Source organism: Armigeres subalbatus, chromosome 1, assembly GCF_024139115.2.
Source record: "Armigeres subalbatus isolate Guangzhou_Male chromosome 1, GZ_Asu_2, whole genome shotgun sequence".
Taxonomy (NCBI): domain Eukaryota; kingdom Metazoa; phylum Arthropoda; class Insecta; order Diptera; family Culicidae; genus Armigeres; species Armigeres subalbatus.
The window spans coordinates 243033861-243315607 of NC_085139.1; the positions used below are offsets into that span (position 1 = coordinate 243033861).

At 41.3% G+C, this 281747-nt stretch overlaps 5 protein-coding genes and 3 long non-coding RNA genes across 12 annotated transcripts; 3 read left to right on the forward strand and 5 right to left on the reverse strand.

Moving 5' to 3' along the window:
- The first annotated feature begins 2829 nt into the window (after window positions 1-2829).
- LOC134206234 (protein single-minded) lies at window positions 2830-134624 on the forward strand. Of its 5 annotated transcripts, XM_062681925.1 has the most exons (9): window positions 2830-3141; window positions 19725-19868; window positions 20007-20066; window positions 99348-99542; window positions 108752-109515; window positions 119326-119531; window positions 130306-130412; window positions 130599-130746; window positions 133212-134624. In XM_062681925.1, exons 4-9 carry the CDS (start codon window positions 99368-99370, stop codon window positions 134266-134268), a joined length of 2457 nt encoding a protein of 818 aa, XP_062537909.1. In that variant the 5' UTR covers window positions 2830-3141; window positions 19725-19868; window positions 20007-20066; window positions 99348-99367; the 3' UTR covers window positions 134269-134624. The 5 variants fall into 5 exon arrangements, with proteins under 5 accessions (XP_062537909.1, XP_062537908.1, XP_062537910.1 ...); XM_062681924.1 differs by lacking the exon at window positions 20007-20066; XM_062681926.1 differs by lacking the exon at window positions 20007-20066 and having other exon boundaries at window positions 2830-3071.
- Window positions 115244-116003, reverse strand: LOC134212186 (uncharacterized). The gene is made up of 2 exons (XR_009979211.1): window positions 115967-116003; window positions 115244-115895 (listed from the first exon to the last, which is right to left on the reverse strand). It is a non-coding gene; the product is annotated as an uncharacterized LOC134212186 (long non-coding RNA).
- LOC134212188 (uncharacterized) lies at window positions 124057-126408 on the reverse strand. Its single transcript, XR_009979212.1, has 2 exons — window positions 125602-126408; window positions 124057-124475 (listed from the first exon to the last, which is right to left on the reverse strand). It is a non-coding gene; the product is annotated as an uncharacterized LOC134212188 (long non-coding RNA).
- Window positions 134625-139534: 4910 nt separating the features above from the next.
- LOC134207160 (uncharacterized) lies at window positions 139535-140871 on the reverse strand. The gene is made up of 2 exons (XM_062682881.1): window positions 140231-140871; window positions 139535-140163 (listed from the first exon to the last, which is right to left on the reverse strand). Exon 2 carries the CDS (start codon window positions 140159-140161, stop codon window positions 139535-139537), a length of 627 nt encoding a protein of 208 aa, XP_062538865.1. The 5' UTR covers window positions 140162-140163; window positions 140231-140871.
- An 18888-nt stretch (window positions 140872-159759) lies between these two features.
- Window positions 159760-163938, reverse strand: LOC134206182 (V-type proton ATPase subunit d 1). Its single transcript, XM_062681873.1, has 3 exons — window positions 163641-163938; window positions 161357-161865; window positions 159760-160662 (listed from the first exon to the last, which is right to left on the reverse strand). Exons 1-3 carry the CDS (start codon window positions 163759-163761, stop codon window positions 160246-160248), a joined length of 1047 nt encoding a protein of 348 aa, XP_062537857.1. The 5' UTR covers window positions 163762-163938; the 3' UTR covers window positions 159760-160245.
- Window positions 163939-165033: 1095 nt separating this feature from the next.
- LOC134212208 (uncharacterized) lies at window positions 165034-167511 on the reverse strand. The gene is made up of 3 exons (XR_009979216.1): window positions 167375-167511; window positions 165394-165484; window positions 165034-165322 (listed from the first exon to the last, which is right to left on the reverse strand). It is a non-coding gene; the product is annotated as an uncharacterized LOC134212208 (long non-coding RNA).
- A 1665-nt stretch (window positions 167512-169176) lies between these two features.
- LOC134206186 (cytoplasmic dynein 1 light intermediate chain 1) lies at window positions 169177-221675 on the forward strand. Its single transcript, XM_062681876.1, has 8 exons — window positions 169177-170095; window positions 201521-201711; window positions 201781-201984; window positions 202475-202674; window positions 202861-203090; window positions 203157-203268; window positions 203338-203526; window positions 219329-221675. Exons 1-8 carry the CDS (start codon window positions 170004-170006, stop codon window positions 219590-219592), a joined length of 1482 nt encoding a protein of 493 aa, XP_062537860.1. The 5' UTR covers window positions 169177-170003; the 3' UTR covers window positions 219593-221675.
- Window positions 221676-248139: 26464 nt separating this feature from the next.
- On the forward strand, window positions 248140-268945 carry LOC134212194 (uncharacterized). The gene is made up of 3 exons (XM_062689838.1): window positions 248140-248554; window positions 266639-266906; window positions 266971-268945. The coding sequence occupies exons 1-3, from the start codon at window positions 248453-248455 to the stop codon at window positions 268266-268268; spliced, it is 1668 nt and encodes a 555-aa protein (XP_062545822.1). The 5' UTR covers window positions 248140-248452; the 3' UTR covers window positions 268269-268945.
- Window positions 268946-281747: the final 12802 nt, after the last annotated feature.

The following is a 281747-nucleotide window of genomic DNA, read 5'->3' on the forward strand; positions in this document are numbered from 1 at the left end:
AATTGATTGACCAGCAAAATTATCAATTTTCTGGCTCAATTTTTCAACCACTGTGAACAGCTCCTGGCATTTCATCGGGTTGGCTCCTGGGGTTGTCCCGATGCGACAATAATGCGAATGCTTCTTTGATGGAGCGAGAATTAAAACCAACATGATAGGTTTAAAAAAACAGGAAAAAGGTAAATTAAACAGTTATAAAGAATAATAACACAAGAATATTGAATACCAAACAAATTTGTTACGAAAATGTGTAGGTAATATGCAATGATGGTTGATTAGAATTTATTAAGAATGTTTAAGTTGAACTTCGACCTTAGACTGTTATAAACAACAATAAAAAGTCATTCGTTCAATTTGAGCATACAATGTTGCTTAACTAACTAAATGTACTACAGTTTATTAAAGTTAATAGGAAATGTACTTAACAGACTTCAGGATATCCTTAATTACGTTTTTACTAACAGTATCGCCACACAATAAAGTAGTTCGCCACCCACCGTAACAATAATTTTCTCTTTCCATCCAGTTATAGACTTGCGGGTAAGAAAAGTCTTGATTCTTCAATGCTCCATATAGCTGCGAATGCGCACGATCTAAACCCGATCAGAAACTCCTTCTTCAACAATGGAATTTGATTGCAGAAATATTTCAAACAAATATTTCGCCAAAGGATAGTTAGAAAATTTGACATACAAGTAAAAAACCATTCGACATTCGATTCAAACCGTTGCACACTTGGATCCATTCTTTTTGGGATTCCAATATAGGTAGGGTAGAGAACCACTTGGGCAGCACCCTTATTCCCGTCCACAACGTTCATTACTCGGGAGCGAATTACTTGTTTTTAAAACATTCTGTCGATGTCTAGTGATGTACAAAAAATCATGCCATTTGGTTGGAACGCGGTCGAGTTAGTAACGCTGCGGACCGGAATAGGGGGTGCTGCCCAAATGGTCCGGCTCCCTATTCCCGGAAATTCATGTAAGAATTCTTTTGGAAATACCTTTGCAAAATCTATCGGAGAATCTGTCAGGTTTTCCTTGGGATATTCCTTCGAGAATTCATTCTTAAATTTCTCCAGGAATTTCTTCGAAAGTTTCTTATTTAGAAGGTTTTTTTTCCGGAAAGTTATGAAAGAATGAAATAGGAAATCCTAAAGGGTTTCTAACGGAAATATGAATGGAATTTTCAAAGGAAGTTATGAAGTAATTTCCAAATGATTTCCTAATAAATCAGAATGAAGTTCTGAAGAGATTTTCTTCAGAATATGTAAAGAAATATCCGAAGGTCTTGAAGAACTTCTAATTAAATTTTTGTAGGAATGTCCGAAGGAATTCCTGAATGAATTTTCGAAAGGGGTGTGTACAAACTACGTAGGTCAAATTTTCAAAATCCCTTTCCCCTCATAGTAGACTTTCGTAGACTTTTACAAAACCCCTTCCTGTCTCCTTGATGCCTACATAGACCTTTCAAAAAAAAAAAATCATATTTGTTGTGCACAATGACTACTGACGCATTACGAAATGATATGGAGATTAATCACCTGATAAGTAATTCAGTTATTCAAATCCATTTTAGCATAAAAATATAGCAACAAAAATCAAATTTTAAACAGAACAAAATCAAACTAAACAAAATCCAACAAAGCAAAAATCGATTTGATACAAAATCAAATTTATCCCTCTGTCTACGACTGCTGAAACCAGAACTAATGAAATTTGCGGTAGATTAGATTCTTCCTATGGGTTGGGTTCTTTCGGACCAAAATGATGGTCGATATAAGATGTTACATTTCATCGAGTTCTTAGATGTCACCAAGTTTCAGCTTCAAGCTATAAAAAGATATTGAATTATCACCACTTGAAGTTGCAAAAAAGACATAAGACCGCATAAGGATTAAACAAACAAAACAAAAAACGATGGCTGTTGAGTGTTGACCGCATCCAGAATTGAGAAAAACATGATTTTCCCACTTTATCTTTAGTTCTGAACTTCAGAATTGTTTGTTGGCAAGTTTGGAGAAAACCCAATGCGAACGCCCAAAAAATGATCTTGAGTGTATAGCGCTGCAATGAACTAAACAATTATTAGAATGCAAAATAATACAACCCCGAGCAAGGTCTAGTAGGTATGTCATAACTTTTTTGGGATTTACAATAGGAACTTTGTGCTTCGAAAGATATAAAAAAAACTACACACGCAACGTAACATTATAATTCATAATTCATAATTGTAACATAATTGCAACAATTCCTGTTTGAAGAGAACGATTCGTTCAAATTTATTCACGCTCGTAAAACTGACCCATTTCCCATTGTGCCATCACCATAATAAACTGGAGCTCCAGTCATTGTATTCGCTCAGTATCATAATCCAACAGTCGCTCCTTTGACTCTCTTTCTACTACCCATCATAACAAAAACCCAACTCCATCCTTCCATCCAGCCAACCTTCTGTCTCGCTGCTGCTGGTCGCAGCATCAGCCAGCCCAGCATCAATCCCGTCCTCGTCATCCGCAAGAGAAAGAGAACGCGCGCGCACGTCTCCTCGCGCGTCCGAGAGTTTGATGTTGATGACGACGATTCTGTGAGCTGTGTTTACTTACGGGATGAATGGCGTTGATTTTCGGCTGCTGCACGTCCTCACCCCTCGCGTCCGGGGATGCTCTAAAATTTAATACAAGAGTGCGGTTTTTCGTGCCCTGCTCTTCCTGGTATGGGATGGCAATGGTGGCGGCATGGCACGGTGCCGGCAACAGCGGCAGCGGCGACGGCGGTCGTTAGCTCGTTTGGGGTCTCCTCCGGTTCGGATACGCGGTTCGCTTTCAGTCCTCGTCATTCTACGCGCCAGAGCGGAAATCAGACTTTGCTGTGGAATCGTTTGGCAAAATCATCCAACGTTGCATCTAAATACATATGACACGGTGTGGTTGGGCGCGCTGCTGGCCGTCGTTGCACGCGTGGTTCGTCGCGTACCGTCGAGGGTGTGAGGAGCGGGTTTAACGACTGTGTGCGGGGGAGTGATAACAGAGGATACCACCTGCAGCCGCCATGTTTGTGTGTGTGGTTTCGGTGAGATTAAACCAACTGTGTTTGACCAATTAAAGTGAAGTGATATGTGAATTAAAGTGTGATGAACGCGGTATGGAGAAGAAAAAGATTGTTGAATGCACATAGAATGAATACCGTGACTTGAAAGTACAAAGAGATGCAGTAGAATGAAATATTTTGATTTTTTTGCACCGCCTTCAAATAAGACTTTGCCAATTGCCATAATTAGCTAGAATGTAAAGGCACCGATCTTAATGAATCTATGTATAGGAAAAAAATAAGCGACTTGAATGCAAGCATAAACAGTTAACTACTGCTTAACTGTTCGCCTAAAAACTTGTGAAGAAAGTAGACTGTAGAAGCGGGCCAAAGTATATTTGCCTTTCTCATATGCTAAGTATACGTAAAGGCTGTATGATTACTCTAAAACCGAACTTTTGATAGAAGGCTCGGAGACCCATAGTTTGCTATTGCAAATTGGCCAGATCGGATTATTGGCTCATAAGTTATGGGCAAAATACTATTTCTTATGCTCAAAAAACGCTAAAAACGCTTATTCACCTTTGGTGGGGTTTCGGTCACCGAAAAACTTTATATTTTCTGGTTCTTTAATGGTTTGTTTGATAATATATCACCGATAAAAATCAACAAACCGGAGAAAAAACTTATTCACATTTTTTAAATTTTTTTTTGGCACGAGAGTGGCACCAATACCGCTAGGTGGATTAATCAGGGCTTTTTTCATTTCATTTTGAATCTTGAAGCCTTGCAAATGATTTTTCATATCTTTTTGATATTGGATGTCAAAGAAATCATTTCATTCTACAGATTTTGGGTTGACTTCATGCCGATACTGCTGTTTGTGCGGTAGCGGACTTGACACGAAACAATGTATTTCGCAACAGCATCTTTTTGGCTCAGTTAGTTGGTAGAAAGTATTTTATTTTTCCAAAAGATCATATGTCGAAGGATTTTAAAATTTTGTTTTTATGCTCGAGGACTATTGTGCAAATAACGACAGCATGTTTCAAACGTGGTCAGAGGCAGTGTTAAATTAAAATCGAGTGAATCTGTATTCCGAATTATTTACTCCATCACTTTCGAGCGATTGAATTCTAATGAATCCTTGTCACCATCAACTACTCGGAGCAAGCATAGTCTGGATTTTGCTGAATACTTTTTGTAGCGTAAAGTACGTTAGAAAAGCAAGCATTCTTATTACGGAACAGTTTATGGCAACATAATATTTCTTGGAAGATCAGTATTTAGCTCGTTCAAATAAGTATAAAAAAATAATAGACATTTGCTATTTTCATAACCCGTACCATCGAAGTATGTTTGCTGTTGGCCTACATAGTATCTATAAAAGAGAATAATCATGATTAAAATTTAACAGATTCCACGTTTACAGCAAATTGTGGGCTGAATAAAATCTTCAAGTAAGGTATAATTTGGAATCCTTCTCGGGTCACAAGAAAAGGATTTCCATGGGCCACATTTTGCCTATTTTTTACTAAACTGCTAACAAAAATGGTTAGGTGCAAAAATTAGGTGCTTTAATTAGGTTATAATCTCATTTTTTTCCTAATGTGGAAAATCAAAATAACGACTAGAAAATTAATTAGTGGAATGTCTTCACTATTCATAAGCCAAGTTCGTACTATCCCATTCAATTCCATCAATTGATATATACGTATTTCGACCTCAACAGTAAGGCCGTTTTAGATTAGATTAGACTAAGTCGAAACAAGTACAAGTACAATCAATTGATGGAATTAAATGAGATAGTACGCACTAGTCCTATGAAAAGTGAAAAGACGACCAATATGGTCGCCGTCCGGATGCCATGACTGCGTGAGTTCTGTAGGTCGTGAGAATGCGAACGTCATACTTTTTGCATGATGAAATTTGAAGCATATAGCCTGAAGAATGAAATGAACCGAAAACATAAAAAATAAATAAAAATTGACTTGACGACGGCCCTTCGAACAGAAGTGGTGGCCGTTTTGAAGCGTTTTTAAAAATCTATTAAATTAATAAATTTACCAGGTCGAAGGTTCATTTCATGAAGCAAATGATTGTGGGCTTCGTGGCCGTGCGGTTAGCGATGTCAATCGTCTAGACGCATGTGCTGTTGAGTGTGGATTCGATTCCCGCCCCGGTAAGGAGAAAACTTTTTGTAAAGCGAAAAATTCTCCATTGGTCCACTGGTTGTTGTGTGAATATGTGTCCTGTCCGTTGTCTCATGCTAGATGTTAAGAGTTCAGTCTGTCCGACCTCTGGTCGAAGACGGTGATCCAGTTAGTTCCCTTTAAAAACGAGCCTTTAGTTGTACAAACTACTATTAACTAATCTTTTGACTTTTAAGATTTTATTCAGTTTATTAAGTTTTTTATTCGTGTACTCGAAGAGTATTAGAGCATTAATTTTATCTGAAAGGGAGAAAAGCCAGCTAGCTGAGACGCTGACAGATCGTTTGTTTAATATGTCTTCTTCTTTTTAAATTGTGTGGAAACCGTGGAAACTCTACAAATCAAATGTGACTCATAACGTCGGTAGCAAAATTGTTCACTTCAATTAAAACCTGTTTGAATTAGCTATTTTTAATGGTTGTATACTTATCGTGGAATAAAAATTATTTTTCATAATACAGGATTCTTCTCATTCTTCTTATTGGCATTACATCCCCACACTGGGACAGAGCCGCCTCGCAGCTTAGTGTTCATTGAGCACTTCCACAGTTATTAACTGAGAGGTTTCTAAGCCAAGTTACCATTTTTGCATTCATGAGGCCAACACGATGATACTTTTATGCCCAGGGAAGTCGAGACAATTTCCAATCCGTAAATTGCCTAGACCGGCACCGGGAATCGAACCCAGCCACATGGTCTTATATGGTCTTGCTTTATAGCCGCGCGTCTTACCGCACGGCTAAGGAGAGCCCCTATATGTAACAGGATTATGCATATTGATAATCCAGCATTTTACGAAGGCCAATGGCCGCCACAATCAAGCTCAGTTTTTGGTAGGGTGGAAGCAGTTTGAAGTTTGGGTCTGAAACAAAAACGATAAGCTTCCATCATGATGATGATGATGATGATGATGATCGCTACGATGTCAAACGACACAAACCAAACGTCAAATTGATTGCACCCTACCAGAACATGAGTAAAATTTTGGCGGCCATCACCGCACGTAAAATGCTGGATAACAGGTTCAATTCACTGCAGTAGATATAAAAGAAAGTTGGGAACATAAATTGCCAAACGAATAATTTTGGTTACGACCATTTGAAATTGCATCTCTGTACACTCGACGCATCGTTGATGACGCGCACGCCGTTAGCTTTCGTCGAAGATTTTTATTAATCTTCTGTAATAATGAATTTGAAGTAACGTATGAAGGTGTTGTAAATGTCATCGATAGATTTATGTTAAAAATACTCCTACTATTTATTTATTTGAGATAATGGCGTTTTGAGCCAGTCCGTCTATAATGACGTGAAATTAAATCGTCACACTTAATTTTATTTGACGAGCTCGGTTAACGAATAACCGATCTCTCAACAGCTGAGCTTTCGGTAGTCCCCTCAGTAAAAAGTTGAACAATTTACCGAGCTCTCGGTTTGCAGACTCTGTCAAAATTGCCGAGCATTCGGAAAAAATACCGAATAAAAAATATATAAGTTTGCCTTTCCTTTTATTTATTAATATACGAAGTTAAAGAAAAATGAGAAACATTCTTGTCCATAATATTTTTCATCTATTTAGTTTACATCTAAACAAATAACACTGAATCAACAATTCGAAGCCACAATACACAGTTCGAGGGCATATCTCTCCATCTTCGGTTGCGCCCCACGATCAGCAAGTCATTTTGCACCTGGTTTGCCCATCTTGCTCGCTGTGCTTCACGCCGTCTCGTGCCGGCCGGATTGGAACCGACCACCATCTTTGCAGGGTTGCTGTCCGGCATTCTTGCAACATGTCCTGCCCATCGTACCCTTCCGGCTTTAGCTACCTTCTGGATACAGTGAACGTTCGCTAATTGGGGTTTTTCTAGTTGGGGCGCTTTTTAGTTGGGGGTTCGCTAATTGGGGCGAAACCCAATTAAAAAGCAGTCAAACGTCAGAAGATGATGTCAAAAATGCGTTGTTTCTGTGTTTGGCGGGATCGATATTTTCTGCTGCGTAAAATTTTCCTTTGTTCAATGCAAAAATTAAACAACATTTACGCTTGTAAAATGCCCCAATTAGCGAACGGCATTCGCTAGTTGGTGTGAGGTCGTGCCCCAATTAGCGAACGATCACTGTACTGGGTTCGCCGTAGAGCTGGGCGAGCTCGTGGTTCATTCTTCGCCGCCACACACCGTCTTCTTGCACGCCGCCAAAGATGGTCCTAAGCACCCGTCTCTCGAATACTCCGAGTGCTTGCAAGTCCTCCTCGAGCATTGTCCATGTTTCGTGTCCGTAGAGGACTACCGGTCTTATTAGCGTCTTGTACATAACACATTTGGTGCGGTGGCGAATCTTTTTTGACCGCAGTTTCTTCTGGAGCCCGTAGTAGGCCCGACTTCCACAGATGATGCGCCTTCGTATTTCACGACTAACATTGTTATTAGCCGTTAGCAAGGATCCAAGGTAGACGAATTCCTCGACCACCTCGAAGGTATCCCCGTCTATCGGGGATATCAGGTCTATCACTGCTTCCCAGGTGGGCCCTGTCGCGCTCGGTTCCGCCCACAAGCACGTACTTTGTCTTCGAAGCATTCACCTCCAGTCCAACTTTTGTTGCTTCACGTTTGTAACCGTTCGCAAAATCGTATGAGGTAATTAATCAACCTTGGTGGCCACCAGTCTGTTGTTTTGCCCGACGTTCTTGAGACAATACCTCAGGGGAAATCCTCGAACGGTTGCTGGCTGAACCTTCCAAACCACTTGCCAAACCAACGGAAACCCAAACTCGCTCCGCTCATCCCTTATTGCCCCTCGTACTCACTTAAGCTCGCTCAACCCAATACGCACTGACCGAAGAGGAATAGAAGTCTGAAATAACCAATCTATCAACGGAATAACTGAAACGTACGAGAACAGTGTGTTCTAAACGGAAATGCTGTAAATAAAATCAATTGGCATCCAGATCTACTAGTTCAACATATTTTTTTCGAGGGAATTCATTCGGGTTGGACGACATGCTAAATGGGCTAAATATTTATATGGGAAACTTCATGGCCATGATTACAATGTTTCCACGTACCTGTGCAGTATTTTCGTAGCGATGGCGGGATTCCGGCGGGTGCCGAAGGCGGATGGCTTTCCGGCGGGGTGCCGAAGATGTAGACTCTTCCCGCGACGTACTGAAGATGGGAAACTTTCCGGCGGGGTGCCGAAAACGCCGAACTGTCCGACGAGTACGATGACGACTCGTTCGACCGTGCTGGTGACGTCGGTGTCTCCGGAGCATCGAGTTACCGGCAGCTTGCCAGTGGGCGATCGCTGCTCCACAAGATGGCGGTGTGAGCTCGTTCGCAAATGGCCGAATTAAAGGTGCGGAGGGAGTGGCGGCTGGACGGAAAACTTCCGATTTACGATCCTCGAGAGCGTCCGGAATACCGTTCCCTCGAGCTAGTAGCCCACTTTCCCTTACGACCCGGCTTCACGTACCTTTCCGATTCACCGGGCGAGGACTAAAAGGAAGCCACTAACTCTTGGTTCAGGTTCGGTCCAGCGTACGATAATTAGCGACGTACGGGGACCGTGCTCTCGGAACCTGACCACCGGGGGTTGTAGCGTACGGGTGGTTCTACGACAGTTTTTGGCGACTGTCGGGTCAGTTTCGCTCGACTGACTAGCGAACTTCACTTCCTCTCCGTTTAGCTACCTCGAAAGGCGGGCCTTAGCGGACACACGAGCTCGAATGGTCGCTCTGCGACCCACAACGAAATTCGGACGGGAACCCCAAAATGACTCCGCTGGTCGCTTTCAAATTTCCAGCCCGTACAAAAAAAACGCCTGTGCGCTTTTTTTCCAAATAATTCCTCCGGCAAATGGAGTAGAATCACGTAATCGTCAGGCGCACTGACGGAAAATAAGCTGTATCTTCGACAGACTTTGAAGGTGCACACGTTTCACTTTGAAAGTATTATTCACAAACTCGGAACTGAAAAACCGCGATACTTCTTCTCCTCTAGTGCGAGCGAAAAAAGAACGAGCTTAAGGGTTCTATCCTTCAGGAAACCTTGAAGGACAATTGCTTATTCTTTAACGATTTTCGAATGGCGATAGCAGTTTGGCGCCTTCCTAGATTTAAGCAAATGGTTGAAAAAGAGCTCTATACTTTCAGGAGCCATTGCTGACTCACTGAAGCAGTATACCACTTTGTTTAGCCAAGACACAAACCGCACGAAACATTTCATTACTCCAAGACAGTCAAGTAGTCAGGCAAAGCCTGTTTGTATTTTGGTCTCGCTTTGGTCTTCGAATCGCCAGGCCGACTTAACGAATTCTAGCATTATTTTGCTTAAAAAGATAAAAACGTCCAAAGGTAAATTAATTCAAATGAAATAAAATATATATACAGAAAAGAACAAAAATAATTAATTAACAATAATTAAGCTTTAATTCAATCTAAATATTATTCTCTTTAATTTAATTACAATAATAAAAACTAATTTCAAAATTTATTTACAATTGATTTTGCTTAAAAAGATAAAAACGTCTAAAGCTTTTGAATTTCTTTTAAATTTAATTCAAAGTATCCTTCGAACGTTACACTTTTCAGGCGGGTGTACAGTTCTGCCACCTTTGCAAATGCTCGGCCGACAATGTCCATGACATCCGCGAAACAAATAAACTTGACTGGATCTGTTGAAAATCGTACCCCGGCTGTTACACCCGGCTCTCCGCATGACACCTTCTAGCGCAATGTTGAACAACAGGCACGAAAGTCCATCACCTTGTCTTAGTCCCCGGCGCGATTCGAACGAACTGGAGTGTTCGCCCGAAATCTTCACACAGTTTTGCACACCATCCACCATTGCTTAGATCAGTCTGGTAAGCTTCTTAGGGAAGCTGTTCTCGTCCATTATTTTCCATAGCTCTACGCGGTCTATACTGTCGTATGCCGCCTTGAAATCAACGAACAGATGATGCGTTGGGACCTGGTATTCACGGCATTTTTGAAGGATTTGCCGTACAGTAAAGATCTGGTCCGTTGTCGTGCAGCCGTCAACGAAGCCGGCTTGATAACTTCCCACGAACTCGTTCACTAATGGTGACAGACGACGGAAGATGATCTGGGATATCACTTTGTAGGCGGCATTAAGGATGGTGATCGCTCGAAAGTTCTCACACTCCAGTTTGGTAATGGTAATTCCTCCAGGTAATTCCTGTGGTAATTCCTCCAGGAATAATTTTGGAAATTACGCTGATAATTCCTATGGTCACTCCTTTACTGATTCCTTTGAATTTTTTTTCCAAAAATTCATTTGAAAATTGATCCAGAAATTTCTTTGGGAGTTCCTCCAGGAATTGCTTTGAAAAATCCTTGGATATTGTCCAATGTTCATGCCGCCCCCAAAAATTCACAAAATTTTAGCACTTTTGATTTTTTTGAATTTCTTTCTTTTTCGGTGAAGCATCTTTTCTTTCGGGGGGCAGCAGGGACTATGTCCAAGGGCTTGACGATCCCTCCCCAGGCCATCTGCTAGTTGTGGCGCCTGCCTAGGATGTGGTGGGGTTTGACAGTGGGCCCTGTTAAACCTCTTTAAAAAGCTGAATGAATCCGCAAGTAGGCTCCGCCAAAGCGACCGTGTGCCGCTCAAAGCGCACAAGGCCAAGTCCTGGTGTTAGGTGGGACGCTAAACAGCCCTGACGAGACGGCCTCGGCGAGACAGGAGGTTTGCGCAGGCCCAATAAGCCGCCTGGAAAACCAAAAATTACGAACAATATAAGAGATAATGCGACTCGATACAATCGGCAACGACGTAGGTGACGAATAAAGGATCACGATTGGAAGCTTGGAACATGGAACTGCAAGTCGCTAGGCTTCGCAGGTTGCAACAGGATAATCTACGATGAATTACATCCCCGCAACGTCGACGTCGTAGCGTTGCAGGAAATCTGTTGGACAGGACAGAAAGTGTGGAAAAGCGGGCATCGAGCGGTTACCTTCTACCAAAGCTGTGGCACTACCAACGAGCTGGGAACCGGCTTCATTGCGTGGTTGGCGAAGTGCAGCCGTGGACCGAGCTGAATGGAGAAGACTTTTATGTGCAGCACAGACCACCACAGCCAAATCTTTTCTTTCGTGCAAAAAAGCATTCTAATTTAAAATTGTTCATTTGCTTGCCGAGTGATTAAATATGGATCAAATTTTATATAGGGGAACAGACGGCTTTGGCAGGTTTTGTTCTATTATTGGCAGGGGGTTTTTATCGACCGAATTTTATGAAATTTGGCCACAATATTCTTTGATATGCAAAGAATGTTTGGGCCAAATTTGAGCATAATCAGTCATAAAAACCCCCTGCCAATAATAGAACAAAACCTGCCAAAGCCGTCATTACCCCTATAAAATGAAATAAGTTTGCCAAGTTTGATTATTTGAGAGATGAACTTGAAGTTTTTTTTTCGAAACATGTATAAAATATAGACTGCAGTCCCCGTTAGCCATACGAGCTAATGCATAGGATCCGTAGATGGTGAGTTTGATTCTCGGTCCGGTCCAGGATGTTTTCGGGTGGGTAAAATTCTCGACATTCTGGGCACAAGTGCATCCATTGTAGTTACTTGCCACACGGGATTCATACTCACGCAATGGCCATATAAGAAGAGCATAAAATATTGAGCTTTATCTGAATTTTTTTTTGGGGATTTCGACTGGATTAGTTGTTAATATTCGGGGTTTTCGGCTTTCAGTCACATGAAAATGTTGATAATTTCAAATCATTGACAACGTTTTGATCCTGGAGGTTGGATGTTCAAACCCCCAAACCCCCGGATCGAAACGTTGGCAATGATTTGAAATTGTCAACATTCTCATGTGACTGAAAGCCGAAAATCCTGAATACTTATTTATCTGAAAATTCACTAAAACAAAATTATGAGTCTTTCGATTTTATCTTTTTATAATTATTTTTTTAATTTCTCACCTCAAGTTTAGACCAAAATGCTTTGATTTCCCACTAATCATGCAAATCATCGCAAATTTAACATCCCAACAAACAACGACAAGCTACAAATAAGCATCTAGGTTGAATTATTGTTTATTTGTGATCTTTGTAGCTGAATAAAATGGATGCTGAATAATTTGCTAGACAGATTTCATTTCAGCATTTAATCTAACTAATATTCGACATGGCCTTTTTATTTGTTTACTACCTTTATTTGAAGTTGAACATACGTTTTCGTTTTATCACATTTCAGCACATTGGGAAAGTTTAACAATGTACTGAACTAATGATTTTTAAAGTTCTCTGTTCGACTATGATGTGATGCTCTGAAAGGGTGGTCGAATTGAGTTTGAATAGTAAATTAATAATCAGGCATTAGACATCCTTCTTAACCTTTGTCCTTCTTAACCATTGGATTTCACATTTATCTGATCTATCGCACAGTGGGAAAAACATGCTTTTTCAAGAAAATTATTTTGAGCTTTTTAGTGGAATGTCTTCACTTGTCATAAGACGAGTTTGTACAATCTTTGTACAATGGGATTATGACAAGTGATGCTTTTTCAGTTTGAGAGAAAATCTGGATTCTAGATCTGGGAAATTTGATTTATAGAAAAATAATGATTTATTTTCAAGACATGCTTTTTATTTTCGTGATTTATTAAACTGTCGGAGATTATAACGAACAAAACTGCTGGAGCAATAAAAAATCATGCATTCATGCGGAACTAAATTTACTAAAAGCCGGACATAACGCCGTTGAATAACATCGGAAAATTATTGAATCTTTCATGTGTGGAATCCCAATATTATCGCACGGATGTTGATCTTTATTGCGGCGAAATTGGAATAATCTTAGCATTTGACAATCATATCGCAACCGATTATCAAGAGATTCTGAGGAAGGCCGAATATACATTGATTTTATTTTCATAAATTCATAAATAGCATTGGGGACGGATTTTATTTTATCGCTTATCGACATTATTTTTACGTATTTTTCCTAGTGTGCGATGGTTATGACTGGCTGAACAATGGTTGAAATAAAAATCTTAACAGTTATTAACCCGTTTCGGCCCGGGTTACGATTTCAAATTGTAAAATCCACCGTTCTCTTGTTTTTCGACCGATTTGCATGAAATTTGGAGGAAAGATGCATTAAACCCTATATTTTTGTGTAGGTGTATTGATTTGGTGATTGGGTCCTTGGGTACGGTTTTATCGAGGGGGTCCCCTGGGTCAAATGGGGTCAAAAATAGGTCAACTTCCTTTTAATCGTAGATAACTAGTAGTAAATGCTCTCAATAATGATGCAATCGTTTTTATTCATCATTTTGAAATAGTGGGAATAGGAACTACACGTTTGGACCTCAAAAATCCGGTTACAGATGTTCCGGGAACCTGGTTCCCCCAGGGAAGTGGTCACTTTTTGAGATGTTCTGAATCCCAGCTTGCGACACATCAAACTTCATGATTTTGCAACACAAATATAATAGAAGACATTCGCAGAGCATCTGAGCACATTAGCCACTTCCGGAGGTTCCCTGGGAACCTGGTGCCCCAAGGGAAGTGGTCACTTTTTGAGTGGTTCTGAAACCAAGCTTGCGACACATCAAACTTCATGATTTTGCAACACAAATACAATGGAACACATTTGCTTAGCATCTGGGCACATTGTCCACTTCCGAAGGATCCCTGAGAACATGATGCCCCAAGGAAAGTTCCCACTTTTTGAGTCGATTTGATACCCAGCTTGTGACACATCAAACTTCAGCTCTTTTCATCACAAATAGACATTTATAGACATTAGAGCCATTTACAGAGCATCTGGGCACATTGGCAACTTCCGGAGGTTCCCTGGGAAGCTGTAGCTCTCAGGGAAGTGGTCGCTTTTTGAATGTTTCTGAAACTCAGTTCACAACACATCAAATTTTCTGATTTTGCAATACAAATACAATAGAAGACATTGGCAGAGTATCTGGGCACAATGACCTATTGCGGAGGTTTCCTGTAAACATACTGCATTTCACAACCTTGGGTGGTTATGAAACCCAGCTTGCGACACATCCAACTTGATGATTTTGTAACATAAAGAAGCTGAAGGCATTTGCACATTTGCAGAGCATCCTCTCCCTCACCCCGAAAAGTCATGAAACCCTGCTTGCTATATATCATACATGATTTTGCAACACGAATACAATAGACAACATAAGCAGAACAGCAAGACCAATTCAATACTTCTTGAGCTTCGCGAGATGCCTGTGCAGCCAGAAAAGTGATTAGTTTTTAATGGTACTCCAGTTTGCGACATATTAAGATCCTCATGATACCTGGTGTCTTCAGCACAGCGCAGCCAAAAAAATGGAAAGGGGGGGGTTTGCTTCTGAAAAAAAATTGTTTGAGAGGGTTCGAAAATAAATTTTCTTATAAAAATTTTGTCTCTTCCAAAACTCCCCCCCCGTGGCTTCGCCACAGGTAGGTGGATATTGTTAGGTGGTTTTGAAAGCTATCTAGCAATACATTAAATGTCATGTTTTTTTAACACAGATTCAATGAAAGATACTTACGCAGCACCTAGATACATTGGCCACTAATTTTTAAGGGTAAATATGCTATATGATATTTTGGGGCCTTCCTTAGCCGTGCGATAAGATGCGCGGCTAAAAAGCAAGACCATGTTGTACAAAGCTGGATAAGATTCCCAGTTCGGTGCAAAAAAGAATGCTCCGAAACACACAGCAGATTATTTGGAGAAAACAAAACCTTTCAGTTTGATGTGTCGCAAGCTGTTTTTCAGAACCAATTAAACGGCCACTTCCCTGGGGTCATAAGGTTCCCAGGGAACCCCCGGAAGTGGCCGATGTGCCCAGATGTTCTGCAAATGTCTTCTATTGTATTTGCGTTGCAAAATCATGGAGTTCGATGTGTCGAAAGCTGGGTTTCAGAGCCACTTACAAAATTACCACTTCCCTGAGGGCACCAGGTTCCCAGGGAACCTCCGGAAGTGGCCAATGCGCTCAGAAGTTCTTTAAATGTCTCCTATTGTATTTGCGTTGCAAAATCATGAAGTTCGATGTGTCACAAGCTGGATTTCAGAATCAATCAAAAAGTGACCACTTCCCTTGGGGCATCAGGTTCCCAGGGAACCTCCGGAAGTAGCCAATGTGGTCAGATGTTCTGCAAATGTCTTCAATTGTATTTGCGTTGCAAAATCATGATGTTTGTCGATGTGTCGCAAGCTGGGTTTCAGAACCACTTACAAAGCGACCACTTCCCTACCTCCGGAAGTGGCGAATGTACACAGATGCTCTGCAAATGCCTCCTAATGTATTTGTGTTGCGAAATTATGAAGTTTGATGTGTCGAAAGCTGGGTTTCAGAACTACTCAAAAAGTGACCACTTCCCTGAGGCCATCAGGTTCCCAGGGAACCTCCGGAAGTGGTGAATGTGCACAGATGCTCTGCAATTGTCTCCTATTGTATAAGTGTTGCTAAATCATGAAGTTCGATGTGTCGCAAGCTGGTATTCAGAACCACTTACAAAGTGACCACTTCCCTGAGGGCTTCAGGTTCCCAGACAACCTCCGGAAGTGGCGAATGTACACAGATGCTCTGCAAATGTCTTCTATTGTATTTGTGTGGCAAAATCATAAAGTTTGATGTGTCACAAGCTGGGTTTCAGAACAACTCAAAAAGTGACAACTTCCCTTGGGCATCCAGTTCCCAGGGAACTTCCGGAAGTGGCCAATGTGGTCAGATGTTCTGCAAATGTCTCCTATTGTATTTGCGTTGCGAAATCATGAAGTTTGATGTGTCGCAAGCTGGGTTTCAGAACCACTTACAAAGTGACCACTTCCCTGAGGGCTTCAGGTTCCCAGGGACCCTCCGGAAGTGGCGAATGTGCACATATGCTCTGCAAATGTCTTCTATTGTATTTTTGTGACAAAATCATGAAGTTTGATGTGTCGCAAGCTGGGTTTCAGAACAACTCAAATAGTGACCACTTCCCTTAGGGCATCAGGTTCCCAGGAAACCTCCAGAAGTGGCCAATGCGCTCAGAAGTTCTGTTAATGTCTCCTATTGTATTTGCGTTGAAAAATCATGAAGTTCGATGTGTCGCAAGCTGGGTTTCAGAATCAATCAAAAAGTGACCACTTCCCTTGGGGCATCAGGTTCCCAGGGAACCTCCGGAAGTGGCCAACGTGATCTGATGTTCTGCAAATGTCTTCTATTGTACTTGCGTTGCAAAACCATGGAGTTCGATGTGTCGAAAGCTGGGATTCAGAACCACTTACAAAGTGACCACTTCCCTGAGGGCACCAGGTTCCCAGGGAACCTCCGAAAGTGGCCAATGCGCTCAGAAGCTCTGCAAATGTCTCCTATTGTATTTGCGTTGCAAAATCATGAAGTTCGATGTGTCGCAAGCTTGGTTTCAGAACCACTCAAAAAGTGACCACTTCCCTTGGGGCACCAGGTTCCCAGGGAACCTCCGGAAGTGGCTAATGAGCTCAGATGCTCTGCGAATGTCTTCTATTGTATTTGTGTTGCAAAATCATGAAGTTTGATGTGTCACAAGCTGGGATTCAGAACAACTCAAAAAGTGACCACTTCCCTGGGGGAACCATGTTCCCGGAACATCTGTAACCGGATTTTTGAGGTCCAAACGTGCAGTTTCTATTCCCACTATTGCAAAATGATGAATAAAAACGATTGCATAATTATTGAGAGCATTTACTACTAGTTATCTACGATTAAAAGGAAGTTGACCTATTTTTGACCCCATTTGACCCTGTAGTTTGTAGTTTGACAGATCGACTTATTGAATAAGAGTCCAATTATGATTCATATTCAGCTATAAGATTATTTATGTTATGCATTGAGTGAGCCATATCTAACCAATCAAGGATGGCGCGGATGACAACGTTACCGGCGGATGATCAAATGACAGCAGTTCGAGACCCGATTTAGGAAAATTTTAAAATGATTATATGAAAATAGCAATTGCTTCAAAATACGTTCATTGGAGATCTTACTGATGTTACCTTCTATGCGTTATTATTTTCGAAGAATTCACATGTAGCTGAATTGAGGCTTAGTAAAATGCTTATTAAAGATTTAACGAATCAGTTAATAAAGTTGCTTTTCAAAATGGGATGTTGTAGTTGTATTACTTCGCCATAATTGTGTGAACAAAGCTTGAACAGAAGTTGTGATAAGAAATAGTACAGACATAATTCAACACAGCGCTGAATTAAATCATCACACTGATGTTAGTTCAACTAGTAAATGTTTGTTGGGATTAGCTTCTTTTGATCTCTAGCCAGGAAAGTATTTATTGGAGGGACTTTGAACTACACGATTCCCAATTTTATTTTTCTTGCAATGCGTAATACAATGGGAAGAATCTCTATACCTGTATATATTATAATTGTCGCAATAATACCTACATCTTTGCAATAGTACTCGATATGAACCCTGCTTACTCAAGGACAAGACCATACATTTTTTTTTTTAAAACAGGGTAACTTATTAGTGAGACTTTTACTTTTATGTAATGTTTTAAATAGCGCGACCGTGTCATGTACTCTTGGGAAAACATAACAAGAACTGTATCGATACCGATACTGCATTGCTTCTTAATGGTAATGGAGTAATTCGACATACACTTAAGCACTAAGGATACGGGGATTGCTAAAATAGATCTAATAACTGGTCGCAGTGGCACACCCGAACAGGAAAAAAAACTTATTAGTGAAATTTGAATTAAGTGAAACAAATGAAAAATGGTTAGAGCATTGCGGAAATGTTGACATTTTTTTTTATTCTAGAAACTTCCTAGTAGGAAGTTAGGAGTCATATTTATTGGAAAATAGTCATTTAAAACGACCCCTGTCTGATGAAATTGGTTAAGATCGGAGTGTACTGTGGAGTATGGCTTTCATAAGTCATAGGATGATTATCTTTAACCTTCTGTCTGTGCTCAAAAAAACTTACGTTGTCTGTGCTCTGGGGTCAAATTGACCCCAAGTTGAAATTACTATAACTTTTTTAATGTTTGGCCAATTTTGGATTTATGGGGCTGCTTCGAAAGATAATTTAATCATCTTTCAGGTCGTTACCAAAGATTGACTATTGGTGGGCGGGTACATCGCGGGGAGGGGTTTTAGTGAACAAGGGTATAAAACCAGTGATTTTTCATGATTATTTTACTTATATCCGAAAATCCTACCCATTTTGAACTGCACCTTTTTTAAAAAGGTTATGCAGGAAGGCATGTGCTCTGGCATGAGGCGTTGATAAGTTTAGAACTCGGCCGCCAGGTGGTGGTATATTTGAATTCATTCTTTTGGACTATTTAAGATATTCCGATATATCGAATTCTCCTCAGTGTAAATATTATTATCGCACAAATTCAAAAATTGGAAGACGTACTCATTATATTGAGCACCGCTTTGTAGTGCTAGACATCCTGAACAATGTTGCCGAATACAACTTGAGTGTAGGTATGAGGAATCTTAAGCTAAAGCAATATTTCATATATGCAAGAATATTGCAAGTACGCTAGCGCCGCCTATTTGTAAATTTCCTAATTATTTATTTCGTCACATGACAGTCTATTCCCACCAGACGAACTTTATTAAAGACGTCATCTTTACAAATTTCAAATTTGTGCGAAAAGAATATTTACAATGAGGAAAATTCCATATATCGGAATTACTTGAGTAGTCTAAATTAATCAATTCAAATATGCCGCCACCCAGCAACCAAGCTCTAAACTAATCAATGCCTCATATCAATGCACACGCCTTCCTGCATAACCTTTTTAAAAGGTGCAGTTCAAAATGGGTAGGATTTTCGGATATAAGTAAAATAAGCATGAAAAATCACTGTTTTTGTACCCTTTTTTACGAAAACCCACCCCCGCGATGTACCCGCCCACCTATAGTCAACCTTTGGCAACGACCTGAAAGATGATTAAATTATCTTTCGAAACAGCCCCAAAAATCCAAAATTGACCAACAATTAAAAAAGTTATAGCAATTTCCATTTGGGGTCAATTTGACCCCAGAACACAGACAACGTAAGTTTTTTGAAAAAAGTACACTGTAGCGCATATTTTCAAGATTTTTCAAATGAATTTGCACCTACGAGACAGATCTCGGCGAGTTTTACCAAACTACCAAAAATTAGGAGAATCGGTTGAAAATTTAAAAAATGGCAGCCACTCAAAGTGGCCTGGGGTCATATTGACCCCAGAGCACAGACAAAAGGTTAACGATAGGTTGGAAGTTTAAGTGGACATAAAAATACTTAGTCGCCCAGTAGTTATATCATAATAGGAGAATTTCTAATTATAACGTGATAATTTTATGACAAACCTTACTGTTCTGTAATACTCTCCTTGTACTTTCAAAATGCGATTATTTGAAGTTTGTGCATTCTGTTTATCATACTGTGTGACCCAGAAGAGAAATAAGTGAAATCATCTAATTCTATTCCACAGCCCGGAATTCAGTGTGTGCTCTGTTGCGACTTGTGATGTGATTCAAACCAACCGAGACGAAAACTCCACTGCATCGAGCACTCGGAAGGATTAAGATCGTTACGGATTTTCATAGCGCAACCACGACTCTACAAATTCTATAAGGTATTGTTCTAAAAGAATGAACTAACATTTTGTTCGGCACACATTTTTATTTCCTGAGTTTATGACACGTGATTTCGCTACTTCCGGGAATCTATTAACACAAATTGCACAATCCACTCTCTATGGCACCCGTGACAGGCTGTGCTGTGAATCCGCGAAACAGCAGCAAGTACAAAGTTGCCGCCCCCGTTCCCGCCGGTGAGTGAGTGTGTTGTGTGATTGATTTTCGTGTGTCCTTTCCAAATAGTAGATTATGTGTGACATTATTCACAACTAGTTAGTGCACCTCTTACTGATTAGTGTTATCCTATGGGGTAGGCATTTGTTTACACTGGGATCATCGGGATCGGCATCTGGGTCGTTTGTAATCCGAGCTAGTTACATCCTTCCGAAACGGTTTCGGGATCTGCGGCGGTGCCGCACCGCACAGAGAGATAGAAAGGATGTTTTGGAAGCAGATCAATGAGCAACGGAACAAGAGAACATAAATTTTGTTTTTGTAAAATAAAATGCCTCATTGATTTTTGACGGCTTCGGATGTTTTTGGTGCTCGGTCGGATGTGAATCAGGTCAAGGCAGACAGCTGACAAATAGCGAACGGATAATGTCGCGTGGGATGCTATTTTGAAGTTATGTTATGCTCATCTTTCAGGGTAGTCTACCGTAGCGACGGAAAACGAATGTTTTTTTGTCTTCCGAAATTAGGTAATTTTATAATTTTGCTAATCTTGATAAATTTGTACCGAGATTTGCTGAAAACAATCCATCCCGTTGAACTCACTGACTTAAATATATTTTTCGTCGCGTCGTTTTGTCGGCTGGTCCCAACGGTCTTGATGTGATAATATTACTATGTTTATTCAACAGTCAAATTACGTACGACCCAAGGGCACCACGCCGGAGGATAATGCTCCATTATTTAGCCATCGAATTTATGATCATACTCCGTCGGCGATCCGCCAGCTTCGCAAACAATAATGATCCGCTTTGTGTCAAATTTTTATTATTTATTTAGTTTTCCTTTTAAACCCAGTTTTGCTATTTAAAACCGATCATGTTGCGTCCACCAAAAGTAGGGTGTTTGCAGTACTTTCTCGCTTGCTGATAATAAAACTGATTTGCGTAAAGTTAATACCCATACGAGCTTGTAGAAAGCGAAGAATACCCTTTACAAGAGTGTTGTGAATGTTGTTTCTTTCTTGGAAGGAAAAAAAAATATGAGAATAAATGCTTTACCGTCCGAGACTAATCATAATTTTACGAGGAACACTTGCGCGTCGGTCATCGTCGCCCAAGTTTTATGGCCCTCCGTCGTCGTCGTCGTTTTCGTCATCATCGTTGACACAAAAGACGCCGGAGTTTGACATTTTAAACGTGGGCGCATAAGGCCCCTCGGTGACAAGTGATAGGGCCAGCATGTTTGTTCGCAAAGGGAGCTTAATTAGCTATTTCGCAGCGAGAGTGTCCCGCCCTTTTCGGTCGTGCAGTATGCGACGACGCAATAGTAGTGAGTGCGATGATTTGTGAATATTGGACACAAATGACCGGAAGCATCGTTCCTCGCATCATGTGACAAATGACTTAGCCAGTGGATCGTAAAACACTGGAAAGTGAAAGCAGGTGGAGTTATTCCAGAGAGACGGAATTGCTGCCGTACACAATGTTGCATGTCAACTCAGTCATAATCGTTATTGGGAATTTAAGAATTTGAAGTGTGGAGGAACGTATTAGATGACTTTCAATCAAGCGAGCGAAATCAAGTATAATCTACTGCGACTTGCAGATTACTTTACTTCATACACTTGATTCGGTTTACGCGCTTTGTTTTTGGCTGTTTCTGATCTTCGGTTGACCCCACGCCACGGAAAAATCCTCTAAATATCATCGAAAAATCAGGTGATATTTACAAATTTGTGGAAATTGAGGTAGACCGAGAAATTGACGAAATCCATCCGCGTAAAAAGCGATCCCAGTTGTAATCTTTTTAAAATTGCTTCATAGGAGGCGTGGACCATGCTGAGCAAATGGCGCCAATCAGAGTTTAAATCCAAAGGAGAATGAGAAAATCTCTCACTTATCATGTACTCTCGATAGGTAGCACACAGTGAGAGACGTTTTTCGATAGCTGTTACTATAATGATCTGATTCGGGCTACAACCCATGATTAATTTCTTTTAATAAGCCCCAATTGCGGGGGCACCGGTTCTGATGATGCATTTCAACTTGTTTTGCACAGCTGTGCGAAAAAATAAGGTCCCCAACATAAAATGAGCGAGAACAACGCGTTTTATCAAACCCTCTCGGTGAGGGTCTATCCGAATCATTTTTTTTCCAACTTGTATACAAGTGTGATAGTTTTATTTTCATGGCTTGTTATGTTTCGAAGAGGTTTTTGCCTCTCCTTTATCGTTGTTAATTATCTATTGAGTGCGATTTCTGCAAACCCTGGAATGTCGTAAGTGACAGATTATTGAGAAAAATTAAAACTTGCTCACCCGGTTCTATTTTAATTTGCTGTCCGAAGTTCGAGTTTATAATGCCCGAAATATGATTCAGTGCGTGCAAGTGTCCGTTCCAACAGGAGTCACACGTTTCCAGTGATACAGTTCTAAAGGGGGAAAAGTGATATGGGCCTTTTCACGAGACGTTTAAAAACAGCTGATTTCATCGTCAATTGACAGTTCTTCTATGAAAGTGACAGCTTCGGACTTGCAGGCCTGTTCAGCGGTTGTAAACAAGTGCAGTCTCGGCAGTGTCACATGAAAAGGCCTATTCCGTGTATAGTAGAAAATCGAAAACTTGTTTTCAATAAAATGAAATATCTGCAGTTATCAGATGTCGCAACTCATTTATGATCAGTGCGCATGATAGTACATCCATGCTTGCATGATGCGCACTACTAATGAAATATTTCAAATTGTCGCGACTCGCGTCGCAGCGTGAGTGCGCAATCGCGCGGTCCGGTTTGGTGGCGGCCCGACAATACTAAGTGTTCTGAGATGAAATAATATTAAACAGACATTCATGTGTTGTGGTGATCTTGATGTTTTGGATTTAGTTGTGTTCGAAAGGAAAAAGTTATTAGTTTGTACACAGATAGAAAAAGTTGTTGAAATTTACACGAAAAGTAATGCACATAAAGGGAACGCCAAAAAAGAGCGTAAATTTAAACGATATTATCGCCTGAATGTATGCGATTTCCATTGCATTATGTCAGTTTTTATTTGATTTATGCTATAGGAATTGACAAAATGCTATAGAAATTGCATACATTTAGGACATTCTTGTTGGAAAAGATTCAGGTCCGCCCGGAATAGTATAATTTTCCGCGTCTATATTTTTTACGCGCTAATTAGTTTTCAGCATTTTTTTCAGTCTAGTATTTTCTAAAAATCACGGCACACCAATTCTAATTTTCAGATTAACTGGGTAATTCCATTTTTTTTTCAAATATGCTTTACCACATATTGTTCAATCATACGATTCTTTTCGAAACATTAAAAATCATTTAAAGTCTTTCTGAATCTGAATATACAGGCAATTAGGCCGATTCAAATATTTAAACCCACCCCCCTGATTTTTTTGCCCAAAAATAATATTTTGAGGGGCAACAAAATAAAATTCAAATAATTTTGAGAGTTTTCAAAACATTCTTTAACTAACCCGAGGAGTTTTATTTTTATTTTTTTCATTTCAATATTATTTTCTTATCCCCCTCCTTCCGGAGACCAATCGACATAAAGTTCAATAAATATTTGTTACGGCCTTATTGAGTGTACTACTGTTTGCTCACGACGTAACTACAGCTATGCAAATATATGTATTTTTTTTTCGACAGTTTAGCTGCGATAAAAGCGCTGTAATCAGTGGCTTGCTCATCAAGATTAGTTTGGGAATGCATTCAATTACTCCAACAGATTGTTCAAAATAATACATTGAATTTATTTTGGGTTCCTGGGCACTGCGGAATTGAAGGTGATGAAAAAGCTGACTTGTTAGCGAGAAAAAGATCTTCCAAGCTATTCATAGGTCTAGAACCATTCTGTGGCATTTCGGAATGTACTCTTAAAATGGAACTAAAGAACTGGGAAAAACTGAAAAAAAAACGAGTAATACAAGGACAGCACGATAATCACGGAGATTTATTACAATGCAACAACAACTAAAAGGGTTTATGTATGTAAAGACTTATGTATCTTCAGTGGGCTAATAACAGGTCACTGTACCAGTAAATACTATTTAAAACAACTTGGAAAGCTGGAAGACGATATCTGTCGTTTCTGTAACATTGAGATTGAAACTTCGGAACATTTACTTTGTGATTGTTCAGCACATTTTCATAGGATGTTTGGATAACTTCTCCCAACAAGGCAATAAATTTCATTCGTTTAATTATACCTTACTGGGATAATAATCATAGTCAGTAAGTTCAAATCACTCTTCAATAGTGTTTTAGACTATCTGGATTATACTATACATTAAAAAGAGGTCCGTCACGATTGTTTAGCGTCATTTGGCCGAATTCCGTTTAGCCGAATAGTTGAAATACGTTTACTTATCAAATGCGTGAAGTGAGTAGTGAGGAGTAAGAGTGGTTTGTAGTGGAAAGCAAGAAGTGAGAAGTGATAAGTGAGTAGCAAGAAATACGGAGCAAGATTATCTTTAAATGAAGAATAAACAACGAAGAAGAAAGAAGGAAGAATAGAGAAGGAAGAATCAAAGAAGAAGAAGGAAAAAGGAAGAAAGAAAAGAGAAGAAGGCAAAAAGAAGAAGGAAGAAGGAAGAAGGAAGAAGGAAGAAGGAAGAAGAAGAAAATAGGAAAAAAGAAAGAAGGAAGAGAAGAGAAAAAAAAGGAAGAAGGAAGAAGGAAGAAAGGAGAAAAAAAAGAAGAAGGAAGAAGCAACAAGGAAGAAAAAGGGGGAAGAAGGAAGAAGGGTGAAGGAAGAATGAAAAAAAAGGACGAATGAAGAAGAATGAAGAAAGGAGAAAGAAGGAAGAAAGAAGAAGGAAAAAGAAAGGAGAGAGAAGAGAAAAGAAAGAAAGAAGAAAGAAGAAGGAATTAGGAATAAGGAAGAAGGAAGAAGGAAGAATGAAGAAGAAAGAAAGAGTATTAATAAGGAAGAATGAAGAAGGAAGAAGGAAGAAAGAGTAAGGAAGAAGGAAGAAAGGTAAGGAAGAAAGAAGAAAGAGTAAGGAAGAAGGAAAGAGAAAAGAAGAAGGAATAAGGGAAAAAGGGAGAAAAAAGAAAGAGGAAGGAAGAAGGAAGATTGAAGAAGAAGGAAGGAAAGAGAAGGAAAGAGGAAGAAAGAAAAACGAAGAAGAAAGAAGGAAGAAGGAAGGAGAGAGAAGTAAAAATAATGAAAGAAAAAGGAAGAAGGAAGAAAGAAGAAAGAAGGAGAGAGAAAGAAAAAGAATGAAAAAAAGGAAGAAGGAGGAACAAAAAAAAACATAAAGAAGAAGGAAGAAGGAAGAATGAAGCAGAAAGAAGAAGGAATAAGGAAGAAGGACGGATAAAGAAGGAAGGACGAAGAAGGAAGAAGGGAGAGGAAGGAGAAAGAATGGAGATGAAATGAGAAAGGAGAAAGACGGAATAAGGAAGAAGGACGAAAGAAGAGGGAAGATAGAAGAGAGAAAAAAGGATGAAGAAAGAATGACGAAGGAAGGAAGGGAGAAGGAAAAAAGAAGGAAGAAGAAAGAGTGAAGAAGTAAGAAGGTAAAACGAAGAAGGAATAATGAAGAAGGAATAATTAAAAAGAAAGAAAGAAGAAGGAAAAAGGGAGAAGGAAGAAGGAAGAAAGATGAAAGAAGAAAGAAGGAAGCAGGAAGAAGGAAGGAGAAATAATAAATAACAAAGAAGAATGAAGGAAGAAAGAGGGATGGAGAAGGGAGAAAGAGAAAAGGGTGGAGGGAGAAGGAAGAAGGAAGAAGGAAGAAAGACGAAGGACGAAGGAAGAAGCTCTCTGTTCTCAGTTCTCAGTACACTTTTCTCTTTCCACTTTTCACTTCTCACTTCCTACTTCTCATTACTCACTATTCACTACTCGTAATCTGAGGTCAAATTTTTTAACTTTTAGGCCAAACGGCATTCGGCCAAACGACATTCGGCCAAATGGCCTAACAACGTCACAATTGATCAAATATCTGGTCGCAGACAGAAAAAAAAGGATTGATCGGTTTCACTTCGTCGATGTTTTCATTTTACTAACGTAGTGAATCGCTGTAATTTGTCGAAGATTTAATAGTTTGGTGTGATGAAGGATAACTACCAATGAACCGACGTGTCACTGACGCTCTCTAATTGTCTCACGCTTTTTAACGGTCATTCACTTTTGCGGGCGATCGCTCCTGTCAAATGAGCTAAGACACAACTCCGCTGCAATGTTAATACACGTAGGCTGGTGGCTGAGCTATGAAAACTTCGCGAGCCATTATGGGGGTGGCGGTAGTGTTCGACGATTTTTCATCATGGCGTCGGGGGCAGCAAATTTTAATTATTTTCCATGGGGTGACACGTCGGCTCGTCGGTGGGATAACTGCCTCTGCACCAGGAAACAGTTGAGTTTTAAACGAAATATACCTAAAATCAATCAAAATAATGACACAGGATGAGCCGCACGTTATATTTGATTTTTTTGCAAAAGTGGTCCACCGACGCCGGATTCCGGATGCCCGCAAGATCATGCCCATGTGGCCAGGTTGATGCATATCAATTCCCGGAAGTCACTTTTAAACTCCTGGTCGCAAAATAATGAAAAATGGAGTGCGGTAAGCCTTTTTTTTTGCAAAATTGATCCACCGTGACCGGATTCCGGGTACCGTAAAACCATACCAATGAGGCCAGATTGGGCCATATGACCAATTCTCGGAAATTACTTTCGAACTCCTGATCACAAAATAAGAAGAAATTATGTATCGCAAGACATATTTGGAATTGTCGCAAAAGTGCTCCACCGGCCGGGTTCCGGATACCACAAGACCATGTCGGAAGTCACTTTCGAGCTCTTGTTAGCAAAACAATTAGAAATTATGTGTCGCAAACCATATTTTCGCAAAAATGGTTCACCAAGGGTGGATTTCGGATGCCTTAAACCATGCCAATGTGGCCAGATTGGGTCATATCAATTCTTGGAAGTCACTTCTTGAATTCCTGATCGCAAAATAATGAGAAATTATGTGAGATGCCCTCCTTTGCCGTGCGGCTACAAAGCAGAGTAGAGGGTGGCTGGGTTCGATTCCTGTTCCAGTCTAGGAAATTTTCGAGTTGGAAATTATCTCGACTTACCTGTCGAGATAATTTCCATAAAACATCACTACGGCTTAAACATAAAAGTATCATCGTGTTAGCCTCATGATATACGAATGCAAAAATGGTAACTTCGCTTAGTAAACTTGCAGGTAACTGTGGAAGTGCTTGATGAACACTGATCTGCAAGGCGGCAATGTCCCAGTGGAGGATATAATACCAATAAGAAGAAGATGTGAGACAAGCCAAATTTGGATTTTTTGCAAAAATGATCCACTGCCGTAAAACCATGCCAATGTGACCAGATTGTGTCATATGATCAATCCTCGGAAATTACTTTCGAACTCCTGATCACGAAATAAGAAGAAATTATGTATCGCAAGACATATTTGGAATTCTCACAAAAATGGTTCACTGGGACCGGATTCCGGATGCCATAAAACCAAGCACAACCGTAAAACCATGTCATATAAATTCTTGAAAATCACTTTCGAACTCCTGATCGCAAAATAATAACAAATGATGGGTCGCAAGCCATGTTTGGAATTTTTGCAAAAAGGTTCACCGGGACCGGATTCCGGATGTCCTTGAACCATAGTGATGTGGCCAGGTTAGGTCATTTCGATTCCCGGATGTCATTTTCCAACACATGATCGCAAATTAATGACATATGATGTGTGGCGACCCATATTTGTATTTTTATTTTCCATATGGCCATCACAGGATATGGTCCCTTATAGCCAGTTCCGGAAGGGTGGATAATCCCCAGACTGGTTAGAAGAAGTTCTATTACGGGTAGATGTCCGGTATACGCCGGAGATATGCCATTTTTAAGTTAATTTTGATCCCTCTCGTCAGGCGTATGCCGGATAAGGGATACAATTTTTCACTAAGAGACGTTTAGTAGAACCGAGAAGGCCTATAGGTGCTTGTTAAAACCATTAAAGGGATCAACAACTTCATGGGCCTGAAGGGAAATTTAGCGATGCTCGGATATATCACGTAGGAATTGGTTAATCGAGTAGATCAAATATTACGACGGTTGACGGTTTCCCAGTTGACCTTTCGGTACTTCACTCAGTAAAAAGTTACGCTTTTTCGTCATTAAGTTCTAAGTCTAACCACAACGCGCTGTACACCATAGTGATATCAATATCTACCGAGTTTTTTTTTGCTGTCGTCTATCACCTACACTGTCTGAGTTCGAGGGAAAAGCAAGCCATGTCATAAATTATGCATTTCGTCATTTTCAATCACCCGGGTTGTAAGATTCGTTCTTAAATTACCAGTTCGCAAGCAAAGAACGAACATCAGATCAATTTAACTACAACCTTTATTGCCAATTTTAGCTTACTTTTTGGGGGCTTTCATCCTTTGGTAAGTAATCTTCAGTCGAACGCGTCTTATAATGAAGTACGAGAGAAGTCAAAGCCAAGCCCTTTGTATCGTCTCGTTCACTTTGTTTAATCTTACAAAAATAAAACAACAATAACACGAGCCATTGTCGCCAAGATAAATGTACAACAGCAAACGAAAAAAAAACTGCTGACAAATACGAAACACAAGTTCGCAGCAAAAACCGTTCGAGACAAAGTAATTCAACGGCAAGACGAGTACAGCGCTGATGACGACGACGTCGTACAAGAGCTCGTTCACTCGCGTATTCAGGCACTGAGCTGAGGCTCTTCTGTCGGGTTCTGCAAGGCTTGTTGAGAGTGGGTGAATGCACCACCAGCTCAGCTCCCGGTTCAGTAGCCGCATAGCCGGACGTATGTATTATATTCGCTAATTAAGATGTTCCTCAATAATAATCGTTTACGCGACCAGACGATGAGATTGATGTAGAAATGGTAACTCGATACCGATTTGCTTCGCAGCCGAGTATATGTGCACTGGATGTGCGGGTGAAATTGTGCCGCGCTTATGGCGTGGAGGACTGTCATGTGATCCATTTGTATTGTTTGATAAATATTTGAACGCTGTAATGAGATATCAGTTTCTACGGGATTTCCAGAAGTGAAACTCCTACGCTTCTTTGTCGTCAGTTCTTGAGAAGATTCATTTAGTATAGCATAGAGATAGACTACCACAGAGCTAGGCTTAGCCTGTATCTCAGAAAGATGACACAGTTGTTTACGCTCCCCTGCCAATAACCGAAGAGTGCCCACAACCCAACGACTTCCTCTTCCTGCTGTGAGATTGCAGGGGCTTCATGACTATAAGTTTAAACAGTTTAATTATTTACGTCTCACTTAATTCTTTTTTTTTGTGAACCGGAAACATGTTAGTAGTCTTCCAGCATGAAGGAAAACGGCCACTTGAGATTGAAAGCCCAAACGGAATCAGAAGTGGGGATAGTAAACTTGAGATGTACTTCTTTAGGAATGCTGAAGGAACATCGCCAGGGCCAGGGTTCAATGATGACTTGAGCTGAGTAGCGGAAATGAATACCACATCAACGTTGATATCGATGTTATTGTTTATATCCTAAAGTGATTGCCCGGATACTAGGACATTATTCACTGCGAGGGATACTTTCGACTTTCGATTTGACGTATTAAGAACAACTTATTTTGTTATTAAACGCCAGAGTAATAAACATTGCGGACGGGAATCAGGAATGCTGCCAAAAATGGGGTTTCTCCCTATAATGTCTTCAACAGTAATGCAAACAAATCCAAGGATGAAGTGTTAGAAGCTTGGTCCGGTCCAGCATGTTCTCAAATCCAATTTATTACTGATTTTCTTGGCACTCTGGGAAAAATATTGTAAATTCATACAGAGGTAGGTATACTGCCAATGCTCGCATATTTGCAACACTCGCATTTGTACTAATTTTGAAGAAAGCCTGTGACTCAAAAATCCTGTGTTCCTAAAGCTCAATTTACTGCATCTAATACCACAACATTAAAATAGGCTTTACTGTCTTGTTTATCTGTGGTATACTGGAAATGATTGAGTTTATGAAGAGGATTAACAAACGATTTAATATATAACCCGTAACGCTGGGTAAACACTTTTACGTGGTAAGATCTACCACGGTTACATTGCCAGCTTATGAGGGTGTCGCTAAGTCGGTGGCCTCTCGTTAAGTAAGTACTACATCAACACTTCCTTCCTCTCCCTAGTTACGGTGAAGATGGGCGTGGCCAGGAGTAGTAATCCTCATGCTTTTGTTATTTTTGTTTAACACTGGAATCAAGGACCACTCCCCTTCTTGATTTCTGATTGAATTTTAGATGAGGATCTCTAAAACATGAGTAAAACATGAGTATCACTAGTGTCCAATCTACGAATTACACCGTAACAATGCTATGCTATGCTATTAACAAACGATTTACAAAATCAACCAAAATGCAAATGTTACAAATATGCGATTATGGGCAGTATATCAGTTTAACAAACATCTCTCTATATAAAAATGAATTCACATTTCTTCTGAGGTATGTTTATATATATATGAAAAGATGGAACGTTTTGTTGAGAAAGTTGAGTAAGTTTAAATATACTACGTTTTCATGAGTTCTGTAGAAAATCATTAAGCTCGCACTTAAATGGATCTAGAAGGCGACGCTGCAATCAACTAAACGATTGACAGTTATATCGAAAGAAAAACATCCGGAGCAAGATCGGGCAGGTTCAACTAGTCTATATAATAAAAAATGAAATGGTCTGTGTTCGTATCCGCATAACTCGGAAACGGCTGGATGGATTTTCTTCATTCCTTCAGCAAATATTTTTGTAATCGTTTCCGACGGGTTTATATGATATTTCCTCATGCAAAAAATCACGTGTAAGATTGAGTAAATCATAAAAAACTAAAATTAACATTTGTATGGAAATTTCGCATGAGTAGTTTACAATACACGCATTTTCGCCTACTATGCAGGACAACGTCTGCCGGGTCGACTAGTAGGTAATAAAAATAAGCAAGATGAATATAAAATAACAATCAGCAAGATTTTTTTAACATAAATACCGTGATTATCCATCCATGTCCAATTTCGGGCATATTCAAATTTCGGACTTCGGATTCGGACACTTCAATTTGGAAGATTTTTTGAAATATTTCATCGGAGTGTTTCATCAAGCCAGTTAGAAATAATTGCAATTAAATTATCCTCGGTATGGTGTAATCAGGTGTCCGAAGTTTGAATCGTTGTGTCCGAAATATGAATCCAATGTATGCTGCTGTTGGAGATCCGAATCAAACATCTAATTCGAATCTATGCAATAATTCGCACATATTAGGGCTCTAGTTCAAAGATGAGCACTATACTTTACTTTTGCAATGGCAAGGAGAAGGAATGATGATAAGAAATAAAGGTTAAGTTAAAAAATGACAATTTTCGCCTCAATTTTTACTCCTCACTACTTGGTCCTCCTACTTCTTAGTTCTCACTTCACTCTTCTCACTTTTCTCTAGGTTTTGAACTTCTCACTTCTCACCATTGACTTCGCACTTCCCCTTCTCACTTTTCACTTCTTACTTCGCATTTCTCACTTCTCACTTTTCACTTCTCACTTTTGTGTTCTAATTTTTTACCGTTCACTTCTCACTTCACTTCTCACATCTCAATTCTTTCATACTAATATTTAATAAACAGATGATGTGTCTGCAGCCGGGAGTTGGTCTCAGCCTTATTGTTTTTTGGCTATTTAACAGCTGTTTTAACCTCATAGGCGACTCCACAGCTTGTCCTAATATTTATTCTGTTTACCGATGCACCGTCACTACCACTATTCAACAAAGTCTCGAAGTGTTGCTTCCACCTGACTTCGGTTTTATCTGTCAGAAAATTCCCTTATTGATCGTTGCACATGACGGTAGAGCGCGCTGTCTTTCTCCACACGCCATTGACAGACTCATAAAACCTCCGCATATCGTTCTGCTCAATTTTTTCCTGCGCTTCGCTAATCACTTGTTGGTCATATTATTTCTTCATCCTGCGGTGGGTTCGTTTTTCGGCTGCTGTTGCTTCCTTGTACCTATCTCTATTCAATCGGGTACCCGACACCAACATCCGGCTTCTGGCAACGTTCTTCTCGTCTGTCACTCTCTAACACTCCACATCGAACCAACCCGTCCTGGGTCGCCTCTGTGCAGTGCCTACCACTTCTCGTGCTGTTGTGCTCATCGCTCCATGGATCTACTCCCATAGATCGTTGATGTTGTCGCTAACGTTGATTGCACTTATCCGTTCGTCGAGTTTCTGGCGGTACTCAGCCAATACTCCTTCCGCCGACAATAGCTGGATATTGTAACGCATCGTTCGCTGTGATCTTTCGTTCGATACAGTTGACAACCGTGATCTAATTTACTGACAACGAGGTAGTGATCAGAGCCAATGTTCGGACCTCTGAATGTCCGCACATCGATAACATCCGAGAAATGGCGCCCATCCACCAGAACATGGTAGGTGCTACTGATGGTCATTCCTCTGGCAGTAGCGAAATTTACTAGCCGTAGGCCGTTGTTATTGATAGCGGAGTGACGGCTCTACCTACCGATTATGGGATGGAAAAAGTCCTCTCTACCGACCTGAGCGTTAGTGTCTCCGATAACAATTTTCACGTCATGCTTTGGGCACCCTCCATAGGCTTTATCAAGACATTCATAAAACGTGTCCTTCGCGTCGTCGGAGTCATCGTTTGTCGGTGTAGTGTCTGTTGTATTATACCAGGTCATTAGGTCGAAAATGTCGTTAGAAAGAATTGGTCGTTTGGCAAAAAGGGCCATTTGGCCGAGAATTGTTATTTGACCGAAATGGTTATACGGCCGAAAATGTTGTTTGGCCGAACTGCTTATATTGCCGAAAAAATCGTTTGGCCGAATAGTTCATCTGGCATAAAAAAGCCGTTTGGTCGTAATGTCCTTATAACCATACAGCAAACGACATTTTCGGCCAAACGCTATTTTCGGACAAATGATCTGTTGGAGAAGACAACTTTTCCGATCAAATTATCAGTTCGACCGTATGACCACTTCGCCCGTATGTCGCTTTCAGCCAAATGACATTTTCGGCCAAACCGTTTTCGACCTTGTAACCGTTTCGCTCAAATGGAAGTTGGCTAGACAACTCTCGTCTTAACATGTTATTCTGCCAAGTGGCATTTGAAAAAAGGATGCCCACGGAATGATTTTCGTCAATCGACGTGAAGGACCGAAAGGTCACAAACCCATCTGGCCGACATTTTTGACCATATTGCTTGCTCAGCAAATGACATTTTCGGCCAAATAGCCCTTCCTGCCAAACTACCATTTCAAGACAAAATTTTCAAAACGACTTATCTGCTTTTGTAAACAAAGATTCAAACGACGATTTGACGAATCTGATAGCTCTCCCACGCAAACCAACACCATCAACCAAGGATGTTAATGATCATTCAATAATTTGCGTTCGATCATTTAGTAGTTTGTCAATAACACATTCCAGAAGCTGAATTTCAAAATATGTTGTATGGTGGACTTCTAGTGCGAAGGTTTTTCTACAACTTTGCCTAATGGTTCGTTATTAGAATTCAACTAATAACGGAGTTAGAGCGCTAGTTGCAATAACTTAAACTAAATGATTGGAATTTTGTTATCATTTAGTCCAAGTTACTGAAACTATAGCTATAACTCCGTTACTAGTGGAATTCAAACAACGAACCATTAGGCAGAATGGTAGAAAAACCTTTGCACTAGAAGTCTACCATACAACATATTTTGAAATTCAGCTTCTGGAATGTGTTATTGGCAAACTACTAAATGATCGAACGCAAATTACTAAATGATCGTTAACATCCTTGCCATCAACAGGTAGCGGAATCCTTCATCTACCTATTGATGGTGTTGGTTTGCGTGGGAGAGCTATCAGATTCGTCAAATCGTCGTTTGAATCTTTGTTTACAAAAGCAGATAAGTCGTTTTGAAAATTTTGTCTTGATTTCATCCAAATGAATTTTCGACCACGACTTGTCGGCCAAATGATTATTTTGGACAAAAAACCTGTTAAGTCATATGACTTTTTCAACCAAATTACCGCCAAACCATTTTCTACCAAAAAAACTGTTTCGGCGAAAATAAAAAAAATCTCTCGTTAATGTCTTAAAAATATTTTGAAAAAATCTTTAGGTAACAAACGCAATAGAAACAATCGCCAAGCCGATTCACACCGCCGGTGGTATTCGGCTTGACGCCGAAAATGCCGCCGATCAAAATTATGACAAACGCCGCCACCGACGATTTGCGGACCGCCATGTTTCGTGGAATTAGGTTTCGAGAATTTGAAGATCTAGGTGCCAGGAGACCGGTTTTTTGGAGGTCAACGACGCCCCCGACGAGACCCCGAAAACTGTTCACCAGCATTAATTTCTGCTTCCAATGAACAAAACATATCGCTGGCTCCTACTCATGTCAGTCACTGTATCTCTAATTTTACTGGAGCGCAACCATTGACCACTTCGCCAATACTGCTACCAATATCAACGTCGTCGATACCGGGTGCAGGATCCGTACCACTAACAGTTTATTATTGTCAAATTTTCTGGATATGAAACACTGCGCGGCGTTTGTAATTTTTCCAAATGGGTACTTGCACAAAACCTCACGCGGCGAATGATTGTCGAAAGGTACGGCCGCGCCAAACGAAACACCGCAATGCTATCCACCCATAAGAATCAAGTAAACGGGCTGCAGAAAGCGCGGCGGTACCTTTCCTGAAGGGAACGCCGTGTGCAATTTTGAGAAAATCAGGCAATATCAAAACGTTGGTGGAATGCGCACGAAAACCAACGAATTCTTCCTTGCCGCTGCATCTAACGATTATGACATTATAGTTATTACTGAAACATGGCTCAGAAGTTATGTGCAAAACACCGAACTTGCTGATAATTACAACATCTATCGATGCGATCGCAGCAGCTCGACTAGTAGTCTCCAACGAGGTTTAGGAACTCTCATCGCAGTTAAATGCACTCTGACAAGTTTGTCGGTTCATCTATCGGAGAGTGAAACACTTGAGCAGGTTGTTGTGAAGGTTATGCTCACCCATAAATCCGTTTACATCTGTGGCATTTACTTGAGGCCGAACAGTGATCCCGATATGTGTGTTGCGCATTCCGACTGTGTAAATCAAATCGTCAACATAACTACTCCCTGTGACACCGTAATCGTAGTTGGGGATTACAACTTTTCTCAGCTCGAATGGTTATATGATGACGAAGTGGAAGGATACTTGCCAACCAACGCTTCTTCGAACGAATTCGAACGGAAGACTTCTTGACTTAGCATTTGTAAGCGACAGGGGCCCTCCTTAGCCGTGCGGTAAGACACGCGGCTACAAAGCAAGACCATGCTGAGGGTGGCTGGGTTCGATTCCCGGTGCCAGTCTAGGCAATTTTCGGATTGGAAATTGTCTCGACTTCCCTGGGCATAAAAGTATCATCGTGCTAGCCCCATGATATACGAATGCAAAAATGGTAACCTGGCTTAGAAACCTCGCAGTTAATAACTGTGGAAGTGCTTAATGAACACTAAGCTGCGAGGCGGCTCTGTCCCAGTGTGGGGATGTAATTCCAATAAGAAGAAGAAGAAGAAGAAGCGACAGTTACGAAGCTGAGCTTATTGAAGCACCATATTCAATGTTAAGCCCTGACCGCCACCACAAACCGTTCGTTCTACGTCTGCACTTTCGTAACCCGGTTCATCGTCTCCAATGTGCAGTGGAAGAAATGGACTTAGATTTTGACTTCTCTCGCTGTGACTACGAGGCTGTGAAGCACGAGCTTAATTCACTAGATTGGTTCCAGATACTCAGTGGAGACAATACTAAAACCTCGATTACATTATTCTACAACGCGATCTTCGACACGATAAGCAGGCATGTTCCTCTTCGTAGATCTTTACCTCGGAGGACGTACAAGCAACTCTGGTGGAACGCTGAACTACAGCATCGACGTAACATATTCCGTAAAACGCGTCACAGATTTTTCCGTAACCGGACTGCGACAAAGAGGTGCTCTTCAGCAAACCGTTGAATCGGAGTACGAAAATCTCGTGTCGTCTACCTTTCGTGAGTATGTTCACCGTGTACAAAATGAAGCTAAATCGAACCCGTCAGCTTTCTGGCGTTTCATCAAAACCAGGAAAAAATCGCATGCGATGTTATCCACTGTGAGTTTTGCTGATGTTACATCAAATGATATCGCTGAATCTGCTGAGCTTTTCGCAAGTTTTTTCAAGTCGGTGTACAATACGAATCCTCCTCCAGATTCGGCAGACCTTCTTAACTCTCTTCCATCATACAACATGAACTTTCCGCGCCCCACATTCTCCGTAGCTGAAATTTCAAAAACATTAGGAGCTGTCGATCCATCGAAAGGTCCAGGTCCAGATAGACTACCTCCTGTTTTCATTCAACGATGTGCTGACGTATTAGGATTGCCGGTTTGCATTTTGTTCAACATGTCACTTGCGCTAGGAGTCAGCAGCTACCCCAATTACCCCAGTTACCCCAATTCATAAGGCGGGCAGCTCCCATAATGTTGAGAACTATCGTCCAATCTCGATTCTTAGTTGTCTGGCCTAACACTCGAACTGCTGAGTCATGAACGTATGTATGTGGCTGCTAAACCTGTTATCTCTGAGTACCAACATGGCTTTGTACGAAAACGCCCAACTTTTACAAACCTGATGACCTACACTAGCATGCTGAATTATAACCTGGAGAAGAGATGTCAAGTTGACAGCATTTACATCGACTTTTCGAAGGCTTTCGATAGAGTTTTTTTTTTTTGTCTTTATTTCGAACAACTTGTTTGAAGAAATCCTAACGTGCAAATTTATGACAAACGTTCAGCTTCTGATTTTTAAGAATTTAACGATAAATCGCATAGTGACAATTATATTACTCAAATTTCCAGGGAAAAAAGAGGAATAATAATATAATAAATTAGAAATCATTTGTCATAAATTCAAGAATTTTGTAGAACAACGACGTTTAGGGGAAACAATATTTTTATGCACTTAATAGCTTGAAAATCACTTTAACATGGACAAAACGTGAACGGAACGAATCACAATGTTCACAAGACTTGTAGAGCACACCCAAAGCTTCCGTATAGAGGTTGTTGCGATAGTTTTCGACGTTTATATCTCTTGTTAGATTTTTTCCAAAATTGAAAATGATGATGATGATGATACTACCATCTATTGTAGCAAGGCACCTGCACCTGACAAACGATTTGATCATGATTACATTATTGTTTGCATTTCATCAAACTCCTGTATGAAGGGCCAAAAATGGGTGGGGTGGTTCCATAAGCAGAAACACTTATGCGAATCCACGGGATGAATAGAGAATCTCCTTCCAGAAGAAAGTTCGTACATACAATAATATAATCTAGCCCTCGTTTCCCAGATTGACCCAATAGATGGGGAGAAGAGCCAGCCCTTTATCCACGAGATGTTAACAACAGGAAGTTGGCGATTCCACTCTTCCTATCCAAATCGCTTCAATCGGGTGCCCTGATGGTTTTTTTTATATATAATTATATAGTTTCATATAGTTTTAATGTAAATTGATAATATATAGAATGGAATTCTCTCACCAAATTTCATTTTGTAAGTCCAGAACAGGCAAGATCCTTCCCACACCGGTATAATTAGAAATGAATTGCTGCCTTCAGAGGTGAAAACATTTGACGTCCTTCGAGGAATGTTTTGATTGAAATTGAAAGACAGAGTTCTTGAATCCTAAAAGATAAGATAAGAAGATGCGAAGCAGTATCACACATAATAACATGAGTCTTTTCGTTTAAAATACCTATGTTTTCTAATTCTTCTAATCATCACTTGAAAAAATATTGTAGATTGGCGAAAATTAGAAGATATGTAAACAAATCAACTGTATTTAATTTTTTTTTTCCAAAATTGAAAATAGCCCAAAAACACTAAATCAACTTGAGCCACCTCGAAATTTTATCCGAATTAGCTGAAAATTTGACAGGAGACTTATTTTAGTATAAGAATTGTGATTCTGGGCTGACCGGTTGAATTTTTGATACTTTTTGAAAACATGAAGATGTCTACTGTGCAGGTGGGCGCCCTATCACGAAATCCAGATGACGCGAATCGAAAGGGTCCAACACAGTTTTGTTCGTTTTGCCCTCAGCCGATTGCCGTGGAATAATCCTTTGAGGTTACCGCACTACGAGGTGCGATGCCAACTGATTCGACTCGAAACCCTTCGACAACGACGTGGAGATTTGCAGAGGGTTTTTGCATGTGACATTATAAATAACTACCTAGACTGCCATGAGTTCTTGCAGCAAGTTAACTTTCATGTTCCAGCCCGTCGCTCCCACCAACGTCAGCTCTTCCAGTCTGTCCGACACTCCACAATGTTTGGGCAAAATCACGACATTGATTGGTTCGATTTTAATTGTAGCAGAACGATATTCAAAACTAGATTAAGGCAAATTTTAAGTTTTAAACCAGTCTGTACAGTTAACACTGAAGATGAAGATAAATAAATAAATAAATAACCCATGCACAAACCAACGGAATGTTTTCTAAGCTTTTATTTTACTAGCATAAAGATTTTGTGAACAAAAGTTATATTTTCAGCAACAACAAAATTCCGCCCTGTATTCCATTTACCTCAACTAATATAATCTCATAATTATTGTGTGAATCCCTCTTGAAAATTATGAATCGTAAAATGATTGATAAGAGTTCCGTGAAGGGTTTATGAACACATTGAAATATTTATCATTTCTTCTCAAAGGTTAAGTTCAAACCATCATGAAATACCAATTAATATAAGGTACACTGGGGGAAGTGGAAAAAGGGGGTAAGTGTAAAAATCGACTCGAAAAATTGGAATTGTACATACTTTACAGTTTTTACCACATCATAACATTATGCAAGAATATACTTTGATGCTCACACTAATACTATGTTGAAATTTGTATAATACATACACTAACACGGTTAACGCTTGAACTGTAATTTTAGGTTTCGCGAAAAGTTGATTTTTGCATTCATAAAATCAGTTCTTATTTGCACCAATTGTTCTTTTTTCAAGTGAATTTATATCACAGGTGACCATTATAATACAATTAAGCTAATCCCATTCAATGGGTAGTGGTTTGTACCAAGAAAGCAAATAATTCAAAGATTTTACACTTACCCCAGGTATCAAACACTGCGGGGAAGTGGATAATGTTCTAATCACGCAATTTTTCCTTCCTTCCAGGGTTTATTTCGATAGCTGTGAACCTTAATATGTTCCTTCTTTGTTATCATTGCGATTCCAGTGGTGATTGGACTCATATAAATGAGAAAATGCCTTATTAATCCACCTATCGGTATTGATGCCTTTCACATGTTTTACATATGAAAAAAAATGTATAAGAAAGTTAAAAATAGCACTGATAGGTAAATATATTGTATAATTCACAATTATTTTTATTCATAACAAGTTTCGCCGTTGAATGCAATTTTTTTGCGAACAAATTGGTTAAGGACAAGTGCTTAAGAATAGCTGATAATTTTGTACGTGCTTTGCGCACACACATACATACAAATACGCACATACAGACATCATATCAATTCGTTAAACTAAGTTGATTAGTTTATAACCCTGTGAGTCCCATTTTTCCTTTAAAAAGTTCATCTTTGGGGCGAACATATAGACTTTACGTACACTTAGTGTTCGAGAAGGCAAAACCAGCCCTACCCTAGCTATTACGAGAATTCCTTGAGGATCTATTCCGTTAGGATAATGAAATTATTCCACAAAAGATACTCAGAGCAATTATCGTATTGATTTTAGTTATATGTAACTACTCATCACTATTAAAGGTCAAGGTAACATGGGTTTTCCACTTACCCCATCCCACTAGGGATGAATTTTAAAATCTATTTCCACAAATTTCCAAAATGGTATGAATTACCGCATAGTTGGTGCAAAATTGACTGTTTTTCATAGCCCATTTTGATTGAATGCATTTAGATCATTTAAACTTGTTTTACACTAATTCAAACATGCACTATCGATTTTTCCTTTTCCACTTCCCCCAGTGTACCTTACTGATCAGTTTTTTGTCCTGTATCAATCAATGCCATGTCGCTTCTAAGTAAACAGCCTCGACAGCTTTATAATGTACCACGACATTAATGCCAAAATGCGGGCGTCTTGTTTATCTTCACCCTTTTTTTCATCCTTGGTGAAGTCTTAGGATAATCACATATCATGATCTCTCTTACTGACAGCATAAACAAGCATAACCAATCAATCAACTATAGGTGGATATTTCTGTGCTGAGATCGGAAGTGCACGATAAAAACAAAACATACCCAGCAGAATTGTGTGCGGAAACGGTTCCGGCTACTGTTGACACTGTGTTATAGTTTGTTGTGAGTGATGCGAATATGCCACGACCAGAAGACGAGAACGTGAGCAAAGAAAATAGAGACCTCAATTTGTTGTTGGTAGGTCTCACCTCGGCCGCCGCCGCCGCGGAGATGCTCGGCCCCGTCGAGCTTCGTGAGTATGAATAATTTTTCCCACAATGAGGCCCGTTCGAAGCCTCTTCCCCCGGATAGACGTGAGCATAACAATGATGATTCGATCAATTTTTCATATCGATCGGCAGAGATGAACCAGTTTTTGGGGGTGCGTGTGAACGTGATTTGTGCGATTCGAATCAATCCCGTCTACAATGGACAATTTGTAAAACTTCTGATGACATTATGTCACAGATCTAACCGTGGAAAAATGTGGCAGTTGGCAACGTGACTTTTAGCTCGGATGATTGCACACTGCAGTAGTCATTCATCTCACCTTCAAGTTCATTCATTCGTCATTTCGAAAGCATGCCCAGTGCCGGGATAAGCTTATTAAGTCTCAGAACCAGCGATGAAAATAGGTTACAGATGAGCAACAAATCATATTCATATTCGTTCTTTCTATGTGGTCGAAAATATAAACCTTTGAAAATGCTTATCTGAGTATTTATCTTTCTGGTTGTCCTATATCATATGGCCTCTATAAAAATAGCTTCCTGGACATTTTCCAAATCGGACCGGAACTCATCCAACGATCGAAATATGTCATACTTTACAAAATCTAATCGAATAATTTTTCAACTTTAAATTATTATTTTTCCTGTCATTAGGCAAAAATACCCCACCGTTCAACTGCCGCAGTGCAACGCCAAACAACAGCAATGGGCAGATAGCTCCCCGATCCAAATACTGCCATAAAGTCACGGATTGTTTAGAATAATAATTTTCATTTGGATACTGTAAATATGCAACAACGTTGTAGTGGCTTGGCTGTCCTGTTCTTGTTTTTATTGTATCCATCCAACCCCCTGGCAAAAACCCACACACTCCCCTTCCGCCTTGATCTGCACCGGAGAGACCACGTGTCCACCGGAGCTTACCAGCTTATGATCTACAGAAGAATGAAGAGTGTTGCACTACTTACCATGTTCCAGTAACCATTCTAACGAAGTCACGTTATTGCTGAACACCTTCCAGTCAAGCCGAAGTTATGTTTTCCTTCTGTTGATAAAGTTAGCAGACGGTCTTCTATATACACTTAAGGGAAAAAAGTTATACAAAACTTTTCGGAAAACACCAAACATGGCAATGACATTGCCACCGTTTGAAGGCAAAAGAAGCTCCATTGTCACGTGTGTTGGGTTCTCGCTAGGCGGTCGAGGTACCGCCACCCAGCCATTCATCACAGTTTGTAAGAAAGCTTCCCCGGTGCTTAGCCGAATGAATGCTTGGTAGTGTGTAGTTGGTTGTAATTTGTTTGTTAGTAGTGCTATCAGTTGTTCTAAGTAGCGGGCAGGATCCAACGGGTAGTAGACAATGCTCCACTGGTGGTCAGTTTGTTGCAGAGCTCGCGACTTATTACATTGTTTTTGTTTTACGAGCCGCGGTTTGCGATGATCGTGTTCGGTGTGGTGTGGCTATAGATGAAGAGGCTAAATGTGGAAATAATGCCTTGGACTTGACAAAAAAAAGTTTATTGCAAACGATTTTCTTGGGGATATTTTGGAGTACTTCGTGATTGACGGGAAGTGTGTCTGAGGAAAGTTCGAGGAGGATAATGTCTTATAAAAGTAAGTTGGAAATGAATTTTCTATTTGAAGAGCTCTTTGGACGTGAATTGTTTGTTTTGTTGATATTATTTTTAGTGTTAAATATAGAAATGAATGATAGGTGAAATGCACATTTCTCGTTTAGTGTCATTGAGTTGCATACTTACTCGCATTAAACAAATGTTTAGTTTTCATGTAAAGATCGGATGAATGCAAATAGAATAAAATACGATAACTACAGATTTTTTCATAAATCTGTAACAACATTAATTGCAATGAAAAGTTTAAAATTTCCTATCAAAAATACATTTTTTTGTGATTCCGGATCATAGTACCAGTTTGTACAGTTCGTGTTTGAGTGATAAAACGGCATACTTTCGTGCTTATCAAAGAGAAGAGTGCATTAATCAGTTTCTACCTGGGCTAGGAAGTGGAAATGGAATGTTGGCTCATTTTGTTGTCCATTACCATTACATGTTTAGAGAATAAGCTTCTACATGACTATTTTTAGAAAATGTATCCATTTGACAATGATGTCCATCCGGAAAAACAAATCTCACAAATCGCACAAATCTTCAAGGTTTTAGTACAAGAAATGTAAGCTTTTTATACAGATACTGTATGAAAATAATACAAAAGTGTAAGGTTGCATTAAAATCTTCCGAAATTGCATATGCCAGAATTTAAGTTTCTGTAAGGTTCTTATGCATAATTATATTAAAATCTGCCATCTGCTGCCATTACAAATTAGATGTGGTAAAAAGGATGGTTTTATTAAAACCATTGGTACTTACTTACTTGAAACTTGATAGGCTACAGCTTTTCCTCGATGAGCTTACGTCAAATGAAGTATCCTCCTACACTGGATTCAAATCTGGCCCAATCTGTTTCAGTCGCTTTGATGAGTAATAACCATTGATAACTAATAATAAAATGCCCACACCGTTGATGAAAATGTGCTCAATAATTACCGTCTGATATCAGTAGAATGTTTTGGTACAATTGGATCATTAGTATCCGGTTTCGGATGTACCAGGAATGTGGTTCCCTAGGTTACTGGACACTGGTCATTTGATTTCAAAACTCAAGCTTAAACTTGATGATTTTGAAGTACAAGCCCAACTGTCGAAATTTTCAAAGCTTTTGGACACATTGGTCACATATCCGGAAGTGTTCTTGGCAACTTAGTTTCCTCAGGAAACGAACAAATTTTCAAAGCCAGTCTTGCATCGTATTATATCAAACTAAGATTGTGAAAGACAAGCCCAACAATTGAAATTCTATTAGATTTTCAGCACATTGTACAAGTTCGGATGTTTGATTTGGACAAAATTTTGTCTCAAGATAGGTAAATATGTTTCCTACAAATCGTCTATACATCGCAAGCTGGACACTTTTGAGGAAAAAAGTTTAACAAAAACTTTTTCTCGGTAAAATAGAAATTTCAATTTTCAGTGGTTTTTCATCCGAAACTAAACTAGTGAATGCCATAATCATCTCAGAACCCAAAAGAATTAAATGTTCTATGAGAATTTGCCTAATTTAGCAAACAAAACACTTTTTAAAATCAAGAATATCATTTGAAAAGGGTTTATATCTTCAAAAAATATTATATTACTCCTTTACTCTTCTGTTTAGAACTGATGTAAAATTAGGGAGGAAAATATAATTCTTCTTCTTCTTATTGGCATTACATTCCCCTTTGGGACATTGCCGCCTTGCAGCTTAGTGTTCATTTAGCACATCCACAGTTATTAACTGCGATGTTGACAAGTAAAGCTACCCATCTTCTAAATTACAATTCTATTTTGCCTCTACATTGTCACCAGGAAAAGGCATAAAACTGAAGAATTTACGAGCGAAAAATATTGTAATAGTACGTTTTTTGTATGAACCGTTACGCTCTGTGAATGACATTTTAAAATATTGTTCAGTGCAAATGTAACAAAAATTTAATTTAGATGAATTGGTATTTGTTTATATCCAAAGCAACACATTACAAACTAACTTGGTTGCAGCAACTTGATTGTGACCGAATCGGGTTATAAGTAGCTTGCTGTAACTGGTTTAGAACATGTGTGCTACTCGTTACGTTATATAACTTTCGTGGGGTTATTTTAGTATTTTTATAAGCTTGAGTTAGACCTGATTCCTTTCAATTAATTGCATATTATTCGGCAACTCGGCCGTACGAAAATCATTTTTTGCTAAATATCTTGGCTGTGCATATGCACAGCATATGTTTCGAAATGGACAAATTGATATGAAATTTGCGAAAAAGAATCCACGTGTCTTGGAGGGACTCGAACCTTCAACCTCCTACTCTCTAGATAGGCGTGATAACCCCTACACAACAAGACCACTTAAAGGTCACGTTTGCGGAAAAGCCATCAGAATCCGAGTACCAACCTCCACCGCGGTTAGCTCTTTTTTGCAAATTGAATATCTTTCGGATGCTTGATTTGTCCAATCTCCACATGTGCTTTACTATTGTATACCCACAGCCAAGCGATTGCACATTATTTATTAAACGAGAGGATCGCACTCCATGCCCCCCAGTAACTGTCTGGGCGGGACGGTATAGAATGCGAATTCAATCGCACTCTGCTGTGCCAAAGGCTTGCTTGGCTAAAGCATTTGATGAGTTTGATTGCCTTAACGTAAGCGGTCGCGTGTACTCAGACGACTAATGACGGTGAAAGACCGACACTTGATTACAATTAATTGCATATTATTCGGCAACTCGGCCGTACGAAAACCATTTTTTTTTGTGTAGGGGTTATCACGCCTATCTAGAGAGTAGGAGGTTGAGGGTTCGAGTCCCTCCAAGACACGTGGATTCTTTTTCGCAAATTTCATATCAATTTGTCCATTTCGAAACATATGCTGTGCATATGCACAGCCAAGATATTTAACAAAAAAATGATTCCTTTGTTATTCGCTCGAGAGTGCCACCAATAGCGTCACAACGACATTTTTCATGGGACATGGACAATTTCATTAAATAAGTATTTATGATACGAACACACGGTGTCTCTATGGGGAAATATTATTATTTGAAAATCAGTATCTCTGGGACATCCACCACGTGAAAGTATATGCTCTCCTCTTTCATATCGTGGGTGAACTAAAATGTTCTATCGGGGAATCATGAACAATTTTTATTTTTTACACTATTTTTGGTGCAAACTCCATAGAAATCTCAAATGATAGCCAATTTAACCCCCCAAAAAATGTATGGAAAAATGACCCCCGATAGAACATTTTAAAAATGCACCTCCGAGAAAGAGGAGAACCTCTACTTTTGTGTAGTGGGTGTTTTAGAGTTACTGATTTTTTGAAAATAAGCCCCTTCGGACAAACACACCGTGAGCAACAGAACTGTAATAGTATCTTGAGTTATTACTTCTGTTATGATAGTAAAGCTAACATTTGCAATTTTATTGCCTTTCTTATAGTGAGTTTCAAATGGGTGTACAGGTAAACTTCAGTATAACGTTACATTTTGATTCAACTAGCAGTGTGGAACAGCTTTTCTTGCGAACAATTCCTACAAACTTGTTCGATTTTAAGAAAAATGACTCTTGTTTTGATAATGTCGATTGCTTTCGATGTACTTTCCGATGATTTTTTTGGCGTTTCAGTATGGGTTTTGAATAAAAAAAACAACTACATGTTGTGGTTTTTTAATGAAAATCAACTACACGTTGTTTTGATTCAAAAGCCAGACTGTAATGCCAAATAGATCACCAAAAAAAATGACTTGCAAAATTGAATTCCCCATTATTATTTATTAAAAGCAAAGGAAATAACTTGTAAACATAGGGCTTGATTTTCTTTACACTGTTTGCAATACCGCCGTCGGTGGTGACAATGGGTCATCGCTCTCACTGGTCGACGACGGTAATATGCATAAATTGGTTATCTGCTATCTTTAGCGGATTTGAACCAGAGATTTTTTTGATAAAACTTCCAAAGGAATTGCTAAAGCAGTTCCATTGAGAATTTCTGCAGAAATTATTTTAGGACTTTTTTCCTTTAGTAAAACCATTCAAAGGCGTAGGATTGCCAATCCGGAGATGGCGAGTTCAATTCTCGGTCCGATCTAGGATGTTTTCGAGTGGGAAACATTTTCGACTCCTTGGGCATAGTGTATCCATTGTACTTGACACACAAGATTCATACTCATGCGTTGACGGGCATAGAAAAGCTTTCAATAAATATCTGAGGAAATGCTAATAGTAGGGCCGGAGGGGGTCCGGGGGTGCAGTGGCCCCGGGCTACCACAAATCTTATGTACCAAAACCTACCTTTTTTGTACATTTTGGGGCCCTCACACACTGTCGGACCCGGGGCCCCCTTCCGGCTAAATCCGGCCAAGGCTAATAGAATACTAAGTTGAAAAGCAGGCCAAGTTCCAGTTGGAATGTAGAGCCATTGAAGAAGAAGAAAACCATACAATGTACCTGTATTCAATCCGATAATCTGTTTGGAAAAATTCTTACAAAAATTTACTGTACTGATGAAAAAAATAATTTCTGATAGGGTTTCTGGAGGAATTTTCAAAAGAGAACGTAAAGTACTTTCCGAAGGAATTCCTGAATTCATTCCCGAAGAAAAATCGGAAAGAACATATGAAGGCATTTCCAACAACATGTGTGGAAGATTTTTTTAATGTAATTTTCAATGGAGTAGTCAAAGATTTCCTAAAGGGATTTCCTAAGAAATGTAAAAAGGAGTGTCAGAAGGATTCTCTAAAGGAATTCTCAAAGGTAAAGAAATTTACAAATAATTTTTTAAAGTAATTTCCTAACTTTCAAAGGATTTTTCGATGATATTTCCGAAAAAAAATCTAAATGAATTTCCTAAGAAGTGTTTAAAGGAACTCCGAATTTTTATAGGGATATTCTACGGAAATTATGAAAAAAAATCCGGAAGAATTCCCCAAGAAGTTTCTAAAAGAGTTGCTGAAAAAAATTCTAAGGAATGTCCTAAGTAATTCTCTAATGGATATCATGGAGGAAGTTCTGAAAGATTTGCTGGAGAATGCTCTAAATGAACTTCTAGAGATTTTTTTTATGAATTCCTGAAATAAAAAGTGATTCCTCATTTCTTCAATTTCCTGAGGTATTCCTAAATGATTTCATAAAAAAAGCAAAAAATATCTAAACAAATTGCTGAAAAAATTCCTTCGCGAATTTTCGAAAGGATTTTCAAAATATTTTTCACAGATATTTCTACAGAAATTTTAATAGGTAATACATAAATGTGTTTCTAAATGAATGAATGAAAGAAATTCCGAAAAAAATGAAGAGATAGTTTTGAGTTCCGAAGGAACTCCTGAGGTAAATTCTAAATTAATTCTTTAAATTACTGGAAGAAATCTGGGAATATCTTCGGAAATTACAATAGATATTTCTGCAGAAATTAGATTTGGAATTTCTTCTTAAAATCCTAATAATCTCAAGAAATTCTTTTTGAAATTCCTCTAAAAATACCATTGGAGGTTTTTTTTAAATATTCTTTATTCTGGAAAATCTTTTGCGAATTTGTTTCGAAAATTCGTTCTGGTTTTTTGATTTCTTCATCAATGCTGTCGGAAACTTTTTAAATAGGGTAGAATACGGCTTTGGCAGGGTGCGACAGTTGTTGGCACCCTCAACAATATTTGCGTTTTCCAGCAAACATACACTATTTATGAACATAATTTTGATTCAATCACACAATTTCAAGTCTAAGCTTTCATTTAAATAAGTTGTTTGTGTAAAAGTAACAGAATTTGATGTGTTAATCACCGAAACAAATTTGCACCTACGAAATCTTTGCCATTATTGCATTGCCAAAGAAAGCAGCGCACGAGAAGCAAACTGTTACTTACTTTTTTGGATCGCCTGTTTCTCCTCTTTATTGCGTATGACCCGACAAATTAGGTACGTAAACTACTTTTTACACTTTATCACCACTTGATTATCACCACAAAGAGCAAATTTATGCAATATTTGCTCTATTTTTCACTAAATAAAATCGAGACTGTTCGTTTTCTTTGGCAGCAGCACACTTCGGAATAGAGCGGGAGAATGTGTTTGTGAGCATATCAAACACACGCTCAAAAGATACCACGCACAATTCTTTGTGATTTGATTTTAGGAAAAATACGAACAAAAAATCCGGCAATGGCATTTATTTTAAAAAAAGTGTTAACATACAATACTTCTATTCAGATTTTTACGCAGACCATGAATTATATCAAAAGTGATAGCAACACCGTAGTATTTTTACCCTTATGTGGCTGACAGGACCGTTTTCCTTTTGCAACTTCAATACTTTCCAAGCTCATCAAAAAAATCATAACCATCCCCGTTCCTAAATAGCGCATTTCAACCATAAATAATTGCCTACTTTTAGGGTATTATCTATTATTCAACTGTGAAACGTAGTGTAAAAATGGGGTGGCTCCAGCAGCTGCCCATTATTCAACATATGAAGACTCACGAGGTGGAATATATTGTTAATATACTATACTATTAGAACCGACGAGCTTCGTTCCACCTAAAACTGATTAATTATATATTTGTTACATTATTTAAAAGGTTAAGTATTCGAAATTCGCAAATTTGGATTCCATTTTTTAGATTAATTTTCGATTAAAGCAGACATTTGTACTTCATTTGTATGGGAGTCCCCCTTCCAGAAGAGTAGGGGTCTAATACCATCATAAGAATCTTCATCGTTTCCAAAAACCTTTACATACAAATGTTCATGCCGTTTCCTAGTCTATAAGGGCATACAGACAAAAATTCATTCTTATGTTCTTATTGGTTTTACGTAGTTATGTCGAGCGGTCGTGTGTTGTACACAACCACCATGATTTTTTTTGATGAAACATACATATCATGTAAGGACCGCAAAGAGCAAGTTGTTTATTTGAAACTGGTTGATAGACTTTTGGCATTACAAAACTCTAAGACTCTAAGTCTCTAAGGCATTACAAAAGACAAAAAATGTAAATCTTGGCAGCGAACAAAAAGCATATAAGTTCCCTTCTCTAAAATGGCCAACAATATTAAAATAGGTTGAAAATGGTAAAAGTTATGAAACGGTCAATATCTGGGTACACGGGTGCCCTATCTGCCATTCACGTCTGTTTTTTGTTGGCCGCATAAGGGTTAAATTTGTTTTACAATGTGTTTAAATGCTTTTGCCTATCTGTCTACATGACATAAAATTGATGCCAAGGCTAAAAATTCATGTTTTGCTCTAAACCAGTTTTGATAAACAATAAAGTTTGTTCCAAAATTGAGTGAAGCGAGATGAGCGTGCGGCCGATTAAAATGAATGAATTTTACTACTGGAGAATATAAACAACCAGCATTTGGCACCAATACATTACCAGTTTTCTACTTCCATGTCTAGTTGCTAAAGGGAGCAAACTCATTGCTGATAATAGAAATTGCTATGCCAACAGAAGAAACGTTAACCTGTTACTTTATATTAAATTTACTGAGTTTGTGGTAAAAGCTGTTATATTTAGTGAACACCAACCATCAAAGAAAGAGCATACAAATGTATACCAGTTAAACTGGACCTGTGTTTTAGTGTAATTATTCATTATTTTTATCATTCAATTTGGCGAATGTCTTAGACTGCCAAGAATAGGTATTTTCCGCTATTTGATTTGGAAAATAACCCTGAAATTAATTGAAAAAATCGTATTACCCATTGCAAGAAAAAATTGGAGCCCTGGAAAATCCAAAGCGCCTCTAATGAATATATTCCAGGCTTGTGATCATAGCAGCTATTGCTATATTTGCGATGTTTTGTTTATATTTATAATATGACACAAGAAAATATGTATTACTGAACAGAAAACATATAATTCAATGAAATCTTGAAAAGATTTGAAATTTTGTGTTTCTCAGGGATCAGCAGAATCACTGCTATTTGTGGCGGGATTTGACTGCGTCCTCTGGTAACCTTGTGCAAGGTGTTTCTGTATGTATCTGAAAACTGGTTCAACTAAAGCGATACCGTTTCGCTCAGAACGCATAGAACGCAATCTTGATATTGGTGGGTCTCTTAACAGACCCGGCACGAAGACTTTTGGGCGAAATGGAACGTCAGCCCAGGTTCAATAGGCCGCCGATCAAACCAATTATTACGAACAGTGTAAGCGTTTTGGGACATGTAATATGGAGGCATTCTTTCTAATTTGATATGAAGTCCAGATTATGTAAAATATTCCAATATTAGTAACTAATCCACTGAAAATTAAATTTCTCTGGAGAAAACATCAATAACGAACTAAACTGCGGTAAAACTGGTCTTGATGTGAAGGTTTTCGTAATACTTGTTGTCTCAAGGGATCAATCCTTTCCATTTCGTATTAGTTTACACCTAGGCAAAAAACTGATAATTGATCTTTCCATGTTTATGGGCACGCCATTCAAATGATTGGTTTGCATGACAGTTGATTTGTTTTAATAATTTGAGCTCAATTCAATTCGCGAAGTCGAAGCAAAATTCTTCACACAAACAATGACAGTTCTTTATGGGTTTTTACAATAGAGCAACAGAGAGGAGGAGATGGCGGCCATGTTTCACTCAAACTCTGACAGATAGCAATGGGATTTCCCATAAAAGGGAAGAGCAGAATTTGCTTCGACTTTGCGAATGCACACTATGCATGATTTGTTCTATGCGGGGATTGCCCTCTGCGCGTTAGCTATCCAAATTTTTCTTTTTCTCCGTAATACAAAATCCTCCAGATTTTTTTTCGGGAATTTTTCCCCTAAAATTATTTAAAAATACAATCCGGTACACATTTCAAGCTACGATCTTTAATACCATTACCTTACTAGACATTGGCTGACTGAAAGCAATCCGACATTGATTTAGACTTTGACAAAACTTTTTCCCAGTATCTACAAGACATTTGTCTCACATAGAACATGCTCATTAACTCAATATTCTCCAATACCACATGAGGGTCGCGTGAACAGAAGAAAACAGTAACAACAACAAGGCCCTTTCGTATGTATCCTGAACAACAATGCCTCCAGGTTAGGGTTTCCAGAAATTGCTCTCAATACAAGACAAAATTTTCAAAACGACTTATCTGCTTTTGTAAACAAAGATTCAAACGACAATTTGACGAATCTGATAGCTCTCCCGCGCTAACCAACACCACCAATAGGTAGGTGAAGGTTTCCGCTACCTGTTGATGGTGTTAGTTTGCGTGGGAGAGCTATCAGATTCATCAAATCGTCGTTTGAATCTTTGTTTACAAAAGCAGATAAGTCGTTTTGAAAATTTTGTCTTAAATAGATAACGAACAACGATAAAAGAGAGACAAAAACCTCTTCGAATCATAACAAGCCATGAAATCAAAACTATCGCACTTGTACACTCCAAATAATCTAAACGTTGTTTCCACCTGAATTTTTAGGTGCATTTTTCGTGCACACATAACTGCAAATGCTTCAAAAAACAATGTGCAGATTTTTTTGGGTGCATACAAGTTAAAAAAAAATGATTCGGATATGCGGTCCCCACCGAGGGTCCCCCGCATTTGCGGATTATTAAAAGAAATTTATCATGGGTTGTAGCCCCCCGAATCAGTTCATTATCGTAATGCTAAAGACACACTGGTGGTACAAGGACCGTGCTATACTACGGTTATGTACCCTAGTACATATTGTACCATGGTTTTCCACGTTGTACCAGCATGGTACAAGGTGACACACCTGTGGTACAACTTGTACCATGGTACGAATACCACCAGTGTGTCATTAGTTTAACAGCTAACGAAAAACGTCTCTCACGGTATGCTGCCTATCGAGAGTGTATGCAGACATGATAAGTGAGAGATTTTCTCTTTCTCCTTTTCTCCTTTGGATTTTCAAACCCTGCTCTAGGTGATAAAATTAAACTCCATAAGATGATGTCATCCCTACATGAATGATCATGACAATTTATTAAATAATTCAGAATAACTACCCAAATTAAAATTAATTTTCAAAGTGTACGTTATACCTGGATACCTGGATACCTGGTTGACTACAGCGTCGATACACCTATGTCTGGCGTATTGTAGAGCTCCATAATCGTCGGACATCGGAGGGCGATGTTCCTCCAATTTCCCCGAACGTTTAGGTTCCCAGGTCCAATTCCACCGCGTGGAGCCAGTGTGTTTGTGGCCTTCCACGAGGTCACCGGCCTCTATCTGGTTCTCTGTTGAATATTGTTTTCGCTATTCTTTCATCCGACATTCGCCTTGAGTGACCAGCCCAATGAAGTCAGACGTATTTTGTACGATTCACAATATTTTCTTCTTTGTACACGGTGTCTTTTTCCTTAGAGGCTAATTTTAAAAAAATAAGTATCTCTAAAACATCCACAACATGAAACTATAGGTTTTCCTTTTTCTCGTAGGTGCATTTTCAAAATGTTCTATCGGGGGTCATTTTTCCATACATTTTTGGGCGGGTTAAATCGGCTATCATTCGAGATTTCTATGGAGTTTGTACCAAAAATAGTGAAAAAAATGAAAATTGTTCTAGATCCCCCGATAGAACATTTTAGTCTACCCACTATATGAAAGAGGAGAGCATATACTTTCGTGTAGTGGGTGTTTCAGAGATACTGATTTTTGAAAAATAATATTTTCCCATAGAGACACCGTGTGTATACTTGATACAGCTCACGATTGATGCGTCTGCGCCGCACACCCTTGTCTAGTCTCCCTCCGAGTATTGTGCGCAGCACTTTTCGCTCGAAAACCCCGAAAGCTTTCCGGTCCACCTCTTCTAACGTCCATGCTTCAGGTCCATAAAGGGCCACTGGTAGAATCAGAGTTTTTTATAGAGCAAATTTCTGTCTGCATGTTCCACTTCAAGGGAAACGTCATAGTCACATATCACAAGCGTTCCAATGTAAACAAATTCTTAAACAACTTCAAACATTCTTACAGCTTGACCGTTGCCGACTATGGCCATCCTGCTTCTTAATACACCTTCATTTTCACCGTTCAATAAATCTTCGAAGTGCTCCTTCCACCTAACTGCCACCTCAGCAAATTCCCCCTCTCGGTCATTGCCCATGGCGGGCACTGGAGCTGTCTTATGCCGCGCACCATTGACAGTTGCGTAAAACCTCCGCATATCGTTTTTATCCATGATCGCCTGCGCTTCAGCTATCACACTCTTTTCGTGCTGCCTTTTTTTTCTTTCTACGGTGGATTCGTTTCTCTTCTGCCCTTGCTACACTGTACCGCTCTCTGCTGGAACGGGTACGAGCCACTAGCATTCGACTCCTAGCAACATTTTTCTCGTCCGTCACTCGCTGGCCCTCCTCACCAAACCAACCATTTCGTTGGCGTCGCCTTGCAATGCCCAACACTTACTGCGCTGTTGTAGTCTCGTTGTAGACTCCTTCAACTGACAAGCGTTGGATATTGAAACGCATCGTTCTGTTGTTTCGTGAATTCGTGACGCTGGAAAGTTGCGCCTGAATTTTTGCAACTACACAAATAAAAATATGTTGTGATTTTAAATGTATTTTAATGCACATATTTGGAGCATGCAAATAAACGTAACATTCAATCGATCCCACTATTCTTTTAAATCGATATAAATGTAAACAGTGCTTGCTTGTAAAATTCAATTCAATTTAATTGAATATTGAATGCTAATTCGTTTGACGGGATAAGCTGCAATTTTACACGTCGTTGAATTTTCAAAATTATTTGCTGTGTACAAGATAGTGATCCAAGTCGATGTTCGGGCCTCTGAAGGACTTTACATCTATAATATCAGAGAAATGGGTCCGCGACGTTAGGCATAAGGACGTTAGGCATAAGGACGTTAGGCATAAGTACGTTAGGCATAATGGACGTTAGGCATAATGGACGTTAGGCATAACGGACGTTAGGCATAATGTACGTTAGGCATAATGGACGTTTGGCATAATTCTGCCTTCTTTATGTCATGGGCTGTTCTTTGGATCATTTTATGCCTAACGTCCATTATGCCTAACGTACATTATGCCTAACGTCCGTTATGCCTAACGTCCATTATGCCTAACGTACTTATGCCTAACGTCTTTATGCCTAACGTACTTATGCCTAACGGGGTATACCCCCGAGAAATGTCGTCCGTCGACCAGCACGTGGTCTATCAGTGAGCAAGTGTCTCCACTCGGATGTTGCCAGGTGTGTTTGCGGATATTCTTGTGCGAAGTAGATACTGCTTATTGCCATCCCTCTAGCAGCAGCAAAAGTTACTAGTCGCAGACCATTATCATTGGTAGCAGAATGAAGGCTTTCCGTACCAATGACAGGGCGAAAGAAACTTTCTCTTCCGATCTGCGCATTTGCATCCCTGATGACAATCTTTACATCGTGTGTTGGACATTCTCCGTAGGCCTTATCAAGACTCTCATAGAACTCATCCTTCACGTCATCAGGCCTATCGTTCGTTGGGGCATAGGTGCTGATCAGGATTCAGTTGAAGAATTTGCCCTTCATTCTCAACACGCAAAAGCGGTCACTTATCGGTTCCACCTGATAACACGCTTCATCTGCTTCCCGATCACCATGAAGCCAACTCCTCGTTCTGCTCTGTTGCCGCCGTAGATGTGGTACTTGAATGAAGTGTTCGCTATTGGATGGACCGCCCGGAATTCACGTTCTCCAGTTCTGGGCCACCGTATTTCCTGGATTGTTGCCACACTCATGCTGACCTTCTGCAGCTCACGAGCCAGGAGCCCAACACGTGCGGGTTCATTCAAAGTTCTCACGTTCACGAATCTTCGGTAGGCTACCTTACCAGGATTGCCCTACCTACATCGCGTTGAAAGGGCTGCCTCCTCGATGCTGACACGATGCAGCATGGTGTGCACAGTTTTGCTTAGGGTCCCTCGCTGCCAGCGAGTCCCTGGCACTTGGACGATGATTAGCCGCCATTTAGACCTGTGCGCCGCCGCGCCACGCCGATTGGCTCCACGCCGCCGAATTTCGTATTTTACGCCGACGATTGGCCAACACAAAAATCACAGTATGTAGTGCGTTTGCATCTACCGGACAAAGGCAACCTATCAGGCATTGATTGAATAGGTGTTATACCTTTAGCAGATTTGTTTTTATCTCTGTCACTTTTACCAGCATTGGCGTGTTAAATGCTAGGTCATCCAAGAACTTCTTGGCAACAGACCTACAAATCAACGAGCGTAGCGATGAACTTCTAATCTCATATGTAACTTCATGTGGAATAACCTCATTCTGGTCGCATTGGGTGGTTCATCATCTTTTTAAAGATTTGAATGTTACATATCTTAATTGGTCTAGTGCTTATATTAGCGTCTGGTAGGATTTTTTTTAAACTTACCTGAGCATGGAGTATCATTGTGATAGCTTCGTGATATGCGAATGCAAAAATGGTAACTTGGCTTCTGGAGCTGGAGCACGATGGGACACGTGACCTATCAAATTGAACATTTCCTTCACTCCTCCTTGTACTTAAGTTGCCAGAATTGTTCTACAAAACGGGTATAATTTATTTTTATAAAAAACTAGCAGACCCGACGAACTTCGTTTCGCCTAAAATTGATTAGTTCTCGAGTTATGCAGAAATTTCGGTTTCATTTGTATGGGAACCCCCCTTTCCAAAAGAGGGAGGGGTCTCGAACCATCTTAAGAACCTTCCCCGACCCCAAAAACCTCTGCATATAAATTTTTACGCCGATCGGTTCAGTAGTTTCGGAGTCTATAAGGTTCAGACAGACAGAAATTCATTTTTATGTATATAGATTCTCAAAGAAATTTCTTAGTTTTCCTGAAATAATGTCCAAAGGACATCCTGGAGGAAGTTGTGAAGGAATAATTGAAGAAAGTTCTTAGAGTTTTGAGGAATTTTTGGATTTATCACCGTGGATGATTGTCTGGAGAAAATTCTGAAAGAATTCTTGGAGGAATGTCCAACAAAATTCTTAAAGAAATTCAAGAATGTCGGAAATTTCTTTAGGAGTTCTCTTGAAATTCGTACGGAGATATCCGAAATTTCGTCCTAGAATTTTGGAAGCAAATGGCGGAGAAAATTCCGAAGGAAATACTAGATGAATATCCGAGGCAGAGTAGAGACACTTACGAGAAGATAGAGCGAATCTCCTTTCAACAGTGTAATCCAACAGACTAATACATAAATACGCAATATTTTATTTTGATAAACAATACACAAACAATTTCTGGATTTTCTAGAAATATTTTCCGAAGGAAGTCCTGGAAAAAGGTCTGAAGGAATGAACCTGAAGAAATTGCTTAGAGTCTTGATGAATTTCTGGATCTATCTTCGTAGTAATTTTTGGAGGGAGGATTTTCTGAAGGAATCCCTGGAGAAAATTCAGAAGGAATTCTTGGAGGAATGTCCAAATGAAGGAATTTAAGAATGTAGGTAATTCCTTTGGAAAGTATATCTGATATCTGAAAATTCGTCCTAGAATTTTGGAAGGAAATGGCAGAGGAAATTCCGAAAGAATTACTAGATGAATTTCCGAGGGAATGGAATGTCTTATGGAATACCTGGAAAAGTTTCAGAGGAATTGTTGAAATAATTTCCGAAGGAATTTTTCAAAAGTATGTGTGTATGTACAGTTATCCATCATTCTGGCTTGAGTCTTGCTCTGCATACGGCTCCACCCAATATTAAGGCTCCCCCAGACCTAAGCGATTTGATCGCGACGGCGACAACTAGTCGCCGCGATTCTATCGTTGGGTCGCTGCAGGCAATGTTCTATTTACGCATCCATACCAATGGCGACAGAATCGCTGTCGCCAAGCGATAGAATCGCGTCGCGACTGTCGCGTCGCGTATGTTTGGGGGAACCTTTACAGTCGAATTTAAAGACCATTCTGCTTCCAATGCACTGCTGTATGAAGAGCAAAAAACGGAGGCGGCAGACCCGTAAGCAGAGACACTTTAGCGAAGCCCGCGGGATCTCCTTTCAACAGTGTAATCCAACAGACTAATAAATAGATTCGCAATCCTTTTTGAGCTTTTCGAGGGGTAGCTTCTTTGAGGAAGGGCGCGTTAAATCCATTACAACTGTGGGGAGTGTACCCATCTGCATGGGTAGAAATTTTTATTTCCAATTCCAAAAAGAATTTTTGAAGGAATTCTTGTCAAGATCAATCTTAGAAGAATTTTTATAAGAATTTCCAGAAGACTTCCTTAAGATAAAATTCCTAAGGGAAATTTCAAAGAAAAAGCTGGTTTCATTTGTGGACGTTTTCTGAAGGAATTCCTGAAGAAATTCACGATGGAATTCCTAACAGAATTTTTGAAGGTATATCAGAATGAGTTTCTTGATGTCTTACCGAAATAATTCCTTAATATATTTTCTAAGGAATTATTTAAAAAATCCTGCATTTAAAATTCTGTTCGAAAATCTCTTCGGGTTCTCTTTTGGTTATTCCTTCAAGAATAGAGTCGGAAGTTCCTCCAGGAATTTCTTCGAAAATCTCTTTAGAAAAGGCACAGGAATTTATAAGGATTCAGGATTTATGAATTTATATTCATCCAGGGATTCCGTCAGAAAATCTTCCGAAAGGCCTTTTATTTATTTTTCAGAAACTCATTTGGAACTTCCTCCAGGAAGTCCTTAGAAAATTCCTTCTGTAAATTTTACAAAATTTCTGCAGGAATATCTCCGGAACGAATCATAATATGGAGGAATTTTTAAAGGAATTTTCGAAGAAACTCCTGAGGGAATTTGAGTGTTAAACTTATTGTCAATTTAAAAAAATAACACGTAAACAAATATTTAAAAAATGAATGAATTTACAAACAAAATTCCCGAAGATTTTCCAAAAGAATTTCAGAAGAGATTCCCGAAAGAGTTCTTAGAGGAGTTTTAAAAGAAATTTTCGGAGATCTCCAGGAATTTCTGGAAAAGTTACTGTCCGAAGGAATGTCCAAATGAATTCCTAAAGGAAATTTGAAAAAAAAATCTGGGGAAAGTTCTAATTCCAGAGAGAAATTTCGAGAGAATACCAAAAATATTTTCCTAGAGCTTCAAAAGAAATTTTTGAGGAACTACTGGAAGAATTTTTATTAGGAATTCCAAGAACAAATTCCTGAAAGGAATTTCTAAAAAAAATCCTAAGTCTAATTCCAAAGGTTTTTTTTCTCAAAAGGGATTTCCGATTGTATTCCTAAATCAGTGTCCGTAGGTATTCTATAGTTCTTGAAAGATTTTCCATGGGAATTTTCTAAGGAATTCTTAAAGGAATTTTCAAAGGAACTCCTAAAAAAGTTTTCCAATGCATTTCTAAAGAAATTCCGAAAGACTCCGTAAAGGAATTTCCGAAGCAATCCCTAAAGTAATTTGTAAGGAAATTCCTGAAGGAACTTTTGAAGAAATATCGGAACGAATTTACGAAGAAATACCCAAATAAATGTTCAAGGGAATTCTTAGAAGAAGTTCGGAAAAAATTCATTAAGGAACATCTTGATTAATGCTTAGAATTCGGTTTTCGAATTTTTTGAGGAATTTCTTGAGGAATTTCCAAACGAATTTCTGGATTTGTATGCAAATTGCTTCTAATGAACTTATGTGCTGTGATGCGGCAATGTCCTAGTGGAGGATGTGATGTAAATTTCTGCTCTGGAGATACACGCTACACCTATTGGGATGTTCACCCCATCATTCTGACTGTAGCTAGTAATTATACAAAAAAATAATAAAAAACATCATATAGCTTGCTGCATGAAACTGTTTTTCTCAGCTCAAAATTCTTCACGCCGATTCACGCCGCCGCCGCCGAACATTGCTTACGGCGTGACGCCGCCGCCGCCGGTGTAAAAATGGCATTACGCCGCCGCCGTTCACAATTACTTCGGAGCACAGGTCTACTGCCACTAACATGGGGAACAGACGCTGTTGTGAGCCGCATGGAGAATAGACGCTTGATCAGATTTGCACCTCCGGAGCAAATCCCCCTTCCCTGTCAGCATACGACCATAGTTGGTTACCCGATCCTCCCCTAAGGTTGCTCGTATTCCGGCCAGCGCCACGAGGAGGCAGGGATAGGAGTTGCTGGGTAAGAGGCTAAGGACCGCGAAATGGGGTCTATTTTATTCCTTTAGGTACGCATTACCCAGCATTTACCATGCCATTAGACAATATTTAGTGTGGTGGTTATAAGCATGAGAATAGGCATGATTGACCACCCACGGTTGCTACTACGTTATTGCCAGGCAGGTTTAATTACACAGAGAACCAACAGATGATGTTTGGGACTACCATCATCCTCAATGTATAAAAACTAGTGGCCCAATATAAACCCTTCTTCTTCTTCTTCTTATTGGCATTACGTCCCCACACTGGGACAGAGCCGCCTCGCAGCTTAGTGTTCATTAAGCACTTCCACAGTTATTAACCGCGAGGTTTCTAAGCCAAGTTACCATTTTTGCATTCGTATATCATGAGGCTAACACGATGATGCTTTTTGCCCAGGGAAGTCGAGACAATTTCCAATCCAAAAATTGCCTAGACCGGCACCGGGAATCGAACCCAGCCACCCTCAACATGGTCTTGCTTTGTAGCCGCGCGTCTGACCGCACGGCTAAGGAGGGCCCCCATCGTGCACTAATTAGTTCAATTACTGACCGCACAAAGTAGAACAAAAATTCCGTAATCCCGAGACCGTTTTGTTTTGAATTAACACGTTCGATCGCGCACTTAATTATTTAAATAACTTACCGCACAAAGCAGAACAAAAATCCGTGGTCTCAAGACCGTTCTACTTTTGAACAAACACTTTTTATCGCACACTAATTAATTTATAAACTCTTTTACCTTCTACCTTTTACCTTATGGCCCCGCGACTAAGAAAAAAAAGATTTAAAAGTTGATCCGTCGAATCTCCACATGGGTGTGCCACATACTCGACGAATCGACGTCTAAACCAAGCCTACAAAATCACAAAAGTCGTTCCAAAAATGTATTGAATAATTAATTTGGAAAGGAAAGGCCTCACCAGGTTTCAGCATGTCATCCTCCATATTTCTTGAGAACGGCGTTGACTACGGCGAAGCTTAAGTTTATTTATAAGTTATCACTGAATGGAATTTATTCCCTACAACAATAAAACGCCGAAACTTCGTCCTAGAATTCTAGAACGCGAAAAATATGCTGACATATTAATTTAGTGTGGTGGTTATGACACAGTTCTAACTCGTCGTGGCTAATACTCCGAAATTGCCCAGGACAATTGCAATTGCACAGGGAACCAATGATCATGACAAGTTAAGACACTATATCCTACAAAAAATATTTGAAACTTGTCTCGTTTCAAATATACTTTAAAAATACTATGACAGATATCCTATAACTAATCATAAATCATGTCAGTTAACGTCTTAAGTACATTATCCGTCTTCTTTAAAAATAAAACAAACAGCTTCTCTCCCCATCAGAATATTGATTTTCGTTCAGCGTCCATTTTAAGAACCTCTCATCAGATCTTATGTCTAATAATCCTCAAAACCAATCGTCAGCTGTCATCGAACTTTGTTCTTCCATTCCAATAAACCCTTGCACCCAACCGGAATGATTGATTTCAATGTTCGTAAACATACGCATCCACCGTGTTCCGATGCTGCACTTGCGGTGAAGTTGTTTATCCAGTCCAACCCAACAAGATGCAGATCTATCATGCGCTGGTCTCCTTCGTTTGTCTATCTTCTTGTTTCTACGGCGCAGCATCCACCATTCAACTCCGTCACGCCCATCAATTTTCCAACTTTGACTTTTTTATATCGTTAGCATTTGCTGGTGCTGGTGTTGTTGCCACTTTTATCTCTTCCATTGCATCTGCCCATATCGGTGCTGGCTGGCGACCGATGCTGATGTTTGCGTCTACTTTCGTTCTGTTTATTTATAGTGCTCCGTAGTGCTGTCGACAACCCCTACGCATTCGCTTACAGTGTACACAAAGTTGTACTTCAGACTCCAGAGAGGCACTTCTGCAGAAGCCTTTAATTTTTCTCGGATTTCTCAACAGCAACAACCGTCGTTGAATGCGATTAGAAATGAGCTTAAATCGCTTTCAATTGTATTTTTTTAGCATGACGACTACACAATCTGTATTACAGAAAGACCGACAAGTTTGCCCACGATCATGATTTTCTATGTGAATGTAATGTCTATAAGCATATGTTGAGTTGGTCAAATTGAAGCTATCAATATTTACCGAAATTTTGAAGTTCATACTCTAATAAATCTTCCATACATGCTTTCATTCAACCGCCATTGTTGCATCACTTTTAAAGTTTCAAGACTAAAGCAAACGTCACGTTCTGTAACTTGTATCTAACCCTTTTCACGCCTTCAGAACCCTTCCGACAAAACGAAGGCCGCCCGACGAAATCCCTCTGCATCGCATTGCTGGTATCCATCATTACCGGACGGATTCACTTTCGGAAGCTGGCTGCCAACCGCCGCCGGTAGAAGGTGAAAATGGGAATATAATAGGCACCGGTCCCAGAAGCAGCCAGCGGCGGCTGAAAGCTGGGTATATATATGGCACACATAAATAAGAAATTCCACTAAAATCACGTACAATCTGACATCACGTCCTAAATCAATTAGTAAACATTTTATCTCCGCCAAACGAGGGAGATGACTGGCAAGAGCTATGGATGGGCGGCAACGGCGTCGGTAATAGCGAGAATAAAAGTTTCAGCGCAACCGAACGTCGGCGGCGGTGGCAACGGCGAACAGATGCTGGAGTGCGCGCACCCACCGAATGGAGTTGGAAACTTTTGTAGCACTCAACCTGGATTTGTTAGGTTAAGGCTCTGGTTGTCACGTGTTATCGATTTTCCTCGGCGATTTGAACTGTGTGTTTCACTCAGCGTTGTGAAATTTCAACGGGTTCAATGCTTTCATTGCAACCATATAAGGTTGTCCAATCACCTATTTTTTTAGAATTAAGGGGATTGTAGCAGTACTGCAGCAGTTGATCAAAAACATAATAACTTCAATTTAAAAGTGCGAAAAAAAAATCGAAAATGTTGAAAACATTCACATTTCAAAAAAGTGGTAATGCCTGAAAGTTGATGGGGGCAAAACACCTTTTGGCTGGCAATTATTAGAGAACGACATTTCACGCATTCGTTCCTCTTGTTTTCGTACGGAAAGTGCATGAATGCCTGTGAAGACGACAGGTATATGATAGGTTAGTGTCCTTACGAAGTTTTGACCCAATAAATGTAATATCTGAACGTTATTTCAATACATTTTTTTTATCTAACTCACATAACTAACCGACAGCTACATTACGCGTTTTGCCTGAGGATATGGGACCTTTATAAAAATTCGTTATTCACTCCGTATGCTTTCGTTTTTGTATGACGATAAAGGATAGCATATATGGATAGAGGAATCATGTTTTCAGAAAAAACGCTGCTATGCCAAAAATGTTACGCTTACAAAAATGTTTCCACTGTACTTACTGTTGTTTGTTTGTTGTGTTATAAGCAAGAATGATGTTTTGGAGTTTGCTTTTGACTGGTCAGACTGGTCTTTTTTAGCCTCCGGGACTATTTTAGATGTTTAATTTTGTAAAAAAAAAGTAGCCTTGAGCTCTTTAACACTTTACAAACTCATCAGAGGTTTATTCGTGAGAAATCATTAAAAGGGTTGGCGCCTGACATGTTTTGGGCTATAATCTAAAATGTCCTCTCCTACAGCTTCCCCAGGGGACATCTAGGGACATTCTAGAGGAATGTCGTAGGATCCCTAACGGTATCAGGAATAATTTCGAAATCACCCAGAAACTAGACACGATTTGAAGCGGTGTCGAAACTAGAATAAATACTGGAAATTTATTTAAAGTGAATTATTCAAGTCGAGAGGGAGACGCAATGCCTTCGAGCTGGCTTGATGGCTCAGATGTCCTATCGACACGAAAGGGCACATACTCGTCTGTGTATAACACAGTATAACAATCCGAGGTATAAAGCGGTTTCCAATCAACGAACAACGATGTTTACTCTGCGACAAATCCTTGATAAATTCCGGGAATACAAGTTGCGGACTCATCATCTCTTTGTGAACTTAACGGCAGCGTATACGACTCGGTAAAACGGAACGAATTGTGGCATCTAATGCTAGAGCATGGCTTTCCGGCAAAGCTTATTAGGCGGATTCGAGTGACACGCTGAATGGGTCCAAATCAAGCGTCAAAATATCTGGTGAGAAATTCGACTCGTTCGTTACGTTAGATGGCTTGAACGACAGACGTTTATCTTTTATCGTGATGTTGTGTAAAGATTTGTGCTAGTCATTTTAAAGCATGTCGATATACCTCCGTTGTGCGGTGCTGTGTGTTGATAATGTGGGTGAAGATTTGCCGTATTTTACTATTCAGCGCTAGTGTTCATTTCGTTCAAAAATCTTCACCCAGACAAACAGACTATTCGGCTTGAGTTATCGAATATATTCGTTCAAACGACAATGACGATGTCGTCGGCGGAAAATTTTTGCCAGGATTCTTTGGTTTTATTTCTGGTCATTTGAGTTGAAATCGATTTTTTCCGTCCACCATTTCATATAAAAAAGTTAATTCGAGATGAATTTTCTTCAAAGTGCAAAACTTAATCGTTTGGCGACGACAGAAAGTTGCCCTCCCGAGCAAAGGCAGATAACTTAAATGATATCAAACTGATAACGGGATTAGTTATCCTTATTATCATCTTGATATTTAGTTATCAATCATGTGATTAACTGATAACTGAATAATAACAAAATGTATTATCAATACAAATTTGGTATTTTCTTCTAAATTTCGCGTCGTTCAGATATCGGGCTAAGCATTCTATACTTTCAAACATATTTTACAGCGCATAAAAAATTCTACTTATCCGCATATGTTTCGGCGTAACCAAAAATAAGCGCCAGATAGTCGCCTAAGAAAAACATACCTGTAGCAAAAAAGCTACTTGAATAATTTTGAAAATTTGACCGCCACGTGGTGGTTTGTAGCGATGAATGCCAGATCTGTAGAAGCCTTGAAAAGTGATCATGAAGGATGTCATTTTGTTGCAAGGCACAATACTAACTTCTGCTAAATGTACCCGGCCTATGCTTATGAATAGTGTGACAAGAGCTGTTTCCAAACACTGAACTGAAATTTTCGTCTAAGCAGACTGTGATTTTCCTCGTTACTAACGATATCTACTGATTCATTTATTTCTCTGTCAAAAACGGAATTTCCACAAAAGTTGAAATTTTCCTATTTGTTTTATACTATGCTTATTTACTTTACTTTCGTTTCAGGTGTCGTTGAATAATGAAATATGTATCTGAGAACCAAGCGTTGTAGTTTGATAAGTACTTTAAAATGGCCTTGCAGCTCCCGGAACATATGATCCATGCCCTTGTGCTCATTCAGGAACTGTGAATAGTCTTGACTAACCGCAATATAATTCATCTTGGGATCCACAGTGCTTATGTATATGGGGAAGCGGAAAATTTAACTGGAAGTGTCGGATAATCAAGAAATTTCAACGATCTGGTGTGTTGTGGAGAAAACAATCATGCTCACACTTTAGTCGATTTAGCAATGTGCTCAACCAAAGACTAATTGCTCAACTATTGACAGTTTAAACCTAGGTTTGAACGCAAACGAGCAAGATCATCTGTAGTCAAACCTCCAATAGTCGATGTTGAAAGGACGGTCGACTCATGGGAATATCGACATGTGAAATAGAAAATCCTATAGAAGGTGTTTGAATGGACCATCATAGTAGCCCAAAAAAATATGTTTAACTAGTCGACCCGGCAGACATTGTAAACGAAAATGTGGACTAGGTACCCATACGAAATTTTCATACGAATCCTAATTCCACGTGGCCATGGCCCGTTTCCCACATAACCTTATGTACATAAATCAACCTTTTTCGTACATTTAGGGTTCCCGACAACTGCCCGGCCCTGGATCCACTGAATAGCAACATTTTTTCACGGATTTATTCTTCCTGGGATCAGCAGTGTTTATGTTTATGAAAATGAATATGAAAACATGAAACATTTCACTGTGAATGTAAGGTTGTGGTTTAGTTTGAATAAAACCTATAACCGAAATCGATTTACAGCATGGTGCTGCTGGCAACCTAGTGATTTTGATAATATAAGAGAGAAAAACTAACCTAAAGCCTATTATTTAATTGGTCACAACTGAAAACAAAATGTATTCAATAAAAGAACGATGAACCGTATTTATCCTAATTGATTGCCGATTCGCTATTTTAACTTAAATTCATTTCGGTTATTATTTTTGTTATGTTGACTTGTAATTCAACCAGAATGATAACTATTCTAGTTATCAATATAACTGGATAATTAAGTTTGTTATTAATAAGTTATTCTGCTTTGTACTAGTCCAGTGTAATTGGCTGACTGCCTAGAGATGACGCAGTACAATCATTCGATTTAAGTTCGAATCCCAGTGAATGCCGACATTTTTTTCAATGCGTAACGAAGTCGGCAAAGAAGATTTAACTATTTTGGTCGATAAAACAGTGATGGCTGATAACTAAATAATAACTAAATTAGTTATTTGAGTGAATAACATGTATAACAAAATGTGTTATCAAATTGGTATCAGTGATAACCTAATTTGTTTTCAGGTAGTTATTTCAGGAACAAAATTTTGGTATCATTTTTGTTATGTTGGCTGTTAATTCAGCAAAATGATAACAAGTTCAGTTATCAATAAGTTCGATAACCGGATAATAGAATTTTTTATCAATTAGTTATTCATTTTTGCTCGGGCTTCGGTAGCAGAATCACCAGCGCGCGTCGTCGGTGGAATATTATGCAATAAATTTGATTGATTACCACGCCGATGTCACCGATGCACCCCACCATGGATGGTACGCAGCACCTTCCTTTCGAAAACTCCAAGTGCGCGTTAGTCATCCACGAGCATCGTCCTGGTCTCGTGTCCGTAGAGGACTACCAGTCTAATAACGTTTTGTAGATTGGTACGGTGGGGAACTCTATTCGATCGGAGCGTCTTGCAGAGTCCAAAGTATGTACGATGTCCAGCCACTATGCGTCTCCAAATTTCTCTGCTGGTATCATTTTCGGCCCAAGTACACAAATTCTTCTACCACCTCGATTTCGTCATCACCGATGCAAACTCGCGGTGAGTGACTCACATTGTCTTCTCTTGAACCTCTTCCTTTCATATACTTTGTCTTCGACGTGTTGATGACTAGTCCGATCCACTTCAGTCTGATGAAGCCTTCCTCCATCTTCTCAAAGTTACGTTCCATAATATTTATGTGGTTAGCGAAGCCAAATAGCTGGACGGACTTATTGAAAATTGTACCACTCGTGTTAATTCCTGCTCTTCGTATTACCCCTTCTAAAGCGTATTGGATAGCAGGCACGAAAGACCATCACCTTGCCGTAATCCTCTGCGCGTTTCGAAAGGACTCGAGAATGCCCCTGAAACTCGCACTACGCACATCACCCGATCCATCGTCGCTTTAATCAACAGTGTCAGTTTATCCGGAAATCCGTGTTCGTGCAGATAATGCAAATAATGGTTAAATAAAACGTTAAAAACGCACAACAAAGGTTATCTAACGAATTGAAATGTAATTTTATTTGCAGAACTTGAATGTAAAATTTAGTTCAGAGTTCCTTGGCACCGACAATCAATACCTAAAGGCAGTCTATGTTGACATTGGGTGGTACTATTGCCTCCGCCAAGTAACACATCTTGAAATAGCGATATAATGAGATATTATGATATTGATTATACCAACATGATTTAAATGGTGAAACACAAGACTGAACCCAAACATAAATTTCACCGTTCCTAGTACCTATATTTAAGAGAATTAGTCTATGTTGACTACATGAAAATGTTTGTATTGAGTCTGTCTTCATTTATTTAGTTGAGATCTAAGCAGATAACACATCAACAATTTGACGCAACAATACAAGCTGCGCTGCGCTCCACGCCATCTCGTACCTGCCGGATCGGAAGCAAACACCATCTTTGCAGGGTTGCTGTCCGGCATTCTCACAACATGCCCTGCCTATCGTACCTTTCCTCCTCGAGCATTATTGTCCATGTTTCATGTCCGAAGAGGACAACCGGGCTTATCGGCGTTTTGTACATGACAAGTTTGGTGCGGTGGTGAATTTTTTTTCACCGCTGTTTCTTCTGGATCCCGTAGTAGGCCCGACTTCCACAGATGATGAGTCTTCGTATTTCACGACTAACATTATCAGCCGTTAGTAAAGATCCAAGGTAGACGAATTCCCCGTCTATCGTTAATCATATCATCTATCGTCTATCGTAAATTTGCATTTTTTTTTTATCTTTATTAGTGTGTTTTTTTTAATTATTCTAAGTTCAACACAGACCTTCACAAATGCTCGGCCTACAATGTCCATGTCATCGAAACAAATAAATTGACTGGATCTGTTGAAAATCGTACTCCGGCTCTTCGCATGACACCTTCAAGCTAGGCTGACCATACGTACCGTATTTAACGGGACAGTCCCGTTTTTTCGACCTTATTGTGCTGTCCCGTCGTAATCTAAAAAATCCACAATTTGTCCCGTTTTTTCATTGATTCTACCAAAGAGCTCCAAAATATTATTCAAACGAATTCAATATTTTAGACGCGAATCTAAAATCAAATAGGTACATAGAAATTTATATTTTTATGTCTTTATTAGAAAGATTTGCAGCCCCCGCTGGGTCATCTCTCAACAAAGATAGTGAACGAAACCCATCAAAGAGATGTTATATTATTAGTGTTGCTTTTAAAAGAATGCTATCTAAGCCGTTTTACATTTTCCATTGATCGACTTTTTAACAGTTTAGTTAACAGTTTTAACAGTTTTTTTGCAATTCCTGATCATAAAACCTGGTTTACAGTTGTCATTTGAGTGATAAAACGGCCTACTTTTCCATACCAACAGAATGGGTGCTTTAATGATCATTATGCAACTCAAATGGGTTGCATAATATTCATTATAGCACTCATTTGGGTGCTATAATGAAAAACCAACATTGGGACAGTAGTTACATGACTACATTTAGCTGAATTAGTTTGGGTGAGTGTTTAAATAGTGTACTCTAAGCGTCTCGTAATAAATGAAATGGTTTGTTGGACATAACATCACAATTTTCCAAAGGCAATTGCATCCATCGCTTCATAGCTTTTCAAGCTATGCAATTTGGCACGATAAGATGGAATCTTATTGTTCTCTGCCGCAAAATAATTTATTAGCATGAATGATCATGTGGAGTGAATTCGATTGTACAATTTTGGTAAAGATTTATCATATTAAAGCCCATTTTTCGTCATTGCAAAAATAGCATGTAACTCGTTGCAAAACTCGATTTTTCAGCACTCGTAGTATTTATCCAACTCGGCAAGCCTCGTTGGATAACCGCACAACTAGTGCTGAAAAATCATCTTTTGCAACTAGTTGCACAAACTACTATTAACAGTTAATGACAACAGGTGCATCTCTGGGAGATTTTTTCATACAGTTTCATTTCAACGAGTTTTTTTTCTGATTATTCCGGAGGCATTACAATTTGGCCAATTTCATCAGTGGATTGAACGAAATTAGTAACTTGGTAGGCAAGAACTTCCTGAAAGTTAGGTCACGCCTCACCACCAATAAAATGAGGCGCAAGGACAGCCGATAGATTAAGTTCATTTACGATTATTCGTTTTGAATCTTTCGAAGTATGTGATTCAACTTTTTTTTTAATTTGCTTTACCACATATTTTTCAATTTTTTTTTTCGAAACATTAAAAACCATTCGAAGTCTTTCTGAAAATTCTGAATATTTCAAAATCATTAACTGTAAAAAACGACCAAATACATGAAAAAATAATTTTTGCAATTCCTGATCATAATATGTGGTTTACAGTTCGTCTTTGAGTGATAAAACGGCCTACTTTTCCATACCAACGAAATGGGTGCTTTAATGAACATTATGCAACTCAAATTGGTTGCATAATATTCATTATAGCACTCATTCGGGTGCTATAATGAAAAATCATTGTCGGAATTGTAGTTACATGACTACATTTTGCTGAATTAGCTTGGGTAAGTGTTCAAATAGTTTATTCTCTGCGTCGCGTGATAATTGAAATAGTTTGACGGACATGGCGTCAAAAATTTCCAAAGGCAAGTACATCTATCGTTTCCCGGCTTGTCGAACTATGCAATGTGGCACCTTAACATGGAATCTGATTGGTCTCTGCAGCAACATAATTTATTGCCAAGAATGATCATGTGGAGTAAATTAGACTACAATTTTGGTACGGATTTATCAAATCAAAGTCCAATTTTCGACGTTGCAAAAAATAGCGTGTGCAACTCGTAGCAAAACTCGATTTTTTCAGCACTCGTAGTAATTATCCAACTCGGCAAGCCTCGTTGGATAAACGTACTACTCGTGCTGAAAAAATCATCTTTTTGCAACTTGTTGCAAAAACTACTATTATAAATCAACTGAATAAAATCGAGCTCAAGACAGTTTCAAACCGAGGGAAAATTTTGTTAATTTTAAGGTTTGATTTAAGGTCCTGACGTACGTTAAGGCTAGTTTACACATCAGGAGCTTGTCTGCAAATTTCGTTCTCATGTGTGCGAACGGGATTTATGGGATTCCGTATGAAAAAATAGAAATTCAGCTTAATTTAAAATACAATCCGGTGGAAATCTTCGAGAGTCTGAGCTGTAAACCTGACTATACATTGGCCAGGATTTTTTTTTACTTTTTGCGACAAAATTGCACAAGTCCTGCTTTTTTGGAGCACATGAGAACAAAATCAATGGACAAGATTCCCGAGTTGTGAGGCTACTTTTAACGTCATTTAAATCAATTTCGATCAAAAAGGACTGTAAATTGATTAGATTTGACATTTATTCTCATGCGCCAGCCATATTCATGGAAATAATTAAAATTATATTTTATTAATGTTCTTTCCTTGTAGAGATTTTTGTTATTCTTAGTTTTTATTCCCACTTATATTTATGGAAAACATATTTGGCAAAGGGAAATCAATAATACCACCCTATTGCGCTTTTCGCATTTGCCTTTCGACATTTTTTCTCAAAACTATGTTTTCTTAGCCTTCTGATGGCCAAAACCGGCCTTAGGCATGGTAGGGGAAGGAGGGGCAAAATGCCCTAGCTAAGCATAGACTGCTTTTATGCCTTAGCTATAACGATTTTTATGGATGTTACTACCTCACGCAACAGTTAAACAATTTAGCTAGCTGATGCCATATTAAAATTAGAAAAAATCTCAATCATATTGATAATATTCACATTTCAAAAAAGTGGTGATATTTCGTTGCCGGAGGCAAAACGCCTTTTAGCAGGCAGTTCTTAGGGAACAACGTACCACGCGTCGGCCATCAGTATTCTGATATGGACAGTGCGTGGAGACGCGAGTACATTGTAGGATAGTTTCACTAGGGCGTTTTGCCACGCCAAAATGTTAGATGTTTCATCAAAATGTGGAAAATTTCAGTTTTTCCTACATTCCTATCTATTATTTTGACACTTTTTTCGCCTAACCTACATAATTTCACGTCTAGTTTTATTACGGCTATCTCAAGCATGGTAAATATGACTATAGTTTGTTTTTTTTTTGTTCAGAATTGGAAAAGTTTTTGATATTGGTCAATAATAAAATCCTCATTGCGTATCTATCTAAGAGTAGATCAAAATAAAATTTAAAAATTGATATTTTTTTTAAATATTGAAAGATGGGTAATTTACTGTTCCTTCGTGTTTTTGTCCGCGTCCTTTTAAAGAGTGAAATATTTGTAGTTTAGTATTTTTACACTTAATACAATTTTATTTTTTTTGGTGATGATTTTATCACAAGGTTTTTTGACATGTCCCGTTTTGCAAGCGCGTTTGTCCCGTTTTTCAACGAAAAGATCTGGTCAGCCTACTTCAAGCGCAATGTTGAACAACAGGCACCATCACCTTGTCTTAGTCCACGGCGCGATTCGAACGAACTGGAGTGCTCGCTCGAAATCTTCACACAGTTTTGCACACCATCCACCGTTGCTTTGATCAATCTGGTAAGCTTCACAGGAAAGCTGTTCTCATCCATAATTTTCCATAGCTCTACCCGATCTATACTGTCATATACCGCCTTGAAATAGATGAACACATGGTGCGTTGGGACCTGGTATTCACGGCATCTTAAAAGGATTTGCCGTACAGTAAAGATCTGGTCCGTTGTCGAGCGGCCGTCAACGAAGCCGGCTTGATAACTTTCCACGAACTCATTTACTAATGGTGACAGACGACGGAAGATGATCTGGGATATCACTTTGTAGGCGGCATTAAGGATGGTGATCGCTCGAAAGTTCTCACTCTCCCATCCTTATCCCTGCACATGCCGGCTCGCGGCACGAAACCTTTGCGGGATGCGTTGAGCTGCTGATAGAACGCTGCGTGTTTCTTGAGAACGCACACTCGCACACCGCTTCTTCCAGGCGGCGTTTCTTCTCCTGAAAAGGCGGGTCTGCTGTCTCCGATCCCGTCTTTAACGTTCTACGTTCCATTTCAATTTTGACGACGATGCAACGTTTATAAGGTGTTCAAATCAACCAAATATTTCCTAATATCATTGCAGCCAAATAATCGAAAATAATCATTTCCGAAGTATGCGTTCTGAGAAATGGTCAAAAGCTAACACCCATTTTAAATCCGGAATAACTCCGAAACCAAATGGCGAAAGACAAAAAAGCTAGAGTTCTGAAAATAGATTGCGAGCGTTCGGCTACGTGCCTGGTGTTGGGAATTTGGTTTCATCAGTACCCGTTAAGCTGCGGAGGACGACTGAGGTCCTTCGTAGCTTACAAGGGGAAAGCACGTGTCTAGCGTACTGGTTTCGTGGGATCAAACCCCACCGAAGGGACTGGTTGCCCTTAGACCTGCAGCAGCCTGCCGTGGAATGGTGTAAAAGGGAACTCTAGTAATTGTTGTTCTTAGTCCTCACTAAAGGTTCCCTTGTTTTTCCATCAGGTTATGGGCCCAGGAACCTTTGTTTTTCCATCAAGTTATGGGCTCAGGGACGGTTCTGGATCTACATCTTAGTGGGATGAATCGACCGTCTACGTTACAGGAGTGGGATCATGGATCGGCCGCCTAAGTCGCATGACGCAGTGAGATCATGGATCGACCACGTAAGTCGTGGATAGCTTAGTAATGGGGTCCTGTACACCACCGGTGGTGCAAAGGGCCAACTTGAAAGATCTCCATCCTGAGCGATGTCCAGCTATTGCTTTAACCTGTTGCCAAGTTAGATTTCGGTCGACTTCTTTTATTTCTTTATTGAGACTTCACCGCCATGAGCCTCTGCTGCGATGTCCCGCTGGGTTCCAGTCTAATGCTTGTTTACATATTTCGTTTCCGTCCCTACGTAGAGTGTCGCCGTCCCAGTCCCATTTCCGATCCCAAATTTCTGTTGCTATCGGCCTCTGGTGACAACGATGTACACCTGTTGATGAACACCTGCAGCCGTTGAGTGTTTTTGATTGATACACACCATGTTTCGCTAGCGTATAACAGCACAGATTTCACGTTAGAGTTGAAAATTCGTATTTTGGTGCGTTCACTTATCTGCCTGTTTTTCCAGATATTTCTTAAACTCGCAAAGGCAGCCCTTGCTTTCTTGATCCGTGCGCCTATGTCGATCTTGGTACCGCCGTCTGACGCCATTTGGCTACCAAGATATTGGAAGCTTTCAACATTCTCCACTGGTTGCCCGGCTACTGTGAAACTGGAAGGAGTCACCGTGTTTACATCCAACGATTTGGTTTTGTTGACGTTGATGACTAAACCTACCGAGGAGGAGCGATCGGCAAGGTCGTTGAGCTTACTCTGCATATCAGAGCGCCGTTGCGCGAGTAGTGCAACGTCATCCGCCAATTCGAAGTCGTTTAGGTGCTCCATGGTTATAGGCTGCCATAACAGCCCGCGGTTTGGTTCACGGTCAATCGCATCTACCAGAATCTCATCGATTACGATGAGGAACAGTAACGGTGATAGAATACATCCCTGCCTCACACCAGCTACGACCCGGATAGGGTCGGACAGGACCCCATTGTGCAGCACTCTACACGAAAAGGCCTCGTACTGTGCTTCGATGAGGCCGATGATTTTCTCAGGAACCCCCTTGCGTCTCAGGGCGCCCCACATATTCTCGTGAGACGGTCGAAAGCTTTTTCGTAGTCAATGAATACCAAGTAAAGGGACTCTTGGAATTCGTTGACCTGCTCCAGAATTATGCGGAGCGTGATAATATGGTCCACACAGGATCTTCCGGCACGGAATCCGGCTTGCTGCCGCCGGAGAGTCGCATCGATCTTCTCCTGAATCCGGGCTAGGATAATTTTGCACAGAACTTTGAGAACGGTACACAGCAACATAATGCCTCGCCAGTTATCGCATACAGTCAGGTCACCCTTTTTGGGCACCTTCACTAAGATACCTTGCATCCAGTCGACCGGGAAAGTTGCGGTGTCCCAGATATTTCGTAATAAACGATGCAGTAGTTGAGCGGATGTCATGGGGTCAGCTTTGAGCATCTCGGCTGATATGCGGTCGACCCCTGGGGCTTTATTCGATTCATGCTTTGGATGGCTGTTTGAATCTCTAGCAGTGATGGAGCTTCGGTATTGACGCGTGTTATACGTCGGATCCTAGGCAGATCATGCCGAGGTGGTGATGGCCTGGCTGGCACTTGAAAAAGTTGTTCGAAGTGCTCGAACCAGCGTTTCAGCTGGTCAGTTGGGTCGGTCAATAACTGATCATTCGCGTCTTTCACAGGCATCGTTGCATTTATCTTCGCCCCGCTTAAGCGTCGTGAGATATCGTAGAGGAGGCGAATGTCCTCGGTTGCGGCGGCTCTCTCTCCTTCGTCGGCCAGAGAGTCTGCCCACGCTCGCTTGTCCCGTCGACATGAGCGATTTTTATTTCCTTCTCAACAGCCGCGTATCGTTGACGGGCTAAGACTTTGGCTCCTCTGGTTTTCGATCGCTCTATCGCGGATTTGGCTTCTCTTCGCTCCTCTATCTTCCTCCAGGTCTCATCGGTGATCCATTGTTTTCTCTGGGTGCGCAGTTCGCCCAGATTGTACTCGCTGGTGGCGATGAAGGCATTCTTGATGGCGGTCCATTGGTCTTCCACGCTGCCACCTTCCGGAATATCTGCAGCACGCATCTCCAGTTCTTCAACGAAGGACCGTTTCACCGTGGCATCTTCCAGTCGGCGTGTGTTGAATCCGCGCAATGCTAGGGTTAAAACGTTCCATGTTCCTATTCGTGTCCGTTGTTTCGCGCTAAGAGTCGTCGCCGTAAAATCAGTCCGTACCTGACCAGTAGATAGTTACAGATTTATATCAGATCTTGTTATTCTGTTACAACAAATTTTTATAACAGCAGTTGTCGGGAAAAATCAAATTTTCGAAAAATCGAGAATGATCAAACTCACCCGCGATTTTACTTTTAATTTATCAAGTGATTAAAACTCGCCAGCGATTAAGAATCGTTTGAAAATCGTATCTTGATTTAAAGCATTTACCGTTACCTTTTAAACTATTTTTCCTTACTAACATGAAACTATAACGCCAAATAGAAGGTATAACGGGACTGTTGACAATTAGCTATTATTAGTGAAGATTATTGATTGAATGAAAATTCTGTGTTTATTATCGTTTGAGTACAAAATTTGAGAAGTTGTCGCCGGCGACAACTCGCCTACTGTTTTCACGTGAAAAGTTTTCACATGAAAATTGCAATCATGATCGTCTGATAATGATTAAGCACAACACTGGTTGTTATAAAACATGTACCGTTATTAGTTAAAATAACAAAAATTGTAGCAGAATCTATTCTAGTTTTAACAAAAATATTACTAAATATGTTATTAGTTGAACAAAATTATAACTGGATGTGTTACATAAAAGTAGTGAGATTAGCTTATTCTATAACAAATTATGTTATTGAAAAGGATATGATTATCCATAATGCAGGCAATTAACTTTGTCCAGCTGGTACAACTTTGAATGTAGGTTCAAGTTATCCTGACTAGAAGAGCATAACAAAATTGAACACAATTTTAACATATTGTGATATTTATAACTTATTTTGATACAATTTTGTTCCCGGAGCCATAATCTTTCAAATGTTGTAACAGGATTATATCATAATATGATTTGAAAAATGTTTAACACCGAATTGCCCAACAGTAGGCAATTAAAATAGATGTAGCAAAGTCTCCTGCCATACCCGACTAGAAGGTCATATCAAAATTATATCAACCTATGTTATTATGTTATACTAAATTTTTATAACAAAATTTGTTAGAAACATGGTGCAGGATGTTGTTAAAATATCAAAATTTCTATCAAAAATCACACTACTGGAAACAAAAAACTATCAAATTTTGTTACAATTTTATCATAAAAATAACATATTTTGTTAGAAATTTATAACAGAATCAGATACAAAAATATTGTTTCTGTGCAGTTGCAAATTTTTACAGTTCGTGATAGGTCTCCAGATTGTAATCAACAATACAAAACTTTTGTTTTTGTCTGAACAAGAATATTTTTCGAGAACATGAAACTAACAACATTACAAATAAGGCAACGTTTGCAAATTATATCAGCGTTGTGATATCTATATGGCTGGAAGACTTTGCTACAACTATTTTAATTGCCTACTGTTGGGCAATTCGGTGTTAAGCATTTTTTAAATCATATTATGATAAAATCCTGTTACAACATTTGAAAGATAATGGCCACTAAGAACAAAATTGTATCAAAATAAGTTATAAATATCACAATATGTTAATATCGTGTTTAGTTTCTGTTATGCTCTTCTAGTCGGGAGATATCACAACGCTGATATAATTTGAAAAGATTGCCTTATTTGTAATGTTGTTTATTTCATGTGCTCGAAAAATATTCTTGTTCAAACAAAAACAAAAAAACTATGATTGTTGATCACAATCTGGAGACCTATCACGACCTGTAAAAATTCCAACTGCACAGAAACAATATGTTTTGTATCTGATTCTGTTATAAATTTCTAACAAAATATGTTATTTTTATGATAAAATTGTAACAAAATTTGATAGTTATTTGTTTCCAGTAGTGTAGTTTTTGATAGAAATTTAGATATTTTAACAACATCCTGCACCATGTTTCTAACAAATTTTGTTATAAAAATTTAGTATAACATAATAACATAATATGATATAATTTTGATATGACCTTCTAGTCGGGATGCTGGAGGTGGTACCGGTGGTACCTTCGTTCACTTTCTATCTACCAAAAATGTAGACAATTTTTTTTCGGTGAAAATAAACATAACACATTATGTTATAACCATGTTATGACGATAATGAAATTTTCTTTCCTTCATCTTTGACATAGAATTAATAACAAAATTATTGCAAGTTTTGTTATTTGTAACACATATTGATATAATTGTGATAAAATTTTGTTATGACTAACTGATCGGGTATTCTTTCATTATCGGATTCTCGAGCAAATTGATGTTTCGGGAACAGTAGGTTGTTGTCCCAAGGTTCCCTATCCACCGAGATGGGGCTGCCATCTTAGGTATAGCTTCCGGGGAATAGCATTTCATACTCAGCCGCTGGATGCCAGAACAGACGCTGTTGGAGCCGCACCTCCTTGGTGGACAGACGCTCGATCAGTCGGGTCAAATTTGTTTAAAGTCCCACCCAACACCAGGACTAGGCTAGTGCGCTTTGAGCGGCACACGGTCGCTTTGATAGGACCTGCTTGGGGACACATGCAGCTTTTTATAGAAGTTCAACAGAGCCCACTGTCGAACCCCACCACATCCTAGGCAGACCCAGGATGAATTTATTGAAGGGTGTTGACTTGTCAATATCCTCAACTCAGCCATCTTGGATTTTTGTATGGAATTTATGCTCGTTTGTTTACGTTTTGCACTAAAAATTAATGTTCCCCCCCCCCCCGCGCTATTAGTAGTTCAAAGTGATGCAATTTGATTCCGTACATTTATTCCCATCTACTGACGAAGTCATATAACCTGTACATAAAAAAATCTTGGGCAGACCCCACAGGACGCACCCTCTCACTCTAGCTGATGTTAGACGGACAACAGTGCCCAGGCTGCACTGGTCAGATTTTGCATATTTCAAAATACAAAAAGAAAAGGATACAAATTAAATTGTTTTTCATGTTTTGTTTTCGTTAGGATGAATATAAAATCTATGAGATGAAGAGCCCTAGATCATCAATGAAACGTATAAGACTCAAACAGGCCACCAGATGTTTGACACATGTTTGGGAAGATTAAAAACAATTAGTTATGATGCCCAACAATTCTTCTCCATGTGGCCACAATAAAACTTCAAGAAAACAAGTAACTAGGTAATCTGCTCGGAAGAAAAATAAACATCATCTCAAATGCATCAAGGAAAGTGCACTGGCGCGGGCTCCGTATCTACTTTGCATAAAATTCCTAAACGCATAACCGAACGGAAAAACCCAACCCAGCTAGGACATCGCATCAGCTCATACTTTCCCACGCTCGGTGGTTCTCGGCACTCTCGGAAGAAGCATCCCAGTAGTGGCGTCCCATCAGGGAAGACGATTCTTCCGGTACCTGATTTTTATGACACTTGCAGCAAAAATATGATAATTTTCGGGCGGCCCACTGCTGATGGCCTTTGTTTTTGCAGGTGATTGCAGTACGAAATCGGTTACCGTACTCAATACTGGCGATACATTCCCACGCTCGAAGATGACGAAGTTCTCAGAATGCAGACGGACTTCTCCATAAGAGGGCAAAATTGGGCGTAATGTTCTTTCGAAAAATTTGCATTTTTTGTCGATGGAGATAGGGAGACTTAGAATGATAATCTGTAGCTAATTGACTGGGATTTTTCCAAGTGAACTCACAAACAGAGGATTCGATTTTCGAAGCGTGGTTTGGAGTGGAGCATTGAAGCACCCTTCAAAGTTTAGCTTCCAAATTCAGTTGAACTGGAACAGAACAGTCATAATCTTCTACTTTTATGCAACGCGATGTTCGTCTACTATATCCCTTCATCCAGTTCACATAAAGGTCAACCGAGCAATATATTTTCCTAGTTTCCTAGTTTATCTATAGAGATGAAGGCAATTTTTGATCCAAGGGCGATTTTCTATTCTCCGTACACCAAATGGTAACATTGAATAATAAAAACTGAACGCCAAGGCGAAGGGGATTTATTTGATCGACAGACACTACATATGTATCCTCAATGCGAAACAACATGAAACATGATAACAGAAATCAAAATGGCTGAATCGTTTAAGCCGGCCTTTGCTCAATCGTAAAATATTGATTATGTTAAACAGAACATTTGCTTTAATTTTATGTATTCCAAACCAAGGGTTTTGGTGTAATTTTAGGCATTCAGATTAATTTTCTTTATTCATAAGATTTTTTGTTATAGAAATAAGTTTATAACATAATGAAATTAATACAAATTTCAAAAACTATTGGATTACGATGCTCATGCTCTTTTACAAACTAAGGAAGTGCAACATTATAAAATCTTTATCCATCGATTTTATTGCAAGTTCATAGCTTCGGAAGCAACGATAGCAAACATCATTAAAAATACAATATCAATCCAGCACCAGTTGAGCAATTTGCTCCAAGTTAACAGTTCAACCGAAAGATACCCCTCTTAATCGAACGGAAGAAAAGTATTCAATATTTACTATTTTGGCTGGCCTCCCCTCTTGTGTTCTCCGAAGATTTGTAGATAAATCATATCTCCCAATAACACTCATCATTTATCTTTCCTACAATGACCTACAAATCATGTTCTCCGCTTCAGCTTAAATCTTAAACCTTGCACACAAAAAAAACTAGAACCCGTCGTCTGGCTAGGTCTGGCCTGGGTAACCCCGTTCCAGCGGAAACTCTCCCTCCGACTGGGCCGGGCCCCGTCCCGTCTGCGAGCAGAATGGCACAAACCGTTTCAAAAACAAATCATCGTACGTGACGTGGAATACCAAATTCTCGAAAAAGTCACGACCAGCAAATCTCTTGACCGTGCATTTGGCACACACCTAGCCTCCATAGAGACTTGCACGTACCTCTCCTATACGCTTGCAGCATCGTCATCATTCGGCGGGCATTATTAGAGATTCTGGAAAAACCGGTGAGTTTCATTGATAAAATTCTTTCAATGGCATCAATAGAGATCGGGATTTCACCCCACACTGCCTGGCCCCTGACGGGTTGTCGTCGTCGACGGCGAGTTTTGTGGACAACAGGAGGTCACATTAACTGGGTGCTGTTATCGCCGGCATTCGAACGCATTTTTGGGCCAATACATCCGAACCGGAACATCGCCGACAGGCAGACCGGTTCAAATATGGCACGTATGCGTTATGTTAGGGGTGTGTGTGATATTTGGGTTGAATTTTTATTAGAAAAGAAATTATATGATTCGGAATCAAAGCCTTATCGAGTGAACTGGTATTGTGTCTTTATATGAAAATGTTTTAATAGTATAAAGGAATCAAGATTGCCAGGATTACTATAATGGAATGAAATTTCATTTTTTTCGCATATAGATAACAAGTTAACATCAATGCATCAATTTGTAGTTTTGTTTATTGTTTATTGTTCTTATAATAATCATCCGACATGTATGTTTGTCTTAATGAAACTTAACTATTTCTAAAAACATCATTTTGTCAGTCGAAGTCGAAATCCGTGTACGTCTCATTGAATACGATCATCATTGACCGAATTGGTTCATTGAGGTCGTAGTCATGGTGACGTCGAGGCAAACGGAAGAAGGCACTTGAACGGAACGTAGGGGAACTGCTCCGTTTTCAATCTCACTGTACATATATTCATCTCATCGCGAGACAAAGTAATACGGCATCAATTTCGTTCTTTCTTTTTGCTAACATGCATGCTCACTGCTGAAAAAAATCACAAAAATAATAAACAAATCAAATACCTTTTCGTTGCTTTGTTTTTCGTAGGACCAATATCGGAGCTATGAGATGAAGTCCAGGAGCAGTAACCCTATATGCAGGCACATTTATGTCCATTGGGTTGGGAGCATCTATTACACCAACTAGAACTTTGGCGATAAAAGCAGCTTTCGCGTTTTTTCTACACTGTTTCAGAGTTTCGATGTTAATCAGTTGACACCTGGTTGCTACGGCGGGAGGTGCAATGGGTCTTTCTAGGGCGGAAAACGTAGGACGAATCCTGGACAAATCTTATGAATTTTCGTAGCACCAATTCAAATCTTTCGATCATTGTCGCTTGATAGGGATCCCATACCAACAATTCCTTTGAAAATTTCTTCTAAAATACCTATAAGGAAAATCCTTCGAAAATTCCTTCAGGAATACTTATTTTAGAAATATCTTCTGAAGTTCGGGATATGTTTTAGGAAATATTGCAGAAATTCTTTTGGGAATATTACGCCAGCAGTTCCTGTTGACATCTGTCAATCTACCCACGGCAAATGCTGGGTAAATCGTTCCATTGGAACTTCGCATACCTGAAGGAATAAAATAGACCCCATCTCGCGGTCCTTAGCCTCTTATCCAGCAACTCCTATACCTACCTCCTCGTGGCATTGTCCGTGATACGAGCACCCTTAGGGAAGATCGGGTAACCAACCCCGGTGGGAGCTATGGTCGTATGCTGATAGCGAAGCCGGGGTTTGCTCCTTTCCGGAGGTGCAAATTTTACTGAGCTTCTTTTCTCCATGTTATAGGAGCGGATGATCATCGTCCGAGTGCCAGCGAGGGACTCAGTGAAACTGTGCACCATGGTCCACCGGAAATAAGGAGGAATGGTCCTCCGGAGATTTAGGGGGTTTGGTGTCAGGCCCTGCAAGCCAGCCTTTGAAAAAAGTCACGCAACGAATAATCGACAAGAGAGTACGAACCGGAACAATCGGCGAATACCACTGCGAGAGATTCGGTTCGTGGAACTGAAAATCTCTCAACTTTATCGGGAGCACACGCATACACGTTGAAACTGCCTTAATCTGAGAGAGTGACGTATGCCCCAAATTACAACATACTAGTTCTCCATTTTTCTGTTAAAGAGCACGATGACTACTACTCGTTAACACCATTTTAGGAAAATAATTAAAACGTCACTTTTTCAGATTACGGCAGGGAAGGGATCAATGGTGCGAACGTTTGGAGATAATCATACCACCTACCAGAGCTTCGGCAACACACACGAACTGGGAACAGCTTTCATAGTGATGGGCGATATGCAAAGGCCCGTAATCGGGTGGTGGCCGATCAATGAGAGAATGTGCAGGTTGAGGATCAAAAGCTGGTTCTTCAACTTCAGCAGAATTAACGTCCATAGCCCGCACTTCGGAAGCACTGATGATGATAAGTACACGTTCTATGCGCAGCTGGAACGTGAGTATAACAGCTGCCCAAGCCACGACGTCAAAATCATCATAGGAGATTTGAACGCTTAGGTTGGCCAAGAGGAGGAGTTTAACCTCGATTAATTGATTTCGCTGTCTCCAAGAATATGACATGACCATTTGCAGCACCTACTTCCAACACAGCCTTCCGTATCGATACATCTAGTAGAGATCACCACTGCAGACAGAATCACAAATCGACCACGTTCTGATTTATGGACGGCACTTCTCCTCCGGCATTATCGACGTCAGAACATATCGTGGCGCTAACATCGACTCTGACCACTATCTGGTGACCGCGCCCAAAACTATCCGCCATCAACAATGCTCGGTGCCGACGACCGCCGTGGTACGACCTAGAGCGACTGAAGCAACCTGATGTCGCCACTACATACGCGCAGCATCTCGAGGACTGCTGGAATACAGTTAAGGCAGCCATTAACGATGCTGCGGAGAACAACGTCGGGTATGTGGGACGAAGTCGACGGAACGATTGGTTCGACGAAGAGTGCAGACAGATTTTGGAGGAGAAGGACGCAGCGCGGGCGGTCGCGCTGCAGCAAGGTACCCGGCAGAATGTGGAACGTTATATGTAGATGGAAGAGGAGACAGCAGACCCGCCTTTTACAGGAGAAGAAACGGCGCCTGAAAGAAGTAGAATGCGAGGATATGGAACAGCTATGCCGTTCTCAAGAAACACGCAAGCTCTATCAGAAGCTAAACGCATCCCGCATCTCGGTCATCTCTATAAACGTTATGACTAACTATAACTTATAACTATTATTATTAAGTTAGTCGCTAAAAACACTTTGTGAGAAGAACTCAAAACCTTATTCTGAATTTCAGTTATTATGACAGCACTTCTCATCCTGTTAAAGTTTTAACAACATACAGATATCTTGACGATCCCTCCCCAGGCCATCTGCGAGTTGTGGGGCTTGCCTAGGATGTGGTGGGGTTTGACAGTGGGCCCTGTTAAACCTCTATAAAAAGCTGCATGTATCCGCAAGTAGGCCCCACCAAAGCGACCGTGTGCCGCTCAAAGCGCACAAGCCCAAGTCCTGGTGTTAGGTGGGACGCTAAACAGCCCTGACACGACGGCCCTCCGACGAGACAGGAGGTTTGCGCAGGCCCAATAAGCCGCCTAGAAAACCAATCATTACGAACAATATAAGAGATAATGCGACTCGATATAATCGGCAAAGACCTAGGCGACGAATACAGGATCACGATTGGAAGCTTGGAACATGGAATTGCAAGTCGCTAGGTTTCGCAGGTTGCGACAGGATGATCTACGATGAATTACATCCCCGCAACTTCGACGTCGTGGCGCTGCAGGAGATTTGCTGGACAGGACAGAAAGTGTGGAAAAGCGGGCATCGAGCGGCTACCTTCTACCAAAGCTGTGGCACCACCAACGAGCTGGGAACCGGCTTCATAGTGCTGGGTAAGATGCGCCAACGCGTGATTGGGTGGCAGCCAATCAACGCAAGGATGTGCAAGCTGAGGATTAAAGGCCGTTTCTTCAACTATAGCATCATCAACGTGCACTGCCCACACGAAGGGAGACCCGACGACGAGAAAGAAGCGTTCTACGCACAGCTGGAGCAGACATACGATGGATGCCCACTGCGGGACGTTAAAATCGACATCGGTGACATGAACGCACAGGTAGGAAGGGAGGAAATGTATAGACCGGTCATCGGACCGGATAGTCTGCACACCGTATCGAATGACAACGGCCAACGATGCATAAACTTCGCAGCCTCCCGCGGAATGGTAGTCCGAAGCACCTTCTTTCCCCGCAAAAATATCCACAAGGCCTCATGGAGATCACCTAACCAAGAAACGGAAAACCAAATCGATCACGTTCTAATCGACGGTAAATTCTTCTCCGACATCACGAATGTCCGCACTTACCGCAGTGCGAATATTGAATCCGACCACTACCTCGTTGCAGTATGCCTGCGCTCAAAACTCTCGACGGTGTACAACACGCGTCGAAGTCGGACGCCGCGGCTTAACATTGGGCGGCTACAAGACGGTAGACTAGCCCAAGAATACGCGCAGCAGCTGGAAGTGGCACTTCCAACGGAAGAGCAGCTAGGCGCAGCGTCTCTTGAAGATGGCTGGAGAGATATTCGATCCGCCATTGGAAGCACCGCAACCGCTGCACTAGGCACGGTGCCCCCGGATCAGAGAAACGACTGGTATGACGGCGAATGTGAGCAGTTAGTGGAAGAGAAGAATGCAGCATGGGCGAGATTGCTGCAACACCGCACGAGGGCGAACGAGGCACGATATAAACAGGCGCGGAACAGACAAAACTCGATTTTCCGGAGGAAAAAGCGCCAGCAGGAAGATCGAGACCGTGAAGAAACGGAGCAACTGTACCGTGCTAATAACACACGAAAGTTCTATGAGAAGTTAAACCGTTCACGTAAGGGCCACGTGCCACAGCCTGATATGTGTAAGGACATAAACGGGAACCTTCTTACGAACGAGCGTGAGGTGATCCAAAGGTGGCGGCAGCACTACGAAGAGCACCTGAATGGCGATGTGGCAGACGAAGATGGCGGTATGGTGATGGACCTGGGAGAACGCGCGCAGGACATAATTCTACCGGCTCCGGATCTCCAGGAAATCCAGGAGGAGATTGGCCGGCTGAAGAACAACAAAGCCCCTGGGGTTGACCAACTACCAGGAGAGCTATTTAAACACGGTGGTGAGGCACTGGCTAGAGCGCTGCACTGGGTCATTACCAAGATTTGGGAGGAGGAAGTTTTGCCGCAGGAGTGGATGGAAGGTGTCGTGTGTCCCATCTACAAAAAGGGCGATAAGCTGGATTGTAGCAACTACCGTACAATCACATTGCTGAACGCCGCCTACAAGGTACTCTCCCAAATTTTATGCCGTCGTCTAGCACCAATTGCAAGGGAGTTCGTGGACAGTACCTGGCGGATTTTTTATGGCCGAATGCTCCACCACGGACCAGGTGTTCGCCATTCGCCAAGTACTCCAGAAATGCCGCGAATACAACGTGCCCATACATCATCTATTCATCGACGACAATCGATCGGGACCAGCTATGGCAGCTAATGCACGAACACGGTTTTCCGGATAAACTGACACGATTGATCAAAGCGACGATGAATCGGGTGATGTGCGTAGTTCGAGTTTCAGGGGCATTCTCGAGTCCCTTCGAAACCCGCAGAGGGTTACGGCAAGGTGATGGTCTTTCGTGTAGTCCTCTACGGACACGAGACCTGGACGATGCTCGTGGAGGACCAACGCGCACTTGGAGTTTTCGAAAGGAAAGTGCTGCGTACCATCTATGGTGGGGTGCAGATGGCGGACGGTACGTGGAGGAGGCGAATGAACCACGAATTGCATCAGCTGTTGGGAGAACCATCCATCGTTCACACCGCGAAAATCGGACGACTGCGATGGGCCGGGCACGTAGCCAGAATGTCGGACAGTAACCCGGTGAAAATGGTTCTCGACAACGATCCGACGGGCACAAGAAGGCGAGGTGCGCAGCGGGCAAGGTGGATCGATCAGGTGGAAGATGACTTGCGGACCCTCCGTAGACTGCGTGGTTGGCGACGTGTAGCCATGGACCGAGCCGAATGGAGAAGACTCTTATATACCGCACAGGCCACTTCGGCCTTAGTCTGAATAAATAATAAATAATAACATACAGATATGTCCTTAGCAGTGATGGGAAATGTCAAAAAAATGTCGTGGGGTTGCTATTATTAATTTGCTAATAACTTTTTTCAAAAGTCTTTTACAACTCGGATTTTTTTATTAACATGTAATGCTTGAAGGATCCTACAACTTTGCCAAACAGGTCATTGTTCTAAATATACAGTGTGAGGCATGATAACGAATTTAAAAAATGACACGGAATGTCATGACATTAATGTCATTTGACACTAATTCGGCTCTCACGCCGCCATTTTCAGTTTTAGAGCAATGACCTATTAGAAAAAGTTTAAGTATCCTTTGAGTGCTTTATGTTTATATAAAACATACGATTGTAAATTACTTGTGAAAAAAGTTATTAACAAATTAGTCCCATGACATCGATATGACATTTCCCGTCACTGGTCCTTAGTGCAGCTGTTTATCGGTTAACGGTTTGCAGATGCATTTGTTCAGTTTGAGGATGTTGGTCGTTCATCAGTAGGGTAAGGACTGATTACTTCGCCCCACTGGAAGTTAATTATTGGTCCATACGGAGGTTGCGGCGGCTCCGAAAATGGTAACTTTGCTGCTGCTATAGTAACTCTCTATCCAAAGGTAGATTCGAATTGTGGTTCTTCTTGTCATACGTAGCTCTCTGATTGAAAATACATTGCGCTAAGTTGAATTTCTTGGGTATGAGTTGGTGTTATTGTTAAAATTACGACCATGGCGTTTTTCTTGATTTGATTTGTTATGAAAAACACAATTGATATTTTTGGTGCGTTGGTATCTAATTTGTTTTTTTCGCTTGATAGCCTTGTCCCTCGCTTTTAGCAATAGCAATCATTACAGCTTGTTGCTCAGTTTTCTTGTCTCTTTTATTGCTATCAATAAACTTCTCATAAAAATATTCAGAAAAAGCTTCAAATATCATACGCCTGTTGACCAGCTCTACGGTTGCGATGAAGAACGTAACAAATCCACCTGTTTATGATTGCTTTAAGAATGTCTATATTAGAATCTGGTATGACAGTTGGTTTCAGAGTTTGACGGCCAGGACCATTATTGGGGTACACCAGTTTGCTCTTGGAAGGACATTTCAAGGTCCGCAAATCCACATTTGACGAGCCTATGGAGTACTATTGACATTGTCAATTCCCTACAGGAGTTCTTGAGCACATCCGAAGATTTTAGACATTATCATTATCATTCTTCTTCTTATCTTCTCAGGTATTCCATGAATTGGAAGTTTTTGAAAAAAACATTTTGAGGGATTCTAGAGACTTTCCAATAAGTTACTGAATAGTTTATAGACCATAAAATGCAATGCCGACCTCAAATGTTAGTTAGGTAGCTTCGGTAATTCCGGAGGTGCGCCAGCCAAGGGCTGAAAGCCTCCTTAATAGAGATACAAAAAAAAGCTTCGGTAATTCATTCAAATTTTTTTCTCAGGAGTTCTTGAGGAAATGTAATCAGGTTTTCAAATATGAAATGTTCTTGTCGTTGAAGAGATTCTTCAGAAATTCTTCCTTGAATTTCTGCCGATACTTTCATTAGGATCTGCCACAATACTTCTGAAGAATTCTTGAAGTATTATCCGGGGCAAATAAAGGATAACTTACTTGAGGTTTTCTCCAAGACATTCCTGAAGGAACTACTATATCAATTTTTGCAAGAATTGTGCAGCAGAAAAATGTAAGTTCTCATATGAGATTTCATAGAAAATTCTAGAAAAACGAACAGTGGATAATGTCTGTGACATAACCGCTAAGTGGACGTAGGACTTGACTTGACCATGCCTTTAAGATACATAATATGTCCAAATTTCTCACATCAACTATTTTAAATAAATAATCGGCGTTGCATACCATTCCTTGGCAACATCTTCTCATCAAACCGACACAGAAATCAAATCTACCTCGAGCAAGAATCATCAAAAACAATTCAGGAAGTATCTGTCCGGTCACGGAATATTAGCCTCGACAGTGGCAACTTTCCCACTGAAGGACTGCCTGAAATAAGCCACAAGTTGGCCCAGCAGGAAATGTAGGGCCTCCTAATCCGTGCGATAGCGACTGAAGGAGAACATTATTTTTAACTCTTAGAGCCTTGAAAAAGGCTGTTTGCTTCGGCTAAGTCCAAAAAGTAAGAAAAGATCTTTTCAAATAACCGAGAATTTCTAGTGGTGGTATAAAAGACTGAATGTTCTGCGATCGAATGCACTTTTCTTTTATACCTTATTTTGAATCTTCTCTGCTTCCCAATTGGTGGGCCAATCAGCCAGTGTCTTGTATCCCGCTTTTTTGTCAGCCAAAGCGTCATCATCATCAACGCGTTCGAGAAGGGCTTCATCTTTTTTACGCTTGTCTATTTCGTCTATTTCCTAACGGGACTTTTCGCTTGATACAGGCCAATAAGCCGGGCAAGCGAGCTTAGAATTGCAGTTCAGGTGAGAAGTACGTGTTCTTTTCTGAGACAACATTGTTAGTAGTAGAAGGAAGGAAACACCCGGACATGGGATTTCGAGTGATAAGATTTAGAATTGGTAACATGGGACGATCATTCAGTCACGTTCGCTTTGTGTGCGGTCAGTATCAAACAATGTTTATCTACATATTTCTTGATCAATGCCAAAAAATCCAACATTTGATGAAAAATCGATTGATAGTTTATTAATGTTTGAGCTGTTATCGGTGTTGTTTTTAAATCCAAGTATCCCAATATTATGTGAGAGATTTGGTCATCTTATGTTTTTTAGGCATGGTCAAGCGAAGTCCTTCGTCCACTTCGCGGTTAAATCAGAAAAATTATCCACTGCTAGTTTTGACGCTATTTATGAAAATCACGCATACAATTTTATCACTAGAATATTGGATTTGGCACCCAAGTACAATTTCTATCCCGAAGGGTATTGAAAGCTTTGATATTGATCTCTATTATTGGCTCTCTGAAGAACCGTTTTTTTTGGACATACATGCTGCATCATGTGGCTTTTCTTCAGCCTGTCTCGGCTCATCACCGATGCCGGCCGGTCTCGGCTCGACTCTGCTGCTGCTGCCGGTATCTGCTCAGCATTGCTGCTTTGTCGGGTGTGTAGGGTGGACTGCTGCTATACTGGCTAGGTTTCGGCTGATGATGGTGGCTTCGATGGTGTCGACCCGAAAAAGCAGTCGGTGCAGACTTTATTCCCTGCTAAAAGGTGTGAGTGCTGTTCAATCGATGATGCGGTTGCTTCGCTTGTCCCGGTCAGAATGAAAGGAAAAAATCGCGTTGCGCTATTTTATGGCTTCTCGGCAGATCCAGCGGCTGCTCATTCGCTGGTGTCTGCACCAATGAGAACGTGGTAATGGAATGATGCAAGAATTATGCGGTACCCATATTTATAGGTTCCCTTGATCTCAATGTTTTTCATTGAAAACAGTTTCATGCCTATTGAAACAAGTTTTTAGGGTCTTATCAAGCATGGACATGGAAGGCATACTTGAAATCTGTCGATTGAGGGGCTTACCGCAGAAATTCGTCCATTGAGACGAACGCTATTAACGTTTAAAATCTTTCAACACAGCGTAACGCGGTCGATTTGAATATTTTGAAATGACACCCGGTATAGTAAAGAGAGACGTAAGTCCTACGTCAAAACTCAAAGTTGCAGCCCAGTCGGGTTGTACGCAAAGGTGACGTTGAACTACGTAGCTGTATGTAATGTACAGGTTTTCGACTATTCTGTGCGATTAGACTAGAGCAAGGGTTTATCCTATGCTCCTGAGATTGGTTTGAAAAAGAAGATGAAAATAAAATTTTCAAATAATCGAGGATGAACATCACTCTCACAAATTATCAATTAATAAAAACTCGCTAGAGAGTAAGAATCGTTCGATAATTGTATCTCGATTCGAAGCATTGGTAAATGCTTCTTTTTAACTTATTTTTCTACATAACACCAAAACACAATGCCAAACATCCGATTGAACTTCATTATTGACATTAAATTGGTATTAGAATTGTTAATGTTGAACGGCTAATTTTGTCGCCTATTGTTGAACTCCCATAAGAAATGCACGTGCGTTCAACAATAGGTGAAGAAATTAGCCGTTCAACATTTGGCGAATTACCCTAGTTAGGTTTACATTTAAATGATAATCGATTTCAAAATTTGAAAAGCACAACTCTGGCTGATAGTGTACGACGCAAACTGGAACAGAGGCTAAGCACCCGTCACTAAGTCAGTCTAAACCCCTGGTGGCTCATTACAGAAAATTCCATTGCTAAAGCTGGGCTGTCAACGGCGTTTGGTGGTCATCCTATGGAGGAAGTCAGAGTAGACGCGACAAAGAAGTTTAGCAGTTTATTGATAATAATAATTATTCCTTCACGTGAGTTGCGTCGGACCTAGCGTTTACTCTGGCAGACACCTACGAATCAGCAAAAACGAGCCGAAGAAAGTTTACCAGAACGCAATCATTGCAGCAGCGAAGAAGATTTCGAGCCCCTCTACTGGCATCAATAGACGTAAGCAAGAAGCTGCCGTCAAAAGCCCCCAAGCTTTCGAGAGAAAACGCACGTTTAAGTTAGCAGAAACGAACTGCACCAGCTAAAAGCCCTGCAATGGTGAACATAAAAAGCTTTTAATTAATAACTAAAGAAATGCCAATAGATTACCAATAGTTGAAAAGCAGGCAAAGTTCCAGTTGGAATGTAGTGCTATGGAAGAAGAAGCTTGCGATGCACTTACAAGATTGACTGAATCACCGAAACCGAGTGTTAAGCTGTTAGCAAGTTTATAATAGAAAATATTAGCATTGTAACACACTAGAGTCGGTTTCTACGCAGGGGATATGGGCCGCGTAGATGAAAACAAAGTAAAAAACCGCGTAAATTCCAAAATATGTCTGGATGAACCGCGGAAGTCAAGAAATTCGAGTGAAAAAAATCGCATAAAAAACAGTTCCTGTAAAAATAACCGCGTAAAAAGTGACTTCAGTGTATATTGGGTATGAAGGGTTGACTCTTCCTTGATCGAATGGTCCAAGAAAATTGAAAATCCTTCGAGAAACGGCTAAGATATTAACGTTCAAAGTCTATCATAATTTCGTGACGTTTTTCAGTTTTTTTGCAATCGTAAAGTGTACCCCAATATAGAAAAGACAGACGTAGTTCTACGTCAAAAGTCAGAAGAATTTCGCAATGGAATTTCGGTAGAAGTTTCTGGCAGAGCATGAAATATTCACTTTATGAAGCACATTCACTCCGACTTTTGACATTCGTGTTTTGATTATTCAAAACATAGAATGACTTACTCAGTTTACTTCTTCATAAATTCATTCAATTGATTATCACTGAGTATGGTAACTGCGCGCGAAAAAAACAAAATTAGCCTTGATTATATTGACATTTGGTGCTAAAAATATTTAAAGCTCTGGTTTCTGGAAAAATTTTCCAAGCAATTTTTGCAAGGATTCTCAGGTAAATTTCCATAGAATCGCAATAGGGCGTTTTTGCTCTTCACGGAGGAACTTTCTACATCTGAAAGACATGACTGAAGTAAATGTGAAAAGAATTCTCGGAGGTATATTTACAGGATGTGAAGGAAAGATTACTTGAAGAATTCCTGGATAAATTTTCGAAGGAGCTCTCGCAAGACTTTCTAAAGTAATTCACTAAATGAAATTGGCAGGGATTCTCGTTGTTCTTATTGATGAAATTTTAAGTTATTTCTAAAGAAACTATTTCTAATGGACTTGTCATAAGACGAGTGAATACAATCCCATTGAATTTCACCACTTAATTGTATCTTGACAGATACGTATTTCGACCTCGACCTCGACCATTTCTAATGGATATTTTGGAAAAAATTTACTCAGAGATTCCAAGTACAATAATTGCAAGATGTCCGGTAGGATCTTATGCACTTTTCGAAGAAATTTCCTCAGGAACTCTATTCGAATGATTTTTATAAAATAAATCTATTTTTAAAAGAAAACTATGACCATTTGTTAGATCTTTTGTGTCATATGTCTCATTTGAAGCAGTTTTGTCTAGTTTATGTTTATATTTATGTTTATTGTATAGATTCATCTGACATTTGGTGGTCTTAATGAATATAGTAAATTTGAACAAGTACGATTACGGTACGATTACAATCTTCTTAGAAAGATGGTCAATGGTAAGTTAAAATCAAATAGCCTATAAATGCTGTTAAAAGCAGCCGCAGCAGCACGGAAAGGTTCATTCATGCCATACATTCGATTACGCCGAGAAAGGTGCAGGAAATCTCGTTGACGCATTGTTCGTTCCGGAGCATAAAGATTTAACCTCATGAGAAGTTCCGGAATTCCTTCTCATTTGAAGAGTGTCAATACCAAGTAGTCTACATCGATCCTCATATGCGGGAAGATGAGCGGGATCCCTCCATGGAAGGTGCCGAAGTGCATAACGCACGAATCTACGCTGCACGGTTTCTAGCCTTGAGATCCAGACGCTATGATAAGGGCTCCAAACTACAGCACAAAATTCAAGGATAGAACGAACTAAAGAGCAGTACAGAGATTTTAGGCAATGAGAATCCCGGTCTTCAGATAGTTTGAAAATGAATCCGAGTTGCCGATTAGCTTTTGCGATGATGTCGTGATAGTGCGACTTGAATTTCATGTCTTGATCCAGTGTGACTCCTAAATCCTTAACTGTTAATTCTGTTTGTTAACTCTTTCGAGGGTAGTACCAGAGATACAATAGTAAAAAACTATCGGCTTGTGTTTCCGATAAAAGGAAATAACATTACATTTTTGAATACTGAGTGTCAGGAGATTAGCAGAGCACCAGTTCGCCATTCTATCCGCACGCGATTGCATTTCTTCACAATCCTCGATGCTGTTGATAATCTTAAACATTTTAACATCATCTGCATAGTAGACGCACCATTACAATGTATAGAGCAAACCGTCATTATGAAGGCTCAAAAAACCACTACGAAGGCATTCTCGACTCCCTGAATCCTTCGCAATTGGCAGCGGGGAGAATAGGTCTTACCTTATCCACCTCGACAAGCGCAACCACACTATTTTGATTATTCCTGAAATCCTGAAGTAAACTGGCGTACCCCAATAATGGTCCTGGCCGTCAAACTCCGAAACCAACTGTCATACCAGATTCTAATCTAGACATTCTTAAAGCCTCATAGGACTAGTAACAGGAGGCTCCCTCTTCGGGTCGATTAAGCAATCGTATCATGTTTTAGGGAATCTTTCAGAAATTCTTTTAGGAAAATTACGCCAGGAATTCCTTTTAACATCTGTCCAGGGATTCCTTTGGAAATTCCTCTGGAAGACCTTTGTAAATTTCTCCGGAAATTCCTTAAAAACTTCCTCCTGGAAATTCTTTTAGTAAAACTATACAAAATTCCTTCCGAAACTCCTGCAGGAATTATTTATCGTTGTGAGATTTTTTTCGGAAATTTGTTAAAGAGTGAAATAGGAAATAATAAAAGAGATGAATTTCCGGAGAAATGTCTGAAGGAGTTCCTGAAAAAAAACAATGAATCCCAAGACATCTTCCTAGATTTTCTAAACCTAATTTCCTATAAGGAATTCCTAAAACAATTTCCGAAGGAATTGATAAAGCAATTTTCGTTTTCGTTTCCTAGAGGATTTTCCGTATAAATATTCTGTAAGGATTTCTCTGCGTATGCGGAACAAGCGACAAAAGAGAACCAACGACAAAACTTTGTTTTTGTCGGAGATAATAATGACAAAGATACGAAAAATTTTGTCCGCGACAAAAAAAGAAGACAATTTTGTTGCTAAATTTTCATTCCGATATTTTGCACTATCTCTACAGCAAATTTCGGTTTTATGCTATCGTAGTTTCTGCTTTCATGGAAATATTCGAGAATCTAACTCTGATTGCAAAAATAGCGTCGTATTCTCGGAAATATCAGAGCATGCAAGGCAAATGATTCTTGTCATATTGTGTTCAGGTTCTGATAAAGGCTTGTTGCAAGGTGCGTTTGTCAGTAACAAACTCTGTTGATGACAAAGGGTATATTGTTAGGCGTTGCTCGAATATTGATTCCCTGTAATCATTTTTAAAAATATTTAATTTCATATCCAAAATTGAGGCATTTTGTAATGAATCACTGGAAAAAATTTCGATTTATTAATTAGAGAAATTTACGATGGGATTCTATTAACTAAGAGAATTTATACCAGGAGTTTTTTTACGAAAAAATTTCTGGAGGATTTTTTGAACGAGCTTTTAGATAAATTCATTAAATATGATGAGTATTCTAGGAAATTTTTAGAGAAATTTCCGAAGCAACTCCTGAAGAATATTCCCAAGAAACTCTTAAGAGTATCCAAAGATATATAATGATGACTCGATTGCTATTCCGATACTTTTGTTTTTCTTGACATGAAGTCTCAATTCCAGAACAGGGAATCAATTCTTCGTCGATTCGATACTATAGATAGTAGAATCTATAGATGAGCGAAAGCATGGCTGAGTCGTTTTTTTTGACCGTGCACACGCGCATATGACGTCACAGCCCTTAACATTTCCATTGAAATCGTGACGTCGTGCTCGTTTGGAGACACGTTTGACAGTTCGTTTGAAGACAGTGGATTTATCTTCGCTCATCTATATATTCCACTATCTATAGTCGATACGTATGCGAAACATGAGCATTCCCAAGTAACATTTCAAGTTTTATTCAGCTCTAAGAATTGTTTTCAAGATCAATTTATCCAGTATTTTGCGCTCGATAATGGCGGCGAGTAAGTGCCTTTTTGACATTCAAAAGGTAGAAAATATTTACACTTTTCAATCAATGTAAGCCTCGATTTATTGAAAAACATTGGCACTCACCGCGGAATCTACAAACAAACAAATGTCAAATATTTTCCGTTGTGTTCAGCGAGAATTTGGTAATTTTCTCATGCATTAATTATAATCATATATTTTATTTTATTTTTTAGAAGTATAAAAGCCACAAGGTAAAGATAAATCTATAATGATTATGACCAGTGTTTTTTTCTCGAGGAAAAGAAATCTGCAACCAGACACCTAGATGAGACGATACCCAGATAGTTTACGGCTGGATACACTACCCTCGACTCACTGAAATCCCCCGAAACACCCTCTCTTTGCCAATTCCCCCGGCAATTCTTTAAGAGCCCTACACTACATGTGCCCAAAAGCATTTCGACACTAACTGTGCTACACAACTCCTCTACCAGGGCGGTAGAGGGCAGCCGATGGGCAGGTTACAGGTCTTAAGGCATCTTACTACCGACATGTCGCCACCTTTGGCAGACCACTTAAACTGAATGAGACTTGCTGATCCTTAGGGGCAATGACAATGAATATACTACGGGATAACAACAAGTGTATCTTCTGCTTAGTGGCTCCAAGTTAACCAAGATGGCCTAGGTGGACAATAGCATAGAATATCAGGGTTGTGTTGAATCATTCTCACACGATAATGATTGGAGTTATCATTTGATAACATCTCAGGTGTGAAAAGTAGGCGATTTTGCCTTAGCGATAACTTTTCAAATTTGTGAATCAATTGATAATAAACACAAAATTATCAATTAAATTTAAACCTTTCCAATACAAATTTAATGTCAACAATGAAGGTCATTCTGATGCTTGGCGTTGTGTTTTATTGTTATGTAGAGAAATAAGTTCAAAAAGTAACGGTAAGTGCTTAAATCGAGATACAATTGTCGAACGATTCTCACTCGCTAGCGAGTTTTTATCAATTGATAATTTGGATTTGTGATCGCATAAGAGTGTTGCTCATCCTCGATTATTTGAAAATTTGATGTTTCCCATGCCTGTAGAATATAGTTTTTAGGTCAAATGGAATTGGTTACTGAAAAGGGAGTTGGTTTTAGTGAGTCTAGCGTAGTCCATTCAGCCTTACACTATATTAGTATCACTTCACCGAAGTGTCTGGTGGCAGATATCCTTTTCTCTTATAAAACCATCAATCATAATCATTATAGATTCGTCCTTATCTTGGTGTCTTTCACATTCTTATAAAATTAAATAAAATAATTACAAAATAAACATGGGAAAACTATATGATTTTTGAACAACATAATGGAGAATATTTTGACATTTGTTCATGTGTAGATTCCGGATGAGTGCCAATATTTTTCAACTAATCAAGGCCTACATTGATAAAAATTTGTAAATATTTTCTACCTCTTGAATGTCAAAAAGGCACTCACTCGGCCGTTATTATCGAGCGCAAAATACTGGATAAGATCTAACAATAAAACCGAATAATACACGGCAACCTTATGATGACCACTATAAGACTAAGATATTGCCAAGTGGCCCTCTCCAGATGACCACTATAAGCCTATGATGATGACAACAAAATATTTTTTTTCAGGTTATTTTTTTCGATTCAGTACCATTGAAAAGGAGTGCGCTTCCGATTTTATGGGCAAACCTGGTGAAAAAATAAGGTTGAACACCACGCGCCGACAATATAACGCAGTTCAGGGAAACAAATGGAAAATATGTTTTACCGCTATATCTAGGATGTCCACCAAATCGATAAGTACTTTTGCTCAAATTATTAACGAATAAAATTATTTATCAGAAAATGTATGGAAAGTGGTGAAAATGTCGTAAAATCATGAATTTCAGTGATAAATTTCACTGACTGCGAAATGCTTTTCCATTTTCAATATGGCCTTCATGGAATTTGATCACAAAAATTTTGCTAAAATTAAACACCGTCATAAACTCTTTGCAATACAAACATTCTTATGGAGGTAATGAATTTGTCCACATTATGACCAAAAATTGGAGCTTTATTCGAGCGTTGAAAATTGGATTTATTACGCTCTTCATCACAATCATAGATCTGTGGCATTTAACGTTTGAAGCTTTTTCAACAGATTTATGAGAGGTTTATTGCAATAAGAGCGCCAATAAAACTGAGCAATTAGCTTGGTGATTGCTATCATAAGTCCGCAATAAGAATTAGATAAATCCAAGAAGCATGGAAATTGTTACTTGGGTTATGAACATGAGCATTATGACCGCAGAATTCGTAGTTGCTACTCCATGATTGACTGAACCTGCGAAATTGTACAGAGAACACAATGAATGGGGCTTGGGATCAGCTACCCATTATCAATTTACACGTTTCGGGAGCTCAAACATGTAAAGTCAATAACGGCGCCGGCCACGTCCTTACGGTCATATAGGAATGGAAGGATTGTTAGTCCGACTCTCGTTGCTACTAGAGACCGAGTATACCTCTGCATCTCCACGATTGTCTTGGGATAGGATATCGTTTTAGTTACAAAGGATAATCTATCTGGATTCACCTTGGTAAGCGATACGATCTATGAGATGGGAAATAACACTAATTCGAGTTAAAAGTTAGTGCACGCCCGGTGGCATATGAAAACTAAGGAGATTCGCGTTTTGGACGAAGCGCAGCACTCTGTACTCACTTGCTCGATGGCTACAGCAAACTATTGAAGAGCGCGCTTTTTTCGACCGCGCGCGACATGCGCATGAGCCACCGAACACAAGATAGATATTTTATTTCTTTCCCGACGACTAAAACACGCACTGCACTTACTTGTTCGATGGCTACTCTTATTACCGGCCGCGCAATGCAGAACACAATATTTCGGCAGATCACGCGATTGCCAGAGAATATTTGAAGGAAAGGAAAAAAATTGATTTTGTGGGCCACGTACCTCACCGTACCCCAGCTTATAACCGCCAGTGATTCAAAAATTGGCAGAAATCAGTTTTTTTTTCTGTCAGAACAGTTTTGGCGTGCCCCATCGTGCCCCAGCATAACTCTGCCAGTGCTGAGTAATTTCCGCAAAAAAATCTCGGTGAATTCCCAAATGTGTAAGAATAATATAGTTTTAAACATGAGCAGTAGACTGGCCCAGGAAACAAAAAGTTGTCTAATTCCACGGGGCACCCCCCAGGATTGTGTCTTTAGGTGAGAAAATCAATCTCTGAAAATTTCAGCTCAATCGCTTGTTGCATAAGCTGGCGCATTTGATTTGAAGTTAGTATGGGGATTTCAGCCAAAATGTATAGGAAAATACACCTCCGTCACTCATACGATCTGGAAATTGGTTCTGATTGCTCGATTGACCTCAGAATTGCAAAAACGGCAGTTGGTATGCTACAGAACAATTTCACAGAACATTGTATGATGATTAAATGAACTTTTATATAGGTTTCGGCTCCCCATAGTAATCTGGGCCAGTCTAATGAGTAATAACAAATGTATCATCCGCTCTGACATTTGATGGTCATTAAATTTTAAATTAGAGTCTAACATATCGCATACCCTTACTCGCGACCTGCTGTGTAGGTGGTGTTCCAGCCAAGGATACCCCGGTCATCATTATCGCCCTCCCGAACTAGCGTGTACAATAAATTATGTAAATAGCCGTGGGAACGGACCGTCGGGAGTCCGGACCAGACTCCGACAATACGATTTTCCACTTTGCCTTGAGGTTGCTTTCTGTTTTCCCCTATTTGCTTTCACCCAATGCATCGCACCGCCCCAATCTTGTTCGTTCCCTATGCAGCAGCAGTGTGTTGCTTTCCGTCACCTTTGAAGCGTGCAATCATCGGTAGTGAATGAAGTACAACTACCACCTGAAGTCGGAGGGATCTGGACCAATCAGAGATCCCGCCCTACGCACACCGAAGCATTGATTTTTACAGCCCTTCCAGAACGTGATCCTTTGGGATTTTATCGGACCGACAGGTACCGGATAAGGACTGCGCACCAGACAGTACCGATCGACAAGTCCTAGTGACAAGTGCTTTACGGTGATCCCGGAATTACCTGTTAAGTTGCTTAATTTAAATTTAGGGACTAGATGTAGGATCACGTTTCGGTGATTGCAGTGATAGCGGAGCTTTAATTTGCATAGTTTATAAGGTGAAATTAGTGTAGTTTAGATTTTTACATTTTATTACCAGTGAGATTGCAACCACAAGTGAACCATGAAAGTGATACGGAAGGCGTTGAAGGATTGTCACATGAATGTCATGGGTAATTGAAGTTCTTGAGTGTTGTTAAATAAAACGTTATTGCACCGCACTAATAAATTTATGGCAAATGGATTAGAATACAATTGAATACTGTGTGACGTGTGGCTGATTCTGCCATATGGTTTGCTATGCAATGTGTTACGGGTGATTGAACCAGGATAAGCGGATTATAGTTATTGCTCTGATTGAGTGGTCGAAAATACTTTCCAGATAAATCGAGGGAAAAAGTATTGATGTGATATAGAGAAAACATGGATCAGTAGAACATGTTTTCCATTATTGATTTATTTTAGCTTACAGTTTGTTTTAACAATATTCCGAAAACAAATCTGTATGTATATGCTTGAAATTTTTTTGAATAAATTGATTCCAGTGTGATACGTACAATTATAGATATGTGTATAAATATCCTTTTCTGATCAATATGATTGCTCATAACCAAAACGGTTATTGCGGAAGTTTGTCTTGTAATTGAATCCGTAAATTATTAGGCAACGTCTCATATTTCCATAACCGCACAAACTAATTTGCTGAGCAAATATACATTAATTCCCCTTCGAATGAGGAAAACTATTCGCATGCTACACAAGTCGGTTAAATATTGTTGGAATCACTCCCTTTTCCCTGCAACGCCAATAATCGTCGGAGTTTTGTTTGGTAATCTTATTAATTTGTGATTCTGATTCCCGGTTTATCGCTTCTAGTGATTTCTTCCTTTCAGATAATTAGTTCGCAAATCTGTGCCATTTGTTCAAATTATTCCGTCGCATTGCCGCAATTATTACAAATATGCCTTTTCTTTTGCTTCCTCCATTCAGGTCTTGCCACGCGCTGTGCCATGAAGGAGAAGAGCAAAAATGCAGCCCGGTCCCGGCGCGAGAAGGAGAACGCCGAGTTTCTCGAGCTGGCCAAACTGCTCCCGCTGCCCAATACCATCACGACGCAGCTCGACAAGGCGTCCATCATCCGACTAACTACCTCGTACCTGAAGATGCGCCAGGTGTTCCCCGAAGGTAGGTGGTTGAATTTGGTTGTTGCTTTGTCCATTAGATGGGAGCCACGTGCCATTGTCATCGAGGATGGTGTCAGAGATGCAATTTGTGTAATTCTACAACCAGTTTGGAGAATTGACTTGTTCCGTATCTGTTCTGATTTTTGAACAACTTTGATTGACTCATATTGACTTTTTAAATGTTTTGATAGATGCGTCAATGCTGCTATCACAACACCGTCATTGGAATCTTGCTTGTTTATAAGCAGCGCACAAACCTGTAATGTAAATTGTAATTTTTGTTTACGATCATTGCTTATATTTTCTGAATATCTATTTTTGGAAAAATTAGACGCTTTATCGTCTTTGCCGTATTACCAGGTTTGCTTAATTTAATTCATTTACTCAATTTGCCCAATTTCCCTCAATTACAGTTTTATTTGATTGCTTGGGTTGACATATCTCAGAGTTTTACTGATACATCATATTTCTCTGAATGGTTACATTTTTTTGTCTTTATCAACAAGACATTTGTTTTTTATTATTTGTTCAGTTTTGTTTCTTATTTGGTTGTTTTTTTTTTCAATTTCGAAAATTTGCACAACTAGCCGATTTCAGCAAATCGGCCAATTTAACTATCCCACTATTTTAGGCTTACCAAATACGCCAATTTATTTTTTACTCAAAGAATAGTTTCCCTATTTAATCAAATCAGTCTTCGAAAGTACCTATAGCTACTGCAATAGAAAAGGAGTATTGGGTAATACCGTGAACCCTTCCTTACTCGATATTAAAGGGACCAAGGAGTTAGTGAGGTATTGAGATAAGGAACACATTTATATTTGGCCGAATATCGTTAGGCTGAGTAGTTAATATTTGTTTCCTTATTAAGTGAAGTGAGAAATGAAAGGTTTGAAGTGAATAGTGCACAGCGAGAAGTGAGAAATGAGATGCTCGAAATAAGTACAGAGTAGTTCGAAGTGGGTATTGTTTAGTGAAATGTGAACTGTAACATGTGAGTAGTGGAAAGTGAGAAATGAGAAGTGAGAAGTCAGTGGTGAAAAGTGAGAAGTGATAGTTGCGAAGTTTGAAGTAGGATTTGAGTAGTGACATAAACAGAAGCAAGGAGTGAGAAATGAGAGATGATGAATGATTTGAAAAGCGAGATGTTGAGTAGAGAGAAGTGAGTGGAGAGATATAAAACTTTACACTACTCTCTTCTTACTCCACACTCACTTATAATTATTCACTTTTCACTCTCTTCTCTCACTAACAACTTCCTGACTTCCTGACTTCTCACTTCTCACTTTTCACTTTTTACTTCGAATTTCTCACTTCTCACTTCTCTCTATTTATTTCTTACTTCTCACTTCTTAATTTTAACTTTTTAAATGTCACTTCTGATTTCTCATTTCTCACTTATCAATTTTCACTTCCCACTACTCACTTCTCACTTCTTATCTCCCACTTGTCACTTCTCACTTTTCACTTCACACTTCGAATTTCTCACTTCTCACTATTAATTTTTCACTTCTCACTTCTCTCTATTTATTTCTCGCTTCTCATTTTTCACTAATCACTTTCCTAACTACTAACTTTTCACTTTTCACTTATTACATTTTATTTCTCACTACCCACATCGCACTTTAAATTTTTCACATACAACTTTACTTCTAATTTCTCACTTCCCACTCCTCCCTTATCACTTATAACTTCTTCTATTTTACTTCTCATATCTCACTTCTCACTTATAACTATATCTCACTTCTGACTTCTCATTTCTCACTTAGCACTTTTCACTTCAGACTTCTAACTTTTCACTACTCAATTTTCACTGCTCACTACTATCTCGAACTTAGAATTTATCACTTCTAACTTATCTTATCTAACTTCTCATTTCTCTCTTTCCACTATGCATTTCATACTTACTTTTCACGTCACACTTCGAATTTCTCACTTCCCTCTATTTATTTCTGATTTTTCATATTTCATTTTTAATTTCTCAATTCTTATTAACTTCTCTTATCTTACTTCTGGCTACTGGTTTCTTATCACTTTCGACTTCTAATTTCTAACTTTTCACTTCTCACTTATCACTTTTCATTTCTAACTACTCACTTCGAACTTCAAATTTTTAACTTTTTTCTCACTTCCCATTACTCATTTCTTACTTTGCACTTCTCACCACTAATTTCTTATTTCTCACTTTCCCCTTTCCACTTCGAATTTCTCACTTCTCACTTTTAACTATTCACTTATTGGCAAATTACGAGAAATTAATTATTCGACCTGGTATCATGACTCGGACTGGCGTGGAAGGCTCGACCATTCATATATGAAAAATTACTGTTTCCAATCCAATCCAAATCCAACCCATATCCAGTTCAAATCCAATCTAAATGCAATCCAAATCCAATCCAATTCAAATCCAATTCCAATTCAATTCCAATCCAAATCAAATCCATATCCAATCCAATTCCAAACCATTTCCAATTCCAATTCAAATCCAATCCAAATCCAAATCCAATCCAATCAAAATCCAATCCAAATGCAATCCAAATCTAATCCAAATCCAACCCAATTCAAATTCAATCCAAATCCAAATCCAAATCCAAATCCAATCCAAACCAATCAAAACCAATACAAACCAATCAGAACCAATCCAAACCAATCCAAACCAATCCAAACCAATCCAAACACAATCCAAACCAATCCAAACCAATCTAAACCAATCCAAACCAATCCAAATCAAATCCAAACCAATCCAAACCAATCCAAACCAATCAAACCAATCCAAATCCAATTCAAATCAATCCAAACCAATCCAAACCAATCCAAACCAATCCTAATCCAATCCAAACCAATCCAAACCAATCAATCCAATCCAAATCCAATTCAAATCCAATCCGAATCCATCCAAACCAAACCAATCCAAACCAACCAAATCCAATCCAAACCAATCCAAACCAATCCAAATCCAATCCAAACCAATCCAAACCAATCCAAACCAACCAAACCAATCCAAACCAATCCAAACCAATCCAAACCAATCCAAACCAATCCAAACCAATCCAAACCAATCCAAACCAATCCAAACCAATCCAAACCAATCCAAACCAATCCAAACCAATCCAAACCAATCCAAACCAATCCAAACCAACCAAACCAATCCAAACCAACCAACCAACCAAACCAATCCAACCAATCCAAACCAATCCAAACCAATCCAAACCAATCCAAATCCAAACCAAACCAACCAAACCAATCCAAACCAATCCAAACCAACCAAACCAATCCAAACCAATCCAAACCAATCCAAACCAATCCAAACCAATCCAAACCAATCCAAACCAATCCAAACCAATCCAAACCAATCCAAACCAACCAAACCAACCAAACCAATCCAAACCAATCCAAACCAACCAAACCAATCCAAACCAATCCAAACCAATCCAAATCAATCCAAATCAATCCAAATCCAATCAAATCAACCAAACCAATCAATCAATCCAAATCCAATCAAACCAATCCAAACCAATCCAAACCAACCAAACCAATCCAAACCAACCAAACCAATCCAAACCAACCAAACCAATCCAAACCAATCCAAACCAACCAAACCAATCCAAACCAATCCAAACCAATCCAAACCAATCCAAACCAATCCAAACCAATCCAAACCAATCCAAACCAATCCAAACCAACCAAACCAATCCAAACCAATCCAAACCAACCAAACCAATCCAAACCAATCCAAACCAATCCAAACCAATCCAAACCAACCAAATCCAATCCAAACCAATCCAAACCAATCCAAACCAATCCAAACCAAACCAAACCAATCCAAACCAACCAAACCAATCCAAACCAAATCCAAACCAATCCAAATAACCAACCAAATCCAAACCAAACCAAATCCAACCAAATCCAATCCAACCAAATCTAAACCGAACCAATCCAACCAAACCAATCCAAACCAAACCAAACCAAATCCAAATCAAACCAATCCAAACCAATCCAAACCCACTTAAAATCTAATCAAATCCAATCCAAACCAATCCAAATCCAATCCAAACCAATCCAAACCAATCCAAACCAATCCAAATCCCATCCAAATCTAATCCAATTCAAATCTAATCCAACACAATTCAAATACAATCCAAACACAATCCAAACCAATCAAAACCAATCCAAATCTAATCCAAACCAATCCAAACCCAATCCAAATTGAAAATCCAATTCCAATCCAAATTGAACCAATCCAATCTAAACCAATCCAAATTGAAACCAACCATTCCAAACCATTCCAAATACAATCCAAACCAACCAAATCCAATCCAAACCAATCCAAACCAATCCAAACCAATCCAAACCAATCCAAACCAATCCAAACCAATCAATCCAAATCCAATCCAACCAATCCAACCAAATCCAATCCAAACCAATCCAAATCCAACCAAACCAAACCAATCCAACCTAAATCCAATCCAATCCAAATCCAATCCAAATGCAATCCAAATCCAATCCAAATCCAATCCAAATCCAATCCAAATCCAATCAAAATCCAATCAAAATCCAATCCAAATATAATCCAAATCCAATCAAAATCTAATCCAATTCCAATCCAAATCCGATCCAAATCAAATCCAAATCAAATCCAAATCCAATCCGAATCCAAATCCAATCCAAATCCAATCCAAATCCAAACAAAATCCAAATCCAATCCAAATCTGATTCAAATCCGATCCAAATCCTATCCAAATCTAATCCAAATCCAATCCAAATCCAATCCAAATCCAATCCAAATCCAATCCAAATCCAATCCAAATCCAATCCAAATAATCCAATCCAAATCCAATCAAAATCCAATCTAAAACCAATCCAAATCCAATCCAAACCAATCCAACCAATCCAAATCCAATCCAAACCAATCCAAACCAATCCAAACCAATCCAAACCAATCAATCCAAATCCAATCCAAATCCAATCCAATCCAAATCCAATCCAAACCAATCCAAAACCAATCCAAACCAATCCAAACCAATCCAAACCAATCCAAATCCAATCCAAACCAATCCAAACCAATCCAAACCAATCCAAACCAATCCAAACCAATCCAAACCAATCCACCAACCAATCCAAACCAATCCAAACCAACCAAACCAATCCAAATTCAATCCATCAAACCAATCCAAACCAATCCAAACCAAACCAATCCAATCCAAACCAATCCAAATTCAATCCAAACCAATCCAAACCAATCCAAACCAATCCAAACCAATCCAAACCAATCCAAATCCAAACCAATCCAAAACCAATCCAAATCCAATCCAAACCAATCCAAACCAATCCAAACCAATCCAAACCAACCAAACCAATCCAAACCAATCCAAACCAATCCAAATCCAATCCAAACCAATCCAAACCAATCCAAACCAATCCAAACCAATCCAATCCAATCCAATCCATCCAAATCCAATCCAACCAATCAAACCAATCCAAACCAATCCAATCAAACCAACCAAACCAACCAATCCAACCAAACCAATCCAAATCAATCAAAACCAATCCAAACCAATCCAAACCAATCCAAACCAATCCAAACCAATCCAAACCAATCCAAACCAATCCAAACCAATCCAAACCAATCCAAACCAATCCAAACCAATCCAAACCAATCCAAATCCAACCAAACCAATCCAAACCAATCCAAACCAATCCAAACCAATCCAAACCAATCCAAACCAATCCAAACCAACCAAACCAATCCAATCCAACCAAACCAATCCAAACCAATCCAAACCAATCCAAACCAACCAAACCAATCCAAACCAATCCAAACCAATCCAAACCAACCAAATCCAATCCAAACCAATCCAAACCAACCAAACCAATCCAAACCAATCCAAACCAACCAAACCAATCCAAACCAATCCAAACCAATCCAAACCAATCCAACCAATCCAAATCCAACCAAACCAAATCCAATCCAAATCCAATCCAAATCCAATCCAAATCCAATCCAAATCAAATCCAATCCAAATCCAATCCAAATCCAATCTTAATCCGATCCAAATCCAATCCAAATCAAATCCAAATCAAATCTAAATCAAAATCCAATACAAACCAAATCCGAATCCAATCCAAATCACATCCAATCCAAATCCAATACAAATCAAATCCAAATCCAATCCAAATCCAATCCAAATCCAATCCAAGTCGGGGTGTCCCGGATTTTGCAGAATAGTTGACGCATGGGTGCTGGATTTCATGCTTCAGATGTTTCAATTCCTTGCAGTAATGGGACTTCGTAGTTTACGGGAATGCGTCGCACTCTTGACCGCTCTACCGTTTATGAGACTCATATTTGGCTGCTTTGGTTCTTGCTCACTCTATCGCGGCTGCTCCCCAATCTTCCGCCCGGTCAATAATCCACTCTTTCCGCTGAGTGCGCAGCTTATTCAGGACGTTCTCGCTGTTTTAGATAAAGGTTCTTGATGGCCTTCTACTCCCTTCCAACGCTGCAAGCCTCCGTAACATCCACTGCCCAAGTCCCAAGTTCTTCGACTAACTACATATCTGTTCACAGCTGGATCTTTTAGTCGGCGTGTGTTGAATCGCTATCCGAGTCTACTCTCCCGCCGCTGTATTCGAGCAATGCGTAATCGGATCTCACCCACCAGGAGGTGATGGTCGAACGCGATGTCTGCACTGCATAATATTATGTTCCGGACATCGAAAAGGCTCTGTCTCCGTTTTCGTGTGATGCAGGTGTGGTCGATTTGATTTCTCACGACTTCACGAGAGATCTACGAAACTTTTTTGCACTGGTCAACGGCGATCAGACAATCAGGTGCTTAGTCAGCTCATAAATATATAAAACACCAATGAATTGTTTCCCAAAATTCAAACAAAATGTTTTACTATTTAATCTTATTATGTGTAGATGAATTTAAATGCCAAAATCGTTAAGCAATCAACATCCAGCGTGACTCTATTTCGCCCTACTTCTGCCCCGAAAGCAGAACCCATTTTCTGCGCTAGTTAGGCAGCTATATTTGCAATTTAAAACACCTCTCAGCAATTTTAATGAGGTTTCTGCGAAAAAATAATGATTGCACATTTTGCCCCGTTATATCCGGGGCACCTGATGATGGAGGAATAAAGTCCGCGTGCGCTGTCCCGCTTTGCATGGTGGGGAGTAGATAGATGATGGCACACAAGCAGTGTTTACTTTGTCATATTTTTTCGTCTCTTTTTTTTCGTTATTATGACAATCAGGGTAGCCCAGGACAAACGCAGCAGCTCGCAGGAGAGAAAAAAAGAACACTCAGGCATTCAAATTTTTATGACATCCCCAACAAGAGCATCAACCAGCAGCAGCATCGAGTGTTATGCAAATAGCTCATCCTCTCGCGCCAAGTTCGCCGGGCTAGCATAATTGAGTTTGTCGAGGGTGTCAGGAAAAAAAATAATAAAAATAATAATCATTTGTTTCGAGCTACTTTTTTCCGCCTCACGGATGATACATACAGTGGTTCGATTTTCGGTGTCCAAATTCTTTAGTAGGATATTATAAACAAAAATATGTTGAAAAAATTAAAATTTTCTCGAATAACAGTTGTTTTCGGAATATTCATTTGTCTTTGTCCTGACAAAACTCGAACATAAATGATGAGTATCGGTAAGAATATTTTGTATTCTTGCCAAAAAAAAAGGTCGGCAAATAGTGTAACAACTAATTTATCGAGAACTAACAAATTGGACTCTGCCTTTCTAGGGAACGAAAGTTAGTTTTTGATGTTGAATTGAATTGAACGATTACAAAATCGTTCAAATCGATCGTTTTGTGTCCTAATTCGTGACAAGGGAAACCATGTCTCATTTTGTTTATATGGCTAAACAAACGATAAAATGCCAAAAATAATAGAATTGGACGATTTTAGCCAAAGTAACAACTACTGTGCGATAGACCTGAACCGTGTGATCGTCACGTGATGATTGCCCAAACTCATCCCGCTACCGGCTCCCAGATATCCGCTGCCAGGATGAAGGAACGACGAGCGACAAATTGAAATCCGATCATATCGGGTGAATTTTTATGATAATTTCCTTTCAATTCTGGCCCCGTCCCTGTTGGCCGTGGGTAACGCGAATGCGCTCATGACGGTGATGGAGGAAGCACTCATTCATCGACGACAGACAGGAACGGAATCACGGTCCGACAAGGTGTTTAGAGCCAATTTGAATTCCTTTTGAATTAAGTGAAGGGCCCGAATGGTTATAAAAAGTGAAAGGAATTTGTGCGATAAGAATCTTGATTCTTAATGGGGTTATTCATTCATACTTTACGACGTATCGTGGCGTAAAATATGAATGAAGTTTAGAATTATGCATATTTGAAGTTAAATCGAGTTCGTTTTGTGAAAATAGTAGCTGGCTTGACGAAATATTATGCTCACAATTCTATTTGGGAAATTGGACCAACAAATCACGAGCCTTTCAAGTTAAAATCCTTAACAAACTTCTGCAAAGTATATAGCATGCTAATTCTAGTGATAGCCACATTGACTGTGTCTTTGGAACTCGCTCACCCGGAACACAAATAAAAAACCTCATTATTCCGATATCAGGATACAACAGTCAGGCAGGCAAGCCCTCAAAGTGACGAATTACATCAATAACAAAGCAAACCACGGGCGGAAAATGCCTCAAGGGGAAAATTCACCCTTCCCTACCCGCCTCTCAACCGCTCGGTCCACTTCAAGTCTCAATCCCTCAAATCCACCCCAAAAGCAAACGACCCGTGGTGGCCGACGACGCTTCTTGTTATTTCAAGCTCACTGGAAGCACCACCGAAACGTATGCTTCCTTTCTTAGAGCTCACATGCTCATCCCACGCTTCGACACTTCCTGCTGAGCTCGCTAATAGGGTCCTGCCGGCGTTTTCTGTGCGAACCATACGCCGTAGTAGCAGCGCAGCACAAGTAATAACAAAGGGGGAAATAATAGGCGAACAAAGTGATAAAAATTATGCTGACAAATAAAAACACATTCTGAAGTGGATCACAGTAGTCGACGTCATCGTCGTTGTCCTCTCGTCTGCTCTGCGAGAGTTCCCTCTAATGACGAAGCAATCCATGCTGACAATGCTCTGGCGATGGAAACCACTTAGCGCGCCGCCGGTTGCTGAGATTGTTTTCCTTTCTAATTATTTTCTCCCTTTCGCAGGCCTGGGGGAAGCCTGGGGCTCGCAGCACATACCGACCAATCCCCGTGACATGGCCATCAAAGAGCTGGGCTCTCATCTGCTTCAGACGCTGGATGGTTTCATCTTCGTGGTGGCCCCCGACGGCAAGATAATGTACATCTCCGAGACGGCGTCGGTTCACTTGGGCCTCAGCCAGGTGGAGCTCACGGGCAACTCCATCTACGAGTACATCCACAACTACGACCAGGACGAGATGTCTTCGGTGCTGTCGTTGCAACCGAACATGTTTGGACCGTCGGCACCTCCACCGTCATCTCCACCAGGTGCCAACCCAGCCGTGGCCATTATAACTCCCTTGCTGCCGACCGTGGAAGCCACCGTCATCAGTCAAGGGCCAACATCAGACTCACCACCCCAGACCATGAACTGCCCACCCTCGATATCGCCCAGCCTTAGCATACCACCCACTTCCATACCACCGCACCTTGGGCCACCTCCACAGGTTCCGCCCGGGCATTCACCCTCGGCCGCTCAAGTTCCCCCCAACATCCCACCCACCACACCAACGCACATTCACGCAGCACCGCCACAGCAACCGCAGCAGCACTATCCACCTCACCACCATCACCATCATCACCATTCCCATCATCATCACCATCACCACCACCATCATCATCCCTTCAACCAGCAGTCGCAAACAATCGAGATCGAGCGGACGTTCTTCCTACGGATGAAGTGCGTGCTGGCGAAGCGGAACGCCGGTCTCACCACTTCCGGGTACAAGGTAAGTCACCATCAGCATTATTGTCATCGTTCCCGTCGTCGTTATACACACGACAAAGGCGGCTCAAGTGTTTTGATTCAATTATGTCCTTCTCTGAAAAGGGGAGGTTTTCTCGCGGGTGGGATTTATTGATTAGATTTTTCACAAAAGCAGAGTATTGAAAGATGATTGCATTGTTGGTATTGAGAAAGAATAAAGATTTTGTTGAGATTGCAAATTTGAATGTTTCGTTGCATTTGCTTTGTAATATTTATTAGAATTCAAAATTTTCAACTTTTTTGAACACTTCATTTGAACTTCTTTTGCACATCTTTCAAATTAAAAATGGCGTAAACGTCTAAGCAAGTGGGATGGAGCAAATGACATTGACAAACTTCTAGAAATTGGATTGTTTAGGGTGATGTTTTTACATATCCTAAATCAGCTTGAAAAACTAAACTTAAATTTTCCGATTTTTTAAATGGGCACGAAATATTTTTAATATGCTTTTACACTGGGGTCGTTTTGGTCGCATTTTTGTTTTGTTTGTTTCTGGCCTTTAGATTTAATAAAACATTGATTTGGACCAACAGAAAAATCCGTAAGAAATCAAAGAAAAATCAGGTGATAGTGGTTGAAATTAAGACAGACCGATAAATTGGTGAAATCGATTAGCTTAAAGAGCAATCCTAGTATAATGAGACTGTTTCCACGGTGCAGGGTGGAAGTCCGAAACTCAGAATGGGACTGATTCTTTCAATTTATCACGACTGGTGAGACATGTGTACATGATACGCACTTGACCTCGAGTGCAGACTACAAAATTGAGGAGTATTCAACCAGTTTTTTTTTAAATAAAAAACCCAGATTAATCCACCTAGCGTTGGTGGTGCCTTTCTCGCATTTAGTTAAGACACCTACCTTATATGGGGTTTATATGGCCCGATGTACCACTTTCTTCATAACTTTTAAACCCAATGACCGATTGTTATGAAATTCAATAGTGATCAACAAGGCTTTGTCCCCTGTCGAATGAAACTTGTTGCGAGAAAATCGGTTAAGGATTACTATACGAAAAGTTGTCTAATGTTTTTATAGCTTCTGTGCACACACATACACACACACATACATACACACGGACAGACAGACATGTGCTCAGCTCGTCGAGCTGAGTCAATTGGTATATAATACTATGGGTCTCAGAAGCTTCTATAAAAAGTTCGTTTTCGGAGTGAAATGATAGCCTTTCGGTACAACTTAGTTGTACGAGAAAGGCAAAAACGGTGAACCCAAGACCTAAATACTTTCCGGAGGCTAAGTAGTGGAAACAGCTTGAGCAGCATCGCATGACAATGCAGAAGTCGTGTGAGATTTCTTTACGTCAGGGAGCCTTCGGGATCCACTAAATGTCTTGTAGACGGAATTGATAAGCAAATTGTCTGGCACACAGGCCAGACCAAGATGAATACACAGTTAGGTGTTTCAGTCTGCCCAATTTACGGACGAGAAGAAGGCGGGGGTGAAAAATTCATTTTCGGTGGAAAACATAAACAAACCGGCTGGCTCTCCCATACTAAATACCAAGATGGCTGAATAGTGAATTTGGCAGATTGGAACACCTAGTGGTGTATTCATCTTGGGCCAGACTACATGGCGTTTTGTCCTTGCGTAAAAACAGAATACAAAAAAGCGAATTGCGAATTAACCAAGCAGGAGGCCGTGGAGAAAAAAAATGCTTGATTACCTGCAGGCTTCAAGAAGAAACTATTTCGCCAGCCAGTGGTACGTTATTCCACGGTCCGCTATCACGTGGCAGAAGCACCAAAGACTGGAATGAGGATCCATCATAATAGCTATTCTTCAAGGAGATAGAGCAACCGAAAGATTTCGTAGTTTCCAGCAGCAAGGTTCGTCGCTTGAAAAAGGCATGACGCGGACTCAAGTCAATATAGAACAAAAAACTCGACAAGATGCTGAGAGACATCAGATGCACCAGTCAAAAATGGACTCGTGAGAGTACCTTTTGTTCAACTCAATTTCTCATCGCAATCGTATAGTGAACGATCATTTTTGGTGTTGTTATATTCAACTGGTACGGCTCTTCTAGCCCTCGAGGATTTCGGTCCGGAACCCAGAAGGGGAATCCGATTAAAACCCCAGGCCACTGGTCTGACCTACGGCAGCCAACGGGGTGGGCGCGGAAGGCCTCTTTTTGGTCCTCGAGTCCCAGGGTCGTTTAGAGGAAGCGGGGAAGCTTTCGGATCTGGTTAGCAACGGAATTAGAGGTTATTTTTGCAAACTTTATTTACTCACTCGGAAACGATGTCTGGAAGCGCTAATTCTGTAAACCACAGTGTAATCGCTGACTGGACTGGCAAACTTGGCGATGACAGCAATCCGGTGGGACTGCTGTTGGTTACGCTAGCCTTGACGGTTGGGGTCCAATGACGACGGAACGACGGGCCGGATCGGTGAGTATCGTGATGGTACGGTATCTTGATAGGCTGGGTATAGAACGCTGGTGAGGGCGATGAACGATGGATAGCACGGCGAGAATGGCGATATCGACGGCAACTAGAGGCTAGCAGGCTGGTTGTGCGACACACCGGCGACGCACCGCACCGACAATTGCGATGGCGGTTCTAGCTTTGCAGGCTTGATAACGGGACAAGAATGGCGATGGCGACGGTAATTGGCCAGCAGGCTTGCTGATCGATGGGTAGGGCTCGGGAAAATCACGATGGCGACGATAGCTTGACAGGTGGATCGAACAACGCGTATAGCGAGGCTCACCGGGCGACGCGCTGGGTCAGCGACAATCGCGATGGCAATGGTGACTTGGCAGGAGCGGCGAAAATAGCGAGGCCGGCAATAGATCGGCCAGCAGGTTTGCTAGACGACGGGCAGAATCAACGGTAATCGCAATGGCGGCAATAGCCGGGCCGGCGGGGAAACGGTCGATGGCGCTGACGGAACGGACCGGGAAAGCGGTCACACTGTCGGCGTGACGAGTAGGCGACCAGAATGATAGGGGAAAACCGCAATCTGTTGTGGCCACTCGATTGGCCGAATCTCGAACTTAGGACCAAACTGTCCTTAAGGACTAACACTGAGTCCTTCGCGTACAATTACCCGCACGTTTTTTAAACCGGCTCTAATTGGCTCTTCTGTTGCACAAAAACTAACCGTTTTCCACGAGGCTTCTCATCCAACTCCCCGAAAACCATATATCTCCCGAGTCTTCTGTTCCCACCCATACAGTCATCCAGCTCTGTGCTCCCAATTCTCGACATTCGTCGTGTCATTTCCCGGCTTCCGTTCCCTGTGCTGTCACCCAGCTACCAACAAGCGCCATCTGTTAGGGAGTTTGTCGTCTCCATTGGTTGGTAGCACATGCCAGCGTAATAGGGTTCTAAAACCATACCTCCGTTCCCATACACTATCCAAATAGTGAAAATCGCAATATAACTTTTCTCCACTGTTTTGGAACTTGCAATGTTACAGTGTTCACCAAAGACGTTGAAGCAGCCGCAAATGACAAGGTCCAGATCTCAGAAGAAGGACCGGGGCTACGCGAAGTCGATACTTGGATTGAGTGTCACACAAACTGAAGGAAGAATCACCTTTGACCAGGTAGCATACATCGAATAACTCACGCACGCAAGATTTGTCTCAGGGTAAACATATGATCCATCGTTGATCGGTCCTCACAAAAACCTGCCTGATATTCGCCGACGATGGTCTCTCCTCGCGGGGTCTCAATCTGTTGAAAAGAATAAGGGGCATTATTTTAAACGCCGAATTGAGGAAGATTATTCTCGGTGAGGCTCGGTGCACAAATTACGTAACGCTTTAAGGGAGGGAGGAGGGTAGGTGTTACTTACTGTGAAATAGAGGGAGGAGTTTATTAATCGTTAGGTACATAACAAAATTACCAAATTTAAAAGAATCCAATACGCAATTTGCATTAATGAGGTCTGGGTGGGGCAAGACAGCCCTGTTGTATACCACTCTATATTATATACTGTTTATGCCGCCTTGGTGTTGATGTCGAGCAAGCAACTAAGCATCGGCCCCCTCAGTCAGTGTCCAACAGTGATCCGAGTAAGGCGATGCCTCCGCCGAGTGCAATGGGTGATTTCCTGGCGCAGCAGCAGGTCACACAAGGTCTTGCTTAAAATGAGGATAAAACATAAAAAAAAACAATAATAACGGTTTCTCTTGTGATGTTTTTATAACAATTAACAATAACGTTACTTGTTGTTACATGAGGAGGGGGGCTCAAAATCCCGATTTTTTTGCGTTACGTAATTTGTGCACAAAGCCTAATTGTCGTACTTTATGTTTTTATGTTTAGTAAGCTCAGCTCACTGCCATGTTAAGTCCTCCTCTCACCTCCCCTCCCCTTGATGGGATGGGTGGATTTACGCCATTAGCACTGAGATGGCAATCAAAGACATATCCTGTCGTGGTGATATCACATGTTGACTATTTTTACATGTATTGACGCACTGATTTTACGCATGTGCATGTGATCGTACGGATATCGTGTCTTGGAACCTGGAATGGTAGTGTAGTCAGGCAGAGGCCTTTTTTACCAGTGATAATGATGTTAGATCTATTCTTTTTGGCAATACTTTTCTTATGCGTTCCCGGTGACGATGAGTCGTAGCTACGCTCAAAACTAGCTGGATAGATTGATAAAAAATGTTTTCATGTTTATCGACATTTTTAGGGAATGGTCAGTTGGATTCACTGAGTAGAAATTTTATCAAAACTAGAAACGTGGCACCATCTTATCAATTTAAAGAATCATAATTAAAAAAATACCATATACTATTATGATATGGTATACATATGAACAATCTTATGTCAGTATGGCAACAGACCTGAAGAGAGCTAGCGCCAAGCCGGTATTGCACGAGAAGAAGGCTACTAAGATCCGTCGGGAGAAGGTTGGGCAGGTTGCCGACCCTAAGGAACGACGGAAACCAGTTCCTCCTTCTACGAGGACTACCGAAGTTCGCCGGGAGGAAGGCTTGCCTGGAGGGAAGTTGTGAATCCCAAAAATGCGAAGAAGGAGCGAAAAGCAGTAGAGGAGGCGAAAGTTCCATTGGCCAAGAAAGGGGAATGTCCGTAGAGGAAAGGGCACATCTTCCAATGGTCATGGCAGGAAGGACAGAGGCGATGCAATTATCGTCAAGGCTGATGGTAAGAGCTATGCTGACGTTCTGAAGGCTTTGCGGGGCGATAAAAAGCTCACTGGTCTAGGGGATGATGTCAACTGCATACAATACATACTGCATGTAATACAATACCGAGGCCTGGACGAAATTACCGAAGCTGGTAGCTGCACTGAGAGATCAGTGTGGCGTTGAAATCCAGGATACCGCGATTCGGTTGCGAAAAGGTTATGCTGGAACGCAGGTTGCCTCATTCCAGGTAAATGTGGCTGACACCAAGAAGGTACTGGATAAGGCCAAGCTGAAGGTGTGTTGGTCGGTATGCTCGGTGAGCGCAAATCAACAACCTCAGGGCTGCTTCAAGTGCTGTTAGAGATACTTTTGCTTGGGACTTTTGTCTGCCCTTATCGTGACCTCAGGGTCGTTTTCTGGTAGCTCTTTGGGAGAAATTGGGGGGATTTTAGGCGGAAATACTTCCCTAATCAAAAGATGCAAAGTGGACAGTACAATTAGCAAGAATCTGAATGGAGTTATCGATGATAAATAATGGGCGAGACCCAGAGTAGTTCAACTTAACATTTTATATATTTAAAATTATCGATTCATTTTGGTTTCATATTATCATCATCAGATTATGGGAATAGGAGTAACAAAGGAGTCATACACCACATACCGCTTTTGTAGTTGCTGTTCGGGATAATGGCGACGCTGCATGAAGCCTCATGGTCCGGCTACTTCCTTCGGTGAACTCCATCCTTCAAAACTTGATCGGGAATAGATGATGCGAGCCACCGGGCCGAAACGTGGCACACCGACGGGCACTTCCTCTTAAACGTGGTGGGATCCTCTCGATGGACCGTACTTTCGACGACCGGGCCAGAGCGTGGCACACCGGTTGGGAAACGGAACTCTGCAACCGGGCCAATAAACGTGGCACGCCGGCGTCTTCGCTATCGATCACTTCCTCGGGTCATTTCTCTTGAACGTGCTGGGCCGGGCCCACTCCGGCGTTTTCGCTGTCGGGCACTTTCGAAGGCAATTCACCAAGTCGTTCCGGCCAAGTCAACGCAAACGGAGATCGATGCCTTTTCCTGCCGGGCCAATAAAGTGGCGCGCCGGCGTCTTCGTCAGGACAACACTTCACTTGGTTTTACAAACCTCTGTCGACCGCGTCACCAATCGGGCAGCGCGTGCCTTTGTCTTTTCACCAACTTTTCACTGGTCGCGGAAGAGAAAAAGAGACGAATGTGAAAAACGCGCACAACGAACTGTCTGCTATGAAGGTTCACCTGGTAGAGAGTTTTTTCACCGCCCGTCTGTTGTTTTTAACCGTTCTTTCCTACTGGCTTGCGGTGGTAGTGGTGAACTTTCGCGTTGACAGCCGATGTCAACGGTGTGTTACGGGCGTAATGCGGGATGGGAATAGGGATGTACAGGATGATTTCTGTAATTTCAATATTCGATGTTTTAGTGTTCAGTTTTATTTTAATTCTGTTCTGTTACCTTTAAGTTCATTCCTAGTAATGTAATTTTAGAGCAATAATAAGTAGTTGTTTATGTAAATAATAAGTAAGGTTTTATGAATCATTATTTATGTACAGTAAATTTAGGTAAATTTATAATGTAAGCAATTTGGCAGGTTACAGTGCTTCGATTACGGACATAAGTCATATGACTGCAAAGGTCCTGATCGAAGTCGGCTTGGTCGGAGGTGTGGAGCTGAAGGTCACAAAGCTCACACCTGCCAGGCCACACCGAGGTGTTTGATCTATGGTCCTGGCACAGACAACAAACTCCCATCCGGTGGGCAAGCCTGTGCGGCCTCCAGACGGGCTCGGTCATGCAAGTAGCTCAGCTAAATCTCAACCACTGCGAGGCAGCACAAGCGCTGCTACAACAGTCGATACACGAGAATACGACTGATGTTGCTTTGCTGTCCGACCCGTACTGCATCCGAACTAAACATAGCAGTTGGGTTGCGGATAACTCCGGAATAGTGACCATCTGGACTTGCGGGAGGTACCCCATCCAGGCAATAGTGTCATCTTCTGGCAGGCCTGAGGTTGCAGCTGTCATTGGATTGGGACTCTCGGTTTACTAATGCTGGCTGCTTTAAAAAGTTTCTGCATAGGTTCGGGTTCGCAGATTCTGCGAAGTGCCCGGAATGTGTAGGTGAGGTAGAATCAGCAGAGCATGTGATGTTTGCATGCCCGCGATTCGATGTTGAACGCAATGCCATGCTGCTTGTCAGCGGCATGGATACAACCCCGGACAACCTCGTTGAGAGAATGTGTCGGGAAGAGGTTATATGGAATGCGGTGAACACAGCATCTCAACAAATTATGTCGAAACTACAGCGCTGGTGGCGTCCAGCAGCTGCAGTAGAGACTACTGTGATGCAGTGAACACCATGCTCACCCCAACAACAAAAACGTCGCGGTTGGGCTGCGGGGACCTCCGTATGTAAATATAGAGGTCATTGCAGTTCACACGTGGCGTTTGTTGTGGGGGTGCTCGTCTCCTACGCGAGGTTATGATACTGGTTATCATAGCTTGCAATCGACGGGTTACCAACCACCCTTGAAGTCGATGTTGCGTTTTAACGTCGAGTGCGTTACATAGGCGTGAGCGTTCGCAATAGTTCTCCCTTGATGTGTTGCTTTATTTCGGGCCGGGGGATACGGACTGGTGAAAGGGTTTTGGTTTTAGTGGGTCGGGTGATCCCATCCCTAAAGTACCTGAGTCAACCTCCTCAGGTGTCTGTTTGCAGATTTCCGTTTACCCTTGCTCAACAAAAAAAATGAGTTTGTGATCAATGCGATTTCTGTATGCCCGCACATCGATAACATCCCCGAAATGCGATCCATCTACCAGAACATGGTCTATCTGATTATGTGATTGGGTTGTTAAGCAACGAAAATTAATAGGTTATTTACAGTTTAACATAAAGAGCATGCTTTTCTGATCTCCATAATATTTTTTTTATTTGCCTTTCATTAACATTTTTATACAGCAAAAAATAAAGCATTAACATTCATAGAATGACAGTTGGTCTATGCATCATAAGATTCAGAATATGTAAGAACATTGACATCCCTATAAATCCCAATTCTCGCCACTTAAGTGTCTGCTTTGCCTTTGAATCTTTTCTTTTCATGTTATAAGTAGGTAGGTAGGCTGATTAAACTGACAAATAACTGATACGTAATCAAAATAAAGCAGAACAGCCTTCAGTAGTGCCTTCATTGGTGCAATATCAAGGAGATGTTAGGGGCATTCAAATCTGAAAAGGGAGGCTCTGAAATGTCTGAGTACCGTACATTACTTCAAACCTATTAAGTCAGTGATTCTGCATCAATGTTCCATAAAATTATGTGTCCCTAAGGGTTTGCATTTCTTTGGTAAGGCAGCTCTTGCTCTAGATAAACTCTATATGACATATGCATTTTTGTGCATATATGCACTTCAAAACTGCATTTGAAAAATGCAGTTCATCCTCAGACATGCCTACGCATACTAATTATGAACATCCTCCGAATGACTTCGGATTGCAACAGCACCACCTAACGTATAGATCCACAATGTCGCAGGCACGCTTGATAAAAGTTAATCTCCAAAAAGTGGGAATATGTGAACGCTCTCCATCCCAACCACCAACCGTCGTCATTCACCAAGTGAGAACCGCCCCCTTGTCTGCATAATCTGCCGCTTTGATCTTCCCGGCTTTAACGAACCACGACCACGCGATTGAATAATTGATTAATTGCTCGAGTGCTACTTACTGCTGCGTGAGAGTAGCAACCAAAATAAGAAAAATCACCCCTTCTGTTCTTCTGTAACGATGTCGGCAGCGGGAAAAATCAACTAAAGAATTGATGAAGCATAAATCTGCTAACTTTGTAATTATGGAACCTTTGAGTGGAACTTCTGTTGTGTATTGTCTCGAACAATGTTTCTACTAGGGCAGAGATCACACCAAAACGATGTTTTGGCTCCGGAGTCACGTATAATTGCTTGTTTTTGTAAGGAATGGAAAAACAATTCCCATTATGCAGTTGTTTTCCTTTCTATTTCCTTCAAGTTTTGACTTAATTCTAAGGCGTACTGCAATGTACGCAATAGGTATATCAGTACAACAGTTACTGTATATATATAGTGCGATGTGAAATGGTTGTACATCGTGAAATCTAGAACATTACTTCACAAGCAATAAGGCAAGGCATTCTGTCGAATGGGAAACATTTTGACGTAAATTTCAGTCTGATGCAGATTGTAACACTCTATATTAAGTACTAGACGAACCATCCGTTCGAAAATTATATTGCCTCAAAGGAAATAACTCATTTTTATATATAATAGTCACGTCGAACACCAAATAATTTTCAAAGACAAATCAGCTAGTTGGTTATCCTTATCTTTTTCAATATCCTAATGCAGTTTCTATTTAAAGAACATCCAATTACAAAATTCCATATGTATATGTAGATTTTAACTTGGTCGTTACTATGTTCAATGACGTTACCATTGCCACTGATGTTAATGATCGCACGCAAGATAATAATAAATTACGGCTATTGAATCAAAATTTTTACTGTCTTCAATCAGAATTGTAATTTTCAACCAGTTAATCTCTATCCTTCACCCACAGGTCATCCACTGTTCCGGGTACCTGAAGGCCCGCATCTATCCCGGTGATTCGACGTACGGCGATGGGCACAGCTGCATCCAGAATCTTGGCCTGGTGGCGGTTGGCCACTCGCTGCCCCCGTCCGCCATCACCGAAATCAAGCTGCACCAGAACATGTTTATGTTTCGCGCCAGCATGGACCTGAAACTGATCTTCCTCGACGCCAAGTGAGTTAAACATTGAATGAAATACAAACCGCTGCGCTGTTGCTTATGTATTTACCCGACAAGTACTCTCCCCAATATTCCGTGGAAGCCGAATCGACGGAAAAACTCGAGATGAAACTGTAGTAATTTGATAGCAAAACCATTATAAAGCTCGAATCAACTTGCCTCGCCGAAAGCCTGGCCGCTGTGCCGTGTGTATGAGTCGGTGAGCAAACACTATATAGAGATGCAGTGCGGGGCGAAGTGGCCGGTCCTCGAGTAAAAGTTGAACAATATCTGAAGCTTTATTTGAATGTGTTAAAAAATTGAGTAGAAGGTAATTGAGGTTTCCAAAAACTCATAACATTGGTGGTGATTTTTTCTTAAGCACGGTACATGTTATGTCTAGAGGTTCATAGAACTTTGAATATTTTTTCAATGTTTTAATAAGCCTTATAAGGGTTGAGTTCTCAATATTCTTTGGAATTTCATGAGAATTTCTTTATAATTTATATGGAAAAATCTTCGGAATTTTGATGAGATTTTTCTTAGAATTTTCGGGAGATGTTCTTTGAAATTTTCACTTGATTTTTTTTATCTCCCCATGAAATTTTTCTGAATGTCCACCGGAGATTCTCTGAAATTAAATTATTTTTGATTTTTAATATTTTCATGGAAGATGGAAGTGTGGAGATGAAGAGATAACGCTGCGCGAATTGACATAGGATGATGGTTTCGATTTCATTAGGACTCCGTTCGAGTTCGTTAGTGATGATTAATGGCCAGAAGGCGTACGTAGTCTACAAGGAACATATTTCCTCTAGCAACACTCCAAAAAGCAGGCCTACACTGGCGTTTCTTGTCTGAAAACAAGAAATTGCCGGTACATACACAAAGTTACGCTAATGTGACGATGCAAGTTAGGTCACAACAACCACAGGAAAAAGCGAATAATGTGAAACCGTCAACTAAACTGGACCATCAACGCTCTATCGCCCCATCACCAGCATCAGTAGACCTTCCATAAGCTTAAGGGAGCCAACCAGCTACAAGCTTCGCACGAACCGCACGAACCGTATCTGAAGAGAATCGAGAACGAACAATTGTCCTTGCCAGGCTTCGCGAATGTGGACCACACGAGAAGAGGCACAGCTGTTGGAAAGGAGCACATCCTGGTTATTCACATTGGGAATAGTTCGAATAGCCGTCTGATCGAGGTGAGTCCATCTGCAACAGCATTGGGCAGCGAGCGACCAAAGAAGATTTCTGCAAAAGCATGCCGAGCCGGCCTACTACCTCGAAAGTTCACCTCGTTAAGAGGAACACGATTCTTCTTCGGCAAGGTCCTGGTGGAAGCCGGATTTCCAAAAACGCCACCCCCTTTGGAAGTCCTTGGTTGTAGCCCGATATGTTTGTCACCGCAGTTGGCGCACTTGGGATCAGCCACCTCCATCCAGGTGAACCAGGTTAATCTGGTTACGATATCTCCTCGTCTTGTCGTGACGAGCGAGTTTGTGCACGGCCGCTGGCTTCAAGCCGCAGCTCGTTCCGCAATGAGATCTTCTTCCTTCATGTCGTGGAGCCCTCGCAGCAAAGCCTTAGGGCCGATGTCCACGTAGCGGTTTTTCGAGCTGCGTTGACGCAGCGTTACTCGGCGTTGAATCAGGCTGGGAATGCACACGACAAGCGGTAATTTGCGGCAAAACTTCAACCGTCAAACCTATCTGTCACGCCAAATGTCATCCGACTGCCAGCTGTTGTCAGTCTGTCATTTTCCTTTCTTTTCCAATATGAATCGAGTTATCAGTCCACATAAATTGATGTCTTTATGTGGATTGATAACTCGATTTGTGCAATATTTAAAGTATTACAAATATAAAAGTTTGATTTTGATTTGTATGAAGCTCATCGTCAATGGGTAGTGCTATTGAAAACATGTCATGAGCTTTAACATATCTATATGGTGGCAGACTAGAGAAAGTAACTTAGTAGTTAGTATTATCCCAAAATAAAAAGTTCCAGTGATGCTATTTAGTAGAGGGTAGAAAGATTAATCACTGTCGATTTAGAAGTCACCCATTATGTGTGTGTGTGTGTGTTATTACAATCTAACCCCCACTGTCTGGCAGTGGCATTATGGATAGAATATTCGTGCAACCATTTTATTTATATAATTGCAAGAATCTTAGATCCGGGAGCTAGAAGGTGATAGCTCTATTGCAACTCCTATAGCCCATTTCAAGAACGCGAGCATTCCGAAGCTATAGTCGTTTACAATAAGCCCCGCATGAGTACACCCACATATCATAGAGATATCTGAAGTGTATTCAAACTTCCTGAATCAAAACTAAATCCGTTTGATTCTGGCACGTATATAGTGGTAAAAATATTATTATTGTTATACAGGTTATGTAGATCGGCTTACCATTTATTCCAATTTATCCTGACGCTGAACATCCCGGCCAACCATTCGTCAAACTTCTTCGAAGTTATTTATCTAAAATTAAATAATTTTGCTGGTATTTCTTTACACTACATTATTCACAAAAATGATACAAATCTTAATGAATCGTTATCATAGTTCATATAAAGTATGATATCAACGCAATGATATACTTTGACAAAGTATTTGAAAGATGAACATCGCTACATCTTTACCATCAAATTAATCACAATAACGATATGAATATTCATGAAACGTTATCAGATTTCTGATAAAGTACGATCTCAACTTTATGATATATTTTGACAACGAATTTTACTGTCGAACATCGCTGCATTACGTTTTAGTCCATCGATTCATATCGTTGGATACCAAAACACCGATGGATATTTTGCGGTTTGTTTACATCTCAAAAATTATGATTTAGAAATTTTCTAAAAATGAACGGATGTTGAATGAAACGAAACTCGGATTTCAATTCTAAAAGCCGTAATATAGTTCCAATTTACGAACCAATTAACAGCAGCTGTCATTTTATGTACGCATTGAAGTAACATGAATGTGAGAATGGTGTTAAGTGGGAAATAATCCCCCTATATGCAAGTAATATGCGAATGAAAATTTCAAGTCTTAGCATGTTGATGCAACTTAGCTGCTTACAATCATCATTTCATTGTGGGCTAGTGGTTAAGTTCTCTGGGGAAATTTATAACATCATCACTCCTTCAGGTTCGATTCCCGATTAAGCAAATAAATAAACAAAAATATGTGAAAGCAAACCTCGGAAGAACATTTTTTTTTGTTTTTGTTGGAAATTTTGACAGGTCGATAATGTAGAACTGTAAAAATAAATAACTTTTTGTTGGTATCAATTGATATCGATATTTTGGAAAAGATCGATAAAAATTTTCCGTGTTTTAACTTTTGATTAATTTAAAATTCTTCATAAAATGGCATCGATCGCTATCGACGGTTGATATGAAAACCTTTAACGATCTATATGAAGAATTTTAAAGAAAATTGAAGAAATGGTTGGTCAGGATGTTTGTGCATTCACATAGTCTTAAATTATTGGCAAGGGCATTGTCCTTGCTTATAATCGATCACTCTATGCTTGCACAAACATGCACGTGTCTGAAACACTTTTTATGTACAATTACAGGCCGCGCAATGCAGAACACAATATTTCGGCAGATCGCGCGATCGTTCTGCTGTCCGAAACAAGAGAAAACACACACTGAACTGATCTTTATTACCGGCCGCGCAATATTTTTTTTTCTCGATTGTTTTTTTTTTGGTAGGCAAAATAATAGTGTCAGTCGCAATAAACATGGCGATTCAAGGTCAATTGTCAAATTTTCGAACTACCATACAAGAAATAATATTGATAAGATTTATTACCCTGCCAGAAATTAAATTTGTCTACAAATATTTTAGAAACATTTTAAACATTTAATTGATAATATATAAAAGGTAGTGTAACTGATACTTATTATCAGAAGGATTTCCAACCGATTGATGGAAAATCTTACAAACGATTTAGGCTAACTTCTTCTTTACTCTCTTGTGTTCACTGTATGGAAATACCCCCAATCCGCATCGAAAAAAGACGTAATCATTCATTGACTTTATCTCACCAACATTGGCTTCCACGGCCAGCCAGTAATCCTCAAAGATGTGAGTTCCAAATTACTGTCACCACAGTTGTACCAGCCGTACCACTTGATAATGTCTTCGAAAGGGTCTCCAATTGATTGATATTTCATACTATTATCACTTCACAAATTTTTTTTTCTCGTTTCATCATTATTTACAATCGGCCGATTATCAGAGGAAACAAAAAGATGGCAAAACTGCACATAGGAAAAAAATCGCGTCCGCTCGCGTGCACGGCACACTTCGATCCTTTAGAAGTCACCCATTATGTACTTCTAAAATGAAAAGTTTAAACTTTCGAAATTAATTGTAGACTTGTGAAATTGAAATCGGGCCACACAATCCGATTGTTCAAAAACTCGTTTTCAATACAGAGAGGCAGAAATTTGGCATTCCTTTACTTAATCCCAATATATTTTCTATATTCATAATTAATAAATATTGTTACGATTTCATAATGTTCTTTATTCTTTATTTCCAACTTAAATTTATTACATCATAGGGCGAGATTAATCTTGAATTATAGTGGATCCAGGCATTTAATTGTTCTTGTCTTGAATCGATCATCTTTTGCGTTTGGGGTACAATTTTTTATTAGTTCCATTTATCGGCTAAATAGGGACGAATCATTTTGTTCCGGAATAAAAAGTCATTAAACATTTTGGTCAGATACTCCAGCCGCTCCTACAAATTAGGTACTCAATATAAATTTTCACTCCACTGCAACATCGCGTTGCCCACAACACTAGAAGAATCGCACTGATCCCGGAGTCCTACTGTGATTCGCTATCATCTCATCATCTGGTCTCGTTTATTTTTTGCAATTGCAATCCACATTATTTGACGACATCCTTCCGTTCACATTCCTAAAAACATGTACATATAGGGTTTCTTACCCCATTCCCGGCCTAACTTGCATACGACTGCATTATTTAATTGATATTTATGATAGGAAGCAACTTTTCCTGAATTTTGTTGGCTGTATAATACTGCATTGAGGTTCACTTCTGATTAAAAAAATAGCTATCCGTGCTAAATATCGTTCAATAAAGCTTTTATTTGATTTTAATTAACGAGGTGCAGCACTCATTTCAGTCATAGCGATTTAATTTCCGGCCCACTTCCAAACCAGTTCCCGGCCTAAGCTAAATTTCGCTCAATCTCTCAACTTATTACTCTCTTTCTCTCTCGGGACGGTAGAAAATGCGACGTAAACAAAAATGCACGTTCCACGACAACAAGATGCCAGATGGTATTATTCATAATCATTTTTATTTGGTTGAGAAGATATATTTACTCATCCAAATTTCTTCTAAATACTTAAAAACAATATTTTTTTCACCTTTTGAAATCGAGAGAATTATAAATAACATGATAGCGTCATCGTATTAGACTGTTTTCCTATTAACAATGAAGGATCATTTTCATATTCCTGGCCTTTTGGCAGCACGGTGCGGCAAGAACTTTTTGGGCCGAGGTGATTTTTTGTTCGGTTTGAGGATACATTTTAAAATGTATTCTAATGTGTTTAAATAAGTTCTAGTGAAACGAAAAATTAGGAAGAATTGAAACGCGTGTGTTTAGAGTTACGGTGTGGTGATTAACAGCTTCAAGCAATGGTTGTATCGAGCACTGTGACGATTTTCAGGTAGGTGTTTATTTGATGATACCGTTTTGTAAAAGTGGAAAGAATCACTCCGGCTCAGTGGTGTGGCATCGGAGAGCGAAATTTTGAAATCTACATTTTTATTTTCTACAATTGGATCAATTAGGAGTAAAACAAGTGGTTGAAAAATATTGAGTATTGTGAAAAATAAATGGGAGACTTTTTAAAAATTATCAATCATGAACCTACGGCTTTCAAACAGTATAAATCATTAGTTTTCTGTGCAGTGAGCCGGGAACCGGTCCATAGGCCCAAGTAGTGATTTACCCTATCAGCAATAGAAACTTAGAAAAGCTAAGATATAGGAACATCGGTAACAAACTTACATTTAATAATTTTTCCCATTACGGAACTGGTATCGCCTGCCTTGGTGCATACAGGGTCCCGCGGAATGCACTTTGTTGGTTGAATTTTGCTCCGTCATTCAGTCCAAAACTGTCACATCACCGTCTGTTCGGAAATCAATTTATTCTGATAAAGTTGGTACAAGCAACGTCACTACACTATCGGGCACATATTTTCGTTGACTTTAACTCTATCCGCCAGCCTGGGATGGTTGCTTGTCAGTTCTTTCCAAAGGTGTTTTGATCACGACTGGTATTAACATAGGAACGAAAGAAACACTTGCCGCTCCGAACGTACTAGTACTATCATTTAAAGAAGTTAGAATTGAAAGTTTTTGTTATTTGCAAACTAATTTTTGAAACCAAAATGAACTGATTTTAGAAGTATTTTTGTTTGTTTTGATTTAGCTCTGACAGATTCTTTCTGCAAATTTTCCCATTAGAAATCTTGTTGGAAGGAAAGAGAATAGAGAAATGTAAAAAAATACTCGCGTGCACGCTGCGTTCCTGTGGGGAATTGCGGTGACTTTGCGGTAGGTCTCGCCGCAGATGAGACGCGCGTCGACGCCGCGTTAACGCAAGTGCGTGTGCATGATTCTATTTGATGTTGGGTACTTCCTACCGCAATTGCGTGGACGCTGCGTGCACGCAAGTTCAAAACCGCTACGTGGACATCGGCCCTTAAGTGGCTTCGTGCCGGGGTGGTCATATGTGTAGTACTCATACGCAGAGCATAAAATATTCACTTTCATGAAGCACATTCACTCCGACTTTTGACATTCGTGTTTTGATTATTCAAAACATATAATGACTTACTCAGCTTACTTCTTCATAAATTCATTCAATTGATTACCACTGAGTATGGTAACTACGGGCGAAAAAAACAAAATTAGCCTTGATTGTATTGACATTTGGCGCTAAAAATGCCCCTCAATTGAACGTCGAGATTGGATCTATGCGTGTATTTATTTAAATCATTAAACATATGTTCAATTTTACGATTATTTAATAATTTGTGATATTAAAATAAATACTCACTGACCCAGATTCATTCTGAAAATTGACGGTGCAGAGCCGAATATGAATATGTTAAGAAGTGAAGCGACGAAGAAGGCCGATGGACTTCATAAAAAATTATCGAATATTCAAAGCTCTGCTCATACATGTAGTACTCATACGTATGGACCTCGAGGAACTCCACGACGGATTGACGCTTATCCTTGTTAGCTGGCATCACTTTCACGCCCTCGTTGTAGAGCCGAAAAGTACAATCAGCGTACAGGACCGGATTTAGGGGGGGGGGGATGTGGCCCCGATCAGTCAACATTTTGGTACCTATATCTCTTGATATAGGTTATTATATAAGAACCAACTTAATCGTATATAATGCACAGATTGGCTATATACGTACCAAAGTGGAGGCGATATAGGTACAAACGAGTTTTATTATACGATTTTTTCCGACATCTTGAGAACAATATTACGATTTTACATAAAAATATGAAAAATAAAAAAAAATCTTACCAGCACCAAGTCTCGAACATGCGATCTTTGGATTTGCAGGCGGATACTCTACCACTGCACCATACTGCAAATCTTGAACTGATTCGGATTTTTGTCCAACATAAACTACATAATTTATATCTTTACAACTGCTTGAAACTTCAACAAGCCGTTTGGACTGAAGTGGTTTCGATTGTATTACGATTCACATAGGCATTCATTCGCACTCATATAGGATATTGCAAGGAGTATAAGTCATTACGAGTTTTTATTCACACAATTACGATTGATTTTCACTACGGTAAAAATTATCGTATACGATGCATTCAATACAACATCCTTTGACAATAATCTGGCAAAGTTTGATATACAATGCGATTCAGATTTTTTATGGACGCAAATGCGACTTTATTTGCTGTTTGTTATACGATATGTGGTTTACTGGGCGGGCCCCCACATTTCTAATGTATCAAAACTAACTTTTTTTTGTACATTTCGGGCCCCCCTCAAGCTGTTGGCCCCGGGGCCCCCTTCCGGCTAAATCCGGCCCTGAACATAGATTATATTGGGGCACCCCCAAATAGCGGCATGTGATTTTAATTCATAGCATCAGGTGAGAATCGAAAATCAAAACATTCCTAACGAGCACCCGACGAAAATAATTCGATTATATTGACATTCGCTCATATAATAATCCGACGATATAATGGATAAAGATCGCTTCTTCTTCGAAGAACTTTAAAGATTATTCCATGTGCATTGTTTCTAATTCATTCATCATAGTTCAGACAATGCGCTTGCAAAAAGTATTTCATCTGGAATATGGTATGGGATAAACGTTTTTTTTTTACTCGGGAGATTACAACACGTGAGAGTTTTGAGTGGATTCACAACAGCAGATCGATATGAAGAGAAGTCTTGTGGTATCAGCCTGACTTACTCAACTAAAAACTTCAATGTACGCTGCGTCGAAAATAAACATTCAATCATTATAATTATGTATCTTGACGTAATAATATCAGATAGGAAGCAGAGTTCTAGCTGTTTATGCTATATAATAAGCAAGTTATTGCCTAGAATAAGGTTTACAATTGAATTTTTCCGTTTGTGCGTTTTTGTGGCATTCCCACCTAACGCATTGTTTACGTTTTGGGAAAAAAAATCTCTCGGAAGCATCGCTCCACGAGAACAGGTGTTTTGATTTTCTGCTTTTGTTTGCATGCTGCCTTTGTTCAAAGGTTCAACGTAAGTAAAAATGGAACCTACGAAACAAGAATCCGTCTTTATATTTCGTATGTTCGAAATCAGCAGCCACTTGGTGGCTCATATTGGTGGCTTAAATAAGAAATTGTGGGCAATTCGACACGGTTGTTTCATAAGGGCCAATGTCGCAAACGTAAACAATGCCTTTTCCTGCAAATTCCTCAACAACTAGGACCTCTCCCAGATAACAACCACTTGGAACTGGTGGCGCTCCGCGCCTTCTTTCGAGCGGAAGTGGAAAATACCGCCAGAAGTCTCTAATCTTCCTGAAATCAGCAGAATAAGTCAATGTTTACGTTTGCGACTTTCGCCCTTTTGAAACAACAATGTCGACTTATCGTTGTTTATAACTAGGTACTTGGCGCAACAACCAAAAGTAGGCAAGTCGCCTGATGGCATAATGTTGGTTAGAGCTCCAATATATGCTGATGTACAACAATAAATATGCTTAACCGCAGCATAATAGGCTAAGGTTTGAGCCATATATCCTAGTTTCTATAATGGAACGTACACACGGTCAAGCAGTTTGATCAACATTGACTCCATTCAAACATGCACCAGTTTTTACCAACAGTGGCACGAACAATCAATTCATTTGACCAACAATATCACACACGACCGACCGAAGGGCCAACTTGAGCACCAACCATCAAAAAATATATGGGGGTTTGTGCAACTTCACTACAAATGCTCAAACATGTTCGGCGAACCTTGACTCCACCCCCGACAACTTAAACCAAAATCAAACCGTTTTAATTTTTTCCAACCGAGCCGCCAACTGTCAAATGGTTGTTCGAACAACTTCACACACGTTATGCTACGTACACACCAGTCAAGCAGTTCGACGAACATTGACTCCACCCCCAAGAAAACGCTTCGGTTGCTGCTTTGTTGGAACGTGTGTGAAGTTGTTCGAACAACCATTTGACAGTTGGCGGCTCGGTTGGGAAAAATTAAAACGGTTTGATTTTGGTTTGAGTTGTCGGGGGTGGAGTCAAGGTTCGCCGAACATGTTTGAGCATTTGTAGTGAAGTTGCACAAACCCCCATATATTTGTTGATGGTTGGTGCTCGAGTTGGTGCTTCGGTCGTTCGTGTGTGATATTGTTGGTCGAATAAATTGATTGTTCGTGTCGCTGTTGGTAAAACTTGATGGATGTTTGAATAAACGAGAGGTGGAGTCAATGTTGGTCGAACTGCTTGACCGTGTGTACGTTCCATTAAAACAAAGCAGCAACCGAAGCGTTTTCTTGGGGGCGGAGTCAATGTTCGTCAAACTGCTTGACTGGTGTGTACGATGCATAATGTAACTAGTCTGGAAAAAAGATCACGGAGGCTTAGGGTTGAAAATCTCCGAAAAGCTTATAGCCATCAACAGGCAGACATATAACAGAGATCGATTTCTTTTGTCACTTCTTCTTCTTCCTAATCTCCATTACATCCCCCTCTGGGACATTGCCACCTCGCAGCTTTGTTAACATTTGATACTTTTATGCCCAGGGAAGTTGAGAAAATTTCCAACCTCAAAATTTCCCACGTTCATTGTGCGGGGCTCTCTTTATCCTAATTTAGAATAATATATAAGTTGTTCAATTTTGGTTTAATTTTACCTGCTTCTGCTCAAAGACTCGCCACTGCACGCCGGATCGGATGGCGGAGGCGACGGCAAGTGTATTTATCGAATACACAGACGTCCATCCGGCGGTGGCGTCGTCGTCGTCTTCAATTGTTTGCCAAATCAAATCCGCGGGACGTGTCAAATCTTGTTTGTTTGAATTTGCCGCCGCTACCTTTCCGCTTTTTCCGTCGCGTCGTGCTATGGATCGTGCCCCGTCCGGATTCCCGTTATATTTGTCCGGCTTGTTCCGTTTACTACAACAATGTACCTTTTGTTTAACCCCCGCTTTTCCGCCCTTCACAGAGTGGCCCAGCTGACTGGATACGAGCCGCAGGATCTGATTGAGAAAACACTGTACCAGTATATTCATGCGTCCGATATCCTGCACATGCGATATTCCCACCAAATACGTAAGTAGCTTCCCTGTTTACTCTTTGCCAATAAACAAGCGCGCACTCCGATGGAGAGCGAAGCGGGCTAATGAGCGATAAAATAAGGGGCGGATCGAATTACATTTGAGTGAGTTTGTCTTTTTCTCGTTTCTCTTTCGTTCTCTTCCATGTCGTGTGCTCTCGTACACCGTACACGACGCGAAGTGATGTACAAAGGACAAGTGACGACGAAGTACTATCGATTTCTAACGAAAGGCGGCGGGTGGACGTGGGTGCAGTCGTATGCCACCGTAGTGCACAACACGAGATCGTCTCGGCCACATTGCATCGTCAGCGTGAACTACGTACTAAGGTGAGTATTAATTTATTGACATAATTAAGAAAATAAATATTGTCGTGATTTTTTCTGTGGTGTTCACAACGCAACGTAGAAGCGACGAGGATCGAGTCAAATAATGGGTTATTAGTTATCAATCAATCTATATATATAAAACCAATCTATGTATGTATGTTCGCTAACTACTTCTGAACCACTAGGCCGAATCCACCCAAATTTGGTACACACGTTCTCTATCCTCAGGGAAGTTAACAAAGGGGTGGGAGGGTCATTTAGGAAAGGGGAGGGTTTTGTTTAGAAAACGAACAATTATGTGTAACTTTCATCTCCCAGGACCGATTTCAACCAAATTTTGTACACATATTCACTATAAGGAAACAATCATATGAGAGATTTTGGGAAAGGGGAGGGTCTGGAGGGAGGGTATTGTTCAGAAAACGGGTAATTTAGAGTAAATTCTGAACCCCTGCACCGATTTCAACCAAATTTGATACACATTCTCTACCCTAAAGAAAAGATAACAAATGGGGGTGGGGCGGTCATTGTAAAAGAGGGAGGGTATGGGGGAGGGTTGTCTTTATAAAACGAGCAATTCAGTGTTACTCCCAACTTCCAGTACCCATATCAACCAAATATTGTACACGTATTCACTAAGAGAAGTCGATCACATGGAAGTGTAATTTGGGAAAGAGGGAGGGGTCTGGGGGAGGGTATTGTTCAGAAAACAGGCAATTCAGTGTTTCTTTTGAACCCCTGGACCGCTTTCATCCAAATTTGGTACACACATTCTCTATCCTAAGGAGAAAATAACAAAGGGTGGGATGATCATTGGGAAAAGGGGAGGGTAAGGGGAAGGGTTGTCTTTAGAAAAGAGCAATTCAGTGTAACACCCAACTCCCAGGACCAATTTCAGCCAAATTTGGTGCACACATTTTCTATTCTAAGGAGAAGATAACAAAGAAGGTGGGAGGGTCATTTTGGAAAAGGGAAAGTTATGGGGGAAGGGTTGTCTTTAAAAATGAGCAATTCAGTGTAACTCCCAGGATAAATTCCAACCAGATTTGGTACACTTATTCTCTATTTTTGGAAGATGTTTATTGAAAAGGTAGGGCCAAACAAAGATATAAAAATATATTGATACAAAGGTTCAATTCTATGAGCGGTAGATCTACCTCTGTGGGTTTCGTGCTACAGCATTGGACATTTTAATTCTATAATTTACTTTTCAGTCCCTAGCAAAGCCGGATACATATAGCTATTAGCTATCTATATATCTCGGATACTTATTCAACGTATGTGACGTATGTGATTTTGTAAACAAAAATTTAAACGTTGATTTCTGCAATCTGATAGCACTCCCACGCAAACTATCGCCACATACAGGTAGGGGAGGTTTCGGCTACATGTTCGTTGTATTGGTTTGCGTGGGAGTGTCATCATATTTGACAAATCGACGTATGCATCTTTGTTTACAAAATCACATACGTCGTTTTGAATAAGTTGCCGAGATATATAAACTCAATGTTTGTATGTTTGTGTGTTTGCTCCAGCCTAACTTCGGAACCCAGGATTGTATTGTTTAGTTATCGATCAATTCAACCATTTATCGAAATCATGGTTTGCCCAACGTAAAAAGCAATGATTAATGTGTTTCCTTCTGGATGGTGAATGTGCTCCCTTCTTTAACAATAGACGTTTGCTCGGAATAAGGCATAGGTGGATGTTTGTCCTTCTTTAGAAATAGACGTTTGCCAGGAATATGGCGATTATGGATTCGCTCCTTTTCCAAAATCAGTCAATGTTTTCAAATGAAATCTGCCTTCTTTTGATCAAATGATGAAGTATCGATAAGATAACGCAATTATCCTGTTGACCAATTGGTTTATTCATTTTCCGATTGTGAAAAAAAAAACTGCGAATCAAACTGGCAATTCCGAGCAAGGCCGGGTACATAAAGCTAGTAGGTTACTAAATTCAACCGATCCATGGACGCCTTGATTAATCATGTTAGTTTATCCAGAAATCCATGTTATGTACAGCCTTTTTCGATTGTCACATCTATACGCCGGATTCGGCACAACTTGTATATCAACCAAATAGGGAAGATCCATTAATTACGTAACACAAAAATAAGCATTTCGACCCCTTCTCTCGCCTGTAACCGCATATTTGTCCCATCTTTGCTGGATTTCCTATTCATATGGAACAAATATGCGATTACAGGCAGAATATCAATCGCATAACAAATTATTATTCGTTTGGTATTAAAATACCTAAGCATGTTATGCCCATAGAATTTTGCATATTAATTTTTGGTATTTTACCTCGTATGCCATGCAACTATTATCGAGGTCGTCGCTTCTGCTCGGCTTGAAATACCTACGTATTTTGATTATTTATGATTTACAATCCTTTCCAATTTCAGAATATTTAGCCTTTTTATAAATAAGACTAACGTTTCATTCTACATCTCCCCACAGCAAACAAGAAGCACATGACCTGCTTCTGAATGAAATTCAAGGACCAATGATTCCCAAGCCAGAAATAAAAACCCCATTGGCCACCCCAGCGAGCGTCGCCACTCCCATCTCACCGCCCCATCACGTCCCGATGCAGTTGCATCAGTCTACGCAACAGTCACCCTCCCAGCACCACCAACAGCAGCAAGCGCCTATCCTGCAGCCCCACAACCCTCTGCTGGTGAAGGAAATGAACAATTATCTCCAACTGCATCAATTCGATGATGATAACAGCCTCAACCAAATGAACCCGCTACACCCGACTCAGCACGGAAACCACCCGTCCAGTCAAGAGTTTGAACATCAATACAATGGCCAGGCCAGCTTTATGATGGACTCCAACCAATCCATGTCCCAGGGAACGCCCAGCGAGTATCTTGATTCGTACTACGATCCCGCCTTCTATCAATCATTCGACCCCCAAACGGACGGCGGTTCCAATGTGCTTCGACCCTTCTCGGCCAGCTCCAACAGCTGCAGCAGTTCCGATGGGGAGGCACATCTCAATGCAACCTACATCCCCAACACGGCGCTAATCCAGCATCAGCCGGCATCGTACGACGAAATCAACCAACATTTCGGTCTCAACTGCTTCAACAACAATAGCAGCAATGGCGGCACTGTCTCTGCCAATGGCCATTTGAATGGCGGCCTCAGCAGTCACAATCTGCATCACCCACACAGTGCCAACAACAACAATGGAAGCAACAGTAACGGCGCGGCCAGCAACAGTAGTCATAATAACAATAATAATAACAACAATGGTCATCACGACAATGGCTTCCTGGATGAGTTCAAAGTAAGCCAACAGCATCACCACTCCCAGCAGCAGCAGCACCACTCGCAGCATCACCAGCAGCATGTCGTCCCTCAACAGCACCACCATCCCCATCAGCAGCAGCACCACCACCACAGTCATAACGGTGGCGGGGGTGGGAGCGGTCCACAGTACACCAGCGTGATTGTGGAACCGCAAAACTATCATCTGCCTGTCACGCAAAACGAATTTGTGCATTAGGGACATTACGGTATTGCAAATGCACATCGTTTGATATAGTTTTGTTGCGTTGTCTATGGGGAATTTAACAGGAAGAAGCATAAGACTGCAGGCAGTTGATATTGTCTCCCACTCCTTTTTTTCTCGTTTTCTCTCTCTCTATTAGGTAAGCATATAAAATTAGTAAACTTTTGTTTGTTAGGATGATTATATTCGGAAGATGATATTAGTGTACAAGGGTTAATATTTTAACTGTTATCGCATCATGATCTATTGTTAGGTAAGGCTAATTGCTTAAGTGTATAGTATTTATTTAGTGTAATCCCTGGTGTAAATAATTACTACAAGAATGTAAGCAACTGCAAGAGAGTGGAACATTATGGAATAAATTAATAAATATAAACTGAGAATAACTTTTATGAGAAAGAATTCCAATTAAAAAAAAATGAAGATATTAAAACTAATGTAAACTACCGTGACGTGCCTTAATTCCGCGCATTGCCTAATACCGTGGATTTTACCCAAATTGATAAATATAGAGTGACTATGTCGTACACATCACATTATTTGGATTAACATTCGATACATAAACCACTAGACAATATCCGTATTAGCATAGGCCCGATGGGACCCTCCTTAGCCGCGCGGTTACAAAGCAAGACCATGCTGAGGGTGGCTGGGTTCATTCCCGGTGCCGCTTGACCTTCTTCCGTCTTTCCCGCTTAGGAGCTGCTGACTTCTCGGTAGCTACTTTCAGGTCCGCCTCCTGCGTAACCTTACTAAGCTTCGGAATCGCCCCTGTCACAGCCATCCGCCTACGGAGTTCCTCGGTCTGGCTGTCCGCCAGCCGTTTTCCTTCGGCAAGGAGACGAATCCTCGATTCAGCCTCCTCTTTGAACTTCTCCACCTGGCGTTCCGCCAGCTTCCGTTCCTCCGTAAGTTTGCGGATTTCTCGCTCCGCACTCTTACTGGCCTCTAGTAGGGTCCTCCACTCGGGCTTCGCCTCCACTACTGGGGGGCAGAGCGCCTGTACAGCAAATTTGAGGTCCTTGCTATAGTTAACGCAGTTGTCCAGAAACCGACAAGTCCGTGATCACCTTCATCGTCTGGCCGTTCATCGTGGTTGATCATCACCGAATTGATGACTCTGGTCAGTGTGGGGCCGTCCGTTGTTACTTCGACCGGTACCTTCTCTGACTCTCCACGGCCTTCTCTTTCGCCTTCTCCCGACGACCTTCAAGGCGACCTCTCGAGGCCACTGCGCCTAGCGAAAGGATTCTCCTTGTTGCGTTATTTTGCTTACTTTGGTTATCTTACTCATGTCTGTTGGGTCCCCCTTGCGGCTGCTGTCGAATCCTGCTGGTGTAGTCGCCTTCACAATCCCATGGTTATCTATACATACCTTGTGGCATGCGAGGAGGCCATGCGAGGGTTGACACTTTCGTGTTCAGAGCCAGATCAGCGCTAGTCAGGAAAGGGCATATGTGCCCACTCCCGCTCGGCTGGCAACTGAGTGGCAAGATTGTACCGCGTGCTACAAGCCCCGCCACGGTTTTATGGGATAGAAGACAGCCTAACCATTACAGTGAACGTTCGCTAGTTCGGTTTTTAATAGTTGGGGCGCTTTTTAGTTGATGGTTCGCTAATTGGGGCGAAACCCAATTAAAAAGCAGCTAAACGTCAGAATGTGATGTCAAAAACGCGTTAACGTTTTGTTTGCGTGTTTGGCGGGATCGATATTTTCTGGCGCGTAAAATTTTCCTTTGTTCAATGCAAAAAGTAAACAACATTGACGCTTGTCAAAACGCCCCAATTAACGAACGGCATTCGCTAGTTGGGATGAGGTCGTGCCCCAATTAGCGAACGATCACTGTAGCCCATTCGCCATTTCAGGTCGGTACCACCCAGCCTTACTAAGATAATAGAATAATCAGACTACCAGCCCTCGCCCTCGATCTGTCGCGGCTTTGACTTTTCTTCGCTCCTCTACCTTCCTTATCGGTGATCCATCGTTTTTCCAGATCCAGATTATTCTCGCTGGTGGCGAAGAAGGCATTCCTGATGGCCGCCCATTGGTCTTCCTCCTGCCGACGAATCCGAAACACAGGCGTATTTCGCCGATGAGCAGGTGATGATCAGACGCGATATCGGCACTGCGTTTATTCGAAGAAACATCGTGGCACGAAAACGTACGTACTTTGAACTCCCCAAGACGCTAGGATAGAATAGAGCTCGCCGCCATACCAAAACGGGTCCTGTAGTATCGCGGAGCCTCAGATTCAATAATCGCTAACACTAATCAGAATTCACTTGACTAATAGTCAGCCTTTTCAAGATAGAACGATTCTGTCGTTCTACCTCACCATTTTGTTGCGGCCAGTATGGGGTAGTGTTGATCAATTTGATGTTGTTCGATTCACAGTATACTCGGAACTCCTCGCTGGCAAACTGGGGGCCATTATCAGCTGTAATGGACAATGGCAATCCGAAACGGGCCAACATTGGTTCTAATCGATGAATGGTCTCTTTGGAATCAATCTTCTTCATTATCTCGATCTCTATGTACCGGCTGAAATAATCAACCACCACAAATAAGTGGTGGCCCGATGGCAGTGGTCCAAGAAAATCAACAGCCAAGTGTTGCCATGGGCCTGATGGTAGTTCTCGACGCTTCATCGGTTCTGGTGCAGACGGTGCTGTAACCAACATGCATCCTCGACAATTTTTCACGTACTGTTCGACTTCTGTATCCAATTTCGGCCACCACACCTTCGCTCGCAATCTTTGTTTCATGATCGTCATTCCCGGATGTCCTTCATGTGCTAGATCCAACGTCTGCCTCCTTAACTGTTCCGGAATCACTATTCTATTCCCACGCAACAGAATCTTTCCAGCAAAGCACAGTTCCGTTGCGAAAAGTTTGAAAGAAGACAAGTCTTCCGACCACTCTCCTCGGTCCAAAGCAACATGAACTGATTGGATCGATTTATCAGACTCTGATGCTTGTTCTATTTCTGTCAACTTTAGAGCGACTGGCATTGCATTAGAAGCTACCCAGTGGACATAATGTTCCACACATTCATCAAATGTCACTCCCGTTGTATTCGATGTGATCGCCAATCTTGATAGTGGATCAGCAATGTTTGATTTTCCAGGCCTGTAGACGACTTTCGCTTTGTAAGCCTGCAGCCGAACAACCCACCGTTCAATCCTTGCACATGGTTTGGACCGAGCGCCAAATATGGTCTCTAAGGGCTTATGGTCCGTAATCAGTTCAAAAGTTCGGCCGTACAAATAGAAATGGAACCGCTCCACTGCCCATACGAGTGCTAGAGCCTCTTTCTCAATTTGAGCGTATCGTTTTTCTACCTCGGATAAGCTCTTGCTTGCGTAAGCAATTACTCTGGGTCCCTGATCATTCACTTGGATTAGCACGGCCCCCAAACCTACTGGGCTGGCGTCAGCTACAAGTTGTGTCCGATCACCATCGTTGAAGTAACCTAGTGTCTTTGAATCCATCATGCTCTCTTTCAATTTATCGAATGCTAACTGTTGCTCACGGCCCCAGACAAATTTCTGCCCCAGAATCGTAAGTCGTCGCAATGGAAAGGTCAGTGTGGCCAAATTAGGAATGAATCTCCCTACGTAATTGACCAGACCGAGAAAACTTCTGATCTCTTCAACAGTTCTTGGTTCACGAAAATTTCGGATCGATTCCATCTTATCCAAACCAGGCTTGATTCCATCCTTTGACAAAACATGACCAAGGAAATCTGTCTCGGTGACTCCATAAATGCACTTGGTTTCATTTAGTGCCACGTTCCTTTCCTTCAGTCTGAGAAGTACGTTTTCTAAACGCAGGTCATGTTCTTTTTGGTCTGATCCAAACACCAGGACATCATCAATGAAGTTGAAACATCCGTCGCATCCACTCAGAACCTGTTCCAGAACCAGCCCACAGTTGATTCCGAACATTAGGCGGGTGTATCGGAATAACCCTCTGCGAGTAATGAAAGTCGTGATTTCTCGTGATTTTTCAGATATTTCCACCTGTAACAAACAATGCATATCTATTGTTTCAATTTGTTTATTTGAATTCAATTCAGTGAACTTCCAGACCATTTTACGAAACAAGGAAAATATTAAATAATAATAATAAACTCAAACCGAGAGTTAAAAAAAAAAATCATCAAAAACAGGAGTTCAGCCTACCTGGTGGAAGGCAGATTTCACGTCCAGACGAGAGAAAACCTTTGCCCTAGACAAATGTGGTAGAAAGTCCTCGATGGTCGGCAGGGGATGATTCTCCCTTTCCACCGCTTCGTTGGCTCGCCTCATATCGATGCAAATACGAACGTCATCTGCTCCTTTTGGAACCACCACTACTGGGGAAATCCACTTGGCTGGCTCGTTGACTGGCTCGATGACGCCTTGTGCGTGCAGCTCGTCGATTTTCATATCAACCTTCTTCTCCAACGCTAGTGGTATACGCCGATATGGTTGAATAACCGGTGTAGCGTTAGCCTTTATAGGGATATCAACGATAATTCCTTTAATGGTTCCCAATTTGATGGATTCTGCATCCGTTTCAACTTCGTTGACGGGTACGTTAATCTGCAAAACTCCCATAGATGTTGCAGTGTCGCGGCCGATCAAAATCTTTCCATGTCCTTTCATTACATAAAACTCTGCCAGTTTTATGGCGCTTCCGATCTTAACCTTCGCACTAAATACGCCGAGCACTGGCAACGGTTGGCCGCCGTAGGCCTTAAATACTTTCGTTGTCTCCTGACGTTGATTTGACACGACCACCTTGTTGCTCTTCAATTTTTCCCAATCTGCCTGGCTCAGCAGGTTGAACTTAGATCCGGAATCGATCACCGCAGTTATAACAACTCCCCAATTTCACATTGCAGCTCGCCGTTACTGTCCGATGTAGTCACATGGAAAACGTATTCTGTGGACTCGTCCTCAATGTGCTTCACCGTATTCGAATCATCACCGCTGATATTCTCTTTGGCAGGATTTTTGTCGCGATTAATGTTCCTTTGATATCCAATCCGATAGTTGCCACCTACTCTACCTAACTGCTTGTTCGTACGGCATTTCTTGGCAAAGTGATCTTTGCCTCCACACTTATTGCACTTGTTGCCTCTTGCGGGACATACGGCATCTCTTGCCAAATGTCCATTGTACCCGCAACGATGACATTCAATTTGTGCCGCCACAGCAAATCGTTTGCGCTTGGGTGCATTATAAGCACTTTCGTCAATTTTGTTGACCTCACTTACTGCTGGCTTAGGAATCTCAGCAACGGCCGAGCCGGGGCAAATGATTTCTCTTGTTGGGCGACCGTCTCAAAAATCTTTGCCACACTTAGCACCTCCTCCAGGCTTGCATCACCTCTTTTCAATAAATCCCTTCGTAAAGCTGCTGATTCACAGTTTTGAATAATTTGATCCTTAATGTTCTCCTCCATCCGGTCTTCAAACCCGCATCGTTCTGCCTGTACTCGCAATCTGATCATGAACGCATCGATATTTTCACCGGACTTCTGCTTCATTTGCCGTAGTAAGTGGCGCTCGTAAGTAGAGTTTTCTTTTGGTAGAAAGAATTCATTCAGCCGTACTTTGGCTTCCTCATAGCTGGACATGTTTGGGGTGTAATGCTCGATGTTCAGCAAGGGTCCACGCATTTCAATTCCGGCTGGCTCCGGCAGAGTGTCAAAGAGTTGTTGAACACTTGGACCAGCATGATGAAGCAGCAAATCTTTTTTCCAATCTTCGTCTTCAATGCGGCTGGCTCGAATCATGGTTTCGAATGACCGTAGCCACTTGCGCCACTCGATACCAACATCATCTGTGTGGGCGGCATAGTCGAATGCCTGCAGTTGCAGTCCTAGCGATCGAATCATGTCTGCAAATAATCAAAACAACCACAGCTTTAGCGCTTGATTTTTTTTTCCTGGATTAACATTATTTACAGCTTTCTGAGAACGAATTCTTTAACCAGAAGAGTTTCAAAAGATGTAGTATTCCTTTCCCAAACTTTTCAATATTTCCAAAGCAACTGTTTGTTGGATATTTCGACACTTCTTCGTAAAATTTCAGAGCATGCACGCATTTAAGTAAATAAACCCAAACGTCAGTGCGTCTAATGGAAAGGCCTTTTCATTTTCTTTTCGCATTTCGTACCGATAGGTCTGTGCCATAATATACACGGTGGCAAAATTCTACTCAGAAGCAGAGTATTTATCAGGTGAGTTCAAACAAGCAAAAAGTTAAACCAGAATTCATGAAGTAATTTTTTTTCTTTTGATCGTACACACTTTCTTGTAGTTGTGATATCACCAAATACGTCATCACGAGCAAAATACCAAAGATCATTGCACCTTCTTAATACAGTATCATTGTTTAGATTTTTTTCATTTCCATCGGATTCAACCTGCTACGAATGACTTTGAGGTTAGATTTTGTTCCCTAGTTTTTGCTTTCCTCTAGGATTTCCTTTCATCGACAAGTTTTTTTTTTCAAGCCTGATTGAACAGATTTTTTTTTCTTCCGCATTAAAGCGACTACGCTCTCTCTTCCCAGTTCCAGCTGAATGGAATCAGGCTTCAACAAACCGCATTCAAGCGACTGATTTTTTTTCTATTTTTTTTTCGTCTTCATGGCAGTGTGACATCAGACTTTTATTCCCCGCATTCAAGCGACTGATCCGCTTTTTAACAATTCTTTTTCTTTTTTTTTGTAATGTAGAATACTTACCAAATTGATTGGCCATTTTGGTCCTCGTCGCCAAAATGTAGTATCGCGGAGCCTCGGATTCAATAATCGCTATCCCGTATCCGTTGTCCGGTCTCAGCAATACCCCCTCTTCTATTTATTCTTTCCCCTCTACTCTCCCAATTACACACATATGTCAACTTACAACTAATAGGGTAAATATTAACAAGGTGTTTCAATATTGTGAGCATAGGATACTACAGGTCCGAAACCATCATATAATCCAATGTTATGCGCCAACCGATGCTGCCGATCTGCAAGACAAAGAGAACTTCTACAGCCAACTCAATGCCGTCGTAGATAGAATTTCGAAGGGTGATATCAAGATCTGTATGGGCGACTTCAATGCGAAGATCGGATCCGATAACTCAAATCATGAGTGTGATATGGGACGCCATGGTCTCGGAGAAATGAGCGAAAACGGAGAGCTGTTCGCAGAATTCTGTGGTAATAACGACATGGTGATGGGGGCATCGCTCTTCACTCATCAACCGGTTCACAAGGTCACGTGTGTCTCCCACGACGGCTTTGCAGAAAATCAAATCGACCACATCTGCATCAGCCGAAAATGGAAACGGAGTCTTCTTGTTGTACAGGATAAACGTATTGCCGATATCGCGTCTGATCATCACCTCCTCATCGGCGAAATACGCCTGCGCATTGCGCAAACTCGTCGGCAGGAGGAAAGAGTTGGACGACAGTTTAACACACGTTGACTGTAAGATGCCACGCGTGCTGCAGATATTCCGGAAGGTTGCAGCGTGGACGACCAATTAACCGCCATCAAGAATGCCTTCATCGCCACCAGCGAGAATAATCTGGGCGAACTGCGCACCCAGAGAAAACAATGGATGAGACCTGGAGAAAGATAGAGGAGCGAAGAGAAGCCAAAGCCGCGATAGAGCGATCGAAAACCAGAGGAGCCAAAGTCCTAGCCCGTCAGCGATACGCGGCTCTTGAGAAGAAAGTAAAACGCTCATGTCGACGGGACAAGCGAGCGTGGGCAGACTCTCTGGCCGACGGAGGAGAGAGAGCCGCCGCAAACGGGGACATTCGCCTCCTCTACGATATCTCACGATGCTTATGTCGTTTTCGGTTATTACTGGGTCGAACCTAGTTCTGCCCCGGATCCGCTCTAACAGCTGTCAAAACGTTCGGTTATTCGTTCAGGTTGGATCGCGATCCGCACCAGATCCGACCCTAAATTAATGAGGTTCGCTCTGCCGATTTATCGAGATCCAACCTAGGTTCACCAATACATTCGAACACAAACTGTTTAACTGGTGTTTATGTTTACGCTAAAGGAAAATGAAAACGCAAAAGACACGGATGGGTATATGATTTTATCGCATGCCCAGTTTCATTGCAATTGGTGATATGACCCCTGGTCACTCCCATTTTGACCCCTAAATACGGCCCTGAGACCTACGTGCATCTGTGTTGAACTTAGTTTACAATTAAAAAACACACTAATAAAGTCTAAAAAAAAACCTACGTGCATGCTCCGGATTCGAAGCGTAGCAAGTTGGATAGCATGTCCCGAAAAGCTTAGGTTTGTGGGGTATTCGATAGAGCATAAAGCTTATCGATTCGTCGACTGTGAAACTGATTTGATAAGAGTCGTGATGCGCGATTTCTCGAGTTTGGGAATGGGACATCTACCATCGAGTTTCCAACTTGACTTGAAGACAAACATACGACTCGCGACGAAGAGGAGATTAAACTGTTTCCGATCAAAAAAGACAGCGCTGCTTCTGATGCGGAAGATTTCTAAGATGCCGAGGACGGTATGCCAACACGAGGAGAGACCATGCGCCGTTCACAACGGGCAACCCGCGGTGTAGTACCGCGACATTTCGAGGAATACGACTTGGATTACGCGGCGTAATCCATACGAGATACCGCAGGTACTGCATTACCTATCGGAATGCAATGGAGAACGCCGACTGGAGAGCGTGATGCAAAGCCAGCAAAGTCTCCCATGGCTCCGGGGTACTCGAAGATCGAAGACAAAAGCAAACCACAGGAGGATCCAGCGAAATTCAGAAGTGGGAAGATTGTTGTATTTATCTGTTGTGGCCAAGCGGGATATTGCCAAAAGTTCTGCCATTCTAGGGTGGAATGTCACAATGCGAGTCCTGCGATATTTGCAGAAGACGAAAAGCTTCAGTCTGCGATTGGGCTATGAATACGATGAACCACTGTCTGGATATTCCGACGCCGATTGGGCCGGCAATCTACAGAGTCGAAGGTCAACATCTGGATTTGCGTTCATGTTCGGTGGAGCAACTATATCGTGGGCCAGCCGTGGACAGTCTAGCGTAACACTATCGTCCATGGAGGCCGAATACGTGGCACTTAGTGAGGCTTGCCAAGAGGCCATCTGGCTGCGGCAGCGACGATCAAAGAGGACAACCAGAAGTGTTTCGCTTTTTTTCGGACCGAGAGATCTAGCCGCAGCACATAGGAGTAAATGGGCCAATTCTTGGCCAAAACTATTTTTGCGGTTATTTGGGCCTGATGTTCCTATGACGCAGTAATAATTACCAATTATGGCTAAATCTATCCACCTAACAGTGTAAAAGCAGATAAAAATTTCAAAATACATATGTTTTCAAATATAACCTCGCGTTTAATGTAAAATTTCTTGCTTCCGGTACGTGAACGATTCTAAAATGGCCATATTTCACAAAGTAGCAAGAAACCCGTAGTTAAAACTCTATTCTTAAAAGGATTTTCTAACATTTACATAGGAAAAAAACATCTAACTTATTTTAACTTATTCGGACCCAAGATCCAAAAAGAAAAATGATTGTATAAATTCGCATCACAAAAGTAAACACTATTTTCTGCTTGAACACTCGTCAGATCCAGGAAATGCTGTGAATATAAATAAAAAAATATCCATAATTTGCGTAACAAAAAAAGTTCCGGTAGTTCTGAACTTAAGAACAGTTTAGATGACCCAGAATATCACAAAATTACATCACATTGATTACCATACCCGAGTCGAAGCACACAAAATATCATAGCAAGCACACAAAATATCATAGCTAGCCATGACGAAACTATTATAATAAGGTACCGTTCATAAATTATGATCACTTTAATGAAAACGGGTTCATCCTAAATCTAGGTTGTAACAGATTTCTCTACAATGCAGAATTTATAGATAAGCGATTTTAATATAAGATTTTCAAAAAAATATCAACGCGCCTCATGGGAGACCCATTATTCTATTTATGTCTTGACAAAATGCATGCTAAATAGCATGCTATTTACATTTTTTTCCTGGATTCGTTATATGTGGTAATTTATGAACAAATATTGGAATTTTGTTTTAAAATGATGAAAAATCGCATTTTATTCAAATAGCTCAGAAACTAATTTGCGGACGTTTGCGGACGAGTTTTCACGTGGAATGCTTAGTCCACATCTTGAAGTGACACCCAAGTGATTTATCTTTGCCGGATCTTGCCGTATAGATTAACTTTTCTTCTGAAGAAAAACATGTAAAATAGAAAAAATAGTGATTTTTAAGTGGTCATCACCTGAACCATAAAATTTATAATTTGACCATAAACATGAACAAAATGGAGACATACAACTATAATCTACTCATTGTGTACTAATAATAGCTTGTTGATAACATTTATGTTGTGTAAAAATCAGATTTTCCAAATACGCCACAAATAAAGTAGATAAAATCCAATTCAATACCTCATTTTTGAGCCCTAATTATATTTTTTTACAAAATTTTGGGTCACTTCTGAAATAGTCACAGTATGCAGAATGCTTTTAAGTATCTAAAAAAAATATAAGAATGTATAAATATTGAAAAAAATTGGATTTTGTCCACGAATTTGTTCTAGTTACTCTTCTGTGCGCAGGTCCAAGCATATTGATACCCGGGAGAAGTTCGTCCAGGAACTATGCCGGAAGAGGCAAGTTATACTGGAATGCTGTCCAACTGTATTGATGACCGCAGATGTACAAAACTATTGGGACCGATGAAGCACAGCCATTTCAGTGGTCTACTAGGACTTGAATAAATCGAGTGCGGAGGCTACACATCGAGAAGGAGTGTGGAGAGCGATGTCAACCCTCCGGACAATACATTCACGCACCCCTAGAGCGGTGCAACATAAATGGCAACACTGCCTACCAACGAACTTCAATTCGCGTCTATCATTCACCAAGAGCAAGTGTACTTTATTTAGTCCTTCATTCAAGGTGTCAACTTAAATCTGAGAATGAAATTCCCTGACTTTGCCTGACTTTCCAGACCATTTCTCGAAAAATTGCAGGTATAAAAATGTGTTTTTCTTTTTCAATTCATAGAAGCATATGAAAATCTCTGCATGTTTGATTCCTGTCCATATGAGTTTCTGAGTTACTGGAAGCCTAATCACTTCTGAAGCAGAACATTAAGGATATGTAGAATTTAATTCTACATATCCTTAATGTTCTAGATAGAAGGTAATTCTGGTCGTTCACAAAGAATCAAGTAGGGTGGGTGTACCGATTGTCGCCATACATAAGAACAATTTTTTTTAATAAGTAGATGACATGTGGGTGGACTTTATATATCAAGTGAAAGGTTTTACTTCCTGCTCCTTAGAACAGCTGTGAAAACCACAATAAAATTTGTTATAATCATCAAAATTGATTAATCCATAATAGGAACGCATACACCAGTTGTGGCACTATTCTTAATTTTGGTTCCTTATTTGGCAAATCCCATTGTTTTCTTATGGGATTGGCCAAATAGGGACCACTAGTGCGACAACTGGTGCAAAGGACGTCAAAAATTAAGCAAAATCAATTTTTACAATTATGCTTTGCTTCTTTTGGAATAGATCAAAGGTTTTATCGTATAATATGAATATGCTTCATCTATATTAACTTGGTTTGCGGTGATTTGATTGGCCATTTGGCATATAAAGCACTAGTGTGACAACTGGTGCTATAGCCACAACTGGTACATCTAGCCTAAATGCGCAGAACTCCTAAAAGGTTTTCATAATTCACATCTTTCCAAAATTTGCTCCAACGTTATAAACTTTCTAGTGCAATCATCCACCATTGGGAATTCACACGGACTTTCTGGAGTCGCAATAGACCTCCAAGACTACTGACACGACTCTTTTGACACGACTTTTGAACAACTTTTTGAACAATCGTGGGAGCTTCTAGAAACCCTTCTAATGCCGTTAAACAAAATTTTACGGGTTAGGTATTTTTGTGGACATCGAGAAACCTCCATTGGCTTTGAAGAATACTTAAAGAAGTAAGAATTCTTATTCACTCTCTGTGGAATTACCCAACAAACATTGAAAGCTGAAGAAGAGCTTGTTTCGTGGAAAATAAGCTTCTTCAGCTAAAAAACTAGCTTGTTCAGCCTCAATTGTTGGGTAATGGACTTCTAAAAATAGTCACGGACGCTGCAATCTTCAAGAATTCAATCCCTACAAGCTCACATAAATCCATGCAGCACTTACAGCCCAGAAAAACATTCTAACCATGCAATACTTTAAACTTTAAATATTTTGGTTTGAATACACTCTGGTCGTTTAATCTTTGTCGATTGTGGCTTTTGCCAATGGCCCCAAAGTGGCATAACTAAGTCTCAAATGCTAAGGAGAGCTACACCTACTACATTTATTTTATAGATTTTTAGTTGTTTGCCAAAAGTGTCAGACAAGTATAATGGAGTTTTTTTTAGAAGTCGTGGAAACATGTTTGAAGATTCCTTGGCATATTTTTTGTATGAATTCTTCCACGAAGACATTTCAATTCAAATTTGAGTAAGCACCATACAATCTACCAAGTTTTTGGAGCAGAGCTTTGGAACAAATCTACTAAACATTCATCAAGGAGTTCCAGGATTAAATTATTGAGCGTCCTCTTGGAAATCCTCTGGGATTTATTTTATGTTTCAGTGAGAATTCTGAAGTAATTTAGAAAAAAATCTGAAGGGAATAATAATTATTATTGTTTTCACAAAATATACTAAAGCATTTTCACTGAAGTAATGAACAAAACTCTCAAAGATCAACCTGAATATTTCCTGATATAACTTACTTGATACTTGATGGGCTACAGCTCTTCGATGAACCTACGCCGAATGGAGTATCCTTCTCCACCAGACTCGATCCTGGGCCAATCGCTTCCAGTCGCCCTAAACATTAAGCGCCCTCAGGTCTTCTTCAACTGCAAAAAGCCATCGTGTACGCGGCCTTCCACGAAGTTTGCGGCCTCTTCCGGGTTCTCTACTAAATATTATCTTCGCTTGACGTTCTTCCGGCATACGATCAACGTGACCAACCTACCGTAGACTGCCGTGTTGTATAAGCCTAATAATATCCAGCCCTTTATATACCTGGTACAACTCGTGATTCATGCGACGCCGCCAGATACCGTTCTCTTGTTTACCACCGAGTATTGTCCGCAGCACCTTACGCTCAAACACTCCGAAAGCTCTCCGATCAGCCTCCTTTAACGTCTATGTTTCATGGCCGTATAAAGCCACCGGAAGAATCAGAGTAGTATACAGCGCGAGTTTTGTTTTCGTTTGCAGACTACGGGACTTAAGCTGGTTACGAAGTCCGTAATAAGCCCTATTTGCAGCTGCAATACGCCTTTTCACCTCGCGGGTAATATCATTATCGCACGTTACTAATGTTCCAAGATACACAAATTCTTCCACCACTTCAAATTTTTCACCATCCAGCACCATTTCGCTACCACCACCACTAATGAACCCACGTTGATTGCCAGTGACCATGTACTTCGTTTTGCTGGTATTGATCGTGAGTCCAATCCTCGCTGTCTCCCTCTTAAAAGGCACAAAAGCCTCTTCCACGGCACGGCGATCAATTCCGATAATATCGATATCGTCCGCAAAACCCAGGAGCATATGCGATCTTGTGATAATGGTACCGCTTCTTTGCACACCAGCTCTCCTAATCGCTCCCTCGAGCGCTATATTGAACAGTAGATTCGAGAGTGCATCACCCTGCTTTAATCCATCTAAGGTAACAAATGACGTCGATATTTCATCCGCAACCTTTACACTTGATTTCGATCCGTCCAACGTTATACGAATCAGCCGTATCAGTTTCGCCGGAAAACCATGTTCAAGCATAATTTGCCATAATTCATTCCGTTTCACTGAATCGTACGCCGCCTTGAAATCAATAAACAGATGATGTGTCTCAGTGGCGTAGCCAAAAAATTGGTCTGGGGGGGTTTTCTGAACATTTTTTTTATGAAAAAATAATTTCTTCTGAAAATTTTGTCTCTGGGGGGGGATTGCTACGCCACTGAATTGTGTGTGCAAGTTGTACTCCCGGAATTTGTCACTTCCACTATTCAACAAAGTCTCGAAGTGTTGCTTCCACCTAGCAGCCCCTTCGGTTTTATCTGTCAGCAAATAAGGCATTTTATGAGACAGATCGAAACAGCTGTTTTTCTCGTGTTTATCTACTTTGACAATTAATGGGAGCCCGTTTGTTTGGTAATTTCGCGCTTAGCATTCCGACGCGCTGAGCAATTCTGCCTGTTTTACTTTTCGGCTACCCGGGTTTTAGAAAAAAAAGTTTTTCATATGATTCTTAAAACGTGTCGTTAGATTGTTCATACAATTGCATTCTAAGCATGAAATGCTGATGAAAATACGAATGAAAAGTAAAACGCTACAAACATCATTATGTGTTCGAACCTAATGAAATGCTCACGCAGAATAATATCAAAACAAAACATTAGAAGTAAATAATTGGGCCACCGCGACCTGTCTCATGAAATGCCTTATTCTCTTGTTGGTCGTTGCACATGACGGGAGATGGCGCTGTCTTTCTCCGCACGCCATTGACAGACTCATAAAACCTCCGCATATCGTTCTGCTCCATTTTTTCCTGCGCCTCACTAATAACTTGTTCTTCGTACTCTTTCTTCTTCCTGCGGTGGGTTCGTTTTTCGGCTGCTCTTGCTTCCTTGTACCGATCTCTATTCGATCGGGTACACCAACATTCGGCTTCTGGCAACGTTCTTCTCGTCTGTCACTCTCTGACACTCCAGGGTCGCCTCTGTGCAGTGCCTACCACTTCTCGTGCTGTTGTGCTCACCGCTCCATGGATCGACTCCCATAGATCGTTGATGTTGTCGCTAACGTTGATTGCACTTATCCGTTCGTCGAGCTTCTGGCGGTACTCAGCCGATACTCCTTCCGCCGACAATTGCTGGATATTGTAACGCATCGTTCGCTGTGATCTTTCGTTCGTTACAGTTGATAGCCGTGATCGAATTTTACTGACAACGAGGTAGTGATCAGAGTCAATGTTCGGACCTCGGAATGTCCGCACATCGATAACGTCCGAGAAATGGCGTCCAACCACCAGAACATGGTCTATCTGATTGCAAGTTTCATCATTTGGGTGTCTCCAGGTGTGCTTTCGGATATTCTTTCGTGCAAAGTAGGTGCTACTGATGGCTATCCCTCTTTTTTTTTTCTTGAGCAAGGGTAAACGGAAATCTGCAACCAGACACCTGAGGAGGTACTCAGGTAGTGTGGGGATGGGTATGTCATGTAACTCTTACCCGACCCACTAAAACCAAAACCCTTTCGCCAGTCCGTACCCCCGGCCCGCAATTAAGCAATACATCAGGGGGGGACTATTGAGAACGCTCACGCCTATGCTAACGCACTTGACGTCAATACACACAACATCGACTTCAAGGGTGGCTACCTCACCACCCGTCGATCGCAAGCTATGATAGTAACCTAACGGTCCGTATCATAATCTCACGTGTGAGACGAGCACCTCGACAACAACCACCGCGCGTGAACCGCAATGACCTCTATATCTACATACTGAGGTCCCCGCAGCTCACCCGCGACATGTTGGTTGTCGGGGTGAGCAAAGTGTTCACTGCATCACAGGTGCCCCTACTGCACACGTTGGTTTTGTTCAAGACGCCACCACCGCTGCAGTTTCGACATAATTTGTTGAGATGCTGTGTTCACTGCATTCCATATAGCTTCCTCCCGGCACATCCTCTCGACGAGGTTGTCCGGGGTTGTATCCATACCACTAATAAGCAGCATGGCATTGCGTTCTATCTCGAATCGCGGGCATGCGAACATCACATGCTCTGTCGATTCTACCTCACCTACACATTCAGGACACTCCGCAGAATCTGCGAAGCCAAACCTGTGTAGGAATTTCTTAAAGCAGCCATGTTCAGACAGCACCTGTGTTAGGTGGAAGTTGACTTGACCATGCTTCCTATCAACCCAGTTGGACACATCTGGAATCAGTCTGTGGGTCCAACGACCTTTGACTGCGGTGTCCCATGCTCTTTGCCATTTGGCAACGAAGCTGCTCTCTTGACACGTCGCACTTGCACCGATTCCCTGTCGTTGAAGCACATTGGCATACATTATCGACGTGGCTCGTAAAATTGAGCTTATCGTCGATCATCACGCCCAGATGCTTGAGAGACCTCACGGAGTTAACTGTGCAGGTCCCTACTCTTATCCTCGCCTGTTGCAGCCCATGACGGTTATGCACTACCACGACTTCCGTCTTGTGATGTGCAAGGGACAACCGCCTCGAGTTGAGCCATTCCTCCACTCTGCCAATCGCGTATGAAGCCTTCAGTTCGACTTCGTCGAGAGTGTCACCTGCTAATTCTAGCATTACGTCATCCGCGAAGCCTTCTATCTTAACTCCGGCCGGGAGACTTAAGTGCAATACTCCGTCGTACATAATATTCCACAGAACCGGTCCGAGGATCGATCCCTGTGGAACACCCGCCGCGGACACTACGATCGACTTTTGACCAGCATCAGTGTCGTATAACAACACCCTATTCTGAAAATAGCTTTTCAGTATCCTGCACAGGTAATCCGGAACTCTCAATCGGTGCAGGGAGTCAGCAATTGCTGCCCAGCTAGCATTGTTAAACGCGTTTTTTACATCAAGTGTAATCAACGCGCAGTACCTAATACCTCTTCTGTTTAAGCCTCTCGCTATCTTGGCCGTATCCGTTACCGCTCGAATTGCTTCGATGGTAGAACGGCCCTTACGGAAGCCATACTGGTTGCTAGATAAGCCACCAGCACACTCTGTATAGGCCGACAATCTATTCAGAATGACCCTCTCTAGCAGCTTTCCAGCTGTGTCGAGTAGACAAATTGGTCTGTATGCCGAAGGATCCGCCGGCTGTTTGCCAGGCTTCGGTAATAGCACCAATTTCTGCCGTTTCCATCGATCTGGGAAGTTTCCTTCGTCCATGCATCTCTGGAGGCAGCTCCTGAACATATCTGGATTGGCAAGAATGGCGTGTTTAAGGGCCAGGTTTGGAATACCATCCGGGCCTGGCGCCTTATTGAGCTTAAGTTTTCTTGCTGCTACGATAAGCTCTTCGTTAGTCACTAGCGGTACCACGTCAACTGACTCGTACGGAGTAGCGGGCCAGTTCGATGATTCATGCCTCGGAAACAACCCGTCGGCTATTTTGGCCAACATCCCCGGAGATTTCTCAGGTGGCGTGGTATTAGCCCTAGCCATCACCATCCTGTATGCATCTCCCCATGGATTGTCGTTTGCCATCCTGCACAGCCGCTCGAAACAGGCTCTCTTACTACATTTGATCTCGTAGTTGAGAGCTTTGCTCGCTGTCTGGAACACCCTGCGTCTCTCGACCTTTTCAGCGTCTGTTCTGGCACGTCGCAGCCTTCTCTTTGCTCTAAGGCAGGTTCTACGAAGGTCTGCAATTGTGTCAGTCCACCAGTACGCAGGTTGCCGGTTTCCGGGAGGTTTGGTCCTCCTAGGCATCGTCACATCGCATGCACGGGTTAGTACATCGATTAACTCGTCGCCACTTAATCCCGTTGTTCGCGTCTCCCATCGTAGTGATTCCTCCATGAGTTCTGGGTTGAACTGCGAGGTGCGCCATCCTAGATCGGCTTTGCCGATCCACCTTTTGGTTGCTACGGGGGTATACCGGATCATAAAACGAATTTCCTGATGATCGCTGGAGGTATGCCCCTCATGAACCTCCCATTCTGGCTCCACCGTCCATCCCGCGCTGCAGAAGATCACATCGATGCATGAATCACCGCTCGGTCCCCTGAACGTTGGCACTTGGCCTTCATTCAGCAGGACTACGTTTAATACCGCTAGCGACTCTAGCAGGGTATGACCTCTGGCGTTTGTGGACCGGGATCCCCAGTCCACTGCCCACGCATTGAAGTCGCCTGCTACAACTAACGGTTTTAAGCCAGTTAGTTTTGCTGCAAGAATATCTACTACCCTAGTAAACTGCACTATACTCCACCTGGGAGGACAGTAGCAGCTACAAAAGTAAACACCGTTTACCTTTGCTATAACGAAACCCTCATCGTCAGGTGATGATATTATCTCCTGGATGGGATATCGCCCGCAAGTCCAGATGGCCACCATCTGAGACTTATCCGCAATCCAACTACCGTTACCGGCAGGGATGCGGTAAGGATCGGACATCAAGGCTACATCAGCTTTACACTCAGTAACCGACTGTTGTAGCAGCAATTGAGTCGCCTCGCAGTGGTTCAGGTAAAGCTGTGTTACCTGCGTGTCTGGATCCTTCTAGAGGCCGGACAGGCCTGGACACCGGTGAGGTGTCTGTTGTCTGTACCCGGGGGACAGATCAGACACCTTGGTGCAGCCTGACAGGTGCGAGCTTGATGGCCTTCAGCTCCACACCTACGGCATAGCTTACTGCGATCAGGTCCTTTACAGTCATACAACTTATGACCGTTGTCAAGACACCTGAAACAGGTCTGAAGCGGTTGGCTTATACTTAGCGGACATGCCGACCAGTTGTTAACGTTAATCAACGATTAACGCCGTTTCGTTAATCCGTTTATGTTAATTTCAACGATTAACGATTTTTACGTTAATTTTGAAAGAACGTTAGTCAACGGTAACGTTATCGCTTTCCGTTAATTTAACGTTAACGGCTGCGTTATTTTTTACGTTAATGAGTAGCTATATGTACTGTCAAACCCCAATTTTCAACCCAACCCCAATTGGGTCCTAAAATGAAGAATCGATATTCGATTTTCTTTCAGGGAACGATGAAGGCAATCATCCTGAACGTGTCAGTTTTTCTTTCGGCTCAAAAATCGAAAAGAACATTGTTTAATTTAAAATTGAAAAATAGATGAATAGATGCTTCCTCGACATTTTCGATCTTGTTTGACGTACGGATTCAAACGCACTAGCAGAACACCACAGGGCACTTGACTCACCTTTGACAGTTAATATATGGGGCTGACGTTTTGGGCTGATGGTTCATTCGTTCTGAAATGTTGCACAGCCCAAAATTTGCCTTAAAATGTCTTAAACACAAAAATATTATTTTTACTTATTTAGAATTTTACCAGAATTTTTATAACAACGGTTCAAGTATTCTTGACCGATGCACTATCGTTTGCAATCATAAACGAGGTAGGGCTTTAGGACCCAATTTGGCAGATTTTATTATTTTATAGGCAAAGGAGTTTTTGTTGATCAGTATAAATAACATTTAGCCGTAAGCCCCTTTGATATTAAGATAATTGTAGAAACAAGATCAAGATCAAAAAAAAATACGATTTTATAGTAGAACATTCTCTGCTAATGCCGTCATTACTCAGCTATTGAATATCGTCATCCAGATAACAAAATATTAGACAAAACTCAATGCACCGAGTGGTGACACTGCCTTTCTCGCATTTAGCCAAGACACCAACCTTATATGGCGCTTACATAGTTTGATTCCATTTTCTTAATAACTTTTAAGCGCAATGGTCTATCGTTATCAAATTCAATAGTGATCAACTAGGGTTTGTCCCCCGTCGAATGCAACTTGTTGCGAGAAAATCGGTTAAGAATTACTATATGAAAAAGTGGCTAATGTTTTTCGGTTCTCGTGTGCACACACACACACACATACACACGGACAGACAGACATTTGTTCAGCTCGACGAGCTGAGTCGATTGGTATATAACATCATGGGTCTCCGAGACTTCTATAAATGATAGCCTTTCGGTACAACTTTGTTGTACGAGAAAGGCAAAAACATCATAGCATTTTATAATAGACTTGATTGAAATTCATCACATAATGTAAAAGGCACTAAGAAATCATTAACAATCCGGAATTTGTTTTTGAACATAATGATTTCGCTATCAAATTATATTAATTAGTTACATAATGATATGCCCCATGGAAAAAACATTTTCATTTTGAATTTGTTTTGAGTGAAAAGAAAAACTTAACTACTTTTTCCGAATGCTATCATAGTGCTAAATGATTTTTCATTTCTTTATTTATTCATTATCAATTTATAGCTAATTAGGATTTTAGTGAAAACAGGAGAGCCAAATTTCATGGACAGCTGAAATTGAAGCACATTTTCCATTTTATGAAATCTGCTTTATACATATGTATGAAAGCAGTATCTTTCACTAGCAACTAAAACCTGTGCTTTTGATGCGCACATCTTGAACGGTCTGAATATGTGTAGATAATTTGTGTAGTTGCTTTTTTCAGATTCTGTCAAAGTTGGTCTGACTTGAATTGAAAATACTTTCAGAATGACAATGGATTTTCATAGCGGTGAACTATGATTGATGAAGAAAAAAATCATGCCCCATGTCATGTCCCATGGAAACCACACGCGCCTAGAAACGATTTTATTGTTATTATGCAGAACCTGATGGCAGATGAAAAAACATTAACGAGTAGATTATCGCTACTCGCTGACGTTAAATCAACGCATCCCGATAACGTTAACGTTATAATCCAAGTAACTCAACGCAACGACGTTGACGTTGAACCAAGAGAAATTCAACGTCAACGGCGTTAATCGTTGATTAACGTTAACAACCCTGATACCGACCAACCCACTTTCAGTTTAGCCTTATCCATTACCTTTTTGGCCTCAGCCTGAGGTACTTGGAATGAGGCAACCGAAGCTTTTGCGTAACCGAACCGTAGATTCCTGGATCTCGACATTGCACTGATCTCTCAGTGCGTCGACCAGGTCTCTAGCCTCGGTTACTTCATCCAGGCCCTTGCACTGGATGTTCGAAACTGGACATAGGGCTCTTACTTGAACCCCATCGCCCAGGACTTCCTCCGTCAACTTTTTGTACTCAGAACTCTTCTGAGCAGCATCCCGCTTCAAGACGAGAATCATCCTTCGGATGCAGTTGACATCCTCTCCTAGGCCAGCGAGTTTGTCATTAACTCTCATGGCCTTCAAGACTTCGGCGTAGCTCTTGTCGTCAGTACTGATGATAATCGCCTCACCTCTATCTTTACGCTTACCACTGACATTGGAAGGCTCACCCGTCATCTTCTGGGCTCTACCCTTCTTAACAGTGGCGCGTATCGTTCCGCCTGCCGCTTTCTATGCGGTCTGCTGTCGTTGTCGTCTCGCCTTCTTGGGGTTCACGACCACCCTCCAGGGTAGATCTTCCTCCCGGCGAGCTTCAGTGGTCCTCGCTGGTCGAGGCACTGGGTTCACCGGCTTGGGATGGCCATCCTTCTGCTCGACCTTCTTCCTTTTCGCTAACTTCTGGGCTGCGGAATTCTCGACAGCTGCTTTCAGGTTCGCCTCCTGCGTAACCTTACTCAGCTTCGGGGTCGCTCCCGTTACAGCCATCCTTTTGCGGAGTTCCTCGACCTGGCTCTCCGCCAGTCGTTTGCCCTCGGACAAGAGACGAATTTTCAATTCCGCCTCCTCTTTGTCCTTATCCGCCTGCTTCCGCTCCTTGACAAGTTTGCGGAGCTCTCTCCGCACTCTTACTGGCCTCTAGTAGGGACCTCCATTCCGTTTTGGCCTCAACTACTAGGGCACAGAGTGCCTGCACAGCAAGTTTCAAGTCCTTGCTGTAGTTAACCCGGTTGTCTAGGAACGACATAATCACGTTGGATACCTCCGTGACTACTTCCATCGTGTGACCACCGCGTTCTTCGTGGTTCGCCATCACAGATTTGATGACGCGGGTCAGGGTAGGGCCGTCCATCTTTACTTCAACCGGCACCTCCTCAGACCCTCCACGGGCTTCACCATCGCCTTCCCCCGGCGATCTTTGGGGAGACCTTTCCAGGCCGCTACGTCTGGTGAAAAAGTTCTCCTTACCACAATTCACCTCACCTTCTTCCTTCGTCGATTTTATTTTATTGGGATTACTCATGTTTATTGGATCCCCCTTGCGGCTGCTGTCGAATCCTGCTGGTGTAGTCGCCTTCGCGATCCCATGGTTATCTATACATACCTTGCGGCATGCAGGGAGGCCATGCGAGGGTTGACACTTTCGGGTTCAGAGCCAGATCAGCGCTAGTCAGGAAAAAGCATTTGAGTTTACTCCCACTCAGCTGCCAGCTGAGCGACAGGATTGTACCGCGTGCTGCAAGGCCAGCCACGGTTTTAGGGGACGGAAGACAGCCTGGCCATTAGCCCATTCGCCGTTTCAGGTCGGTGTCACCCGGCCTTACTAAGAGAATAGAATAACCAGACTACCAGCCCTCGCGTTCACAATATCTCAATATCCAAAACAAGACCAATAACATGCAACCAGTATACCATAATCAGGATCTTACTGGGATCAATCCTGATGTGCCAATGGCACTCCCTGGGCTTGTGCTTTTAAAGCGGCACACAGTCGCTTTGATAGAGTCTGCTTACGGGCACTTGTGGTTTTTTGGGAGGGATTTTAGCAGAGCCCACTGCTAAATCCCACCACGCCCTAGGCAGTTCTCCCTGACTCACATACAGCTGGGGAGGGGTCGTCAAGCCCTTGGACATGGTCCCTGCTGCCCCACACTGCCCATGGTCCACACTGGCCATCCCTCTGGCAGCAGCGAAGTTTACTAGCCGTAGGCCGTTGTCATTGGTAGCGGAGTGAAGGCTCACTACCGATTATGGGACGGAAAAGTCCTCTCTACCGACCTGAGCGATAGCGTCTCCGATAACAATTTTCACGTCATGCTTTGGGCACTCTCCGTAGGCTTTATCAAGACATTCATAAAACGTGTCCTTCACGTTGTCGCGTAAACGTTGATTAGGCTGTAATTGAAGAATTTGCCCCGTATCGTTAACACTCAGATTCGTTCGCTAATGGGTTTCCACCGCCAACACTGGCTTCATCTGCTTGCCCATCACTACGAAACCAATTCCATGCTCTGCTTTTCCGCTGCCGCTGTGATAAATGTTATACTGGAATCACAGACAAACAGACATAACACATTGAACATTTACTCATCAAATTCATCGTCGTACAAACACTAACGACATCTGTTGATTTCAGTTAGTTGGGCAAATCACGAACCAGATGGCGGTAGTGAGTAAACGTCAAACTTGAGCAAATCCGATGCGCGCGCCACAAGTGATCAATTGGCCAACTAATAATTATTTGAATTGACCAATAATTCAGTGAACGATGGAAATTTGACGAGTGTTATGTCTGTTTGTCTGTGCTTGAATGCAGTGTTGGTCGTGGGGTCCACGGCTCGGAATTCACGTTTTCCGGATCTGGGCCATCGGACGTCTTGAATAGCGGCCACGTTCACTCCAAACTTTTGCAGTTCGCGAGCCAGAAGGCTCACTCGTCCAGGTTCATTTAGAGTCCTGACATTGCAGGTACCGAGTTTCCAATCATAGGCCTTATTTCGTTGCCGGGTCGGTTGCCAAAAATAACGTTTTCTTTTTCTTCTATCTCCATTTTTCGTGGTATTTGAGAGGCTGTCGCGTTACCTACATCGCGCTGGTGGGACTGCCACCTTAGGTATAGCTGACGCGATACAGCATTTCGTTAATCAGCCGCTGGGTACCAGGCAGACGCTGTTTGAGCCGCACCTCCTGGTGAACAGACGCTCGAGGCGTACCTTCTCACTCTAGCTGATGTCAGAAGGACAACAGTGCCCAGGCTGCACTACCAGCTAAGTACACAACCCTTAGCTGGCGGTCTTTTGTCATCGGACGACCCGTGGAAGTGTGAGATAGGAACTTGTGGGGACCAGAGCTCTGTTGGGCGCTCCTTCCTTGATGTCAACCCACCATTTTGCAGGCCAAATACCAATTCAAATTCTGATCCAAAAATTTCACCCCAAATCCAAATTTAATCTGAATCCAATCCAATTCAAAGCCAATTTAATCCTAATCCAATCCAGTCCATTGCAAATCCAATCCAAATGTAATGCAAAGTCAATACGAATCAATTCCAATCAAGGCCTGGCCAAATCCAAATAAATGCTTAAAATAAATTCTTTCTTTATAAGAATTCCAAAAACACTTCTCTTCTGGTTCACGGTCAAACTGCAAAAGACCACACTTTATTAACCGATGTCAACAGCAAACTTCGTAGGGAGCAAGGTATATATACAATATTATATCAGAGCATGCAAAGCATATATTAACACTGTATAGTGGTATGGATAGGAAACTTTTACACTTAAAATAAAAATAAATCGAAATTCAGAATACATTACAATGCTCATCCAGATCTAATCATAATCCAATCCAGTTCAAATCCAATTTAATCCGAGTTCAATCCAAATCCAATCCAAACTTAATCGAAATCCAGTCCGAATAAATCCAATCCAAATTCAATTCAAATTCAGAACAAATCAAATTCAATCCGAATCTAGCCAAATCCACTGAAATAGGTACTCATTCAAATTTTGAATCTGAATCTATTACAAATCCAATCCAAGTCCAAATACAATCCAAATCCCAATTCAAATCCAGGTCCAATGGAAATCTCATCCCATTTCAATACAAATCCAAACCCAATACAGTTCAAGTCCAATGAACATCTCTAAATCCGATGTCAATTGCAAAACGAGATTGAAATTGATAATCCATCTTTAAATATAATTTTGCTAGAATATATTTTCTAATTCAGTATTAAAATTTAATCTTTAATCTTAAAAATATCTGAAAAAACAGGAAGATAAGTGAACGAATTTTCAACTCTAACGTGAAATCTGTGCTGTTATACGCTAACGAAACATGTTGTGTATCAACGGCTGCAGCAGATGTTCATTAACAGATGCCTGCGGTATATAATTCGGGCCTGGTGGCCTCACAACTGGATCTCAAATAACGAGCTCCATCGTCGTTGTCACCAGAGGCCGATAGCGACAGAAATTCGGGATCGGAAGTGGTGCTGGGTCGGTCACACTCTACGTAGGGGCGGAAACAAAATATGTATACCAGCTTATGCTGGAACCAAGCAGGACATCGCAGCAGAGGCAGACCCAGAGGCTCATGGCGGCGAATAATAAAGAAATAGAAGAAGTCGACCGAAATCTAACCTGATAAAGGGTTAAAGCGATAGCCGGGCAACGCTCAGGATGGAGATCTTTCAAGTCGGCATTTTGCACCACCGGAGGTGCACAGTACCCATAAGTAAGTAAATCGGTAATTCTTTACGGACACGAGGCCAGGACAATGCTCGTGGAAGACCAACGCGCACTTGAAGTTTCCAAAAAGAAAATGTTGCGTACTATTTATGGCGGGTTCAGATGGAGGACGGTACATGGAGGGAGCGAATGAACCACGACTGACATCAGCTGAATGGAGACGGCTGTGGATGCCACTCCAGCCTAAGTCTGAATAAATATAAAATATGATTACTAATACTAGTGCTTTCGGATTAAAATGAAAATGTTGAAGAACACATACTTTCCAGGGCATCTAAACGTCATATATTTCACCATTTTACATGTAAGTATGTAGATTTATCGATGTAGGGTAGTTGATCCATCTATATATTTATATAATACATAATCATTTTATTTTCTTATCGACATATATTGTACAGAGTCATAACAGGCGAATGAAATTGTACAAATAAAATAAATTTCGTTCAAAAGCAAATGCATATAAAACAAAAATAACAGAAACGGCTTTGTTCTTTCACGGCAAAAAGAACAAACGAGGCGAAACGTTTGATTCACATTATTAGCACAGTTAGCCCTCGTGATGGTGGCATTACAGTTAAAAGTAATTTACAAAGGCAAATGAGAAGGGAAACAATACTTTTCTGGAGAACATTTTCATTCTCAACTTCTTTTCCGGCGGATGTTCCTACAAGCGCAGATGGAGGAATGTGTGTTCAAACTTTTATCCTTGCTGGTAAATGAATGCTTAAGACTAAAACGTTCCAATTTAGAAAATTGGAATATAGTTGTCGATCTTGGCGCGGTGCTTCTGAGCTACGCACTCCGCGATCCAAACAATGTTGCGGCACTCCTGTTCCTTCAGCTTCAGATACGAGTAGAACACACCAAAGTGGAACTGCTGCATAAAGGCGTACACGTTCAGCTTCACCTCGTGCTCGTAGAACTTATCCTCCAGCGTTTTGTCGCCGGGATTGTTTCCCGATCCGTCGAACAGGGCGGCATACTCGGCGTAGTACTCGGCCACGGCCTTCACCTGTTCGTAGTCGTCGGCGCGGGCCAGCGCGGCCAAACCGTCCGGATTCATGCGTCCACAGCGAGGGTACAACTTGGCACGATCGTCCTTCGACAGCTCGGTGCCGAAGGAGTTGATGGTGATGATGATGGCGCGCCGATCGGCTTCGAACTGCGAGGGGGAGAATATGTGGAAACTCGTGAATTACCTCATGCAAGAACCCTTCACACCTTAAAAGTTCTCCTACGCGGGCTAACGTTTAACCATGAACCGCTAATCGATTTTAATAAAATTTGTTTTCAAAAATTCTGTTACATAATTTTCTTCGTAGGTTTTTTCGTGCATTTTTTTTTCAAGTAGGTATCAGCTTTTTGTTTTTTTTTTTTTATTTTTTCATACTTCATTTGATCGCCAATTGCCGGAACAAATATCATTTTCTTTTTCTGTCACAGACCCCCCCCCCCCTCCATTTTTTCTGGCTTTATTTTATTACTTGAGGGGGGGAATTCAAAATTTGATTGGAAAAATAAATAAAATATTGAGCTATCACAGAAAATTGTTTAAGCAAACTGATGATTTTAACGATTTTATCAATGTATCCTTTTTTTATTTACCACCCAACCCCCTTCGTTATCCAAAAAACCAAAATGACAAAATAAGGAATTTATATTTGTTCCGGCCTTAATAAAATTACTCAACAAAAATATATAAAAAATATAACAATAACACGGAATCATCGCTTTGCTCAGTATCATAAAAACTGGATGAAATATCAGAGGAACTATAAAACAGCAAGTGCGATGGCACAAATCCTACAAATCGATGGTTTGCAAATGTCTACCACAATCACATTCCGAATACTTACCGCCAAAATCTCGCACATCACGTCGGCGGTGGTGCCACCGATATTCTTGCAGAACTCGTAGAACGCCTCCAGGTACGCCTTGTACAGCGTGTTACGGATGATCTCGATGTTCATCTCATCCAGATCCTGCTCGGAGATGCAGTCGACGAAGAAGGGAGCCAGCGGCGTGTCAACCAGCACGGCGTTGTACAGCTCGGCCGGGGTGGCCGCCACGTGGATGGCTTCCATCTGTTCGAAGCTGCCCAGCGGGTGACACTTCGGGATCAGCTCCGAAATCGGGCGCTGGTGAAGGGTGCCAGTGATCAGCAGGATGATGTTGTCGATCATGTAGCTGTAGGTGATGAAGTCCAGGAACGTGGACAGCGGTTCGACGGCGTGGTTGCGCATGTGCTGGAATTCGATCACGAGCTTTTCGCGCAGCTTATCATCGATCACGGAAACCGCCAGCGGGGACGGCTCGTTGGCCAGGAACTGACCATAGTCGGTTCCCTGCAGGTGAAGCTTCAAATCTGTTGGGAGATGGATACCAGACGGAAGAAAGTTATTGTTAATATAATTGTGAAACTTGTTATTGCAGAAATTGAGACAGCTATGGCCAATTATATAATCTGAATAAGAGGACATGTACATTGACAATAAGTAGGATAAGATGGGACAAGATGGTTCGCCTAAGACGTCGCAATGGATCCATAAAAATAGCTCATAATCTGTAAGCCAAGGATATGAAATTACGAAAAAAAGAACACTTTTTGGTTCATCTTGAGTCATTAAAGTAAAAATCTATTTTTCTGTCAAACGAAAAGTGCCGGGGTCACCTTTCAATGTTGCAATTAATATTGTTTTTATTTACAACTAGCAGACCCGACGAACTTCGTTTCGCCTAAAATTAATTTATTCTCTAATTAGATCTCGAGTTATGCAAAAAGTTCTGTTTCATTTGTATGGAAGCCCCCCTTTCTAAAGCGGGGAGGGGTCTAGAATTATGTTAAGAACCTTCCCCGGCCCCAAAAACCTATGCATACAAATTTTCACGCCGATCGGTTCAGTAGTTTCCGAGTCTATAAGGTTCAGACAGACAGAAATTCATTTTTATGTATATAGAGAAGAGAAGAGAAGAGAAGAAGAGATATCAAATGACTCACAGATAGATAGGTTTATTGCCAATGATTTTATTGAAAAAAATGGGCTATACATTTTGAAAATGTTTAAAATTTCTTATGAAAACAAGCCGTCCGTGTAATGCTTTCTTAAAGACAAAAAATATACATTTTCAATGAACAAATTAACATCATTCTGCTCAAAGATATCCTTAAAATAATAACCTATATCAGCACTGAGAAAATTTTTTTTATACAATTTTTGCCGTTCAGTATTTGCTGATCAATCTTGCCTCATTTGCAAGTTTATGTTAGAATGATTAATTTTCGATCAAATTGATTTATTTCAAAGCAATGAATTGCATTGAAATAAATCAATTTAACCGAAAGTTAATTGCCTATGTTCCGGGTATTAAGGCACCCATATGCATAACTCGAGTTTCAGACATAGCAATTATTTCAAAGCAGTTAGTACAACATCTTTTTCTATTTTTATTATATTAAATTTTAAACAGACAGAAAAGACAGAGAAAATAATATTTGTCCCGGGATAATTTTAATTCTACTTGCAACAGCTTTTTTATACTTTTATGTTCCAAACTACTTATTTAAAACATGACCTGACTTTGAGCAATTCTTTCAAAATTTCAACCATCTAACAAACTGTAATTTGTTTGAGAAAATTATGAATGGTTAATATTTTTTCTATTGTATTTTCATGAAATATTAATCTTGAAAAATGGTTCCATGACCTTACTGAAACAAATAAAAACAATATTGTAAAAGGTTTGCGCGCTCCATTTAAAAAACTATTAAAGATGGCCAAGGATTGTCTCTATTTTATCTCACAAACTGGTTATCTTACTTAACAAAATTACATAATAATTTCTTGAGAATTACTGTTTTAAAACTTTTTCGAAACCAATAATATTTTAAACACAAAACATTAATATCTCATGACTACCATTGGCAAACCCCTCGTCGTGATTCATTGTCATCATCGTCGCTCACCCCGCGAACACCCTCTTCATATGATAAGGTCATATGACCAACCAAGATGGAAATTTTCACACAAAACTATTTTGCGACAACGGGCTTCCGCCACTTCTCCGGGAAAACCCAATCCCATCGAAAAGATCACCACCTGATCCATCAGGTTTTCCCAACCCAAGATATCGATTATTTACCTTCGAGAGTTTCGCACTGGACCAAATTGAGGTAATCCGCCTGCTTGAGAATTCCGCACTTGAAGCCACGGCAAAGACCCTCCAGGTAGCCACCGTCGATGTTGAACATAAAACCCGGCATCCTTACGGTTTTCTTTCTGGCTTATCCTGCTGTTGTCACTCGTTTTCAAACGCGGAGGTTTTCCTGGGAAGATTTTCCTTTTTGGAGACGAAACTGAACTTCCAGACGACGACGTCGAACGCGACTTTGCTGAGAGATGCGATTTTCTTCTCTGAAAAGTGTCATATGACTCCGGGGATGCAAATGTTCAGGGGCGGCGCTGCGATGTTGATGATATCAATGGCAGGAGGGGCACAATGACGTTCAAACAAATTCTGGTCTAAAATAATAGCAAAGGCGCAAACCATGCGCACGGTGCACGGACAGATATAAATCAACCCAAAATTTGAGTAGGGTAAAATGCCCAATAGTGGACCCCTAGTAGCGGAATTTTGCTCTTCCTGTCATAAGGATTAGAAATTTTCAACATGTCACTCTGTTTGATATCAATAACAACAAGCTCTGCATCCTCTCTTCACGATACATACATAAAACACCCAAATACACGACGTTATTCGTTGAAATTAACATTTTAAAGTCTACACAGAAAGAAAAAACACTAATAAAATTTGAAAAAACCATTGGTAAGTTTAAAAAGTTTCGTTGATTCTTTTTCGTAGAGAGTCTCATATGGTCGGGGTTCAGCCAAAACGCACCAAGTGGCTTTTTGGCTGACTTGTGATATTTTGTTCGTACAAGGACAACGGAAATCGTTTCATATCAATTTGAGCGTACATTTGCAATAGCCTAATTTATTGGATTGAGGTATATCCGATACGATTTGCGATCACTTAAATCTGATAAACGAAAGTTTGGGCAGAAAAATGGGTAATTTTTCGTTGGCGCTTGGTGCGTTTTGGCTGAACCCCGACCATATGTTAAGTGCAAAAGTTAGTCAACTTTTGTTTCCAATGCGTTTGAAAGTTTATGACAGGTTCCAAAATTAAAAGTTAAAACTTTTAGAAACGAAACTGTAGAACCGTCAGACCGAAATTTTACACTATTAAAATTAAAAGTTTTTTTTCATTCTAAAACGAATTATATAGTTACTAAAACTAAATTAAAATGAATTATATACAATTCAAGTCGGGATTCGCTGGTTGGGATCTTAATACTTGGGTCACTTTTTAGTTGGGCCTCCGCTGGTTGGGCTATGGCCCAATTAAAAAGCAACCGAACGTCAAAATTCAATGTAAACACGGAAAACGGGATTGAGCGTCACTGGACATCATTTGTGATGTACAAGTCGAAATACACGTGTTCAAATGGCTGTCAGTTGACCCAACTAAAAAAACAAATTCGTTAGTTGGGCCGAGGTCGTGGCCCAACCAGTGAATCGCGACTGTAATTACATTTTATTTTACTTTCAAATTTTCTTTTATTTAATCAAGTCAATTCTTTTTTGAAACATTTTAGTTTTCCGAATTTGCATGTTCCTACCACGTTCCTTCGTTTTTGGAGTAGTGTTATAGCCTTTCGGTTCAACTTTGTTGTACGAGAAAGGCAAAAACATAAAAATTGTTGGAATCGTTGACGCTGTTGGCCTCTGCTGAGCCAGGCATTCTTTATTCGTCGTTTTCATCTGTCGAAGGAATAAATGAAATATTTAGAATTTCTTGCTCATATGTGGCTTTGAATTGTCCTGTGACCTACCTTAGCTTATCTAGTTAGTACGACTTTTTATTATTATGTTCGATACACTACTGACCAACTGGCTTCCTCATCCACCATTGACCGTTCCGTCCTGTAAAAAAAAGAACAAGCATATTTTAGTGTTTATGTATAACATATTTCTTTTTCAATGCTTGGATCATGCTTAAAGGTACCCACTCGGAAGGATGTCTAAAAGCGAACAGGAATCTACCTGAATAGGACGCAAACCACCTTAGCCGAGTTTTGGAATAAGTTTAGACCCAAACCAAATGTATAATGCCCTTCGATTTTTATTGGTATTGGTTTACCTCTACACACTCACTGTTGAATCGGTTGAATCACCTTTAGTTTAAGATGATCTCGCGCCTTTTGCAGTCGCCATTTTTTCTATCGCAAAAGAAACTGCTCTATCTCCTAAATTCTTTATAAGATTTCCAGCTCCTGGATTGCGTGGTAATCAGTTTATTTTGATAGAAATAGTTACAAAGAATTACGGGATTCGACTCGTGTGTTTCGACGGAGGCGGCCATTACAGAGTGAGTGGTGTCGGCGGAAGTAGATCGAAGGCGTTACGGGATTCCATTTGGTATCTTTTCGAGATTTTTTCCATGATTCTATTTGCCTTCCTTTCGAAATAGATTTGCTCTAGGAATTCGGAGGGAATTGCTCAGGAAAATTTCATCCAGAAATTCCGGGAGGATTACTCCAGGAACTTTGAGGTAGTTCCTCCAGGTGCTCCGGGAGAACTCCCTCAGGAATTCCGGGATAATTTGTGCAGCAATTTCCAAGCAAATTTATCCATAAATTTTGATAGGAAGGCTTTAGAAATCCCAGAAAAATAAATACGAGGGTATTAATCTAGAAAAGCTTTTAAACTGGACATGCCATTTCCACTGCTAAAAATGCTATCGTCATGTTGAACATCTCTCATAATCTTCTTTATTTTTATAACTGCAGGCAAAAAAACTCCAGCAGATTATCGTTGAGATAACCCCCATCCTCCGTTCACTGGGCGGGTAGTGAAACCCGGGGGCAACACTGAACATTCGCATTTGGGACACACTACGTCAGCATATTATGGTGCAACTCCGGAAGGAAAATACCAGTCATCAAAACCGATGCGAACATTCGATCGTGACCCAAGCGACAGGGCAATGGAGATTACCACATCGGTTTCAAATAGTCGGGATGGGAAGAACCTGGAAACACCAAGCCCGCCGTTGGATATTCCTATAAATATTATTTGTTGACCTACTTATTACTATAAAAAGAATAAATAAAGCAAAATTTTATGTTTTCTTGGTAAAAACTCTGCGTTTCATTGATTTGTATGTAAATAACAAAAAGAAAAAAAGGAAAAAAAGCAATATGGTACCCACGTCTAGGAGAAATCTAGGAGACCCATGGTAATCGAGTCTAGAAGATATCGAGGTAATATCTAAGAGACCACACCTGTCAAATCCCTATCGGTTCAAACCGTTTACTCGTCTAAAATTTGTGGTAGACACCGGTGTAAACGGTTGTTGCATTTGAGGCATATTTGAGGTGTGACAGGTGCTAGACATCGAACAAAAATATCTAGGAGACTAATTTTTCTGTCTCAGAGATATCACAGTAGAAGTCTAGAAGATCTTTCCGAGCGGGTAGCCTCACACCTCGGGAATTTGGTTCGCGGATTTTTTCCCCATGCATTTTTGCATATGCGATGTTTTCGGAATTTGGACACGGAAAATCAAAATCCCGGCCCCATTTAAAATACACGGGGCTCAAAATCCGCTGGAAAATTTTCCCAAGGTGTGAGGCAGCCTTAAGGCTGCCTTACACCTCGGGAAAATTTTCCGCCGGATTTTGATCCCCGTGCATTTTAAATGGGGCCGGGATTTTGATTTTCCGTGCCCAAATCCCGAAAACATCGCATATGCAAAAATGCATGGGGAAAAAATCCGCGGACCAAATTCCCGAGGTGTAAGGTGGCCTTTACCTTGAATTGGATGTTTCGAGTATTCCCCTGTTCCAATCGGATGGTTCGTTTAGGGAAGTCTGACTTTGAGGCAAAGCAATGGAAAGCAACTCCGCCGTTGAGACGCCATCATGTCACTCGGTGAACTGATATCTAATCAGAGAAACAGAAAAAAACGATATTTTTATTGGTTGGGTTCACTCATTTTTAAGGAGCACCATCTAAAACTTTTGTAAAATTAAAACATATTCCGATTATATCCATCTAAACGTCAATGAAGGAAAACGATTTGACAGTTAAGTACCACACATGTTTCCAGGCTACTGAAATCCTATTGTTTAGTCGCCAGATCGTAGCCAGGATGTCCCGGGCTATAATTTTTTTTCATACTACGTTTCAATGATGACAGCGGTCTATGTCTATTGATGATGATGACACCGCGCTTGTCACCGGCTCGCATGTTTCGGACAGCAGAACAAAGGGAACCGAGCGACAATCTTTATCTGATGGTAACTAAAAATCTTTTCTTCAGTCCCCTACACGGTTAGAAAAAAGTACCTAATATTAGGTACTTTTCATTCAAATCGGGGGTTCAGTGTGGGAACCCAAAATTAAGTAATTTTTTCTTGGAATCAAGTGAAATTCACTTAATATTACGCAAAATATACTTAATTTTAAATAGAAACTAACCAAAAGTTATGTAAATTTCACTCAACTTTTGTAAACATGAGATTACTCAACGTTGGGTTCCACACTTTAATGCCCTTGTTGAGTGGTTTTGCTCTTCATTTTATGACAACAAAAGGAAGAGGAAGGAGATGTAAGAAAAAAAGTACCTAAAATTAGGTACTTTTTTCTAACCGTGTAGCTGATAAAATCAGCTGATTTTAAACGTCTCGTGTAAAGGCCTATTAGGGGCCGTTCAAAAATTACGTCCAATGTTTGAGGGGGGTGGGGGTCCGAGTTTTGTGACTTTGTGACAGGGGGAGGGAGGGGGTTCGTCTTATGTGACGTCCATTCACAAGAAAAAATTCTGGACATTTTTTAAGAACAATTTGCATTTTAAAATCATATTTGAATGTTAAGGTGCTCTCAGACGTTGCAAGCAAATCACTCGCAACGAGCATTTTGCTCGCAGAAAGTGACAATTGTCAAAAATTTGCCTGTCTGACTACACTGAAAGTGATTGCATGCAAACAAATGTCAACTCGTAAGCAATAAACGCTCGCTTGCAATGTGTGACTGCTAATCGTTAAAAATTTTCAACTCGCAGAAACAAAATTGCGCTTGCTAGTGCAGCACTAGCAAACTTTTCGCTCGCAAAAGTGAAAACGTTTTCAGGTGACAGTGTTGCACTGCAAAAATAGGAATAAAATTAGATTTTGTGGTCGAAAAACAAGTTTTTCGTTTTTGTTTATATTTGCATGAGAGTAAATCTGTCATTTGCTTAAAGTAAAAAACTCTCGAAAAAACTGCTACGTGTGACTGCAATTGCGAGTGCTCTCAGAAATCAATCGCTCGCACGAGTGATTTGCTTGCAACGTCTGACGGAGCCTTTATAGTATGCATCCGACAGATTAGGCTTTCCTCTATCACATGAACGTACAGAGGAGGGGGAGGTCGATGATTTGTGAAATGAGGGGTGGAAGAGGGTTAAAATTGCCGAAAAACGAATAACGTAATTTTTGAACGATCCCTTAGATGGCGTGGACTGTGTACTAAAATGAAACATCACATATATCACATCCCTGCAAAACTTCACATTTTTGACAGTATGTTTAGTACAACTTTTGACAAACGGTGACGTGCATCGCAGACAAGCTGTCACAAAACGAATAAAGAAAAAAAAACTCGCGACGACGTCGTCGGAAAGGTGTGTGAAAAAAAGCTCCACCACTGAGCGACGAAAAAGAAGAGCAGTGCTGTGAAACGGGTCATTCGAAAAAATGTTTTAATCCGTCGCGCTGGAATTTCGGTTTCCCTAGTTCCGCGTACTGACCAAATCTACCGTCGAAGTTCGGTCATCTACTCTCTGCGTTGGTGCGCGTAATCGTGGATTCTATCTGGACGATAAGGAAGTTGGATTTGTTGAAGATTTGGAGGCTGCTTCCAACTTTTCATTATTGGAGAGTGTAGTGAAAACGCGAAGAAAAAATCGCCCTCCCCCTCCCCTGTTCCACGTCTCAGGTGCCGTCGGCCGATCGAGAGAAGTGTGTGCATCATCGTTTTCAGCTCCGTCGTGTCTTCATCATCTCGTTAGGGTCGGGTACGGAAACGGCCACTGCAAAGGACGGGGTTTTTCGGGAGTTTTGTCTTGGTGCGGTGTAGTGAGACAGTGAGCCAGTCGCGCAGTGAAAGAAGGTGAAAACAAAGTCCAGCATCGGAGAGCCCCACTGTGTGTGGTGCGTCAGCAGCGATTCTTCGCTGCTGTTGCTTTTCCTCCCGCTTGCTGGCCTGTTTCTGTGCTACGCTTCTTTTTCTTTCTATTGCCTTCCCCCCAGCCTTGCTTCGGGAAGGTACTGTGTGCGTTTTTCCGGGGAGGTGATCATCGAAAGTATCCAACAGATCGATTAATAATTAGGGCTTAGGAACACATTCCTTAGTTGAATATCTCTGTTGTGACAAGAAATTCTTCACTCATCTTTACACAATGGAAATCCTTACTTCGACGACGTCGCAAGTCAATGGAATAACTACAACGACGCCCCAGAAGAAAGATATCGATCCGAAAGAGAACCTCTGGTAAGTGGCGATGATGGTTATGAATCGACAGCTTGTACAAAAACTTAATGCCAATGTCGTTTTGCAAGATAATATGAAAATTGAGCACCATATGTCTAATATGTGTAGGGGAAAACTGTATTCGTAGATGACGAATGAATCCGAACATTCCTCATATTTCATTTATTGGGTTCCGGCCAATTGGTGACAGCACGACCACCAAAATGCAGCACGAACGAATGAAACACTGGCTCCGATTTTGCATAATTAATTCCCACCCATGCCATTTTTTTCTGGTCTGTCCATTCCGTACGACTGTTATTGGAAATGCATATCACGGATTGCCATATATCGGAACCCACATAGTCAAGCCAACCCGAGTAGGAATTTCATGATCACAATAATTCGATTCGATTTCTCAGGACAGTCGTTTATCTTGAAGCGAAGAAATTACTTATGAGATTTTTTGTATCAAATTGGATTTTCGTTTTTGATGGTACCCTAGTTTATTTTGTTTCGTTCAAGCTTTTTAACCTTGCAACATGCTGTAGACTGAAACAAGATTGCGTATTGGTATAGGTCGCATGATGATTCATTGCTTGTTCGCGATAAGTTTGCGCGACACTTTTCCCCCCTCTTGCATCTTGGGGCTAGTATTGCGTTCGTATTCTGTTCATGCATTAAGGGTGGGGGAGATTTTAGAAACAGCTGCTTTGACGATCACTGGGGAAAAACAAGTGTTTGATCTGTCCGACACTGAATTCAGATCTGGCGATTAAATTGGTATTTGTAAAGATTGAAACATGTGTGGTTAATAGTGTTATTCTTACCACGTATATTTTGTATACATTCTTGCGGCGTTGTTTGAAATGCTTCGGTCTATGAAAGTATGCATCAATATTTTTTTATTTGGAGAGAGTTTATGCTTGTTAGAGCAACTATGATCATTATTACTGCATGTTGGGAATAGGTCGATCATTAGTTCTGGTAGGAAAAAATATTGTTGATATTGTCGTACTGAGAGCCTAATGTCCATTTGAATATACCAGCAATGGCTCAAGTTAGTTGTTTTTTTTTCCTAGGAGAATTTACTTTTTTTTATCAGAAAATACTAAAAACAAATCTTAGTCGTGGAAGTAGCTGATTGTTAGTGTGTTAATCGTAGGGAACTGAAGTCATCTGCAGTGGTTCTGCGGAAACCCCACTCCCACTCACCGCAGTCGAGCTCCTCCTAGCAGCGACCAGCAGCCGATCCGGTCCTGCATCTGAGCTAGGAGATGAGGTGTTCCGAACGTCGTCCACAGGGAAGTACAATCGTTACCCTGTCTGATAGTGTGACAATAGAACATTTTCAACACCAGTGCTAACCATATGGGAGGCGGAGTGCTTGTCGCTGTTAGTACGAGCATGGTGACCAGCGAACCGGGAAAACCGGGAGAACCGGGAAAAAACCGGGAATTGAAAATCACCGGGAAAATGTCGGGAAATATGCGGGAAATTTAATAACCACCGGGAAAATTTTCAAATCTGCATTTGTCTCTTTGTAAAAAATGGTGCAGTAGTCTCAAACATCATGAGAGAATTGGTAGACTCATTTACTCATTCCATTCTATTTCAAAGTTTACAAATTTCTAAAATAGATCATGTATTTATGAAGACCCTAGATACCCCATTCAATCGAGGATCAATCGTCACCAAAGTTGAGTTATTAATTACAACTCCGGGTTACTTATACCCAGAACATGAGCAATAAACTCTGATTGCACCGATTTTTTTGTATTAAATCTGATTTGAACTTTCCTTAATTTTTAATTATCCATTCGATTTGTCCAATCGATTGTCCAAATTAAAATATTTGGCATTCCTTCTCTTTTATTTCAAATATTAAAACATTTTCAAAGCCATTCAAAAAAGCGTTTTTCCACCTTCACTTTCAACAATAATCTTGCATTCCACAAAAAAAATCAAAAATCAAAATCAAATCAAAATCTTTCACGATCCTCATGATGCATCAAAGAATTGTGACAATGGAAATTTGATTCACGGTTACACATCATATTAATTCGTAACATATGAGGTTTAGGTTCGGTATTCTTGTTTACGGACGAACTATACTTTCAAACATTAACAAGAATATGGACTTTCGATTAATAGAACATTGTACACATGTTTTTAGAAAATTAGGTTTATTATCAAATTGTTGAATGGTTTGAATAAATGCGATACAGAGGAGATGTTTGAACATTTTATTTTTTTTATATTTTCGATGTTTTCTGCAGAATTATTTTATTATAGCAATGTCTAAATAATTTGTCATGAGTTCATACTTACTAGAATAAAAAAATCAAAATAATTAAGTTTAAAATAGTATTATTTAGCCAACAAAAATTACTCTTCTACATTAAATTTTGCAGTTACAGTATAATTTTTTATATGGAAATTCTTTTCTATTTTTAATATTTGTGAATTTGTGGGTTTTTGATTTTTTCTCTAATACTTATATTTTTTTTGTACCGAGAAATTTTCCATAATACTGGAGAAAACTGGAAATAACCGGGAATTTGAAATTCAAAATTCACTGGCCACCCTGTACGAGACTAAAGGTGAAAGCCATCGAGGACAACTCCTGGAACTTCGTCGAGCAGGTTTGACGCTCAAAAACCGTCACCTGTTATTTAATCTGTGCTGCCTACATACCTACAGACCGTACTCGGGACCTTCAACTAATTGATAGACATTGTCGGTCAGCTAAATAGTACTGTGTCGAGAAACGCAGCTCTTTGTGACGAAATTGTGATATCGGGGGACTTCAACCTTGCGGGCGCTGCTTGGAATCTGGAAACTGGACTCGGTATTCCAAGACAATAGAACAGAAGAATTTGGTTGCTAAGGAAATTATTGACGTCCGTAGAACTTTGCAGTCAAGAAAAAACCGAACTTGGATCAGAAGGTCGAAGTAAGCTATGCTGGTGGAAGGACGTGATTTTTTCTTCCGTCAGAAAAATTCAACTATTTTAAGTCCCTATATTTTGTGAATACGTATATTTATTATGTGGCCTAAAAATTATCCGTTTGAAAAGTGATCTACTTTCCTTGTTAGTGCACCACCACCAGTTGTCCGGTATGTTCCGCGCTAATGTGTGTATTAGTGTTACCATCCGACGTCGCGGTCAAGGTGTAATGGCTACCGGACAATTGTCCAGCAAACATCAGTGAGAAGAAAACTAAGTTATTAATAAGTTATAATAAGATGGGAAATTTATTGAGTGCTTCCACAAGATCGCACCCATGTTACGAGATCCGATTCAAGAACTCAATTTTCCAATATCTGAACGCTTCCTAATATCTGCACATTCCAAGATGTTGCCTCAAAATTGTGAACTGTGCCGAGCTAAACCAATTTGACTGCAGTAGCCAGGTCATTATCTGCTGCCGGGACATTTGAAGCTGATAAGCCCACGGAAACTTTCGTAGCCGTCACGTGACGACCACGTTTTAATGGGAGTAAAGGAGGATAACAAGTGCAAAACAATTTATTATGGAAATTATGTGGTCTTTTCGGAAATCGTTGGTTCTTGCTATTCAAAATTGGAGCTCTTCTGGATGAACTAAATTGGTGAGCACGTTCCAGTTCTTTACTTTTATTTCACTCATTGCTTCACCAATCTATAAAAATATGCACTAAATACGTACAGGGCACCGTTTGCTGCTATTGCCGCGGATATTGTGGGAGTCCCAGGTATCCGGTTCACGCTTTAGTTAGCATCGGTGGCTCTTCTTGACCTTCTATTCCCTGAGTAGTTAGTACGAATAAGGGCGTCCTTGTGAAATTTTGCTGTACCTGTTATGAACAAATAGTACATCCCTTTCCCCACACTTCCTGAAGAAATATTTCTTGCTTCAGATGTGATTCCTTTTTGTCGTACTAGCTGTCGTAACAAAAAGGGCACCATTACGGAGCATGAGATCTAATCAAATTATTCGTAGTACTACTTAATCAACACCCCCTGTTGGGTGAGGGATAGAGGATGACTCACACACACAAGAAAAAACCGAACTTGGAACATTTCTTTATTTTAAGGCTCAAGACTCCATAACTCTGTTTTGAAAATTAATGACGTTATTGGCGCTTTGATGTTGCATGAAGATGAAGAAGAAGCAGAAAGATGATAATCTGAAAAATCTCCACGGGAGACCATACGAAGAAGTTTTTAAAACTCTTCTCAAAAATTCTAGAAGCAATTTAATTAAAAGCGGTAAGCGGTACGGGGTTGGACTTTTCTTCTACTGTATAAAAAACACTCTCTTCTCCAGCATGAATACGCTTTGGCAGATAAAAAGCTTCGACGAGAATCGACAGTCAAAGACCTAGGTGTTTTGGTCGATACGAAAATGACGTTCAAGGACCACGTAGCATATATTGTTTCGAAGGCATCTTCATAGCTAGGTTTCCTTTTCCGATTTGCTAAGAAATTCCGGGATGTGTACTGCTTGAAATCATTGTTCTGCGCCACTGTTCGACCAATATTGGAATATTCTTCGGTTGTCTGGTCCCCGTATTATCGGAACGAAATTCAGCGCATCGAAACTATCCAACGCAAATTTGTCCACTTTACTCTACGATATTTGAGAAGGAGAGATCCAGTCAACCTTCCCAGCTATATTAACCGTTGCATGCTCATCAATCTCGATTCGCTTGAGGCAAGACGTAATGTGGCTAAAGCTTGCTTCATTGGTGACCTTTTACAAGCAAACATCGACTGCCAAACGCTTCTTAGCATGCTGGACATCAACACACGCCGCCGTAACCTCCGAGCGCACTCGTTCTTCAATCTTCCTGCATCCAGAACTAACTATGGGCTACACGAGCTCATACGAAGCATGTCTCGCCTATTCAATAGATGTTATTCTGTGTTTAATTTTAATGTGTCACGAGAAACTAAAAAGTGCAATTTCAGACGTGTTTTATGTTAATCTTGACAATACTAATGTGTTTAGTTTTAAGTAAACGGTCATTGGGGTGACCATTTCACCTGTTGACAATAAATAACAATACAATACAAAAAACACAATATTTCTATTCGAAATTTTATTTTTTGATATTACACTTAATAGAGATTTGAGACGCTCATGTTGGCCAAGAGGAGGAGTTTAGACGCCGGGAACGAACGGGAAGTTCAGCGCCCACCGGCTGACAAAGGAAAACGACTTACGACTAATAAATTGCGCTGCCTCCAAGAATATGGCCATTCGCAGCACCTACTTCCAACACATCCTTCCGTATCGGTACACCTGGAGATCATCACCGGAGTGCGAGGAGATGGAACAGCTGTGCCGTTTTCAAGAAACACGCAAGTTCTATCAGAAGCTCAACAGTTCAACACATCCCGCAAAGGCTTCGTGCCGCCAGCCTAAATGTGCAGGGATAAGGATGGGAGCATGTTGACGGACGAACGTGTGGTGATTGCAAGTACCGTCGTGCGGGGCTTCTTTTGAAAAATCAGGGGCTACTTTGGACATTTTAAAACAAGAATTATAACGCAAATTACTATACAATTGTCATTATCACCAATCGGGTGTCTTGTTGATAGTTGGACGCCAACTTTCTGTTACAAATTTGGTATTTTTTCCGTTTAGTTTTTAAAAAAAATTAAAAATCCAATGTAGCCCCCGGAATCAAAAGAAGCCCCGCACGACGGTAGCAGTACTACTACACTCTGAAAAATCTTCACGTCATATTTACCTGAAAACAAATGTGGTTCTCATCCACCATACTTTTCACGTAAGAGTGACCTGAATGACATGTAACCTGAACAAAGTTTAGCTTCGTTGAGTTACGTGATTTATCCGGTGAATCTGACTGAATTTTCCAGTACTAGTGACGTGAAGTTTGAAAGTAGTTACGTGTTTGATCAGGTGAACCTTACGTGAATTCTACGTACCGGTTACGTGAACTTTTAGTGAAAGCTACATGAAATCAGGCAACCACTACATGGTTTGAAATATATTGCAAAAATGTTTTTTTTAATGAATACAAAATAAGTTAGTGACGCCCGCAACCGTAAAACGGAGACCTCTTCGCATGTTGATGTGCTGAAATGCATTTGATGCAGAACGATGTTTTTATCATTAGACAGAGAATGCTGTCATTCGGCCATTACGCTTCGAAGTTATCGCTAAAACACTGTTGGAGAACAAATCAAAGTTACTGACGAATATCGAATGGAATTTATCAGATTTGTTGTGAAATGATGAAACTATTCTTTCTCGGAAATTGCTGCTATTTCCGCTGTAAAATCATTCAAAAAGTAGTCCACCCTTGGAAGCTAAAATCTGGAATAAAATTTTAAATTAACGCTATCGAAAAACTGTAATTTCTATCTTCATGTAGCTTCGTCTTCTTCCATATCACTACGAATCTTATAAATTTCATCCGACTTCCGTTGATAATTTTTTTCAAAATCCCCGCCTAGTTGCACCTGAAATATCGCTTACTTCTGCGAAGCCTAAATATGTTTAGGTTATGTGTCATTCATTCGTACGTGAGTGTCAAGTCAATCTCACGTGAAAAGTATGGTGGATGAGAACCATATTTGTTTTCAGGTAAATCTGACGTGAAGTTTGTTTACAATGCTGTTTTTCCGCAAATACCGAAGCTGCAATCACACGAACACAATCTCACTTAAATTGTTTACGAGTACATACAAACATATTCACCATGATTTTTAGTACAAGTTACGTGAATTTCAGGTGAACATTACTAACATCACGTAACAATCGTCGTTTGTTCAAGACAGATCAGTTACGTGATTTTTCACGTGAATATGACGTGATGATTTTTTAGAGTGTAGGAACATTTAAATGGCGCTGAGAGTACGGGAATTGAAAGTCAAGGCAGCGGAGGAGATGACTACGTCAGTTCAGCGGACGATGAAAGCCAATCAGCCTCCACCTTGAGGGAAGTGAGGGAGCCATCCAACAGCTAAAGACCAATAAAGCAGCTGGTAAGGATGGTATCGGAGCTGAGCTCATCAAGATGGCCCCGGAAAAGCTGGTCACTTGCCTGCACAAACTGATAGTCAGAATCTAGGAAACTGAACAGCTACCGGAGGAGTGGAAAGAAGGGATTATATGCCCCATTCACAAGAAAGGCGACAAGCTGGAGTGTGAGAACTTTCGAGTGATCACCCTCTACCGCCTACAAAGTGATATCACAGATCATCTTCCGTCGTCCGAGAAGTTTACCAGACTGATCAAAGCAACGGTGGATGGCGTGCAAAACTGTATGAAGATTTTAGGCGAACACTCCAGTTCGTTCGAATCGCTCCGGGGCCTAAGACAAGGTGATGGATTTTCGTGCCTGTTGTTCAACATTGCGCTAGAAGGTGTCATGTGTAGAACTGGGTTTAACAGCCGGGGTACGATTTTCAACCGATCCTGTCAATTAGTTTGTTTCGCGGATGGCATGGACATTGTCGGTCGAACATTTGCAAAGGTGGCAGAGCTGTACACCCGCCTGAAACGTGAAGCAACAAAAGTTGGACTGGTGGTGAATGCCTCAAAGACAAAGTACATACTTGTGGGCGGAACAGAGCACGACAGGGCCCGCCTGGGAAGCAGTGTTACGATAGACGGGGATACCTTCGAGGTGGTCGAGGAATTCGTCTACCTCGGATCCTTGCTAACGGCTGATAACAATGTCAGTCGTGAAATACGAAGGCGCATCATCTGTGGAAGTCGGGCCTAACGGGCTCCAGAAGAAACGCTGGTCAAAAAAGATTCACCACTGCACCAAATGTGTCATGTACAAGACGCTGATAAGACTGGTAGTCCTATACGGCTATGAAACTTGGAAAATGCTCGAGGAGGACTTGTTGATTCAGTGTTATCTGTTTAGATGTGAATTAAATAAATGAAATGAGTGAGATAGGATAAGACATCTCACTTTCTCTTTTGGAAACCATTTGCTTGTTAGAAAAGACTAATTTTCGTTGGGCGATTTGACAGACGCCGGATTTTGCAGACGGGTGCTTTGTTATTACTTTTGTGATGTTGCTTGCTAGTACTCGGAGGTTTTTCAACTTCAGTTTTGAATGTTGCAAACAGGGTTTGCAGAAATCGCTCTCAATAGATAACGAACAACGATAAAGGCAAAAACTGTTCCTATTTATAACAAGCCATGATAACAAATTTATCAAACTTGTATACAAGTGAAGAAAAACAGAATCGGATAGGCAACCCTCACAGAGAAGTTAAGATTCTTGCTTTGTTCTCGCTCATTTTCTGTTCTCAACCTGGGGCACATGTACCCCCAGGAAGGTAGCTTTCCCGGGGGGTACTTGAGACAAAAATGCATGATTCAAATTGTTGAATTAAAGATCCATGTCTCAGTTCTAGAGCTGAAAAATATACCTTCGGGACGAACCATATGTAATTGGATTTAGGAACAATGTTTCAAATTCATCCACCTTATGAGATATCTATATGTATAAAAAGGGTGTTTGAAGTAATTTATTAATAAATAATTTATCTTACCCTGTTCAAATACTTGACAGTAAACTTTTTAGCCATTGAAGTAAAAAGTAGGCTTTAAAATAAAAACAAATCAACACCCAGTAAACGCAAAGTTTCTTGTGTCATATGTTTGCGTGTTGACCATAATTGTATCATAGTGACTGTGCTTAAACTGCGAATTGCAATGCATAGAATAGGATCAGCGCAATATAAATCAAATGAATACCTGAACAATTAAAGTTGTGTTCCAGTGAATTGGTCTGCTTTTGTTTATGTTTATGTTTATTGTATAGATTCATCTGACATTTAGTGGTCTTAATGAATATAGTAAATTTTAAACAAGTATACATTAAACGATTACAATCTTCTTAAAAAGGTGGCCAATGGTAAGTTAAAATCAAATAGCCTATAAATGCTGTTAAAAGCAGCCGCAGCAGCACGGAAAGGTTCATTCATGCCATACATTCGATTACGTGAAGAAAGGTGCAGGAAATCTCGTTGACGCATTGTTCGTTCCGGAGCATAAATATTTAATCCCATGAGAAGTTCCGGATAGTCAATTTCACCAGTCGCGATTTTGGCCACGAAACCAGCCAACGATCTATTCCTTCTCATTTGAAGAGTGTTAATACCAAGTAGTCTACATCGATCCTCATATGCGGGAAGATGAGCGGGATCCCTCCATGGTAGGTGCCGAAGTGCATAACGCACGAATCTACGCTGCACGGTTTCTAGCCTTGAGATCCAGACGCTATGATAAGGGCTCCAAACTACAGCACAAAATTCAAGGATAGAACGAACTAGAGAGCAGTACAGAGATTTTAGGCAATGAGGGTCCCGGAAGTCTTCAGATAGTTTGAAAATGAATCCGAGTTGCCGATTAGCTTTTGCGATGATGTCGTTATAGTGCGGCTTGAATGTCATGTCTTGATCCAGTGTGACTTCTAAATCCTTAATCTTATTCACTCTCTCAAGGGTAGTACCAGAGATACAATAATCAAAAACTATCGGCTTGTGTTTCCGGTAAAAGGAAAAAGCATTGCATTTTTGAATACTGAGCGCCAGGAGATTAGCAGAGCATCAGTTCGCCATTATATCCACACCCGATTGCAGTTCTTCACAATCCTCGATGCTGTTGATAATCATAAACATTTTAACATCATCTGCATAAAACAAACGACAACCAGGAGGTAGCAGTCGGGAGAGTTCGTTGATAAACAGCGTGAACAAGAGAGGCGCCAGATTACTTCCGTGTGGTACACCAGAAGTATTGGAGAAGTATTCAGACTGTGAAGAACCGATTTTCACAGAAAGCAAACGGTTAGACAGATATGATTTGAACCAGCACACTAGATGAGCATGAGCATGAGCATGAGCATTATGACCGCACAATTCGTAGTTGCTACTCCGTGATTGACTAGAACTTGCGAAATTGTACAGAGAACACAATAAATGGGGCTTGGGACTAGCTACCCATTCTCAATGTACACGTTTCGGGAGCTCAAATATCTAAAGTCAATAACGGCGCCGGCCACGTCCTTACGGTCATATAGGAAGGGGAGGATTGTTAGTCCGACTCTCGTTGCTACTAGAGACCGAGAACACCTCTGCATCTCCACGATTGTCTTGGGATAGGATATCGTTTTAGTTACAAAGGATAATTTATCTGGATTCACTTCGGTAAGTGATGCTATGGGATGGGAAATAACACTCTCGCTGTCTGAAACTTTCACTTTCTGATTTATTCACTCACCCGCGCAAACCAGAACAAAATTACGACGACCGGCCGATCGTTTTGCCTTCCGCACAAAGCAAAACTAAACTTCGACGACCGGCCGATCCGCTTACTGAAGAAACACGACCGGATAAGAAACAAACTTTCACTTTCTGATTTATTTACTCACCCGCACAAAGCAAAACTAAACTTTGACGACCGGTCGATCCGCTGACTGGAGAAACACGACCGGACAAGAAACAAACTTTCACTTTCTGATTCATTTACTCACCCGCGCAAATCAGAGCAAAATTACGGCGACCGGCCGATCGTTTTGCCTTCCGCACAAAGCAAAACTAAACTTCGACGACCGGCCGATCCGCTGACTGGAGAAACACGACCGGACAAGAAACAAACTTTCACTTTCTGATTTATCTACTCACCCACACAAAGCAAAACTAAACTTTGACGACCGGTCGACTCGAAACAAGAGCCAACACGCACTGAACTAATTAACTTTACTACCGGCCGCGCAATGCAAAACACAAAATTTCGGCAAATCGCGCGATCGTACGGCCGTCCGAAACAAGAGCCAACACGCACTCTGATTTGAACCAGCACACTAGATGACGACTAACTCCAAGTTGTTCTAACTTTGCAAGCAATATTCCATGATCGACGCGGTCGAACGCTGCTTTTAAATCCGTATAAACTGCATCAACTTGACCACCGGAGTCCATGGTACGAACACAAAGCGAAACAAACTCTATTAAATTCGTTTACAGAGCGCTTTGGATAGAAGCCGTGCTGTGCAATAGAATTGTACGCTTTACTGGCACTGAATAAAACGTCATTCATGATTATCTCGAATACCTTGGATCAAGAACATAAGGATGTGATGCCTCGGTAATTTTGTACATTCCTTTTGTCGCCTTTTTTGTAAACGGGAAACATGTGCGACATCTTCCATTGATCAGGAAACTTTCCCTCCTGGAGCGGCAGTGTGAAAATCCTGGCTAAGTGGGTAGCCAGCGTGTTCGAACAATTCTTGAAGAGAAGCACAGAAGACGGAATACCATCCGGGCCGGCAGTGTACCAGCTTTTCAATTTTCTGATGGCTGACAGAACAGACCCATCGATTATAAACGCATGTAAATCTAAAACATTTCTAGGCGTGAACTGATTTGCAACAGCTATTTGATCGGCGGTGGCCCTGGTGGCATTGAATGTACTTAGGAAATGTCGAACGAACAAATAACATTTTTCCAGCTCTGAACTGGCGATTTCTTCTCCCAGATGCAAGTACTGGAACGGTTGAACTCCTGCTTTGTAATCAGCGTGCGATTCTTGCAGTACTGTGGCAATGCTTTTGCCCTACTTCGCTTTAGCCGACGCAGATGACTGTTCGACCAGGGAGGCTTAGGCTTCGGACGACACAGGGGCACGTGCTCCGCAATTATACGACGAATTTGGCGAGTGAAATAATTAACAGCATCATCTACACAGAGGTCAAGCTCGATGGGTGACCAGTCAATACATGAGATAGCATCACAAATACTATCATAATCAGCTCGGCGGTAGTCGTACATTTGGTGAACGTCAGAAGCATCGTCGAACGTAAACAGGCCCGGAAGGTTGACGACTATGTCCAGAGCAGGATGGTCAGCATCCAGGGAGATGAGGGGTTCGATGGCTTCGGAAACGGTGCTAGTAGATTTAGCTGCATCGTTGGCGAGGACGAGATCCAGAAACCGACCATTTCTGTTAGGAACTCCATTGAGTTGAGTCAAGCCATTAAACGAAAAACCATCGACCAATGCGGAGCTACTGGTGGACAAAACAGATTGGGGGTTCACATGCATAAACCCGTCTTTCGATGCAACCCATTCCAAGCTCGGTTGATTATAGTCTCCAAGTTGCAAGATGAAGTCAATTGTCATTGAAGTCAAGGTTGGAACTAATAGATTAAAGAGTTCATGTGATCCCGAATGCAATTTATGTCGCTACGCCGGTCTGGAGGTAGATATAATACTCCTATGCTAACCAATCGATCTGTTGTAGAAATTCTAATCCATTACTGCTCCAAAGCTATGCTTGTCAATGTAGAGTCAACGTAGCTATTCCAGCGTGTTGAGATTGCTATCAAAACTCCTCCTCCGCGAGACTTAGTGTTGTTAGCTGAATTACGATCTGTACGGTAAACAGCAAACTTAGGACCGAATAGCAGTAAGCCGAGGATTTGTTCGTTTAGCTAAGTTTCCGTCAAAAAAATTACGTCGTAGTCACACTCACTAGCAGCCAGAAATAAAGAGTCCACCTTAGTACGGAGCCCGCGCACATTCTGGTAGTAGATGCGCAAGGTATGAGCAGGTAATTCACTAGGCGAAATGGATCCTCTGACCGGCAGGCTATCGTTAGAAACGTTGGATGATATAATGGCAGGTTTCTCGGTGTTGGAATCAGTATCAACTAGCTGGATACTGGAAGTAACAGACGTTAACGGAAGAGAATTGTTCGGGACGATATTGTCACGGTGTGTCTATGGGGAAATATTATTTTAATTAAATTAAATGATAGCCTAACCCTCTCAAAAATGTATGGAAAAATCACCCCCGATAGAACATTTTAAAAATGCACCTACGTGAAAGGGAAAAACCTATACTTTCGTGTAGTGAGTGTTTTAGAGATACTTATTTTTTGAAAATAAGCCTCTTCAGACAAACACACCGTGTTGTACTTGCCTGCAATAACGGTTTGGAAGCCCTCCGTGTCAGACTCAATTACAGGACCGGGATGACTGCGGAGCGCTGGCAGGATTGGTTCGACTACAATGGGCGGATTGAGGGCTTCCATTAAGCTAGCAGGCGTGCATCCCGGTGAACGGTTGATTATTGGCATCCTAGACACATTTGGCATCCCAAACACAGGACCAGGACGGCTGATGATCGTAGGCAGGAAGGGCGCGACTGTGTTGAGTGGATTAGGGGCTTTCTCTGTGCTTGTGGCACTTATGCGTCCTGGTGACAAGCTGAAGGAAATTTTCTCAGTACAGTTAGCATAAGTTTGTTTCGAAACCCGGTGAGTAGATGTATGCGGCAGACTGAAAGCGATGAATGAATCAGGAGACGAAGTGCTTGGAAGATCACGATACTTGCCTGTAACGGGGGCTCGGAAGATCCCGTCTCCCAATTCAAACGTAGGGCCAGGATGACTGAAGATCGCTGGCTGGGAGGCTCGACTACGATGAGAGAGATAGGGACTTCCTTACGGCTTGTGGCAGGTATGCATCCCGGGGACTGATGCCGGTATTGAAGACAATTTTCTCCATCAGCTAAACTTCGTCCGATGAAATATCCAGCAAGTCGTTGAATTCCGCAGCAGGCCTCGGACGCCAAAAATTTTCTTCAACTTTGTCGTCAACGAATTCTCTGAGTCGATCGTGGTGAAAAGTCTCCGACTTCTGGTGAATCCCGAATTGATATCGGCTTGCTTGGAGGACTTAGGAGTAAACGAGTTGGAGTTGATCAGCCTTGCAAAATTTGTTTTTATTTCTGATTTTAACTCGTCCATTCACACTTAAAATAAATCGCCGAATTCGGTAAAATTTTATCGAAATCTCAACAGCAGAACTGTTCGGTAAATAATTTTACTGATTTTCGGTGATTTTGACAGTTGAACAATGGGAAAAAATACAAAAAATCTGTAAAATAACTACCGAACAGTTCTGCTGTTGAGATTTCGGTAAAATTTTACCGAATTCGGCGATTTATTTTAAGTGTGTTATTTCCAGCTTACGGTTTTTCAAGATGTCACTGTGAGAATTTAGAGCGTGTACTTTTCCAATTTCATAGGCAGCAATTCCAATTTTTCACGACTTCTTCGATAATATCCCTGCTGTCTGCTATTTTAAACATTCAGTCTAATACCTAATAGCTGTACGAATTTTGATATTTTGATTCGAAATCAATCCACAAGAAGCGGATTTTGATTCAGCAGGTGTTGATTTTGTTCATTATTTTAAAATGTTTTCCGTAGTTTTTATTGCGTAAAAATGGACCTTTGTGCACCTTCATCAACGACGAATGTTTGTCGTATCAAGGAAGACTTTTACATGTGCTTAAGTGTTCGGATTTCGATGCCCCACGGTTCAGCACGAGCGCAGAGTCCCAAATGTGAACATCAATCCAGGACTTTTTCAATCCAGTCCAATCAATCCAGATAGTTCATCACGTAAAAACGGTGTTGTATAAAATACAACATTAAGAGCCGCTGAAATAAATGTCAATGAGAACGTGAAACGTTTGGGTGTTCCACTCTCACATATTAGAATCACGAAAATTTTATCAGAATATTGAAATATGTAATTCAATATCTCCTGAATCAAAATCAGCAAGGGATCGAAATCCGTACCGCTATTTATTGACTGAATGAATAAATTAAACTAGACCAGATTGACAAATATTGAGAAACGTACATTTTGATTTGTACTGCGTTAGTTAAACTTTACTTACTTGATACTTGATGGGCTACAGCCAGGCCTGGGAATTGTCGCGTTTGTCAGTGACACATGACAAGATACATAAAAACATGGTCAGTAAAAAAACTTGTTAACTTCCAGTTTTCCGTCGCACGACTGGATCCCTCAACCAGGTGACAACTTTTTCCAACCGCGACAATTTGCTTTTGTTGTATGTCTTGTTAGAGCGCATACATCTGCGACAAAAGTGTGACAACGCATACACTTTCGGCTCTGTGCACGACACAACATTGGTCCCGAAAGTAAGTTATGTCGCATCTTCTGGTTGTCCATCTGCGTGGAGGAGCAATAGCAGCGGACAAATTTGAAATATTATACCGAAAACAGCACATTATAATAAATTATTTCTTTGTTCTCTTGACAGATTTTCTGTTTAGAAATAAGAAATTTTATTCAATTTTTGAGTTGTTACGTACATAACAAAAAAAAAACAAAAAAACAAGTGTTTCTTGCATAGAGAAAGATCCCCCAGTGTCGAATAATTGAGCCATTTAACGCAACGCAAGTTTCTTCGCTTTTCACGCAGTTTATGGAGTGTTCGTGGTTTTCAAGTGGGTTTTGGATTAATGCGTTTTTTTAACCGATTTTGTTCACGTGGTTTTGAAAAAAAAATCGGAGCATACGAAACAGCGATTTTTGATAAAGTCGTTTTTACGCGGTTTTTGTGATTTACGCGGTTTTGACTTACGCAGTACAATCGTCCGCGTAAATATCAACTTCAGTGATTTTTGACCGGTACACCGTTTGTAGCAATTGCCTGATAGACGGTTATTTGACTGCAATATTTTATGTAAAAGAGAAATACGGATTTTTATTTAAGCGTATATCCTACATTAGGGGCAATAAAGGGACATTCGAAACATTTACTGTTGTGGAGTCGTACACTTATTACGGTGCATTTTTCTGTGTTTTTCGAAACCCCCTCCCTATGTAATTTTTTTTCTTACACATTACTTTTATTTATACGGAGAGTAAGCAAATGATAGTACTCCCCCATAAGTGCTTACGTAATAAGTGTACGGTCATGAAACGCTCATGCGGGCTTGTTCATGCTATGTACAGCATGGTATGTTTTTTGGTTTATGTTGTTCAAAATACAACAGCTTGTGCGCTCGAGTGTTAATGGCCCGCTTAAAAGATTTCCGGATATAGATATAGATTTCAAACCATTCGTGATTTTCAAACATACATTTTAGATATGTAATTAAATGACGCATTTTGGTTAAACAGGAGGAGCTGGACTAAAATCACCAAAATTCGACACATTATTATTATGCCGTACATATTAGCCGTTTTTATAATGAGCTCGGCTTCATTTGCTGTAAAACCCAGAAACCACACCATTTCAGTGGTGTCATCAATTCATAATGACAACATTTTGCTGACAACGACAACAATTTTTGTCGCGACAAAATTCGAAGGTGACATGACGAACTTTTTTGTCAATAACCATGACAAATATTCTAATCCGTCTGGTTGTGCAAAACCTTAGTCGTGATGGAAAGCGTCACACGACAAATATATCGTAACAAAATAAGTATGTGACAAGATTCAAAATGTCTTGTCGGAGCGAGAGACCAGTAGTACGCTGTATCGAGCAACGTTGGTTAGGTTGTGTTGTCCAGTTTGAGGTGACTGTTTTCTCTTTGGTTTTGTCGCATGGTTTTTCTGTATGAAGGTGACAAATCCCAGGCCTGGCTACAGCTCTTCGATGAACCTACGCCGAATGGAGTATCCTTCTCCACTGGACTCGATCCTGGGCCAATCGCTTCCAGTCGCCCTGAACATTGAGCGCCCTCAGGTCAGGTCCTCTTCAACTGCAAAAAGCCATCGGGTACGCGGCCTCTTCCGAGTTCTCTACTAAATATCATCTTCGCTTGACGTTCTTCCGGCATATGAACAACGTGACCAGCCCACCGTAGTCTGCCGTGTTGAATAAGCTTAATAATATCCAGCACTTTATACACCTGGTACAATTCGTGATACATGCGACGCCGCCAGATACTGTTCTCCTGTTTACCGCCGATTATTGTCCGCAGCACCTTTCGCTCAAACACTCCAAAAGCTCTCCGATCAGCCTCCTTTAACGTCCATGTTTCATGGCCGTATAAAGCCACCGGAAGAATCAGAGTAGTATACAGCGCGAGTTTTGTTTTCGTTTGCAGACTACGGGACTTAAGCTGGTTACAAAGTCCGTAATAAGCCCTACTTGTAGCTGCAATACGCCTTTTAACCTCGCGGGTAACATCATTATCGCACGTCACTAATGTTCCAAGATACACAAATTCTTCCACCACTTCAAACTTTTCACAATCCAGCACCATTTCGCTACCAGCACCATTAATGAACCCACGTTGATTGCCAGCGACCATATACTTCGTTTTGCTGGAATTGATCGTGAGTCCAATCCTCGCTGTCTCCCCTTTAAAAAGCACAAAAGCCTCTTCCACGGCACGGCGATCAATCCCGATAATATCGATATCGTCCGCAAATCCCAGGAGCATATGCGATCTTGTGATAATGGTATCGCTTCTTTGCACACCAGCTCTCCTAATCGCTCCCTCAAGCGCTATATTGAACAGTAGATTCGAGAGTACACCACCCTGCTTTAATCCATCTAAGGTAACAAATGACGTCGATATTTCATCCGCAACCCTTACACTTGATTTCGATCCGTCCAACGTTATACGAATCAGCCGGAAGTTTCGCCGGAAAACCATGTTCACCGATGCACCGTCACTTCCACTATTCAACAAAGGCTCGAAGTGTTGCTTCCACCTGGCAGCCACTTTGGTTTTATCTGTCAGCATATTCCCTTGTTGGTCGTTGCACATGACGGGAGATGGCGCTGTCTTTCTCCGCACGCCATTGACAGACTCATAGAACCTCCGCATATCGTTCTGCTCCATTTTTTCCTGAGCCTCGCTAATCAATCACTTGTTCTTCATATTATTTCTTCTTCCTGTGGTGGGTTCGTTTTTCGGCTGCTCTTGCTTCCTTGTACCGATCTCTATTCGATCGGGTACCCGACACTAACATCCGGCTTCTGGCAACGTTTTTCTCGTCTGTCACTCTCTGACACTCCACATCGATCCAACCCGTCCTGGGTCGCCTCTGTGCAGTGCCTACCACTTCTCGTGCTGTTGTGCTCACCGCTCCATTGATCGACTCCCATAGATCGTTGATGTTGTCGCTAACGTTGATTGCACTTATCCGTTTGTCGAGCTTCTGGCAGTACTCAGCCGATACTCCTTCCGCCGACAATCGCTGGATATTGTAACGCATCGTTGGCTGTGATCTTTCGTTCGATACAGTTCACAACCGTGATCGAATTTAACTGACAACGAGGTAGTGATCAGAGTCAATATTCGGACCTCTGAATATCCGCACATCGATAACATCCGTGAAATGGCGCCCATCCACCAGAACATGGTCTATCTGGTTGCAAGTTTCACCATTTGGGTGTCTCCAGGTGTGCTTTCGGATATTCTTTCGTGTGAAGTAAGTGCTACTGATGGCCATCCCTCTGACAGCAGCGAAATTTACTATCCGTAGGCCGTTGTCATTGGTAGCGGAGTGAAGGCTCTCCCTACCGATTATGGGACGGATAAAGTCCTCTCTACCGACCTGGGCGGTAGCGTCTCCGATAACAATTTTCACGTCATGCTTTGAGCACTCACCATAGGCTTTATCAAGACATTCATAAAACGTGTCCTTCACGTCGTCGGATAAATCGTTTGTCGGTGCGTAAACGTTAATTAGGCTGTAATTGAAGAATTTGCCCCGTATCCCCAACACACAGATTCGTTCGCTAATGGGTTTCCACCGCATCACTCGCTTCATCTGCTTGCCCATCACTACGAAACCAACTACATGCTCTGCTTTTTTACCGCCGCTGTGATAGATGTTATACTTGCATGCAGTGTTGGTCGTGGGGTCCACGGCTCGGAATTCACGTTCTCCGGATCTGGGCCATCGGACTTCTTGAAAAGCGGCCACGTTCACTCCAACCTTCTGCAGTTCGCGAGCCAGAAGGCTCACTCGTCCAGGTTCATTTAGGGTCCTGACATTCCAGGTATCGAGTTTCCAATCATAGTCCTTATTTCGTTGCCAGGTCGGTTGCCAAAAATAACGCTTTTTTTTCTTCTATCTCCATTTTTCATGGTATTTGAGAGGCTTCAGTAAGCTACCTTTCCGGGGTCGCGTTACCTACATCGCTATGATGGGGCTGCCACCTTAGGTATAGCTGACGCGATACAGCATTTCGTTAATCAGCCGATGGGTACCAGACAGACGCTGTTTGAGCCGCACCTCCTGATGAACAGACGCTCGAGGCGTACCTTCTCACTCTAGATGATGTCAGAAGGACAACAGTGCCCAGGCTGCACTACCAGCTAAGTACACAACCCTTAGCTGGCGGTCTTTTGTCATCGGACGACCCGTTGAAGCGTGAGATAGGAACTTGTGGGCTGTTGGGCGCTCCTTCCTTGAACCCACCATTTTGCAGTTAAACTTTATTTTATGCTATTTGGAAACTAAATACAATACATTTAGTTTATTTTTAACAGGCGAACAAAATACGTTCGTTGGTTGTCGATTTATTTTTAATGTTTGTTTTAATTTTAAAGCCTATGAGAACGATAAGAAAAATTAAGTTTTTTTTCCTGTCAACATCGCCCAAAAATGATCGACAATTAATTTTCAAATTTCAACAGTTCTATCGAAATACAAAAACTCTTGAAATTTTATTGGCAGTCTGAGAATAAATTTGAAAATTAAATAGAGGAAAATCTCTTAATAACGAACAGTTCAAATATATTTTTGGACTGATATTAAGTAAAAAATACGAATTGTAATCGTAGGCCAAAAGTTTGGCTATACACTGGATTTTGTTTTTACACGATTTACATTTTCTCAATTTTCCACTCATCCTAAATGTTTAACGCATATTAATTATCATGTTATTTTTCTTTGATTTATTTTGGTTTTTTTTAACATGTTGCGAAGATTTTGGTGGTAAATTGAAGTCACACGATGAAAAACACGAGCGAAAAAAAAAAATCGTGTAAAAACAAAAATTTAGTTTCCAGAAAAAAAATCTAAAGGGGTACCTTAAGCAATGACAAAGCCTCAAGGGGTAACACTCATCAAAAAGGTTGGGAACCGCTGGTGTAGGATAACAATAGCAGAATTTATTAAGTTATTATCTCATGTTTTTGGTTGAATTACTAGCTAGCTGTAACTAATACTGATTTTTATGGATGATGCTCCATGTTTGTCTCTTTCATAAGTATAAAGGTTATCATGACAACATGTCGAATGAGCACAAAATCGCAGAGCAACTATTCACCTACCGTTTAATATGAACTTCTTGGCAGAATCAATCCGCCCCACGCCAAACAATAATACGGTACCGTAACTTGTGACAAATTCGTCGTTGTGCCTTCGTCATACGCGAACAGATGACCTAGCGCAAACGGTATATGGAAGTTGATGTGTCTTGTCATATGCCGGGACGGTTTGCATTATCGCCATCCACTGTTGGCAGCAAGCAAGAAGCACTTTATAGACCAGCCCGAGCTTACAGACACAGCAAAGCTACAGAAAGCAAACAGACGGGGATGGATGCGGGACAACAAAGGAGCAAACATTACGTCATGCACGTGAAATCATTCGAACGCGTGCTCTGGTCGATTGGGGGGCTGTAAAAATATCTTAGAATAAATTATCTCCGCCAAACCTGACTGGGCATGTGTCTCACCTGATGTCTCTCTTTCTCGAACAACTTTGTGATCTTCATTTTTAGCACCAGACGCCAAGAGACGCAGTTGTTGAATACACTCGACGAGAATGTATGTAAATAAAATTCGTTGCTCGTTGACCATGGTGAACTACTGATAACGATTCAGCAACATGTGATAGGGGAGTAGAGTCTTTGATTTGCTAGTATGTCAGTCTTCGGAAGTCCATTATGGGTGCCTGGGGGCCAATATCTTCCCTTAGCTTAAGCTTAAACCAAAGTTAACCTTCTTCGGATATTAAGAAAAACTTACGAATAAGATGTTAGGGTCATATTGATCTAGAAATGTAAATTCTTATAAAATAGTCAAATTATAACCGAATTACAAAGTATATATACCGTTCGAAAGATGAACTCATCAATTTTGTGGCTATGTGGTGATATGCTGGTTCTGAAGACAATGGTCACCGGGAAACGACTCCCACGGGGACCTTGTCGGTCATAGCACACGGAATGGAGCGCAAAAATCGCTCCATATATGCCTTTCGATCGCTAATTCTACATAGATTCTCATAAAACGGCAATGTATGATCCATGAGAGGGCCTCCGGCGAAAGAGGCTACTCCTGGAACCTGATTTTAAAATAGATGGTCATGCGCTCGAAATCGATAAGTGACCACATTGACCACTCTTGGAACCTATAAGGTGCCCCCGGGAAACCCGTAGAAGAGGTCATTTCCGTTTTAACTCCAAAATATATCGTGCGGCGGCTCTTTCGTCATGATTTTCCACAAAATAGATGATTATGTGCTTGAAATCGATAAGTGGCCACATTGGCCGCTATTGGAAACTATGAGGTGCCCTTGGGGACCCCGTAGAAGAAGACGTTTCGCCGTACGGCGGCTCTTTTGTCATGATTTTCCATGAAATAGATGATTATGCCACTCTTGGAACTTATGAGGTACCACCGGGGAACCCATAGAAGGTGACATTTCCGTTTTTATACAGAAACCAATAAGTGACCACATTGTCCATTTTTAAAACCTACACGGGGAGCTCATAGGAGGGGACATTTCCGTGTTTACTCTCACTCACTCAAAATCGATTAGCGACCACATTGGCCACTTTTGAAACCTATGAGGTGCCTCCGGGGAACCTGTACAAGGATTATTTTTATACCACGATATGCCGTGTAGCGGCTCATTCGCTATCATTTTCCATCAAATAGATGGTTATGCTCTTGAAATCTAATATCAACCCGGGGGAACCCCAGGGCCAGTTTCGGTAATTGTGAAGTGCCTCGGAGAATCCATTGAAAGGGACGTTATCGTTATTGCTTCATAATCTGCTGTGCGGTAGCTCTTCCTTCATGATTTTCTATCAAGTAGATGAGTGTGCGTTTGAAATTAATTACCATTTCAACAGTGGCGTTTCTCTAACCTTAATCTACATGTGCACTGGATTTAAATTTACGGAATTGGTGAGCGGAAATGCACAGAATAACTAAATTTTGATTAGTTTAAACGACTCTGATAATTTTATTTTCAACTAGCTGACCCGGCGAACTTTGTCTCGCCAAAAATTGGTAAATTTTCTGATACATTTTTTTGCGTCCACAATTTACCTAGAAAACAAATCGGTTCTTCAGAATGATCTCTCATTTTTTTACAACTTTGTTTAATATATATATATAGATAATCAAAATTTTAAAATTCTATGCAAATTGTACGAAAAACTAATTCATCGAAAAGATTGAGTTTTGATTTTCAAAGCATTTCCACTTCATCGTAAGTTTTTCCTCGTAAAGAGAAGAAAAAAACTAATATAAATTAACAAAAATTGGGCTGTCTATTCCTGTGTGATGCGCGGTCGTACAAATGCCGACTTTGTTTTATATATATAGAAGAAGAGAAGAAGAAGAAGAAAATGATCAAAATTTTAAAATTCCATTGCAATTGTGCGAAAAATCATTTCATCGAAAAGATTGAGTTTGGATTTTCAAAGCTTTCCAATTTCCATTTCCATCACCAACTTTGTTTTTTATATATACACCCAACCGGCGGTTGTTAGATTTTCTAACAATTCTGTATAAGAATCTACCAACATCTGTATAAGAATTGGGCATATGCGAAATTGTTAGATTCTTATACAAAAAATGTAAGAAAAGCTTACAATATTGTTAGATTCTTATACAATATTTGTATAAAAATCTAGCAATTTCGCATATGCCCAGTTCTTATACAGGTTTTGGTAGATTCTTATACAGAATTGTTAGAAAATCTAACAACCGCCGGTTGGGTGTAGAAGAAGAAGATTTAGGCTGTCAAAATATCAAAATTATCATTTTTTGGGTGCAGTGCAGTGCACAGGTAAAAAGTGAGGTTACGCGACGCCACTGCATTTCAATTGGCCGCTCGTGAAATCTATAAGATTCTCCCAGGGAACAAATAGAAGGGGTCATTTACGTGCACTTACCATATATGGTAAGAGAAAATCTACCTTTTTGAACTAAAAAATAAAATATTGAAATATTTTTTAAACCCAAATATTTTATTTTTAAAATCAAAACTAAAACATATTTAATTCAAAAATTTTCATTTTCGTTTCTACTGCAATCCAGTATAAATTAATACAGTATATTATAAACTAGTTTGTGGAGTAAATATTTGAAAAAAATACAAATAGAATTATTGTGGTTTTATTTTCCACACGAAGCCTACCCAAAAATAAAATAATTGATAATCACAAGAAATTTTATATAACATTCAAAATAATTTTTGATTACAATATTTATTTTTGTTGAATTTAAGAAAAATATTGTTGGAAGCAAAAAATTTTTTTTTGGATTAAAAATATATTTTGTACAAAAAAAAATATATATTGTAAATTCAACAATTTTTATTTTGAGTGCTGTTTTGGAACATTGTAGAAACAACAATATTTTTCGTCTAATCAAATCTGATTTTTTGTTGAATTCAACAAATAAAATTATTAGCCGGGGAACTGTAATTATTTTTGTTGTTTTTAAACATAACATCATTGAGTTTAAAAAGACATTTCTCTGCGCTATAGCATTACGCTCGGTTGGGTTTATTCATGTTCTTTTTTATCAAATAGGTCATTCATTCCAAACTTATTATCTATAACCTATACGGTACCCGCAGGAGTCTCATAGAAGGAGAGATTTTATTTTTTATATCAAATTTGGGCGTTTTCATATCATTTTCCCTGGCGATCGCTGAAAACTTCAAACCTCTATGAGTCGATATTGAAGGGACCATCTATTAATGGAAATATCGATACGTGGAATAGAAAATCCTTGGAGAGCTGTTCGAAGGAACCATCACAGTATTTATTTATTTTATTTATTCAGACTAAGGCCGAAATGGCCTGTGCGGTATATAAGATTTCGTCGATTTCGTCACCACCGATGCAAACTCGCGGTGGGTGGCTCACATTGTCTTATCTTGAACCTATTCCTATCATGTACTTCGTCTTCGACGTGTTGATGACTAGTCCGATCCGATTGGCTTCCCTCTTCAGTCTGATGTATGCTTTCTTCATCTTCTCAAAGTTACGTGTCATTATATCTATGTCGTCGGCGAAGCCAAATAGCTGGACGGACTTATTGAAAATTGTACCACTCGTGTTAATCCCTACTCTTCGTATTACCCCTTCCAAAGCGATGTTGAATAGCAGACATGAAAGACCATCACCTTGCCGTAACCCTCTGCGGGTTTCGAAGGGACTCGAGAATGCCCCTGAAACTCGAACTACGCACATCACCCGATCCATCGTCGCTTTGATCAACCGTGTCAGTTTATTCGGAAATCCGTGATCGTGCATTAGCTGGTCCCGATCGATTGTATCATATGCGGCTTTGAAGTCGATGAGTAGATGATGTGTGGGCACGTTGTATTCGCGGCATTTCTGCAGTACTTGGCGAATGGCGAACACCTGGTCCGTAGTGAAGCGTTCGCCCATCAAATCCGCCTGGTACTGTCCCACGAACTCCCTTGCAATTGGTGCTAGTCGACGGCATAAAATTTGGGAGAGTACCTTGTAGGCGGCGTTGAGCAATGTGATTGCACGGTAGTTGCTACAATCCAGCTCATCGCCCTTTTTGTAGATGGGACACACGACACCATCCATCCACTCCTGCGGCAAAACTTCCTCCTCCCAAATCTTGGTAACAAACCCAGTGCAGCGCCCTAGCCAGTGCTTCACCACCGTGTTTAAATAGCTCTCCTTAGTTGGTTGGTCAACCCCAGGGGCTTTGTTGTTCTTCAGCCGGCCAATCTTCTCCTGGATTTTCCTGGAGATCCGGAGCCGGTAAAATTATGTCCTGCGTACGTTTTCCCAGGTCCATCACCATACCGCCATCTTCGTTTGCCACTTCGCCATTCAGGTGCTCTTCGTAGTGCTGCCGCCACTTTTGGATCACCTCACGCTCGTTCGTAAGAAGGTTCCCGTTTATGTCCTTACACATATCAGGCTGTGGCACGTGGCCCTTACGTGAACGGTTCAACTTCACAAAGAACTTTCTTGTGTTATTAGCGCGGTACAGTTACTCCGTCTCTTCACGGTCTCGATCTTCCTGCTGGCGCTTTTGTCTGTTCCGCGCCTGTTTATATCGTGCCTCGTTCGCCCTCATGCGGTGTTGCAACAATCTCGCCCATACTACATTCTTCTATTCAACTAATTGCTCACATTCGCCGTCATACCAGTCGTTTCTCTGATCCGGGGGCACCGTGCCAAGTGCAGCGGTTGCGGTGCTACCAATGGCGGATCGAATATCTCTCCAGCCATCTTTAAGAGACGCTGCGCCTAGCTGCTCTTCCGTTGGGAGTGCCACTTCCAGCTGCTGCGCGTATTCTTGGGCTAGTCTACCGTCTTGTAGCCGCCCAATGTTAAGCCGCGGCGTCCGACTTCGACGCGTGTTGTACACCGTCGAGAGTTTTGAGCGCAGGCATACTGCAGCGAGGTAGTGGTCGGATTCAATATTCGCACTGCGGTAAGCGCGGACGTTCGTGATGTCGGAGAAGAATTTATCGTCAATTAGAACGTGGTCGATTTGGTTTTCCGTTTCGTGGGTGGGGGATCTCCATGTGGCCTTGGGGAATTTTATCGCAGGGAAAGAAGATGCTTCGGACTCCGCGGGAGGCTGCGAAGTTTATGCATCGTTGGCCGTTGTCATTCGATACGGTGTGCAGACTATCCGGTCCGATGACCGGTCTATACATTTCCTCCCCTCCTACCTGTGCGTTCATGTCGCCCATGACGATTTTGACGTCCCGCAGTAGGCATCCATCGTATGTCTGCTCCAGCTGTGCGTAGAATGCTTCTTTCTCGTCATCGGGTCTCCCTTCGTGTGGGCAGTGCGCGTTGACGATGCTATAGTTGAAGAAACGGCCTTTTAACCTCAGCTTGCACATCCTTGCGTTGATTATCTGCCACCAAATCACTCGTTGGCGCATCTTACCCAGCACTATGAAGTCAGTTCCCAGCTCGTTAGTGGTGTCACGGCTTTGGTAGAAGGTAGCCGCTCGATGCCCGCTTTTCCACACTTTCTGTCCTGTCCAGCAAATCTCCTGCAACGCCACGACGTCGAAGTTGCGGGGATGTAATTCATCGTAGATCATCCTGTCGCAACCTGCGAAACTTAGCGACTTGCAGTTCCATGTTCCAAGCTTCCAATCGTGATCCTTTATTCGTCGCCTAGGTCTTTGCCGATTATATCGAGTCGCATTATCTCTTATATTGTTCGTAATTATTGGTTTTCCAGGCGGTTTATTGGGCCTGCGCAAACCTCCTGTCTCGTCGGAGGGCCGTCGTGTCAGGTCTGTTTTGTGTCCCACCTGACACCAGGACTTGGGCTTGTGCGCTTTGAGCGGTACACGGTCGCTTTGGTGGGGCCTACATGCAGCTTTTTATAGGAATTTAACAAGGCCCACTATCAAACTCCACCACATCCTAGGCAAGCCCCACAGCTCGCAGATGGCCTGGGGAGGGATCGTCAAGCCCTTGGACATAGTCCCTGCTGCCCTGAAACCATCACAGTAGCCCAGAAAATATTTTTTAATATGACTTAACTTAAGTCATGGAAAATCGACTCATGAAGGTTTGATGTAAGAATGGAATGTGCTCACCTACGGGTGAACCGGGGCAGTTCGGAGCATCTAGAAATGGCCAATGTGATCAGTAATCTATTTCAAACAGTCTTCACGAAAACATGAACCGCGTTTAAACAAGTGCAGTTTTTCCGTGTGCAAGTTCGCACTCAAACATGCATACTAGATCCAAACCGAGTTCATCATAAACTGAGCCAAAATCGCACCCAGTTTGAACACGAGTGTGCGCCCAAGTTCAAACACACGGGTTTGAACATGGAAGTTTAAACATCAGTTTACACACAGCATGCTGTTAATCTGTTAATATTGGTAAAGCGATTTCTCTTCTTGAGTAGCGGTGATGGCCTAGTGATAACTCGTTTGGCGTTCACTCAGGGCACTAGTGTTTGAATCCTTGTCTTTGGATTTTTTAGAAATTACGCATGAATAGTTTCAGTTTTATAAATGGCACTTTTCAGCCCTTGTCGGATGGTGGAAAAGCTGAATAAGATACTTAACCGCCTACCCACAGTATGCGCGTGGTCCGATATCTCAATATTACAACAATTGTTTTATTCAACATTTTGCATAGAATCTTCAGATATTATTCTTAATGTTCATTACAACTGAATATTATGTGTATATGCCCGGCTAGACAACCGGCAGCCTCCAATGAGAAAAAAGTATCCTTGCTTTAACCTTCTAAACGAGGTAAATAACATATGCAAGCATGCATTTTGTTTTGTTAGATACAATGGGATTTACATGTCGTGAATAAAATATAGATGTTGATTCCAAAAAGTTCAAAGACCCACTTTTAGTGGGGGAGTTTGCAGAACTGGTTGTTTACCAAAAATTGTAGCAAAATTTTAGAAATATGAACTAATCAGTTTTCTGGTGGTTGGAGAATTCCGACATCCTAAAAAGAATTGCTTTCAGAACATCGCACATGGAACAAAAAGCTTCGCTCAGAGCAGATTCGAACCTAAGGCGTCGTGAATGAAAGACCTGAATCAAGACCTCACCTCTATAAACGCTTCGTTATGCAAGTGCAAAAAATGTGCACAACATGTTTCAATTTTTCAATCATACCTTCATTGAAGAAGAAGAATCAACAATAGTTTCCCTAGCAACCCATTCATTTATCCAAGCATAGCATTCTCGTGTGCAAGCGCACATGTTTGAACCCAAGTTTGAACTCGATGTTTGAACATTGTACATTGCGCCTGGGTGTATCGGAGTTCAGGCTCGTGTTCAGATTGATATGTGCAAGTTCAAACATAGCAAGCAATGTTTGATTGGGTGCATAAACTTACGTGAACATCTCACACATGTTGCACCTTGAAGACTGATTTCAAATGTAAAACAATTTCAAGCGCATAACCATCTATTTGAAGACTTGCGGCCATCAAATTCAAGCGAATAGCCATCTATTTGAAGACTTGTCATAAAGATTGAGTACCTAACCGAACGCCATATTTTTTTATAGACATGACAGATTTCCTGGACAATAGACAATATTTCAATACCAAACGAATAATAATTGGTTATGCATTTGGTATTGAAATTCAATTTAATAATTAGTTTTTGGTATTATTCCTTTGGTATTTTACCTCTTACGCAAAGCTAGTCCATAACAGAGTATGGTATCAGTAACAGAATGAGGTATTATTGAGCCAATTTCTCCTGCTTGGGTAGGGTCGTAATGGCCAAGACACGTGGGGCGTTGGCCTCTACAGAGCGGTCTCCAGAGATGCTGAGGAGGATCATCGCGGGGCTCTTTCCACGTCATGACCCAAGTCCCTGTCCTCACTTTGTGGAGCTGCCAGGGGCCAGGGTGGCCGACGAGGGAAGAGTAACTGTGGCGGAACTTGCGGGGATTGCACAGTCCCTTAGTGTAGGTAAGGCCGGATGGTATTCCGAACCTGGCCATCCAAGCGGCCATTACTCGAGATGTTCAGATCTGTCATGCAGAGATGCCTGGACGAGGGAGTCTTCTCTGAAACATGGAAAAGGCAGAGCTTGTAAGTCAATCGTAGACGCTATCTTGTCGGTTACCAAATCCGCGGAGATAGCTATCAAGCGTAAGAGGAGGAGAGTTCGCTATTGTGCAGTAGTGACTCTCGACGTGAGGAATGCATTCAATAGTGCCAGTTGGGCAGCTATTGCAGATGCGCTCCTGCGTCTTGGAATTCCCGAGTACCTGTACAAGATTCTCGGAAGCTACTTCCAGAATCGAGTACTGGTATACGATACGGAGGCGGGTCGGAAGTGCGTTGACATAACCTCAGGGGTTCCGCAAGGTTCCATACTGGGTCCGGTGTTATGAAACGTCATGTACGACGGTGTCTTGAGGTTGAAGTTCCCGGTGGGCGTGGTAATCGTCGGCTTCGCTGACTATATTACACTGGAGGTCTACGGCGAATCGATCGAAGAGGTGGAGTTGACTGCAGCCCACTCGATCGCAATTGTGGAGGAGTGGATGAGTTCCAGGAAGTTAGAACTGGCTCACCACAAGACTGAGGTGGTTGTTGTTAACAACCGAAAGTCGGAGCAACAAGCGGTATTAAGAGCAGGCTACTGCGCGGTCACCTCTGAACGCTCCATCAAACTCTTGGGGGTAATGATCGACGATAAGCTCACCTTTGGTAGCCACGTAAAAATTATGCCTGCAAGCGTGCCTCCATAGCTATAATGGCATTGTCCCGGATGATGTTCAATAGCTCTGCGGTTTATGCCAGCAAGGGTAAGCTTCTGGCTAGTGTTGCTCTGTCCATACTGAGGTATGGGGCACGGCCCTGCGTATTAAATGCTACAGAACGAAGTTAGAAAGTACGTATAGGCTCATGTGCCTAAGAGTTGCGAGCGCGTACCATACCGTGTCGCACGATGCACTTTGCGTCATCATCGGTATGATGCCTATTGACATCGTTCTCGGTGAAAACATAGAGTGCTTCGAAATGCACGGCACGAGAGGCATCCGTAGGACTGTCAGGTTGGCCTCAATGGTCAAATGGCAGCGTGCGTGGGACAGTTCCACTAAGGGTAGATGGACACATAGTATCAACCTAAGGAACGTGAGTCAAGAGGCGCCATGGGGAAATCACTTTCCACCTAACCCAGGTCCTTACAGGCCATGGTTCCTTCAGACAGTATCTACACCGGTTCCGGTCCGGTGTGCGCAGGTTTAGAGGAAAGGGCGGAACACGTGTTGTTCGTGTACCCACGTTTTCGCACAATGCGTGACTATTACTTTCTGGTTGTACCAAAGGGACGATGGGCTTGGCGGCAATGGAAACGGTTTAGCGGGTCGGGGAAAGCCCTCTTTCATGAAAAATCCACGATGGATTGTTTGTGGGAATATCCGAAGGAGTTTATAAAATGCATGAAGTATTTCTTGAAGAAATTCGCAAAAGACTCACAAGAAATTTTTGTTTAAATTCTTAGATCAATTTCGTCCCGATGGACTTACAGGATTTTTGAAGGAAATTCTAAAAGAGTTTCCGAAGAAATTCTAGGAGCAGACGTATTACAGTCAAACCTCCATGAGTCAATATTTAAGGGACCATCGACTCATGGAAATATCGAGATGTGTTCTTCTTCTTCTTCTTATTGGCATTACATCCCCACACTGGGACAGAGCCGCCTCGCAGCTTAGTGTTCATTAAGCACTTCCACAGTTATTAACTGCGAGGTTTCTAAGCAAGGTTACCATTTTTGCATTCGTATATCATGAGGCTAGCACGACGATACTTTCATGCCCAGGGAAGTCGAGACAATTTCCAATCCGAAAATTACCTAGACCGGCACCGGGAATCGAACCCAGCCACCTTCAGCATGGTCTTGCTTTGTAGCCGCGCGTCTTACCACACGGCTAAGGAGGGCCCCGAGATGTGTAGTAGTCCTGGAAATATTTTTTTAATATGAAATAATTTGCTTTCATGAGTCGATATCGAGTCATAGAACATCGACTCATGGAGGTTTGACTATAGTTCATGAGGAATTTCAAGAAAAAAAGGCTAATGGAAAAAAGGAATAAATGCTTCATAAGTGTAAAAAAAGATAATTGTCACATGAACTTGGGTGAAAATATCTATTTCCAACAGCAGCTACATAAATTTAGACTTAACAATAGAAATGCCATCGGCGTGGTAAAAAATATTCGACAGCGTGGTCAATTTTTATATGGCGCCGGGCCGATTAATTTTTTGACGGCCGAGGCGCCGTGAGCAAATCGTTGGCTGCGGCACAAAGTTCTAGTGACAAGTGTTTGGAATATGAGTCTGTTCGGGATTTAAGTTAAAACGCAAAACAAATCCCTAAATTTAAATCCAGTGCACAGGTAAATAATTTATTGAGGAAGAAACGCCACTGACCGATACAGACAACACGTCGGGCTAAAAGCATTAGGACAAGAGCGATCAATTTTTATCCCTGACTTGAGTAAGATGTAGACAACTTTACGACCTATTATAGGTGCCGCGGAAGGTTTTGGAATTGTTGGTGACAAAGATGGAACAGTAGGAAACGTTTTTGTAAGACGTGAAACACAGAATGAACTATGATTGATATACATAGTAGGATGGGTTGGGGCTGGGATTGAACCTATGACCTCCTGCTTATAAGGAAACAATTCTCCCGAATCATAGGAATGCTATGGGACAAAATACTCAGGCCTTATTGAATATTCTGCCTCTACAACAACGACGAAACATATTTCTGTGAATGAAAAAAAAAAAAAAAACAACAGAATGATGCTCAATTTTCAAACCCAAAGATTGTTTTTGGGAGAACAATAATTCAAAACACTTGTTTATTCTTTCCCTCACAGGTCGGCTATCCTCAGTGAAGTACAAACACAGAGCAGTACCAAGCTACCCTCGAATAAGTCAGTGTTAGTGCTGGGCGACAATGCGAGCGGCAAAACGACGCTGATTGCAAAACTTCAAGGCGTTGAAGACCCCAAAAAAGGCTCCGGCCTAGAATATGCGTACATAGACGTTCGGGACGAATATCGAGATGGTAAGATGCGGGTGTTGATTTATGTACTTAATACCTTTTCGACTAACGTTTATTTCTCTCTTGTTGTAGATGTCACCCGGCTCGGAGTGTGGATATTGGACGGCGATCCCGGGCATACCAACTTACTTAAGTACGCACTCAACGAGTCGAATTACGCACACACACTGGTCATTCTGACGCTATCGATGACGACACCATGGAGCTGGGTGGACCAGCTGGAACATTGGATCAAGATGCTAGATGATCACATAGCGGGACTGAAAATCGATCCGGGTGAGTGACGGACTGTTGTTGGTTGATAAGATTTTATAACGGGTAAACGAATCGTTTAGTCGCCAATCCTTAACCAGTCGTTTCCATACAGTTGTAGTTTTATTGTTGGTTACTGAATTGGTGCCAAATTTAAACGTAACGGGGTGTGGATATGAATGAATATACATAGAAACGAATAGATAATGGTTAAATTGGACAACCTGCAGCTTTGTTGCAAAGGTCAATCAATTAATGTTGATACCAATGTCCATCAAATAGTATTAAAACAAATAACGTCGCAACATTTTAGTCACAGAATACACATAAGTAAGACGCGATGGTATAAATTTGAAAGTCACCGTGATACCAAATGGATCGGGTCATATTACAAGTAAATGCGGTGTGTCTGGTATTATATTTCATTTTTCTTCTATTCGTCATTCTCCAACTACCCTCTTTTTTCGAAAATGATGCTCACTGATAAACGTACACACTTTTTATTTTATTCCAGAGGAACGACAACAGTGCCGTCAGAGGCTCGTTACGGTGTGGCAGAGCTACTGCGACACAATCGACGAACTGGATCCAGGGTCCCCCATCAAAAGAACCAATCGTCTATCGTCGGTGGACGACGATCTGGACGCGCTTCCCCTTCCCGAAGGTGTACTAACGACCAATTTGGGCTTAGATGTAGTAGTTGTTGTAACGAAAGTACGTGTCTGATTGCTCTATCACTCTATCTTTTCTCTGATCCATTTCGAATGTTGGTTTTCGTGAAAACGCGCAACTAATCGCAATTGGTGCTGATTGTGCTGTATCTGAACAAATTATTTTTACATATTTCCCAAGCAAAACGCCAAATTCCCATTCTAACTTTTTCCAATGACTACCAAACAGACCGACTATATGACCACACTGGAGAAGGAGCTCGACTACCGAGATGAGCACTTTGACTTCATGCAGCAGTGGATCCGTCGGTTTTGTCTGGTGTACGGGGCGTCGCTGTTCTACACCAGCGTGAAGGAGGACAAAAACTGCGACCTGCTCTACAAATACCTAACGCATCGAATCTACGGGTTACCGTTCCGTACACCGGCGCTCATCGTCGAAAAGGATGCTGTACTAATGTGAGTACTTATTCGGGTGTGTAGTCATTAGGCGTGAGACTTACAAAATTTAATTTCCCATTACAGACCCGCTGGCTGGGACAATATGAAGAAAATCAACATATTGTACGAAAACATGCAGTCGTGTAAACCGGATGATTACTATAACGATATTATTGCACAACCGCCTTCACGAAAGGTAACTGGATCCCATTTGAAAAAGTTCCTTTTCGACCGATTTATTGATATCCAATTACAACTTTTTTAGACTGTGTCCAATCGAGAGATTGAAGTTCAGACCGAGGAAGAGCAAGCATTCCTCAGCCGGCAGCTGCAGCTGTTGCAGCAGGGCCAGACGCCAACGCGCGGAGAGTCACCGATGCGGTCGCAGAACAGTGCGAGCAAATCGTCTCCACGGACACCAGGATCGGCCGGTGCGCAAGGATCACCGAAAAAGGTAAATTACATGATTTATGTCTGCTTTTATTGTTCTTGATTGTTGTACATAATTGTTAGTGATTGTCAAATTAGTGGATTAGAATCCTTTAGAACAGCGGTTCTCAACCTTTTTCTTGGGAGGTGCCATTTCGAACTTTTACATTCATTGCGGAATCCCCTATTTTCTCGATGTTAATGAAAAGAAACATAACTCATAAGATATATGGCAAACGGACCTATAAACTAACGCAATATGTGGCTCTCCTAAATGTTGGCTGAAATCATCGTTATTCTGTGAAAGTTTGCAATTCAAATCCAGTTTATACATCAAGTATAAGACTTTGATGAATTCTGGAGGTTTCCGAGCTTCTTGAAAGTAGACTTCCGTGATTCGTGAAAGGAGCCTTCAGAGCCTCTTCTCAGGAAGCTTCGAAGCCTCTTAAAAAAAGAATTACGATGCTCTCGAAGGGAGGCTACCGAGCTTCTTGAAAGGAAGCTTACGACAGTTTTGAAAGAAGGCGCCTTTTGAAAAGAGGCTTTCCAGCTTGAAAAATGGCTTCTCAGCTTCCTTCTCAGCCTTTAGAACGGAAGCATCTTAGCCTCTTGAAAGGAGGCTTCCGACTCCGAGTCTCTAGAGCCTTTCGGAGCCTTTTAAAAATAGACTTTCGAGCCTCTTGAAAGTAGGCTTCCGAGCCCTATAAGAGGAAGCTTCCGAGCCTCTGGAAAGAAGGCTTCTCAGTCTTTTGAAAGCAGACTTCCAAGCCTCTTGAAAACAGGCTTCCGAACCTTTTGAGAGGAGACTTTCGAGCCTCTTGAAAAGAGGCTTTCAAGCCCTTTGAGAGGAAGCTTCCCAACCTCTTGAAAGGAGGCTTCCGAGGAAGCTTACAAATCTTTGGAAGGAGGCTGCCAAGCCTTTTTCGTCGAAGCTGTTGAACTTTTCGGAAAAGCCTTCAAGCGTCTCAAAAGGAGGCTTCCAAATCTTTACATTCTAGATTTTAGTCATTCAACTTTGTGTCCTTTTGATCTTTTGTACCACAGCCCTTCATACGGTGGTAATGGGCAGGATTCAATAGGTTTTGATTTACTGATCGCCATGCATATTATGTACAATATACAGTTTTGGAATCTAAAATTACGCTATTATTAAACCTGTTTCAATAAGTTCAATCTTCGGAGTGGATTTCAGTCCTGAATAAAAACGTTGACAATTTTATCGCCGTCGTTTCGATCCAAGGATGGGAGTTGCCTCAGGGCTTTCCATTCCCGGATTGAAAAGCCACTCCGACTGAAAGCCTCTCCGAAATGCGAACTACAAAATTCACAGTCGAAATCCATCTAAAATGTTTGAGTAACTTTTTATTGGAATTGTAATACATCGGCCATTACGCATTTTGCCCAAGTAACACACGCAACATCTTCCAAAAAGCACCTTGTTTCTATTCAGTTTCATTGAAGGCATTGGAAAAACATCAAAGCACGAAAAAGTTGCATCAAGATGTCAAAAACGTTCGAGTTGTGATCAATGTTTTATTAACATAAATCCATTTTATTTTTTCCCGCTGAAGTATTTTGCAACATTATTGCAATTTTACTGCAATCGAAGGATATTTCCGTAGGCTCCACCTCTTGCGCTTTTTATATTGCACGAGAGTTATATTTGATGACACAAACGCAAAGATTGTTTCTTTCCAAAGAGTTGCAAGCCAGTGAAAAGTTCAGTAGTGAAACAAGTTGTGCTGTTTGGTACGAGGTACCCCCTGGAACCGGCAAAGGTACCCCCATGCCAGGAGAATATGTATCCCAGGTTGAGAACCGCTACTTGAATTTCTAAAGACATGGAAGAATGTTAAACAGGCTAAGTCAGTTTATTTATTTATTTATTTATTTAAGGCCTACATCAACAGACTATTTGTCCTAATGATGGTAATAAAAAATATATATAAGTTAAGTATACATATCGTCAAAAACTTTAACAAAATGGACACAAACACTAAAACAGCTATCTATAGCGAAGTGAAAAAATCTTTGAATCTTCGACGCAGCGTCTAACGATGCAGGTTGAAGTCGAATATTGTAGAAACCCTGTTGAATATACGCTGTAATCCTTCAATACTACCGTTCATACTGTAGTTAGTCCGACGAAATGGCATTCTTAACATAGCGTTATTGCGAAGAGTTCTCGGCTGTACGTTAATATTAATCTGTTCCAAAATGTCACTACAATCCATTCGGCCTTGCAAAACGTCTGCAACAAGTACAGCTCGAGCGGTGTTACGGCGTTCTTTTAGCGGCTCCAGATCGATAAGCCGACAGCGGCTTTCATAACTTGGCAGGCGTAATGGATCTCTCCACGGTAGTCTACGCAGAGCAAATCGTAGGAAGCGTCGTTGCACGGACTCAATTCGTTCGGCACCGTTCGTATAATTGGGATTCCAAACGGCGGAGCAATACTCCAGAGACGACCGCACCAGTGAGCAATACAAAGACTTTAGACAGTAAATGTCAGAAAATTCTTTACCCATCCGAAAGATGAAGCCCAGGGTTTTGGAAGCCTTATCTACAACGTATGAAATATGCATTTTGTACGTCAGCTGGGAATCCAAAATTACGCCTAAGTCTTTGACATGACTCAGACGTTCTATGCTGGTATTCAAAAGCGTGTAGTCGAATCTAACGGGATTTTTAATCCGAGAAAAAGTGATCATCGAGCATTTTGCCGGATTGACTATCATACGGTTGACGTTACACCAATTGGCAAAGGATTCTAACTGACGTTGAAGGAAATAGCAATCTTCGATGGATTGGATTTGCAAGAACATTTTCAGGTCATCAGCATACGATAGGCGGGGAACTTCGAGTACAAAATTCACGTCATTGAAATATAGTAGGAAGACTAACGGACCCAAATGACTTCCTTGGGGTATTCGATGGAGCCACGAAGGAATCAGACCTGCAGTCGCCGATAGCAACCGTTAGCTGGCGGCCGGATAGATATGATCGGAACCATTCCAATAGAGTGCCATTTACTCCTAACTTGTCTAATTTGGCGATAGCGATGCAGTGGTTTAACTTATCAAAAGCAGCTGACAGATCTGTGTAGATGACATCTGTTTGAGCTCTTTTCGTCATGCTGTTCGTGATGAAAGATGTAAGGCACAATAAATTAGTACTAGTGGAGCGACCGGTAATGAATCCATGCTGAGTTTCAGACAGATACTGCTTGCTGTGGGAAAGCAGAGGATCCATCACAACGAGTTCGAACAGTTTTGATATTGCACTCAGCGAAGTTATTCCTCGATAATTGTCCACGTCACGTTTGTTCCCTTTCTTGTGCACAGGAAACATTTGTGCAATCTTCCAACATGAAGGAAAGCTGCCACTGGATAAGGAAAGCCGAAACAGGAGGAGCAACGGATACTGCAAACTGGAAATGCGTCTTTTCAGGAAATTGAACGGAATACCATCGGGACCAGGTTTGATCGATGACTTTAGTTTTGATGCAGCAGAGGAGATCATCTCTTCGCTGATGTCGATAACACCTAGTACATGGCCATATAGGGGAACATTGTCTGCTGCGTGATGTACTTCGTTGTCGGTAAGCTGTTCATCGGTAAAAACGTCACCAAACTTTAGCGAAAACAGTCTACAGATCTCCTGCAGTGATGATACAGTTTCGCCCTGAAATGTCATAGAGGAAGGGAGGTCAGATTCTCCGCGTTGCTTGTTGACATGATACCAAAACAGTTTAGGATGCGTTTTGAGATTGGTTTGGATCTTACTTTGATATCGGGAATAGCATATACGACTGACCCGTTTATAGGCGTTGTTGAGTCTGACGTAGTGATCCTTTAAGGAAAACGTGCGGTATTTAGTGTATTTCCTTAAGGCGGCTCTCTTGGCAGTTTTAAGTTCTCTTAATTCCCGAGTGTACCAGGACGGATGAGAGCTATTCTTGTGTACTTTTTTGGGAACATGTCGGTCAATAACGTATGCCAAGATATGCGAGAAAGTCGACGCAGCATTTTCGACATTATCGGCAAGTATAGCTTCCCAAGGCATATCAGATAGTACGTCGACAATGCTTTGATGATCGGCCTTCTGAAAATTGTATGATACGGAAGCGGGAAATACATTGAACTCGTTGGCCAGGCTCACCGGAATTCGGACAACTAAAGGAGGGTGATGAGGGACGAGCTTAACCATGGGAGCTGGAGCTCCGGTGATGAACGGGGCGACATCTTGCTTGCTCACAAAACATAAGTCCATACAACGTTGATTCTCATTCGCTACATGATTGATTTGAGATAGATTTGATAGAGGAAACCATTGTGAGACGGTCTCCACGAAACACCGGAAAGATTAAAGTCGCCAATGACAAGAAGCTCATCCGCCGCTGCCATACCCTCGACTACGGTGAAGACGGAACGGCAGTGGGTATCTAAGTAGTCAACGTCAACGGAAAATGGCGCTCTTCTTCAATTGGATGGATATCCAGACTTACTCCAAACATTGCCACGTGGAATTTCCAATTAGCCTTGCCTTCAAACCACGCCGTACAGCAATGATGTCACCGCCACCAGTAGATTTCCTACTATTTTCAGAATTTCGGTCACACCGATACGCTTCGTATTCAGTACCAAACACTTGACTCGAGAGTGTGCGATCATCAAGCCAAGTTTCGATCAGGACAATAACATCGTAGCACTGAGCTGATGTTGCTAGACGATAGCTGTCTACTTCTGAGTTGATACCGCCTACGTTTTGGTAGTAAATCAAGAGATCATCGGTGTCGCGATCGATCGACCTGGTTGATGATACTACCGGAGAACTGCTGGAAGTTAGATCCGAATCAGGCAGCGAATGTTCATTGTTGCATAGGTACTTGCCTGGAGTAACGTGCTGGGAGATTTCCAATCCACATCTAAACTCAGGGCCAGGACGACTTGGATGAACTCTGGCAGCAGATGGCGCGACTGAGATAGAGGGACTGGAAAAATCTCCGAGAAGCTTACTGCGGTGCGTCCTGGACACTCTGCAGAGGCGACTGGCCAGCAAGCGACGATGGGCGAATAGGAGGGCGTGGAGATATGCGAGATACATTGTTCACTAGAATACAGTGCAGCTTTAGGAACAGACCCATTTGAATGTTGTTCATACTTGCCGAACACAGGAGTTCGGAAGACCCCATTTCTAGCCCCAAACGCAGGACCAGGACGCTGGCGGGAACGGCTCGACTGCGTTGGGGGGATCCGGGGCTTCCTCAATGCTAGCGGCAAGCGTGCGTCCCAGTGATGATACAGAAGAGGCACCAACGGGAGTAACGGGAACCAACGGATTGATGGTCAATGTAGCACACGATAAATCCGGATTGTTTATTGTCTCTATGGGGCTGATACTACCGAGAGCGCTGGAAAACGGAGATTGTTCAGGCAGAGCAGTGTTACCTTCATGTGTATACTTGCCTGCAAAGGGAGTGCGGAAGACCCCTTCACCGAGCTCAAACACAGGACCGGAACGGCTGAAGATCGCTGGCAGGAATGGCTCGACTGTGATGAGTCGACTAGGAAGCCCCTCAGTACTGATGGCAAGCGTGCGTCCCGGTAGTGAAGATGATGTAGGTTCGTTGAAATAAGTTAACCTTCTCGATTTATTCCGGGTAAGGGTGTCGTAAACTGGGACGAGCCGGCTTCGGGCGAAATCGTGATGGTTAGCGTATTCAGCAGAGGCAAGAACATGTTTTTTGAGCTGTTGTCTTCGAATTCGCGAAATAAAATTCCTTTGGGCCAGGTTTGAGTGTCAAGAGCTGCTTCTCGAAACTTGGGGTCGATTCCGATTTTGTAGGAAACGAAGCTCAGACGACTAGTGTCGATGCCTCGTTTTACAAGAGGAATGACTCTAACAGCTTCCTCACACTTTAAACAATCCTTTACTAGCTTTTCAACAGCTTCCAATTTAGCGCTTGGATGGATACGAGAAAGGTAAACCCAAAACAGTTGAATTGGCTCAGGTACGGTTATTACGCTGGCGTCGGGAACTATTTTCGTGCCACCAAGAAGAGGTTTATGCGATCCTATGTCTTCTTGACGACGTCTTTTGGATGGAGGTTGTCGGGTAGAGCCACTTTGTTGTTGAAGGACCGGAGAAGATGCAGCAATGCGTTTGGTTAGCTGAGCGATTTGTTGACCATGTTTTGTTAGTTCCATCCTGATTTCTTCGTGCGCGGATTCCTGCTTCTCAGTGATAGTGTTAACAACATCACTGAATGACGAAACAGCGGATTTGAATCGAACCATCTTCATAAGTTTCGCACACTCATCACACATCCACATGAGGTTTTGGTTCTCATGGACGATTTTTATAAACGACTTGTTGAGATTTTTATCGGTGCACCTATAGTGTACCATTCTTTCGCAGAAAGCCATGCAAGTAATACCCTCGTCGTCAGCTTTAACTGGCCTCGCGCAGTGATCACAAGCGGATGACATCGTCGATGGAGATGCTCTTAAACTTGCAGTGTGGATGTACGGTAGCCGAAAAAGTGCAGTTAGGGGATAGTGCGAATAGATTGCAAAACAAAACAGTCACAAGTCACAACAATATCACTATCAGGGAAGCGATGATAAACGATTAATTCGCAATATTTATCACTGACCATCCAACACAAATTTCACAACACTAAGTAATACGAGTCAAGAGCAATAAAATGTCACAAAAAGGTAAAATAATCAAAGCAAGTTACACAACTGAATAAACGATACAAAAGACACACAATCCAAAGTGCTAGCTTCGTGAAGATGTCGTCCGGAACTTTTTTTTCAGTTGGTGAATATGTTGCGTTTAGAAGACGTTGGCAAAACAAATGACATTTTCTTCGGCGAATAGCTCGTCTATTGTCTAGACTAGTCTAAAAGCTAGCTATTGTAAAACGTTGAAAACGATAAGGGGTCGTTCAAAAATGATGTCACAGGTTGTAGGGGGAGGGAGCCGAAGAATTTGTGACAGTACATATACTAGGTATACAAAAAAGCGTGACAGAGGGGGATGGGGGTCTTTTTTTTTTTACAAGGGAGAATGCATTTACACACTAACCCAGTACACGTGCATTGTAGTTGCCAAACTACCACACGGAAGTGTACTGGAGTGTCGGACTCAACCATACCGGTAATACCGACTAAACTCCCTTGGGCTCCACCATCGTTTCCCCCAGGAACTACCTCGCAGTACTACTTCTGGGGGGACGGCAGGGGGAGGGGGTCTAGAAATCCCAAAAAGTAGTGGACGTCATATTTGAATCGCCCCTAAGTAGTGATTGCAAATCTCTGCAGAATGATTAACAATTACTTAACACCGAATGAGCCATATTTTAAAACTCCTGTAATTCCCTTGTAACACTTTTTTTTATGAAACAATAAAATTGTTTTTAAGAACTTTTTTCTCAACTGCTAAGCGTTATGAAACCTATGAATAAGCTTTCATCACCGTAACATGCCCTATTACCGTGAGGTTAAGAAAGTGTCCATAATAAATTCGCCACATAAAATTTAATTTTCAACAAATAACTTTTGAAAACTATGTCGCTTTAATCAATATCAAATAAATTTGAAGGGAAAAATATGTGTTATACTTCAACTCATTAAAAAAAGAAGAAAATAGTGTTCGGCATTTTTCGCTTAACTTTTCAAAAGGACCTAAGTAACATGTTTTTGCCTTTCTCGTATACTAAGTATACGGTATAGGCTATATGATCGCTCCAAAAACAAACTTTTTATAGAAGACCCGGAGACCCATAGTGTATATACAGATCGACTCAGTTCGACGAATTGAGGTGATGTCTGTATGTATGTGTGTGTGTCTGTGCGCACCCACGTACAAAAATGTAGCAAAAGTGTCACTCATTTTTCGGGCACTTATCCTCAACCGATTCGACGCAGACTTCCATTTTATTGTTTCCTATTGAAAATTGGCCAGATCGGACTATGGGGTCGGAAGTTATGGCCAAAATACTTTTTTTTACAGAATAATCGCGTAAAAAAGTGTCAATAATTTTTCAGGCACTTATCCTCAACCGATTTGCTCGCAACAAGTTGCATTCGACGCAGACTTCTATTTTATTGTTTCCTATTGAAAATTGGCCAAAATACATTTTTTATTTGCACGAGAAAGGCACCATCACCACTAGGTGGATTAATCAGGATTTAAATGAATTAATTTGAGTACTGCAAACAAAAGCTTTCGTATTGGTTTATTGATTGCAATATTCAAATAATTTTATGAATTTTTTACTTAGGTCCATTCGAAAAGTTAAGCGAGATTTGACTTGTGAATATGCTCAATACCGCGTACATGCAGAAGAAGATTCCAAATACCACGCAGAAAATTGCATAATTCCGTGCCCTATCAAACAACTTCAATAGATGAACATATGTGCACATTTACAGTAAAATATTTGAATAATTGAATCATATACAAATTTCAATTGAATTTTTAGGTCATAGGGTTAGGCGGGGCCAGATGGATCACGGGGTAAGATGGGTCAGGGCCGTTTTTGAGCATTATGTACATTTTATTGTGGAGATTATGACTTTGTAGGAGGAATAATTTGATTCTACTTTATTGTCATTTATTTATTTTTTAGCGCCCAATTTATGTCACAAATACGCTCAATATTAATACACACAACATCAACTTTTAGGGTGGTAACCTCACCACCCGTCGATCGCAAGCTATGATTGTAACCTAGCGGTCCGTATCATAATCTCACGTTGAAGACGAGCACCCCGACAACAACCACCGCGCGTAAACCGCAATGACCTCTATATCTACATTCGGAGGTCCCGCAGCCAACCCGCGACATGTTGGTTGTCTGGGTGTTCACTGCCTCACAGATGCCCTTACTGCATTCGTTGGTTTTGTTCAAGACGCCACCGAGATGTCGTAAATTAATCGATTACTTCAATTAATCGATTCATCGTTGTGATAATCGATTAATTTTGAATCGATTTCTACCCAACGATTAATCGATTATATAATCGACAAGAATCGAGAGTAATCGATTAATCGGGATTTTACGACATTTCCAGCCACCACCGCTGCAGTTTCGACATAATCTGTTGAGATGCTGTGTTCACCGCATTCCATATAACTTCCTCCCGGCACATCCTCTCGACGAGATTGTCCGGGGTTGTATCCATACCACTAATAAGCATCATAGCATTGCGTTCTACCTCGAATCGCGGGCATGCGAACATCACATTCTCTGCCGACTCTACCTCACCTACACATTCTGGACACTCCGCAGAATCTGCGAAGCCAAACCTGTGTAGGGTTTTTTTTAAGCAACCATGTTCAGACAACCAGTCTGTGGGTCCAACGACCTTTGACTGCGGTGTCCCATGCTCTTTGCCATTTGAGCAGCGAGGCTGCTCTCTTGACACGTCGCACTTGCACCGAGTGTACTCTGATCAGTTTCTTTACATTGTACTCGACCTTTAGTGCTACGGCCCATGCCGGTACGCCACAGCGGATGATAGACAATGCTACGCCCGCTATCAACCTACGCACTTGACAATGCACCGCCGATCTGTTGGACATCATTCGTTATGAAGATTTTATCGCCAATGAAGCCCGCTGACATGCATAATCGACTTGGATCGCGATTGAGCTTATGCCGAAGGGTCCCCGCCTGTTTGCCGGGCTTCGGTAATAGCACAAATTTCTGCCGTTTCCATCGATCTGGGAAGTTTCCTTTGTCCATGCATCTCTGGAGGTAGCTCCTGAACATATCTGGATCAGCAAGAATGGCGTGTTTAAGGGCCAAGTTTGGAATTCCATCTGGGCCTGGCGCCTTATTGAGCTTAAGTTTTCTTGTGGCTACGATAAGCTCCTCGTTAGTCACTAGCGGTACCACGTCAACTGACTCTTATGGTGTAGCGGGCCAGTCCGATGGTTCATGTTTCGGAAACAATCACTCTACTATTCCGGCTAACATCTCTGGAGATCTCTCAGGAGGTTTGCTGTTGGTCCTATAGCCATCACTATCCTGTACGTATCTCCCCGTTGGGGTGTCATTCGCCTTTCTGCACAGCTGTTCAAAGCAGGCTCTCTTGCTACTTTTAATCTCGTAGTTCTATCGACTCGTTCAGCGTCTGTTCTAGCACGTCGCAACCTTCTTTTAGCTCTAAGACAGGTTCTACGAAGATCTGCGATCGTGTTCGACTACCAGTACACTGGTTGTCGATTGCCTGGGGACCAGTGACGGGAAATGTCATATCGACGTCATGGAACTAATTTGTTAATAACTTTTTTCACAAGTTATTCACAACTGTATGTTTTATATAAACATGTAGCCCTTGAAGGATCCTAAAACTTTTTCTAATAGGTCATTGCTCTAGAGCTGAAATTGACGGCGTGAGAGCCCAATTAGGGTCGAATGACATTAATGTCATGACATTCCGTGACATTTTTTAAATTTCCTTATCATGCCTCACACTTTGTATTTAGAATAATGGTCTGCTCGGCAAAGTTGTAGCATCCTTTAAGCATTACATGTTAACCAAAACATCTGAATTGTAAATAACTTTTGAAAAAAGTTATTAGCAAATTAGTAATAGCAACCCCATGACATTTTTTTGACATTTCCCATCACTGCTGGGGACTGGGTCCTCCTTGGCATCGCTATATCGCAGGCACGTGTTAGTACCTCTGTCAATTCGCTTCCTCCAACAGTTCCTGGTTGAACTGTGAGGTGCGCCATCCGGGATCAGTTGCACCGCCCCGCTTTGTCGTACTGGTTTTAGACCAGTTAGTTTCGCCGCAAGAATATCAACTACCCTAGTGTACTGCTCTATACTCCATCTAGTAGGACAGTTGCAGCTACAAACGTAAACTTCGTTTACCTTTGTTATGACAAAACCCTCATCGTAAGGAGAAGATATTATCTTCTAGATGAGGTATCGCCCACAAGTCCAAATTCCCACCATATTGGACTTGTCCGCAATCCCACTGCCGTTTGCAGCAGGGATGTGGTATGGGTCGGACAGCAAGGCAACATCAGCTTTACACTCAATAACCGACGGTTGTAGCAGCAGTTGAGCCACCTCGCAGTGGTTCAAGTTTAGCTGTGTTACTTGCATGTCTGGCCTGAGCATCGGTGAGATGCCTGTTGGAGGACAGATCAGACATCTTGGTGCAGCCTGACAGGTGCGAGACTGGTGGTTTTCGGCTCCGCACCTACGGCACAGCTTACTGCGGTCAGGTCCCTTGCAGTCATAGGATTTATGACCGTGGCCAAAGCACCTATAACAGGCCTTACTGGGTTTGCTTGTGCTCAACGAGCACACCGACCAGCCCACCTATAGTTTTACCTTATTCAGCACCTTCTTGGCCTCGGCCATAGGTACTTGAAATGAAGCAAACTGCATTCCCGTAAAACCTTTGCGTAACCGAATCGCGGATTCCTGGATCTCGACATTGCACTGATCCCTCAGTGCGTCTACCAGGTCTCCGGCCTCGGTTATCTCATCCATGCCCTTGCACTGGATGTTCAAAACTGGGCACAGGGCTCTGACTTGAACCCCATCACCCAGGACCTCTTCTGGCAACTTTTTATACTCAGAATTCTTCCGAGCAGCATCCCATTTTAAGACGAGAATCATCTCGCCTTTCCTCGTTCTTCGGATGCAGTTGACATCCCATCCTAGATTAGAGAGCTTCTCGTTGCCTCTCATAGTCTTTGAGACATCGGCGTAGCTTTTATCGTCAGTCTTGACGATAATCGCTTCACCTCTGTCTTTACGCTTGCCACTGCCATTGGAAGGCGCACCCTTTTTCTCACGGGCTCTACCCTTCTTAGTAGTGACCTGCTCCGCTCCTTGTGTCGCACTCCTTGCGACCTGCTGACGACTCCGTTTCACCTTTTTTTGGTTCTCGACCTCCGTCCACGGCAGGTCCTCCTCCCGGCGATCCTCTGGTATCCTCCTTGGTGGAGATACCGTTTTCCTCTCGGTACTTTCCGCTCGGCTGTCCTCTCGGCCCTCTCCCGACGAGTAGCCGTATCTTTCCTAGTAAGAGGTACCGCGTCTTTTTTTAGCTACTTTTAGGTCCGCTTCCTGCGTGACCTTACTTAGATTAGGAGTTGCTCCGCTGATGGCCATCCGCCTTTGAAGTTCCGCCAGCTGCTTCCCCTCTGTAAGGAGGCGAATCCTCGATTCGGCCTCCATCGAGGTCTTCACCGCCAAATCCTTTCCTTCAGTAAGAAGGCGGATCTTGTGCTCCGCCTTCTTACTGGCCTCCAGCAGGGTCTTGCACTCCGACTTCGCCTCCACGACTAGAGCGCAGAGGGTCAGTACGGCCTGTTCCAGATCCTTGCTATAATTGACCCGGTTATCCAGAAAGGACATTATTATGTCCGAAACGTCCGTAATCACCTCGATTGTCCGGCCTCCGCTGTTCTCGTGGTTGGTCATCATCGAGTTTATGACCTTGGTCAGAGTGAGCCCGTCAATTTTTACGTCGACCGGCACCTCTTCCGACATACCACGAACTTCATCATCGCCTCCCCCCGGCGACCTTTGGAGTGACCGATTAGGGCCACTTCATCTAGCGAAAGGGTCCTCCTTACCGCTAGACACCGCTTCACCTTCCATTTGTTTCTTTTATTCGAAGAGATCATTGCTGTTGGGTCCCCCTTGCGGCTGCTGTCGAATCCTGCTGGTGTAGTCGCCTTATTGATCCCATGGTTATCTATGCTTACCTTGCGGCATGCAGGGAGGCCATGCGAGGGTTGACACTTGCGTGTTCAGAGCCAGATCAGCGCTAGTCAGGAAGGAGCTTCTGAGCCTACCCGCGCAGTTTGACAACTGGGTGACAGGATTGTACCACGTGCTACAAGGCCGGCCACGGTTTTATGGGACGGAAAGCAGCCTGAACATTAGTCCATTCGCCGTTTCAAGTCGGTGATACCCGGCCTTACTAAGAGAATAGAATGTCCAGACTACCAGCCCTCGCTTTACAGTACAACAATATTCAAAACAGAGTCCAGTAACATGCAGCCAGTATGCCATAATCAGGATCTTACTGGCATCGACCCTGATGTCCCAATGGCACTTCCTGGGCTTGTGCTTTTGAAGCGGCACACAGTCGCTTTGATAGAGTCTGCTTGCGGACACTTGTGGTTTTTTTGGGAGGGATTTAGCAGTGCCCACTGCTAAACCCCACCACATCCTAGGCAGTTCTCCCTGACCCGCAGACAGCTGGGGAGGGTCGTCAAGCCCTTGGACATAGTCCCTGCTACCCCTGGACATAGTTCCTCTATATTCATCAATTTGGAAAAAATTCACGGTATTAGGCAATGTGCGGAATTAGGGCAGGTCACGGTATTACGAAACCACAGAAAGGGGTAAATGAGAAGAGACGATAAGTGAAAAATGTACTATTTTGCGAATGACATCGGCATTATTGGTATACACAGGATTCTGTTTTTACACGATTTGTTTTCGCTCGTATTTTTTAAAGGTGTGACTTTAATTTACCACCAAAATATTGTTTCAAAGAATCTTAAATAATTCAAAGAATAATCCCATGGTTATTTATATGCGTTAAACAATCAAAATGGTGCACTCATTGTTGGTAAATTGAGAAAATTCAGGTGGTCACTGAACCGGGAAAACCGGGAAATAACGGAGAATTTGATCGACGCTGAATTGTTTTTAGACAGACTAATTCAAAACTATGATTAACTAATTACCTTTTCTGTTTTTTACCAATCTTTCTGATAATTGTTTACAAGATTATACAAGTGATTATACAATGAAGCCACAAATCGGCCATCTTAGAAACCACGTGCTTTTTTTTTTGTGAATTTTCAAGAGCACGGATTGAGAGAACCATAACGCACATAGTGGTGATTCAATCGTATAATAATTTGATTACTTATGCTATACAATCGACTTAAGTTTCAGCAACGTACGAAATGTCTCTCTCTCTCTTCTCTTCATTGGCATTACATCCCCCACTGGGACATTGCCGCCTCGCAGCTTAGTATTCATTAAGCACTTCCACAGTTATTAACTGCGAGGTTTCTAAGCCAAGTTACCATTTCTGCATTCGTATATCATGAGGCTAACACGATGATACTTTTATGCCCAGGGAAGTCGAGACAATTTCCAATCCGAAAATTATCTAGACCGGCACCGGGAATCGAACCCAGCCACCCTCAGCATGGTCTTGCTTTGTAGCCGTGCATCTTACCGCACGGCTAAGGAGGGCCCCCTGTACGAAATGTATTATGTCGTATTTTAACATTTATCGATGGGAGTGGAAAAAGCATGTAGTGAATTTAAAATTTATCACGAGACTAATATACAATTATTGTATAATCACCTTAGCCTTAGAGCATCATTACCGGGCGCAAGTATTTTGATCACCCGCACTACGCTGTCATTTTAGTTTAGTCACTCTTTTACGGTACCAGTCACTATTTTCGGCTATCAATTTGGTTGCTGTATTCCGCACCGGTAACGTTTGACAGTTCATTAAATAGCAGCGTTCTTACCGCGCTACCAAAGATGGTCACCTGTCAGCTACGCTATTGTTTTAGCAGCGCGTTTAGTAGCGACCGGTAAAGTGTCAAGCAATTATACTGCGCTGCCAAACGGCTTATACTCACCATCGGTAATCTTGCTCTTAATCTTAAGGTTATTATACAATGAAGCCCGTACCACACGTTTATCTACATACATTTTCAAAAGCCCAAATCTGGCTTAATAGTTTTCGTACAGTGCCGAAACTCAAATTATGATTGTTCAGCATAACTAAGCAAACGATCTACCATTATTTAAGCCTCATACGCAATATGGTTCATTCATCTCGTGCTCTTGAAAAAAATATTGGAAAAGCACGTGGTTTACAAAATGGTCGATTTCTGGCTTTATTGTATGTATAATCACCTCAATAGTTACTGGAGAGGGGAATCCTGAGAAAGCTATCAGTGCACACCGAAGGTGCTGGTGGCTTACCTAGAAACCAGTTCAGTATCCGGACAAACCGATGTACCGTCGACATAAAAAATGCTGGCATGTTAAACATCGATCATCGACGTCTACACTGCAAGGATGAATAGAAAAATAAATTTTCAAAAAATCGAAGTTGATCAGCACTCTTACCCGAACTTAGTTTTAAAAGATCAATTGATAATAACTCGTCAGCGAGTGATTTGTAGTAGAAACAGTTACCTTTTTCCCATGTTTTCCCACCACGAAGCCATAACTCCACATAGAAGATTTCTCGCGTGATTTTTGAAAACGTCGTAAGTCCAAAAGAGAGGCTCTCTTTGTTTACTTTCTCTTTCGATTATTACGAAGCCATACTAACATTTACATTGGATTTTTTACAGAGATCTAAAGAAAATTGCTTTGTCTAGCGTGTTGAAGTGGAAATATTGCAATAAATGCAAAACTAGCTTAGATATTAGTGAAAGAGAGCGTAATGAAAGAGAGTCTCTCATTTGGAGATACGACGTTTTCAAAAATCACGCGAGATTTAACATGACTTTTAACATTCAACTGGTATTTGGTTTAAATTTAAATTATAATTCTGTATTATTGTTTGAGTCAAAATTTTGAGAAGTTATCGCTATCATACTGTTCTCATCCCAAAAGTTCTCAAATAGCAATCATAATCGTCTGAAAATAATTCAACACAATACTGCTTTAGCCCAGTTAGTGAGTGATTGCTTACAATAAAAAAAAATCCATACCAATTTCCATACAAACTTGTAGAGGCCTAAGATTACATAGTTAACAATTTTGATTTCGTCTTCACAGGTCGATGGCAAGCTCAATCCCGGCACGCCCAGCGGCGAAGGCGTGCTGGCCAACTTCTTCAACTCACTGCTGCATAAAAAGTCCGGCTCACCGGCTGCGGCCAGCTTAGCGGGCACCGGCGTGTCACCGCGGGCTACCAACGGGGGCGATCTGGTCACGGCCAGCGAGAAAATTTCCATGCGAACTGACGCTGCCATGGAGTTGGACCGTTTGGCGCGCAGCGTCAAGAAGGACCTCGACTTTTCAGCACAGACCGATTGTTAAATAGGTGGTAGATCGAGCAGCAAAAGCTAATAAGAAACAAAACAAGTGGGTGTACGACAATGAACCTCACAATGTCACACATACGCAGAGGCACACTTACACATTCAAACATATTCACCCACATGGTAACATGCGCTGAGATATATGGTGAGCCTTTTTTCCAGGGTTGGAGACCTCCCTGATACCGTTCAGGGTGGGGAAATTCGTGCACGTCGTGTGATAATTTGGCTTGGATTGGCTTAGAATTGTACGAAGAAGTTATAGCATGCGAGAAAGTGTGAGAATGCGATTGGATTTGGAAACGTTGGTTTGCCTGAAACCGAGCTGGAGTGCGTGTCGATTTTTCTATTGTACTCTCGGATAAGCAAGAGAAAAATGTGTGTCTGTGGTTGGGGAAAAATGCTTATCGAAAACCACTTTTAGTAGTTAGGCAGTGCGAGTAAGTGTATCGAGATTAAGTTGATAGAGAAGTATAAATAAAAACCAACTGAGCAAAACACGAATGAATATATATAGCTCTTTCTGCTTCTGCCTTCGGTACTCGCCTATAAGTTACTAATTTATTGACCTGTGGCAGACATTTTCTACTGCAACGTTCCTAAATTTGTTCAAGAAATTATTGAAAAAGTTTAAGATTGGGTATTTTCCTAGGTTTTTGTTTCTTTGGAATAACAGAAAATCTCATTGCATGTTGTATCCAGTTGATTTTAACCATATGGCACCGATTTGCGAGAAGCAGAGAGGAACGAAAGTATCCCTAAGAAAGAATGCGCAACGCAAGTGAGAGTAATACATTACTACTAATTAAAATAAAAAAAAACTAACTTATATCGAATTGATAATAATTTGCAGCTTAGAGATGGTTAAAGAATTTAAAATAACTTAACTTATAGAACAAAAACACATTTATCCATTGAAATTCCTCATTAAAGAAAATCAAAAAAACAAGAACGATAATGCGAATCAAGTTAATCGAGATCTTTTTTTTTTCTTTTTTTCGGTCCACTTATTGTTATCATTGCACAGTGCGAAGCAAAAAAATGATTTTTTTTTCATATTGAGGTAAAGCGAATATTTTGAAATATTGCATAGTGTTCTTTTTATCTGTCGTTGAAATATATTTGCGAATGGATTCATTTTTTTTTTTCAAGCAAGTGTAATAGACATTTAAATACAGTTTTTTTTTGAAAAAGTATCAGCACTGATAAACGTTGAAATAGGCATTCGGCTTTCACAGGGTTTTTGTAAAATTAAAACCATTTCCATACGATCATCCCGTAGTTTTATCTACAGTATGCGAGATCTTACTGAATTCGTTTGGATCGTGCGTTTGTTTTTCACTGTGCATTACCATAACCTCGGGACATCTTTTTTGTAATAATCCGTTTTAACCTTAGTTTGAATTTGTATTTCAGGAACCAGATCGTACTCATATTTGTTTTGTTTAAACCTGTTTTAAATAATCAAAACCGTGTTGGTTCTTAGCTTGTGGTAGAAAAAGTTGGGAACAACAAAACGTGCAGTATTTATGAATGTTATACACCTACCAATCTATTAAAAAGTCGTGCAAAAATTATCATTACTGTCCATTATTCTTTATAGCAGCGTGCTTGTCTGCTTGGTTTTGTTGTATAAATTTTCAATTATCTGAGCGATGAAGTTTTGTTTATATTATTAGTTTAGACAGAGAGTAATTTTTATCGATTTTTGTTTTAAACAAAAATCTGAAAGATTCAACACAACTAAGGCCGAGCGATCATATGGATCATTAATTTATGCTGATTTAATGTAGAGAAGAAAAAACATATATTATCTGCAAGCTGGGCGAAAATGTCTAGCTATTGGGATATAAAATTCGCTAAAGTCAGTCGCCACAACAGCCGCACCATTAACGAAAACAATGGTTTTCCCGGTAGGAGCATATATCTGTAGCAAACTGTACTACTAAATAAATATGTAATGACATGATCCCTCTTGAGGAACTAGACGCAGGAAAGGAACCAATTTGGTCTAACATTGAGGATAAAATCAGACCACTACTGAAAAACAAGTAAAATGAATTATTGCAAAAAGGGAACAGAAATCTGTGTCGTGGTGCGTCATCCGAAAATCCCTTAGATAGAAAATCCCGTTGTCGATAAATTTTTTGAACATCGATTTTTCCGAAATTGCCTGATCGTCGTCACCGTTGGAACACAATTCACACAAAATCCATATAACTATTTCCGTGTATACGTTTTTTACAGTCTACTCTGTGTTTTGCCTTTTGTCCTTCCTGTTCTACCTCTTTTCTTTACTTCCTAATCCGTCAAATAGATGAAGTAAGCCCACCTTAGCCGTGCGATTAGATGCGCGTTTACAAAGCAAGACCATGCTGAAGGTGGTTGGGTTCGATTCCCGGTGCCGGACAATTTTCGGATTGGGAATTTATTCGACTTCCCTGGCCATAAAAGTATCATCGCGTTGGCCTCATGATATACGAATGCAGAAATGGTAACTTGGTTTAGAAACCTCGCAGTTTATAACTGTGGAAGTGCTTAATGAACACTGAGCTACGAGGCGGCAATGTCCCAGTGGGGGATGTAATGCCAATGAAGGAGAATAAGATGAAGTAAAAGACAGTGCAGTGCAGGCGATGGCATAAATCTCCTGAATTGAGGGAAACGTGCCCGTCTGAGTTCTGATCTGATACGTACGTGTATCAGTTATTAACAGAAAAGGGCTCTCCGGATGCTAATCAAACAGTTAATTACGGAATCGTTGATTATGGAGGAAATCGTCTGATCGTTTGAATTTGAATCATTTTGAATCATGGAATTTCCAACATCTCTGATCTCCCATAGCGACTCTTAATTTCGGCGTCCCCCTTGGCGGCGGCCTTACCTGGACAACCACACGCTACTGCGCAATCTACAAATGTATCTCTAGCGACCTCAGGACCTGTTACCCATGTTAGGGGCGGCTGATCATCGTCCAGGTGCCAGCGAGGGACTCTAAACTAAACTGTGCACATCATGCTGCATCGTGTCAGCATCGAGAAGGCAGCCCCTTCAACGCGATGTAGGTAGCGCAACCCTGGTAGGGTGGCCTACTGAAGATTCTACAGTTACCAAGAAAGGCAAAAGTAGAGCAAACGGATTGATTCAACGGCAACAGACCCGGCAACGAATAAAGGACTACGATTGAAAAGTCGGATCTTGGAACGTGAGAACTTTGAATGAACCCGCACGTGTTGGGCTCCTGGCTTGTGAGCTGCAGCAGGTCGGCGTGAGTGTGGCAGGAATCCAGGAAATACGGTGGCCCAGAACTGGAGAACGTGAATTCCGAGCGGTGGATCCCATAGCGAACACTTCATTCAAGTACCAAATCTACTATAGCGGCGGTGACAGAGCAGAACAAGAAGTTGGTTTCATGGTGATCGGAAGCAGATGAAGCGTGTTATTCGGTGGAACCCGATAAGCGACTGCATTTGCGTGTTGAAAATATTTGATACTGTTAGTACAATCCCAATCTAGTGATCTATTTGACATTATTTAGTAATTCAATTTCACTGAAGTGTCAGTCAAGGTTTTTTCACCTAGGTCAATTTAATATGTGCAAAATTTGTTATTGCTTTTCACATTCAGTCATTATTATTCATTGCAGATAAGGCCGCAAGACATATTTGTAACGAAAATTTGTCATACCCTAATTACCTTTTCATATTTCATTCATGGATAAAACTATCTGAAACATGGAAAGATAAAACTAAAAGCTTTCAGGAAGCTTGTGCTGCCACCTACCGGCTAATAGGGAAACTGTGATAGCTGAAGTTTCGCGCACTGTATTGAGATCCACTCACAACGATTCATCTAGTCATCCGATCATCCAAAGGCATATTTTAAAACGTGCGTTTGATTATACTCGAGCAATACGGTTTGCAAGGAGGATCGAATGCTATTATTCAAAATTTCAAAAGGAAATCTTTTAATCCTCGGTCCACCGAGTAGTCTTTTCCTACCTATGATGAGTTCCCTATACAGAGGGATATAATAGTCCCTTTGACTATTATAATCGCATTTGACCAGAGATTGTCGATAGTATCGGACGATTAGTACGAATTGGTCGTTAAAACTTGTGAAGCGTTATCTAATAGTGAGATACCTAAAGTGTGCTAAGCAAATAAATACCGTGTAGCAACTTGAGCAGGTAAAATCGTAAGAAAAGCTTCTAAAACCTAGTAAATTAAGCTTTGCCTTTCTAGTTCTCGTGCTCAGAACAATTTGTATTTTGAAATCATCCACGTGTTTCAATAATCCACGTGTTAGGCTACAACCAGTTAGGCTCAGGTAAGGCTAATATTGTGAACCAAAGTGGAAGAATCTTAATAGTCCCGTTGAATAGGAACCCCTACTCGACGTGGGGTGTCGGTGCGGACACGATTCGATGCACCCAGCCTTGAGCGGTGTTAGCTGTGGAGGTGCACCCCGTGCTTAGTCTGCCAGAGCCTTGACTCGGACTGCGAACCGACCCCGAATGCTTGGGACCTTCAGTTCAGGTCCATACGAACCCCTACAGCCTAGCAGAACGACCTTTGTCGATTCCTGTGTGCTATTTGGAGACCAACCAACACGTGCTCGAAAAGCTTAGCGTGAACTAGCGTATGCACAAAACGTCTTCACGCGCACGTCACTCGAAATTGGTCCTAGTCAGTTGTCGATCGCCTGGACACGACGTTCATCCGGCGTTTTCCACCCCGAGGGTGGTCACTCAGGAAAATCTAGTCGACTAAAAGCTTTTTACGCCCGTTCATCTGGCGTGCTCGAAACTGACCGAGTGCTTTTAATAGCTTCGTTTCAACCAGTGGTTTCGGCCGTGGGTTCTACCAGTGTGGGTTTATGCGTAGTCAACTGCAAGACTGTAAGCACCAGCTATTCGAGAAAAGCGATCGCCAACGAACGACGAACCTGCCACCTACTTCGACCTAGCGACGTGGAAGCTCCTCGCCGGAGTGAAGATAAGAAGTAGAATTACGGTAGGATAGTAGTAAGGACCTCTTCCCTAAAGCTTTGTAATCCCTGAAAGAGAAAACTCGTATTAATACAATCACACCCAGTCCTTTTATCTAGTATCTTTGATCAAATGTTTTAATATTTCTTTTTCCATTTTCCGGTTAATTTGATATCAATCCGTTTGGGTTTAAAGGGTTTCCACCTGTGTACTGTGCCTGGAAGTTGGATGATGCTGATGATCGAGAGTGTTTGAACCATTTTGACCCGCCTTTAGAGAAGAGTCTCAGCCGGACTCAAACGCACGTCAGCAGTCTCCCCTGTCGCGGGAGTGGCGCATAAGCTGCTGAACGGTAGTGGGTACAAATAGCTTCGTTTCATTTGGCGCCCAACGTGGGGCCCCGAAAATGGATAATTGGTAAGGAATTCATTTGGTTTATTTTGTTCGATAATTTTTTTTTGCTCTGTACTGGGTCAGTAGATAAATAGGATAAATAATTCATTAGTGTAGGCATTAGATCAATAGGGTTTTTTTAGTTCATTAGCACCTTTTTTTTAGAATAAGTTTGAATTGGATTTGATCGGTGGTTGGTTTTGTTTAGGCTTAGTTATTTTATTCATTCTATAAATCCTTTTTTTTCATTACTTTATTTTGCAATCAATATTTTTCAACATTAATACCTTAATTTTGCTATAAAGATGGATTTCTATCGTATCAATACAAATGATCTGAATGAAGATGAGCTTAATTACGAACTCGCGATTCGAGGCGCGCCAATCGATGGTAACCTCGATTCTCGTCGCCGTGCTTTGCGTAATTTACTTCGCGAAAGACAAAATGGGTACAATTTGGAAATTGTAGACCATTTCATGTCAGATGATTATGATTTAGTACCACAACAACTCCGGAGAATCGGGTCACTGTTAGTATCCGGTGTGGACACCGGATGCTTGTCAAGATTGGTGCATTACCATATGAGAGTACGTCGCTATGCTCCACGAGATGCAATGCAAGTTGAGAGTAAATATTTGTTACTGGACCTAATTTCTCGCATGGGACAGCAGTATTTTGGAGTAAACTTTGAAGCGATGAACCGATCGGATCCACCATCCGAGTTCGAGTCTAACGCACTTTCACGTTTGGAGGATAGTGCTCCAAATGGGGTCACTAGACCACCTCTCCCGTCTCACGGTGGAGCAATCCGCCGAGTTGAACCGACGGTCGGATCTGAGATGGGTAGACCACAAGCATTAGATAAGCCCGAAGATGTTGAAATAGGTCCATCATTACCACCCGATTGGATGGAAGGTGCGGTAGGCGGTGAACCTGACCCGTCGAAGTGGCAGTGGCCTACCCGTTCGACTAGTTTGCCATCCAGGATACAACCAAGGTCTGAAGAAGTTCCAAGGTTCCATTCACCGGTCGGTGCGATAATTCCCCCAAGAAGTTCACTACCCCCTCCCGGCTTTCGCGCCCTCGCGTCCGACGACGCCAATCCAAGACCCGACGCAATAGACCCCCGTTTGAAATTCAAAACCCCTCCTCCCATACAACAACCAAATACTGTTCCACGTGGTTTCTCGAGTCTTTTGAACCAATGCAGTTTCAACTTCGATAACTCTCGTCATCAAAGTGATAACGTCCCAAGAATGGGAACGCAACGAGCCGGTCCAACAAGACCAGTAGACCACGTTAGGAGAAGTGCTTACGGGATTACTCCCAAAGCAAACCCTGAGTTAAGAAACCCTGTGTTAGCGGCTCCTCATGGGTTAGGCCGAAGCAATGGTCTAGATGGTGACGCTTGTTCGTTCTACTCTCGCCGTAGACAGCCACACCAACAATGTGCTATTATTGAAAAGTGGCCCAAGTTTTCCGGCGACACTAATGCTGTCCCTGTTACGGATTTTCTACGCCAGATCGACATACTTGGTCGATCATAAGGAATAAGTAAGCAAGATTCGAGCGCGCATGCTCATCTCTTGTTCAAGGATAACGCATATGGATGGTATACTACGTATGAGGAAAAATTTGTCTCATGGGAAGTTCTTGAAAGCTATCTTAAAATGAGATATGATAATCCGAACCGTGATCGATTGATCCGGGAGGAATTAAGAAACCGTAAACAAAGACCCAATGAACTCTTTAGTGCATATCTCACTGATATCGAGATGTTAGCGCAGAGGATGATACGGAAAATGAGTGAGCAGGAGAAGTTTGATCTGATTGTTGACAACATGAAGATCTCATACAAACGACGACTAGCACTCGAACCAATCCAATCGATTGAACACTTAGCACAACTGTGTTTCAAGTTCGATGCGTTGGAGAGTAACCTTTACCATGTATCTGGTCAGCCGCGACCGTCAGTAAATCAGCTCCTTTTAAATGAACCGGTATCAGACGAAGAACCTGAGGTGGAAGGTACCGAATCAGTTTGTGCCTTGCAAGCTAAACGGACCTGGCCGTCAAAAAAACCAGGGTCAAAATTACCAACTATTGGGGACCCTAAGAAGGAGACCGCCCTTACATGCTGGAACTGCCAAAGGAAGGACACATGTGGCGGGATTGCGATCAACGCAAAAAAATATTTTGTCATATTTGCGGGCAGACCGATGCCACGGCCTTCAGATGCCCCAACAAACACTTGCTCCCTTCCGAGGAAGAGAAGGAAAAAAACGAGTAAACGAGGATGATTTAGGAATCGTTATCCTCCAGAGGAACCGAAGATTCCCACTAACTATGAACTATTTAATCAAGTGTTTCTTATTAATACTCAGGTCCATCGTTGCCCGCATCTCAAAGTTAGAATACTTAGTGAAGAGATGGAAGGTTTAGCAGATACGGGATCTAGCGTATCCGTTATAAGCTCGATAGGGTTGATCCGAAGAATGGGATTTAAAATTAACCCGATTTCACTTAAAGTGTCTACAGCAGACGGTACAGCGTACCCTTGCACCGGATATGTCAATATACCATATACCTTCCAGAACAAGACTCACGTAGTTCCGACCTTACTTATACCAGAAATTAATAAAGATTTAATTCTCGGTATCGATTTTCTCCATAAATTTGGTTTCAAGTTAACGCCAACAAATGTCGTAACTGGGACACCTGTCAGTCTAGAATCTGTCGATGGAGCTAGCTTTAACGCCTTAGAGTCTACTTTCGTCGAAGATTATTTCGGAGAGCCAGAGCATCTTTGCTTCTGTCTTACTCCCGAGCCCCAAATAACTCCACCACACGATATCGAATCGGATGCGAGTTTGGAAATGCCAACCGTGGAAATTCCGGAACAGGCTTTCCAATCTCCTGCAGACATCTCCACTGAACATAAGTTGACTGGAGAACAAAAGCAAAGATTATTTGAAGCCATTCAGTATTTGCCTGCAACTAAAGAAGGAAATCTCGGAAGAACCACAATGATTAAACATGATATCGAACTTCTCTCGGGCTCAAAGCCGAAAAAATTGCCTATTACCGGTGGTCCCCACTATCGAAGCCGTGATCGATGAAGAAATCGAACGGATGCGTAACCTTGGAGTTATCGAAGAGTGCCTTGGCGCCGTCGATTTTCTCAATCCATTGCTCCCTGTAAAAAAGGCCAGCGGAAAATGGAGGATTTGCCTCGACTCCCGAAGACTAACCCAACTAACAATTTTGGTGCTAAAAGCTTCAACTTCTAGCCTTTGGCTGTATAATATTTGAATAAAAGCAGCCAATGCTGAATAAAAGAAAAGCCTCCGCAAATAATCCATTAAACTTCAACTCGACTATTACCCAAATATCTATCAGCTAGTCAGTTTGTACCGAATATATTTCATCTTTTATCGTTTATGCAGCTTTCATATATTCATAAAACAGCTCTGTCTGAATTAGCAACAAAGCTCATCGATTAAGAGCTCATGTATGTAATTGAGTTGCTTGTTAGCAACTTCCCATATTACGGTGAGTAGCATTCAATAAAAACGTTTTCGCTGTTGTTATAGCACTAACAATATAGCGTAATGGCGCTATAAATGAACTAACGAAGCTTTTAGGCAACTTCTGTATCTTTGAAGATTACACAACGTTTAAGTAAACCTTATACTGCTTCTTTCAATAGCTTATCAGTATGGAACGTCAAAACCGCAATGTTTACATTTGATTTTTGTTGCCGGAGTTGTGTATGAGCTATTGATTTCTGTAATGCAGCTACAAAGGTTTTCACCTGCTCTTATAGCAACTGACAAAGCGCTGTCAATAATGCTAGCAGATAGTGTAAGAAAACAAGCCATTTAGAAGCGATATTTCTGTTGACGGCTACTGTTAAACGATTAGCAGCAGAGTAGCATCCATACAGATCGAGAAAATGTTGCCTAAAAACAATTTCAGCGATTGATGATGCAAAAAAGTTAGCCAACAGAACATGCTGATAAATGTTTGAATAATGGTTGAAATAATGCTGAAAGCATAATTTTTAAGCTTATGTGCTAAAAGCAGCATGTAGGCCTCTTTCTAACGTTTATACAGCATGAATCTGAAAATAGCGTTAGTAAAACAACCTATAGGGTATGCGAAGAAGCACATCCATAATTTTCTTTGTTATTTACATATGTCAAAGTGACGGTGATGACAGAGCAGCGGCCATTGAATCAGGAGATCAGGAGTTCGAATCTAGGTAGCAACAAAATTGATATTGCAGTTTTCACAAAAAAAAACATTAAATAAACTCCGAAATTTACTCTCCTCTCAAATAATATTTAATCAAATTGAATTCAGTGGCTGTATAAAACTTATTTAACAGATTCAAAAAATCTGAATAAGCGCCATTGAAGCGAATTATATGACTAAATGGTTTAGTAAAGATTGAGAAAAAATTGTGTAACATGCTGTAAAGTAGTTGTGCCGGCACGTCAAAAACAGCTGAATAGATTCGCCAGATTTGCTGGTAAAGGAATTGAATAGATGTTCTTGATCATAAGTATAGCACACATATTCAGCTTGAAGCCGTATAAACGAGTTGAAATAACATTTACATTGACATTAAATGTTAGTTGGGAAACCAATGCACCAAATGGGACGAGTTTCCTTTTCCCAACATGATGGGAATTTTGCAACGTATCCCGAAATCTCGGTACTTTACGGTGATTGACTTGTCCGAGTCATACTACCAAGTTCCATTGGAGGAATCGGCGAAGGATAAAACCGCTTTTCGAACGAACAAAGGATTATTTCGTTTTGTTGTAATGCCGTTTGGGTTGACGAATGCCCAGCCACCATGGCCAGACTCATGTCACGGGTTTTGGGTCACGATTTGTAACCAAATGTCTATGTCTATCTAGATGATATAATAATTATATCCAATAGTCTAGAAGAGCACTTCCGTCTAATCGAAATCGTGGGACGACGACTAGAAGCCGCCGGTCTTACCATAAACCTGCAGAAAAGCAAGTTTTGTCAATCTCGTATTCGGTATTTAGGCTACGTACTGTCCGCAGATGGACTAACAATGGATGTTAATAAAATCCAGCCCATTCTTGACTACCCTGTCCCTAAAACAATCAAAGATATTAGGAGACTTCTGGGACTTGCTGGTTTTTACCAGAAATTTATTCCTAATTATTCCCAAATCACTACGCCCATAACCAATCTCCTTCGGAAAGACCGTCGGAAATTCACATGGACAATTGAAGCTGATGATGCTTTCATCCAACTTAAAAGCGCATTAGTGAGCGCGCCAGTCCTCGCCAACCCCGATTTCGGTAAACCATTTGTGATAGAAACAGACAGCTCCGATCTGGCTGTAGGCGCGGTGCTCACTCAAGTTTTGGATGGAATACGAAGACCGATCGCTTATTTCTCTAAGAAACTGTCGGCCACCCAGAAGCGCTATAGCGCAACCGAAAGGGAGTGCCTGGCGGTTCTTCTGGGTATTGAAAATTTCAAACACTTTGTAGAAGGTCAAACATTCATAGTTCAGACTGACGCTATGAGTCTGACATTTCTACAAAGCATGTCAATTGAAAGCAAATCCCCTCGTATCGCCCGATGGGCTTTAAAACTGGCTAAATACGACATTTTGCTCCAGTATAGAAAAGGGAGCGAAAACATCCCTGCGGATGCCCTATCCAGAGCTGTGTGTTCGCTTGAAGTTCAGATACCCGATCCCTATATCGAGCAACTGAAAAAAATGATTGAACAATACCCTGATCGTTATCCGGATTTTGAAATAACGGGCGGAAAGGTGTACAAGTTTATCACGAATTCGACCTTGCCTGAAGATCCTGGTTTTCGCTGGAAATATGTCGTCCCTCAATCGGAAAGAAAAGGAATTATCCAGTCCATACACACCGAAGCTCATTTAGGCACCGTAAAAACCCTTGCAAAAATCCGAGAACGTTTTTATTGGCCGCGAATGGCCACCGAAATTAAGCGATATTGCACCAGTTGTATAATTTGTAAGGAATCCAAAGTCCCAAATATGAACGTTACTCCACTTTCTGGAAAGCCCAAGTCAGGTAGTCGTCCGTGGAGTTGATCTCAATGGATTTTTCGGACCGTATCCTCGAACCAAAAACGGTAATATTTGGATTCTCGTTGTGTGCGATTACTTTACCAAATTTGTTATGGTGCAGTGTCTACGTTCAGCTACGGCTCCATCGGTATGTGCCTTCGTTGAAAATTTGATATTCAATCTGTTTGAAGCTCCCGCAGCTTGTATAACGGATAATGCTCAAGTTTTCCGGTCGGAGAAGTTTCAAAAACTATTAAAAAAAATACGCCGTCACTTATTGGAGTTTGCCGGTATATCATCCGAGTCCGAATCCAACGGAGCGAGTTAATCGCGTGATAGTAACAGCGATTCGATGCTCATTAAATCGTAAAACTGACCATAAAGAGTGTGACGAATCCGTCCATCACATCGCACGAGCCATCCGAACTAGCGTACTGGTTATTCACCCTATTTTGTCACCTTCGGCCGTAATATGGTCAGCATAGGTGAGGAATACGAGCATCTTCGACGGGCTGAGAGTAACGTAGAATCTATCCCTGAAGTCCGATGTAAAGAAATGGAAAAACTCTATCAAATCGTTCTAAACAATCTCATGAAGGCCTACCTGAAATATAGCGGTAGTTAAAGCTTACGATCCAATACAAAACACATTTTCAGCAAAGGAGACGTTGTTTATAAAAAATAAGTTCATCTATCCGATAAATCCAAAAACTATGTCGGAAAATTCGGGACTAAGTACAGTAAAGAACGAATTCGAGAGGTTATTGTACTTCCAGTTGAAAACCGAAGTGAGCTCTCGCGACAATCGAGTTTTCTCCCGTTTTCTTTTGTCGCAACTACGTCGCGACTAGTGCGCATCATGGCGCACGGCGGTGGCATAGATGCGCACTAGTCGCGACGTAGTTGCGACAAAAGGAAACGGGAGAAAACTCGATTGTCGCGAGAGCTCACTTCGGTTTTCAACTGGAAGCACAATAATTGGCTCAAATGTGTATCTTCTTGAAGACCTGAATGGGAAAGCTCTGAATGGAAGCTACCATGGGTCATTTCTCAAGAGATCGTAAACGAAACATATTAACAAACCTGTCATAAGACGAGTTAATACAATCCCATTGAATTCCCCCACTTAATTGTATCTTGACAGATACGTATTTCGACCTCAACAGTAAGGCCGTCTTCAGTGTCTTTGTCTTGTACTTGACTCGACTCAAGTCGACGAAGTCGAGTCAAGTACAAGACACTGAAGACGGCCTTACTGTTGAGGTCGAAATACGTATCTGTCAGGATACAATTAAGTGGTGGAATTCAATGGGATTGTTTAAACTCGTCTTATGACAGGTGAAAACATTCCACTAAAAAGCTCAAAATAATTTTCTTATATTAACAAAGCTATGACGGTGTCCAGTATCGGACACATAAACCAAATACACAATGAATCACCCTTCGAGGTTACCATATCCCATATCCATACCAATGTTGAGATGTAACTCCATTGTAGACTTATTCGTTCAAATCGAAATTGAAATTCATTGTTTTCACTACCACAGTTTTCCATTCGCGTTGTAACACTTTTTGATTTCTTCTCCGTATCCTATTTTTTCAATTAATCTCACTCACCTGAAGATTGAAAAGTTGATTTAGCATACCGTTTTTCCAATAGATTTCCATCGAATTTTTAATAATTTCTCCGGTAAATGCGTCATCGTAGACAATTTGCTCCCTCGTGGTTTCTTCTTCTTCTTCTTTCTGACCGTGCTAACGTCAACGTCAGCTCGTTTTGTAGGGCCAGTCATTCTGACTATATGCCCTGTTACTTCTTCTTCTAAGTCGTTACAAGCTTGGTTACATGTCCAATTTACATTTCTTCACAAAATCGGTTATTTCTCTGAATACATTAACATTTTTTGTCTTAAATATCTCCATCAAATTTGAATATGCACATTCAAAACTATATCCGGCTCTGATGTGGCCGAATCGGGGGCAGAATAATATCGTATGTTCCGCAGTTTCTTCTTCATCACATAACTCACAATCGCCGTCGTCAATAATCTTCATTTTGGCCAACCAATTTCTCGCATAAGTGTGACCAGTCATTAGTCTATTGAGCAGCCGTACCTCTTGACCCTTCAATTCCTTGTCGTGATACCACGGTTTATCTTGAAGCTGCTTATGTAGTTCGAAGAACATTTTCCCTTTTCTTTTGAGTAATCTTCATGTGTTCATACCATCGTTGTGCTGCAACAGTTTTTTTCTTGCTAGTTCCCGCATGACGTCTTTGGCAAACAACTGGTGTTCTAGTACTGCTGTCTGAGTTAGTCCCTCTCGAGCTAGCTGATCAGCTACCTCATTGCCGCTGATTCCCATGTGGCTTGGTATCCATTGGAATGTAATTCGCCATTTTCGCGCTGTTTCTATGATGTATTTTAGGAGGGTTTCTGCTTTATTAGCTTCCACCGCATCTTCCAACATTTGGCATGCTGTCATCGAATCAGTATAGATAACATAATTATACAGTTTGCCCTCTACCACGAATTGTAGCGCAACACTCAAGGCGTGCAACTCCGCTGCTGTTATGCTGATGTCACCCTCCAACCTGAATGAGCGCTTAACGTCGTAGTCCTGTATAAACACTCCTATGCCACACAACCTTCCAGCCTTGGATGCATTTGTTAAAATTCTTCCCCGGTCACCGTATTTTTCTTCCATCGTAGCCAGTGCCACTTGCTTCAATTTATTCGGTGGTATGTTCTCTTTCTTTTGACCAATAATTCCGTCCAACGATGAGTTTATTTCCACTTCTTCAGATTCCGGTGTTGCTCCTGATATTGTCTCGACTACCATTATTTTGTTGTAAAGTTCTTTATTTTTGTAGTATACTTTTTCCATATACGAATATTTTCCTTCTTCTTCGTCTTTAATTTCTCTCACACCTCTCAATTGTTGAGCTACCGCGTTACTTCTTTCGAAGCATCTTGCTATATTTCTTCCAGTTATGTAGTCAAGCCTTTCCTCCAGAGGTTCCTGTCCTGCCAATGCTGTTAAGGCGTTCAGAGGTGTACTGCGTGTACAACCAGTAGTTTTCCGCAAACATTGGTTGTTCACAATGTTCAACAATTGTTTGTTTGTTTTCTTGGCGTTGTACATCACTGAGCATCCATATTCTATGATACTACGGATTAGTGCTGTATATACATTATTAAGAGTTTGAGGATGACTCCCAGTTTTAGCTCCGCTTATTACTTTCAGCATGTTCAATCTATCTACAATTTTTACTCAGGTCTCCCTCACGTGTGGACCGAAACTTAAGTAACGGTCAATCGTCACTCCCCAGATAACCGTGGCTTTTTACCGTTTCCACGGTAACACCTGCGATGTTGACAGCTAGTACTTTGTTGTTATTTGTGAAAAGAATCGCTTTAGTCTTCTCCGCGTTGATTTCAAAGTTTAGTTCTTCAGCTAAACAGCAAAATTCGTCGAGCTTCTCTTGTGCCTTGCTTCGAAGATCTTCCAGATTCCGTGCACGTATAACGATCCCGAAATCGTCAGCATATTGAACCAGAACGACATCATTATCGGATATTTTGTGCAGTCCCGCCGTGTAAAGGTTGAATAGAGTAGGGGAGAGCACGTCCCCTTGTGGTAAACCGTTGCTGATTGTTCTAGTCACCGTCTCTTCCCTGAGGTGCAGATTCATTCGGCGGTACCTGAGAAAGCCAGTTATCCACACGATCACTTCTTCCGGTACCGAATACGTATTTAGAATACGCTCTAGTGTACCGGTTTGAACTGCATTAAAAGCGTTCGATAGGTCAACGCATATCATCGCTGAAATGAATCCATTTCGTTTGTTTTCCTTGATGTTGTTCACGACGTACGAGAGGCAGGTGTTGGTTGACGAATGCTTCCGAAAACCAAAAGAAGTTTGAGGTAAGATGGTTTGTGCCTCAATGAATTCCTGTAGCTTGTCCAAAACTATTGTGTTGACTACCTTTGTGATTGTAGGAACTAAAGAGATCGGCCGTTTTCCAGACGCTGTGTTCTGGTCTCTCCCTGGCTTCGGTATGGCCACCACCTTGATGGTCTTGAGCGAGTCATCGGGAGCTCCATTCCTCCACATCCGGTTCAAATCCACAATCAAATTTTGTTGTACTTCTGGTGTCAGTTGCCGGAGCATTTCGTATGTTATACGATCTTCTCCAGGAGCTGACCTCTTCTTCTTCTTATTTAGCACCTTCTGCAAAATTTCTCCATTCAACAGGTCCTGATCAGCAATTCCCCGTTGTAGCTGCTGGTATTCATTCTGTCCGAAATGAGTGTTCATGAAAGCTTCCGCTTCCTCACGAGAGTCGTATATTATGCTGTTTTCTTTTTTGAAGTGTCGTTTACCGGTCAACCTTCCAATTTTGCCCCACAGTTCCTTTGAGCTAAGGAACGGGTTGATTTCATCCGTAAAGCTTTCCCACATTTTCGCCATTTCCTGTCGTTTGACACGTTGGAAGGCTGCTGCTTTTTTCTTGAATTCCAACAAGTTTTCCATGTTGGATTCCCGATTGAATTGTTGTTTTGCTTCTGTTTTCTCCTTCCATGCCGTGTCCACTAGATTTGACCACCAGAACTTCGGTTCTTTCACATCCTTCTTTCGATGCTATTTCGATGCTTCTTCGATCTATGCCACTAACTTCTGTACTGTTTAGATCTGCCAAGTTTTTATTGATTTTTGATGGTCATACACATACCTTGTGGGTCGTTTTAAAGCTGTTGTGGTGATGTTCGTCTCGATCGCTAGATGATGACTTCCGATTCCCATGTCCAATACCTTCCAAGAAATATCCGTGAACAGGCTTGATGAACTTATCGTTACATCTATAGCAGTTGCTGTTTGGTCTAACCTTATCGGTACGTATGTTGGTGATCCATCATTTAGCAGTACGAAATTGTAATCATCCACCAGTTGCATTAACGCCTCTGCTCGCTTATCAGTGCGAGCGTTACCCCATAGATGGTGATGTGCGTTCACATCGCCACCTATTATGACCTTTCGATAAGGTCGCAACGGTCCGAAAATCTTGAGCAAATCGCTCTCTACAAGCTTGAGTTCTGCAGTTGGACTAATATAAATGGATACTAGAACTAGCTCCAGTGGCAGCACCTTGATAGCAACTGCTTGAGTGAAATCCGATATGGTAGGAAGTATCAATGGAGTATAGTTGAAATCGTTTTTCAGCAGAATCGCAGTTCCGCCATAATTGTCGTAACGTGAACTTAGTATATTATGATATTGCGTTATTTGGTATTTCGAAGTATTTTCTAACTCCTGGTGAGTCCATGTCTCTGATAGTAGCGTTGCGTCATATTCTCCAGCATTCAACACTCGTTGTAGTTCTGCTTTGTTCTTATGCAAACTTTGGATATTGCATTGCAATATCCTGAACGAACTATTTGTTTTTGGGGTGAAAATAATTACAATATAGTTTTAGCTAAATCGAAGCACTCCTTCGAGATAGCTTTGAACTTCTCTTGTAGGTCCTCTGGCATATCCTCTTCAATGAACATCGAATTGAATTTCATCACTTTTTCTTGGAAACCGATGTTAGCCGTCTCCAATGCCTTTTGTCTCACTTCGGTGATCATCTTATCTAGCCTCTCTTTTTCGGTAACCCGGTGTGGGTTGTTGAGTCCTGCTCCATCTTCTCTGTTTTCGTTTTGTTGATCATTTCGGCGTATTTGCTTCTCCGCATTTGATTCCTCGTCGGGATGTCGTCGTTTCGAGTTCTTCTTCTTGTCCTTTTCCTTCGGATCCGTCTTGTATAATTTGACCGCCGGTTGGATCGGTTGTCTAGGTACATTTGTCTTCTCCCATTGCTGTTTCAATGTTTCCTGGTTATCGCTGACGACCGTTTTGAAGGTCTCCGGCAGGCTTGGGTAATCATGAAAGTTGGTCAGCAGGTCAAAAGGGTTTTGACTGAATACTGAACACATTTCTCGAGCTTCTGCGTAGGTTAGATTTTGCTTGGCACGAATTGCATTGATGCTGGACTGCTTCTTCTTTTCTGGGCAGATAGGGTCAGTCGTTTTGTGATTCATTCTGCAGCTAGCACACTTTATAGGCTTCTCACATGCTCCGTCGTGATTCTCCTCTTCGTGGTGTTCTCCGCAGTTCTTACATCGCCTGGTTCTTTTGCAATTGAGCGTTCGGTGGCCGTACCTCAAGCATTTTTCGCACAGCTCCACCTTCCTGATGAAGGGCAGGATTCTGGTCACGCAGCTAAAAAGCTTGACTTTGTCAGGTAGCTTCGATGCCCGGAAAGAGACACTAACTCTGTTCAGGGAATTTGATCATTGTTCTCCTTGCGATGCAAACGACGAACTTGGAATACGGGATACTCGCTCTCCAATCCGTGTTGTATTTCCTCCTCAGGGATATCTACTGGCACACCAGCAATAATACCTGTGATTGTGATTAGGTGGTTGGGGATGTAGGCGCGGTAGTTACCGTCCGATGTGTTGATCGCTGTCACCAGCGCATTAGCTTTGATGAAATTGTTCACCAAGATCATAATTTTGAACCTGCCCAAGTATTTCATGTCCATGACATGGCCACGAAATCCTTCCATCTTCCGCAAGGTAGCACCAAGCGAAAATTTGTTGATCTTCGTGTTGCTTCCGTTATTTTTTGTCTTCAGTTCAACATAAATACGATACGGTGCGGTGTCGGCAAATGTGTACTGTATATTTTCCATATCTCCTCCCATTTCATTCATTTGGGGTCTGTTGTGGCCTATGCCTGGGGCCTCATTCCGAATTGGTCATTGGTCCCCCGAAGCCTTGGAGGTCCAGTATCTCTAACGGCCCCTTCGGAACCATGCGGTTCCATAATGAGCGAGCTACCCTCACTCCTATCCCAAGTTTTTCTTCTTTTCTTCAAGACAAAATGGCCGCCGTTTGACGGCGTCGTCGGCGTGGTATCGTTGTCGGAAAGAATATCCTTTCACCGTCTTCCTGTCACCGCACTGCACTGTTTTTCTCTCAAATTAACTATTTTTCTTCTCCGATAAATATTAAGTACGATTACACCACTAAAAAAGAATTTGATAGAAAGACTAGAACAAGAACTTCCTTTCACTTCACTAGCCAAACGTGGAATGCCTCGTGGTTTCATAACAGCAAGTTTCAGTTTTAGAATGATAAAGCTTTTGCTTTGACATTTAGTTCGAACCAATTTGATGTTCGAAAAATAGGTGCTAGTGAGTTTTCCCTTCAGAAACTTTCGTTGCGTCTTAAAGATAGAGTTAATGGTTACGATAAGGCCTATCGGATTAGGAAATGATCAGAATTCTATATTGTTTCGATCTCAATCGGAAGTTAATCGGTCAATAAAAAAAAAAATTCCAAATATTTTTGGAGTAATTGGTTAGACAATAAAAACTGTAAAGATTTTTTTTTCGATAATAATCGGAAATTCATTGGATTCATTAAATTTCCAAACTTTTTGGAGTAATTCGGTCGGATAATGTTGTTTCAGATTTCTCGGAAATTCTGAGTAGGTTAAACATGAAATAGTTATTAGTTGACCCAAGTTTCCGCTTAAAGAAAAAAAAATGGTTTAAATCCTTAATTTAGAATAAATCTAAATCAAATGAATTCGTATGTCAAAAAAAAAAAAAAAACAAAATAAGAATTTAGTGTTTCTGGCGTTAATGCTTATAAAAATTATGAAATTTATTTAAATTTCATAATTTTTATAAAGTTAGAATGGGCGAAATGTAACGAAAATTTGTCATACCCAATTACCTTTTCATATTTCATTCATGGATAAAACTATCTGAAACATGGAAAGATAAAACTAAAAGCTTTCAGGAAGCTTGTGCTGCCACCTACCGGCTAATAGGGAAACTGTGATAGCTGAAGTTTCGCGCACTGTATTGAGATCCACTCACAACGATTCATCTAGTCATCCGATCATCCAAAGGCATATTTTAAAACGTGCGTTTGATTATACTCGAGCAATACGGTTTGCAAGGAGGGATCGAATGCTATTATTCAAAATTTCAAAAGGAAATCTTTTAATCCTCGGTCCACCGAGTAGTCTTTTCCTACCTATGATGAGTTCCCTATACAGAGGGATATAATAGTCCCTTTGACTATTATAATCGCATTTGACCAGAGATTGTCGATAGTATCGGACGATTAGTACGAATTGGTCGTTAAAACTTGTGAAGCGTTATCTAATAGTGAGATACCTAAAGTGTGCTAAGCAAATAAATACCGTGTAGCAACTTGAGCAGGTAAAATCGTAAGAAAAGCTTCTAAAACCTAGTAAATTAAGCTTTGCCTTTCTAGTTCTCGTGCTCAGAACAATTTGTATTTTGAAATCATCCACGTGTTTCAATAATCCACGTGTTAGGCTACAACCAGTTAGGCTCAGGTAAGGCTAATATTGTGAACCAAAGTGGAAGAATCTTAATAGTCCCGTTGAATAGGAACCCCTACTCGACGTGGGGTGTCGGTGCGGACACGATTCGATGCACCCAGCCTTGAGCGGTGTTAGCTGTGGAGGTGCACCCCGTGCTTAGTCTGCCAGAGCCTTGACTCGGACTGCGAACCGACCCCGAATGCTTGGGACCTTCAGTTCAGGTCCATACGAACCCCTACAGCCTAGCAGAACGACCTTTGTCGATTCCTGTGTGCTATTTGGAGACCAACCAACACGTGCTCGAAAAGCTTAGCGTGAACTAGCGTATGCACAAAACGTCTTCACGCGCACGTCACTCGAAATTGGTCCTAGTCAGTTGTCGATCGCCTGGACACGACGTTCATCCGGCGTTTTCCACCCCGAGGGTGGTCACTCAGGAAAATCTAGTCGACTAAAAGCTTTTTACGCCCGTTCATCTGGCGTGCTCGAAACTGACCGAGTGCTTTTAATAGCTTCGTTTCAACCAGTGGTTTCGGCCGTGGGTTCTACCAGTGTGGGTTTATGCGTAGTCAACTGCAAGACTGTAAGCACCAGCTATTCGAGAAAAGCGATCGCAAACGAACGACGAACCTGCCACCTACTTCGACCTAGCGGTAGGATAGTAGAAAGGACCTCTTCCCTAAAGCTTTGTAATCCCTGAAAGAGAAAAACTCGTATTAATACAATCACACCCAGTCCTTTTTATCTAGTATCTTTGATCAAATGTTTTAATATTTCTTTTTTTCCATTTTCCGGTTAATTTGATATCAATCCGTTTGGGTTTAAAGGGTTTCCACCTGTGTACTGTGCCTGGAAGTTGGATGATGCTGATGATCGAGAGTGTTTGAACCATTTTGACCCGCCTTTAGAGAAGAGTCTCAGCCGGACTCAAACGCACGTCAGCAGTCTCCCCTGTCGCGGGAGTGGCGCATAAGCTGATGAACGGTAGTGGGTACAAATAGTTTCGTTTCATTTGACCAATTATCCATTTTCGGGGCCCCACGTTGGGCGCCAAATGAATAATAGTTTACCAGCAATCCTGCACAGTGCTGCATTTTGAGGAGCTGAAACGGTCGATAATCCACAACCCAATCGACGATAATAATATCCAAAATCACTCCTCAATTGGTGATAATCCAAAAAATTAATAATACCAAACCCTTTTTTTTCATAGAATAAATATGATAAATAATTTTGTTTTATTGGCGTAATTCTTTAGTTTCATTTATCACAATGCTATCTTCGGTGATCCATAACAAGAATGTATCGAAAAACATAGTTGAAGAACCAAAGAATGCACTGTTCTTATTTGATTTCAGTACAGTGATTGACCTTTTTTTAACCAACGCCAACCGTTTGCAATGGGCCTTCTATAGCTTAACTGCTATAAGGGTGATGATATGACGTCCACTACTTTTTGAGATATTTAGGCCCCCTCCCCCGTATGTACTGTCACTATATCTTGGACCCCTTCCCCCTTCAAACTAAGGATGTTATTTTCGAACGGCCCCTAAATCAGTTCATGTGGATGGTGGCAGGATCTATGATTTTTCGACTTCTCTAAAAATAGCCATTTGCATAGCAGTTTCTTCCACACAGAGCTTAATTTCAAAATATTAAAAACCATTGAAAAATAATCTTCAGTATTTTTTGACACTCCTGGCGGTTGTCAACATTTCATTTCTAGCTAAAGGAAAGAAAAACGGAAGCCCTTCCACGGGGAGCTGAGCTTCAGTACAGTGGACGATTGGTTTTAACACACCCTATCGGTCTTAGCCGAACGTGAAAGGATGGATGAACAAACATTACTTCGAGCAACAGGATGGTTCAGTTTAGTCACGCCCAACCAACATTTAATGATTTAATACGTTCTCTCCCGGAAATACCATAATGTTGATGGTCCTACTAATCCTTCTTGAACGGTATTTTATACCATTGTTAGGTTTTACAAAGTATTATCAGGTTCCTCATCTCTATAGAGCTCTGTATCCTTCGAATTCCACCATGGAATATAGATACAGATTTCTCGTCTTCTACAGTTTTTAATAAAAGCATCAAAAATATCTTTTAAATTCCGACTGCACTATTTATATTAACAGTAGAGTGGGGCAAGAGTACGCACTTAGTTTTCAATCGATCATTTGGCCCTTATGAAGCAAGCTTTATTTATTTATTTATTCAGACTAAGGCCGAAGCGGCCTGTGCGGTATATAAGAGTCTTCTCCATTCGGCTCGGTCCATGGCTACACGTCGCCAACCACGCAGTCTACGGAGGGTCCGCAAGTCATCTTCCATCGGATCGTTGTCGAGAACCATTTTCACCGGGTTACTGTCCGACATTCTGGCTACGTGCCCGGCCCACCGCAGTCGTCCGATTTTCGCGGTGTGAACGATGGATGGTTCTCCCAACAGCTGATGCAATTCGTGGTTCATTCGCCTCCTCCACGTACCGTCCGCCATCTGCACCCCACCATAGATGGTACGCAGCACTTTCCTTTCGAAAACTCCGAGTGCGCGTTGGTCCTCCACGAGCATCGTCCAGGTCTCGTGTCCGTAGAGGACTACCGGTCTAATGAGCGTTTTGTAGATTGTCAGTTTGGTACGGCGGCGAACTCTATTCGATCGGAACGTCTTGCGGAGTCCAAAGTACGTACGATTTCCAGCCACTATGCGTCTCCGAATTTCTCTGCTGGTGTCATTTTCGGCAGTCACCAGTGAGCCCAAGTACACGAATTCTACCACCTCGATTTCGTCACCACCGATGCAAACTCGCGATGGGTGGCTCACATTGTCTTCTCTTGAGCCTCTTCCTATCATATACTTCGTCTTCGACGTGTTGATGACTAGTCCGATCCGCTTAGCTTCCCTCTTCAGTCTGATGTAGGCTTCCTCCATCTTCTCAAAGTTACGTGCCATAATATCTATGTCGTCGGCGAAGCCAAATAGCTGGACGGACTTATTGAAAATTGTACCACTCGTGTTAATCCCTGCTCTTCGTATTACCCCTTCCAAAGCGATGTTGAGTAGCAGACACGAAAGATCATCACCTTGCCGTAACCCTCTGCGGGTTTCGAAGGGACTCGAGAATGCCCCTGAAACTCGAACTACGCACATCACCCGATCCATCGTCGCTTTGATCAACCGTGTCAGTTTATCCGGAAATCCGTGTTCGTGCATTAGCTGCCATAGCTGGTCCCGATCGATTGTATCATATGCGGCTTTGAAGTCGATGAATAGATGATGTGTGGGCACGTTGTATTCGCGGCACTTCTGCAGTACTTGGCGAATGGCGAACACCTGGTCCGCGGTGGAGCGTTCGCCCATAAAACCCGCCTGGTACTGCCCCACGAACTCCCTTGCAATTGGTGCTAGTCGACGGCATAAAATTTGGGATAGTACCTTGTAGGCGGCGTTCAGCAATGTGATTGCGCGGTAGTTGCTACAATCCAGCTTATCGCCCTTTTTGTAGATGGGACACACGACACCTTCCATCCACTCCTGCGGCAAAACTTCCTCCTCCCAAATCTTGGTAATGACCCAGTGCAGCGCTCTAGCCAGTGCCTCACCACCGTGTTTAAATAGCTCTCCTGGTATTTGGTCAACCCCAGGGGCTTTGTTGTTCTTCAAGTAGAAGCAAGCTTCTGCATATCAAATCAGTGTCGATGATTCATATACTCTTCCTTTATGTTACCCAGTGGAAAAAATATTGAAATTATTGAGATTGGTTTTAGTAGAACCCTTATTGGAAGACAAGTGAAAAACGCACTCTTACCCCACCGGTGGGGTAAAAGTGCGCATCGGGTGGGTACGCATTTATCCAATCATGTGCTTTAAGTATATATTAACACAAATAAGAGTTAATAACATTTAATTGATGTTTTGAGCATATATTAGGGAATGTTTAAAGATTACGTAACTCTTAAAGAGGGAGGGGGTCCTAATAATGTGCACTTTTATACGAAAAACCATCTTTTTTGTATATACAAAAAACTACAGAGGTAAAAATATATATCAGGTTTCGCGTGGCATATACAAAGGCATTTTCCTTAAGAAAGTCCACCAATCACGTAATGTAAAATTTGGCTATTTCATCACCCCTCCCCCCCTATCTTACACTATTTGCATGAATCCTCTAAAAATTATATGGATCGTCAACCATCTCACAACCCCTCCCAGTTAAACGTTGCGTAATTTATGAATGTTTCTTTTGATCAAATGAAATTATCATTTAGATGAAATTGTGTTTTCGTACTATGTTTAGGTTTACAACAAGTCCTAATACAATTTCATTATTTCGCTTCAGTGCTTTGTTCGCGAAGTCCTTTCTAACACCACAGATAACAGACATTGAAGCAAGAACAAATTTTATTGAAAATCCTGTGTAAACTTTTGAATTGATATACGTTGGCCCACTACTGCCATCTACTCAACTGATTGCGGCAGTACCTAAGGATGCAGCTGAATTACAACCGTCGAACGCAGCCAATGCATTTGACAGCCGCAATCGGGCTGCGTTTTCAATAACAATGATCCTTGCGCCATCTCCAATCGATTGCCAAACGCAGTCCCAATTGAAAATACATTTGAATTAACGGTTGCGGATGTTTACACATGTATGGGATGCCAGCCTCAACATCTGTTATCTGTGCTAACACCGAATTACTTCAACTTATCCTAAAAACTTGTGATAATTTCGAATTCTGTCCCTTTTTTCTTAGTTGTGGATCTTTATGCTTTGGAAGAAGTCTTATTTCGGCCGGAGATACGGGTTTGACATCATAACTTGAAGATTCATATGCGTACTCTTGCCCCACCAGTTCCTGCGTACTTTTACCCCACAGTCCCAAAAATTATTCAAGTATCTAATGGTTTTGATTTCTTTGAAAACCAACCGGATTGGTGTTCTGTACCATAAAGTACTCTATACAATCGAAATGGTATAATGTTCACTTGATTGAACGTATATATGGTAATGAAATATTGCCTGATTTTCTCGAAATTGCACGCGGCGAACCCTTCATGAAAGGTACCGCCGCGCTTTTTGCACCCCGTTTACTTGATGCTTATGGGTGAATAGCATTGCGGTGTATCGTTTGGCGCGGCCGTACCTTTCGACAGTCATTCGCCGCGTGAAGTTTTGTGCAAGTACCCATTTGGGAACACTACAAACGCCGCGCAGTGTATCATATCCAGAAAATCTGACAATACTAGTTGCGGAAATCCATTTTTTTTTAGCAAAATGACCAAAAAGTTATCTAACTCCATATCTCCTTTGTTGTTTATTCAAATCGTTTACAATTACACATGATAATATTTGGCCAGAATACCTACCAAACTGATGCAGTGCTGCTAGTTTATCTTTCTTTATTACTTCAAAAATCGAAAACGTACTTTTACCCCACGCGCACTCTTGCCCCACTCTACTCTAAGGAGCACTTCGAAGATTTGTTGAACGGTGAAAATGAAGGTGTATTAAGGAGCAGGATGGACATAGTCGGCGACGGTCAAGCTGTGGAACCACCAACGCTGGACGAGGTTGAAAAGACTCTAAATGAGCTGAAAAACAGTAAAACTGCTGGGAAGGACGAGATCCCTGCCGAGCTTCTCAAACACGGAAGTGAGCAGCTGTATCAATCAATCCACCACATTATCCAGAAAATATGGGAGGATGAGGAACTGCCTGCCGGCTGGTTGGATGGCCTCATATGCCCAATATATAAAAAAAGGACACAGACTAAAGTGTTCCAATTACAGAGGGATCACCCTTCTGAACGTGGCGTACAAAATCCTGTCACGTATCCTGTTTAACGGACTGAGACCGCTTGAGGAGTCCTTCGTCGGCTAATACCAGGCAGGTTTACGTAAGGGCCGATCAACGACGGATCAGATGTTTAGCCTGCGGATGATCCTTGATTAATTCCGGGAGTACAACTTGCAGACTCACCATCTGTTCATTGATTTCAAAGCAGCGTACGATTCAGTGAAAAGAAATGAGCTGTGGCAGATAATGTCCGAACATGGTTTTCCGGCGAAACTGATTAGACTGATACGTGCAACGCTGGATGGCTCGAAATCGAGTATTCGGATTGCAGACGAAGTGTCAACCTCGTTTGTGACTTTAGACGGATTGAAGCAGGGTGATGCACTTTCGAATTTATTGTTCAACATTGCACTCGAAGGCGCTATTAGGAGATCTGGCGTGCAGAGGAACGGCACTATCATCACACGGTCGCATATGCTCCTGAGTTTTGCGGACGACATCGACCTTATTGGAATCAATCGCAGAGCAGTAGGGGAGGCTTTTGTCCCACTGAAGAGGGAGACGGCGAGGATAAGCTTAACCATTAACTCTACCAAGACAAAGTACATGATGGCAGGTAGAGATAGGGGAAGACCTAGTCGTGTTGGTGCAGAGGTAGTGCTTGATGGGGATGTGTTTGAAGTTGTTGAAGAAATTGTTTACCTTGGAACGCTTGTGACATGTGACAATCACGTTTCCCGTGAAGTGAAAAGACGTATTGCTGCTGCGAATAGGGTCTTTTACGGATTACGTAACCAGCTTAGGTCCCGCAACATGCAGATAAAAACGAAATTTGCTGTATACAAAACTCTGATTCTACCTGTGGCCCTTTATGGACATGAAGCATGGACATTAAAAGAGGCGGACCGGAGAGCTTTCGGGGTTTTCGAGCGAAAAGTGCTGCGTACAATACCCGGAGGGAAACTAGAAAATGGTGTGTGGCGCAGATACATGAATCATGAGCTGTATCAAGTATACAAAGAAGAAAATATTGTGAATCGTATAAAATACGACAGACTTCAGTGGTCACTTAGTGCGAATGTCGGAAGAAAGAATAGGGAAAACAATATTCAACAGAGAACCAGATAGGGGCTGGTGACTTCGTGGAAGGCCACGAACACGCTGGCTGCACGCGGTGGAATCGGCCCTGGGGAAACTGGAGGAACATCGCCCAAGACCGACGATTATGAAGTTGAATAATAATTTTTGCACCTAGGAACTCTAGTGTCGTACGATAATGGTGTTACCCGCGAGGTGAAAAGGCGTATTGCAGCTGCAAAAAGGACTTATTACGGATTTCGTAACCAGCTCATGTCCCGTAATCTGCGAACGATACAAAAAATTGCGCTGTATACTACTCTTATTCTTCCGGTGGATCGGAGAGCTTTCGGAGTATTCAAGCGAAATGTGCTGCGACCAATATTCGGCGGTAAACAGGAGAACGGCATTTCACAGCGTCGCATGCATCACGAGTAGTACCAGGTGTATAAAGTGATGGATATTGTTAAGCAACACTGCAGACTACGGTGGGCTGGACACGTTATTCGTATGCCGGAAGAATGTCAAGTGGAGATAATATTCAGTAGAGAACTCGGTAGAGACCGTAGACTTCGTGGTAGGCCGCGTTCACGATAACTTTTTGCAGTTGAAGAGGACCTGAGGTCAAGGACAAGTATTCGGCGTAGGCGCAGTGAAGAGGAGCTGTAGTCCATCAAGTATCATGTAAGTATGCGAATTAAATATGACTAAATCGTCCTTCAACAAGTAAACACATTCAACTAAACAAGCTGCCGATATTTCTCGTTTTTGAATATTTAATACAGATACAGTAGCCTGTTGTTAACCCTTTCCCGCTCACGACTTTTTCCAAAGATTTCAATAGGAAGGAATCACCTATGAGAAAAATGCTTTAGAACAAAAGTTATTTGGCATAGCTAAAATTAGTAGAAAACAAAATAAAGTGATTGATTGTAAATCAATAGTTAATTGATTCACTTGTCATAAGACGAGTTTGTACAATCCCATTGAATTCCACCACTTAATTGTGTCTTGACAGATACGTACTTCGACCTCAACAGTAAGGCTGTCTTCAGTGTCTCGTACTTGACCTCGACTTCGTCAAGATACAATTAGGTGGTGGAATTCAATGGGATTGTACAAACTCGTCTTATGACAAGTGAAGACATTCCACTAAAAAGCTCAAAATAATTTTCTTAAGTTAATTGATTGTTTTCATTAGTTTGACTAATTGTACTCAAAGCTGATTATAATTGCAGTCTGGTGGAACTATAAAGATGTGTCAAATATTGCATTTCGTTGTTGAAACAATTCGATGAAGGTTGGATGGTGCAAAATTTGATGGTGCTCTGCAGGCACCATGAGCGGAAGAGGGTTAATAATTGATCCATTACCACATTCTGTAATAATAAACTGTAAATGTTTCAAACATGCGATTATGGCCAATGTAGCTATTTAGCCAAACTGAACCCCGTCTTCCGCAATTTTGTCTACCCGTAAGGCAATCAAACCGATGAACAAAAGAAGCCCAAACAGACGTTCTATCACCATCGAAGTGTTTACCTTCAACCGGCTACGGCACCATTACTTCCCTCTGAGGTGACAAACACTCGCCTGACGACGACAACTAGCGTTGACAACTGATAAGACCGATAAACAGATAACACTCATTCAGTCGGTTGTCGTTAGTCAAAAAGCCTAGCGCAAAGCCAGCCACAGATACCTGTGCCTTCCAAGCTAAACTAACGCGCCACAGAGATAGGATGGACGGGGCTGAATGTGTGCGGCAGATGTCGCGTGGTGGCCTGAAACCTCGTTCACGCAACGAATGCACTTGGCGTAGCGCGCTCCAAAGACAACGACGTCGTCTTCGCCGCGATAATGGCCTGCAATACGCTTCACGGCAGTAGTGCTTGTCAAGCGGGTTATCTAGGCTACGCGCGCGTGCGGAAGTGCTACGACGTACGAATCCCTGATCCGTTGACACCCGGAATTCGGTTTGGCGATTTCGATCGAATCCCAAGCGTTATGTAATTCGTGGAATACTAAAGTGTGTGGACTCCGGCAAACTGTGAACGCGATTTACGGGCGAACGAGAAACGCTGTGAAATGGAAGCTTTCATCAACGAAATGGTAGAACCGAGGGTGATGGATTTGCTGATTCTGATTCTGCCAAAATGGAAACTGCTGGTGTACATATTTTTGATGAACGTAAGAATGAGTCAATTCCCTCACTCACATTCATTCGCCGACTGGATTACGCGGCTGTTGACGGAGCAGAAGTTATCTAGGTTTCAGTTGTTGACTAGTACTCTGTGTATTGTATAGATAACAGGCTAATCCCAAAAGTGAAATGTTTACTCGTGGTAATAATAATTGGTGGATTGTAGGGATTGTTTCTCCAAAATAAATTTTAGCATTCCTACAGGGTCAAAATCAAATACTATGTTTTGTGCATGCGAACCCGGATTTGAATTATAGAGAGTAGAGTGAGGTGTAATGAGTTGAATTGAATTTAATTATCTTTATTTACGAGATTTTCGGTCCTAGGCCGGTTCATCTCGATAAGGTGTAATGAGTTGATTTTAATTATTAACCGCGATTCAATTGGAAGCATACAAGTATTTCACCTCAATCGAGCAATCTTACGTCAATTTACTTGTAGAATAACTCAAAATTTCTCAAGCTGCTGTATTTATATGATTCTATGCCCAGTAACCGCCTGCTCATGAATAAATAAAAGGAAAAGAAAGGGCCATAGGTTTTTACAAGCACGGACAGAAAACTGTTGTATGCCAAATATATTGGAGAATTCCCGTTTCGCGGAAGCCAACAATTCAGTGAACAAGGGAAACAGGCGGTAAGAAAACAAAACACACGCGAGATACTTTTCGAGTTCAATTTATTACGACTTGTTCGTTCGAGTACAAAAAACATTATGAAAGCGGAAATGCTTCAACGCGCGCTTCTGTTTTGACAGTTGCACAAGATTCATATAAAAGGAATAGCAAGGTAACATATATACAAGGTGATCATTGTTCTACACTTCAATAAAATATGTTTGTGAAAAGAGGCAATTTGTACATGAAGGAACTGTTCATATAACAGAGGTTGGCCAAAAAGGTTGAGACAGAGACTGGCAACATTTTGTCGTAATTAAAAGTTAAAGTAATCCGATTTCGATAGAACCGGAAGCATCGGACATTGAAATTCTTCTAGTTTACGCACTTTACCAAAAGCTTAGATCGATCTATAGACACCGGATAAGTTTCGGGTTTACTGACGGTGTGCTGAAAGTGAAACTGCACATTTTCTTCACTATTGTCACTAGTTGTGACGTGAACTTTGTAGTGATTTCTATGATCCAGAAATTATTTCTGTACCTTCGTCTCGCAAAACATGAAGCTTGAACGCACATTCGAGTGAAATCCGATATGTTGCCTACCTGGATACCTGGTTGACTACAGCGTCAATATACCTATGCCTGGTGTATTGTAAAGCTCCAGAATCGTCGGTCTTTGGAGATGTTCCTCCAGTTTCCCCGAACGTTTAGGGTCCCCAGGTCCGATTCCACCGCGTGCAGCCAGCGTGTTCCACGAAATTGCCGGCCCTATCTGGCTCTCTGTTGAATATTGTTTTCGGTATTATTTCTTTCGACATTCGCACTAACTGACCAGCCCACTGAAGTCTGCCGTATTTTATATGATTCATAATATTTTCTTTTTATCCAGCTTTTTACTCGATGATGCCATAATGCTTTGCATCACCCCTTTTGACATATCTCGCTTAACTTTTCAAAAGGTCCTAAGTAACATTTTTTTCATGAATTAATTTGAATAGTGCAATCAATAGCTTTAATGTTGTTCTGTTGATTGAGCTATTCAAATTAATTCATGAAAAAAATGTTATGTTAAATGTGTGTCCACTATAATTTTTATTGATGGGTCTTAGCAATCTATGAAGTTGAAATTTTCTATGAAAACATTGATTTGTCATAATTTTGCTCGCGAGGAGTGTTATACCGGAACACAGAGTAATATTTCTCATCAAAACATTTTTTAATGCTGAATTTTTATGTGGAATTCAAGCTCGTAAACGCTCTCGTGGTACCCAAAATCGCTTCTGGATGAATCTTTTCGATTTTCACTTATCCAACATGCGGTATGAAGAATAGAATAGTTATGACATTGTGAAATATCTACATGATGTCTTCGGATATCTCGTTCAGGAGACATGAAAACATTTATAAGCTGCTTACATGGTCTTCCGAGCGCAGCCTCATAGTTTTCATAAGTTTCACGTAGTTTCAATTCGTAATGCGGGGCTCTTTTGGCTTAAAGTAACGCATTTCTTGTCTTAATCAAATCGAATAAAAATCCGAGGTAAAACAAAATTGGTACATAACTAAACGGGTTATGCTTTTCCTATTATCTATGAGGGTGAAGCCACTCAAATAACTAAATTTTGACCGTTGGTGGTCATCGGCTGTCTATCAGTGAAAACGGTTTATTTACTTAGGGTCGATTTCTTCACCTCCGCTTGAACCCGGTTTAATCGTATGGGTAAGCATCGCTTAAGAGTTAAGCGGAGGTGAAGAAATTGGCCCTTATTAATATATTTCTGCAAATGGATTTTCAACAGATTTAATAATTACATTTTCGTTATTCCAAAAATTTAAAAACGAGCAATGGGTAATGTTTTCAACATAACCGCGAGTAGACGTAGGACTTGTATAAACGTAACGTATTTACATTTAACTTCTAACTTTTGGATCTATGGAGTTTGATCATAGTATTGATATTGGAAACGACAACTTCCATGCTGTGTAGAATTATTAGCAACTTGTTTATTCAAAACTTCTGGAAATAAAACTAATAATTAAATACATAATTAGAATTGCTTCGTTTCTAACTATTAAGCCCTTATTTGCTCAAGCAAATGTAGGGCATTTATAGATTTCTTATTGGGCTAAAAGTCTCGCTAATAAAGACAAAAAAAGGATTTCTTATTGATGATAGTATTCGAAATTTTTAAATTCTATTTATAGAATGTTCAAACTTGGGCAAAATGTGCTATTTAAGGTGAACTGTCCCGTTTTCCCAACAAAGAAATACAGCACCAATTTCGTTGCTTCCTTTTGCTAACATGCGTGCTTACTGATGGAAAAAATCACAACAATAAGAAACAAATCAAGGAGCAGTAACCCAACTAAAATAGAGGAGGTACTCCTAATACATCAACGAAAAATTATTTAATGTTTTGATTCCAAACTCCGAGTCTACGACAAGTTTAGTAATACAATTTCTCAGAAAATGAAAAACAAAGAATAAGATACTTTATTCAAATATTCTTCTGGAAATTATTTTTTATTTTATATTATTTTGACTCGTACCCATCCCGGGATTATGTGGATTATGAAACCAATCACCTGGATGAGCAGCAGCGATGCCAGATTGCTTCAACAACAATTCCGTAGATTCGCTCAAAAATTTTGGCTGGCCCTATTTCAGCGCTCCTCCACAATCCTAGTATACAGAACATTACACGACTGATCTCTAACATTTTTCAATGCATAGAAACAAAACCACTAACCGTCCAAATTTATAGTTACTGGTTTTGTTATATCCTAACTTTCATGAAAAACTTAAAAGAAATAGGGCATAGTGCCATATACACACACTTCCACACTCGCCGTAATGGCAGTTGCTTTACATCTTTTTGATATTGTACGTGGATTTCCCTACTGGACCCGACCGTTCGAGATAGTCGCTCCTTGAACGGTCGTTGAAATCGTCGTTTTTGCCTTCACACCCGTCTTCATAGTAAAATCTGTCAAAACTGACAAGTCTGCCACGTGTTTTTTGCTGTTTCCTCGGACTTCTCTTTCTTTTTCCGATGTTTTGACATCTGTTTTGATAGACAAGGAGCAAAAAACAAGGTAATCTACCAAACATTTATTGAGTTTGGCAAACCTTGCTGGAAAAGGGAACGTTTGAAATAGGCAAGTGAACCGACCTTCGAATCCATTGGTCAAGTAAATCCACAATAGTAACTGTTTCCAACGCTGATACTACCGTTTCACATTTTATTTATTGATCTCTATTAGAAATTTCAACATAATTAATATTATGGACTTCCTATTTTTTAAAACATTTCAAATTATTGAGCTGTAGCGATGGCGATGCTATAACCTATAATTTTGACGTAATTATATAGGTCAGAACTAATCCAGTACAGAAGTAAAACACAACCCTATTTTTACACTTAAGATTGCAAACGAAGAAAACCCTCAAAATATCGAGATTACAATCCATCCATTACCAAACTTCTATTTAATCCAGGAGTTCCTCCAGAAATTCCTCGAAAAAAAATCTTGAGGTAATCATCCTGGTGTTATTTCATAAATTTATCCAGAAATTCTTTGGAAAGTCTTCTAGACATTTTTCTGTAAATACTTTAAACAATTCTATGGGAAAAACCTCCAGGAATTAATTCGGTCAGTCATACAAAACATTATTCAGACAAACCTTCTTTTTTTTTAATTCCTTCAGAACTCTTCTAGATATTCCATCAAAAACTATTCCAGGAATTCATTTTAAAATCCCAACAGGACTTTCCTTCGCAAGTTAATTTAGAAACTTCTTCGGAACCTCCTAAAGTAGTTGCTTTAGAATTTCACTAACTTCCCACAAATTCCTTCGGCAATTTCTATAGGACAACCTTAGTAAGTTCCGTAAAGAATTCTTCCGGAAATTTGATCAGAAATTCTTCTAAGGATTATTAAGGGAATTCCTCCAAAAATTCCTTTAGTAATATTTTCAGAAATTTTTACAGGAATTAATTCAGAAATTATTTTATTATTTTTTATTGAAATCGCTACACGAAAAATTCCATTTATTCAGAAATTTATCCAGTAGTTCATTTGGAACTTCCTCTAGAAAATTCTAGGACGAAGCTCTAGGAGTACCCAAACGAATTACAAAAGGAATTTCCAAAGTTTTGTTAAAGACAACATTCGACATTCAAAAGTCTTAAGAAGCAGAGGATTTCCCGTAGAAACTTTCGAAGAAACTTCTGGAGAAATTTACAAGAACTTTTCCGAAGGTATTCCTGGAAGAATGTGCAATGGAACCGGTGGATTTTTTGAAAATCATTTGAAACTCCTCGAGGAGCCCCCGAAAGTATTTTTGGAGGAATTTACAAATGAATTATTAAAGGATTTTCCGAAGGAGAACTTGAGTGCATTTTCGAAAAGTATTCGTAAATAAATTTCTAAAGGAATTCCTTAAGGAACTTCCGGATGAATCCCTGAAGAGTTTTTGAGGGAATTTAGATTGAAGTGTAAAATAGAATGTCCTAAAAAAATCCTAGACTTCTCAAGAATTTTTTTCGGGATTTTCTCCAGAATTTATAAAAATTGGCAATGGCAAAAAATTGGCAAAATTGAACAATTTTGGCGTAAACAAACAAATTTGAGGGAAAATATTCAGTTTAGTGAGTCGCGTGCACCATTGTGTCCCAGTTGAAGTCCGACAGTATATTTTTTTAGGCAATGATGTATATGTAATTAAATGTTTAATAAATGTTTGAGCTGTGTTATGAATTACAGTCGAGAATCCAGACGACTGGAATTGCTTGAGCCTTGAAATTAATTACGTGTATGGCAGCACACGTTAATTATCTCTCTCTATGTTGAAGAGGGCCGGTAAATCAATATAATGGTCCTTCGAGCCAGATTATTGGAAAACTATATGATTCGAAGCACCAAATGTTGGGTAGTCGGCTTACCTCCTTCGTTTACAACTGGTGGAGAGTGAATCCAAATATATTATATATATACATATTATATTAATATAGTATATTTGGTGAATCCTAAATTCCACAAAGATTGCATACACGGCTGTTGAAACTTAGCTTCTGCATTAGAACACAAGAGTAAGAGTGCTATTCAAGAACTTAAATAGGATGTTCGACTTCACTGAATGAATTGGTTATTTGCAACAAGCTTCATGGATCATACACAAGAATTATTTTCAATGTGATTTTTTACTGGACTTTAGGCAGTGTTAATCTCGGTCAATGATCGACCAGAAAAAAAAATTCTAGATTGCTTTCATAATGGAAAGGGGAGGGAGGAAATAGTATCAGCATAAAACTTGATTTCTTTTCAACGCTGATACTCTTTCCTTTCTCTTCAAATGGAAGCTTGCCAGAAGTTCGTTCGATTCAAATCGTAACGAAATTGCCCACGGCTCGCTTTTTAAAATCCACTTCTATATATATTTTTTAAATTTCTGTCGTATCTCAATAAAACTATCAATTCTATAATCTCGCCTCTAATTCTATCATGAAAATGTACATCTGAGTTTGGAAGATGATATATATTACTATTTTCATGTCTTTGTAAAATGCGGTTAACCTTAGAAGAAGTAATCTACACATCCCATAAATCAAAGAGATTCGAATGTTTTTGAATTGTTTTGGTGTATGAATGCGCCAGTTTTTTCTACGGATAAATCCACTTTAAGATTTTTATACGTACAGCCTATTTTTTCGTCTGTGAGTTGTATATTTATATTTGGAATTGAATAAAGGCAACAATAAAATTCCCATATATTTTTGAATTTTTTAAATATTCTTTATAAATCCAAGGAGTTTTTGATTTGTTTCATTTTTAAATTAATTATTATTTTCTCCTAATAGTCCCATTGACATTCCGGAGACCAATAGGACATAATTTATAATTTGTAACGGTCCTTCCCTTTAAATAGAAACCCATATATCAGGAACTTACTCATATTGTTCACTCAACTTGAACTAAATTGGAAACCACACCAATTGAAACTTAAAGTGTGCTAGTAAAAAAATTCGTAAATTTCGGCAGAAATTTTCAAATTTCTGTAGTTTTTATTTACAGATCCTTAGATCCGTAGAAAGCATTCAATTCCGTAGATCTACGGAAATTTCCGTATATCTGGTATCGCATTGAGCAGACCAAATCTCTCTAATTTTATTCTTCTTTATCTACCACCGCTGCCCTCGCTACCTCAGCCATCATCGGCCTCTAGCCGTGAACTCCGAGCGATGCGATGCCCGATTGCATCCTTCGCAACCGACACCACTGCATCCGACAGAGTGACAAAACAAATGCGCCCACTTCTTTCATGCATATTCGCAGACCCACCGGCAGTTCTACCGCTGGTGGCTGCATTCTGTCGCTGTGTAGGTAAACAGCGAACGAACGAACGAAACGAAAATGCGCGAGCAAAAAGCACGTCAGTACACGCTGCTGTCACAAACTGCAATGACTCGCACATGACAGGCACTGCTTCTTTTATACACAAAAAAACCTTCCGCTTGACCAGTGTTGGTAAAATCACTCATAAATCTCAATCAACGAGCGCTCCCGTGCGAACGAAATCGTCTGCGATTTTAAAGGAATGCATCACGCTTGAATTTTTCAGGCTAAAACGCATCATTTCACTCATTTGCTAAAAAAATCATTTTGAGTAAAAAAGGCATTTGAAATCAATTTGGGGGCAATTTATTGCTTATACATAAAGAGTGTCTAATATTTTATGCGACAAATGTCAATTCACTGTTTTTAACGAAGGAGAGCAAAAGAAAACCTACGATGATTGAAATGGATGATTCAACTCATCCATGAGTTTTTAGATGCTGAGTTGGGTGCGTTTCAACTCACGCTTGATTTGAATCATCCATGAGTTTTGAGATTTTGAGTTTTTACCAACACTGCGCTTGACCCGAAGGCCCGTGACATACCGCATTCTGATGTCCGTGTTGGGAATGCACGGGATTGGTTACATATGAATTTTTTACTGGCTTTGACAAGAATTGAAAATTTCAATAGCTTATCATTAATAATCTTAAGTTCCAATGAAATAGGCAAAATGGTGGAGAGTGTCCGAGTCGATTGATATATAAATCTTAAAAATCCATCGAAAGATAAAGGCGCTAGTAACGTTCAAAATCTTCGCTTCCAGCGTAACGCTCTCGATTTCCAAAAATCTAAATGACACGCAGTATAGTAAAGAAAGACGTAAGTCCTACATCAAAAATACCATCCACAGGAGATAATTTGACTTTTGTTTAAAACACTTTCTGTTTCATTTTTCGCTCGAAAGCCCCGAAAGCCCTCTGGTCCGCCTCTTTTAACGTTCATGCTTCATGTCCATAAAGCGCCACTGGTAGAATCAGAGTAGAGTAGAGTGGGGCAAGAGTGCGCGTGGGGTAAGAGTACGTTTTCGATTTTTTGAAGTAATAAAAAAAGATAAACTAGCAGCACTGCATCAGTTTGACAGGTATTCTGGCCAACTATTATCATGTGTAATTGTAAACGATTTGAATAAACAACAAGGAAGAAATGGAGTTAGATAATTTTTTGGTCATTTTGCTAAAAATAATTGGGTTTCCGCAACTAGTATTTCATTACCATATATACGTTCAATCAGGTGAACATTATACCATTTCGATAACCTATTGTATAGAGTACTTTATGGTGCAGAACACCAATCCGGTTGGTTTTCCAAGAAGTCAAAACCATTACTTGAATAATTTTTGGGACTGTGGGGTAAAAGTACGCAGGAACCGGTGGGGCAAGAGTACGCATATAAATCTTCAATTTCTGATGTCAAACCCGTATCTCCGGCCGAAATAAGACTTCTTCCAAATTTTTAGGATAAGTTGAAGTAATTCGGTGTTAGAAAGGACTTAGCGAACCAAGCACTGAAGCGAAAAAATGAAATTGTATTAGGACTTGTTGTCTAATCTAATCTAATCTAATCGAACACAAACGCAGCCAGTACAAAGAAAGCATCCTGGAAAACTATTGAGTTAGATGACGCCCAATAATTTTTCTTGTCAATATTGAGGCTCACAGCATACCAGTGGTATGACATAAACTTCAAAGCGGCCAGGCCCACTGCGTTGTGTTTGCCGCAGAGATGATTCTTCGAGATGTATCGTGTTCAAGTAGTCACTTCAACATGATACATATCACGAATCTACAGGGGTTGAAGGATGCGTGGACATACCGTACCATACGCACCGCGTTCTTTTTAAGTTCTTATTTTGGTAATTGTATATAAATAAATATGTAGTGAAATGAATAACATTATGATAAGAAATCTTATCAAATTTTATATATATTTGTAGAGTACAACGTCAACTAGGAGCCGAAGTTGATTCGGGATGTACATCTCTTGTAGAAGAAGCTGGAAATTGTAAAGAATTTATTTATTATTTAGAATGTTATATATCAGATAGCAGTTTATGTGCCAGAAAGTCGTCTACGTAAAGGTTACATGGCAGGTTGTGAAGCTTTCCTTCCTGGGATGTTTTGTAGTGGGCTATGAAAATGTTAAATCAGTATGAAGGTACATAATACAATAATATAAATATATAAAAGCATAAAAATATGATTTTTTAAATATGAAAATAAGAAACATAAAAATATAGTGTAATAATAGAATAAAAATTGCTATATGAAAACATGAAAATAAAAAATGAAGATACAAAAATATGAGTACATAAAAACATGAGAATATGATAATATTGCAAATGTTAAAATATAAAATGTGATATTAAAGTATTAAATTCTGAGAATATGACAATGTAAGATCTGAAAATAAGATAATATAAAAATATTAAAACACAAAAATATAGAAGATGGAAATATGAAAGTATAAAAAATAATATAATACAAATATAGAAATATGTAAATATGCTAATTAAATTATAACAACATGAAAGTATGAAAATATTAGAAAGGCAAAAAAATTAAAATATGAAAATTAAATATTTCAAACTACAATATGAAAATATGATATGAAAAAAATACAAATATATGAAAATATAAAAGTATAAAAATATGAACATATACAAGTATAAAAATATGAAAGCATAAAAAAGGCATCATAATGTGTATATAAGTATAAAAATAGAAAAATATAAGAGTAAGGAAAATATGATAATATAAAAATATTATAATATGAAGGTGTAATAACATGAAATTATATAAATATGAAAATACAAAAATATAAAACATAAAATATCAAATTTGAAAGTTGAATGTTCAATTTAAAGAAATATGAAACTATGATAATATTATAACACAATAATATGAAAATTTTAAGACACAAAAATAATAGAATGTAAAATATGAAATTATAAAAATATAGAAATTTAAAAAATAAAATGTAAAAATATGAAACATAAATATAATGAAATATGAAAAATAAGTATAATAAAATATGGAAAATAAATATTTTACGAATATATCTCGCGTGATTTTTGAAAACGTCGTAAGTCCAAATGAGAGACTCTCTTTCCTTACGCTCTCTTTTGCTAATATCTAGGCAAGTTTAAAATTTGTTGCCAAATTTTCACCTCAGCACACTAGACAAAGCTATTTTCTTTAGATCGGTGCTGGAAAATCCAATATAAATGTTAGTATGGCTTTGAAATAATCGAAAGAGAAAGTCAACAAAGAGAGTCTCTCTTCTGGACTTACGACGTTTTCAAAAATCACGCGAGATATAAAAACACGAAAGCATGGCATTGCTCCGGTATATTTCGTGGACTGGAAACTAGTGATACTCATGTTTCCTTTGAAATCTCTGTTCAGATTGCTATCAGAAATCAAGGTGGGTGTAATCCTTAATTTCAATCTGTGACAAAAATGACAAAAGCATTAGAATTACTATTCCTGGTCACGCTTGTCTGTACCGTTACTAGGGAGAGAAGGAATAAGTATCACGGAGATGGATATTGGGAAGGTATTCGTTGGGTCAGGATGTGCCTGTAGCTGGCAATGTGACCATGGTAGAACTTACCCCGTAACACACCACGAAGAGGTATCTACCCAGCATTACGGGTAAGAAATTGTATTAGGACTTGTTGTACACCTAAACATAGTACGAAAACACAATTTCATCCAAATGATAATTTCATTTAATCAAAATAAACATTCATAAATTACACAACGTTTATCTGGGAGGGGTTGCGAGATGTATGACGATGAAAATAATATCAGAGGATTTATACGCCACGTGAAACCTGATATATTTTTTTACATCTGTAGTTTTTTGTATATACCAAAAACAATGGTTTTTCGTATGAAAGTGCACATTTTAAGGACCCCCTCTCCCTTTAAGAGTTACGTAATCTTTAAACATTCCCTAATATATGCTCAAAACATCAATTAAATGTTATTAACTCTTATTTGTGTTAATATATACTTAAAGCACATGATTGGATAAATGCGTACTCTTACCCCACCCGATGCGCACTTTTACCCCACCGGTGGGGTAAGAGTGCGTTTTTCACTTGTCTTGCAATAAGGGTTCTACTAAAACGAATCTCAATAATTTCAATATTTTTTCCACTGGGTAACATAAAGGAAGAGTATATGAATCATCGACACTGATTTGATATGCAGAAGCTTGCTTTATAAGGGCCACATTTTTCATTTATTTAGTTAACATCTAAACAGATAACACTGAATCAACAATTTGACGCCACAATGTACGGTTCGAGGCCGCATCTCTCCATCCTCGGATACGCCCCACGCTCGCCAAGTCGTTTTGCACCTGGTCTGCCCATCTCGCTCGCTGCGCTCCACGCCGTCGCGTACCTGCCGGATCGGAAGCGAACACCATCTTTGCAGGGTTGCTGTCCAGCATTCTTGCAACATGTCCTGCCCATCGTACCCTTCCGGCTTTAGCTACCTTCTGGATACTGGGTTCGCCGTAGAGTTGGGCGAGCTCATGGTTCATTCTTCGCCGCCACACACCGTCTTCTTGCACACCGCCAAAGATGGTCTTAAGCACCCGTCTTTCGAATACTCTGAGTGCTTGCAAGTCCTCCTCGAGCATTGTCCATGTTTCATGTCCGTAGAGGACAACCGGTCTTATAAGCGTCTTGTACATGACACATTTGGTGCGGTGGCGAATCTTTTTCGAGCCCGTAGTAGGCCCGACTTCCACAGATGATGCGCCTTCGTATTTCACGACTAACGTTGTTGTCAGTCGATAGCAAGGATCCAAGATATACGAATTCCTTGACCACCTCGAAGATATCCCCGTCTATCGTAACTTGTAGCACCGTAACACTGCTCACCAGGCGGGCTCTGTCGCGTTTAGTTTCGCCCACTAGTATGTACTTTGTCTTCAGCGCATTCACCACCAGTCCAATCTTTGTTGCCTAATGTTTCAGGCCATTTTACAGTTTTGCCACCATTTCAAATGTTCGGCCGACAATGTCCATGTCATCCGCGAAGCAAATAAATTGACTGGATCTGTTGAAAATCGTACCCCGGCTGTTACACCCGGCTCTACGCATGACACCTTCTAGCGCAATGTTCGCCAACAACAGGCACGAAAGTCCATCACCTTGTCTTAGTCCCCGGCGCGATTCGAACGAACTGGAGTGTTCGCCCGAAATCTTCACACAGTTTTGCACACCATCCACCGATGCCTTGATCAGTCTGGTAAGCTTCTCAGGGAAGAAGTTCTCGTCCATAATTTTCCATAGCTCTATGCGGTCTATACTGTCGAATGGGACCTGGCATTCACGGCATTTTTTAAGGATTTGCCGTACAGTAAAGATCTGGTCCGTTGTCGAGCGGCCGCAACGAAGCCGGCTTGATAACTTCCCACGAACTCATTCACTAATGGTGACAGACGACGGAAGATTATCTGGGATATCACTTTGTAGGCAGCATTAAGGATGGTGATCGCTCGAAAGTTCTCACACTCCAGTTTGTCGCCTTTCTTGTAGATGGGGCATATAACCCATTCCTTCCACTCCTCCGGTAGCTGTTCGGTTTCCCAGATTCTGACTATCAGTTTGTGCAGGCAAGTGGCCAGCTTTTCCGGGCCCATCTTGATGAGCTCAGCTCCGATACCATCCTTACCAGCTGCTTTATTGGTCTTTAGCTGTTGAATGGCATCCTTAACTTCCCTCAAGGTGGGGGCTGGTTGGCTTCCATAGTCCGCTGAACTGACGTAGTCATCTCCTCCGCTGCCTTGACTTTCACTGCCTGTACTCTCAGCGCCATTCAGATGTTCCTCGTAGTGCTGCTTCCACCTTTCGATCACCACACGTTCGTCCGTCAAGATGCTCCCATCCTTATTCCGGCACATTTCGGCTCGCGGCACGAAGCCTTTGCGGGATGCGTTGCGCTTCCGATAGCACTTGCGTGCCTCTCCAGAACGGCACCGCTGCCCCACCTCCTCGCACCCCGCTTCTTCCCGGCGCCGTTCCTTCTCCTGACCAAGGCGGGTCTGTTGTCTCCGCTTCCGTCTATAACGTTCCACGTTCTGCCGGGTGCCTTGCTGCAGCGCGACCGCCTGCGCTGCGTCCTTCTCCTCCAGAATCTGTCTGCACTCTTCGTCGAACCAATCGTTCCGTCGACTTCGACCCATATACCCGACGTTGTTCTCCGCTGCGTCGTTAATGGCTGCTTTAACTGTACTCCAACAGTCCTCAAGAGGGACCCCATCGAGCTCACCCTCTTCCGGCAACGCTGCATCGAGATGCTGCGCGTATGCAGTGGCGACATCAGGTTGTTTCAATCGCTCTAGGTCGTACCGCGGCGGTCGTCGGTACCGAACATTGTTGATGACGGATAGTTTTGGGCGCAGTTTAACCATCACTAGATAGTGGTCAGAGTCGATGTTAGCGCCACGATATGTCCTGACGTCGATAATGTCGGAGAAGAGCCGTCCATCAATCAGAACGTGGTCGATTTGTGATTCTGTCTGCAGTGGCGATCTCCAGGTGTACCGATACGGGAGGCTGTGTTGGAAGTAGGTGCTGCGAATGGCCATATTCTTGGAGCCGGCGAAACCAATTAGTCGTAGGCCGTTTTCGTTCGTCAGCCGGTGAGCGCTGAACTTTCCAATAGTCGATCTAAACTCCTCCTCTTGGCCAACCTGAGCGTTCAAATCTCCTATGATGATTTTGACGTCGTGGCTTGGGCAGCTGTCGTACTCACGTTCCAGCTGCGCGTAGAATGCGTCCTTATCATCATCAGTGCGTCCGGAGTGTGGGCTATGGTCGTTGATTATGCTGAAGTTGAAGAACCGGCCTTTGATCCTCAACCTGCACATTCTTTCATTGATCGGCCACCACCCGATCACGCGCCTTTGCATATTTTTGGCTGGCTTGCAGGGCCTGACACCAAACCCCCTAAATTTCCGGAAAACCATTCCTCCTTATTTCCGGTGGACCATGGAGCACAGTTTCACTTAGAGTCCCTCGCTGGACGCTGGCACGCGGACGATGATCAGCCGCCCCTAACATGGAGAACAGACGCTGTTGTGAGCCGATCCTGACATGGAGAACAGACGCTCAATAAGATTTGCACCTCCGGAGAGGAACAAACCCCCTTCCCTGTCAGCATACGACCATAGTTCCCACCGGGGTTGGTTACCCGATCTTCCCTAAGGTTGCTCGTATCCCGGCCAGCACCGGGGAGGTAGGGATAGGAGTTGCTGGGTAAGAGGCTAAGGACCGCGAGATGGGGTCTATTTTATTCCTTCAGGTACGCGAAGTACCAATGGTACGCTTTACCCAGCATTTGCCGTGCCCCGGACACCGAAGTGGTGGTTGATTTTCGTCCTTGAGCAACACCGGCAATGCGTAACGAACAAACTCGCATACACTTCCGTACAACGTCGGATAAGAAATACACATATATCGCCTCCACTTTTGTACGTAAAAAGTGTTTTCGCAACTGGTAAGCGATGAAATTTGTGCGCATAGGCATCGCATAACAGAAAAACAATTCTATTATGCATGCATTCTGGTTGTCTGGGCCATCGTGTCGACTACAAGGTTTTTCTTCTGGACTATCCATTTTGAGGGTAGATTCATTTTGTAGATTCGACAAATACGATGTGGAACATTTTTTCCAGATGCTTTGCAATCGTATCGTTGAAGCCGTTGCCATCTCGACAAACTGCTTTCTTCCAGGTCTTTCAGTGATCCAGTGTGCAGGAGATTATCATGGTAGTGTTTTACAAAATTATGCCCCGTATTTTGCTCAACAGATTGAGACCGCTTGAAGAGTCCTTCATCGGCAAATACCAAGCAGGTTTTCGTGAGGGCAGGCCTGGTAGCGGGTCACTTTTTAGTGACTTGGTCACTTTTTTCGGGCAAGTCACTAAAAAGTCCCTATTTTCGACCTCAAGTCACTAAAGTCACTTTTTCTCGCAAAAAGTCACTATTTTCAACTATTTTGAAACTATTGACTATTTTTGAATGAAGCTCTATGTATAAGTCGGATGATGCTTTGTTCATGGCGGAAATGAAATTACGGATCTTGGAAAAATGATCGCTCTGAAACTTCGCCAGCCATACTACTCGCTGCTCTTATTGGCATTTCACCAGTAGCTAATTGACCTTTCCCGTCAAAATTTTTAACTTGCTAAATCGATTCCTTATTTTATCTAAAGTCAACTTTCCCAAAGAACCCGTATTTTTTGACGCCTCTAAGTATTTTTTTTTAATATGAAACAAATTATTTAAAAAACGTTGTTTTTCAAGATTGGGCTAACTAACATTCGCACTAACGAACCCGAACACCCGAATAGCGGGTGAATTTTTCAGACCGGTTCACATGTGCAGCATTTTTTCAACTTTTGTTTTGGATTTTTAAAATAGGCTTGTTAGGCCTTAAAATAGGCCTAGTTAGAGGATTGAGAACTCTCTCTCTAAATCCTCTAACTAGGCCTAGAGAGAGAAAGTTTACCTTAAATAAGCCAAAGAATCGATTGAGACAATAAAATAAGATGCAATTTTCGACGGGAAAGGATATGGATATTATATAAATGGGATAAAACTTCCCAAAATTTTGAAGATTGCATGCGCTGAGATAGATCGATAATGAGAAAAGTGGATCAAGTCTGCCCAGTCTCCCCTATCAATTGCACTATTGGCGGTTCAGATTAATCTTTTCAATTTTAGATATTCTTCCTGGTGCTTCAGGAAACCCAATAGTTGATGAAAGGCTTGTTATTTAGTGCATACCTAAAATCAACATGTTTATCCGTTTTTTTATAACAGAAAATTGTTTTATCACAAACCTGCTCTTCGTCGATGTTTTCCTTTTATCATTGTAGCGAATTGCGGTACTTTACCGAAGATTTAATGGTTTGGTGTGATAAATGATGATTGTATCTTGCACCAGACTGTTGAGTTATTAACGAAGTTATGACTCCCAGCGCGTGATATTTTGGTAAAATAAAAATATTTATTTTCAAATCGAAATAATGATAGTTGCATCTATGATTGCACTGCATTCGAATTGAAAGGCGATACTTTAAATACGTATGGGATCCCCAAAGTAATTTTGCTGTAAGAACATGTGAAAATAAAGGCCGTTTTTCCCTCCCAACATCCACTTCGATCAATATTTTGGAATTTTTTAAAATATATTGTGATGATAATTTATACATTTGAAATAGCACAAATGTGAAAGATTCTTCAATTCGTTCAATCCCAGGTTCGTTGTAACTGAATTTTCATAATTTTTGTTTCGTTTTCTATCAAAACGATCCGTACTGATGTTCCTTTCGCACTAAAAAATCCAAAAACTTCTTAAACCTATAGCAAATCTGCATCTTCCTAAAGTAGGTGTTCAGCTTATCCAGTGATTGTAATTTTCACTCATTCTCACGCATTAATAACGTTAAAAAAATCATTTTTCGGGGTAGAAAAACAGGTCTTATGAGTGATAAATAACCATGTTTCGCTCACTTCCAGTAGCGCAAACGTTTGGTTTGCTCGCAGGACTACTCATAGTTTTTAGTAGTCCTTCTTTTGACTGATATTTAGTAAAATATCCTTGGGATAAAAAGAGAGGGCAAAAGTTAGCGTGAACGATTTTCGTTTCTTTTCTGAGTTCGTTATGAGAGAGTGGTGAGTGAAAGATGGTTTCCGCCACAAATTACGAAAAAAAATTCTCCCTCGACTCAGAAACGCTTAATTTAGTCTCATCGAGATCGCAACTGAAACTTAAAGTCACTATTTGGTCACTTTTTCTGCAACTGAAAGTCACTATTTGGTCCCTTTTTTCGTCAGCTTTGGTCACTAAAGTCACTATTTTGAGCGGCAATGGTCGCTACCAGCCCTGTGAGGGCCGATCAACGATGGATCAAATGTTTACTGAGACAAATACTTGATAAATTCCGGGAGTACAACTTGCAGATACATCATCTGTTTTTGATTTCAATGCGGCGTACGATTCAGTGAAACGGAATGAATTATGGCAAATTATGCTTGAACACGGTTATCCTGCGAAACTGATACGGTTGATTCGACGGATCGGATCGAAATAAAGTGTAAGGATTGCGGATGAAATATCGACGTCATTTGTTACCTTAGATGGATCAAAGCAGGGTGATGCACTCTCGAATCTACTGTTCAATATAGCGCTCGAGGGAGCGATTAGGAGAGCTGGTGTGCAAAGAAGCGGTACCATTATCACAAGATCGCATATGTTCTTGGGATTTGCGGATGATATCGATATTATCGGGATTGAACGCCGTGCCGTGGAAGAGGCTTTTGTGCCTTTTAGGAGGGAGACAGCGAGGATTGGACTCATGATCAATGCCAGCAAAACGAAGTACATGATCGCTGGCAATCAACGTGGGTTCATTAGTGGTGGTGGTAGCTGGATGGTGAAAAATTTGAAGTGGTAGAAGAATTTGTGTATCTTGGAACATTAGTGACGTGCGAAAATGACGTTACCCGTGAGGTGAAAATTTGCGCTGTATACTACTCTGATTCTTCCGGTGGCTTTATACGGCCATGAAACATGGACGTTAAATGAGGCTGATCAGAGAGCTTTCGGAGTGTTTGAGCGTAAGGTGCTGCGGACAATGCTCTGCGGTAAACAAGAGAACGGTATCTGGCGGCGTCACGAGTTGTACCAGGTATATAAAGGGCTGGGTATTGTTAACCATATACAACACGACAGACTACGGTGGGCTGGACACGTTGTTCGTATGCCGGAAGAACGTCAAGCGTAGATAATATTTAGTAGAGAACCCGGAAGAGGCCGCAGGCTTCGTGGAAGGCCGCGTACACGATGGCTTTCTGCAGTTGAAGAGGACCTGAGAAGGAGGTCTCAAGTAATAGAAAAGTGATTATATTTTCTTGGTTGTCCATGAAGCTCATACCCTGAAACTCCTATTTCCACTTTCACACTTAATTAAAATTAATCGAGGTACACTGTTCATACATTTGAAAACGATTAATTCATTTCAGGTTATCATATTTTCACCGATCTATTTCTTCGGTGTGATTCTGATTGACGACGTTGAGCTACAGTTAATCTGTCCATCGGCAATGCTGTTCGGTTTCAACCTCGTGCACCGGGCCCTGTTCGTACGGCACAACCTCAACAACACCCGTTCGATGCTAGTGGGTATCGGATTTCTGTGCGTCGGAATCTCGTCCAGCGGTTTGGTCACCATGTACAGCAACGATAGAGGAACGTATCAGTCGATCGTGCTACTCTACAGTGCGGTAGGAGGTCAGGAAGAATTGTTAAAATTCGAAATTCTCTCATAAACCTGTTTTTTTTTACAATTCTACAGGTTACGGTTATCACTTGGTTTTCTCCAAAATGTGGAAAGTCTTAGCAAAGATCTTCAACGCCAAGAAGGAAATGTTCGTGATAAAGTTTCTTCATTCATTCGGACAATCCATGACTCCGATATTTCTACTAGTCACATTCTATTGCCCGTGGAAGGACTACATATTAGGTGCCCTACTGGTAGTATTAGGTGCGGTCCTACTGAACCTTGTCCCAATTACCATCCTTATAGAAAACGAAAAGAACTTCCTGAAGCTGGATCAAGACTCTTTCGTCAAAATTACCGAAAAGGGTAACGAATCGTTCTACAACGATGTTGTCAAAAACTTTACCGGTGCGGAAACAGTGTTTGCAGTCCAGAATCCTCCCCAAGGTGACCAAATGCCAATGATTAGTTGGAAGAACCCGGCCAATTACAACCGTGAACAGGAAATGGAAATACCTGCGATACTGGAGGCGGACTGCGATGAAGACCTGCTGAACAGAGATGGCAAATGCTACAATCAAGATGGTGTGGAGATACTGGAGATTATTGTCGAAGAGGACGAAGGCACCGTTTCGGAAATTGAAGAGGTCACCGTCGACGTGCAATCTGCTAAGGCGGCCGATAAGGCAAAATGGCTCACACTGGATCAGATGCTCATATTAATCATCAAACTGTACCATGGCATTCAAATACGCCAAAACTTTAACACTAGAATCGCGAAATCCGTACGCTATGCGATCAGAGAGCTCAAGTTCTACAGCTGCTTACTTCTCAAGTCGTCTGACGTGTGCATCTTCATACTTTTCCTGACGGTGTTACCGAGATTTATGTCCCACCATTATCACTACCGGGGAAAGCCGCGGCAAATGCTCCTTTTATCGCTAGTCATTATCTCATCGTCGTGGGCGACGTTTTCGCTGCTGCTGCTTTGGTGCGATATAAAGCTACGCAAACAGCAAGATAAGCTACTCATATTCAGCGTACTGTTCAAGGCGTTTGGCTATTTTTGTGTCTACTCGACCAAGTCCAGCTTTTGGACCGTATCCGGATGCATTCTGATTGGCGTGGGTCACGCGATCACCTGTTCGTACCAGGATCTGGTCATCAAGCGGAAGTTCAACGCCCGACAGTGGAGTCTGGTGAAGGGAGCCCTCTGTCTGCTGAGCGGACTGCTAGTGTTGGCGATAGCTAGCTTAACCAATATAGCTTACATATACTGTAGGATAGATAATGTATTGCTGACACTGTTGCTTGTATACTGCTTCAGCGGGAGTGTGTGGCTGGTGTGTAATTTTAGGATAATTTTTCGATAATTGTTACTCAATAAACGAATGGATACCACATCAGTTTTTAGAATTTGTAAAATGTTGGAAGTTTTTGCATACAAATTTTCGTAATTAAGGTATCATGTTTTGTATTTTGGTCCACTCTGCAACGCGCATCAGCATAACTGATGCGCGCGAGAATGTAACTCACTCTCGAATAGGTAAACTGCAGCCTCTAATTGTATCTGATATACACACCCAGTTGATCTCTCTGAATGCTCAGAGATTAGAGAATCCATTATATCGTAATAGATAGCTTAGCAGGTAGATTTCGTCAGTTCAATTTGAGTGCGCGATCAAGTGGGACATAATATACGGCGTCTCCGTAATAAACGCAGTATTTCATTACAATTTCAGTCTCCACTTGTGTAATGGAAGAACTTCTAAGTTGTACGGGATAAGTCTACCGTCGAGTGAAACAAACTCACCAACTGCGTGATTTCGAACCGCGACAGAAACGAACGAGAAAACGTGTTGTGACTATCATTGTGACCAGTCACCTAGTATCGAAGAAGAATTTACATTGGTCCTTCAAACGAACCGAATTGTCGAAGTGGACTATCAGTACTATAAAAGTGCATTGCTATAGAGTAAATACAATACGGCGTTCTACGGCCATTGCGGGTTTTGAAAGGCGACAATTGTTCTTGGAGCTGGCTGTGTTGGAGTTGTTGCTGCGATACTCTACGAACAATCGCATCGATACGAAAATGGCACGGCAAATGCTGGGTAAAGCGTACCATTGGTACTTCGCATACCTGAAGGAATAAAATAGACCCCATCTCGTGGTCCTTAGCCTCTTACCCAGCAACTCCTATCCCTACCTCCCCGCGGTGCTGGCCGGGATACGAGCAACCTTAGGGAAGATCGGGTAACCAACCCTGGTGGGAACTATGGTCGTATGCTGACAGGGAAGGGGGGTTTGCTCCTCTCCGGAGGTGCAAATCTTATTGAGCGTCTGTTCCCCATGTCAGGATCGGCTCACAACAGCGTCTGTTCTCCTTGTTAGGGCGGCTGATCATCGCCGAGTGACAACGAGGGACTCTAAGCAAAATTTTGTACCATGGTCCACCGGAAATAAGGGGTACTGGTCCTCCGGAAATTTAGGGGGGTTTGGTGTCAGGCCCTGCAAGCCAGCCTTTGAAAAAAAAAACTCACGCAACGAGTAATCTACAAGAGAGTACGGACTGGAACAATCGGCGAAGACCACAGCGACGAAATAGGACTAGGGATTGCAATCTCGGTTTGTGGAACTGAAAATCTTTCAACATCATCGGGTGCACACGCATACTCGCCGATGTGCTCAAGGACCGTGGATTCGTCATCGTAGCGCTGCAGGAGGTTTGTTGGAAGGGATCAATGGTGCGAACGTTTAGAGGTAATCATACCATCTACCAGAGCTGCGGCAACACAAAAGAGCTGGGAACAGCTTTCATAGTGATGGGCGATATGCAAAGGCGCGTGATCGGGTGGTGGCCGATCAACGAGAGAATGTGCAGGTTGAGGATCAAAGGCCGGTTCTTCAACTTAAGCATACTCAACGTCCATAGCCCACACTCCGGAAGCACTGATGATGAAAGGGACGCATTCTACGCGCAGCTGAAACGTGAGTACGATAGCTACCCAAGCCACGACGTCAAAATCATCATAGGAGATTTGAACGCTCAGGTTGGCCAAGAGGAGGAGTTTAGACCGACTATTGGAAAGTTCAGCGCTCACCGGCTGACGAACGAAAACGGCCTACGACTAATTGATTTCGCCGCCTTCAAGAATATGGCCATTCGCAGCACCTACTTCCAACACAGCCTCCCGTATCGGTACACCTGGAGATCACCACTGCAGACAGAATCACAAATCGACCACGTTCTGATTGATGGACGGCACTTCTCCGACATTATCTACGTCAGGACATATCGTGACGCTAACATCGACTCTAACCACTATCTGGTGATGGTTAAACTGCGCGCAAAACTATCCGTCATCAACAATGTTCGGTACCGACGACCGCCGCGGTACGACCTAGAGCGACTGAAGCAACCTGATGTCGCCACTGCATACGCGCAGCATCTCGAGGCAGCGTTGCCGGAAGAGGGTGAGCTCGATGGGGTCCCTCTTGAGGACTGCTGGAATACAGTCAAAGCAGCCATTAACGACGCAGCGGAGAACAACGTCGGGTATATGGGTCGAAGTCGACGGAACGATTGGTTCTACGAAGAGTGCAGACAGATTCTGGAGGAGAAGGACGCAGCGTGGGTGGTCGCGCTGCAGTAAGGTACCCGGCAGAACGTGGAACGTTATAGACGGAAGCGGAGACAGCAGACCCGCCTTTTTCAGGAGAAGAAACGCCGCCTGGAGGAAGCGGAGTGCGAGGAGATGGAACAGCTGTGCCGTTCTCAAGATACACGCAAGTTCTATCAGAAGCTCAACGCATCCCGCAAAGGCTTCGTGCCGCGAGCCGAAATGTGCCGGGATAAGGATGGGAGCATCTTGACGGACGAACGTGTGGTGATCGAAAGGTGGAAGCAGCATTACGAGGAACATCTGAATGGCGCTGAGAGTACAGGCAGTGAAAGTCAAGGCAGCGGAGGAGATGACTACGTCAGTTCAGCGGACGATGGAAGCCAACCAGCCCCCACCTTGAGGGAAGTTAAGGATGCCATTCAACAGCTAAAGACCAATAAAGCAGCTGGTAAGGATGGCATCGGAGCTGAGCTCATCAAGATGGCCCCGGAAAAGCTGGCCACTTGCCTGCACAAACTGATAGTCAGAATCTGGGAAACCGAACAGCTACCGGAGGAGTGGAAGGAAGGGGTTATATGCCCCATCTACAAGAAAGGCGACAAACTGGAGTGTGAGAACTTTCGAGCGATCACCATCCTTAATGCCGCCTACAAAGTGATATCCCAGATCATCTTCCGTCGTCTGTCACCATTAGTGAACGAGTTCGTGGGAAGTTATCAAGCCGGCTTCGTTGACGGCCGCTCGACAACGGACCAGATCTTTACTGTACGGCAAATCCTTCAAAAATGCCGTGAATACCAGGTCCCAACGCACCATCTGTTCGTTGATTTCAAGGCGGCATACGACAGTATAGACCGCGTAGAGCTTGTCACGGTTCATTCTATCTTGCATGTTAATGACAAATGTTTGAGTGGATTTGTGTATGTCCCACTCTTGAATTTTCTGTGTTTGGGCCTGAAGATAGGCAATTAAAATTATAGATAGAGAAATCCCCAGACACAGACTTTATATTGCTGGTGCCACTTGGCACAAATTAATTGAGGGTGCCCAAATAGGATCTGAATCCTACACCAAAATAGAGCTATGTATTCAAAGCCTTGGCTGTTGTAGACAAAATGCAAAACGCAATGAAAACACATTTGCGGGATTTGACTGATGGACCAAAATCTTATAAGGAAACCTCGTCACATCTCGCAATGGGCAACACATTGGACGTTTCTCTCGGGGCACAGAGAGATCGTCGATCATTTTAATTTGTTGAATGTATTGTAAACAGTTTATTTTTGTATGTTTGTTAAATTTTTATTGTAATAAGCTATGGAAAATTATGGACGAGAACAGCTTCCCTGGGAAGCTTACCAGACTGATCAAAGCAACGGTGGATGGTGTGCAAAACTGTGTGAAGTTCGTTCGAATCGCGCCGGGGACTAAGGCAAGGTGATTGACTTTCGTGCCTGTTGTTCAACATTGCGCTAGAAGGTGTCATGCGGAGAGCCGGGTGTAACAGCCGGGGTACGATTTTCAACAGATCCAGTCAATTTATTTGTTTCGCGGATGACATGGACATTGTCGGCCGAACATTTGCGAAGGTGGCAGAACTGTACACTCGCCTGAAACGTGAAGCAACAAAAGTTGGACTGGTGGTGAATGCACATAACATAAGTGGATCTTAGAACAAAATCCCCATCAAAAAGTTGACCCCCTTTCGGTGGGCCAAAACTGTTATAACGAGCGTCGGGAACATCGTTCTGTCATTCTCAAATGTAAACAAATACCATATGATCAGAAAATTAGAACACTTTGTTTCAAAGAGTACAAAGGTCAGGATAGACAACCGATGTGTGGAGAAATTCAGTTTTAGCATGCATATATTTTAAACATTATCGAGAAATGGGAGATAATATCCGAATACAAATCTCTTCTGCGCTTCACACAACAATGGACAAGATATAAAATCAATATCGATATTTTCTTTATCTAAAACAGATATTTTCAGACTATTTTATAACAACATCTTTTTACTACCGATTACTAGTATCAAAAATTAAATAATGCTAAAACCGGTTCAATTAGTTTGTGTATGAATTGAAGAAAGATGATTTTTTTTCAAAAAGTGTTAATTAGGATGTCGTTTAAAACTGTTCTACATTAAAAACTAATCTGTGAATATGCAGTTTTCGGTTTTTCAAAAGGATGGCGAGGGATACACCAATGTTGGTTTACAAGGTGCAAAAATTAGTTAATGTTTTATTATTGACTAGATGTCATTCTTGTTAATTCTTTTATTTCGTGTAGACTGCAATGTTGAATACATGTATATCCTCTAACCAAATCATTAACCAAGTATACGAAAGCAAACTCGCGGGACGGCGTCGCGAGGTGTTTTTAGTTTGGTATAATAATGAACTATATTAACGATGTTTCTGACCATTTTGAGAATTGAAAAGCTCTTTCAACACTAATTTACTTAATACGCTTTAACTAAGCATAAGGTTAATTTGAATAACTTGACAAATTGCTTGATAGTATTCTGGTAATGAAAACGTTATTTGTACTGATAAGGGGAAATATTGATTACATTTATTGTTCAAACAGCAAAACACTGATATTGTGAACCATTATTGTAATACTTCATTCAAAAGTTTGGTGTTACCGTAGTATGATAAATTGAAGTTTCATGTTCAAAATATTTCATAGTTAATTACAGAGTTTCAAAAGATAAATCGTATAATTATGTTAATAATCAATTTTATAATAATCATATGATTTTATAATGATTGTGACTGACCCTCATGAGTCGATATTGAAAGGAACATTCGATTCATGGAAATATCGAGATGTGGAATAGAAAATCCTTGGAAAGCTCTGGAGGGACCGTCACAGTAACCCAGAAAATATTGTTTTCATATGGCGTAATTTGCTTCCATGAGTCGACATCGAGTCATAGAACATCGACTCATGGAGATTTGACTGTAATCATTTTTATATTCAATGAACCAGTGGTCTATGTTAACTATTTGAGGCAACGGAGTTCGATTCTTTAACATTTTTTGCATGGTTATGCAGAAAGAAAGATTTTAGCTCAATAACAGAGAGTTTCTTTACTATGTGCGTCTTCCTCTTCTTCTTTTGTGTCTAGTGGGCTTGCATTGCTGCTTACTTTTCTGATTCACAGTGACCGGTTAACGGTGACATTAAGATCAACGAATACAAAACGAACTGTCCTTCCTCAAAATCGGTAAATTTTATTACCAACTAGTCGACCCGGCAGATGTTCTACTGCATAGTAGGCGAAAGTGCGCGTTGTGAACTGCCCATGCTAAATTTCCATACGAATCTCATTATTTTCGCATGAGGATCCTATCATATAAGCCCGTCGGAAACGACAACGAATCTGCTGAAGGAATGAAGAATCCATCCAGCCGTTTTCGAGTTATGCGAATACGATTTAATTTTTATTATTTAGAGATATTATTTACATCATCATCAGCACTTTAAACCATCAATATGGAAGAATTGGGTTACAAAACTGTAAAACAATAACCATTTTTTGTGGAATGTCTTTACCTGTCATAAGGCGAGTTTAGTACTATTCAATTTTATTCTACCACGACGTTGTAATCTAAAAAAATATTTGGCTAATATTGGTGTGAATAATAATCAGATAAATAATACAAATCACGCGACCCCTTGCTAATTCAATACTGTTATACCATATCTTTTGACGTTTCGATGTTCCGTATAACACATTCAATCTGTTATAAGGGTACAACTTTTGCTACCCGAGTTACACATATGTTATGTGGTGAATGCGTCAAAGACAAAGTACATGCTTGTGGGCGGAACCGAGTGCGACAGGGCACGCCTGGGAAGCAGTGTTACGATAGACGAGGATACCTTCGAGGTGGTCGAGGAATTCGTCTACCTCGGATCCTTGCTAATGGCTAATTAGTCGTGAAATACGAAGGCGCATCATCTGTGGAAGTCGGGCCTACTACGGGCTCCAGAAGAAACTGCGGTCGAAAAAGATTCGCCACCGCACCAAATGTGTCATGTTCAAGACGCTTATAAGACCGGTTGTCCTCTACGGACATGAAACATGGACCATGCTCGAGGAGGACCTGCAAGCACTCGGAGTATTCGAGAGACGACTGCTTAGGACCATCTTTGGCGGTGTGCAAGAAGACGGTGTGTGGTGGCGGAGAATGAACCATGAGCTCGCCCAACTCTACGGCGAACCCAGTATCCAGAAGGTAGCTAAAGCCGGAAGGGTACGATGGGCAGGACATGTTGCAAGAATGCCGGACAGCAACCCTGCAAAGATGGTGTTCGCTTCCGATCCGGCAGGTACGAGACGGCGTGGAGCGCAGCGAGCGAGATGGGCAGACCAGGTGCAAAACGACTTGGCGAGCGTGGGGCGTATCCGAGGATGGAGAGATGCGGCCTCGAACCGTGCATTGTGGCGTCAAATTGTTGATTCAGTATTATCTGTTTAGATGTTAACCAAATAAATAAAATAAATGAAATAAACGAAAATGGCATTCGATCTCCAAGGTGATTCCAGTTAAAACAATCAACGACTCCCAGAATCAAGATAAGTACACGGAGATTGTCGATGGTGGCGCATAGAGTGCATGATCTATCGCAAACTAGATTGCATGTGGCGAAAATATAATTCAATAAAAAATCAATTTTGCATGATAAAGCGTTTTATTAGGTCTGGGGGAGGAATTGGTTTGTTGAGTGTATTCCAATTTGAGGTTGTTTGCTGATTACAGCATTAATATTGATCGATCAATCTTTTGTGGGTTCTGTCAAGCGCAATTACGTTCAATTACGCGGTCGCGGTCGGTTCGGTCAATTTAATATTCCTGTGAAGCGTGAGGTGCACAAGTGATCAAGATGGTGAACAACGATCTGAGAAAATTGACAAAAAGGGAACGGCAACTACGAGACATGGTGGAATCCATTGATGAATTTGTGCACAACTATGAGGAGGCTCGAGGATGAGCTCGGTGGTCTAGTGGCTACCGCTTCTGCCTTATAATCAGGAGGTCGTGGGTTCAATTCCAGGCTCGTCCCTTTCCTACTTTGTATTTCTATCTTAGTTCTTTCTGTGTTTCACGTTCTACCAAAACGATTCCTACTGTTATAACCTTCCACACAATCCCAAAAACCTCCCGTGGCACCTATGAGAGGTCGTAGAGTTCTCTGCATCTTTCTTAAGTAGGTGTCCAACAAACCATCCTTCCCCTTCCTTAGCATTCGCAAGGACGCGTGGCCAGGACAGATCTCGACTATTGGAGAGTGCAGTGCTTCCACCTAAGAGATACATAGTGATTAGTCCCAAATCAATATCTGAGGTAACGGATGAAAGTAATGCTACTCTCATACAATAGTCTTGGCTTGTACCACCTACGAATTTGTGCGAATTGCTCAATGCTAATGCTAATGCTAACTATGAGGAGGCTCGAGACAAGGGATCGGTGTCGGCAAGGCTCAAAAAGCTGGATGAAATATACGATTCGTTCTGCGAGGTGCGTGCTGACATAGAATTGATACTCGAACAGTGTGACACAAAAGAGGATGAATCGGAGGACGTTGCAGGCGCAGTACGAGAGCCTAAAACAGCGACTAAGGGAGAACAACGAGATGAACACCCAGGTAACCAATAAGCATTAAAGTAAGCACTATAGTAGCATTATACTGGCATTGAATATGCTCCTTGCTGTAAATAAGCATTTCGAAAACCTGGCTGTTCTAAATAAGCATTCTCAAAGCAATCATATGAGGCATAGCCTTATAATAGCATTTTGAATGCACAATGTTGTTTTTCGTTAAGTGCAATGGAACAGCTACATTAGTGCCACTTTAAGGCCTGTAGTGTTCATACGTCAAACGTTTTCCAATATGGAATCATAAAGCGGGGACTATTTGTCCAATGAACTTACATTTGAGAAAAGAAATCGGTACGTGCAGAATGTTTTTTCCATTCCGACCATTGACAGGATAACTTGTCGTTAACCTAACCCTATCAGTAATTACATAGTTTGGCTACATTTTATTATTCCTCTGCACTATTTTCGATGGATGCATTAAAGCAGCACTACTGTAGCTGTTCCATTGCAACTGGGTATGAGGGGCGTAATGTTTATGTTGGGCAAAATTATTCCCACTACCATCTCTCTCTTATGGCCCAGCTGGTAAGGGCGATGACAACTACAGCGTCGGGTGGCAAGAGCGTGAGTTCGAATCCCGCTCGAAGAAAGTAAAAAAAATGTTCCATTTCAATTATGAAAATATAACAATAACGATATAAAATGAAAAAAACTATATAAGACAATTAGAAAACAAAAAATGCCAATAAAAAACCTTTTTTCTGGTTTTTAAAATTAAGCATTTATTCAGCATTTCGGATGCTGAATAAATGCTACAGCAAAATTTCTACTTTATCGATAAAGTAGGATTGATCATTTAAGCAGCCATATATTGGGCCAAAACCTGCATTAAAAAAGCATTAAAGGTGACTGTAGGGCTTATCGGCATTTAATGTTTTGCAGTAAAGGCGCATATAATGCCACTTAAATGCTTTATATAATGCTTACTGGTTACCTGGGCAGAATTCTAACATCCTGAAAGCCTTCATCAATCAGTATTTCGGGTTGAAACAATCATTAGAGGGGTTCATACTTGCATCCGATCGGACCGCTCAACTAGTTCCAACACCACTTGCCGGCGGACATGCATCTGCGACACCAACACGCGTTAAGCTACCAGAATTAAAGATTCCGACGTTTCGGGGATGCTTGATGGAGTGGGTCACTTTCAGGGACACATTCAAAAACCTGATTGTTGACAATCAGCACTTGTCTGACATCGATCGGTTTACATACCTTCGTACATCGTTAGCGGGAGAAGCTTTGCAGCAAATTGCTTCCATTGACATCACTGCCGATAACTTCTCCGTGGGGTTGGCGGTCATTGGAATCGCGTTATGAAAATAAGAACCTTCTTGTAAAATCCCACCTAGATGCTCTGCCTAGATGCTCCCACCTAGATGCTAGCCCGATGAAAAACGAATCGTTTGAAGCGTTGAACCATGTCATCGGCGAATTCGAAAAACATCTTCAGATGCTGGAAAAACTCGGGGAGCTCACCAAAGATTGGAGCACACTTTTGGCTCATATGCTCGCCAGCAAACTAGATTCCGCAACGTTGCGCTTGTGGGAAACGGAACATCGTTCTAAGGATGTACCCAAATTCGAGGACATGATGCAGTTTCTGTCAAGCCATTGTACAGTTTTGCGATCGATTGCGGGTGCAATTCACGTACCGGTGGAGGTGAAGAAACATCTGAAGGTTAGCAGCAGTTACCAGGTTCAGCAGCAGTCGTGTTCTATTTGCAACGACGGGCAACATTGGCCATATCAATGCAAGCGATTCAAAGAAATGCGAGTCGACGAAAGGAGGAATGCTGTGAAAAACAGTAATTTGTGTTTCAATTGTCTCTCTCGTGGTCACACCGCCAAGTTTTGTTCGCGAGGTACGTGTCGAGTTTGTGGCCAGCGACATCATTCGTTGTTGCACCTCATCGCCAGTGAGCTGCATGCGCCGCAATCGAACAAGCGCTCGCAGCAAAATGTGCAGAACCCACTGTCAAATCAAATCATTTCAACCTCACAGCAGAGAAAGTCAACACAATCCAATCCTCAGCAATCCTCCAACCATTCTTTCAAACCCCCTATTCCTATTGCCACACCAAGCATGCATTATCAATCGCCACCCACACCAGACACTCCCAATATTGTACTATCCGCTCAAGATTCCAAGGCGCCACGATCAGTTCTTCTCGCAACTGCGATCGTGATCCTTGAAGATCAGTTTGGAAACACCATGCAAGCTAGAGCACTACTTGACAGTGGCTCTCAGCTCTGCTTTATATCGGAACGAGCATCATAGTGTCTGAAATTCAAGCTTTCAGTTAGTGGTATCGGCCAAGCCGCTAAGAAATGTAAGCAGTCAATCTTCGCTCTCGTCTTTCGTCGTTCACTGGGGAGGAGAATTTCTACGTTCTACCTCAAGCTACACTGAATCTTCCCATCCGGAGGATTGATTCCACCAAATTACAGCTTCCGGTAGATATCGCCCTCGCTGATCCGATGTTTACGGAGCCTGGCTGCGTGGATGTGATCATCGGAGCAAGCCTGTTCTTCGACCTGCTTCAAAAGGAGAAGATCAGATTAGGAGATGACGGGCCTATCGTACAAAATACATCACTCGGCTGGATTGTATGCGGTAACCTCCCTTTTTTTTTTTTTTTTCTTGAGCAAGGGTAAACGGAAATCTGCAACCAGACACCTGAGGAGGTACTCAGGTAGTGTGGGGATGGGTATGTCATGTAACTCTTACCCGACCCACTAAAACCAAAACCCTTTCGCCAGTCCGTACCCCCGGCCCGCAATTAAGCAATACATCAGGGGGGGACTATTGAGAACGCTCACGCCTATGCTAACGCACTTGACGTCAATACACACAACATCGACTTCAAGGGTGGCTACCTCACCACCCGTCGATCGCAAGCTATGATAGTAACCTAACGGTCCGTATCATAATCTCACGTTGGAGACGAGCACCCCGACAACAACCACCGCGCGTGAACCGCAATGACCTCTATATCTACATACTGAGGTGCCCACCCGCGACATGTTGGTTGTCGGGGTGAGCAAATGTTCACTGCATCACAGGTGCCCTTACTGCACTCGTTGGTTTTGTTCAAGACGCCACCACCGCTGCAGTTTCGACATGATCTGTTGAGATGCTGTGTTCACCGCATTCCATATAGCTTCTTCCCGGCACATCCTCTCGACGAGGTTGTCCGGGGTTGTATCCATACCACTAATAAGCAGCATGGTATTGCGTTCTACCTCGAATCGCGGGCATGCGAACATCACATGCTCTGCCGATTCTACCTCACCTACACATTCAGGACACTCCGCAGAATCTGCGAAGCCAAACCTGTGTAGGAATTTCTTAAAGCAGCCATGTTCAGACAACACCTGTGTTAGGTGGAAGTTGACTTGACCATGCTTCCTATCAACCCAGTTGGACACATCTGGAATCAGTCTGTGGGTCCAACGACCTTTGACTGCGGTGTCCCATGCTCTTTGCCATTTGAGCAACGAAGCTGCTCTCTTGACACGTCGCACTTGCACCGAGTCCCTTTCGTTGTAGCACTCCACATCCTCCTCTAGGAGTGTGTCGATCGGCATCATTCCAGCTATAACGCACACCGCCTCATATGATATGGTGCGATATGCGCTCGCGACACGTAAGCACATCAGCCGGTGTACTCTGATCAATTTCTTTACATTGTACTCGGCTTTTAGTGCTACGGCCCATGCCGGCACGCCATAACGGATGATAGACAATGCTACGTCAGCTATCAGCCTACGCACTTGACTATGCACCGCCGATCTGTTGGACATCATTCGTGATAAAGATTTTATCGCCAATGAAGCCCGCTGACATGCATAATCGACGTGGCTCGTAAAATTGAGCTTATCATCGATCATCACGCCCAGATGCTTGAGAGACCTCACGGAGTTAACTGTGCAGGTCCCTACTCTACTACCACGACTTCCGTCTTGTGGTGTGCAAGGGATAACCGTCTCGAGTTGAGCCATTCCTCCACTCTGCCAATCGCGTATGAAGCCTTCAATCTAACTTCGTCGAGAGTGTCACCTGCTACTTCTAGCATTACGTCATCCGCGAAGCCTTCTATCTTCACTCCGGCCGGAAGACTTAGGCGTAATACTCCATCGTACATAATATTCCACAGAACCGGTCCGAGGATCGATCCCTGTGGAACACCCGCTGACACTACGATCGACTTTTGACCGGCATCAGTGTCGTATAACAGCACCCTATTCTGAAAATAGCTTTTCAGTATCCTGCACAGGTAATCCGGAACTCTCAAGGGAGCAGGGAGTCAGCAATTGCTGCCCAGCTAGCATTGTTAAACGCGTTTTTTACATCAAGTGTAATCAACGCGCAGTACCTAATACCTCTTCTGTTTAAACCTCTCGCTATCTTGGCCGTATCCGTTACCGCTCGAATTGCTTCGATGGTAGAACGGCCCTTACGGAAGCCATACTGGTTGCTAGATAAGCCACCAGCACACTCTGTATAAGCCGACAATCTATTCAGAATGACCCTCTCTAGCAGCTTTCCAGCTGTGTCGAGTAGACAAATTGGTCTGTATGCCGAAGGATCCCCCGGCTGTTTGCCAGGCTTCGGTAATAGCACCAATTTCTGCCGTTTCCATCGATCTGGGAAGTTTCCTTCGTCCATGCATCTCTGGAGGCAGCTCCTGAACATATCTGGATTGGCAAGAATGGCGTGTTTAAGGGCCAGGTTTGGAATACCATCCGGGCCTGGCGCCTTATTGAGCTTAAGTTTTCTTGCGGCTACGATAAGCTCTTCGTTAGTCACTAGCGGTACCACGTCGACTGACTCGTACGGTGCAGCGGGCCAGTCCGATGGTTCATGTGTCGGAAACAGTCCCTCTACTATACTGGCTAACAGCTCTGGGGATCTTTCAGGAGGTGTGCTATTGGTCCTGAACATCACTATCCTGTATGCATCGCCCCACGGGGTGTCATTCGCCATCCTGCACAGCTGTTCGAAGCAGGCTCGCTTGCTACATTTAATCTCGTAGTTCAGGGCTCTGCTCGCTGTCCGGAATACCCCTCGTCTATCGAGTCGCTCAGCGTCTGTTCTAGCACGTCGCAACCTTCTTTTAGCTTTAAGACAGGTTCTACGAAGATCTGCAATCGTGTCAGACCACCAGTACACTGGTTGTCGATTTCCTGGGGGCTGGGTCTTCCTTGGCATCACCACGTCGCAAGCACGTGTAAGTACTTCCGTCAGGTCGTTACCGCTTAGTCCTGTAGTCCTACTCTCCCAGCGCAGCGCCTCCACCAACAGCTCTTGATTGAACTGTGACGTGCGCCATCCGGGATCCGTTGCACCACCTCTTCTCGTCGTAGTTCTCCGGGTATACTCGACCATAAAACGTACTTCCTGATGGTCGCTAGAAGTATGACCCTCGTGGACCATCCATCCCGGTTCTTCAGTCCATCCTGCGCTGCAGAAGGTGACATCGATACATAAATCACCGCTCGGTCCTCTGAACGTTGGCACTTGACCTTCGTTCAGCAGAACTAC

Coding starts and splice junctions, on each gene's coding strand:
- LOC134206182 (XM_062681873.1), bottom strand. CDS start 163,761: ATGCCGGGTTTTATGTTCAACATCGACGGTGGCTACCTGGAGGGTCTT. Junction 161,866..163,640: donor CCAGTGCGAAACTCTCGAAG/GTAAATAATCGA, acceptor ATCTCCCAACAG/ATTTGAAGCTTCACCTGCAG. Junction 160,663..161,356: donor TGATGTGCGAGATTTTGGCG/GTAAGTATTCGG, acceptor TCCCCCTCGCAG/TTCGAAGCCGATCGGCGCGC.
- LOC134207160 (XM_062682881.1), bottom strand. CDS start 140,161: ATGATTCGATCGCTAGGACTGCAACTGCAGGCATTCGACTATGCCGCC.
- LOC134212194 (XM_062689838.1), top strand. CDS start 248,453: ATGGAAGCTTTCATCAACGAAATGGTAGAACCGAGGGTGATGGATTTG. Junction 248,555..266,638: donor TGTACATATTTTTGATGAAC/GTAAGAATGAGT, acceptor AATTCATTTCAG/GTTATCATATTTTCACCGAT. Junction 266,907..266,970: donor ACTCTACAGTGCGGTAGGAG/GTCAGGAAGAAT, acceptor ACAATTCTACAG/GTTACGGTTATCACTTGGTT.
- LOC134206186 (XM_062681876.1), top strand. CDS start 170,004: ATGGAAATCCTTACTTCGACGACGTCGCAAGTCAATGGAATAACTACA. Junction 202,675..202,860: donor TAGTAGTTGTTGTAACGAAA/GTACGTGTCTGA, acceptor ACTACCAAACAG/ACCGACTATATGACCACACT. Junction 203,269..203,337: donor CACAACCGCCTTCACGAAAG/GTAACTGGATCC, acceptor CAACTTTTTTAG/ACTGTGTCCAATCGAGAGAT.
- LOC134206234 (XM_062681922.1), top strand. CDS start 98,482: ATGAAAGTGATACGGAAGGCGTTGAAGGATTGTCACATGAATGTCATG. Junction 119,532..130,305: donor CTGATCTTCCTCGACGCCAA/GTGAGTTAAACA, acceptor CGCCCTTCACAG/AGTGGCCCAGCTGACTGGAT. Junction 130,747..133,211: donor AGCGTGAACTACGTACTAAG/GTGAGTATTAAT, acceptor ATCTCCCCACAG/CAAACAAGAAGCACATGACC.